General features: G+C 42.4%; 1 protein-coding gene across 1 annotated transcript; it reads left to right on the top strand.

The window, feature by feature from the left end:
* Positions 1-64856: 64856 nt before the first annotated feature.
* Positions 64857-227258, top strand: LOC132820292 (melatonin receptor type 1B-like). The gene is made up of 2 exons (XM_060832316.1): positions 64857-65034; positions 226396-227258. The coding sequence occupies exons 1-2, from the start codon at positions 64857-64859 to the stop codon at positions 227256-227258; spliced, it is 1041 nt and encodes a 346-aa protein (XP_060688299.1).
* The last annotated feature ends 61100 nt before the right edge of the window (positions 227259-288358 follow it).

The following is a 288358-nucleotide window of genomic DNA, read 5'->3' as shown; positions in this document are numbered from 1 at the left end:
CACTATACTTGATTGGATGTCTATAGTGCAAGTTAATTGACTGTGAAAGTTGCATAAACATTTACAGATATAGGTCCTATCATCTGAAAAGACTAGATGACGAGGAAGGATATGGCAGATTTTAGCTCTCCTGAAGTCAGAGGTTCTGATCTTAAACATAGTGCCTCATCACTATCCTCTATGGATGCATTACATAGGTGTTAAGCACATTATATATGCAAATCAAAGGCCATTGTCCCTGTTTAAAGACAATTCCAAGGAATATTTTGTACACTGAAGTCAGGCCATGCATATGACAATGAAATCCCAGCAGCTACTAAACAGGTCTACTTGAATGTCAAACATCATATGCAGCAAGTGATAGTCAGAGCTAAGTGATCCCACAGTCAACAAAACAGATCTCAGCTCTGCAGTCCTGCTACATCCAGCCATGAATGGTGGTGGGCAATTAAACAACTTATTAGCGAGGAGGCTCCACAAATATCCCTATCCTTAACTATGCCCAGCACATCAGTGCTGAAGCATTTGCAGCAATCTTCAGACAAAAATATTGAGAGGATGATCCATCTTGGCCTCTTCCGTTGGTCCCCAGTGTCACAAATGCCAATTTAGCCAACTTGATTCAAAAACACTTGGAAGGAACAAAAGGAAACCTCAGTGAATCTTGTACCTGGTGCTATTGAACTGTGCTCCTCAGATTTTTTTTCTCTACCCAGTCCAGCCAGGTTCTTCTGGTTTGTCTATGTCTGTCTACATGTGTACAGGTGGGGGTTTAAGAAGGGGTAGTATTATAAGTTAATAATTTGTCTTTTGTTTGTCAGTGATTAGAACTGAAAATGTGTTGCTAGAAAAGTGCAGCAGGTCAGGCAGCATTCAAAGAGCAGGAGAATCGACGTTTCGGGCATGAGCCCTTCTTCAGGAATGAGGAGAGTGTGCCAAGCAGGCTAAGATAAAAGGTAGGGAGGAGGGACTTGGGGGAGGGGCGTTGGAAATGCGATAGGTGGAAGGAAGTCAAGGTGAGGGTGATAGGCCGGAGTGGGGGTGGAGGTGGAGAGGCCAGGAAGAAGATTGCAGGTTAGGAAGGCGGTGCTGAGTTGGAGGGATTTGACTGAGTCATGTTGCTATGGCGGCAGGAAGAGCGCCTCATCTTCTGCCTAGGAACCTCCAACCACAAGGGATGAACTCAGATTTCTCTAGTTTCCTCATTTCCCCTCCCCCCACCTTGTCTCAGTCAAATCCCTCGAACACTCGAGGCACACTCTCCTCATTCCTGAAAAAGGGCTCATGCCTGAAACGTCGATTCTCCTGCTCTTTGGATGCTGCCTGACCTGCTGCGCTTTTCCAGCAACACATTTTCAGCTCTGATCTCCAGCATCTGCAGTCCTCACTTTCTCCTCAGTGATTAGAACTAACTTGTTTGCAATAAATTTCAATTTTTGTTAAGTATGGAAGCCCAGTCAATGTTAACCTGGGTTCATCAGGCAATCTAAGATGGCGTCAGTGGGATAGCAGCGCAGTGTGAGGGCTCCTCAGCCCAGGAACCCGTGGCTCATCTTCTCCATTCGCTTTTACTATTTTTCTTTTTATTTCTGTGTTTTTAATGTTTCCGATAAGTACGGTTAATATCGAAATTCTTTCTGCCTTCATTTAACAGTTTCAGCTCCCTATCCAGTGACGAGGTGGTTTCCGGTGGTCTGGAGTGGTGGTCTCTCCTGGTGTGGTGGGTCTCGGTCCTGCAGAGCGGTCTCCTGGCGTCGCGGTTTGTCCTGGTGTTCCGGTTTCATCTTGGAGAACACTTCTGGCCCAATGTTCTGATGGCACGGCCCGGCGCAGTGTATTCAGGGGTGACAGTCTTCTCCCCATGGTGTTTTCTTTGGCAGATGCTTCCGGCCTGGTGAGCTGCCAGCCTGGTGGGTTGAAGTGGCAGTCTAGGTGGCTGTTTTCATGGATTGACAGTCTTATTGCAGTGTGTGTTTCATGCTTCCTCCTAGACCAGGAGCATTTCGATGTCTGCACTTCGATGAACTTTTGTCTAAATTTTGTCTTTACTTTTATTGTCAGTTCAGTTTACATGTGACTTCTGTCATTAATATAGGCAGGGTGACTTATAACACTTTACATTGTATTTTTCTTGTAAAAGTACCCAGGACAATAAATTCTAAATTCTAAACAATGAAATTAGGGATATTAAGTAAGTTGATTAAATCTTTAACTTTTGTGACAACCCTGGGAGTTGTGGGGCTCATGTAACAGTCCGTTTTCCTCAAAGTGTCATGGCAGATATCAGCAAAGGCACCTTATTTGTGATAGCAGAACTCCCTGTAGTTTTATTAACTGAAAGAGAAACATAATCATGTTGACCGTGCTGACGTTTTTTTGTTGCCTGAGGTTTCTCTCCATCAGTAAGGGGTTAATTCATTGAGCTATTGCATCTGATTGTTTGAAAACTTCACACCTAACCGTCAACATATTGGAAAGCAATTAATTAAGGAGAAACTGACAAACAGATCAGTAGAACCAAGATCAATGTGAACAGAGGCAGACTCTTGTGTTTTCACTCAGTGGGAGGGACTGTCCCTCCATTTAGTAATGCTAAAATGGTCAACTCCCAGCTGCAGTTTGTCAGCTCGTTTTCAGGATCTGGCCTCCACAAAGACATACCCAGCTACCTCACTGTGGCATGTCCTCTGCACAAATTATTTGCCCCTTCTTAACCAAATACTATTTTCTGTAGTATTTTCTTAAATGGCTTTAGCTGAAAATCAAACTTCCAAAACCTCCTGCGATAATATTGACTAGTTGCCACTTGTCAAGAGAGTGTAGCCAGTTGGTTCCTCAGCCCTTCTGACCTGAGCCATTATTAACGACTGTGCAAGCCTTTACAGAGTAATCTGGAGTATCATATTGCTAATCGCGCCTCGAAGGCATGTTCCCCCGACTCTCAGTTTTGTCTTCTGTGTCTGCACCTGCAGCTGACACTGTCTGAACTGCTGCACTTCCCTTTCACAGGCCAGTGGTTTCATATGCACATTGCAACTAGCCTTGTGTCATGCCTGTTATTTGATCATTCATTTTAAACTTATGTTAAAGTCTGATCTGTATACTGAAGAAGAAATTTTAAGTTACCTCCTTTTGTCAGTTTATCAATGCACAATGCTGACTTTCCTCTTATTTTTTGTCAATGTTCCATGTTTTTCACAATAGGATATTTCTATCATTTAAAATACATGGCAACGTATTGGAAGTGGTTCATTCTGCATCACGTGAATGCAATTACATAAAAATAAACATGTAATTGAAAATGAATCCCCTGTCATGTTTTACTCCAGTGCTGGATTCCTAGACAAAGGTTAGGAGATGACCAGTGTTTCTGGTAATCCAGAGATTTGAGTTCAGATCCTACTCAGGCTGTTGGAAGAACTTAAATTCAGATACATATCAGGTAAGTAGTCTGGAATTGGAGCATTGCTGAAATAAACACATTTTGTGAACTGTACTGAGCCCTACTTACAGTTTTAAAATTGAACATGGTTGGTCAGTCGCTGCCCATTGCGAACAGTCAGAGGGATATGTTTTTTTACAATCTACCAGCGTTTGGGATGTACGACCCTACAAAGCTAGCATCAGACTGGTACTGAAATCCATTTACTATAAAAGAATAGTGTGGGATGTGAATTGTGTACATTACATAAATGAGTAATATCGGACAGAAATAATATTCCCTAGAAGCTCGTGATTCTAAAACTCAAAACACTTTGGTAAACTTCATGTGTGATTCTGTGATCAGACAATATTTGCTAAATATTCACAAGCAGGGTATGATTTATACTGATATCTAATTTGCAATTGTGAGTTGGGATCCAGTGTGGCATACATGTGTGTCCTGGCAACTGCCTACATTTTAAGATCCTGGGAACCAGCAAGGATAAGAGGGACCTTGGTGTGCATGTACACTGGTCTCTCAGGGTATCAGGCAGGCAGATAGAGTGGTTAAGAAGGCATATGAGATATTTGTCTTTATTAGCCGAGGCACAGAGTTTAAGAGGTGGGAGCTTAAGCTGGAACTGTACGCGATGTTCGTTAGGTTACAGTGAGAGAACTGTGTGAAATTCTGGAATCCACATGATAGGAGGGATGTGATCATGCTGGAGAGGAAGTGATGGAAATTTACCAGGATGTTGCTTGCACCGGAGAGTTTTAGTTATGAAGACAGATTGGTCAGACTGGGGTTTTCCTGAGAACAGAGGCGACATGATTAAGATGTATAAAATGATGAAGTTAAAAATCACACAACACCAGGTTATAGTCCAACAGGTTTAATTGGAAGCACACTAGCTTTCAGAGCGCAACTCCTTCATCACCTGATGAAGGAGTGACTCTCCGAAAGCTAGTGTGCTTCCAATTAAACCTGTTGGACTATAACCTGGTGTTGGGTGATTTTTAACTTTGTATACCCCAGTCCAACACCGGCACCTCCAAATCATAAAATGATGAAGGCATTGATGCATAGAAAGAAACTTTGCCCCTTGATGGATAGAAGAATAACAGAGGATATATTTAAAGGAAGAGGGTATGATGAAGGATTTAGAGAAGATGTGAGGAAACCCTTGTATGCCCAGAGGGTGGTGGGAATCTGAAACTCACTGTCTAGAAAGGTGGTAGAGGTAGAAATCCTCACAACATTTAAAAAATATTTGGATGTGACTTGCAATGCTGAGGTATACAAGGCTGTGGGCCAAGTGCTGGAAAATGGGGTTAGAATTGTTAGATGGTTGTTTTTGATGTCCTAGGTGTGATGTATTGAAAGGCTTTTTCTGTGCTGACGATCTGTGCAGCTGTATGACCTGGCCCTGCTCTTTGCAGTTGGAAAGGACATATACACCCAGACATATACCGTGTTTCAATTCAGCAAACTAAGTGACAGCCAATCTCTGCTTCATCCCTCAAAGCAAAGCCTAGACCATCTAAGTCAACATGGCTGTTACATAGAAAATAGAGCTTACCAGTTAATTGTTAGTCATCATCTAATTGGTGCATTCTCTTTGTCAATTACTCTCTCAATTAAGGACTACATGTCAACCAATCAGCAGTCCCTTTTCGTACGTAAAATGTGGCTGCTCATTGCGTTGGTATTTCTTGCAAATTGTCCTGATGAAAAGTTTCGATAAAACATATTTTTTCAGCAATACTCAAATCGAATTTCAGTAATGGTGATCATGGCACTCATTTAGAGAAAGAAATCTTTCACACCTGGCCTGGCCTACATGTGACTGCAGACCTACAGCAAAATAGTTGACTTTTAACTACTCTTTGCAAGCAAGAGATTCAGTTATAGGTTTCTCACTGGCACTTGCTCAAAGACCTTTAGATAAGTTTAATAAATACTGAACTTGCTTAAATCGCTAACATCTCAAGAATGAATAAAAGAAAGTGTACTCACTGATAAAGACTGGGTGTTCACATGTTCTTAACAATCTCCTGGAAATGCTAGAAATGTGGCCTTTGCTGCTCCCATCTAGAAGCCTCTCTGTGAGGACATGTTTTCCACTTTAATGCCTCGTCCAAACTATTGTGGCAGCAAATTGATAATTATCTTCATACTGTGTCTTAGCCTCCACCTCTGCCCTTCTGGTATCATCTCCTCCTCCAAATGCTTCAACCCTCTTCATCGTTATATTATGAAGATATGGGTGTACTTTTAAGAGAGTGAAGGACTTGGCAAGTACACCGAGTGCTAGAGAATTTATAAAGTAACATATGATTAAGAACAAGCAACACTTGCTGAGTTGCTAGGAGACAAAAAAAACATAAATTCGAATTCAGCCAATCAGTTTAAATTATACCCTGAAAAATATCAAACTCCAATCCGATTTGAATTGAGTATCATTGACAAACTTAAAAGCCAATGACACAATCTGATGCTTTGCGGGTATAAAACTGGGGAAAATTGAACAGTTGAGAGGAAAACTACCAAGCCCAGCATGTAAACAGACTGCTCGAAAAATAGCTCTCACTATTTTTCTCTGTGTTGCTGGTTTTAAATTAAGCAGGAGAGTTTACCCAGTGCCATAACAGTTTATACCTTTCACTTCAAATCTTGGCAGTTACGATGCATCCAGACTCCAAGCTGACTTGCTCACTGAGATGTGTATACTGCCCACATTTTAATACTGTCTACTTGCTTTATTGGTTGTAAATACTTTGGGACAACCTGAGTTATCAAAGCTGCTATAGAGTTATAAGTGCCTCTTTTTTGGTTCCTTCTTTCCTGTATTTTTTCTTTGAGAGATATTTCAACCTTAGTGAATTTAACCTTAACCTCAACGAATTTAATCTTCACCTCAACTCTCCATCTGTCCTCACTTTCTCCTAAGCCTCTTCTAAGGATGTCTACCTTGAAGAAGACTCACAAGGACCTTAGTGAGTCCCTCTCTCACTACACTGTCCCAGAGCATCTCCTCTGCCCTGAAGTTCTTCAGCCATGTCCTGAAGCAGACTTGTTACCATATCTCCTTCCTCAGTGCATACCTACAGAACTGACTGATCCCACACGGACTCTTCACTTCCCCTGCCCCCACCTTATCCCAGTCCCAAACCTCCAACTCGGCACTGCCCTCTTGACCTGTCTATCATCTTTACCATTTATCTACTCCACCCTCCTCTCCGACCTATCACCTTCTCCCCCACCCTCATCTCAGCTACCTACCCCAAAGCCCCACCCACCCTCCCATTTATCTGTCAGTCCTCCAGCCCAGAAGCCCCATTCCTGAAGAAGGGCTCATGCTCGAAATGTCGATTCTCCTGCTCCTCGGATGCTGCCTGACCTGCTGTATTTTCTAGCACCACTCTCGACTCAACACTCTATCACTTCATCTGATAGCCCACCTACTCTATCGACTCATTTTAAATATCATCATTTTATCAACCTTGACCCTCTAAATTAAAGGGAATACCAGTCATGTTTAAATTGCCACTGATATCATTCCCTCCAGTTGTGACTACTATTTCAGGCTCAATTGAAATGATTACAACCTCCGAGTCATGATTGCTTTTACCTTAGGCTTCAGGCCAAATATCTTCTCTACCACAGAGTTATCTCTGTAATAATATTGCTCATTTCTGATCCCTAAAATTATCTGCTTGACCTTCAGGTACCACTGAACCATCTTACACACAATATGTCCTTCCAGATTTAACCCCAGCAGGGTGATTACAGATCTTACACCCTCTAGAGGCTTCAACTTGTGTATAGCTTCATTGGGCGTTTTTGTTTCGCACTAAGTCCCAAGCACCCATCTTTGCCATGTCACTGAACATGTTACTTGAAAATTGTGGTGGGAAAAACTCATTTGCTCAATTCTGCTTCCAGTATGACCCACATTACTGCTTGGGCTCAAGGAACATTTCATGTTACTATAGACACTGCAAATGCAAACCAATCTCTCTCAATTTGCCTTTAAATCCCTCAGAGTGCAAGGTCCTACAACACTAAGTTCTGCTTCCTCCTGAGCATCCCATTTCACTCATTCTGGACTCTGTATACCTCCCTGATTTCAACTCTTACTTGATTATCAGAAAAATATGGATCCAACACTTTGGAATTACACTGCTCACTCTGTCCATCTCTTATCTCTTTTGTTTCTTTTGAAAGGAAGGGAGCTTGAGGAGGCCAAGCCATTGAGTGTATTCAAGACAGCGATAGATAAGAGTTTTGTTTAGTAAAGGGATCAAGGAGAGAAGGCAGGAGAAGGGGGTTGAGAAACACATCAGCCTTGATCAAATGGTGGCGGAGATTCAATGGGCTAATTCTGTTTCTATAGCAGTGAGTTTTGAGAAGATTTGTAGCACAGATTGAGGTTCTGGATGTAGGTTTGCTCACTGAGCTGGAAGGTTCATTTTCAGACATTTCATCACCATACTAGGTAACATCTTCAGTGAGCCTCAGAATGAAGCTTCATCTGAAAATCAACCTTTCAGCTCAGCAAGCAAACCTACATCTGTTTCTATATCTTATTGTTTTCTAAATTGCGCTCACGTGGGGCAAATTGTAACACTCATGCCTCTAGGTTGGATGGATCAGAATTCAAGTCTCACTCCAGAGGCTGGAGTAGAAAATCTCAGCTGACATGCTTTATGAAGGATGTGGAGATCCTTGAGAGGTTATTGACCAGACTGATACTGGAGTGAGAGATTTTAGCTACAAGATTAGTTTGGAGAAGCCGGGAGTGCTTGCTTTAGAGTAAAAGAGATTGAGGGGAGATTTGATAGAAATTGCACATCTGGAGAAGGTGGAATAAGAAGAACCCCTCCCATTAGTTGATAGTGTAAGGACAAGAAGATAGACATTTGAGGTTCTGGATATGAGATGACGGGAATGTGGACAAGAATGTTTACACAAAGAGGGTGGTAATGACTCTGAGCCTCTCTGCCTCCCAGGATGGTGGAAATGGAAGCAATCAATGATTTCAAAAGGAAATTGGATGGACACTTGGAGGAAGTAAATTAGTAGAAGGTAGAGGACTGTGACTGATGGGATTGTTTTATGATGAGGTGCCCATGGACTTAGGGTGAGTTCCAGTCATCGAGTCAAAGAACTGTTAAGCACAGAAACAGACCCTACTCATCCATGCTGACCAGATATCCTAACTTAATCTCGTCCCATTTGTCACCATTTTGCCCATATCTCTCTAAACCCTTCCTATTTGTATACCAATCTGGATGCCTTTTAAATATTATAAATTGTATTTTGTATCCATTGGTGGTATAAATGACAATGCAATGCATTACTGAGAGGGAGTGCTACAACTGTCAAAGTACTTGTCTTTCAGGTGAAATGTTAAAAGAGGTCCCTGTTTGATAGATGGTATTATCGCAAATAAGAACAGTCCCAGTAATATCTATTCCTTAACTGACCTCAGTGAAAAAAAGCAGATTATCTTCATGGGGGAGCTTGCTGTGTGCAAGTTAGCTGCTGCGTTTCCTACTTTACAACAATGATTATGATTCAAAACTATGTATTTGAATATAAAACACTTTGAGATGTCTTTAAATCATGATAGATGCTATTTCTCATTCCTGATTTGGCAGATTTTCTGTGATTTCCACCAATAAGAGCTTGGGGCTTTCTAATTGTTGTTTTCTTGCAATGTTTGTGTTTATTTAATTTTTCTCTCTCTTTGTTTTTCTGTTCCTGCTCTGCAGACATTGGTATGGTTGGGTTTTGATCAGCAGTTGCTAGTGACTCACTCAGTCAGCCCCATTTCAGAGGAAACACAGAATGCCAGACTCTGTCCGAGGGTGAGATTGTGCCAATGCTTAATGTTAATGTGTACCGACTTCCACCTGGTCCGTAGGATCAAAGTAAAGGGCAAAGAGGTCAAACCCAGTTCCAACATTCCCAGGTGATGCCAGTAAACTTAGTGCCATGATCTATATGGCTTAGCAGCGGGAGGGCTGTGAATTTAAATAAGACCTTTTTAATTTGAGGTGGGGAAGCTATGGCTGAGTGGTCTTATCACTGGACTGTTAATCTAGAGATTCAGATAACGTTTGGGGGCCTGGGTTTGAATCCCACCTTGGCAAAGGATAGTAAGCACAGGACAGGCCCTTTAAGCCTGTAACACATTTTATCCTTCTGTACTAAGACAGTCGCAAATGTGTTGCTGGTCAAAGCACAGCAGGTTAGGCAGCATCTCAGGAATAGAGAATTCGACGTTTCGAGCATAAGCCCTTCATCAGGCAGAATCCATATCCCTCTATTCCCTTCCTATTCATGTATTCGTCCGGGTTCTTCTTGAATGCTGCTATTGTGTCTGCTTCCACCACCTCCTCTGGCAGCGTGTTCCAGGCACTCACCACCCTTTGTGTGAAGAACCACACACACACACACACACACACACACACACACACCTTGAACCTATGTCCCCTCGAATTGACCCCTCCACCCTGGGAAAATGCCTCATACTTGCCAATCTTTCCATTCCATTCACATTGTTATAAACCTCGATAAGGTCGCCCCCTCAACCTCCTGTGTTCCAGTGAAAACAAACTCAGTCTATCCAACCTTTCTTCAAAGCTAAAAACCCCCATACCAGGCAACGTCCTGATAAACCTTTTCTATACCCTGTCCAAAACACCCACGTCCTCCTGGTAGTGTGGTGATCAGAACTGTGTGCAATATTCCAATTGTGGCCTAACTAAGGTTTTATAAAGCAGCAGCATAACTTGTCTGTCCTTAACTCAATGCCTCTTCCAATGAAAGCAAGCATGCCATAGGCCTTTTTTTAACAACCTTATCTACCTGTGCTGCCATCCTCAGTGATCTGGGGACCTGCACACCCAAATCCATCTGCATATCAGTACTCCTAATAGTTCTATCATTCACTGTATAATTTCAACCAGTATTTGACCTTCCAAAATGCATCACCTCATATTTGTTTGGATTAATCTCCATCTGCCATTTTTCTGCCCATGCCTCCAACTGAACTATCTCCTGGTATATCCTCTGACAATCTTCCTCACTATCTGCAACTCCACCAATCTTTATATTGCCTGCAAACTTACTCATTAGATCGGTTTTTCTCCAAGTCACTTTTGTAGACAATGAACAGCAGAGGTCCCAGCACTGATCCTTGTGGAGCACCACAATCACAATCCTCCATTCTGAAAAGCTTCCTTCCACCGCAGTCTCCAATGACTAAGCCGGTTCTATATGCCCTCCTGCCAGCTTACCCCCAAAGGCAGAAGGTGGGATTTGAAATCAATAGATATCAGGAACCAGGAGTCTAACAATGACTGAGAATCCATTGCTGATTGACTGGAAAAACCCACCTGGTTCGCTAGTATCATTGAGGAAAGGAAACTGCCATCCTTAAATGCTTTGGCCTACATGTGACTCCAGACCCACAGCAGTGTGGTTGACTCTCTGGGCAATGAGGGACAGGCAATAAATGTTGGCCTATCCAGTGATGCCCCCAGTCTGTGAATTAATAAAAAAATTCCGACCATTGGGATGTTGATGACAACGTTGAGATATTGGTAGATCCAGAGTTAACAATTGCCCTGCTGAAGGGGCAAGTTGCCATCCCTGACAGAACCAATGGAGTTTTTAAAAAGTGTTTATTGTCAGGATGAGGGCAAAGTTGGCATTTATAGCCCATGCTCACTTGTCTTTGAGAAGGTGATGGTGAGCTTCCTTGAATTGCTGCAATGAAAATGCTCCCACAGCGCTGTTAGGAAGGGATTTCCAGGATTTTGACCCAGTGATGGTGAAAGAATAAATGAATACTCAGTAGTCAGTAATTGTGATATGACCACTCCACCACTGCCTTCCCCCATATACCTGCAGAAGGAAGGATTGAAACGTATGGCAGACAGGTTAGTGCAGAAGCTAACATTGATGTGCCTGCAGTTAGAATAGCGCTTAAGAAAACTTTATTGCCAACACGGATATCCAAACATCTCGGGGCAGAAGAAATAAAAAAATCCTTGTGATGGTGATGAAAATATGAAGCAGTGATTCAGTTCACGCTGAGTTGCTTCGATTATATGCTGTTCTTTGAGCTGATCATTCATCATAAAGAATTCAGGTAGTGAACCATTTCGCTGGGGCATTGCTCCCATTGTAAAGGAGCTTGCCTGACAGACAGTTCATCAGTGTGACTTTTTCAAGATAAAAAGTCTCCACAACTCTTGCTTCCCACTGTGTTGATTCTCTGAATGTTTTTGATCTCACCGTGAATTTATCCAGCAGCACAAGGTTATTCGCCTTCTCAGCTTGTAGGGCACGTTGAAAGATGTTGCGTTGCCTCCCCACTGTATTGGGTTGAGGCTTGGCTGAACAGCTTTGTTCTTTTTGATTTTACAAGCTCTCATATTCTCCACATACTCAGGGATGAATGTGGGATTGGGTCAGTGGCTGTGTTTCTCACCTCCCCTCTCCTCAGTGACTGACCAATACTACATATAGAGGCATGTGTGTCTGGAAATGTGGAAAGATTTACCACACAGAAGGAGGTCCATTGAGCCTGAGCTGGGAGCTGTGTCAAAAGCTGAGATCAAGAAACGCTGCAAAGCATTAACTTGTGTGGATGGTGGGACACGGAGTAATCGAGAAGCAGCAAGTGAATGGAATTGTTCACAGAATCCCGACAGTGTGGAAGCAGGCCATTCAACCCATTGAATCCACAGCGACCCTTCCAAAGATCATATCCCAAGCCCCCCCCCACAAGATTAATGTTGCATTTCCCATGGCTAACCTGTACATCTTTGGACTGTGGGAGGAAACTGGAGCGGCACGGTGGCTCAGTGGTTAGCACTGCTGCCTCACATCGCCACAGACCCAGGTTCAGTTCCCGCCTCAGGCGACTGACTGTGTGGAGTTTGCACATTCTCCCCGTGTCTGCGTGTGTTTCCTCCGGGTGCTCCGGTTTCCTCCCACCATCACAAAGATGTGCGGGCCAGGTGAATTGGCCATGCTAAGTTACCTGTAGTGTTAGGTAAGGGGTATTGCTGGGTTGCGCTTTGGCGGGTCGGTGTGGACTTGTTTGGCCGAAGGGCCTGTTTCCATACTGTAAGTCATCTAATGGAGCACCCAAACAAAATCTATGAATGTGCAAACTCCCACAGAGACAGTCACCTGAGGGGGCAAATCGAACCTGGTTCCTTGGTGCTGTGAGGCAGCACTGCTAACCACTGAGCCACTGGACTGCTGTCCTTCATTTTTCTTTACAAACATGGAGATAGGGCCAGGGATTCCAGTGCATTATATTCTTTGCTGTAAGATACTGGTTAGTTAATTTCCTTTTAAGATGTAGTTGTTGGTTGAAGGTGTTTAAGTTTAACATGCAAACCCATCCTTGTTCCAGTTACTATTGCAAGGTTCTCAGGATAGATATTTTCCCTAATTAATCTGTTTCAAAATGTTATTGCACACTTCTGGACTAAGTGGGACTTGAACCTAAATTGCAGAGGTAGGGAGACTATCACAGCAGCACCCAAATCCTGTACTGGGCTCTCAGGATTTACTGCATCATTTGGCAATACATCACCAACCATCTATCACTCTTTGGAACACATCTTACACAAGTGTGACATCTTGAAGTGGGTACTATTACTTTGGCATTTTCCTACAGCCTCTCGTTCATTCATACAGTTTATTCATACAGTTCCTTGCTTGTGTTGTGAGCTGCTAGTGGAAGAGCAAGGTTAATGAGGTGTCTGAGCTCTCAATGAAAGGCTGCACTCAGAATCCATTTCCTCAGCCAAAGGGACTGACAGATTGAGTGAACAACAGATGAATGACAGAGAAAGAGGGTGAATGAGCATCCAACCAGGTATAGAAGAAGATACAACTTGAGCCAGATGTTGTGTTGCATATAGGCACCAATGATATAGGTATTAAACTGGGTGAGGTCCTACAAGCAGAATTTAGGGAGTTAGGAGCCAAGTTAAAAAGTAGGACCTCAGAGGTAGTTATCTCAGGATTGCTACCAATGTTAAGTGCTAGTCAGAGTAGAGATGAAAGAATAGGCAGGATGAATGCACTGCTTCAGAGATGATGCAAGAGGGAGGGGTTCAGATCTTTTAGACATTGGGATCAGTTCTGGGGGAGGGCGGCTATTACAAATCCTATTCCTGGGCTGGACTGGAACCAATGTCCTAGGGGGTGCTTTTGCTCATGCTGTTGGAGAGGGTTTAGACTAATGTGGCAAGGGTTTGGGAATCAAATGAAGAAGTTAGTGGATGGTAAGGAGGTAGTAACTAAAGCCTGTAAGGAACTAGATGATGAAGTCAGTCTAACTAAGGGGGAGAGTAGGCAGGGAGCAGATGATGAATGCAAAGGGACAGGTGGTCTGAAGTGCATTTCTTTTAAGTGTAGTAGGTAAGGCAGATGAATTTAGGGCTTGGATTAATACCTGGGAGTATAAGACCAAAAGACCATAAGACATAGGAGTGGAAGTAAGGCCATTCGGCCCATCGAGTCCACTCCGCCATTCAATCATAGCTGATGGGCATTTCAACTCCACTTACCAGCGTTCTCCCCGTAGCCCTTAATTCCTCGAGACAACAAGAATCTATCAATCTCAGCCTTGAAGACATTTAGCGTCCCGTCGCACTCTGTGGCACTGCACTCCGTGACAATGAATTCCACAGGCCCACCACCCTCTGGCTGAAGAAATGTCTCCGCATTTCTGTTCTGAATTGACCCCCTCTAATTCTAAGGCTGTGTCCACGGGTCCTAGTCTCTTCGCCTAATGGAAACAATTTCCTAGCGTCCACCCTTTCCAAGCCATGTATTATCTTGTATGTCTCTATTAAGTCTCCCCTCAATCTTCTAAACTCCAATGAATATAATCCCAGGATCCTCAGCCGTTCCTCATATGTTAGACCTGCCATTCCAGGGATCATCCGTGTGAATCTCCGCTGGACACGTTCCAGTGCCAGTATGTTCTTCCTGAGGTGTGGGGACCAAAACTGGACACAGTACTCCAAATGGGGCCTGACCAGAGCTTTATAAAGTCTCAGTAGCACATCTCTGCTTTTATATTCCAACCCTCTTGAGATAAGAGACAACATTGCATTCGCTTTCTTAATCATGGACTTAACCTGCATGTTTATCTTTAGAGAATCCTCGACTAGCACTCCCAGATCCCTTTGTACTTTGGCTTTACTAATTTTCTCACCATTTAGAAAGTAGTCTATGCTTTTATTCTTTTTGCCAAAGTGCAAGACCTCGCACGTTAAATTTAACACGTTAAATTCCATCAGCCATTTCCTGGACCACTCTCCCAACCTGTCTAGATCCTTCTGTAGCCTCCCCACTTCCTCAGTACTACCTGCCTGTCCACCTAACTTCGTATCATCGGCAAACTTCGCTAGAATGCCCCTAGTCCCCTCATCCAAATCATTAATATATAATGCGAATAGCTGTGGCCCCAACACTGAACCCTGCGGGACACCGCTCGTCACTGGCTGCCATTCTGAAAAAGAATCTTTTATCCCAACTCTCTGCCTTCTGTTACACAGCCAATCCTCAATCCATCCCAGCAGCTCACCTTGAACACCATGGGCCCTCACCTTGCTCAGCAGCCTCCCGTGTGGCACCTGATCAAAGGCCTTTTGAAAGTCTAGATAGACCACATGCACTGGGTTTCCCTGGTCTAACCTACTTGTCACCTCTTCAAAGAATTCCAACAGGCTTGTCAGGCATGACCTCCCCTTACTAAATCCATGTTGACTTGTTCTAATCAGACTCTGATCTTCCAAGAATTTAGAAACCTCATCCTTAATGATGGATTCTAGAATTTTACCAACAACCGAGGTTAAGCTAATTGGCCTATAATTTTCCATCTTTTGTCTTGATCCTTTCTTGAACAAGGGGGTTACAACAGCCATCTTCCAATCATCTGGGACCTTTCCTGACTCCAGTGACTCTTGAAAGATCTCAACCAATGCTTCTGCTATTTCCTCAGCCACCTCTCTCAGAACTCTAGGGTATATCCCATCGGGGCCAGGAGATTTATCAATTTTAAGACTTTTTAACTTTTCTAGCACTATCTCTTTCGTAACGGCAACCATACTCAACTCAGCCCCGTGACTCCCTTTAATTGTTGGGATATTACTCATGTCTTCCGCTGTGAAAACTGACCCAAAGTACTTGTTAAGTTCTCCTGCTATTTCCTTATCTCCCATCACTAGGCTTCCTGCATCAGTTTGAAGTGGCCCAATGTCTACTTTTGCCTGTCATTTGTTTCTTATGTACTGAAAGAAACTTTTACTATCATTTCTAATATTACTGGCTAGCCTACCTTCATATTTGATCCTCTCATTTCTTATTACACTCTTTGTTATCCTCTGTTTGTTTTTGTATCCTTCCCAATCTTCTGATTTCCCACTGTTCTTAGCCACTTTATAGGATCTCTCTTTTTCTTTAATGCATTTCCTGACTTCCTTTGTCAGCCATGGTCGTCTAATCCCTCCCCGGATAATCTTTCTTTTCTTGGGGATGAACCTCTGTACAGTGTCCTCAATTATACCCACAAACTCCTGCCATTTTTGCTCTACTGTCTTCCCGGTTAGCCTCTGCTTCCAGTCTATTTTTGTCAGTTCCTCTCTCATGCCCTCATAATTACCTTTATTTAACTGTAACACCATTACATCGATTTTGCCTTCTCTCTTTCAAACTCCAGACTGAACTCTACCATATTATGATCGCTACTTCCTAAGGGTTCCCTTACTTTAAGATCTTTTATAGAGTCTGGTTCATTGCAAAGCACTAGGTCCAGAATAGCCTGCTCCCTTGTGGGCTCCATGACAAGCTGTTCCAAAAAGCCATCCTGTAAGCATTCCATGAATTCCCTTTCTTTGGATCCACTAGCAACATTATTTACCCAGTCCACCTGCATATTGAAGTCTCCCATGATCAATGTGACCTTGCCTTTCTGACATGCCTTCTCTATTTCAAGGTACATGTTGCGTCCCTGGTCCTGACCACTGTTAGGAGGTCTATACACAACTCCAATTATGGTTTTTTTGCCTTTGTGGTTCCTCAATTCCACCCACACAGACTCCACATCATCTGACGCTATGTCATTCAATACCATTGATTTAATTTTGTTCTTAACTAACAAGGCAACCCCACCCCCTCTGCCCACCTCTCTGTCTTTTCGATAAGTTGAAAAACCATGGAGGTTTAACTGCCAGTCTTGACCCCCCTGTAACCAAGTCTCTGTGATGCCTACCACATCATAATCATTCACTATTATCTGTGCCATTAGTTCATCGGCTTTGTTATGAATGCTACGAGCATTCAGGTAAAGTGCCTTAATGCTAACTTCCTTATCATTTGAGATGTTGAAAGTCATATGATGTCCCAAGTTATCCTTGCTTTTTTTCTGCATTCTCAGTCTGCCTCAATTTTAAATCCGCCTGGACACATGCTATCCCGCTGTTTATCTTTCCATTTAACGCCATACTCCCTGTCGCTTTCACTTTCCCTTCCCCCAACTCAGAAGTTTAAAGTCCTACTGACCACCCTATTTATCCTCTTCGCTAGAAGATTGGTACCTGATCGGTTCAGGTGGAGACCGTCCCAACGGTACAGATCCCCCCTGTTCCAAAACTGATGCCAATGCCCCATGAAGTGGAATCCCTCTTTCCCACACCAATCCCTTAGCCACGTGTTTACTTGCCTAATTTTCTTGTCCCTATGCCAATTGGTACGTGCCTCGGGCAGTAATCTGGAGATTATGACCCTTGAGGACCTGTGCTTCAATTTCCTGCCTAGTGCTTTGTAATCTCCAAACAGGTCCTCCACCCTAGTCTTGCCTATGTTGTTAGTACCAACGTGGACCACAACAACTGGATCCTCCCCCTCCCGCTCCAATATCCTTTCAAGCCGGTCGGAGATGTCCCGCACCCTGGCACCGGGCAGGCAACACACCATGTGAGACTCCCGATCCGGCTTGCAAAGGATACTATCCGTCTCCCTAATTATAGAATCCCCTATAACCACTACTTGTCTATTAGCTCCCCCCTCTTGAATGGCCTTCTGCACCATGGTGCCTTGGTCAGTTGGCTCATCCTGTCCAGAGCCCTTTTCCTCATCCGAACAGGGAGCAAGAATCTCATACCTGTTGGACAAGGTCAAGGGCTGAGGCTCCTCTACTCCTGAACTCAGGTTCCCCCTGCCTGCCTCACTTGCAGTCACACTCTGTTGTGCCTGATCACTAGCTGAATGTGAATTACTTAATCTCCCAGGTTTGACTGCCTCCTGAAACAAAGTGTCCAGGTGACTCTCCCCCTCCCGGATGTGCCGCAGTGTTTGAAGCTCAGATTCCAGATCATCAACTCTGATCTGGAGTTCTTCCAGCAACCAACACTTGCTGCAGATGTGGTCACTGCCGTTCACAATGGGATCAGCCGGCTCCCACATCATACAGCAACAGCACATAACCTGCCCAGCCATCTCTGCTTAGTTAGTTAATTACTTAGTTACTTTGTACAAGTTTGAGTTAGAATACTTTCTGATACCTCTCTGCTATAGTTTTTCCCTAAAAGAGGAAATAATATATATACACACACAAAAAAATGAAGTAAATTTTTAACTTGTCACTGGTAAAGAAATAAAAAATCCTTACCTTAAAAAAACCCAGAGTAGTTAAGAAGGTTAGAGGAGGAGGGTGGGTGGGAGATACTACAGGTGTAGAATCTCGGGTTTAGCCGCCTTCCTGAGTTATATACTCACTGCTTTCCTTCCCGGCTGCCCCTCTGCTCGCCGTCACTTCCTCTGCTGCTCCCGCTCTTTCTGTGAAGAGAGAGAAAAAAAAACACCGCTGCCCGCTACAGGTAAGTAATTTTAAAACAAACTGTCTTACCTTAGCTGTAGTCTCCCGGGTTCGCTTTTACTCAGCCGCTGCTCCCACTCAAATGATGTATTGCTAATACTGAGACTTTGTTGAGGGAAGGACAAGATTGGCAACTAAATATCCCAAGATTTAGATGCTTTAGGAGGGATAGAGAGGGAGGAAAATGGGGTGGAGGAGTTGCACTACTGGCCAGAGAGGATATACAGCTGTGCTGAAGGAGGGCTGGATGGAGGACTCAAGCAGTGAGTCAATATGGGCAGAGCTCAGAAATAGGAAGGGTGTGGCCATAATGTTGGGGCTGTAATATAGACTACTCAACAGTGAGTGTGAAATAGAGGTACAAACAGATTATGGAAAGACATAGGAGCAACAGGATGGCGGTGATGGGAGATTTTAATTTTCCCAAAATTGACTGGGATTCACTGATTGTTAAGAGGTCTATATGGAGGAGCATTGTAAGGAGCATCGAGGAGGATTTTCTCGGGTATGTAAATAGTCCAAATCGGGAAGTGGCCATCCTGGACCTGGTGTTGGGGAATGAGCATGATCATGTAGTTGACATTTCGTATGGGATTACTTTGGGAATAGTGATCACAATTCCATAAGTTTTAGAATACTCATGGACAAAAACGAGGATAGTCCAAAAGGAAGGGTGCTAAATTTGGGGAAGGGCAACCAAAGCAAAATTCGGCAGGAGCTGGGGAATCTGTTTGGGAGCAGCTGTTTGAAGGTAAATCTGCATTTGATATGTGGGAGGCTTTTAAAGAGAGGTTAATTAGAGTGCAGTGCAGAGGGACAGAAATGGCAAGGTTGGGGACCCATGGATGACAGGTGAAATAGTGAGACAAGCTAAGAGGAAAAAGGAAGCATACATCAGGTCTAGGCAACCGAAAACGGAGGAAGCTTTGGAACAATATTGGAAAAGTAGGACCAATCTGAAACGAGGAATTAAGAGGTCTAGAAGGGGTCATGAAATATCTTTAGCAAACAGGGTCAAGAAAAATCCCAAAGCCTTTTATTCGTATATAAGAAGCATATAAGAAAGCTTTTCACTCACTACACGTGACAATAAATTCAATTCAATTCAATTCAAGACTGTAATTAGAGAAACGGTTGGCCCAGTCAAGGGCAAAGGAGGAAACCTTTGATGGAGTCAGAGACAATAGGTTAGATTCTTAATGAGGATTTTACATCAGTACTCACTGAGGAGAGGGACATGACAGATGTTGAGGTTAGGGATAGATGTTTACTTACTGTAGGTCAAGTCGGCACAAGGAGGGAGGAAGCATTGGGTATTCTAAAAGGCATTAAGGTGTACAAGTCCACAGGTCCGGATAGGATCGATCTCAGATTACTGAGGGAAGAGAGAGAAGAAATAGCTGGGGCCTTAACAGATATATTTGTAGCATCCTTGAACATGGAGGATGGAGAATTGCTAATGTTGTCCTTTTGTTTAAGAAGGGTAGCAAGGATAATCCAGGCAATTATAGAAAGCTGATCCTGATGTCAATGGTAGGGAAGCTGCTGGAGAAGATACTGAGGGATAGGATCTATTTACATTTGGAAGAATATGGGCTTATCAGTGATAGGCAGCATGGATTTGTGCAGAGAAGGTCATGTTTTACAACTTAATAGAATTCTTTGAGGAAGCGATGAAGTTGATTGAGGGAAGCACTGTAGATGCCATATATGTCAGTGAAGTGTTTGATAAGGTTTCCCATGGTAGGCTGATGGAGAAAGTGAAGTTACATGGGTGTAGTAGCTAGATGGATAGAAACCTGGCCAGGCAATCGGGAGACAGAGAGGAGTGGAAGGGAGTTTCTCAAAATGGAGAACTGCGACTAGAGGGACCTGTGTTGGGATCACTGTTGTTTGTGATATAGATAAATGATTTGGCGGAAGGTATAGGTTATTCAATTAGCAAGTTTGTAGGTGACACTAAGATTGATGGAGTAGGAGATAGTGAAGGGACTGTCAGAGAATACAGCAGAATACAGATAGATTGGAGAGTTGGGCGGAGAAATAGGAGATGGAGCTCAATCCGGCAAATGCGAGGTGATGCATTTTGGAAGATCCAATTCAAGAGTGAATTATACAGAAATGGAAAAGCCAGGGGAAAAATTGATGTACAGAGAGATCTGTGTATTCAGGTCCAATGTATCTTGAAGGTAGCAATGCAGGTCAATAAAGTGGTCATGCTTTCCTTCATCAGACTGGGTATTGAGTACAAGAGTTAGCAGGTCATGTTACAGTTGTATAGGAATTTGGTTCGACCACATTTGCAATACTGCATACAATTCTGATCACCACATTACCAAAAGGATGTCGATGCTTTGGAAAAGGTGCAGAGGAGGTTCACCAGGACGTTGCCTGGTATGGAGGGTGCTAGCTGTGAGGAGAGGTTGAGTTGATTAGGATTATTTTCATTAGAAAGACAGAGGTTGAGGGGGAATCTGATTGAGGTTGTTAGTTATCGTTACTCCAAGGAATCATGAGAGTTATAGACAGGGTAGATAGTAGGAAGCTTTTACCCAGGGTGGGGGACTCAATTACAAGTGGTCTCAAGTTCAAGGTGAGAGGGGAAAAGTTTAAGGGAGATATACGTGGAAAGTTCTTTACACAGAGCATGATGGGTACCTGGTTGCCAGTGAAGGTGGTAAAGGAGGGCACAATAGTGTCATTTAAGATGTATCTAGTCAGATACATAAAAGGGCAGGGATCAGAGGAATACAGACCGTAAGAAAATAGGTAACAGGTTTAGATAGAGGATCTGGATCGGCGCAGGCTTGGAGGGCCGCAGGGACTGTTCCTATGTTGAGAAAGTGAGGTCTGCAGATGCTGGAGATCAGAGCTGAAAATGTGTTGCTGGAAAAGTGCAGCAAGTCAGGCAGCATCCAAGGAACAGGAGATTCGACGTTTCAGGCATAAGCCCTTCTTCAGCTTGACCTGCTGCGCTTTTCCAGCAACACATTTTCAGCTCTGTTCCTATGTTGGAAGGTTCGTTGTTCTTTGTTCTTTGGAGAGAAAGGAATAATGTATTATCAGAGATAAATGAAAGAGCTAGAAAAGGCAGCCTTGAAAGCCTCCCAAATAACAAGGAAAATTCAAATACTGGGGTTCTCAACACCCCCACTGTATTCCTTGTACACCCACAACTGTTTTGTCAAATTCCAAATGAACACCATCTACAAATATTCTGACGACACCATGATAGTAGGACAATTATCTAACAATGGCGGGTCAAAATACAGAAGAGTGACAGAGGGCTTGGTAACGTGGTGCAATGAGAACAACCTCTCTCTCAGCACCAGTAAACTAAAGAAATGGTCATTAAAAGGAAGAGAACATGCCCCATCTACATCAACAGAACAGAAGTTGAGAGGGTGTAGAGCGTCAAGTTCCTTGGAGTAACAATAACTAACAACCTCTCCTGGACTTCCCACATAGATGCAACAGTCAAGAAGACACAACAATGCCTCTTCTTCCTCAGGCAGCTCAGGAAATTCAGCATGTCCACAAGGACCCTCACCAGTTTTACAGATGCACCATTGTAAGCATACTGTCTGGGTGCATTATGGCCTGGGACTGCAACTGCTCTGACGAAGACTGTAAGAAACTACAGAAGGTGGCATGCACAGGGCAGGCCATGAAGCCAACCTTCCATCACAGACTCTACTTACATGGTTCACTGCTGCAGGAAGGCTGTCAACATCATCAAATATCCATTGCACCCTGGTAATGATCTCCGACAAACTTTTCCGTCAGGCAGAAGACACTGAAGCCTGAATATATGCACCAGCAGGTTTAGGAACAGCTCCTTCCCTGCCATTATTAGACTGATGAATGGACCCTCTAGCCTCAAATAGTGCTGATCTTGCTAACACTGATCTTGCCTAGTGCACGCCCTGTACAATGTAATCCGTATGCCTCTGTCCAAGTCTTTTTGATCTGTATATCTTGTTTACTATGATCTGCCTGTGCTGCTCGTGAACAAAATGTTTCACTGTACTTCGAGACATGTGACAATAATTCAATCAACCAATCAATGTGGAGTTGCTGTCCCATTCACAGGCAGCCACTTCTTACATTTGGTGCTGAGGGGCTCACTATCAGCCTCTCTACAGAGGGAGCAGGAGTGAAGCAGCTGTGATTGGAGGAGTGGCAAAACAATGAGCAATGGAAAGCTGAACATCATCAGAAAGAGGCAGCACAGTCACTGAGGATGCAGGTGGAGATGCTGGATGCTGGGGGTAGTGGGGCTGGGTGCTGGGTGTAGTAGGGCTGGGTGCTGGTGTACTGGGGCTGGGTGCTGGGTGCTGGACATAGTGGGGTTGGGTGCTGGAGGCTGAAGATAGTGCTGGATCTGGAGGGGATGAAATGGAAGAGAGGATGGCGAGCTCAGGGCCCAGAATGTGAGGCTGGTTGGCCAGAGGGAGAAATGAGATGATGGGTACAGTCAGACTGGGGTCTTTATGGGTTGGTGGGATTGTGAAGTGGCAGAGTGGGGGAGAAAAGCTGAACAGGGGTTGAGATTGTTTAGAAAGAAACAGAGCAGCATTAAACCTTTAAAAAAAGGTATAGCAATACTATTGTGAGGAGCACTGTGTCATTTTCATAATTTATTGCTGATCAGATTTATTTCATAAAGATTCACATTTAGATGTGGATGTAAGAGTAACTGCTGTTGACATTAAGTTCACATTTGACTGTGTGTGGCATTAGGGAGCCCGAGAAACTGAATCAATATTTATTGGGGAAACACCCTCTGCTGATTGGAGTCATACATGGCACATAGAAAGATGGTTGTGGTTGTTGGAAGTCAGTCATCTCAGCTCCAGGACATCTCTGCAGGAGTTCCTCAGGGTAGTGTCTGAGGCCCAACCATATTCAGCTGCTTCATCAATGACTTTCCCTCCATCATAAGGTCAGAAATGGGGATGTTTGCTGATGATTGCACTATGTCCAGCACCACTAGCCACTCCTCAGGTGTTGAAGCAGACCATATTCAAATGCAGCAAGACCTGGGCAATATTCAGGCTTGGTATGACATGTGACAGGAAAATAAAGAGAACAGGCAATCTCCAAGTACCTCAACCACTGAAATAGTGAAGACCAATAAAATATGTCTCTCTCCCAAAGCCTACTTCATCTTTTGAATCCAACTGCACACACAAATTTCAACTATTCAACTACAAAAGCCATCACACCTGGTAGATTTGACTTCAAGTTTTCAACCCATTTATTCTGGAAAGTTAATCTCAAAGCAAGGAACAGTCTTGTAAACGTGGAGAAAGTGAGGATGGCAGATGCTGGAGCTCAGAATCAAGAAGGTGTTGCTGGAAAATCACAGCAGGTCAGGCAACATCCGAGAAGCAGGAGAATCGACGTTTCGGGCATAAACCCTTCTTCAAGATTCCTGATGATGGGCTTATGCCCGAAATGCCGATTCTCCTGCTCCTCAGATGCTATCTGATCTGCTGTGTTTTTTTAGCACTACACTCTTGAGTCTTGTAAACATAAAAGGCGAATTTTGCTTTCATCTTCATTAACATCCTTTATCCATATCTATTATTATTATTTGTATTTTAGCTAGGAATCAATTAACTTTTTAATTTCAAAATTTTCAGCAATAGTTTGTTAACCTTTATGTTATTTAAGACTAAAACTTTTAAAGCAGAAGATGCAAAAAAACTACAAAGAAGTTAAATGAGTGATACTGATTGGCAGTTTCCATTTGAGGGAGTTGGTATCGCAGAAGCCCAATAATCCAGAACCCCAGGCTAATGTTCTGGGGACAAGGGCTTGAATTGTAAACAGACGCTGAAAATTGAGCTCAATAAAAATCTGGAATTAAAAGCTAGCTCAATGGGAACCCATGTAACCAGTGTCAGTTTTTTAAAAAAGATTCTCTACAATGTGGAAACAGGCCCTTTGGCCCAACCAGTCCACACTGACGCTCAGGAGAGTAACCCACCCAGACCCATTCCCCTCTGACTAATGCACCTAATACTTTGGGCAATGTAGCATGCCCAATTCACCTGGCCTGCAGGAGGAAACCAGAGCACCTGGAGGAAACCCACACAGAAACAGGGAGAATGTGCAAACTCCACACAGACAGTTGCCTGAGGCTGGAATCAACCTGGCTCCCTGGTGCTGTGAAGCAGCAGTGCTAACCACTGAGCCATCGTGCCACCCTAATTTGTTGTAAAGAAAAAGCCCATCTGGTTCACTGAAGTCCTTCAAGAAGGAAATCTTCTTTCCTTACAAGATCTGGCCTATATATGATTCTTGACCCATAATAATGTGGTTGACTCTGAAATGTCCTAGCGGTTCACTCAGCTTAAGCACAACAATGGATAGCCTGCTGGGATATGTGATATGGTTGTGACACTAATTTTTATAAACTGAACTTGCCTGGATATGGGTAATAGTCCTCTGGACACAAGCTTCATTGAGCAGTATAAGCAAGTTCCTCACAGCTTCTTGCACTGTTAGTATTGGTCTAGAATGATGCTCAGCAGCAGATGTCAAGATGGCTCAGGAACCGCGTGGGAGGATGTGCAGGTTCTTGGATGAGGCACTTGGAGGCAAGGAGCAGAAGGGATGGCCTGTAACCACAGAAGAGGAGGAGTTTGTCTCATTTTCCTGGGGCTCTTTCCAATTGACACATGTCTTCCCCCAGTCTTCCTCAGGGGACCACATCACTGGTTCAATAGAGTGACGCAGCACTTACCCTTGAGATGATATCTGAAGAACAATTCCAGAATGAATATTGATACGGTTGATGACGTTTTGGCATAAAGTTGAGAAAATCTCCTGATGGATTTTGAAAAGTCCCCTTTGAACCACCTGCAGCAAGTGGGATAAATGTTGAAATTCTAAAATATTTTTTAATTAACCAATTTTTGTAACCAACCTGTTCAAAGATGTTATAACACAACTTTGGAATAAGTGGGAATTGAACCTGTGTCTCTCAGTCCAGGCAGGGACACTGCCACTGCAGCACAAGATGCCCCTTTGGAGCGTCCTTACAATGACTAGTCTGTTCATAATCTGCTGGTTGCTATTTGAAGGGTGAGTGAATTGAAGTGCTATCCACTGAATGCTGTGCAAGCTTCTTAATGAGCTCTAGAGGGCAACTCAAGTGTCAATCATCCACTTGTTGACATTCCAGGCGGCTGTTTCCAGAGTGCGTTTCAACTCTTTGCCAGGATCCTGTCTTCAGATTAATGTACGAAACCTACACTGCAGTTTGAAACACTTTGCAGTTATTTTGATGAAAGTATGAAAACAGGTACTAATTGAGTGTTGTCCTGGCAAAAGTCATCGAGAACATCAATTTGTCTGCAGTGTTGGGGGCTAATGAACGATCACGGTGACTAAAGCTTAAAAAGAGTGTGAGTTGAGCACTGAAATATTGGTGAGAAGCAGCTGTCCTGGAGCTGTTGATGTGGCTTCCACTCATCCGGTTCCACTGAAGGGGAGGATTGTGATGTTGGACCAGTGGTGGTTTTGGAGTTGGGGTGGGTGGTCAGCGACTGAGTATAGGGACAACCTGGACACTCAAATGTATCAGTGGAGGTTCTAGTGGAGGAGGTCTAGAGGGAGAGAGGGATACCTAGTACCCAAAGGGGAGAATGAAGCTGCAATAGGTCTAATGCAGGGTTGGGGAACCTGCTAGGCCATAGTGTGTGGCCTTCTGAATGAATCCAAATTTTGCACCTTGCACGAAAAATGTTTTCTTGCTTTTCAACCAGTTATTGCTGTGAATCTATATTCTCCTATTTAACCAAAATCAAGACACCCTTAAGGTCACAAATGACAGATGCCCATCTCGAGGATCAGCTAAAACTGCAGAACTCCATGCTGCAACCAAATATTCAAATGCTTTCCTACAAAAAGCAGTCACAACAAAGTTATTAAAAGGTTAGTTAACTTTAGAATTAACATTTTTTTCTTTTTTTAAGTTAGTTAATACATAGTAGTTAGATTTTTACAAAATAATGTGAATTTTGAAGAATATATAATTGAAGTTTCTTAGATGCGGCCTTATTAGATTGCAACTAACATAATGCGGCCTTCCAACATTTACCTATTCCAAAGATAAGAATTACTCACATCTACATACAAATACATTGATGCTGTTATGGACCAGCCTAAACCTCATCAAAATATTTTAAAGACAAATGCCAGGTATTGGATTCTGGGTGCAATTCGATTGGTCAAACTTCCAGGCTTGAAATAAAACATACTTTATCTGTACATGATCGTTAAAAGACAATAACAGAAAAATTTGGAATAACTTAACTCTATTAGAAAACTTAACAGATTAATAGATTATTTAATTACTAAACAATAACTGTTTCAATATAGTAACACTCCATAAACACACCCTTGGCAAAGGCAAATTAAGTAAAATAGATTGTCTCACTGCAATTCTAGCAGCAGGAAGAGAACTGCCAGCTTTTAGCTGTAACAGAGAGAGAAGGAAAAAGCTTCCATATACAGCTTCAAGACCCCAGCAACTGCCGCTGAAAGCTAAGACTAAAAAAATGCTGGTTCAAGGGGAGCTTGATCCCACCCACTCAGGCTGCTCCTATTGTTCCACCTTAAAAAAAACCCAAGGCCTCACAAGCGGTTTACTTTATTGGCGTTGGAGCAAACTGCTCATCACCTCTGTCTTCACCTCTGTCTTAACTTTCCGTCATTAATAAAAAAACAAAATACATGGTATTTTGAAGCCATAATATTGTGTATCAATGCATTGATAATACAAACACATTGATCATACATTGATAATCTATTGATAATGCATTCATACATTGATCATACAAATACATTGATTGTGATACATTGATAATACATTATGGACAATTTTGAAGAAACACTTTAAAACTGTCATTGAAACTGTGAACGAACACAGAGAAAGGGGCATATTTCATGTTCTAGCCTGCTTTAAAAATAGATGAATGAGGACCAGGAGTTGGCCATTTGGTCCCTCATCTCTGCTTTGCCTTTCAATAAGGTCACAGTTGACCTGGTTACTTCATATTTCCACCCTTACCTGATAACCTTTCTTTCCTCTGCTAGTCAAGAACCTATCTATCTCGGCCTTAGCAACATTCCACAGAGTCTGAGGTTGCAGCTTCCACTGAAATCATTTTAATTTATTTAATAATTTGTTTGATTGGGCTGTCACTGGCCAGGCCTGCAGTTGTTACACATTCCTCATGTCCTCAAGTGAGGTAGCTTACTATAGCAATTTCAGAGGGAAGGAGAGACAAGAGTCATCACATTACTTTGGATCAGGAGTCCCATGTAGTCCAGACCAGGTAGGTATGACAGATTTCTTTCACTAAAGATCATTCGTGACTCAGATGGGTTTTTAAAACTACAATGGTAATTTCACAGTCATCATTACTGAGACTAATTTTCTTTCTACAGTTTGTTTTAATTGCAGTTAAATTGCATCAACCACCATTTTCAACTGATCTTCTCAGAGCATTACACTTCAGGGTAATCGCTAAAGTACTAATTAAGTGATGATTAGAGTGGTGCTGGAAAAGCACAGCTGCCAGGCAGCATCTGAGGAGCAGGAAAACTGATACCCCAGGTAAAAGCCCTTCACCAGAACATGATTTCCAAATTCTGCAGCCCTCACTTTTGCCTACTAATTAAATGATGTTGACACAATCCATCATCTCCTCCTAGAACTTTTCATGGTCGTGTCCTCTGCAGTCATTGTAGCGTCCATGTAATGGTTACGTGGTAGTGTTATACTTGAAGGAGGGAATTAGCAAAGTTTCTGTGCTGCCAGATGATCTGGTGTCCATCAGGTCACTGGGCTCAACTCTACAGCAGCTTTGAGTCCACGGTATGGGAATCATTGAGCAGGAACCTATTGGTGTCTCTCCAGGAGACAGCTGGCCGGCTCCCTCCTCCAACAATATCCACGACTGTGGAGCCTGGCTGCCTACATTATTCAAACCTGCCCTGAGATGATGTAGTCTGAGAGTGGTCACAGCTCACTACCTTTGAACGGGCGTATAGGAAGATACATTGACTTCTTCAGACCTCAGTAGCCACCTCCCTCACACATTGCTACCACTGGGGTCACAGTTTACAGAAGCATGAGTATAGACAGGAGTACAAAAGCAATTATTAATCAGGGTCACAATGTTTGCTCAACTGTGTTTTCTTTAGTCACTTGTGGGATGTCAACGTCGTTAGCTGGGCCAGCATTTATTGCCCATCCTTACTTGTCCTTGAGAAATTGGTGATGAGCTGCCTTCTTAAACTGGTACAATCCATGTGTACAGTGAGATTCGCAATGTCCTTAGGAAGAGAATTCCAGGATCTTGGCCAGGGCCACTGAAGAATTGGCAATATATTTCCAAGCCAGGATGGCGAGTGACTTGAAGGACAACTTGCAAGTGGCGATGTTTCCCATGTATCTGCTGCTCCTGTTTTCAAGTTGGAAGTGACATTGAGTTTGGAAGGTGCTGTCTAAGGATTTTTGGCAGCGCATCTTGTAGACCGTTCATACTGCTACTACTGAGCATCAGTGGTGAAGGGAGGGGATGTTTGTGGATGTGATGCCAATCAAGTGGTCTGCTTTGCCATGGGTGGTGTCAAGCTTCTTGAGTGTTGCTGGAGCTGCCCCCATCCAGGCAAGTGGGGAGTATTCCATCACACTTCTGATTTGTGACTTGCGGCAGGTTTTTATTTAATGGTACCCCCAATGATGTTGAGAGCGGGGGATTCAGTGATGGTACCACCAGTGAATGTTAGATTGTCTGTCATTGGGGATGGTCATTGCCTGGCATTTGTGTGGCATGAATGTTATTAACCATAGGTCAGCCCAAGCCTGGATATTGTCCAGATCTTGTTGCATTTGAACATGGAGTGCTTCAGTATCTGAGGAGTCACAAACTGTATTCAACATTGTGCAATTATTGGCAAATATCCTAACTCTGACCTTATATGATGGAGGAAATTGACAAAGCAGATGAAGATTGTTTTGCCGAGGACACTACCCCATGGAACTCCTGCAGAGATATCCTAGAGCTGAGGTGACTGACCTCCAACAACCACGCCATCTTGGTCTGTTTGACTCTAACTGGCAGAGAGATTAGACCCTGATACCCATTGATTCCAGTTTTGCTAGGGATCCCACACTCAGCCGAACGCAGCCGTGATGTCAAGGGCTCTCATCCTTTTCTCATCTCTGGAATTAGTTCTTTTGTCCAAGACTGTAATTAGGTCAGGAGCTAAGTGGCCCTGGCAGAACCCCAACTGAGCGTAATGAGCAGGTTTTGCTGAGCAGGTGCTACTTGATAGCACTGTTGGTGACACCTTCCATCACTTCACTGATGATCGAGAGTAGAATGATGGGGCAGTAATTGGCAGGTTGGATTTGTCCTGGGTTTTGAGTACAGAACATAGCTGGGCAATTTTTCATAAAATTGGGTAGATGCTCGTGTTGTAGCTGTACTGGGAGAAGCTTGGCGAGGGGAGCAGCAAGTTCTGCAGCATATGTCATCAGTACTAATAGCAGAATATTGTCAGGGTCCATTGTATACAAGCCTCCAACCATTTCTTGATATCATATGGGGTGAATCGTATTGGCTGTAGACTGGTTCTGTTATTCTGGGGACCACTGGAGGAGGCTGAGATGGGTCATCCACTTGGCACATCTGGCTGAAGATTGCTGTGAATGCTCTTACACTGATGTGTTGGGCTCTTCCATCATTAAGAGTTGGAATATTGTGGAGTGAGTTGTTTAATTGTCCACCACCATTTACAACTGAATGTTGCAGGACTGTAGAGCTGATCCGTTGACTGTGGAATCGCTTAGCTCTCTCTGTCATTTGCTGCTTATAGTGTTTGGCATAGAAGTAGTCCTGTTTTGCAGCGTCATCAGGTTGACGCCTCATCTTCAGGTATGCCTAGTGCTACTCCTGGCATATCCTCCTGCACTTTGCATCTAGCAGGGTTGATCCCCTGGCTTGAGTGTGGGGTATACCGGGGCATGAGATTGCTGATTGTGCTGGACTATGCCCATTCTTGAGTTGCTGGCTTGCCACATAACACAATGGAAGGTATTATCACTATGAGGGTGACATGTTGTCTCCTCAATGACTGTGGTGGCCACTCGTACTGATGCTGTCATGGACAGATGCATCTGCAGCTGACAGATTGGTAAGGGTGAGATCAAGTATGTTTTTCCCACCTGTTGGTTCCCTCACCTATGTTCTTTAGGGCCCAACCATCTCAATCAGTAGTACTGCTGCCGAGCCACTCTTGGTGGTGCACATTGAAATCCCACATGCAGAGCGCATTTTGCACCTTTGCCATCCTTAGAATCTTAGAATCCCTATAGTGTGGAAACAGGCCCTTCGGCCCAACAAGTTCACACCGACCCTCTGAAGAGTCTCCCACCCAAACCCATTACTCTATATTTACCACAGACTAATGCACCTAACCTACACGTCCCTGAACACTATGGGCAATTTAGCATGGCCAATTCACCTAACCTGCACATCTTTGGGCAGTGGGACAAAACCAGAGCAACCAGAGGAAATGCGCACAGACACGGGGAGAACGTGCAAACTCCACACAGACAGTCGCCCAAGGCTGGAATCGAACCCAGGTCCCTGACGCTACGCGGCAGCAGTGCTAACCACTGCATCACCATACTGCCCATAAATTTTCAGTAGGGAAGAGAATGGATTTACCAGCAAGGAAGGATGGTACTCGGTAATCAACAAGAGGTTTCCTTGCCTGTATTCTAACCTGAAGCCATGAGATTTCTTGGGGTCAATGTTGAGAAATCCCAGGGCATCTCCTGCCCGGCACCTCTGCTGGGTCTGTCCTGATGGTGAAGCATATCCAGGGAAGGTTTTGCTGGTGTCTGGAACATTGCCTGTTCGTATGTTCGTGTGTATAACTAGATCAAACTGTTGCTTGACTAGTCCTGTGAGATAGCTCTTCCATGTTTAGCACTAGCCCCCAAATGTTAGTGAGGAGGACTTCATAGAGTTGACAGGATTTTTTCTGCTGTTGTGTTTTCCAGTGCATAGGTTGATGCCTGGTGGTCCATCCAGTTTCATTTCTTTCTTCATAACAAATGATATAACTTAATGGCTTGCTGGGCTATTTCAGAGGGCAGTTGAGTCAACCATATTGCTGTGGGTCTGGACTCACATATGAGCTAGACCAGGTGAATATTTTTTTTCCTGAAAAGCATTAACAATGCCAGTTGGATTTTTCCCCAACAGTCAGCAATGGTCTCATGGTCATCAATGGAACTTTACTGCCAAATAATTTTTTATTGAGTTCAAACTCCACCATTTGCTATGGCAGGCTTTGAACCTGGGTTCCCAGAACATTAGCCGAGTCTGGATTAATGATCGAGCGATAATACCACCAAGGCCATTGTCTCCCCTTGCTGGGGACTCATATATTCAAATGCAGGTACCTGCATTCTGCAGGAAAAGGAACATGTCTCGTAGTGCAGAAGCTGGGAACTGTGGTCATAATTCTGTAAGTTTTAAGGTAATTAAGGACAAGGACAAGACTAGTCTTCAGCTGAAAGTGCTAAACTGAGGGAAGGTTAATCATAGTAGTACTAGTGAGGAACTGGAGAAATTAAGTTGGGGGCAGATGTTCACGGGTAAATTGACATCTGACATGTCTTTTAAAAGCCTGTTGTTCAGACTTTAGGACCAGCGTGTTTCTGTGAGGCAAGACTTGGGAACCTTACTTGACAAGTGATATTGCAAGTATAGTTAAAAAGAAGGAACCATATGTAAGGTTTAGGAAACTGAAATCAGACAAAGCCCTTGAAGAATTTACATGAAGCATGAAAGAACTTAAACAAGGAATTAGGAGGACTATACGTGGCCAAGGAAAGACCTTGGCAAATAGGATTAAGAGAAATCCCAAGGCATTGTATATGCATTTTGGGAGTGAAAAAGTAGCTCAGGAAAGTTTGGGTCCACTCAAGGACATGGGAGAGAATTTATGTGTGAAATCAGACGAAGTGGGTGAGGTCCTTATTGAGTACTTCATACCAGGATTCACCAAGAAGAAGATCATGGATAATGGTAAAATTGGGGACGAGTATGTTGATACTCTAAGGATTGTCAGTGTTAAGAAGGAGGAAGTGTTGGGTGTCTTGAGAAACACTAGTCAATTAGTAGTTAGGTCTTGATGGGATCTATTCCAGGATACTGAGTGACGTAAGGAAGGGGATTGTTGGGGCATTGACAGAGATCTTTGTATCCACTTTAGCCATAGATGAAATCCCAGAAGACTGGAGAATAGCCAGTGTCATTCCTTTGTTTAAGAAGGGCAACAGGGATAACCTAGGAAATTACCGGCTGCCGAGCCTTACATCAGTGGTAGGGAAATTATTAGAGAAGATTCTTAGGGACAGGATTTGCTTGCATTTGGAAAATAATAGACTTACTAGGGATAGTCAGCTTGGCTTTGTACAGAGGAGGACTTGTCTCAAATATTTGATTTGAATTTTCTGAGTAAGCGATGATGATTGGTGATGGTTGGGCAGTGGACGTTGTCCATGTGGACTTTGCAAAAACATTTGACAAGGTCCCTCATGAGAGCTGGTCCAGAAGATTAAGTTAAATGGAATCCATGCTGAGTTGGTAAGTTGGATACTAAATAGGATTGGACCTCGAAGTCAGAGGATAGTTGTGGAGGGGTGTTTTTCTGACTGGAGATCTGTGATCAGTAGTCTTCTGCAAAGATCAGTACTGGGACCTTTGTTGTTTGTAATATATATAAATGATATGGATAAAGATGTAGGTGATCTGATCAGTAAGTTTACAGTTGACACAAAAATTGGTGGAGTTTTGGGTTGTGAGGAAGGTTGTCAAAGGACACAGCAGGATACAGATCAGTTGGAATATTGGTCAGAGAAATGGCAGTTGGACAAGTGCGAGGTGATGCATTTTGGGAGGTCAAATGCAGAAGGAAAGTAGACAGGAAATAGCAAGACCCTTGGGGCATTGTTATACAGAAGGATCTTGGGGTGCAAGTCCATAGCTCCCTGAAAGTGGCAGCACATGTGGATAAGATGATAAAGAAGGCATATGGAATACGTGCCTTCATTGGTCAGGGAAATGAGTGTAAAAGTTGGCAAAACATGTTGCAGCTGTATAAAACATTAGTTAGGCCACATTTGGAGTAATGTGTGCAGCAGTAATAGATTTGCCAAATTTAAGGGCATTTAAATGGTCATTGAATAAACATATGGATGATAATGGAACAGTGTAGGATAGATAGGCTTCAGACTGCTTCCACAGGTCGGCGTAACATTGGGGGCCGAAGGGCCTGTACTGTGCTGTAATGTTCTATGTTCTGGTCACCACATTATAAGAGGGATGTGGAAGCTTTGGAGAGGATGCAAAAGAGGCTTACTAGAATGGATTGGAGTCTATTAGCTATAAGGGGAGAATGGATACACTTAGATTGATTTCACTAGAGCATTGGATGCTGAAGGACGCCCTGACAGAAATTTATAAAATTATGAGAGGTATACATAGAATGGATAGTTGAAGTCTTATTCCCAAGGTAGAAGTGACAAACACTAGGGAGCATGGGTTTCAGGTGAGAGGGGGAAAGTTCAAAGGTGATGTGCAGGGCAAGTCCATGCTACCAGGAAGATGGTAGGATCAGAGACAATAGCAATATTTGAAGGGCATTTAGACAGACACATGAGCAAGCAGAGAATGAAACGATATGGGCCATGTGCAGGCAAAACAGACTAGTTTAGAATGGCATCACGGTCAGCACAGAATTTGTGGGCTGTTCATGAGTTGTACTGTTCTGTGTTCTATTTTCATGGTCAGATAATTAAAACCATGAAGAAGGTATTCAAACAAAAAAGAAATCGCTTTGGAAAAGGGCCAATGTTTTATATTTGTCCATAAATGATTCCCTGGTGGATTGTAGTGAAGAGGTTTTGCACCATGAATTCTTCAGATTCCCAGCTGGAATGTTGGAACTGCTGGGTAAAAAAGCCCACAGCATGTACTCAGGCAAAAGTTATTCACTGTCTTGCCTTGCTTAATGAGCCTTTCTGGTGCTGAAAGCTGTGAACAGCAGATCATTGCCTGATAAGGCCTACCAGTACCTGAATTGATCAGACAGCCACAAAGTCAATGTCATTTATTAAATATTTATTTGGCAGGTTTTTGCAAGCTCAAACATCAAACGTGAATCACAGAGCATGGTCTATATTCACTTGGGTCAGATGACGGCAGTATCTAAGGGTGCAAGTGGAATAGATTTTCTAATGCCGAAGGAGGTGGTTAAGAGAATATAAGTCTGTAAGTTAGCTCGCTGAGTTTGCAGGTTTGTTTTCAGACATTTCATCACCATACTAGGTAACATAATCAGCGAGAATCTCCGGTGAAGTGCTGGTGGTATGTCCCACCTCTCTATTTATAGGCCTCGGTTTCTTAAGGTGGATGATGTCATTTCCGGTTTTTTTTTCAAGGCAAGGTAGTTAGGATCTAAATTGATGTGTTTATTGATGGAATTCTGGTTAGAATTCCATGCCTCTAAGAATCTTTGTTTCACCTGTCTTAGGATGTGTGTGCTGTCCTAGTCAAAATAGTGTCCTTCTTTGATGGTATGAAGAGAAACTAGTGATAGTGGGTTGTGTCTTTTGGTGGCCTTTTTGAGGATCCTAACTCATCAATATAATTTCCCTGGTAAATTTCAAGAATGCCTAATCTGTTGATTGCAGTATGAAATATCTCCTTTAAAAATTTTCTCGCTAAATTCCAGTAGGTGTTTCAATAGGTACAGTCATAATCTGTCCAATTTGTAACGAGAAGATGTCAAGGGATTTCAGGATATAATCGACAAATGGTTTTGTTAGTAATTGAGAGCTGAGACTATCCAGTTCAGGGACTGCAAGTTCTCAAAGTTCAGTTTTAAAACTGAGACATTAGTACCAGGAGAGGCGAGCATGTAGCTGTCAGATTGCCATTAAATCCAAAATAGTTTAATACAGAATCACAAAACTATAATACAGCAGACGGCCATTCAACCTGAAATAGTTGCACAGTTCCTATCAATAAAACACCCTTTATTTACATGTACATAGTCCCTGATCAACCAGCTTCCAGCCAATCCCTAGAATGAAGAGGCACTCTGCATCTCCTGTCTATTTTATTTTACCTTTATTTACTCTTGGAGAGCCCTTAATACTGATCCAGCTCCCTGACAGCCAGCTCTCAGAGTGACCAGAGCCTTCAAAACTCCTGTTTATTTATTTTAAAAATTTTATTTATTTTACCCCCACACTCCGCCTAACTGCAGTAGTGCTCATTTTTTTAATCTCCTGTTTATAGCTGTCAGTCAGGGTTCCCTGATTGACCCAGGTTAACAAACCCAATCAAAGATCTCATAGTCAACGAGATCCACATGGCCCTCATTCCAATCATCACATGGCCCATCTTGTCTATACTGTCCCTCTGAATGAGCATCATGATTTAATGCCATAGTCCGACCCATTCCACACGATACTGCACAATAAATGTGGACGAAAAGCCTGTTCACACAATGAGTGATTCAGATCTGAAATGCACTGCCTGGAAATATGGTGGAGGCAGGTTGAATTGAGACATCAAGAGGCAATTAGATGATCATTTAAATATAACTCAATAACTTAAATAATCATCTAATTGCCTCTTGATGTCTCAATTCAACCTGCCTCCACCAAATTTTCTGGTCATTCCAGATTTGAATCACTCACTGTGTGAAAAGGTTTCTCTTACACATGTACATTTTTGCTCATCAATTTAACTCTGTGCCCCTTTTATTCTTGACACTTACAAGAGCAGGAATAGTTTCTCCTACTGCCCAGAACTATTGAGTGGGTATTTTTGGTGGCGCAGTCTCCATGTGCTCAGAAGTGTGTACTGTATGTTTTTGTGCTTCTCCCTGTTTGCTCTGTCCAATAATTTTGAATTCATCAATCAAATTTCCTCTTAGCCTCCTCCAATCAGGAAGCCCTTCCTAACATCTCCAATCTATCCCCATTACTGAAGTTGCTCATCTGTTGTAAACCTCTTCTGCACCCTCTCGAATGCATTCACATCCTTCCAGTAGGATGGTGCCCAGATGGTACACAATACTCCAGCTGAGATCTAACAAATGTCTCCTACAAGTTCAGCATAACATTCAGTTTTTTAGTAAAGACTACTTCCTGTTCTTACTCAGCCATAGTATCTTAGATCAGTATGTTATGAAGCCAACGAGGGAGTAAACTATACTCCACCTGTATTGTAGAACAAGATAGAATCACTGACCTTATAATGAAAATGCTCTGAGCTAACAGCAATATGATTAGTTCTTACAGTCAGTTTGAAGAAAAGAAGAATAGTTCAAAGTCAAGTATTTTAAACTTATGTAAGGGAATTATAAGGGCATGAAAGCAGATGGAGTGAGAGTGTCAGAGTGATAGAGTCAGAGAATTGTCATCACACAGGCTGTCCAGGAGCTCTTTGGTTCATTGTGTCCATTCTAATCATTAAGCACCTGCATAATCTTATCCCTTTTCCAAACTTGTAAACCATGATGGTTTAAGTATTAGTTTAATTACTTCTGGATTGTTGTGAGTTTTCCCACCTTTACAACCCTTTCAGGCAGTGAGGTCCAGACATCCATCACCCTCTGCATGAAAAATATGCCCTCGAATCCCTTCTAAACCTCTGGCTTCTTTTCTTTTCATTCCCTTATTTGAGGAAAGATATGCTGGCATTGGAGGCAGTGCGGTGTAGGCTCATTAGATTGATTCCCAGGTTGGAAGGATTTTCTTATGAGGAAAGTTTGAGTAGCTTGGGCCTGTACTCATTGGCTTTTAAAAGAATGAGGTGAGATCTTATTGAAACAAACAAGATTCTTCGGAGGCTTGGCAACATGGATGTGGGAAGATTGTTTCCCATTATGGGAAAGTTAAGGACCAGAGTTCATCATTAAACACAGTGGGTGTGGCAACTGTGGCATTCTTTACTACAGAGATCTAACAGGCTTTGTCCTTGTGTTTTAGAGGCTGAGATAGACAGACTTTTAACCTGTAAGGAAATCAAGGGTTATGGGGAAAGGCAGGAAAATAGAGTAAAGGATTATTAGATCAGCCATGATCCCATTGAATGGTAGAGTGAATATAATGGGCTGAATGACCTACTTCTACTCCAATATATTGTGGTCTTATGACATCAAGATTGGAACAACATCGAGAGTTAGAAATGAAATATGGACCACAAACAATGATCATCCTTTATTAGTCAGAGTATTGAGTACAGGAGTTGGGTGGTCATGTTGCAGCTGTACAGGACATTGGTTGGACCACTGTTGGAATATTGCATGCAATTCTGGTCTCCTTCTTATCGGAAAGATGTTGTGAAACTTGAAAGAGCTCAGAAAAGATTTACAAGGATGTTGCCAGGATTGGATGATTTGAACTAGAAGGAGAGGCTGAACAGGCTGGGGTTGTTTTCCCCGAGCGTCGGAGGCTGAGGGGTGACCTTATAGAGGTTTACAAATTATGAGGGGCATGGATAGGGTAAATAGGCAAAGTCTTTTCCCTGGGGTCGGGGAGTCCAGAACTAGAGGGCATAGGTTTAGGGTGAGAGGGGAAAGATATAAAAGAGACCTAAGGGGCACATAGAGAGTGGTATATGTATGGAATGAGCTGCCAGAGGATGTGGTGGAAGCTGGTACAATTGCAACATTTAAGAGGCATTTGGATGGGTATATGAATAGGAAGGATTTGGAGGGATATGGGCTGGGTGCTGGCAGGTGGGACTAGATTGGGTTGGGATATCTGGTCAGGATGGGTGGGTTGGACCAAAGGATCTGTTTCCATGCTGCACATCTCTATGATTCTATGACTATCTCTACCAAGAGAGAATTTAATCATTACCCTTGATGTTCAATGGTGTTACCATCTCTTAAAATCCCACAGTAAACTTCCTGGGGATTACTATTATCCAAAAACTCAAATGGACTAACCACATAAACATAGTGGCTGCAGAACAGGTTAGAGGTAAGGAATATTGTGGAAAATAACTCACCTCCTGGCTCTCCAATGCCTGTCCACATGTCAGGAGTGTGATGGAATACTTCCCACTTGCCTGGATGAGTGCGACTCCAACTACATTCAAGAAGCCTGGCACCATCCAGAACAAAACAGCCCACTTGATTGACGTTACATCCACAAGCTTCCACTCCCTCCACCACTGACGTGCAGTAACAGCAGTGTTTGCTATCTACAAGACGCACTGCAGAAATTCACCAAAGATTCTCAGACAGCACCTTCCACACCCATGACATTTCCATCTAAAAGGACAAGGGTAGCAGATATATGGGAACACCACCATCTGCAGGTTCCCCTCCAAGCCACTCACCATCCTGACTTGGAAATATATCGATGTTCCTTCAGTGTCACTTGGTCAAAATCTTGGAACTCTCTCCCTCATGGCGTTGTGGGTCTACCTGCAACAAGTAAAATGCAGCAGTTTGAGAGGGCAGCTCACCACCATGTTCTCAAGGACAGTTAGGGGTAGATAATAAATACTTGTCTGGCCAGTGGGGCCCACATGAATTGGTTTTTAAAAATCATACTTTTCAGGATTAAATTTCATTTGCCACATTCAGTCCATCTGATCAGGCTATCAATATCATTCTGTAGTCTAAGGCTCTTCACATAAGCAAATCATTTTGCATCATACTCCATTTGAAAGGTAAACCACTGCAGATACTGCAAACCTGCAACAAACAGAATGCTGGAGAAACACAACGGGTCTATCAGCATTTATAGAGAGAGAGAAGTAGAGCTAATGTTTCAAGTCTGTATAACTCCTCTTTGGAACTAGTTCAGAATTGTTGAAGTGTAATTCTCCCACTTTCTTCCTCCAACTGTTCCCACTCAGGTAACAGTCTAACTCAGTTCTGAATGGATCAATGACCCTACCTCCACTCCACGCTTAGACAGCTTTCCAGACTTTAAAAACTTTGCTGCACAAAGAAATATTTTCTCATGTTGCTTTTGCTTCTTTTGTCAATTATTTTAAATCTAAGCCCTCTTTTCTTGCTCATTTCATAAGTAGGTACAGTTTCTCTTATCTTGAACTCAATTTTCAGTCCAGAAGATTGTAAAATGCCTAATACCCTTAACTCTAGTTTGATTTTATATCAATTAGGAGACTGCAAAACAACAACTTACTTTTGTACAACATCTTTAACATTATAGAACTTCACAGGGGAATTATGTACAAAGTGCCTCACATAAGGAAACATTTGGACAGGTGGACAGCAGCTTTGAGGAGTGCCTCACAGGTACAGAAAGGGTGAAGTTTAAGGAAGAGATGCCATATCTAAGAGCTCAGACCACTGAAGATACACATGATTGTGTTATGAAGACATTGATGTACTATACTTTAAACTAGTTAAAACTAGCAATGACAGCACCAAATGTTCTCAATAAGACACAGGATAACATGTGCTCCAGCTACTGGGGTAGCTAGTTGCCTGGAAATGACAAAACAACTTTGAATTAGGCAAGTGAGTTTAAATTATACCCCCAAAAACACCAAATTCCAATCAATTTTGAATTGAGTTCATTGACAATCTTAAAAGACACACTCCAATGCTTTGGGGTATAAGACTGGGGAAAATTGAACAGTTGGGAGGAGGACTGCTCCAGTACCAACAGCTGTAGACTGCTAGTCAGAATGCTCTGAGAGGTATTTGTCTGGAGAAGAAGCTTGCATAGAGAAAAATGTCAACACTGACCTGGTGAGCAAATCTACCAGCGAAGATAAAGAGAAGACTCAACCGTTGGTTTGTCTTAAAATTTGAATTTTCCTGTAAATTGTTAGTTTTATCAGACTAGTATTATAGAAGGGCAGGTAAAAGATAGATTTGAGGAAGGAATTGTAAATAGTCATCAGTTAATTATTCTCTGTTACACTTTAAGAAATCAAGTTGTTAATTTTTACTTTAAATAGTTCTTGGCCACTCAAATTTTGCAGATTACTGCACGGGATAAATCTTTTCTGTGTTGCTGGTTTTAAATTAAGCAGGAGGACTTACCCCACGTTGTAACAATGGGACGAATCCACAAAGGCTGTAACTTGAATTGTGAAAACATGTTGTATGTCTGAACAAGTTGATAGTGAACATTTTTTGTTCCAGTTATATTGGATATGCTGTTGCAACTCATTAGGAGACTGAGAGAGAAGAGTGAATGAATGCATGAAGAACATCACTTTTGTGATTACCTCAAATCTTAACGAAGAAGTGTTGAATGTGGGAAGGTGATAGTCCAGTGGCATTAACCCTGAAATGCAGCTAATGTTCTGGGCACCTAGGATTGAATTTGGGTTCAATAAAAATATAGAATTAAGGGTTTAATGATGGCAATGAATCCATTAGTAAGTAAAAAATGAGGTCTGCAGATGCTGGAGATCACAGCTGCAAATGTGTTGCTGGTCAAAGCACAGCAGGTTAGGCAGCATCTCAGGAATAGAGAATTCGACGTTTCGAGCATAAGCCCTTCATCAGGAATATTTGATTGTCAGAAAAAATCCATCTGGTTCACTAATGGGCAGCACAGTGGCTCAGTGGTTAGTACAGCTGCCTCACAGTGTCAGGGACCCAGGTTTGATTCACGCCTTGGGTGACTGTCTGTGGGGAGTTTGCACATTCTCCCTGCATCCGTATGGGTTTCCTCTGGGTACTCTGGTTTCCTCCCACAATCCGAAGATGTGCAGGTCAGGTGAATTGGCCATGCTAAATTGCCCATGGTGGTAGGTACTTTAGTAAATATAGGGTAGGGGAATGGGTCTGGGTGGGTTACCTTTTGGTGGGTCAAAGTGGACTTGTTAGGCTGAAGGGCCTGTTTCCACACTGTAGGGAATCTAACATCCTTTGGAGAAGGAACCTGCCATCTTTCCCTGGTCTGGCCTACATGTGACCCCAGACCCACAGCAATGTGGTTGACTCTTAAATGCCCTCTGGGCAATTAGGGGTGGGCAATAAATGCTGGCCCGGCCAGTGATGCCCATATCCCTCGAGTGAATAAAAACAAGATATGACCTGAGTTCCCCTGAGGAACACTTCAAAACTGAATCCTTCTCTCACTACGGTGAGCGTGGCAAATAAGGCCATTGGACCCAGCAATGGTCATTCCCATTAGTATACTGATAATCCTAATTTCATTTCCAACTGCACTTCAAAATCCCTAATGTTTATTTTTGTATTTATAATATTTAACTCCAGCTGCTTGGCAGACACTTTGATGAAAGGAACTTTTCCAAATATTTATTTTGAATTTACTTAGTTCAGATGTAATCAATTTGGAATAACGTGATAATATTTATCTGCATTGATCAGGGTCTCTTCCCAGCACTATCTTTTCCCCAGATTGCCCAATCTTATAGAAAGCAATAAGAATTTGAGGTCTGTTAAAATTGTAAAAGACTTTGGTTTGGCTGCATTTAGAATGCTGTGTATAGTTCTGGTCACCATATTACTGAAAGAATGAGGACATTTTGGAGTGGGTGCAGATAAGGTTTATGAGGATGTTGCCAGGTATGGAATGTACTGGCGATGAAGAGAGGTTGAGTAGGTTAGGATTGTTTTCATTAGAAAAAAGAAGATTGAAGGGGGATCTGATTGAGGTCTTACAAGATCATGAAGGGTATACACAGGGTGGATAGAGATAAGCTTTTTCCCATGGTAAGGGATTCAACAACAAGAAGTCAAGAGTTCAAGGTGAGAGGAGAAAAGTTTAAGGGGGATACACGTGGAAAGTACTTTACACAGAGGGCGGTAGGTGCCTGGAACGCATTGGCAGCAGAGGTAGTAGAGGCAGGCACGGTAGATTAATTTAAGGTGTGTCTGGACTGGTGCATGAGTTGGTGGGGAGCAGAGGGATACAGATCCTTAGGAATTGGGCAATAGGTTTAGACAGTGGATTTGGATCGGCTCAGGCTTGGAGGGCCGAAGGGCCTGTTCCTCTGCTGTAAATTTTCTTTGTTCTTTGTATTTTGATTGTTTAATCTCCAAATTATGTGCAAACTGTATACAAACATTCGAAGACTGTGGTGGAGAATAATATTGAATCATTCTACAATATTGGGAGTAATGTTCAGAGTGGATTCCACGCAGCGTGGAACGAGACAGACTATTTCACCACAGACAAGAAAAAAGCTTTTTCAGGGCTTAGCGTTGGTTGTATTCTTTGAAGATCAGAGTTTGGCAGTATTTACAGTCCTTAGACTACTGCAGGTGAGTCTGGCCCTAATGGGACAAATACCTGTTTGGCGCCTTGTTAAGGAGAAACTTCTTCACCCAGCGAGTGGTGGCTGTGTGGAATGCTCTGCCGCAGAGGGCAGTGGAGGCCCAGACACTGGATTCATTTATGAAAGAGTTGGATAGAGTCCTCAAGGATAGTGGAATCAAGGGCTATGGAGATAAGGCAGGAACAGGATACTGATTAAGGATGATCAGCCATGATCATATTGAATGGTGGTGCAGGCTGGAAGGGCAGAATGGCCTACTCCTGCACCTATTGTCTGTTGTCTATTGTTAACTGAGTGTGCACTGAACATGAAAAATGTTGTTTTGTGTCAGGCAGCTGGTTGATAGGATTTATTGACATTCTCATGCATTTCTTTGTTTCAAATATTAAAGTTTTAATTGCGTGGCACTGTCCCTGTGCAGGAGCTTGCTAGATACAATCCACATTGACGAGTCAGGCAGACGGAGGAGACAACTTGCTGAACTCTCTGTTTGCACATCGGAAAAATGGGATTCCAGTGAATGAGACACATTGACTGATTAATCCTTTGGTTTACTGTGATAATGACTTTAATTATAAGACAGACGCAAGATTGTAACCTGCTGTGAAAGCAGTTATCATCTTCATTTCAGAATCATGGATTTTCACATTTTATTTTCCTTCAAAAATCTGACAGAAACCTGAATAAATCAAAGAGATCTCGGATTGGGAGCGAGTCTGTGTTCAGAAGATTTATCCTTTCTTCCACCTGGGATTTATTTGAATGAGTAGAAAATCAGATGGCGAATTTTACATGGATTATGATTTCCGCTGTCATTTTTCACCATGCACTGCGTGATCCATTACTCCCAGGTGATCCATTACTCCCAGGAGCTGCAATACTTCCAGGTACTGTAAATAATTCATTCAAAGTGATTTATTAATCCAAGGTGAATGAGTACACTTAGGGGTGCAATAGACCCTTGTGATCCATTACTCTTCGATGGTGCATTCCTCTCAGGTGGATCCATTACTCTCAGTCAATCTATTAATCCACAGTCATCACATCAATCACTTCATTACTTTAAGGTGAACAAATACTCTCAGGTGATCCAGTGCTTTCAAGTGATCCATTACAGCACCAGGTTATCCACTAGCACACAATGATCTACTGCTTCATTGCATCAAAGTGATTCATTACTTAGGAGAGGTCCAGTTCATCAGAACCTTAAGGTAGATTCATTACTCCAAGTTGACCCATTACTTTAAAACTTCAAAGTGATTTCTCGGGTGATCTATTTCCCCTTACTCCTCTGGTTGTGTGTGATGGAGGTAAGTGGACGATGCTGCGTTGGCGTTGGGCTGTGATTCAGAAGGAAGAATATAGCTTCTTTCTAAAGGCCAGGAGAGTTCCTCTATCCACATTGGAACACTGGAATGCATTGATACCTTCAGATTCCCAATAGCAACTGCAGTTTTGAATTTTTTTTTTCAGTTTCATGAGTCAATCATCAGAGTTAGCCAATCTGGAGGTTGAGCTACCCTGCGCACATCAACAGAAATATTTGTCACTTCCCAATTTGTGAAATGAAAAATAAAGGTTTCATTTCATCGGGTGTAACCTTCATCTGAGAAACAGGAAGGCAAAATCTGTATGGTAAACATTACTTTCTGGTTGGTAACTACATTCCTATGCTAAATTTGAGGACATTGTTCAGTTGAAGGGAGGTCTGGGCTCTGTACCTCAAATCTCAACATAGAGAGTGGCCACTCTGTCCATTTTGTCCACTCTGATTCTAACCCTTCGACTTCAACTTCGCCTCCACTACAAATCTGCCCTGTGCTCTCTCACATTCTTTTCAAATATCCTTCCAAATCTCTTCTTGAATGACAGTATGACCAGTATATACCTGTTCGATCCGGCAGGTTGTGCAGGTACATGAGGGAGGGGGGAGATTACCATGGCAAGTGACATGATCAAAAAAAAAGAGCAGAGATTAAACAGAGCAGGGAAAACAAGATGAGGTGAGATGATCCTAAATGAATTACAGTGCATTAATATTGTAGTAATTAATATGACAAAGTTTCACAAGGCAATATAGAACTAATTATATCACAGTATTCGCACCAAATTCTTTATTCAGCTGCTGCTCTATTCTTCCATAATAGCGATGACACATTCTTCGAATCCAGGGACAGCATTTCATTAAAAGTTAAATTTGTCAATTTTCACTTAGTGCAATGACTGAACAAATTAATTTTATGCAAATTAATGCCTCGAACTGCCCTCTTGTTACTAATGTGGCATTTTCTTCAATTTTAAATTGCTGAAAGAAAAGGATATGGAAGGTTAAGGAGTGAACTCAGCCACTGTCAGGTACAAATAAAGTAGGTGTCAGCTTCTGGGTGGGGGCCTAACATTTGTTTTATTTTTACAATCTCCATGGAGCTTGATAACCTTTGAAAAGAGGTATGAATTTAGGACAAAACCTGTCATATGATGGAGAGGTCGTTGGTTGGATCAACAATTATTACCATCACTAATTGGCCTGGTACTACCTTCCTAAACTGTTGCAGTTCTTGAGGTGCAGAGACACACACAATGCCTTTTGGGAGGGAATTCCAGAGTTTTAATCAGCCATAGGGAAGGAATTGCGATATATTTCCAAGTCAGGATGGTGAGTGGCTCGGAGGGGAACTTGCTGGCACCGTATCTGCTGCAGGACTGAGCTTTCACAGTGATCGATTCAAGGAATCTAAAGCAGATTGATATCAAACTCAGAAAGTTAATTCCATTTCTCTCTCCATGGAGATTACTCAACCCACTGAGCTTTTCCAGCACGTTCTGTTTTCAGTTTAAAGCTTCAGCGTCTGCAATATTTTAAAAGAAAGACTTATGTCAAAGGATCATCCAACAAGATTTGACATCTGAAGACCTTTGCTGGAATAAGCAAAGCTAAACCAATATAGTGTGCATATTACTCAGTATCTAGGCAACTAATGCATAAACCTGCAGAAATGTTATTTCCACCTTTAACTTATTACCAGTGGAAATCTCGAATTGTGCTTATACACAGTGCTCAAGATTCTGTAGACACGTAGCCTCCCAGAATTTTATACGGGTTCTGACTTCACCAGTGTCGATCTTCCAGTATCCTTTTAAACCAAGCCCCCTTCACTTTATTCAATGGACATTCTGTTACCAGGTTCCTTCTGGCGATTCCATGATCCTTAAGTCTTCACAACTCCCTGAATATATGTACTCTACCCTCTTCAGCCCTTCCACTTGGTGGTTACCCTGGTAACAATCCATTCCCTCCACTCAGATGGGCCATGCCCTCCCTACATCCATTAGTGTCTGACTGATCCTCAGGCTGGGTGAGTCTGCAACAAGCAAATTGCTCACTTTCTTCCTTTGTGGACAGGGATTAAAGTTTACACCCGATTTTGAATTAGTTTTGACCTGAGCCCTTCTCCCATAGCAACCAGATCACATGGGTTTATCTGCATGCAGGCCAAGTAAAAAATCACATGAACTTGATTTTTCTCAAAGTCAAGTTGGTAGAAGGTTCTCAGCCTCTCCCCAATGACTCTATTTCATCTTCATGTAACAAAAACAATGGAATCATCTTATTAAATCCAGGAATTATTAAAGTACCCAAGTTACTTCTGACTGGGAAAAGAACATAGAACATAGATCAGTCCAAAACAGTCCAGGCCCTTTGGCCCTCAATGCTGTGCTGACCTTAACCTACATTCCCTTCATTGTACTATCTTCCATGTGCCTATTGAAGAGTTGCTTAAATGTCCCTAATGTAACTGACTCTATCACCACTGCTGACAGTGCATTCCATGCATCCACCACTCTCTTTGTATAAAGAACCTATGTCTGACATCTCCCCTAAACCTTCCTCCAATCACCTTAATGTTATGCCCCCTTGTAGTAGCCATTTCCGCCATGGGAAAAAGTCTCTGGCTATCCACTCTATCTCTGCCTCTCATCATCTTGTACACCTCTATCAAGTCGCCTCTCATCCTTCTTTGCTCCAATGAGAAAAGCTTGATCTACCTCAACCTTTCTTCATAAAACATGTCCTCCAGTTCATGGAGCATCCTGGTAAATCTCCTCTCCCTCCTCTCTAAAGCTTACACATCCTTCCTATTATGAGGCGACCAGAACTGAACACAATATTCCAAGTGTGATCTCACTGGGGCTCTACAAAGCTGCAGCATAACCTTGCAACTCTTCAACTCAATCCCTCTGCTAATGATAAGCAACACACCATACACTTTCTTAACAACTCTATCAACTTGGGTGGCAACTATGAGGGATCTATGGACATGGACCCCAAGATCCCTCTGTTCCTCCACACCAAGAATCCTGCCTTTAACCCTGCATTCTGCATTCAAATTCGACCTTCCAAAATAATCACCACAATTTTCCAAGTTGAACTCCATCTGCTACTGATCAGCCCAGTTCTGCATCATGTCAATGTCCCATTGCAAACTACAACAGCCCTCTACACTATCTACAACTCCACCAACCTTTGTGTTATCGGCAAAACACTCTTCCACATCCTCATCCAAGTCGTTTATAAAAAAAACACAAAGAGCAGAGGGCCCAGAATCGATCCCTGCGGAACACCACTGGATCACTAAGCTTCAGGCTGAATACTTTCCATCTGCCACCACCCTCTGTCTTCAATGGGCCTGCTAATTCTGCATCCAGACAGCCAGATTTCCCTGTATCGCATGCCTCATTACTTTCTGAATGAGCCTACCATTGGGAACTTTATCAAACACCTTACTAAAATCCATGTACACTACATCCATTGCTCCACCTTCATTAACGTGTTTTAACACATCCTCAAATAATTCAATAAGGTTTTGTGAGGCATAACCTGCCCCTCACAAAGCCATCTCTAATCAAGCCATGGTTTTCCAAATAATCATAAATCCTGTCCCTCAAAATCCTCTTTAATAATTTGCCCACCACAGACATGATACTGATTGATCAGTAGTTCCCTGGATTATCCCTATCCCCTTTCTTGAACAAAGGAATAATATTTGCCTTGGAAGAAAAGGCTGGATGAAAATCGCTTGTGATACTCAAAAATAAACAGAAGAATATCAATGAACTCTGTGACAAGTTCAAGTCTGCCAAATTCATTTTTGATTATCCATTTTTATATCAAAGGATCAGACAATAGGATTCCATGGTTTAAGATCTTCGCTTAAACAAGCTAAAATCGACATAGACTACATATTACTCAATACCCAGGCAACAGGTTTCAACATCTGTGCTTGTGGTCAGAATGTATATTAACGTCTCCACAGCAACATATAATGAAGATGGCGGGGTGGGCAGGAGGAAAGGGTGTTGGTGGTGGTGTTGGGGAAGATCTATGATATATCCGTATGATAGAACAGTCCACAGACTTCTCCAAGATAAGGGGACAGGAAACATTCCCATAATGGCAGTATTGTGTTCAGTCTTGGTCACCATACCTCAGAATGGATGTGAGGAGCATTCAGGAGATTCCCATGTCAGCACATGCCCCCACCTCCCACTCTGCTCCTGGTGAAACACCTTCCGAAACCTCTTACAAAGCGACCCTCTCGGTCATCGCCTGCAGCTTTGTCGCTGCTATGTCGGCAAGTGAACAGTGGACTAGCTATCTGACCAGCTGCTCTGTTTTCGAAGGTGCTGTCTCTGAGGAAACCCAGGTAAAAACAATGACTGCAGATGCTGGAAACCAGATTCTGGATTAGTGGTGCTGGAAGAGCACAGCAGTTCAGGCAGCATCCAATAAGCAGCGAAATTGATGTGGTTAAAATCAACGAGGTAAGAACAATGACACAGAGAATCCTCTTGCAAGGATGCTTGCCTTGAAGAAGTTTTCCTCCTCTCTCTACAAGACTCTATGCTACTTTCTCCCCACCCCCACCCTCCTCTAGCTGATCTCTCCACGCTTCAGGCTCACTGCCTTTATTCCTGATGAAGGGCTTTTGCCCGAAACGTCGATTTCGCTGCACTTTGGATGTTGCCTGAACTGCTGTGCTCTTCCAGCACCACTAATCCAGAATCTGAGGAAACCCAGCCAACTTCCAACCAGAACAATCAAACTCTTTTGTCCATCACAGCAATCTAACAGCTTAAAAGTTTGGTCTGCAGACAGCATTGTCTACAAGTTCCTTGTATTTTATAGGCGCCTTGTTTATTGTCACACCACTTCTTTCAAATATTATATTAAATAGCTGAAGAGATCGTTAAAAGCAGGGGTGGAAATTACTATTTTTGATGCCTGCAGCTGAAAATTGGATGTTTCTCTGATGTATTGTGTTACCTATTTACTTTACATTTATAGATGGCAGCTCTCCTGCATTACAACAATGACTGCATTTCAAAACTACCTCAAATAATGAAAAAGCTTTAAGAGATACAACGGTCAAGGAAAATGCAAGTCCTTCACTTTTTATTATCTGTTGAACACAGAGCAAATATGAAAGATGCTGCGACCATTATTCCAATAAAGAGCAGGGGAGTTCTACTCAGCACCCTGGTCAGTGTTTTATTCTTCGGCCAACATTATTATCAGGTTGCATAGAATCCCTACAGTGTGGAAGCTGGCCATTTGGCCCATCAAGTCCACACCAGTCCCATTCCTCTGTCCTGTAACCCTGCATTTTCTGTGATAACCCACCAGCTTGCACACCCTTGGACAATTTAGCATGGCCAGTTCATCTTTGGACTGTGGGAGGAAACCCACGCAGACAAAGGGAGAACATGCAAAGTCCACACAGGCAGACAGCCAAGTCTGGATTCAAACCCAAGTCCCTAGAGCTGTGAGGCAGCAGTGCTAAACACTGAGCCACCATGCCACCCCAGCTTGCTGCTGGCTGCTGTATTTCCTACATTATAATAGCGACTACACTTCAAAGGACCTCACTGACTTTAAATGCTTTGAGATGTCCAGTCACTATACAAATGCAAGTCTCTTATATCTTTTTATTCAATCAAATGTTCTTCATAAAATCATGGAAATTTAATACTTCCTATTCAACATTGGTTTGATAAAATTAATATTTATACTTGAAATACTCAAACTGAATTTAGCCCTGAGCTTTATGAGATATACCAGTGCCTATGAATTGTCAAATGTTGTACAATACCTCCTCCTACAGGTTCACACTACTTACTGCAACCTAGCCACCTCAAAGGGAACCTTCACTCTACACTTCTGTTTCAAGTATTATTAATATTTAGTGTATCTACATGAATCACAGTAAGTGTACAGGGTGCAGATCAGAATTGACCAAGTAAGTTAATGTATTTTCTTTAAAAATGTGTTGTGTTTGAAAATTTTTTTAAAAAAATTGAAAAGTGAGACAGCATTGCCACCTGCTGTTATATAGTGGTACTGCAACACAGACTGTGCCAATTTCAAGGTGAATTACTTTGGTTTGACAAATCAAAACAATTTGATTATTATTATGTTTATTGTTGCGTGCTTTTTGTTTGCGATTTCCATAACACTTTTCAATCAATACATTTTCTTTGAACATGGGTATTTCTTCAAAATAAATTCTCCAATGAATGTTTTCCAATTGGGCTTTTTACCCAATTTTGAAAAGATTCTTTGAAGAGATGTGAACATTGCTGCCAAGTTAGAACCAGGCCATTCATGGTTAAAACTAGAAAGCAAATTTTCACATAAAGGGCATGAGAAATCTGAAACATTTTCCTACAAAGCACTAAAGACAATTAGTGGTTTTACGGTTAGTGCTGATAAATTCGTGTTTGAAATAACTCCACACATGATCGTATGCATCGCCAAGCCGCCCTATATTTAGGGGGGAGAGTCCTTGATACTGATCCAGCTCCCTCAAAGCCAGCTCTCAGAGTGAGCCAAACCTCAGGCAGTCCTGTTTATATCTGTCAGCCAGGGCTTCCTGACTGCTCCAGCCCCAATCAGGGAACTCCTATTCTCTGAGGTCCACCTGGCTGACCTTGTTGCAATCACTATATCCCTCCCCCTCTGAGTCTGAGGACACAGGCTAGTTCCTTTTTTCTGTAGCTCCTCCTGTGGTATTTTCGCACTGGGTCAGGTTCCTCTGACTCTGCCTCTGATACAGGCAGCATGTAACGGACTGTATCTCGCCCCTTGTGCCTGCAGCCTCTCTGAACCAGTTCATTCTGGCAGCAGAGGTGTGCAGTTGGTGATGTCCACTGTGCCCACATTCCGAGGTACCTTCTCCACTTGATGGAGAAGGAGAACCCACGGGTTCTAGAGCAATCGGAAAGGCTGTTGAGGAGCCGGGCACGTCTTGTTCCCGAACCATTTGTGAGTTTGCAGCTTTCAGATGGTCCACGTGCTTATTCAGGGCCGTCACGTCCACCCGGACTTCATCCGTCCAAGGACCTGACCTCACCCCTTATCCATGCAGGGCCATTCGCACAGTTCCTTCACCAAACCTGGTCCCGTGAAGTTGACTGTTTCGCTTAGAGGTGTCTTGCATTGGTGTTCCTGATGCCGTTTTACCCTCCCCTCCAGGTCTTGGTGCAGAATCTCCTCCCCATTAGCTCCTCTGCTGGAGCTATCCATGTAGTGCATGAGGGATGGAACAATAATCAAATAGGAACTGGAACAGTTTAGTATCCAGTGAAGCTGAAGGCTGTTTCTTTAAGCCTGCCTTCAAAGTTTGCACTGCTCTTTCTGCTAAATGATGGAAGGTATGGAGCTGTCCTTAGATGTCGAATCCCATTCGACTTTAGAAAATACTGAAATGCCCGCTGGTAAATGATGACCCGGTATCTGTCACCAACACGATGCGGAGTCCGTGTGTTGCAAAAGATGTGCACAATATTTCTATCGTCATCCCCTACAAATTAACTCCAATATGTCCAGCTATTCTGAGGGGTGTCCACAATGACTAAGAACATTGAGCCAATGAAAGGACCAGCACAGTCAATGTGTAACAAAGTCTAGGGGTTACCCAGCCAATCCCCTGGATATGGGGGAGCTGTTGGTGATAATTTTTTGTCCTTGTTGGCACTCTGGGCACTGGACCACCAACACAGAGATGTCTGCGTCCAATCGTGGCCACCAAGTGTAATGTCACACTGACATCTTCATTTTGGAAACTGCTGGATAACCCTGGTGGAGATCAGCCAGTATCTGACTGTGAGCTTTGCTCAGGACAGTCACTCTTGTCTCCATAATAACTGCAATGATACGCATTAGATTTGAGCCCACTACTGAGATTGGCCTGAAGTTGTGGGTGGCATTGCCTTGTTCTCTTTAAGTAGACCTAGCAGGGGTTTGTGGTTTGTTATTATTACAAATTTAAATTCTTGAAGGTATCGGTGGAACTTCCTGACTCCAAATATGACCAAACCTGCTTTCTCTATTGAACAAAGTTTATTCCTTACTTTAGCCAAAGTCCTGATGCATACACTGTTGGGCCACCTATGAGCTAATACTACCCCGACGCTGTATGGGAAGGCATTGCATGTCAATACCAGATCTCGCTTGGGATCATAATGTATCAACACCTTAGAGGATAATAGCTGTTTCTTTACTTCCACAAAAGCTATGGCTTGGCTATGTGACCATTTCCAAGGCTGACCCCTTTTTAAGAGTTGATACAAAGGTGGCAGGATGGAGGCCAAGTTATTTGAACTTTCCATAATAATTCACCAGTCCAAGGAAAGACCTAAGCTCTGGTACATACATGGGAGCCAGGCACTTTTGATCGCCCTCACTTTACCTTCCAATTGGTGTAACCCGGTCTTGTTGACTCTGTAGCCCTAAGTAGGTCACTTGGGATGCCTGGAACACACGTTTTACCTTGTAAGGTGCATGCCCGCCTGGGAGAAATGTCTAAGAACTATTTCCAAGTTCTCTAATTACTCCTTTATTAGTTTTCCCTGTTATTAGCATGTCATCTAGATAACTGGCGAGCCGGGAAAGACCTTGTAAAATGTTTTCCATCGTCTACTGCAAAAATTGCACAAGCTGACGATACCCCTTCATGGATACACCAAATGGCAGTCTTGTATATTGGTACAAAACCTTATGAGTATTAATTGTAGCATATTTCAGGGAATCCTCATCGAACCACAATTGCGGGTACACATGGCTCATGCCCAACTTTGTGGAGGACAGCATCCCCCTGCCGTTTGTGTATAATCCTCTATGTGGGGGATTGGATATTTATTCAGCTGTGAGAAGCAGTTTACTGTTTGTTCCAAATCTCCAGAAAGGTGAACTGACCTTTTGGACTTCATGGTCAGAATGACCGATGTCTCACCATTCTGCAAACTGGGCTGGTTTGATGATTCCTTCACTTTCCAGTCTCCTGATTACTGTCTCTGATTTTGCCCATAAGGCAAACGGCACTGGGCAGGCCTTGCAGAATCGTGGAATTGCTTCCCGGTCAACATGCGAGGTGGCTTTGGCTCCTTTGATAGTCCCTACACCTTCCTGAAAAACTTCCAGGTATTTAATCAGGACTTCACTCAGACAGCCATTTTCTAAATGAAAAATGTTGAGCCAATCTCGGTAAATCTTGCCCAACCAATTCTGCCCCATCAGGTTTGGACCCGATCCTTTTAGTACAATCAATGGTAACTGAACCAGCTGCTATTCATATGTGACTGGAACCAAAGTTGTACCCTTAACCTGTAAAGGTTCCCCGGTATAGGTTCTTAGTCTAGCCAAGGTCTTGCACAAACTCAAGGGTTGGATTGCAGGGTGAATTTTATTAAAGACTGGTTCTGCTATCACTGATACAGCCGCCCTGTCATCAACCTCCATGAGAAGCGGGTAACCATTTAACCAAGCATTTGTTTTGATTGGTTCTGATTTGGATGTTGCTAAGCCATTTAACTGTTCCAAGCCAGATGTGGGTGGGCCTTTCAGGATGTGGACTCTCCTGGATTTTGGCCTGTGTGTTGTCTTACTCAATTTGGGTTGAATGGGGCTCTTTTGCTGTCTCAGGTCTGCAGTCGGGCAGCAACTACAATGGCTTACTGGCCCCGATGATGAAGAAGATGCTGATCGTTTGGCTAAGGCTTGGCTTTGTTTTGGGGTTTTGCTGTGAGCTGACCGATAGTCCCTCTGTTCAGGATGTGTCCTGAGTGAGGTTACACAACTGTCTTCACTCAAGTGGTGTTCCCCAAGCTCAGTCAGCCTGATGACGGTGTCCACTTCCATCTACATACCTGTAACTCATGTGCTCCACTTGCTGCATTTCCCAATGATAAAGCCAGTTGTAGTGCCTGTGTGAAGTCCAGATGAGCTTCAGCTAGTAGGCACTTTTGCAAGGTTACATCATTAATCCCACATACCAAATGGTCTCTCTGCATCTCATTAAGGGTAAAAGCAAAGTCACTCACCTCTGTTAGTCATCTTAACCTCATCAAAACTCCCGAAATGGACTTCTCTGGTTCTCAGATTGCTGAGTAAAATCAATCGCATCTCAGAATTAGAGGAGGCTTGGGATTGTAATATTTATTAACTAAATCTATCAACTCTTCAAACATTTTGGTAGCTGGTGCCCCAGGGAAAGTTAGACTTTCTGAAAACCTGAAAGAGTTGCATGTCCACAGGCTGTCAGGAGAATTTACTGTTGCTTTTTGTCTGCCCCAATGTCATTTGCCTGGATAAAGTAACTCATTATTTCTAGATACTGGGCCCAATCAGGGAGCTCATGTTCTATGAGGTCCACCTGACTGACCGTGTTACAGTCACTACAGTGTTGAGTGAGGTGGGAAAACAGACTGGTGAGCCAGATCAACCTTCACCTAATTGAATGTAACATATTTGAGGGACAAAATTGGAGTTGAGAAGAATGTGAGGTATTCTTATTGAAAGATGTCGGCTTCTTAAGGGGCTTGACAGGGTCAATGCTGAGAGGATGTTTCCCCCATGGGAAAGTCCAGGAGCAGAGACCACAGTCTCAGAGTAAAGGCATGCCAATTTAATACTGAGATGAGTAGAAATTTCTTCTGTTAGAGAGTGGTGAGCCTTTGGGACTCCTTGCCACAGGGAGAGCTGTGAGAGTGGAGCCTTTGTATAGATTTAAGGATCAGCAAGGAATCAAGGAAAATGGATGTGAGGAATATCAGATGAGTCATGATCCTGTTGAATGGCTCAGTTGGCTGGAGGGGCTGAATGGCGTACTTGTGTTCCATATCTTAATCACCCAGCTTCTTCTTTAAGTTTTCTTGTTCACTCTCTGTTCTTGATGTCTGGCTAAGTTTGAAGTGTATTGTTACCTTGGTCCAGTTGTCAACTCCGTGCGTTTGAATTAAAAGGGGTTCCAGTCTGTTATGGAGACTTAATCTGGATTAACACTTGAGAACTGCATTATCCTTCTGATGTGCTTTGAACGTGTGGCCCCCTTGTGCCCATTCCTGGAATGACGAGCCAGGGAATTATGTTTGGTGCCACGACCAATACCTATCTCTGAGTCACAATAAAGGGATTCTCTGACCATTGTCTCAATGCTATTTCCAGAAGCTGGTTGTGTGTGTATTGGCTGCCATATTTCCCATATGACAACAGTAACTACATTGCAAAGATTGTGCTTCATTGGCAGTGCTACTCATTGAGATGCCACTGGACTGTAATAAGAGTGACAGAAATTGAATCTTTCATTCAATCTATTTTCAAACTAAATCTACAGCCAAGACCTACAACTCTAGGATTCTGCTGGCTTCACCTTTTGAAAAACAACTGCTACCCCCAACAATTCGTCTCCACAGCTATTCACACAATGCTCTAATTGCGGGGCTAATATTAATTACACAACAATGTGTATCTATTAAAAAGTGGATTTGTATAGACATGACAACGTCTCAGAACTCATAGATAACCATGACTCAAAAGTGCCTCCTATACCCAAAACCTCCTTAGACAGCACCTTCTAAACCATGACCACTTCCATCTCAAAGGACAAGGCTAGCCGATATATGGGAACAGCACAACCTTCAAGTTCTGTTCCAAGCCACTCACCATCCTGACGTGGAAATATATTACAGTTCCCTCAGGGTTGCTGGGTCAAAATCCTGGAACTTGCTCACAAACAGCATTGAGGGTGTTCCTACGTCAAATGGACTGTAACATTTCGAGAAGGCAGGTCATCACCACCTTCTCAACAGCAACTAAGGATGAACATTAAGTGGGCAATACCCATTTCCTGTAAATGAATGAAAAAAGTAGTAACGTTGAAATGGCCAAGTACACATGTTAAAACATGGAGGTCAAACCCCTCTATTAATTAAAACCAAACACCCAGAAAAACTCGCCTCACCTTGTAATCTGTTAAAATGCGAATGAGTGCCAGAGAAGTCCTAATTTCCACTATTTAAAGAAATGTAACAATTTATTTTCCTAACTCTAATAGGGAACACTAAATAAAAACTATTCACAAATCTAACTACTTAACTACTTAGTATCTGACCCCAACTCTATAAAAATGCTGTTCCAAAAACACACTTATTAATCATTACATTCACTTAATCTCAAGTCCACACGGTCTCTATCTTCTCTGCTGTCTTCAGTCTTCTGTCTGATCTCCCTGGGTCATCTTCTTTTTACTGTGAATATGTTTTACAGGAAAAGGTACCTTTGATAGAGAATGTCTTCTAATTTTTTTTGAGACCAAGATGGTCGGTGGGCAGTTAGCTCTCTATCTCCACGGCAGATTCTCGGCTGATAATTTTCTCTCTAATTTTCAAAATGCTGGATGTATATAGCACAATGACACATTAGATTCATATAATTTGATTGGTTACCAGATGTTAAAACAATAAAATTCAAATTCTGTTGGTTTGTGGTGTCCTGGGCATAATTTAAACTAATCAGGGCGGCATGGTACTCAGTGGTTAGCACTGCTGCCTCATAGCACCAGGGTCCCAGGTTTGATTCCAGCCTTGGGTGACTGTCTGTGTGGAGTTTGCACATTCTCCCCGTGTCTGCGTGGGTTTCCTCCGGGTGCAAAGATGTGCAGGGCAGGTGAATTGGCCACGCTAAATTGCCCGTAGTGTTAAGTGCATTAATCAGAGGGAAATGGGTCTGGGTGGGTCACTGTTCGGAGGATCTTGTTGGGCCAAAGGCCTTGTTTCCACACTGTAGGGAATCTAATTGGCTAAGTTTGATTTGTTGTCAAAACAGCAAGCAAAACTCAGGTATCCACTTAACAGCCATTTGCTACACGTATCTATTTAGGAACAGCCTGTCTCCCAGCCTTTCCATTCGGGCAGCTGAGCCTACACTTTAAGTTTACTTCAAAATTGAGAAAACACTTTCTATTTTAAAGTGAACATGCATGTTTTCAACTTCCTGAGTGCTACAGCGGGCGCACAGAGCGGGGAGACGGAAGGTAAGCGGAGACCAGTTTAAATTAACGTTTTTCTTTTCGGAGTCTGTGTTTTCTTTTACAACTAGGAGCGGGAACCCAGAAGTCGTCAACAGAGGCTTCTGGGAAGGTAAGACGTTTGAGTGGAGAAGGAACCCGAGACACTACACGTGTAGAGTCTCCCACTCTCCCTCCTCCTCTAACCTAAAAAAAAGGACTCAGTCGGCTGAACAGGTAAGCTACTTAGTGTTCTTGTTTTAGAGACTAAGTGTAGAGTTATGGCAGCGCAGGCAGTGGAATCTTCCTCCTGCAGGATGTTTGAGGTAGGGGTGACCACCGATGCTCCTGTCGACTTCACCTGCAGGAAGTGCAGCCAGCTCCAGCTCCTCACAGACCGCGTTAGGGAACTGGAGCTGGAGTTGGATGAACTGAGGATTATTCGAGAGGCTGAGAGGGTGATAGATAGAAGCTACAGGGACATAGTTACACCAGAGAACAGAGGTAGCTGGGTAACTGTTAGAGGTGGGAAAGGGAGGAAGCAGGCAGTGCAGGGATTCCCTGTGGTCGTTCCCCTCAACAATAAGTAGACCGCTTTAGATACTGTTGGGGGGGATGGCCTAGCAGGGGTAAGCTGCAGTGACCGGGTCTCTGGCACAAGGTCCGGCTCTGAGGCCCAGAAGGGAAAGGGGGAGAGGAGGAGAGTGCTAGTTATAGGAGACTCTATAGTTAGAGGGACATACAGGCAGTCCTGTGAACATGGGTGAGACTCTCGGTTGGTTTGTTGCCTCCCGGGTGCCAGGGTCTGAGACGTCTCGGACAGTGTCTTCAGAATCCTTAACGGGGAGGGTGTGCAGCCAGAAGTTGTGGTGCACATTGGCACCAACGACATAGGTAGGAAGAGGGGTGGGGAGGTCATTCAGGAGCTCAGGGAGTTAGGCTGGAAGCTAAAAGCTAGGATGGACAGAGTCGTCATCTCTGGATTGTTGCCGGTGCCACGTGACAGTGAGGCAAGGAATAGGGAGATAGTGCAGTTGAACACGTGGCTGCAAGGATGGTGTAGGAGGGAGGGCTTCAGGTATTTGGACAATTGGACTGCATTCTGGGGAAGGTGGGACCTGTACAAACAGGACGGTTTGCACTTGAACCAGAAGGGCACCAATATCCTGGGGGATAGGTTTGCTAGCACTCTTCGGGGGGGGGGGTTTAAACTAATTTGGCAGGGGGACGGGATCCGGACTTGTAGTCCAGCTAGTAGGTTAGCTGTTTTTTAGGATATCCAAGAATGTAGGGAGGCTGGAGAAGGTAGCACTGACAGGGAATACTTGCCGACACAGAGATGGGCTCAAGTGCGTATACTTTAACACAAGGAGTATCAGAAATAAGGTGGGTGAACTTAAGGCGTGGATCGTTACTTGGGACTATGATGTTGTGGCCATCACGGAAACGTGGATAGAAGAGGGACAGGAATGGTTGTTGGAGGTTCCTGGTTACAGATCTTTCAGTAAGATTGGGGGGGGGGGGTGCTAAAAAAGGAGGGGGGTGGCATTGCTAATTAGAAATGGTATAACGGCTGCAGAAAGGCAGTTTGAGGGGGATCTGCCTTCGGAGGTAGTATGGGCTGAAGTCAGAAATAGGAAAGGAGCAGTCACCTTGTTGGGTGTTTACTATAGGCCCCCCAGTAGCAGCAGAGATGTGGAGAAACAGATTGGGAAACAGATTTTGGAAAGGTGCAGAAGCCACAGGGTAGTAGTCATGGGCGATTTCAACTTCCCAAATATTGATTGGAAGCTCGTTAGATCAAGTAGATTAGACGGGGCGGTGTTTGCGCAGTGTGTCCAGGAAGCTTTTCTAACTCAGTATGTAGATTGTCCGACTAGAGGGGAGGCCATATTGGATTTGGTACTTGGTAACGAACCGGGACAAGTGATGGGCTTGTTAGTGGGTGAGCATTTTGGCGATGGTGACCACAATTCTGTGACTTTCACCTTGGTTATGGAGAGAGATAGATGCGTGCAGCAGGGCAGGTTTTACAATTGGGGGAAGGGTAAATACGATGCTGCAAGACAGGATCTGAGAAGCATAAATTGGGAGCATAGGCTGTCAGGGAAGGATGTTGTTGAAATGTGGAACTTTTTCAAGGAATAGATACGACGTGTTCTTCATATGTATGTACCTGTCAGGCAGGAAAGAGATGGTCATGTGAGGGAACCTTGGTTGACGAGGGAGGTTGAATGTCTTGTAAGGAGGAAGAAGGAGGCTAACGTAAGGTTGAGGAAATGAAGTTCAGACAGAGCGTTGGAGGGATACAGGATAGCCAGGAGGGAGCTGACGAAAGGGATTAGGAGAGCTAAGAGAGCGCATGAAAAATCTTTGGCGGGTAGGATCAAGGATAACAACAAGGCGTTTTATGGGTATGTGAGAAACATGAGAATGTCGAGAACGAGGGTAGGTCCGATCAAGGACAGTAGTGGGAGACTGTGTATTGAGTCAGAAGAGATAGGAGAGGTCTTGAATGAGTACTTTTCTTCAGTATTTAGGAATGAGAGAGACCGTATTGTTGAAGAGGAGAGTATGAAACGGACTGGTAAGCTAGAGGAGATACTTGTTAGGAAGGAAGATGTGTTGGGCATTTTGAAAAACCTGAGGATAGACAAGTTCCCCGGGCCTGACGGGATATATCCTAGGATTATTTGGGAAGCAAGAGAGGAAATTCCAGAACCGTTGGCAATGATCTTTTCGTTTTCACTGTCAATGGGGGTGGTGCCAGGGGACTGGAGAGTGGCAAATATTGTGCCCCTGTTCAAAAAAGGGAATAGGGATAACCCTGGGAATTACAGGCCAGTTAGTCTTACTTCGGTGGTAGGCAAAGTAATGGAAAGGGTACTGAGGGATAGGATTTATGAGTATCTGGAAAGACACTGCTAGATTAGGGACAGCCTGCACGGATTTGTGAGGGATAGATCTTACCTTATAAGTCTTATTGAATTTTTTGAGGAGGTGACCAAGCATGTGGATGAGGGTAGAGCAGTGGATGTAGTGTACATGGAATTTAGTAAGGCATTTGATAAGGTTCCCCATGGTAGGCTTATGCGGAAAGTCAGGAGGCATGGCATAGTGGGAAGTTTGGCCAGTTGGGTAGAGAACTGGCTAACCGTTGAAGTCAGAGAGTGCTGGTAGATGGTAAATATTTAACCTGGAGCCCAGTTACAACTGGAGTTCTGCAGGGATCAGTTCTGGGTCCTCTGCTGTTTGTAATTTATTAATGACTTGGAAGAGGGAGTTGAAGGGTGGGTCAGTAAATTTGCAGACGATACGAAGATTAGTGGAGTTGTGGATAGTGAGGAGGGCTGTTGTCGGTTGCAAAGGGACTTAGATATGATGCAGAGCTGGGCTGAGGAATGGCAGATGGAGTTCAACCCTGTTAAGTGTGAGGTTGTCCATTTTGGAAGGACAAATAAGAATGCGGAATACAGGGTTAATGGTAGGGTTCTTAGTAAGGTGGGGGAGCAGAGGGATCTTGGGGTCTATGTTCATAGATCTTTGAAAGTTGCCACTCAGGTGAATAGAGCTTGTAAGAAGGCCTATGGTGTATTAGCGTTCATTAGCAGAGGGATTGAATTTAACAGTTGTGAGGTGATGTTGCAGCTGTACAGGACCTTGGTAAGGCCACATTTGGAGTACTGTGTGCAGTTCTGGTCGCCTCATTTTAGGAAAGATGTGGAAGCTTTGGAGAGGGTGCAGAGGAGATTTACCAGGATGTTGCCTGGAATGGAGAATAGGTCGTACGAGGATAGGTAGAGAATGCTAGGCCTTTTCTCATTGGAACAGCGAAGGATGAGGGGTGACTTGATAGAGGTTTATAAGATGATCAGGGGAATAGATAGAGTAGACAGTCAGAGAATTTTTCCCCGGGTACAACAGAGTGTTACAAGAGGACATAAATTTAAGGTGAAGGGTGGAAGGTATAGGGGAGATGTCAGGGGTAGGTTCTTTACCCAGAGAGTGGTGGGGGCATGGAATGCGCTGCCTGTGGGAGTGGCAGAGTCAGAATCATTGGTGACCTTTAAGCGACAATTGGATACGTACATGGATAGGTGCTTCAGCTTGAGAAAAAGAACATGAAATGATACCACAGGAAATGACATCACCAACCCAAGGAAACCTAAACACATAAATAGAAAGCGGGTCATTAACACCAATGCTTCACTGGAGACTCGTTGATGATGTTACCTGCTATGGTGACAAAACATCTGAAAACAAACCTTGCAGCTCAGCAAGTAAACTTACATCCAGAAGGTTAGAAGAGATTTACTAGAGGGAAGCAGAGATGAGGAACACCAGCTACATGGAAAAGCTAGAAGCACTCAAATTGTTCAGCTGAGAGCAGATAAAGTTAGTGGAACATCTTTATAATCAACAATGGTTTGATGCAATGAACATGAAGAAACTGCCATCCAGCTGGTACAAGGTGTCAAGGTTTACATGTCATGTAAAGTAGCAGGGCACTTTCACACAGCAAGTAATTGTGACCTGGAATACATTATCTGAAAGTTTGTTGAAAGCAGGCTTGATAACAACAGTCAAAGAGAATTGGATAAGTAATTTAAAGGAAAATGTGATCAGCTATACGGGGAAAAGAGAGGAATGGGATTAATGAGAAAGGTTGACAATAAATCTGATACAGGCACTATGAGCCAAATGCTTACCTCTGTGCTGAGACATTCTTTGAAAGAAACAGAATTTTTCTTGTTTTCTGCTCAATTTAATAAACTTGAAAACTTCATTCTTTTCTCTCTGAGATGGGGGAGAACAGATTATAAATGCACATGTCGAACATCTTATGGAATCCGAAAGGACATTTAACCCCTGCAGTATCGTGCAGTACATGGTTTGAGATTGTGTGCCATATGGTGTTGCCCCTCAACCTGTGCCACATTCACTGCTTACCTGTGCCAAGCCTTTGTTCATTGCTACAACTCCGCCATCACATCCCCTACAAACCTGTCCCAGCGCAGGGCACAAGTTCCAACTGCAATGTGTAATTGAAAGCTTAGCCACATCTTCCACAGGATTGACAACCCAACCTGTCAAATTCATCAGCTAATTGGGCTCCGTGTGACTCAATCACTTACTGAAGTTTGTTGTAACTTCAGCCTCTTGAGAATATTGTTCCGAAATGTCGACCTATCTTTGCTCCCTGTGTATTTCTTGTATTTTCCCAGCAATTTTTTCACAATTTTTATTGCAAATACGTTGCTGCTCCAGGTCAGTAATAAATGTGGCCGCAGGTTGCTCATAAAACTGAGGACATCAGTATTTATCCTTTAGACTGAATGCAATAACATGCCACAGCCTGCAAGTTATCTTGAATATGAATGCAGAGGTAGAAGTCAAACTTATGATATGATGCAGGTAACGTCCAGGCTTTGACCTACAGACAACTTATTCACCATGTCAGATTTTATTAGTTTTGCTAAGTTAGCTCACAGAAGCCATAGTGAACATGCAATCTTTTGCAATTACCACTGTAAGTCGACACAATAGATTTTTCATGAAGTTTTATGTTATTTAAGCAGATGAGATATTTTGTCTTTTTTCCCTTAAATACTCCTGGAGGGACTTACTGGTCCATCCATAGGCCATGTGATTGCGATACAAACACAGAAAGTGCTGGAGAAAGTCAACAGATTAGATTAGATTAGATTAGATTACTTACAGTGTGGAAACAGGCCCTTCGGCCCAACATGTCCACACCGACCCGCCGAAGCGCAACCCACCCATACCCCTACATATACCCCTTACCTAACACTACGGACAATTTAGCATGGCCAATTCACCTGACCCGCACATCTTTGGACTGTGGGAGGAAACCGGAGCACCCGGAGGAAACCCACGCAGACACGGGGAGAACGTGCAAACTCCACACAGTCAGTCGCCTGAGGTGGGAATTGAACCCAGGTCCCTGGCGCTGTGAGGCAGCAGTGCTAACCACTGTACCACCGTGCCGCCGCCACTGTACCACCGTGCTGCCCCACTGTACCACCGTGCCGCCACAGATCTGTCAGCATCTGTTGAGAGAGAAACAAGAATCGATGTTTAAAGTCAAATATGATTCTTCTGGACTTGAAATGTTCATCTTTGACTATGGACGCTGCCAGATCCGCTGTGTTTCTCCATCTTTACTCGTGTTTGTTTTAGACTTCCAGCATCTGCAGTATGTTGCCTTTATGTGGTTGTACTGACTGCATTGTAACCTACTGGCACACCTTTAAGAAAACAAAACACATTTAGTGAAACGAAACCAGGGAAGTTGAGAACTTATCGCCCATCCTTTAGATGATCGGAAATAATCCAGGAGCCCACTCTTGCCTTTGATTAATGTCACACCTCTCTAGGTAAGTCCTGTTTTGAAGGAATTCTAAGTCGCATTCTAATGCAAGTAAGACCACTGCCTCAGGATTCGTTTCAGTTAAATCAAAGTTATGATTGCTCCCAGTCGTCCCTAGCCCATTAGGTCCAATCAAATTGCTTTTGTGAGGCACAAGGTTCCAGGTTGCAGTCCCATTGCTGCAATGCAAACAGCCTGAATCAATCTGAGCGGAGATACTGAGGGGCTGCTGCACTGTCAGAGGAACCATAACCTGAGTGAGTTATTAATCAGAGACCTCATCTGGGTTAGTGCAACTGATCCTGAAGCACTGTTCACCAGAAAAGCAGAGGGGTTGCACTGTTTCTCTTACTCTCACTCATAATAATCCGTCAATGAACCAGAAAAAGCAATACTAGTTGGGCTACAATCACTTTGTTAGTTGCTGGGGTTGGCTCTGTGCACGTTGCATTAGTGACATTATAACAGACAAAGAGAAAGTGCCGAGTTAATAAAAAAGAAACATTTTTGACACATTGGAAGGCCACTTTCCCTTTTCTCAAACACAATGCAGCCCCTTCATTACCTTTAAATGCCTGTTTTAAATCAGGCGGTTAGAATTTGTAGTATATTGCTCAGTGAATGGTTTTTAAAAGTTATTTCTGATGAAAGATTTTCGATATGAGATTCGAGAGTGAGGTAACGAGTTTTTTTTTGACATACACCCACCTTATTATCGATATGATTTGGGGGATTCATCCACATGGGATAGCTCGTGGGAGCAGCAATTGGGGAAAGTTTCATTACACAGGTCCCGTTTGGAGGTTGCTGGGTCTCACTTGATGGCGCTGTTTCTCTGAAATGTTCACAGTATCTTCGGAATGAAGAAGAGACATGGGAAAGGGGGAGTGTTATTTTACAAACAGGTCCTCGACTCCAGTAGTGCTGTTCCTTCGGCCACAGCCCCCCCCACCCCCCAGCGTTAAACAGGAGGGAGAGCTGTGCAAAGTGGCGAGAGCTCTCTTAAATTCCGCTGCTTAGAAACAAGCCCCAGTCCTTAACAGGACTGTCTGAGAGACAACAAGGAGAAAACAAAACATCACCTGAACAAGTTCTCAGTCCGGATCCGCTCTGCAGCCTGCACTCCAACTGGGAAGCAACTCCTCCTCTACCCCCAATGAGATGATGGCACCAAACTGGCGGCAGTTTGAGTTACTTATATAAATCTTGGATGGACATGAAGGTTAGAGAGAGAGCAGAGATATAACGACGCCCTTAGGGAAACAGCCAGCCAATCGATTCTTGGCCGGGACATAAAGGAGTTTTCTTCTTTTGAAACAGACTCAACACTCCAATGTCCTTCCGGACGGGAGGGAGGAAAGGACAAGGTTTTGGATGTTCCCTGGTTGGAAGGAGTTGAGTCACGGAGATGTCAGGGGATGGGAATTGCTCGGAGCTGGTCTCCTCGGTTGCTGAGCGGGGTCCAGCCTCCCCGCCGCTCACCACAGCGCTGGCCACGGTGCTGATCTTTACCATCGTGGTGGACATTGTGGGTAACGTGCTGGTCATCCTGTCAGTGTTCAGGAACAGGAAGCTCAGGAATGCCGGTAAGGTGCACTCAGACACCGACTCACACTTTTTTCTTGCTCCCGGGAGCTTCATTAAACAAACGAACAACAAAAACAAAACCCTCATGTCTCACTCACTCGCGAGTTGGTGCCTGCACATGGAAACGGCTGGAGGGAAAACTGATATTGAAAAAGTTTTTAAAAAAATGTTTTGTATTAGACAGGACATTACTTTTGGGTCGGAATGGGCAAGGTTGGCCGACTGTCCCCCCCCCTTGTGAGCGGTACGATTTCTCTGGTTCGACCAAGAGAGTTGTGGTTTTTGCATGCCGCCAGATATTTTGTAATCAACTTGTTCAGAGATGTAATTATACTCCTCTCAAAAGGTAGGGCTTGAATTCAAGCCTCCCCAATCTGAGATAGGGACACTACCACTGCTTCACAAAAATGATTCACCCGTTACTAGATCTGGATCAAGCAAATTGGAAGCATATAGTTTTCTTGTGGAATGTCCCTGATCAATTTCTGTATCCCAACATCACCAACATAGACCTTAAATAACTTTATTTAATGAAGTGTCATGCTTGAAAATGTAACTATTATTCCAGAGAGTGTAGCTGGCTTACAAAAGATACTCCAGTTCCTGAAGGATAGGTGATCCTCATCTATTATCACACTGGGACTCTAGTGCCACAGTGGTAGTGACCCAACTCCTGAACCAAGTGACCTGAGTTTACCTACCCCAGAGGTGTACAATAACATCTCTAAACAAGTTGATTACAAAATATAGAATAATATCACTTAGAAAAGATTGGATATGTTGATTTAAGAGACCATGCTTATTCTTCTCATTAAGGTTGGATTTAAAAAGAAACATTTCTGAAATGGAAAACTTCTCAGTGAGCAATGAATAAGTTACAATAAACTGCAAGGGATTTCTTTAATGGTAAGTTAGAAACTTAGAATAACAACTGAGTTTAATGGAAACCAACAAAATAGAACTGGGAAAGTGACCATAGTCTTACCCAACTGTATCGCTGCCTTTTCATTAGAAAGCATCGGCTAGTGGAGTTTAACCTGAGGGTCACCATGCCTCAGGCAAGGGGAGAGGTTGAGAAAGAGAGTAACATCAGCTGGTGCAGGAATCGAACCCATGTTGTTGGCATTACACTGTATTGCAAACCAAAACAAACCAATATAGTGTGACACAAATCAACAGGTATTCAGGGACAGAAAATTATCAACTAATGATATGCCAGTCTTGATAACTGGAGGCTGGAACACAAGAGTGTTAAAGTAATACTAGAGCTATACAAAACTTTGGTCAGACTGTTCCGGGAATGCTGGGAATGGTTTGGAACAGAATGGCTTTGAAGTTTACTTTTGAATGATTCTTGAACTCTTAACTCTTAACTATTAACATTATGAAGAAATATTAAACAAATTAGGCTTGTATTCCGAGGTATGTAGAATCTTAAGGGGTGCTTTGTTCAAAGTTTTCAAGTTATTTTGGGGAGGAAACAGGCTAGAGAACAGGAAACTATTTCTGTTTAAATGTCTATGATTGGGTGTGATTGAAAGATCATAGCCTGACCTTTAAGGGGAAATTAGGAAAGGCTTGCATTGAGAAAGCTTGACACAATTTTGAAATTCACCTCAGCAAATAGTAAATGATGCAGATCAGTTTTAATTTTACACCTAAGACTGAGAAATTTTTGTTTCTCCTAAATATAATAGGATACAAAGGTGGATATATGAAGTTTTTTTTAGATTAGATTACTTACAGTGTGGAAACAGGCCCTTCGTCCCAACAAGCCCACAATGACCCACCGAAGCGCAACCCACCCATACCCATTCCCCTACATTTATCCCTTCACCTAACACTACGGGCAATTAGCATGGCCAATTCACCTAACCTGCACATTTTTGGATTGTGGGAGGAAACCGGAGCACCCAGAGGAAACCCACGCAGACACGGGGGGAATGTGCAAACTCCACACAGTCAGCTGCCTGAGGCGCGAACTGAACCCAGGTCTGCTAACCACTGTGCCACCGTGCCGCCCATTAAGTTAGCTTGTGAACCAGCCATGCTCACAGATAAAATGGAACAGGCTCAAGGGGATAAATGACTGAGTCTGGTTTTTATATGACCATTTTCCAGCAGACTATAGCAGAAACCAAGAGTGCAATGTAAATCAGTTGAGTATAAAATGAACCCCAGTAGAGGTTAACACAGTACATAACGCAAGGAAAATAGATCAGTACAATGTTGTATAAAGTTTTAGCAATGCCCAACTACTAAAAGGATTAAAATAACCTCATTAACTGCAACATTGAATTAGCTTATTCTTTGAAAAACTTGTATCAGGGATGCTGAAATTATGAAGAGGCCATAAGATTGTGGTTAACCATAATAAAGTATAATATCAGGCAACAAAACCAAAAATGTCATTTTGCTCAATTGTTTGAGATGAGCTTCTACCTCACATTTTCTCAAATCTTTCTGAAAATAGCACAACTGAATAAGATTGAAACAACAAAAAACATGCATAGCATTATCCAAATTGACAATGCACATTCAGAGAACTACAGAGCTATAACATGAAGAATATAATTATATAATGATGTTATTTTATGAATGTATAGTTAACAAAATACAGTTGAGTGGTATAATTGCATTTTATGTATCTGTTTAGGATGTACACTTCAGAGTGAAACATCCAAATCTGAAACGCAGCTCTGAGGTGTGTAAGTTTCAGACTTGATGAATTGTAAGTCTAAGTTCCAAAACTTTATTTAAGAATATTGGTTTGCTGCCAGTTTTCTGTCAACACAAAATGCTCTCAATGGTTCATGATGTTACAGAACTCATAAGTCATAGAGTCACAGAAATGTACAGTACATTAAAAAAAACCCTTAGATCCAACTCATCCATGCCGACCAGATATTTGAAATTAATCTAGTCCCATTTGCCAGCACTTGACCCATATCCCTCCAAACCCTTCCTATTCATGTATCCATTCAGATGTCTTTTAAATGTTGTAATTGTACCAGCCTCCACCACTTCCTCTGGCAGCTCATTCCACACTTGCATCACCCTCTGTGTGAAAAGGTTGCCCTTTTGGTCTCTTTGATATCTTTCCCCCTCACCCTAAACCTATGCCCTCTCGTTTTGGACTCCCCAATCCCAGGGAAAAGACCTTGTCTATTTGTTGTGGTTCTGTTTGCCGAGCTGGGAGTTTTTCTTGCAAATGTTTCGTCCCCTTTCTAGGTGACATCTTCAGTGCTTGGGACTCTTCTGTGAAGCGCTTCTGTGCTGATTCCTCTGGCATTTATACTGGTTTGAATCTGTCGCTTCCGGTTGTCAGTAGCTGTTTGCTGCAGTGGCCGGTATATAGGATCTAGGTCGATGTGTCTGTTAATCGAATTCGTGGATGAGTGCCATGCTTCTAGGAATTCCCTGGCTGTTCTCTAATTGGCCTGCCCTATAATAGTGGTGTTGTCCCAATCGAATTCATGTTGTTTGTCATCTGAGTGTACGGCTACTGGGGATAGCTGGTCGTGTCGTTTCGTGGCCAGTTGGTGTTCATGGATGCGGGTTGTTAGCTGTCTTCCTGTTTGTCCTATGTAGTGTTTTGTGCAGTCCTTGCATGGGATTTTGTAAACTACGTTGGTTTTGCTCATGCTGGGTATCGGGTCCTTTTGTCCTGGTGAGTTGTTGTCTGAGGGTGGCTGTTGGTTTGTGTGCTGTTATGAGTCCTAGTGGTCGCAGCTGTCTGGCTGTCAGTTCAGAAATGCTCCTGATGTATAGGAGTGTGGCCAGTCCTTTGGGTTGTGGCATGTCCTCATTTCGTTGTCTTTCCCTGAGGCATCTATTGATGAAATTGCGCGGGTATCCGTTTTTGTTGAATACCTTGTATAGGTGTTCTTCTTCCTCTTTTTGTAGTTCAGGTGTACTGCAGTGTGTTGTGGCCCTTTTGAAAAATGTCTTGATGCAACTTTGTTTGTGTGTGTTGGGGTGGTTGCTTTCATAGTTCAGGACTTGGTCTGTGTGTGTGGCTTTCCTGTATACCTTCGTGGTGAATTCTCCGTTCGGTGTTCTTTGTACCATCACGTCCGGGAATGGGAGCTGGTTGTCCTTTTCTTCCTCTCTCGTGAATCGGATTCCTGTGATTGTGGCTTTGATGATCCAGTGTGTGTTCTCTATTTCTGTGTTTTTAATGATTACAAAGGTGTCGTCCACGTATCTGACCCATAGTTTGGGTTGTAGTTGCGTTAAAACTGTTTTTTCTAACCTTTGCATTACTGCTTCTGCTATCAGTCCAGAGATCGGTGAGCCCATAGGTGTTCCGTTAATTTGTTCATATATCTGGTTGCTGAATGTGAAGTGTTTTGTGAGGCACAGGTCCAGTAGTTTAAGTATGCCGTCTTTGTTAATAGGTTCAGCGTCCTGTTGTCTGTTATGTATGTCCAGCAGGTTGGATATTGTTTCTCTGGCTAGGGTTTTGTCAATAGAAGTGAACAGTGCCGTTACATCGAATGAGACCATGACCTTGTCTATTTACCCTATCCATGCCCTCATTATTTTATAAACCTCTGTAAGGTCACCCCTCAGTCTCCATGCTCCAGGGAAATCAGCCCCAGTCTATTCAGCCTCTCTTTATAGTTTAAACTTTCTAACCCTGGCAACATCCTTATAAATCCTTTGAGAATCCTTTCAAGTATCACAATGTCCTTCATATAGGAGGAAGACCAGAATTACTCACAATATTCCAAACGTGGCCTAACCAATGTCCTGCACAGCTGCAACGTGACCTCCCACCCCTATACTCAATGCTCCTACCAATAAAGGAAAGCTTACCAAACGCCTTCTTCATTATCCTATCTATCTGCAATTACACTTTCAGGGAACTATGAACCTGTTCAGCAACACTTCCACAGGACCTTACCATTAAGTGTGTAAGTCCTGCTCTAATTGGCTTTCCCAAAATGCAACATCTCATGTTTATCTAATTTAAACTCCATCTGCCAATCCTCAACCCATTGTCCCATCTGATCAAGGTCCTGTTGTATTCTGAGAATTACTTTTTGAGTTAATTGTGGCTTACTCGGTTATTGCTGCACTGTCAATTGTTGCAGATAGTTCAAGAAGGGGAAGGAATAGCTTCCCTTTGTCTCAGTCACTTGGGGTGAATTTGATAAGTCATAGTAACATACAAATTAAAACAAATACTAATTACTGATGGTTGCTGATGTATCATGGCCTGAATTCTTTGCATTTAACTCCTGGTGACATTAGTTTGATTGTTGTACTCCCTTATGATCGAACAATTAAGTTAGATTAGATTACTTACAGTGTGGAAACAGGCCCTTCGGCCCAACAAGTCCACACTGACCCGCCGAAGCGCAACCCACCCATACCCCTACATTTACCCCTTTACCTAACACTACGGGCAATTTAGCATGGCCAATTCACCTGACCCGCACATCTTTGGACTGTGGGAGGAAACCGGAGCACCCGGAGGAAACCCACGCAGACACGGGGAGAATGTGCAAACTCCACACAATCAGTCGCCTGAGGCAGGAATTGAACGCGGGTCTCTGGCGCTGTGAGGCGGCAGTGCTAACCACTGTGCCACCGTGCCGCCCCACCGAATGAAATTATGGCAACATTTCCCGAAGGACTGATTAGCATCAGGATTAGCAGTAAATCAGCAGGGTCCAACATAATGGTCTACAATTTACTGGCGTGTCACATCTCTTGGTGAAGGGAAGCCTTAGATCTTCTCTCATCGTTCCATTCTAATTAATCTTGGCAGCAGAAATGGCCAGGAGTGTATGTCTCTATTATGGCAATGCACATAGACTACCTGTGACCTTAAGAGAATGACTTATTATTAGATTAGATTACTTACAGCATGGAAACAGGCCCTTCGGCCCAAAAAGTCCATGCCGACCCGCCAAAGAGCAATCCACCCACACCCATTCCCCTACATTTACCTCTTCACCTAACACTGTGGGCAATTTAGCAAGGCCAATTCACCTAACCTGCACATTTTTGGACAGCGGGAGGAAACCCACGCAGACACGGGGAGAATGTGCAAAATTCCACACAGACAGTTGCCTGAGGCGGGATGTGAACCTGAGTCTCTGATATTGTGAGGCAGTAGTGCTAACCACTGTGCCACCTCGAATTTGTGAACGGCTATTCTTAATTGATGGAATGTGAGGTTTGCCGGAAAGAACTGTATTTATTGGTCATCCGTCATTGGGCTGGAGAATGTGAAACATCTTGAAACATTACAGTCCATGTGTTAGTTGGGAAGGGATTTTCAGGATTCTGACCTAATGCCAGCACATTTCCAAATGAGGATGGTGTGTAATTTGGAAGGGAACATACTGTAGGTGGCATTTCCATGCCACCTTTAAGTGGTAGAGGTTGCATGTTTGAAAAATGTTGTTATAGAAGCCTTGGAAAGTTGCTGTAGTGCATCTTGTAAATGCTTTCAATTGTTTTCACGACAATCTGGTGACAAAGAAAGTGAATGTGTAAGGTGGTGGATGGGATGCCAATCAAATGAATTGCTTTATCCTGTTTTGAACTTCCTGAGTGTTAATGAAACTGATTGTGTTCACCCCAGCAAGTGGAAAGTATTCCATCACATTCCTAACGTGAATATTGTAGATGGTGGATAGCCATCGGGAATCCGAGATGGTTTAGATTAGATTAGATTACTTACAGTGTGGAAACAGGCCCTTCGGCCCAACAAGTCCACACTGAACCTCCGAAGAGCAACCCACACATTTCCCTCTGGCTAATGCACCTAACACTACGGGCAATTAAGCATGGCCAATTCACCTAACCTGCACATTTTTGGACTGTGGGAGGAAACCTATGCAGACAGAGGGAGAATGTGCAAAATTCCACATAGACAGTTGCATGAGGCAGGAATTGAACCTGGGTCTCTGGCACTGTGAGGCAACAGTGCTAGCCACTGTGCCACTCCCAGGTTTACTTCCTGTAGATTTCCAAGTCTCTGAACTTCTCTATAGTGACAGCATTTAATGATTAGTCAGTTAAATTTCTCATCAATGGTATCCCCTCACCCAGGAAATTGTTAGTGGGAAAATCAGTGATGGTAATGTTGACTTCTAAGGGGTTAGATTCTCTTTTATTGGAGATGGTCATTTCCTGGCATGTGGTGAAAATGAAATGAAAACTGAACATTCCAGTTCCTGGAACATTGTCCAAGTCTTGCTGCGTTTGGACACGGGATTCTCCACAATCTGAGGAGTTATGAATGGCGCTGAGCATTATGCATTCATGAGTGAACATGCCCATTTCTCAGCTTATGAAGGAGGAAAACTCATTGATGAAACATTTGAAGGTTGTCGGGTTAGGACATCCTCCAGCATCAGAACAAAGAAGTGATGGCTAGGATATTATGTATTCTTCAACTTTTAAACAGTGGAGATCTATTGATCTTTGTCTTTATTTTTAATTGGCTTAAGTGATCTGTTGTCTTCAACTAACTAATTACTGAAGTAGAAAAGGACATGGTCTTATGATTTCTGTTGATTGCTAATTGTAGTTTTTTCTAACTGAAGGTAGATCATTATATATACTTGCAGCAGCTCAAAAAACTTTGATCAGGCTTCAAGTGACTGTTTGCCATTACAGCTAGATGTGACTAAAAGTGGAAACTTCTGGTCATGATGCACCTGGGTCATTGAATGCAATTTGATGAAGAACCCAAATTCTTGCAATGGGTGGGAATTTTGTCAATGGGATCAAGGTTGGGGAACATGACTAGTTGTTTTGGGTAGAGAATGTTTTGCGATGAGTGAATAACTGAAGCAGCATGAAGTTTTATCAATACTCAAATGTAATTTAGTTACAGACACAATTTACTTAAGCATAATATTCCACAATCTTTTAGCTCAATTTGATTTGTGTCCAACCAAATTTGAGTGGCACTTGTACAGATATTGCAGGCCATTACTTAAATGTTCTTTCCCGGTAATAAATCAGGCAAGTATGAAAGGATAATCTTCCAACCCACACTGATTAAGGTCAGCAGGTTCACAGCTCTTACATTACTAGTCTTATGTTTTTAAATAAATCAGTATAATTCCTCAATATGTAACCTAATCAGATTGTTGCATAATGTTTGTGTATAACACTCCTTAAATGTTTTAGACTCAGGGAAACTCAAGCAAATAGTTTCAAAACCTGAAATGATTAACAGAAAGAGTACATCTCCCCCAGTTCCCTAATTCACAAGGTTACAGAATTAATATGGTGCAGAAGGGGATCATTCTGCCCATCATTCTTGCCATGGTTGTATTCCTTGTGCTAGTTTCCTGCCTTTTCCCCATATCCCTGCCCACCATTTCCATCCAAGTAACTACCTGATGCCCTCTTCAATGCCTTAACTGAATCTGCCTCCACCACATTTCAAGTTGTGCATTCCATACCTTAACCATTCGCTGTGTGAAAAGATTTTTAAATAGAATTATGAGTCTTTCAAATGGAATGAAATGATATCAAATTAATTAGTTTATTTTGTGCTTGCATCCAACTTGTGTAAGAGTTTAACAATGTGCCCAGATATAATGCCACATTTAAGGTTGATAAGTGATGTGCTGATGCAGCATGTGTCTCAGTAAGTTATCGACAGAATGTCCAGATTGCAATCATTTGACTGACAAACCTGTACTGAATCAGTCTAAGGATATAAATTTGTGTTGAGAAGGACTCTAGTGTATAAAAATCATCCCAAAAACTGTGTGTAATTCATAGCTTTATTTCACTATCAGCTCAAATCATAGCTCAATGAATATAATATATCTGTCAGAAGATAAACAGAGCAAACCTCTTTGCCAAATCATTTGTTTTGTTATTTAACATGGTTTAATATAACAATTCATAATTTTGTAAAAAATATTTTAACTCTTGAAAATATCTGCATTAAAAGAAGTTAACTATGGCTTCTATGAAACAGTAAACATAAGTTTATTTTGCATAATTAAAATGCATATTATTTTCCAAAATGAAATGCTCCTTCATTATTCAATTTTTTCATTGTATCTTTCCTTATTCAGCGAACCAATAATTATTTATAAAAATGAATGGAAAGTAACTCAATTCTTCCACAGCATTTGTAAATCTCTTTACTCTATTGATTAAGCTTGAAGTTAATCATACTTCACTCCCCAGAGAGAGAGATACATGTGAGGAATGCAAGAACTAAATTGTTTTTGCTGTGTGGCATTGTGTAGAAGACATGTGGAACAGAAAAACATATACTTTGCTCTCCTGTGGTCGGGCAATTCTACTTTAGGCCATTGGCCAACACAATAGAGGGTTTGAAAGATCTTAAATCAAAGAGAAATTCTGAAGAATAATCTGCCAATTTAATTATAGAGTTAAACAGCAAGTTGAAAGATCTGTGCCTATGTGACTGTAATAAATCCTATCTTTTGTGTTTGTAACTGATGATCCATTGTCATGGTCCATTGATATGATTGTAACATTTGGGAGAGATTTTAACTCACTGTACCTTATGAAAATAGGGCAGCAGGAGTTAAAATGGAGGTGTTAGTCTGGGAGGACTGCACACTGCAGACACATAGCTCAGCCAATCCTGGGTGGAACAGTCGAAGAAAACTGAGAAGCTAAGTGCTAAGATATTTTTATGAACCTAGAAGGATAATGCAACATGTTGCTCCACATGCTTCCCTTAGTTCTATCTTTTTCTCAGTTTCAATCTAATGCAGAGGTGATTGAGCTGTAGTGAGGGTGCTCATTACGGACATGTGTCCCACCCCATTTTTTTTAGATTAGATTAGACTTACAGTGTGGAAACAGGCCCTTCGGCCCAACAAGTCCACACCGACCCGCCGAAGCGCAACCCACCCATACCCCTACATTTACCCCTTACCTAACACTACGGGCAATTTAGCTTGGCCAATTCACCTGACCCGCACATCTTTGTGACTGTGGGAGGAAACCGGAGCACCCGGAGGAAACCCACGCAGACACGGGGAGAACGTGCAAACTCCACACAGTCAGTCGCCTGAGTCGGGAATTGAACCCGGGTCTACAGGCGCTGTGAGGCAACAGTGCTAACCACTGTGCCACCGTGCCGCCCATATGATATGACTTATCCTTTGAAAAGGGCTAGGTCTCATGTTGGCACTGTTGTATGGCCCAATAGTTAAAATGTGCCTCATAGTCTCTCACAGTTACTAACTTTCAATGTCATTAACTGATTGCAATGAAGGCTTTCATCGATACATTGCTTAATGTTTGGTGCTAGAATTGTTATGTCCTGGATAATTAGTTTTTGTGCCAAATTCTGTCAGCAAAGCTTGTGAATACAGTATGACAGTGCAACGTGAAAAACTTTGGCGTCAACATCATAATTTTAGATGACTCTCGGCTACTCCTGCAAATAAGTGTCATCCCAAACTTTGGCTTAAGAATTAGAAATTGCGGTATGATGGGAGTTAATATGGTGTGTCAGGACCTAGGAGTCTTTTCGTTGTTTGATTTTCTTCTACTCTTTTAGCCTTCTATATGATTCACCTCTTGTACAAGTCACATTTTGCATTTGTAATATTATTTCGGCAACTTAGTAAAACCTAATGGTGCTTCAAAGACTGCTGAAAATTACTACAGTCTTAACAATTTCACATCCATAATCATTCAGGGTTATGCTACTTCATCAACAAGTTGAGTGCAGAAATATGAAATCTTTCACATTATGATATAATGTGTCTGATTCAAGTTCTGTATTAATTTCTGGTCACCTGCAGTGTCTCATTTTATACCAGAAAGTATAAAGAACGTGAGAGCACAGATAAATTGGTTTTGAAAAGTAAGGAACTGCAGGACATCAGAAAATTTCTTTTGCCAATGAAAAACTATTGAAGTGTTGTTAAAGTATGGCAGTTAATATACAAAACAAAAACAGAACACTATGGTGACAATGACCAGCTACTCTGTCTTAAACAAAGTTGGTTGAAGAATAAATATTGCGCAGAATTGGGGAGGTGGGTGGGGGTTTGCGGAGAACTCCTCTCCTTAACTTTGAATTGGTGTTATGAGACCCCCCCTCACAGCTAACTTGACCAGGCTGATGGAATCTAGGTTTGGTACTTCTTTTGAAACGTGGTTCCTCTGATGGTGCAGGGTTCCGCCAGTACTGTACTGAAGTACCAGCTTGGATTATGTGTTCAATTGTCAAGATGGGACTTGAATGCATGAAGTTCTGACTCAGTGGCAAAAATGCGACAAACTGAGTCAAAATGGATGCTTAACCGACACATAATTTGAAGCCAACAGACAATTTTGTTCCCCTTGATGATGCAATAAGACTTCATTTCTCTGAAGATTCACCTTCCGAGAGACAGCTATCTTGTGTCCAGCTTTTGCAAATTCACAAGATTTTCATGGATATACCTGGTGTTCATGAATAATGTCAATGAAGATATAAATATTCATGATAAAAGTCCTGATCTGTTTGGATTCTTGTTGCACTATTAAAAATAAAGCAGTTAGTTGTTATCTCTCTAAGGGATTTAATATTCTATTATTTTCATTATTACTGGAAATTAGTAAATTTGATGTTTAGTTTAATCCAATGAGAAACATTTTCCATGCTCACATCTTTTACTGCTCCAGTTGCCTGTGTGTGTGAATGAAGCCTACGGTATAACATGCAAATCCACCAAAGATAAAGTTCTTAAAGGCAACTAACAGGTTTGATTGGGAGACCAAGATTAGGGGCTTTGGGCTAAAAGTTAGAGTCAGACCTTTAGTCAGTGGCATGAGGAAGCTCTTATTCATGTAAGTCTTGTTAAAAGTTTAATATTGTATTCCACAAACAGAAATGTATGTGACAACAACAACGTATACTTAGAGAGTGGTTTTAACATGATTAAAAAGTCTGAAGAAGCAAGAGATTTGATCACAGATGATCAAAAGCTTGATCAAAGAATTAGATTTTAAGGAGCGTTGCGAAAGACGAAAGTGAGGCAAAGATATGGAAAGATTGAGGAGGCAAATTCCAAACTGAAATAGGGTCGAGGCACCTGAAAGTACAGTGACCAACAATGGGGGAGCAATTAAAATCAGGGATACACCTCGGTCAGTTTATGTGAACACATGGCTGTAGAAGATTGCAGAGCTAGGAGGTAGGGAGATTTGAAAACAGGGATGTGTACATTAATATATAAATATATTAAAGATTATGTCTGAGCAGGAGACTGTGGGGGCCAGTGAGCAGCTTAACATTGATAGAAGAAAGGGAAACAGTTTTTAGGGCGATCTATACTTCATGGAACATAGAACAATTGGTGGAAAATTTGTTTATTTTAATAATGAGATTGAAATATTTTTGTTGTTAAGAATATTAAGGATATGAGGCAATGGTGGGGTATATGGAGTTTGAATTGAGATCTTGGTGATTGAAAGAACAGTCTTGAGGGATGAAATGGCTTCTACATTCCTATATATCTTCATTCCTATTGCAAGTTAGACAGTCATTTTAATTTAAGAGAAGGCAAGAATGACAGCATTTAATATGAATTTTATTGGTCTAATGGATAGATTTACCTGTGAATTTGTCTCATTCAAATTCAAAAATATTGTGAGCTTTCAGAGTCTCAATTTAAACAATTCTATGCTGCAACTTGATCTTGAGACTTGAAACCTACTGTCATTTTAACATCCAGCGTGGCTCCTGATTGTGATAAATCTTTATGTTTTAATGATAACTTGAATTACTCTGACAGTTCTGTTCTTCACCGATTGGCTCACTGTGCTGTGCATTGAAAATAACTTCTACTTCAGCTCTAAATGGCCAAATCCTTGACTTAAAATTAGTCTCAAGATCGGGTGTCAGTCATTTAAGAATGAACAAAGGAGCTATGTCCTCACTGACAGGATCTATGGAATTCCATAGGTTCACAACCTTCTGAATGAGGAAATAAATAAAACAATTATTCCAACTGACCATAGATTGTTAAGAGATTTAGCATCCTAACTCCACCTTGATGTAGAATCAGTTGTGATAAGTTTTATTATTCTGTGGATACTCATTTGGTGAAAAATCTAAGATAGAGATTAATAGATTTTTGTTCACGACATGAGTCAAGGAATATGGAATACGTTGGGAAAGTGGAGTTGATGGAAATGTTCAGACAGTTTTAAAAAGGTGTAAGTGTATAAAGGAGTTAATAGGAGTGTTTTAAGAATCATCAACTATATTCATATCATACAAACTATCATACAGCTTATGATCTTGAAGGAGCAAGTTCCTCATCATTGTCTCTCTAAACAATGTCTATCAAGTTAGTACAAATTATATTTAGTTGCTAACATACAGTTAACTACATCTTGTTCAAGACAAGACCATCTTCTCATTAGAGGAACTAGTGATTTTGCTATATCACATTAGACCAAGAGGGCCCTGTATGTCACTACTCTGAAAGAGAATGTTGGTAGCAATTCTACACCATATTGAGCAATAAAACAGACAACTTCATACAATGCAGTGATGGTGATCAGTGATTAGGAATTCTCATATAACATGGTGATCAGTGATAAAAAAATTCGCATATAACATGGTGATCAGTGATATGGAATTCTCATATAGCATGGTGATCAATGGGGAGGAATTCTTATATAACATGATGATCAGTGGTGAGTAATTTGAGCAGGAACATGCAGAATTATAGAACGAAAATGATACAGCACAAAAATCCTTAACATCTATGTGGACTCCTTGGTAGGTCCTTCCAATCAACCTTACTCCCTTGCTCTTTCCTTGTAATCTGTTGTTGTTTCCTTTCAAGTGTTTATCCCATTCCCTTCAGAATGCTACTATGGAAATTTCTTCCACTGTCCTTTTAAACAATGGATTCCAGATCACAATAACTCACTGCTTGAAAACAAGACCTAATTTTGCAGTTTTTCTGTCTCTAATCTTCATATGGTGGCCCAGACTAATACCTTGTAAGGATTTTGAGTGTATTCTTGTCAGGAATGGCACTGAGTCGCTGTCATCCAGCCCCTTCCTATGATACATTTATCAAATTCATGGGTAAAAGCAGTTTCCCATGTTGTGTGCATGGTTCTCCAGCTTTTTAATTGAAGTAATAGTTCACCTCTAGATCTAAAAGTTACAACAAAGACAATGTCAGCATTATTGGGTTCCCAGTTTTGTTTGTTCCTAATGCCTGTTAAATGTGAAGACCTGCTGGGATGATTGGTCAGTCAGAGGGTGTGGTGCTGGAAAAGCACAGCAGATCAGGCAGCATCCGAGGAGCAAGAGAATCGACTTTTTGCGCAAAAGCCCTTCATTAGGTATCCTCAGTTTCTCCTGTTTTGTCAGTTAAACTGACTCACGGGGTGTTGGTGACATCGTGGCAAAATCACTGGGCTAGTAATCCCAAATTGTGGATTCAAATTCCATCATGGCAAATGGTAGAATTTATGTTCAATTAATTCAAAATAAAATCTGGAATATAAAGCTAGGTTCAGTAGTGCTTACCATGACAGCCACTGTTGATTGTTATGAAAGAAAATCTGGCTCACTAATGTATTGAAATGGAGAAAATCTATCACATTCCAAGATGGCGGCAACGGTAAAGTAGCTCTCGAATGGTTGGGCTTCTGAGCCTTTCTGCTCCAGATCAGCTGCATTCTTCTTTTTCTTTACTTTTCATCTTCTTTCTTTTTCCTTTTCTGCATCTTTTCCTTGCCGATGGTGGAGAAGGTGCCTTTGCAGAGGAGGCTAGAGAGAGACTCATGGTGAAGGCGGTGAGGTGGTGGCTATAGCAGTGGCTTGTGGTTTGTGGGCCCGGGATTCCGAGTGATGTTGGTTCTGGATTGGGATCACTACTGATATCAGCAAGGCCTCTTGGGACATTGGCTGGACCCGAAATGGGGACTCATTGTGACCTGGAGACCAGAATATCTCACAGAAACTCTGCAGATCTTAAGAAAAACCCAGAGCCATGCTTGACAAGAAGGACTGTAAAGTTGCAAGTTATTTCTTATTTTTCTTCCTTTATATTTTTCTGTCGATGAACAAAAGATTAAACTCTATTTAAATATGTTCTTATTCCTTTTATAATCCAAAATGGTGCTGGATTGTGGTGACAAAATACTTTCCATTGTATTTTCCCAAATACATGTAACAATAAAATCTTTATATGGAGGTGCTGGTGTTGGTCTGGGTTGGACAAGGTCAATAATCACACAACACCAGGTTATAGTCCAACAGGTTTATTTCAAAGCATGAGCTTTGAGTGAGGTTCCAAAAGCTTGTGTTTTCAAATAAACCTGTTCAACTATAAACTGGTGTCGTTTGACTTTTATTCATTCAGTCTGGCCTATGTGTGACTCCAGACCCAAAACAATGTGGTTATTTACCGGTTGTCACCTGAAATGGCCTTTGCAAACTACTCAGTTCAAGGGCAACTAAGGATGAGTGATGCCCATATATAATAAAGGAATGAAGAGACCTTAAACAGACACTCACACATTGAAACTGCCTACAGAACTTGGCCTCGCCTACAGGTATAAATAACAATTCCCAGAGTGAATACATCAGTCATTCATAACATGTAGCAGTTCCTTCATGTCAACATCCCCCATCTCCAGGAAGTTGGCTCAATCCCCAGATTGTCCGGCATTCAACTTTCTCTGCCGTCTTCAAAGAAGCAACCCATAATCTCTAAATACCCATTGGATTGCTAGGCAAGTCCCCCTGCATCTATGTTTGATGAGCACTATCTGAGTAGCCCTGAGAGGAGTGGTCCAGAGATCTTAATGTATTTACCAGGCTCGGCACTGACAGATAGTGCTAGGGAGCAGAAAGTGGATTTCCCTCCCATTGGATACATTGGGACATTTTGTTGGCAAACATAGAAATCCCCAAAAATTGTAAACACCCACTGTACCCTTCCCAAATTTGTCAAGCCAGCCAGGCTGTTGTTTAACATGGTTTGAGGAAAGTAGAAAACACAGATGGAAATACGTCCAGGGAAATCCTGGCAATCTTCAAATTCTTCTCTTCATGACTAAGTCTTCCTGAATATCATGGATGACTGCCTTCTTGTCCATAGATAAATGAAGAACCCTCATGCCAATGTTAAATTTTATAACATGAAAACACTTCAGCTTTTGATGCTGACATGACTCTGTAACTGATCAGCACTTCAACAAATAGGTCAGCATTGGGTTTATTACTTATTAATTTAACAAGTCCCCATTTCTATGCAATAGTCTCCTCATTTTTGGAATTTGAAGAGATTGGTGTGCACTTGTAGAGGAAACACTGCGTGTAATGCACACTGACTGAGAGCTCCCTTTTATGTATGTGCATCATGTGCTCATCAAACATCAAAGGAAATAGGAAGTATCTGTTGGGTAACCTAGTTCTGACTCAACAGCTCCACTTACTGCAGCCTTTAATGAGGTGAGCATTGAGACAATCCATGATGGGTCAAGAGCCCAAATAAAGCTTCATGCAATGGATACTGGTCAAGGTTTGGCATTGTAATGAGGGTCAGTAAACCTTTTGTACTCAATCTTTGTAACTTTAAAAATGATACAAGTCTTTGCTACTGCTTAACCATCATTGCTACTACCCATTGTGTATAGTTTGAGAGTTATGATATTCAGATAATTTATTCTTCCAGTCAGACAGTGAGATGAGGACTTGAATTAGTTCTTGAACATAATTACAGAACTCTGCTTCAGCCTTGGAGGATGTTGCAGAGTCACATAAAATTTGAATAAAGTCAAACACGGGTTCCAACAGTGTAAAATTTTACTCATACTCTCACACTGAATTCCAAAGTGATAAAAACAACAGTTATGTAGCTCCTTTAATGTTGTTAAACCTCATAAGGATTTTCAGACAAAACAAATGTTTGAATCAAAACACAATTTGAAAATGCTTTTTTAAATTCATTTTAAAATGCTGGATGGTAATTCTGTCAACGACGTTGTGATTGAATATGTGATTAACTTCTTGACTTAATCCTTTTTCTCTTGAATGTTATCCGACCCCTTTGAATATTGAACTTTTACCTTGACCTTATTGAGCTGTTCTAAAAGGGGGTTTGAACTGTTTGCCTTTTCTTGGTGCCGGAAGCCACTTAGACAATTTTGAAGGCAGACCGAACAGATATTTGATCCCTAGACAAAAGTGTAGTCATATGGGCTTTCACCGAGCAACAATCTGTCCATTGAAATGTTCCTGGAGTAGGAGGTGGAATGATCATGTCTACAGGGCTTAAGTTGCTCCAGTTCAGGGCTGCACGCTCCATAACCTCTCAGCTGTCTCGACGTTTTGGCAACGGGCTGATAGATAATGGATTGTGCCGACTCCTAATGTAGAGAATACACAAATGTCCTGAAATTCTTCAGGTCATGACCTCTGGTTATGCTCAGTTTGCATTTCATAATGAACTCAAATACTGGGTCCACCTGAGACTGAATGGTTTTGTAAAGGCACCTCTTTTGCCTGTTGGGTCAGTTGGTTGCGAGTTGTACTATTGGAGTGCCACTAGTACCAGCTCCACTTTATAGGTCTTCAATAACACGTAAGATGCTTGATATCATCCAAGACATTCTTACTTGCCACCCCATCCATCATCTTTAGCATTCTCTTGACCCACCACAGGCGGAGTAGCAGCATTGTGTACCACCCACAATGTGCACTGCAACAACTTGTTGAGTTTCCCTCAAAGGCACTCTCCAAACCTTTGACCTCAATCACCTAGAAGGACAAGGGCAGCAGATACACGGGAACACCAGCATCTGCAAGTTCCCCTCCAAACCACTCACCATTCTGACTTGGAAATACATTGCCATTCGTTCGCTGGTGGCTGGGTCAAAATCCAGGAGCTCGCTACTGAACAGCAGATGCATTGCAACTGTTCATTCACCTTCTCAAGGGCAACTAGGGGCTGACAATAAAATTGAAAGGAATTTTACAATCCTTTTTCACTATCCTGATGATTCTCTTGCCTTTTGTTCTGCCTGCCACCTGTCAGAGTCATACTGAGAATCTAACCTAAACTCTAAGCAAGCGAGAAGGGACTGATTGTGTGAAGAACTATAGACAGCAAACAAACTTTGGAAACATAGGTTGGTTACAAAATAAGTTCTAGTTCATTTTGTTTTGAAATTTCACTGAGTATATCTGAGCAAACGACCATCTAAGATCTGTCGCTGAATTTTGACAGACACTCTCTCCCTTAAGCATTGTGAAGTGAACAGGCTGCTCCCTTCGAGCCTAATTAATTAAAAAAAAGTCCTCTTCTCTCATGTTGCCTTTGTTCTTCCATTGTTTTGTCCTTTGCAATGAATTGGCCAATCAGACTTGACTTGCTGGCCAATCAAGACTCTTTTCTCCTGTTATCAGCAGTGGGCAGCAATCCCTCGCTAACAAGTCTGACTGTTCACAGACGAAATTCTGTGTAATTGGCCATGGTTTCTGTTGGCCCTTGCATGTAAGGTGAATCCAATCCTAGAGCTGCATCTCTGACCACATGTTAGCAAGTGTTTCCAGGAAGTGGAAATAGCCCTTGACCCTGAGATCATTGACATTACTTTCTGCGGTTCCTCTTCTGTACTTCCTCTTGTCAACAGTTGTTTTCAATGACTGGTGTCCCTTCGTACAGGAGTGTCCTTCAAGTTGGTTTCTTCTGAAGGAGGGTCTGCGATGCATTGGTGTCAATGATGCATTTCTTGAGGGAAGCCTTCAAGATGATTTGGAACAACTTCCTTTGCCTTCCTCTCATTTAAGTGCCTTAGTTGAGCTGGGAGTTGAAGGTTTGCTTTGGGAATCAGATCTCGGGTATCTTAAGCATATAGTTGGCTCAGTAGAATTGGTTTCGAATGATTGTGATCTCAATGTTTGTGCTGCTAGCAGCTTCGGGGAGGCAATGGCCTAATGATATTATCACTGGACTGTTAATCCGGAGACCCAGGTAAGGTTCTGGGGACGTTGGTTCAAATCCTGCCATGGCAGATGGTGGAATATGGATTCAATAAAATTCTGAAATTAACTGTCTAATGATGACCATTGTTCATTGTCAGGAAAAACCCATCTGATTCACTAATGTCCTTGAGGGAAGGAAAATACCATCCTTACCTGGCCTGTCCTACGCGTGGTTCCAGACCCACAGCAATGTAGTTGACTCTTACGTGTCCTCTGAGCAATTAGGAATGGGCAATGATTGCTGGTTCAGCCAACAACCCCCACATCCTGTAAATGAATAAAGAAAATTCAAGGATGCTGACGTTAGTACACTGACCCTGTTGTTGATGTTGAGAATCCATCTCCCCTGTACTGCAAAGTCTTGGTCATTAGATGTGAAGGAGCCGGTGTTGGACTGGGGTGGACAAAGTTAACACCAGGTTATAGTCCAACAAGTTTATTTCAAAGCACTAGCTTTCGGAGCACTGCTTCTTCATCAGGTAGCTGTGGAGTAGGATCATAAATCATGAAATTTACAGCAAAAGATTGTAGTATCATGCAACTGAAATAATATATTGATCAAACCGAGATTATTGTTACGTCTTTCATCTTTTAGGATGAGTTACAGGTTTCGGTTCATTAATATGTAAAGCCTGGAACTTCTTTTAAGTCACATTCTCAAGATAAGGCTTCCTTAAAAAAAAAGGTGATATCTCAGCTCAGACAATGCATTAAAGTTGTAAGGTTAGTGTCTGTCCATATCCCAGTCTTGAGTCAGACTGGATCTACTTCCAGCTAGAAAGCGAGGACTGCAGATGCTGGAGATCAGAGTCGAGAGTGTGGTGCTGGAAAAACACAGCAGGTCAGGCAGCATCCGAGGAGCGGGAGAATCAACGTTTCGGGCATAAGCCCTTCATCAGGATTTCCTGATGTGTGTGTGTGTGGGTGTGATGGAGTATAAGCTTGTGAGAGGATATGTGTGTGGGTGTGAGTGTGCGTGGGTGTGTGAGTGTATGAGTGTGCCCATGTGCATCTGTGTGTGTATCTGAGCGCCAGTGTGTGCATGTGTAAAAGAGTGTGTGTATGAGAGAGGGTCTCTTTGAGTGTGTGAGTATGTAAGAGTGTAGGTGTGTGTGCGCGTGTGTTTGCGTGTGTGTAGTGCAATGGGGTCATCTGTAGTGTGACATGAACTCAAAGTTGAGGCCATCCTCTGCTTGACCACTTTGCGTTATTGCCTATCCTGAAGTCTGCCTTTGAGCCTGGTCATCCGAAGGTCCGAGGCCGAATGTCCTGGACCGCTGAAGTGTTCCCTGATTAGGAGGGAACACCCCTGTCTGGTGATTGTTGCAAGGTGTCCATTCATCCATTGTCATAGCATCTGCTTGGTCTCACCAATGATCCTTGCAAGGATCCTCAGGGCATCCTTGCACAGGACCTCCAACCAACCCTGTACACCAAATATATCAACAACATTTTCTTTCTCTGTACCCATGACGAGGAGTCACTGAAACAACTACACAGTGATATCAACAAGTTTTGTTTCACCATCAAACTTACCATGGACTAATCGTTAGTATCTGTCTCATTCTTGGACACATGCATCTCCATCAAGGATTGGCACCTCAGTACCTCACTCTATGTCACACCCATGGATAACCTCATGATGCTACACCTCTCTAGCTTCCACCCGAAACATATTAAAACAGCCATCCCCTACGGACAAGCCCTCTACACACACAGGATCTCTTTACATGAGGAGGAACTTGATGGACACCTGAAGGTGCTCAAGAATGCCCTCCTAAGAAGAAAGTACAATGTTCAACTCATCGATTGCCAGTTCAGAATTGCCACAGTGAGAAACTGTAATGACCTCCTCAGGAGACAGAAACAGGCTGCAGTCTCCCGGGTACCCTTCATTGTCCAGTACTTCCAGCGAGCCAGAAAACTATGCCATGTTCTTTGCAGCATGCAACATATTATCAATGAGGATGAGCACCTCGCCAAGACCTTCCCTATGCCTCCACTTCTCACTTTCAAACAACCGCCAAACCTTAAACAGACCATTGTTCGCAGCAAACTGCCCAGCTTTCAGGACATCATCAACCACAACACTGTATAGCCCTGTCATGGCAACCACTGCAAAACATGTCAGAGTGTCGACTCGAATACCACCATTATACATGGGGACATCACCCACCATGCATGCGGCAGGTACTCGTGTGACTCGGCCAACATTGTCTATCTCATATGCTGCAGGCAAGAATACCCCGAGGCATGGTACATTGGCTACGACAACGGATGAATGGACACTGCACAACAATCACCAGACCAGGGGTGTTCCCTCCCAGTAGGGGAACACTTCGGCGGTCAGGGATATTCAGCCTCGGACCTTCGGGTGACCATCCTCCAAGGCAAACTTTAGGATAGGCAACAACAAAATGTGGCTGAGCAGAGGCTGATAGCCAAGTTCAGTACCCATGGGGATGGCCTCAACTAAGACCTTGGGTTCATGTCATACTACAGGAACCCCACTACACTATATACTCTCTCTCTCTCTCTCTCACACACACAGACACACGCTCACACGTACGCACTCTCTTACATACTCACACACTCAGGCAGACCATCTCTCATACATAAGCTCTCTCATACACAAACACATACATACCCCCACACTCACACTCACACACACCCTCTCACAGGCTTATCCTCCATCACACCCACGCACACACTTTACCAAGCTTGCACACATGCAAACACACCCTCTGTCTCTTTCTCGCTCTCTCTCTTTTCTCTCTCTCTCATGCACGTGTGCATATATGTAAGTCTGTGGGGTGAATTTGTATTAGCAGAATTATATTTTCAGATACATTCTATTTTGCTCAAAAAATGCACAATCCGCAGGCAATCAATGCAGGCAGTCGGTATATGTAATATTTGTAAGTTCCATTTTAGAAATAGAACCAGTCTGACTCAAGATTGGAATTCCGACAGACTCTAACCTCACACCTTTAATGCGTTGTCTGAGCTGAGATCTTATCCTTTTTTAAAATATAACCTTAAGTTATCTTGGGAATGTGACTTAAAAGAAGTTCTGCGATTTACATATTAATGAACCAAAACCTGCAGCTCATCCTAAAAGATGAAAGACTTAATAATAATCTAGGTTTGTTCAATATATCATATCAGTTGCATGACACTGTGACCTTTTACTGAAAATTCTGGGTCTTATGATCCTTCTTCACAACTAACTGATGAAGGACAGTGCTCTGAAAGTTTGTGCTTCGAAATAAATCTGTTGGACTATAAGCTGGTGTTGTGTCATTTTTAACCGTGATCTTTTGAAATGTGGTATTCTTGTGCGTTTTTTCCCACAGCGTGCGAGACCAAAAGCTCTTTGGTAAAAGATCCCTTTTTTCAAACAATATTCAACAAAATGGGTCACGATGGCCGATCAGAATGCTGTGTATGGATATATTGAACTTTTAATGACAATATGTTTTAAAAAAAGGCAACACAGTTCATTCTGCTATAAGACCATAAGACCATAAGACATAGGAGAGGAAGTAAGGCCATTCAGCCCATCGAGTCCACTCCGCCATTCAATCATGGCTGATGAGCATTTCAACTCCACTTACCGCATTCTCCCCGAAGCCCTTAATTCCTTGTGACATCAAGAATTTATCAATCTCTGCCTTGAAGACATTTAGCGTCCCGGCCTCCACTGCACTCTGCGGCAATGAATTCCACAGGCACACCACTCTCTGGCTGAAGAAATGTCTCCGCATTTCTGTTCTGAATTTACCCCCTCTAATTTTAAGGCTGTGTACACAGGTCCTAGTCTCCTCGCCTAACGGAAACATTTCCTAGCGTCCACCCTTTCCAAACCATGTATTATCTTGTAAGTTTCTAATGGATCTCCCCTTAATCTTCTAAACTCCAGTGCAATGTTTGTCTTTTTCTCAAAGGAGTTTGAATACCAAACGAAAGAAGTGACATTTCAGTTGTACAGAGGCTTGGTCAGACTAAATCTGGCTGTATTGAACTCAGTTGTGGGGATACTGGGGATCTGAAATAAAAACTGAAAATGCTCAAACACTCAGCAGCTAAATTATTATCAAGAAGAGAGTTAATGTTTCACCTCAATGATTTTTCGACAGAAGTGATCAAAGGTCAACTTGCAACATTAACTCTTTTTTTCCCCCCTCAATAAATAGTCTAACTTGTTGAATATTTTCAACACTGTATATGTGTGTTTCCTTAACACGAATTCGTTGTAACGTGATTTCGGAATTGGGGATGCAATTTGTAAGGGGGAGAACTTCTAAAACGTGTGTTGACTGTAATGTGATTATATCGCCAACACTTGAAGCTCTGTGTCTAAAGTGTCATTTTTGTAAAGTGTGTGTTTGCACAGGCACACACCCATCAGGTTATAAAAGAACTGACTGTACAGCCAAAAGATGACTGTGGGTGCAAATTTATTGGCAGCCTGGAGAAGACTCCTAGAATGTCATGCCTAAAGATATTAAGGGAACTTCAAAGCAGTGGCAATCAGTGACGATTGGGTAGTGCAGGGACCAGTGCTTGGGCCCCAGTTACTTACATTGCATATTAATGATTTAGATGAGGGAGCTAAATGGAATATCTCCAAATATGCAGATGTCAGGAGGATAGAGAGATTCTTCAGTGTGATTTGGACAAGTTGAGTGAGTGGGCAAAAGCATGCCAGGTGAATGGGTTAGGGAAGGCGATGGAGTTTGTACAATCTTGATGGAGAATTGTTTCACAGAGAAACAAACTAGCAAGGATGTTATGGAGAAATACCAGGGAAACACAATTCAATAGCAACCGTCCACAGTACCCAATGAGGGGTCCATTTTGCTCCATCTAAGACATTTCAATTGCTGTTCTCTTTATTTCCAGATCCTTTCAGTTCAGTGCTAAAGCAATTGACACACTAATTGTGCAGTTTTACCAGAAACTGATTTACAGTAATAGCGTATAGCAAATAGTGAGAGAAACTAACTATCTTTCAGTTTTTGCTTATTTCATTGAAGAGAGGGTAAAAGAGAGATGCTACCTTTTGCTACATGAAGGCTTTCAGCCCCATGTGTTGTTCATACTCAAACTGTGTACCTCTTCAGGAACCAATCAGACAGCTGCTGTCATGCCTTCACAAGTTGTCCAAACTGAAAAACTAACCAATAACCTGTCGATGAGTGAAATGCAGACACACACACAAACCTCAGAGTGAGTTCTAGAAACTTATTTTTAAAAATGCAGTACTCATCCAAAGTCCATGGTTTACAATAGTATCTAATCCTCCTTAATACCCTGTATGAACCATTGATTTTGCTTTCAGAAGGTCACCTTGCAAAGGTAATAATGCCAGTGCTTCATCTCCTGCTTCAAACACTCTGGTTATAGCAATTTTACCCATTCTTTAATTTTTGCCGATGAAGTGTTTAAACTCTTGTGCTATTTTATATACATTTAAAGTATAGACACAAATCCAACATTGAGGATTTGTCTTCTTGACTTAAAAAATTTTCCTTAAGTGATTTAAATGGATTTCTTCCCTCATCCATCGATCAATACACATGGACCAAACCTAGTACAGGTGCGTACCCCTTTATCGGAGCATCCAAAAACCAAAAAGCTCCGAAAACCAAAGGTTTTCATGGAGTGTGCAGCGTCAGTCATGTCTGCGTAACATCACGGGGTTTTCTTGGTGGGTGAAGGTCACAACCACTCAACCCACATGGCGGCGTGGCCCAGCACTCGGAGGCGTCTGGTGTCTATCGTATTTACTAAATTGTTTATTGCATTTGCTAAATTGTTTAATTTTAGAGTGAAAATGTCAAAAAGAGGTGCAGGTACATCTATGGATAACAATAATATAAAGAAAAGGAAGCATCTGTCATTATCAATAATGCAGAAAGTAGAGTTATTGCAGAAGTTTGATCGAGATGTGGCTGTGTGGTGTCTTACTGAAGAATATGCTGTCAGATCTACTACTGTCTATGATTTGAAGAAACAGAAAGACAAGTTACTGAAGTTTTATGGTGACAGTGATGACCATCAACTAATGAAAAGTAGGAAAACACTGAACAGTGCAAAAAAATGAATATCTTAACCATGTATTGATTGAGTGGATTAAACAACAAAGAAGTGAACGTATGCCACTGTCGATTGATAAATTCTTGATGTCACAAGGAATTAAGGGCTATGGGGAGAATGCGGGTAAGTGGAGTTGAAATGCCCATCAGCCATGATTGAATAGCAGAGTGGACTTGATGGGCCGAATGGCCTTACCTCTACTCCTATGTCTTATGGTCTTATGGTCTTATGACTGGTTTGATGGTCATGAAACAAGCTTGAAAATATCATAAAGAACTGAACATTAAAGGCAAATGTCAATATTCAGAACATTGGCTGCAGAAATGCAAGAAGCGTAATGATGTGAAATACCTGAAAATTTGTGGCAAAATATGTGACCATGAAGCAGCTGAAAATTATGTTGGTGAATTTGTCAAGCAGATATCTGACAAAAGCCTTAGTCCTGAACAAATTTACAACGCTGATGAAACAGCTCTCTACTGGTGTTATGTCCCGTGAAAAACACTAGCAACGGCTAATGAGAGAGCACCAGCAGGTTTTAAGGAAACTAAGGACAGATTAACTATTCCTAGGTGTGTCAATGCTGCAGGCACACACAAGGTGAAATTGGCAGTGATTGGGAAAAGCAAACATCCGAGATGTCTTAACGCAATTTGCCTGTGCATTGTTATGCAAACAACAAAGCATGGGTAACCAGAGAAATTTTTTCCGACTGATTCAGTAAACACTTTGTACCAACGGCACAAGCTCATTGCAGACAAGCTGGACTGGAAGAAAAGTGTAAAATTTTATTGTTCCTGGACAACTGGTCTGCACATCCCCCTGCCGAACAGCTTGTTTTTGGCATTTACTTGCCCCCGAATGTGACATCGGTGTTACAGCCTTGTGACCAAGGAATTTTACGCTCCATGAAGAGCAAGTAGAAAGACTATTTTTTGAACAGTATTCTTGCTGCAGTCAACAGAGAAATAGGAATTCAAGACTTCCTGAAAGAGTTTAGTCTTAAGGATGTCATTTACATAGTTGCTAATGCTTGGAATGATGTTGATAAAGCAACATTACCAAATGCTTGGTCCAGACTCTGGCCTACAACAATGTTTCTTATAAATGAACCTGCAGATGAACAGTTTGAAGGATTTCATGTCACTGAAGAGAAAAAGATTATAGCAAGCCTTGTTACTTATGCACAAAATTTATCAGATGGAAATGTAAATAAATTACATGAAGTCGACATTGAAGAAATGCTGAACATTGACAACATTGTCGTGCATTCCTTGAGTGATGGGAACATGGCTGAAATGGTTTTAAATAGAGGTTCCTGTTCAGATAAGTGTGAGGATAGCAGTGGTCATGGTGATGATGATGATGATGATGATGATGAGGAGAAGTTAGTAACAACAGTTGAAAAAGTGCCCATTGACGATATGGTGGAAATGTGTGATCAGTCAATTGCTGGTCTTGAACAAAGTTCATTTATCAGTGAGCAAGAGATTATGACAATTTACTCAATTAAAGAAAGATTGCTTAGACAGAAACCTATGTTAATGAGACAGATGACACTTGAAAAAGCCTTTATAAGTGCCCCCTGACATAGTGCTGAAGCTGTGCATGTTTGAGTTTTACCGAATGTTTTTCTTGGAATGTTTTTTATGGAAATAAAATGTTGTTGAATATTTATAGTCGATGTATTTCATGAATTTGTATATATTACTCTATAAATAAGATTTGTACTTTTAAGTTTTCCAGAATGTTTTTCTTGTAATTTTTTTTATGGAAACAAAATGTTGTTAAGTATTTATGGTCGATGTATTTCATTTATCAGTACACTATAAATAAAATGTGGTAGTACTTATAGTCTTTATTTATTCCACTTAGTGTCAGTATTCATACGTTTTTGTTGTAGTACAGTATTTATGTTTGATTAGGGGTTACTGCCCTGCACCCTACAGGGTTCACTAAATTAGTTCCGAAAACCGCAAAATTCCGATTTCCGCAAAGCAGCTGGCCCCCAGCATTTCAGATCAAGGGATTCGTACCTGTACTGTACATTAATTTCAGGAATCTCTGGTAGCAAATAGTAAGAAATCTAATCCTTTGTCCCAATCCTGTGGGAATTCAAAACAGTTTATCTCATGGTTTTGAAAAATTGATGATATCTCTCCAAAGCCACCTGTGTTTGTGGTCGGTATGTAGTTGACTTCAATTGTCTATACCCAAGCTACTGAAAATGACCTGGAAAACTTTTGGCAGAAATTTAGAACCTCAATCAGTTTGTATTTCAATTGAGAGGCCACAACAACAACAAAAAAGAGTAAACATTTCACTCCTAACCTATGTACTTAAAGGAATAATTTCTGAGAATCAGGTTGTCAAGTTCATGATTGTATGGATATACTGACGTCCTGTTTTTGCTGTCGATAATGGCCCCACACAATCTAACACTTGACTAAGTGGCTTCTCAAAGACTGGTGCTGGATTAATTACATGTTGAGATTTTACTTCAATCTAACAGGTATGACACATTTTGCAGAATTGCACTACATCCTTACGAATTCTTGGCCATGTATTGAATTTATTGAGTCTTGCATTTTCTGTATTCCTACATTCCATAAGAATTTCAGATATCACTTGTAATATCTCCATATCATATTTGGCTGATATGACTACTTGATGAACATCCATCCATCTTTTGGCCATAGGTCACTATTAGTGCTCAGTTTTATTGCAAGAGTAAAGGCACCACAGCCATATCCCAGGTCATAGCGCTGCTCTTTAGAGAGAGATAACTGGTGGTAGTTTAACTTGAGGGTTCTGCACCTCAGATGAAGAATTGAGAAGGATAGCCCTTTATGATAACCTCAGCTCATGTGGGAACTGAATCCACATTCTTAGCATCACTCACTAACTCTCATTAACTCCTTTAGCCTCAATCAGTATGAGTTGCGTTTGCTAGCTTCTTTAATTCAGAATGAGACTCACTCAATTAAGACATGAATTGAGACACTTGCTTTGAATTATTCTCATTTTATAAAGAGTTTTGGCTAGACTGTCATCTCTCATGATATTACTTTGATCTCTGATTATGGTTTTTGTTTAGCCATTGATTTAATATCTATCCACAAAATGAAAACACGTAGATCCTATTCCTGTAACTGTTCTGTCTCTTTAGCCTTATTTTGACTTTCCCTGATTATAGGGGCACTCCAGCTTTCACTCCTGCAAAATCATTCCCCAGGACTAAATCAACTCCATCCACAGGTAATTTCTAAAGTACTCTAATTACTACCACTCGTCCTGACAATAAGTCACATTTCCATTGGACTTTGTACAATGGAACTGACATATACTTTCCGTCTATTCCATTTCCCAAAACATTGACTTTCATTGCATTCCTTAGAGGAAAAAACTAAGTCTTTCAGCTAATGAGTTTGAGTAGCCCTTGCACCCCTTTGCATAGTCATGGCTTTGGCTACTTCGTTTGAAGAAGGTATTATCTACCTGTTTATATCTTTTGTCTACCTTCTTCATTTCTCTTGCATTCACAGCAGTGTCTACCTCTTAGCTGTAGATAAAGCTACAATCTGATTTGTGGCCTTTTCCTTCTGAGTTTTCTTTTCACTCTCATTCTTTTAGGTGCTAATAAATCCCTTGGGTATCTCTCGCAACGTCCAGCATTCAGAATGAATGTATCCAACTTTGTTACCATGGAAACACCACAGCTTTTGATTCCAATCTCGACTCTCTGTACTTTTCCTGCTAATCTGAGGAGGAGACCTTGGGGCAAAGATAATTTTTTTTGATGTGACTACTTATTTGCCTTCTTTTCACTCTTCCATTTCTAATCCTTTCAAATTTATGAAGGTGAGAAAAAAATTAGTTTTATAGGTTAGCTCATAATCATCATCATTGCTGCCTGTCTAGCAGTTACAACACTTCAATCCTCAACATGAGTGCTTCTTACAAAAGAGAATGGTCTGGTTAAGAGATTCATCATTGGATTTAACTTCTAACGCTCGTATCCATCTGTCAAAATTACTTTGCTTAATTATTTCAAATTCATTATAGATTTACAGGCCGTAATCTAAAATTTTGGAACTTTTCCCTATCTAAATCTGCAATAGTTGCAGACTCACCAACTTTAAGGGCATTTAAATGGTCATTAGATAGGCAGATGGATGAGGATGGAATAGTGTAGGCTAGACGGACTTCAGATTGGTTTTACAGGTCGGCGCAACATCGAGGGCTGAGGGCCTGTGCTATGCTGTCATGTTCTAAATCATAAGCAGCCAATATAGATTTTTTTACAGCATCATAATCCTGAGAATAATTCTCTGACTGTGACACATAAGCTTCCTCAGCTTTACCTGCCAACTTACTCTGCATGAGCAGTGTCCAGTTCTCTTTTGCCTAATTCATTTGTCTAGTTATTTTCTGAAATGACATGAAGAATGCCTCCACACTTGTTCCTTCAAATTTTGGTCAGGTCAATGCAAACATAAACATTCCCTTACTGGACTTCAACTTATGTCCCAGATTACTCCCATCAGGTCTTGCATCATCACATGACACCTCCTCTTTCAATCGCATCATTTAAGCTGATATTCATGTTCCCCGATTTACTCTTCTCTTTTTGCAATTCTGATTCTAGTTTTCTTATTTTCATTTCCTGTCTTTTTAATTATTTCTCACTTTTGTTATCTTTCTCTACTCTTTCTCTGTCTATTTTTTCCCATTGGAATTCCATCTACAATTTCTTAATGTTTTCACCATCTCAAACAGCTTTACCAATATCCAAATATCTGCTTGTGATGTTTCGTTACCCTGAATGCCTGGACTCTCTTGTATTTCCTCTAAACCAAAGTACCATGCCACTACCTTGAATTTGTCTGCCTTAGTTCTGTCAGGCAATGCTGTGATGATGATTAGGCTTTAAGAGGTGTGTTTTGTTCTGGTTTCTTTGAGTGAGAGATATTGGGGGACAGATGCCAAGTAGTCTATGAGAAGATAAACAACTTGTGAAGCCTTTGATGGTTTTGTTTTTAGAAGCTGAAACAATTGAAGCAGCCTGAATGGGTGTGGTCAAACAGCCACCCACAGAACCTGGGATTTTTAGTTTTTATCAGCCGTTGCTGTTTGGGTTTTGAAGAAGTGTAAGCCTCTTTCCTTTATCTCAGTTATAGCCAAAAGCTGAGGGCTCTCTTCTTGGGCTACTAATGTTCCATGTGAGATAAATCTGTTTTCTGAATTTGCCCTTTGCCAAGGATGTGTTTATAGGATGTTACTATAATGGAATAGTTAATTAGTAATAGTTACTGTATCTATTATTCAGGCAAAAATGGGTACAGCAGATGCTAGAGATTAGAGTCAAGATTACAATAGTGCTCGGAAAGCACAGCATGTCAGGCAGCAACCGAGGAGCAGGAAAATTGATGTTTCAGGCAAAAGCCCTTCATCAGGAATCATAACTGTTATTCAGTTATGTTTTCCAATAGAGTTAAGTTATTTCAAGTTCTTTTTTCTTTTGTTGCATTTTAGCAATAGTGTTTGAATATATTGTGTTTTGCTTAACGATAGTAGTTTGGCCAATCAAATTGCATCTGAAACACCGCATCTGACATTTACATTTAAAATAAGGAAAAGTTAAGGTCATCATATATTTGGAGGAGGTCTTGTCCGGTCCATAACAATGTTACCTCAAACTCAATCAAACTGGGTTTTGAAAGTACCCTTAGGCGTTAAGGAACATCTCTACCATTTTCTTCTTTGGAATGCATTTCAGCTGTGCCTCCCAAATTATGCCCAGAAACTTTATTTGAAGAATTTATTTCAAATTATACTCATCTGCCCAGTGAATTGCTTAAAATTCTGAACATATAATGCTTTTGTGTCATAGTGATCTGAGGCTGATGAAATTATCACTTTCCCTACAAGTTGCTTAAAACATTTCCTGATCACTACCTCTTCAGAGGATGTCATGGTAAGTCTGTGATTAGTAATGCTTCCTTAAAGTGCCAGGGACCTGGGTTTGATTTCACCCTCAAGCAACTGTCTGTGTGAAGTCTGTACGTTCGCCCCGTATATGTGTGGGCTTCTGCTAGTTGCTTTGGTTTCCTCCCACAGTCTAAAGATGAGCAGGTTGGGTGGATTGGCCATGCTAAATTTCCCCATAGTGTCCAGGGGTGTATAGACTAGGTAAATGTGATGTTGTAGGGCTGGAGGGATGGTGGCTAGGTCGGTATGGGATGCTGTTTGGAGGGTTGGTGCAGACTTGATTGTCCAAATGGCCTCTTTTCATACTGTCGTGATTCTATGAAACTGCTATTGCTGCTCCATTGTCTTCCTACTTGGTTTCCCCTTCCAATCAATTCTGGCCAGCTCCTTTCTCATGGAATAGTAGTCACCTTTACTCAACTATAGTATCATTATATTTGATTATATAGTCAAGGCTGCGATAGATGGATTATTCATCAGTAAAAGAATCAAGAGTCCTTGGGAAGCAGCAGGAATTGAGGATCATCATATCATTCATGATCTCTTTGAATGGTGGAGAGGCTTGATGGGCTGAATGGCCTACTTCTGCTTCTATGTCTTATGGTCTTATTGGTTTTAATTTTTTTTTGACCTCCTTGATTTGTCCACTGTGGCTCAGTGGGGAGCACTTTCTTCTTAAAGTTGGTTGATTATGGGTTCATGTCCTCAAGTCAGAGACTTAACAACAATAAGCTACACTTTAATGTAGCACTGACGCTTACCTGGTCATTGTCAAAGACTATCTTTGGGATCTTGCTGTGCCAATATTGGCGACTGTATTTTATATCACAGTGATTACACTTCAGAAATACTTATCAACTTTTGGGTGTCTTGATGTTGAAAATGAAGCTATAGAAATACAAGGTTTTGTTTCACTCAGTATTTCCTGAATGGTCAAGGTTACAGACAGAAGGTAGGGGAATAGTACTAGGTATGAGGGGGACCTGATGTGGATAGCTAGTGCATTCAGGATGGACTGAAGGGCCTCTTTCCGTGCTTTACAGATCGGTGATCCAGTGAATCTGTGAAACGTAGGAGATGCATTTCCAAGGCTGGGAGGGAGTTTGGTTCTGCAAACTCGCTATGTTACATTGAATCAGACAGTAAATGCTTCATGTTGAAAGTAGAAAACCATTCTTTTCTCCATTACAGACCACTAACATGCCTCACTGCAGGATCAGAATTTATATCAAACAGATTTATTAGAAAGTAACTGAGATACAGACGAAGTAGTCATTCATTCTGTTATTGCAGGTTTAAGCTGTTTATCGAAAGCAAAGTGACAATTTAACAGCCAAGTTATTGCCATTTTACTGTATTCAGCAGCTGAGAAACATGTAAGTCTGTATGACGAGAAACTACCAACATGCAGTCAAAAGACACAATTTACTTTAGTGATAGAAAGGGATAGGTGTATACCACTGGGCAAGAGCTGGGGGAAAGGCAATTACGATGCAATTAGGCAAGATTTAGGAAGCATAGGATGGGGAATGAAACTGCAAGGGATGGGCACTTTAGAAATGTGGAGCTTATTCAAGGAAAAGCTACTGTGTGTCCTAGATACGTATGTACCTGTCAGGCAGGGAGGAAGCTATAGAACGCGGGAGCCATGGTTTACGAAGAAAGCGGAATCTCTGGTCAAGAGGAAGAAGAAGCCTTATGTTACGATGAGATGTGAAAGCTCAGTTAGGGCGTTTGAGGGTTACAAGGTAGCCAGGAAAGACCTAAAGAGAGAGCTCAAAAGAGCCAGGAGGAGACATGAGAAGTTGTTGGCGGATAGGATCAGGGTAAACCGTAAGGCTCTCTATAGGTATTTAAGGAATAAAAGAATGACAAGAGTAAGAATAGGGCCAATCAAGGATAGAAGTGGGAAGTTGTGTGTGGGGTCAGAGGAGATAGGGAAAGCACTGAATGAATATTTTTCGACGTATTCACTCTAGAAAACGACAATGCTGCCGAGGAGATTACTGAGACATAGGCTACTAGACTAGGTGGGATTGAGGTTCACAAGGAAGAGATATTAGAAATTCTGCAGAGTTTGAAAATAGATAAGTCTCCTGAGCTGGATGGGATTTATCCTAGGATCCTCTGGGAAGCCAGGGAGGAGATTGCCAAGCCTTTGGCATTGATCTTTAACTCGTCATTGTCAACAGGAATATTGCCAGAAGACTGGAGGATAGCAAAGGTGGTTCCCCTGTTCGAGAAGGGGAGTAGAGACAACCCTGGTAATTATAGACCAGTGAGCCTTACTTCAGTTGTTGGTAAAGTGTTGGAAAAGGTTATAAGAGATAGGATTTATAATCATCAGAGAAGAATAATTTGATTAGGAATAGTCAGCACGGTTTTGTGAAGGGTAGGTCGTGCCTCACAAACCTTATTGAGTTCTTTGAGAAAGTGACCAAAGAGGTAGATGAGAGTAAACCGGTTGATGTGGTGTATATGGATTTCAGCAAGGCGTTCGATAAGGTTCCCCACAGTAGGCTATTGTACAAAATGCAGAGGAATGGGATTGTGGGAGATATAGCAGTTTGGATCAGTAATTGGTTTGCTGAAAGAAGACAGAGGCTGGTGGTTGATGGGAAATGTTCATCCTGGAGTCCAGTTACCAGTGGTGTCCTGCTAGGGTCGATGTTGGGTCCACTGCTGTTTGTCATTTTTATAAATGACCTGGATGAGGGCGTAGAAGGATGAGTTAGTAAGTTTGCAGACAACACTAAGGTCAGTGGAGTTGTGGATAGTGACGAAGGATGTGGTAGGTTACAGAGAGACATAGATAAGCTGCAGAGCTGGGCTGAGAGGTGGCAAATGGAGTTTAATGCGGACAAGTGTGAGGTGATTCACTTTGGTCAGAATAACCGGAATGCAAAGTACTGGGCTAATGGTAAGATTCTTGGTAGTGTAGATGAGCAGAGAGATCTCAGTGTCCAGGTACACAGATCCTTGAAAGTTGCCACCCAGGTTGACAGGGTTGTTAAGAAGGCATACAGTGTTTTAGCTTTTATTAATAGAGGGATCGAGTTCCGGAACCATGAGTTTATGCTGCAGCTGTACAAAACTGGTGTGGCCGCACTTGGAGTATTGTGTACAGTTCTGGTCACCGCATTATAAGAAGGATGTGGAAGCTTTGGAAAGGGTGCAGAGGTGATTTACGAGGATGTTGCCTGGTATGGAGGGAAGGTCTTACAAGGAAAAGTTGAGGGACTTGAGACTATTTTCATTAGAGAGAAGATGGTTGAGAGGTGACTTAATAGACATATAAGATAATCAGAGGGTTAGATAGGGTGGACAGGGAGACCCTTTTTCCAACTATGGTGACGGCGAGCAAGAAGGGGCATAGCTTTACATTGAGGGGTGATAGATATAGGACAGATGTCAGAGGTAGTTTCTTTACTCAGAGAGTAGTAAGGGTATGGAATGCTTTGCCTGCAACGGTAGTAGGTTCGCCAATTTTAAGTACATTTAAGTCGTCATTGGACAAGCATATGGACGTACATGGAATAGTGTAGGTTATATGGGCTTCAGATTGGTATGACTGGTCAGTGCAACATCGAGGTCAGAAGGGCCTGTACTGTGCTTTAATGTTCTATGTTCTAATTCATGAAGGTACAAGGGTTATAAATAATCTGGTGATTCTGCTCAAAACATTGAGTTGGCTAACAACTTAGTAGATGAGATATTCAATGAAGCTTTGAGTGCTAGCTTTCAGTGCACATTGCAGAGCGTAAGGTTCTACACCTGAGATTTATACAGAAGCAAAAGGAGTGCTGAGTTATTGGGAAGGTGACTGCTAAAGTGTCAGAGCTGCTTTGATGTTGAAAGGCTGGAGAAGTGAAGATGTTTGCATCAGCTGTGTTCTTCTAGAGGGATGTTTTGCTAGCTACAATTTTTCCATCAATTAGGTGTAGGATTGCACTTAGTCGAACACTACATTGATAGAGTGATTGAGTCACACCGCATGGGAACAGACCCTTCGGTCCCAACAGTCCATTGCCAACTATGTTCCTAAATTAAACTAATCCCACCTTCCTGCATTTGGCTCATATCCCTCCAAACCTTTCCTATTGATGTACTTATCCAAATGTCTTTTAAACATTGTAACAGTACCTGCATCTACCACTTCCTCTGGCAGTTCATTCCATACATGAACCACTCTCTGCGTAAAAGAGTTGTCCCTCGTGTCCTTTTAAAAACTTTCTCCTCTCACCTTAAAGAATATGTACACTAGCTTTGAACTCCCCCACCTTAGGGAAAAGTTCTCAGTCTGGCTCTCCTATCAAATATTGGTACACACTGTGACAATCCATCATCCTCTGGCAAGTATTGATACATTACAGGGAGCCTCCAACATCCCCTGACAAATATCGATGTACTCCTGGGAGTCTGCATTCCCCATTCCGACAAATACAAGCATACTCCTCAAACTCATTGCCATTTCACTGCAAGGCAAGTATTGGTATGATCTGGAAAAATTGGGATTACATCAACCAGTATAGAGCAGTACAGAAACATAAAATCATTGACTTGGAAAGGTAAGAGATACTTTTCTATCTATGATTAAAGTATTTACATTGAAACTCCCTTGGATCAGTGAAATGGAAATGATTGGCGTGGCATGGTGTCTCAGTGTTTAGTACTGCTGCCTGACAGTGCCAGGGACCCGGGTTTGATTCCAGCCTTGGGCGACTGTCTATGTGGAGTTTGCACATTCTCCCCATGTCTGTGTGAGTTCCTTCCAGGTGCTCCGGTTTCCTTCCACAACCCAAAGATGTGCAGGTGAGGTGAATTGGCCATGCTAAATTGTCCATAATGTTCAGGGATGTGTAAGTTAGATGCATTAGTCAGGGATAAATGTAGGGGAATAGGTCTGGGTGGGTTACTGTTCAGAGGGTTGATGTGAACGTTTTGGGCTGAAGGGCCTGTTTCAATACTATTGGGATTCTTATTCTAATTCTAAAATAAAGTGCAATAATCCAACTCCATAACACTGTAGAACTCTGTACTGACTGAGTTAGATCTACTGTCATCAACAACAGCCTGCTGCTCAACATAGATTCAACAAAAAGAGAAACACCTTACATTTATATATTTTTTAAGATTCACGTGTGGGATGTGGACATTGCTGACTTGCCAGCATTTATTGCCTATCCCTACTCACCTTGAGAAGATAGTGAGCTGTCTTCTTGAACTGCTGTAGTCTATATGCTGTAGGTTGACCCCCAATGTCATAAGGGAGGGAATTCCAGTATTTTGACCCAACGACAGTGAAGGAATGATGCTATATTTTGAAATCAAGAAGGTTAGTAGCTTGGAGAGGAACCTGAAGGTGGTGGTGTTCCCATTTATCTGCTGGTTTAGGGTGAGAGGGGAAAGATATAAAAGAGACCTAAGGGGAACTTTTTCACGCAGAGGGTGGAACGTGTATGGAATGAGCTGCCAGAGGAAGTGGTGGAGGTTGGTACAATTACAACATTTAAGAGGCATTTGGATGGGTGTATGAATAGGAAGCGTTTGGAGGGATATGGGCCAGGTGCTGGCAGGTGGGACTAGATTGGGTTGAGATATCTGTTCGGCGTGGATGAGTTGGACCGAAGAGTCTGTTTCCATGCTGCACATCTCTATGATTCTATGACTCTATGTCCTTCTAGATGGAAGTGGTCATGAGTTGAGAAGGTGCTGTCTTGGGATGTTTGCTGAGCTTCTACAGCGTATCTTGTAGATGGTACACACTGTTGCTCCTGAGTGTCAGTGGTGGGGGGAGTGGATGTTTGTGGATGTGCTGCCAATAAAGTGGAATGTTCTTTCCTGGAAGGTGTCAAACTTCTTGAGTGTTGTTGGAGCTGCCCCCATCCAGACAAGTGGGGAGTATTCTATCACACTCCTGACTTGTGCCTTATAGATTGTGGACAGGTCTTAGGGAGTTAGGAAGTGAGTTTCTTACCTCAGTATTCCTAGCCTCTGACCTACTCTTGTAGCTACTGTGACATGTCCAGTTGAGGTTCTGGTCAATGGTAACCCTAAGGATGTTGATAGTGGGGGACTCATTCCTGATGAAGGGCTTTTGTTTGAAACTCCGATTCATCTGCGCCTCGGATGCTGCCTGACCTTCTGTGCTTTTGAGCACCACACTCTTGACAGGAAACTCAAATGGGCTTATCATATAAACATGATATAGATGGCACCTTTAACTTAGTGTAAGAACAGGCTGGTGTGACTGGGGGGAGCTGCTTGTCTTTGAGAGTCAATAGGAACCATCTGCTTGTGAGGTCTTTATGGGGTCACTTGGATTTGTATTCCACCTGATTTTGAGGTCTAAAAACTTACTGAAGTTATAACAAATGGAAATTTGGCAATTAACCTCGCCTCAGGAATAAAATTAATATCGGGAACTTTGCCCCGTTCTTTGGACTTCACACCATCAGTAATATAATAACAGAATTAATAACAATTATTAATTAATCATACGCATTGAGTATTGTAACCCTATTGAATATGAAAGTGCATGTATCTTCCTTTAATCATTTTGCCCAAACCTTAAAGAATACGTTAGGTATTTTCAACCTAACATTACAATGGGAGAACAGACTCGAAGGGCTGAAGGGCCTATTCTTATTCCTATTCAAAGTTTGGGTGAAGATTTGTAGCTCGGGTGCTCGTTGTTGTGGTTCTGTTCGCCGAGCTGGGAATTTGTGTTGCAGACGTTTCGTCCCCTGTCTAGGTGACATCCTCAGTGCTTGGGAGCCTCCTGTGATGCGCTTCTTCCAGACAACCGGAAGCGGCAGATTCAAACCATTACAAATGCCGGAGGAAAGATCACAGAAGCGCTTCACAGGAGGCTCCCAAGCACTGAGGATGTCACCTAGACAGGGGACGAAACGTCTGCAACACAAATTCTTATTCCTATCTTCCAAAGAATAGCTCCAATGATCTGACTGGGTTGAAATCTAGATCAATTGAAATTGCACTCACCTCATTTCTGTAATAATTGAAATTTCGAAGCCCCGATCCCCCCTAATCCTTCTGTTTTCTTCAACCTGGAATCCTTTTAACACTCAAACTTAGTGTCACCAAAATACTACTACTGCCTGCTCACTCTTCTTCCAACCCCACATCATCTTACGCACAGGTTTCTGAGTTAGAAGGACATGTGCCAACTATTGTCTAAGATTGACTAAGCACATCTTAATGTATAAATGGAACATTTAGGAGTAGTTACTCCGATGATAAAAGCTTTGAGCAAACTTAAGGGAAACCATGTCAGCAAATGAATATTACTCCATAATCATGGGGTAAAAGGAGGAGAGGTAATAAATATAATAACTATCACTGGATGAAAAGTATTAGGAAAATTAATGGGATTAAAGGTAAAACTGTCATGGAGGCATAGAGATGTATAGCAAGAAGCAGACTCTTTGGTCCAACTCATCCATGCTGACCAGATATCCCATACCAATCTAGTCCCACCTGCCAGCACCCAGCCCATATCCCTCCAATACCCATCCAAATGCCTCTTAAATGTTGCAATTGTACCAGCTTCCACCACTTCCTCTGGCAGCCAATTCCACACACACACACACCACCCTCTGAATGAAAAAGTTGCCCCTTAGGTCTCTTTTATATCTTTCCTCTCTCGCCCTAAACCTATGCCCTCCAGTTCTGGACTCCCCCACCCCAGGGAAAAGACCTTGTCTATTTATCCTATCCATGCCTCTCATGATTTTGTAAACCACTATAAGGTCACCTCTCAGCCTCCAACGCTCCAGAGAAAACAGCCCCAGCCTATTGAACATCTCCCGATAGTTCAAATCCTCCAACTCTGGCAACATCCTTGTAAATCTTTTCTGAACCCTTTTAAGTTTCACAGCATCGTTCTGATAGGAAGGAGAGCAGAACTGCGTGCAATATTTCAACACTGGCCTAACCAATGTCCTGTACAGCCTCAACATGACCTCCCAACTCCTGTACTCAATACTCTGACCAATAAAGGAAAGCATACCAAACACCTTCTTCACTATCCTATCTATCTGCGACTCCACTTTCAAGGAGCTCTGAACCTGCACTCCAAGGTCTCTTTGTTCAGCAACACTCCTTAGGACCTTACTATTAAGTGTATTGTCGTGCTAAGATTTGCTTCTCCAAAATGCAGCACCTCATATTTATCTAAATTAGGCTCCATCTGCCACTTCTCAGCCCATTGGCCCATCTGATCAAGATTCCGTAATAAACTTAGGTAACCTTCTTTGCTGTCCACTACACTTCCAATTTTGGTGACATCTGCAAACTTACTAATTATACCTCTTATGCTCACATCCAAATCATTTACATAAATGAAGAAAAGTAGTGGACCCAGCACCGATCCTTGTGGCACTCCACTGGTCACAGGCCTCCAGTCTGAAAAACAACCCTCCACCACCACCCTCTGTCTTCTACCTTTGAGCCAGTTCTGTACCCATTTGGCTAATTCTGCCTGTATTCCATGAGGTCTAAAAGACTTAAGGTAAAAGGGGAGAAGTTTAAAGGAAATATGAGAGGCAAGCTTTTTTTTTGCAGAGAGTGATAAGTGGCTGGAATCTACTGCCAGAGGAGGCGATAGAGGTAGATGCAGTAGCAATATTTAAGAGGCACCTTACAGATACATGAATAGGTCAAGAATGGAGGAATAAGGACCAGACGGAGGCAAAAAGATTTTAGTTTAGAAAGGGGTCAGTGCAAGCTTGGTGGGCCGAACGACCTGTTCCTGTATTGTACTGCTCTTAAAGAATGATAGGATCCCTACAGGGCATAAACAGGCCATTCAGCCTGCATGGATCCTCCAAAGAGCATCCTACCCCGCCATCCCATCTAACCTGCACACTATGGGGCAATTTAGTATGGTCCATGTAACCTGCACATCATTGGACTGTGGGAGGAAACTGGAGCACCTGGAGGAAACCAATGCAGACGCAGAGACTCAGCCTGACAAATTTATTAGAGATCTTTTAGGAGGTAACAAGCAGGATAGATAAAGGGAAAGCAGTGAGTGCAATGTATTTGGACTTTCAGCAGGTATTTGATAAGGGACTATGCATTAGATTACTTAATAAGACAAGAACCCATGGTGCTGGAGGTAGTATTTTTTGCATAGATAGAATTAATTAATAGAAGACCAAGTTGAGATAAGGGGGTCATTTTCAGGCTGGCAGCCATTAACTACTGGTTTGCCACAGGGATCAAAGCTGGGCTACAATTATCTACAATATGCATTATTGAGTTGGATGAGAAAAGTGAATGTACTATAGTCAAATTTGCAGATGACACAAAATAAGTGGGAAAGAAGGTGCTGAGGATGACATGGTCAGGTGAAATGAATGGGGGCAAATCTTGGCAGATGGAATGCAATGTAGCAAAGTGTGAGGTTATGCACTTTGGCAGGAAAAATAGAGGAACTGAATATTGTTTAAATGGAGAGAGACTGCAGAAAGCTACAGAAGAGGGATTTGGTAGTCCTCATCCATGAATCTCAAAAAGGCAGCATCCAAGTTCAGTGGGTAATGAGGAAGACAATGGAATGTTGACCTTTATTTCAAAGAGAATGGCAAATAAAAGTAGAGACTAATTTAGTTTGGTTGGTGCAGACAGGTTGGACTGAATGGCTTACTTCTGCTTCTAGCTTTATGTTTCAACTGTTCCCTGATAAGTTGCTCAAATATCTGTTGTACTTGTTAGCACCTTCTCAAATGCAGAACATGATGGACAGATTGTAAATATAAAGTATTGCACTTTGCAATGATTTGATGAAAGCTGCCCTGACAGGACACATTCTACAATATTTTTTTGCTGGAAATCATTGATGTTCAGGAATTATTAGATTAGATTCCCTACAGTGTGGAAACAGGCCCTTCAGCCCAACAAGTCCACACTGACCCTCCGAAGAGCAACCCACACAAACCCATTCCCCTACGTTTCACCCCTGACTAATGCACCTAACACTACGAGCAATTCAGCATGGCCAATTCACCTGCACATCGTTGGACTGTGGGAGGAAACCAGAGCACCCAAAGGAAACTCACGCAGACATGGGGAGAATGTGCAAACTCCACACAGACAGTTGCCTAAGGCTGGAATTGAACCCAGGTCCCGGGTGCTATGAGGCAACAGTGCTAACCACTGAGCCACCGTGCTGCCAATGAGGATCATGCTACCTTTTAATTGACATCTCCAGGTAACAATCTAATATTCAAGAGGCCAATTTATGTGGTACGGTACCTGTCCTTTCTACTATATTGATCTGATCACAAGCAACATGGGAACTGGCAACATTGATGCTCCACTTTACACCCAGATGAAAGACAAATTGAGGCCTATCCTGGCATTAAAAAGCAGTTCCAGAGCTGCATTTACCCAAATACAGTGGTTCAGGAAATGTTGTTTTGAAATCAGCAGATAACTTTTTGTTTTTTAAATATTGCAAAGTAATATGTCCGTGATTGTAGCTTCTCTGATGCCAGTGTCATGTGAAACTGCCTCATAAAAAGGAGTGCTAAATCCCTTGCGGGTCTCAATTTGGCTACAGTTATGCCAAATATTTTGTACTGATGTCAGACAGGAGACAATTTGCAGTCATGTGTAATGAGAGACAGCTGAAAGGAGCAATGGGATTTGAGATTCTAAAAGCTAGTGCATAGGTTCAACAAGTAATGCAAAAGGCTGATTGAATTTTGGCTTTATCACAAGGGGGCTGGAATTCACATGTGAAAGAGTTATACTTAACTGTTTATGAATCTCAGTCCCACTTCACCTGGAGAATTACATTCAGTCATTGTATTGGTCAACATGCTTCAGGAAAGATATAATAATCTAAAGCAATAGAGTACATGTTCAGCAGAATGATTTAAAGAGTTGAATTATGAGGATACATTTCATAAGCTTCACTTGTATTCGCTTGGATTTAGAGAGGTGTGATCAAAGCAAGGTACTTACGATGACTAACAGATTTGATTAAGGGCATATATCGATGAATTATTTCCTTTGTTGGGGTAATTCAGAACATGGAGCATGATTTATTAATGAGAGATCATTTAGGAAAAAAACTAAGAAACACTCCTTCACACAAAGGGATTTGAAAATCAGGCACACATTCCCACACCAAAAAACATGGATTCTGAGTCAGTTGAGATTTCCAAGGTTGAGATTGAAAGATTTTTGTAAATTAAGGTTATTGAAAGGTGATAGATGAAATACAATTGAGGCATAGACAGGAATGACCTGACTGAATGGCAGAATAGATACAAAGGACTAAGTTGTCTACTTACATTTCAATGTTTCTATGTAAAATAACTGAGCTCTGTAACGATATGTCAAAGTTCTGGCTTGGTGCGGTATTCTTGTATCATTTGAACTTCATTCTTTGATTTGATGAGGAACCCAGCAGCCCATGTGTTTGTGTTCTAGATTTTCATGAGAGGATGAACAACTGTGTTAACATTCCTGCAGGTTATATTCTTTTATTATTTTGTCCTGTTGGTTAAAATTCTACTCTTTTCCAACCAGTGCATGTAAAGCATCAGACAACGGAATCTTAATCAGAAATATTTTTTCAGAATGGTTCCTGCTTCTGCACCAGGTGATACTACACTCAAACCAGACATATCGCTGGTGGTAGAGGTTTCAGGACAGACATTATATTACACTAGAAGTCAGTGGAATTGATAGCAGTCAAGAGCATTTTAGGAACTCCTGGAGAGGCATGCAGTTCAGTCGAGATTGGGTTAGAGTGGTGCTGGAAAAGCACAGCAAGTCAGGCAGCATCCTAGGAGGAGTTCAATCGATATGGCAAGACCTGATCACAACTTATGCCAAGTATCACTGGTACCTTCTGTGCATCCATGGGATATGGGTTTCTCAGGTTAGGTCAGCCTCCATTCCCCCCCTGGGAGATGCTACCACCTTGATTCACTGAAGTTCATTTGGAATAGGGACATGCACAGTGCTGTTGGAAGGATGTTCCAGGAGTTTGAACAACGGATAGTGAAAGAACCGCAATATCATTTCAATTCAGGAAAGTGTCTGGTATAGTGGGGTGGGTAAGTTGGGGGGAGGGGTGGAGGAGGCGGTGGGGGGAAGTGGGTGGATCTTGCAGGAAAATGTAACTTGTCCTTTTACGTGGTAGAAGTCTTGGATTTGGAAGATACTGTCAATGAGGTCTTGGTGAGTTATTGCAGTGTGTTTTGTCGATGGCAAATTTTGTTGCCATTGCACATAGATAGTGAAGGAAGAGAATGCTGGATAAGATCCCAGTTAAGCAGGCAATTTTGTCTCCTAGATGGTGTTGAGCTTCTTGAGTGTAGTTAAAGCTGCAGGCCCTTTGGTCCAATTCATCCATGCTGACTGGCTTTGCCAAACTAAACTAGTCCTATTTGCCCATATCCCTCAAAACCTTTCCTATTCATTCACCTGTCCAAATATCAGTAAGGGCTGTTCCATCACACTCCTGACTTGTGCCTTAGTAGTTGGTGGACAGGGTGTGGGGAGACAGGAGAAGAGTTACTCACTATATAATTTCTATCCCCTGACCTGTTCTTATGGCTATTGCTGTTTCCATTCCTGATGCAGTTCAGTTTCTGGTCAAGGGTAATGACTGATTCAGTGACGGTAACATATTGAATTTCAAGGGGTGATAGCTTCTTTCTTGATGGAAATGATTATTGCTTGGCACTTGCATGGGATGGATGTTACTTACAATTTCTCAGTCCAGCTTGGACATTGTCTAGGTTTAGCTGTATTTGGACATAGACAATTTCAGTACCTAAAGAAAATAAATGGTGCTGAACATTGTAGAGTTATCAGTGAACATCCCACTTCTAACCTTACAATGAAGTAACGATTTTTGATGAAGATGGCCAGCCCTGAAACATTACCCTGGGAAAATCCTATAGAGATATCTTGGGAGTTAGCTAATTGACCTCCAATAACCACAACCCTCTTCCTTTGTACTAGGCACAATTGGTGGTGATTTTCCTCAGTGATTCACATCGACTCGAGTTATATGAGAGCGCCTTGGTGCCACATTTAGCCATATATGGTACTGTCTTAATGTCAAGAACAGGCACTCTTACCTTACCTCTAATACCCAGCTTTTTTGTTTAGATTTGAACCAGGACTGTAATAATTTAAGACGGCGAGTGGTCTTGGCAGAACTCAAACTCAGCAATAGACAATAGAAAATAGACAATAGGTGCAGGAGTAGGCCATTCTGCCCTTCGAGCCAGCACCGCCATTCACGATGATCATGGCTAATCATCCTTATTCAGTATCCTGTTCCTGCCTTATCTCCATAACCCTTGATTCCACTATCCTTGAGAGCTCTATCCAACTCTTTCTTAAATGAATCCAGTGACTGGGCCTACACTGCCCTCTGGGGCAGAGCATTCCTCACAGCCACCACTCTCTGGGTGAAGATGTTTCTCCTCATCTCTGTCCTAAATGGTCTACCCCGTATTTTTAAGCTGTGTCGTCTGGTTCGGCACTCTCTCATCAGCGGAAACATGTTTCCTGCCTCTAGAGTGTCCAACCCTTTAATAATCTTATATGTCTCAATCAGATCCCCTCTCAGTCTTCTAAACTTAAGGGTATACAAGCCCAGTCACTCCAGTCTTTCAGCGTAAGGTAGTCCCGCCATTCCAGGAATTGACCTCGTGAGCCTATGCTGTACTCCCTCAATAGCCAGAATGCCTTTCCTCAAATTTGGAGACCAGAACTGCACACAATACTCCAGGTGTGGTGTCACCAGGGCCCTGTACAGCTGCAGAAGAACCTCTTTGCATTAGTGAACCAATGTTAATTAGAGTCATAGAATCATAGAAATGTACAGCATGGGAACAGACTCTCCGGTCTAACTCATTCATGCCAACCAAATATCCTAAATTAATCTCATCCGATTTGCAGCATTTGGTCCATATCTCTCTAAATCCTTCCTATTCATATACCCATCCAGATGTCTTTTAAATGCCCTTTAATTTTGGACTCCCCTACCATGGGGAAAAGACCTTGGCTATTCATTCTGTCCATGCCCCTAGTGATTTTATAAACCTCTACAAAGTTCCCCCTCAGGCTCCAATGCTCCAGGGAAAACAGCCCCAGCCTATTCAGCCTCTCCCTATAGCCCAAACCCTCCAACCCTGGCAACATTCTTGTAAATCTTTTCTAAAGCCTTTCAAGTTTCACGAAATCTTCCCTTTAGAACAGAGACCAGAACTGAACACAATAATGAAAAACTTTCAAGTATTACACCACGAAAGTGGTGGCACAGTAATATTAGCACTGTCTTAGTAGTCCAGAATCTTAGGTTCAAATTCCACCATGGCAGATTGTACAATTTATGTTTGTTTTAAAAGAAAATCTAAAATACAAAGCAGTGACAATTGGTGTAAAAATTAATTTGGTTCTCTAATGTCCTTAAAGAAAGGAAGTCTGTCTTTCTGGCCTAGGTTATATATGACAGTACCCTACAGGAATGGTAATTGACTCTTAACTGTCCTCTAAGCAAATGGGAAGGGGCAATAAATGTTGGCCTGATTCCCACATCCCAGGAACAAATTTTAAAAAGTAAGTTTGCTTAATTTTACAAGAGTAATGCTGTGCTGTCCATTACCACACATTTCCTGCTCCTCTCTAACATCACTTTCAGCACAAATAACATTTTATTCTATGATTTGGTGATGCCGGTGTTGGACTGGGGTGTACAAAGTTAAAAATCACACAACACCAGGTTATAGTCCAACAGGTTTAATTGGAAGCACACTAGCTTTCGGAGCGATGCTCCTTCATCAGGTGATGAAGGAGAGTCGCTCTGAAAGCTAGTGTGCTTCCAATCAAACTTGTTGGCCTATAACCTGGTGTTGTGTGATTTTTAACATTTGTTTCTAGTTACTAATAGTTGTAATGAAGAGTCACTGGACTGAAAACATTAACTCTGCTTTCTTCCCACAGATGCTGTCAGTTCTGCTGAGTTTTGACTTTATTTCAGATCTCCAGCATCCACAGTTCTTTGTTATATCCTAGTTTCTACATATTGTGTGTTCATTAGCTATTCTCTTTCTCTCCCGGCATACTATGATGGCTTTGACAGTAGCTACTCTGTCCACAGAAACTATTTAGTCTTCACTTGATGGAAACACTTTCTTCTTATTTACTCTGTAAAAACTCCTCATAATTTTGAATACTTCAGTGGTGGATTATTAAAAATAAACAATACCTCTTTTAAAGTACCCATTTAACTTTAGCACCCAATGAGAACAATACCAGCTGTCATCCCAATAAATCTCCTATACACCTTTTCAAAGCCTTGACATTATCATCCATACACTGTACAGTATATAGATCTCTGTTTCCTTGCTACCTCAGGTTATATGTTCCTGGAATGGCAAAATACAGAAAGAAACATGACACAAATAGTAATCATAGAATCCATACAGTGTAGAAGCAGGCCATTCAGTCCATTAAGTCCACGCCAACCTTCCAAAGAGCATCTGACCTCCCTACTCTAATCCCACATTTCCTATGCTAATCCGCCTAGCCTGCACATCACGGAGCACAATGGGCAATGTAGCTTGGCCAATCCACCCTAATTTGTACATATTTGGACTGTGAGAGGAAACTGGAGCATCCAAAAGAAACCCACACAGAGAGTCACCTGTGGCTGGAATTGAACTTGTGTCCCTGTTGATGTGAAAACATAAGAACTGGGAACAGGAGTAGATCATCTGGCCCTTCAAGCTCGCTGTCATTCAATAAGGTTATGGCTGATCTTTTCATGGTCTCAGCTCCACTTACCTACCCTCTCATCATAATCTGTAATTCTTTTACAGTTCAAACAATTATCTATCTTAGCTTTAAAAACATTCAATGAGGAAGCCTCAATTACTTTGCTGGGCAGGGAATTCCATAGATTCACAACCCACTGGGTGAAGAAGTTCTGGCTCAATTCAGTCCTAAATCTGCTCCCTATAACTTTGAGGCTGTGCCCTCTTGTCCTAGTTTCACGCACGAGTGGAAACATCCTCTCTACTTCTATTTTATCGATTCCTTCATAATTTTATATGTTTCCATAAGAGCCCCCTGTCATTCTTTTAAATTCCAATCAATATTATCCCAGTCTACTCAGTCTCTCCTCATAAGCGAATCCTCTCAACTCCGGAATCAACCTAGTGAACCTCCTCAGCACCTCCACCAGTGCCAGTTCATCCTTTCTCAAGTAAGGAGACCAAAACTGCATGCAGTACTCCAGGTGTGTCCTCACCAGCACCCTATACAGCTGCAACATTACCTCCCTGCTTTTAAACTCAATCCCTTTAACAATGAAGGACAAAATTCCATTTGCCTTCCTAATTACCTGTTGCAACTGCAGACCAACCTTCTTGATTTATGCACAAGGACACCCAGGTCCCCCTGCACAGCAGCATGCTGCAAATTTTTTACCATTCAAATAATTGTCCTTTTTACTGTTACTCCTTCCAAAATGGATGACTTCACATTTATTCACATAGTACTCCCATCTGCCAGATCTTTGCCTACTCACTTAAAGTATCTATGTTCCTCTGCAAAGTTTCACAGTCCTCTGCACACTTTGCTCTGCCACTCATCTTAGTATCACTTGCAAACTTTGACACTCTACCGTGGTCCCCAACTCCAAATCATCTGTGTAAATTGTGAATAATTGCAGTCCCAACACTGATCCCTGCGACATATCACTAGTTACTGATTGCCAACTAGAATAGCAATCATTTATCCTTACTCTTTGCTTCCTGTTAGTTAACCAATCCTCTATCCATGCTAATACATTACCTATAACACCTTGCATCTTTATCTTTACAACAGCCTTTTATGTGGCACCTTGTGGAATGCCTTTTGGAAATCTAGATACACCACATTGAGTGGGTCCTATTGTCCACTATATTCGTAATGCCTTCATACAATTCCAAAAGATGTGGCATGGGTGCCCTTCGTGAACCCATGCCACATCTGCCCAATTTCTATCCTGATGCTTTGCTATTTCTTTCTTGAGGCATGGTGCTAACCACTGAACCGCCATTGTAAGATATACATAAATGGAATGCAAATATTAGCACTAATTAACATTAACTGAAGCAACATGTGTTATGAGCCAGTTTGGCATGAGGTTTTCTCCACAAAGGCCACCCTTACTAATTCATTCATTCATTCATTCATTCATCCTCTGTGACTTCTGCCAACTCAAACTTCCTCATCCTGATGCCCCACTGTTCCATTAACTACAGCAGCTGCACTGTCTCTCGCAAACTTAGAACATAGAACTTAGAATATAGAAAAGTACACCACAGAACAGGCCCTTCAACCCATGATGTTGTGCCATGGATTATTTCTAATGTAAAATAAAATAACCTAACCTACTCATGCCCCAATGCACTGCTATCCATGTGCATGTCCAGCAGTCGCTTAAATGGCCCTCTGCTTTCACCACCACAGCTGGCAACTCATTCCATGCATTCACAACTCTCTGCATAAAGAACCTAACTCTGATGTCTCCTCTATACTTCCTCTTAATATCTTAAAACTATGACCACTCGTGCCAGTCAATCCTGCCCTGGGGAAAAGTCTCTGGCTATTGACTGTATCCATTCCTCTCATGACCTCGATCAGGTCGCCTCGCTTCCTCCTTCTCTCCAGAGAGAAAAGTCTAAGCTTAGTGAACCTTTCGTCATAAGACAAGCCCTCCAATCCAGGCAGCATCCTGGTAAACTTTCTTTGCCCCCTCTCCAAAGCCTCTGTATCTTTCCTATAGTAGGGCGACCAGAACTGGACACAATATTCCATGTGTGGTCTTGTAGAGCTGTAGCAAAACCTCGCAGCTCTTAAACTTGATCCTCCTGATAATGAAAGTCAAAACACCATATGCTTTCTTAACAACCCAATCCACTAGAGAGGCAACTTTGAGGGATCTATGTACTTGAACACCAAGATCCCTCTGTTCCTCCACACTGGCAAGAATCCTGTCTTTAATCCTATACTTAGCATTCAAGTTCGACCTTCCAAAATGCATCACTCCGCATTTATCGAGGTTGAACTCCATACTTAGTCACCAATCCTGCATAATCACTTCCTTCCCTAGTTAATTAAAAAGTTGAGTCAGATGAACTATTTAGTAAGGATACCAGATAGAAAAACAAAGTATTGGGTATGCCATGTGAACATGGTGAAACCGTATTATACTGGAGGGAAAGAACTGGAGAAACGGGCATTAGTTACTGCCCCACAAAGTGAGGAATCAAATCCAGATGATATGGATTTTGAGGTGCCTCAAAAGAGATTAAAGAATGAAGAAGTCCTTGAGGAGTGGGATAGGTTAGGAAGCTATCTGTCTCCGGAACAGAGAACACAGTTGAAAGATTTGTTACAGCAGTATAAGGACATATGTCAGAATCAGGTGGGGAGGACTAATGCTATTGTATATTAAGTAGATACAGGGAAAACTGTTCTAATAAAACAACACCCGTATTGGCTTAATTCTCTCAAAGCCAGACAGATCCAGATGGAGGTGGAGACCATGCTCTATGAGAACATTATCGAACCAAGCTAGAGTGAGTGGAGTTTGCCGATCATCTTAGTTCCCAAACCAGATGGGTCTCAATGATTCTGTGTAGATTATTGGAAGGTCAATGCCATTGCACAATTGGACTCATATCCAATTCCTTGATTGGTGGACTGTATCGAGGAAGTTGAATAAACCAGTTATATCACCAAGTTGGACTTAGTGCGTGATTACTGGCAGGTATCTTTATCAGAGACAGCGAAAGAAATTTCTACTTTGTAACTCCAATTGGGCTATATCCGTTTAAAGTGATGCCCTATGGAATGAAGAACCTACCTATAACATTCCAAAGACTCATGAACAGAGTTGTGGCTGGGTTAACAAACTCTGCAGTCTATTTGGATGATGTGATCTTTAGTAAGTCCTGGAAAGATCATATGGCACAGTTGGCAGAGCTCTTTGAATGACTACGAGAAGCAAAACTGGTGATAAACTTAAATAAAATGGCATTTGCAAAAGCAGAGGTGATATTCTTGGGACATAACACCAGTCATGGAAGGTTGACCCCATGGAATGCAAAGACGAAGGCTATCGAGGAATGTCCATGACCAACCTCAAAGAAAGAGATGTTTCAATTCTTAGAACTCAGTGGATTCTATCGAAAGTTTGTTCCAAACTTCAGTAGTGTCGTGACACCGTTAACCGATCTGCTGAAAGACACAAAGTTTCAGTGGACACAACAATGCCAGGAGGCATTCAATCATTTGAAATTGATTTTAACCACAAAACCAGTTTTAGCTACACCAAACTGTTCAAAACCTTTTAAAGTCGCCATTGATGCTGGTGACATAGGAGTTGGAGCTGTACTCCTACAGGAAGATGAGGATGGGATTGAACTGCCAGTTGGTTACCTTTCAAAGAAGATCAACATCCACCAGAGGGAATACTCCACAATCGAAAAGTAACTGTTGAGTTTGGTACTGGCCTTACAGCATTTTAATGTGTATGTCATGAACAATGTGTCGCAGATGATTGTGTACACTGACCACAATCTGCTTACATTCTTAAAATGTTTTAAAGATAAAAATATGAGACTATTTTACTGGAGTCTTCTGTTAAAAACTTCTAATTTAAAAATACATGTTGCAGGTCAGAAGAATGTAATATCAGACACGTTATTGTGGATTTAACTGATAGAGTTTGGATGGATTTGTCTTTATTTAATGTTTTTATATATATATATATGGGAGGAAATTAAGGTGAATTTATATGCAAGTTATCAATATGTTAAGGTAATGTGTTTAAAAGGTAGAAAAAAATGAAGTAATCTTTCCATTATGATGGTTCATTTTTTCTTAAGGGGGAGGTGCTATGAAGACATGGGCCTATCTTTAAGAGAGTTAAAAGCAGAAGAACTAATGGATACAGCACCAAGTGTTCTCAGTAAGGCAATAATGTAACACTGGGTCGAACAATTCGATTAGTTAGTTGCCTGGAGACTAAAACAAATTCAAATTTGGCCAGTCAATTTAAATTATTCTCCGAAAAAAACACCAATTTCCAATTAAGTTTGAATTGAGTATATTGACAATCTTAAAAGCCAATGACACAATCCAATGCTCTGGGGTATAAGACTGGGGAAAATTGAACAGTTGAGAGGAGAACTACTAAGTCCTAGCATGTAACAGGCTGCTTCAAAAAATCTCTCTTAAAAATCCCTTTTCGATCAGTCACCTGCGATGCAGAAATTCCTAACAAGGACAAAATAAGACACAGGAAGGTCCGAAGACAAGAACCTACAGTTGCTTGGCTTTTGAGATAAGAAATGTTGTTTTGTAAATCTTAATTGGGAGTTTTATTGGGTTAATATTATAGAAGGGAAGGTAAAAGATAAGTTAGAAAAAGAAATTGTAAATAGTGGTTAGTTAATTATTCTCTGTTATACTTTAAGAAATAAAGTTGTTAATTTTGACTTTACCTAGCTCTTGACCACTCAGAATATTACAGATTACTGCACGGAATAAATCTTTTCTGTGCAGCTGGTTTTCACTTAAGCAGGAGCGTTTAGCCCATGTCATGACACCATAGATCAAATAGTTGGAAGAAGCTCAACATTGTAGAAACTCAACCACTTCAGAAGTGTGGAAAGTTACCAATTGCATTCAAGGCTACAATCTTATGATCTGAAGTTAGATGTGTTTCCATTATGCCGCTGACCCTACAAAGTAAATAGCTGTACTCTGCTTGGAATCCTTGGACTGTTATTGAAGCTATCAGCAGTCCAATGCAACAGAGCACTAATAGTGATCAGTACCTTACCAGGTCTTTAATAGCCATTAATTAGCCCAAGCTATAAACCATAAGACCATAAGACCGTAAGACATAGGAGTGGAAGTAAGGCCATTCGGCCCATCGAGTCCACTCTACCATTCAATCATGGCTGAGGGGCATTTCAACTCCACTTACCCGCATTTTCCCCATAGCCCTTAATTCCTCGTGACATCAAGAATCTATCAATCTCTGCCTTGAAGACATTTAGAGTCCCAGCCTCCACTGCACTCTGCGGCAATGAATTCCACAGGCCCACTACTCTCTGGCTGAAGAAATGTCTCTGCATTTCTGTTCTGAATTGACCCCCTCTAATTTTAACGCTGTGTCCACGGGTCATAGTCTCCTCGCCTAACGGAAAAATTTTTCTAGTGTCCACCCTTTCCAAGCCATGTATTATCTTGTAAGTTTCTATTAGATATCCCCTTAATCTTCTAAACTCCAATGAATACAATCCCAGGATCCTCAGTCGTTCCTCGTATGTTAGACCAACCATTCTAGGGATCATCCGTGTTAATCTCCGCTGGACACGTTCCAGTGCCAGTATGTCTTTCCTGAGGTGTGGGGACCAAAACTGGACACAGTACTCCAAATGGGGCCTAACTAGAGCTTTATAAAGTCTCAGTAGCACAACGGTGCTTTTATATTCCAACCCTCTTGAGATAAATGACAACATTGCATTTGCTTTCTTAATCACAGACTCAACCTGCATGTTTACCTTTACAGAATCCTCGGCTAGCACTCCCAGATCCCTTTGTACTTTGGCTTTACGAATTTTCTCACCGTTTAGAAAGTAGTCTATGCTTTTATTCTTTTTTCTAAAGTGCAAGACCTCGCATTTGCTCACGTTGAATTCCATCAGCCATTTCCTGGACCACTCTCCCAAACTGTCTAGATCCTTCTTCAGCCTCCCCACTTCCTCAGTACTACCTGCCTGTCCACCTAACTTCGTATCATCGGCAAACTTCGCTAGAATGCCCCCAGTCCCTTCATCCAGATCATTAATATATAATGTGAACAGCTGCGGCCCCAACACTGAACCCTGCGGGACACCGCAAAACCAAAACTCCTTTTATTTTTAACAGGGTGACAAGTTGGAGAAAAAGCACTAATTTGTTTTATTTCAAAACTGTACTTTATTCATAAAAATATACAATGGTCATTAAAGCAGTTTGGTTCTCACATGATACCACATTATAATCCAACAGGTTTATTTGAAAACACAAACTTTCAAAGTGCTGTTCCTTTGTCAGGGTTAAGTCACGTGTGGTTTTAACTAAACCTGTTGGACTATAACTTGTGTCGTGTGACTTCTGACTTAGTCCACCCCAGTCCAACACCGGCACCTGCACATCACAGTTTGGTTCTGTACAGTAGCATGTGAAGAAAGGAAACAATCATTGGAGTTTGAACATTTGCAACAAATAAACCAAAGGTATTTTTTTAGATTAGATTACTTACAGTGTGGAAACAGGCCCTTCGGCCCAACAAGTCCACACCGACCCGCCGAAGCGCAATTCACCCATACCCCTACATATACCCCTTACCTAACACTACGGGCAATTTAGCATGGCCAATTCACCTGACCCGCACATCTTTGGACTGTGGGAGGAAACCGGAGCACCCGGAGGAAACCCACGTAGACACGGGGAGAACGTGCAAACTCCACACAGTCAGTCGCCTGAGGTGGGAATTGAACCCAGGTCCCTGGCGCTGTGAGGCAGCAGTGCTAACCACTGTACCACTGTGCCGTATTTCCTGAAATTGTTTCAGGACCCTGCTATCAATTACTTCTCTGTTTCCTGCCACTGTCCATTCCAGACTCTATAGTACTGACTGTGAAAAATGTGCCTTTTTATCATGTGGTTATTGTAAATGATTAAAGTCGATGCTGTTTATCTGTCTCAGTTTTATTATACTTTATTTGCTAATCCATAAAACATTTAAAATTAACCACTGGCCTTCAGTTTTCTTTGTCGAACATTTTGTTACATAATGGATGATGGCCTGCTGTGGAAAGTAAATCAATTGGTGTTAAACAAGCTGGTTTATGTAGCAACATGTGTAGCAAATAATGTGATTTGGTCTTCCAAGCTATTGATTACCTCTAGGCTATCATCAGGATGCTATATGTATGAATTGTAAACATTGTATTAATAGGCTCACGCTATTTAGAGGAAAATTGTTTTTACTGATACGAAGGAGAAAATGATAACTGCAGATGCTGGAGGTCAGAGTCAAGAAAAGTACAGCAGATCAGGCAGCATCTGAGGAGCAGGAGAATCAACATTTCGGGCAAAAGCCCTTCATCAGGAAGGGCTTTTGTTCAAAATGCCGATTTTCCTGCTCCTCGGATGCTGCCTGACCAGCTGTGCTTTTCCAGCGCCGCACTCTTGACTCTAATCTCCAGCATCTGCAGTACTCACTTTCGCCTCTAAAATTGTAGCACTGAATCACACCAGCAAGGGTTGGGTATGGAATGTGGGAAATCAAGAGCAGGGCATGGTACATGAGATGTGTGATGTGTGCTTTGGGTACAGTTATGAGGAACGCACCACCAATTATCTGCTTAATTCGCAACAAAACTTAACATAGCGTCCAATACTGCTCACAGTGCACCATTCCTTCACCTTAATGGTAGTGCCAGTATTGATTCCATAATGTAATGTTGTTCCCCTAACCACCTCACTCAGAACTGAGTGAACTATCAACAGGCAGTTAGTGCTTGTTGATAACTGTGAGGCTGGGAGAGGGCCTGGAGTGATTTTCTGATTAGGATATTCAGAAATGTAGATTTTCCAAAGGTCCACTGAAATGGTTTGGCTGGATTTTGTTGGTGCATCCAGAGTGAGACACTGGCTGGACATTGGGTGGTAGGGTCACCAGAAAACAGAGTGGATGATCATGGGTCAGATCTCTGAGGGAAACTGGTGAAGGTTTGATTCATCAGGGTAAATGAGACACTAAAGGACAGTGGGGAAGATGAAATGCACCTTGTGGATTTTTTTATTCATTCACAAGATGTGGACATTACTGGCTAAGCCAGCACTTATTGTCCAGAGAACAATTAAGAGACAATCACATTGCTGTGGAACAAACATCACGTATAGGCCAGACCAGATAAGGATGGCAAATTTTGACAGAACACAAACCAGATAAGTTTGTACAACAATGAAAAATAGCTTTACAGTCATTAATAGGCTCACATTTCAGTCCAGTCCAATTCAAATGGCACTACACACCCAGGTGGAAATTAAACTAATGTTCCCAGGTCATTAATCTCAGGCTCTGGAGTGCTATTCCAGTGACATTATCACTACACCACCATCTTCGCTAAATATATTACATATTAGATACCAAACATGCAATCATGGGGTCTTACCCAAATGACCCATAACCAATGCTAGAAAAGCAAGAATCATGCCTTTTTCAACTCCCTGCAGCTGCTGCATTTTCTGAACCCCAGGAAACTTAGCTGGTCAGTATTAAATGTCAAACTCCTGTTCAGTTGGAGACACACAAGTTTATTAAATGTCTTAGGGATCCTGGGGGCAGCTTATTTAACCCATGACCGCACTAAGCCTGTCTCTGTTAAAACCTCAGATCAGAAGCAAGTTGGGGTCAGGTTTCTGAATTTATTTCTCCACCTCTGCTTATCCATGGGAGTTAAGACTCCTCTGTAATTAGTCTTGTATGGTTAGGTGGAATAGCCAAGGATTTACTTGATCAAATACTGAAGGCTTCAAGGGATATGGGCCAAACACAGACAAATGGGATTAGTTCAGTTGAAGAAACCTGGTTGACATGGATGAGTTGGACTGCAGGGTCTGTTTCTGTGCTGTATGATTCTATGAGAGATCAATAGTGTTAACGTTTCAAGTCCGATGTCTCTTCTTTGGAAACCGGAACTCAGGTAAATATGGACAACAGGTAAACCATGGACAACTACACCACAGGGCATGTCAAATACCAAATGCAATTAGATTAGGATGCTCAAATTTCTTAGCAAACTTCCCCAGCTGTAAAACTGTGGGTGATCTAATCTCATTAAAACTTTCCAAGAGATTCTAATTCTTCACGGTTGACGATCTGACTTCAGAGCTCTTTCAAAAGCCACTCTGTAATTAACTCCTCAATGACAAATTACAGTCTGGTAATTCCCACTTGGGACTTTGTTCCTCTAGATTCTGAAACATGCATTGCAGGACTTACTCATGGCCACAGGTTTAGCTTGTCTGCAGATAGTTAGCTTCACCAAGCTGACGCTGCCTCAATATTTCTCTAAGCTCTAATCCTAGTCAACCACACAAAGCAAAAACTGCTTCCTTTGCTTTCACTTTCAGCTATACTGAGTTTGAATGGCTCACAACTTCTTTCTAATTCCCCCACAGCTCCCTAGGTTTTCATAGGTTCTAAACCCAATACTTAGGAGCACCTCCTGATCTCCCAGATGTCTCCTGAACCTGAACTTTTTGAAGCCTGTGACAGCAGCATCCTTGAGATGGAGCCCCCCCCCCCCCGCTCCTATGCACCTGAACAAGGAGCAGGTCAAAGTACAGGTTGTTCTTGGTATAATGCAACCTTGGACTGTAGAAAATCATGCTATGCAAAACAGCTTTCGAAATTGTGCTGTAGAAGATCGCTAATAGAAAATAGCTACACCGTTCAGTAGAAAGTTCATGCCCAAACAATGCCCACAATCCATCAATCATGTTATAGCCAATTCACGCTGAAGAAACATGCATTTTAGCAGAATGACCTGTACCAACTTTCTCCTCTACTGCCTCTGCTTAGCTGTCGAAAATTGATGTTCATAACCCTGGAACTATTCTGAGTAGCCTACTGAATTTCTAGCAACCAGCCCTGCCCATATTGCTAGGACAGATTGAATTTAACAAGATAACAGTCCCTCCCTGAATGTTACACTGCACTGATTGTTGGCTACTACACAGATCAATTGATGCAACAATAAAGAGGAATTCAACACAGAACATACTTAAAACATATTGATTTTTACTGTGGACTCTCCTCCCAGTATCTTAATGGCTAGCATTTGCTCTCTGCATTGTGGATCTACTTTATATTATTGACTTTTATCATTTACATTTGCTTTACATGTGCAGCTCTCTTTTATTGCTATTTGTCTTTGTCCCTTTAGTTTTTGTGCTGGACGTCCTCGCCATCTGTTACACTTTTTCCTCCATTCCCTTTTCAACAGTAGAAAAGGCTTCTGCCCCTTCAGTTCCAAAGATTTGATCTGATATATTTATTTGATTGGATTTATTATTGTCACACGTACCTAGGTACAGTGAAAAGTTTTGTTTTGCAAGCAATACAGGCAGATCATAACACCCAAAGATCAGAGGGTGATAGAACAGAGGGAGGAATACAAAGTTGCAGCTGCAAAGAAGGTGCACAAAATATAAGATCAACATTAGATTTAAAATTTGAGAGATCCATTCAGAAGCCTAAAAGAAACATGGAAGAAGCTATTCTTGAACCTGTTGGTACATGTTGGTGTTTAAACTTTTATACCTTCAGTCTGATGGAGGAGGTTGGAAAAGATTCTAACCAGGCTAGGAGGGGTCTTTGATAATGTTGGCTGCTTTCTTGTTGCAATGAGAGTACTAAACTGGGCCAAGGCCAGTTATATCAAAATTAGGCAAGAGCTCGGAAATGTGGATTGGACATAGCCATTTGAAGATGTGGGAGGGTTTCAAAGACAGGTTAAAGGTAGTGCAGGATAGGCATGTTCCGTTGAAGGCAAAGGATAGGAAAAGTAAGATTCATGAACTGTGGATGACAGGAGAAATTGTACGACTAGCCAAGAAGAAAAGGGAAGTGTACATAAGGTCTCAGCAGCTAAGAACAGAATGGGCCCTGGAGGAATATCAGAAGAGTAGGGCAAGTCTTAAACAAGGAATCAAGCGGACTAAAAGGGGTCATGGAATAACTTTAGCAAGCAGAATTAAGGAGAATTAAGAAGCAAGCGGGTAACTAGAGAAAGGATTGGTCCACTAAAGGATAACGACGGAAGGCTGTGTGTTGAACCTAAGAGAATGGGTGAGATTCTGAGTGATTATTTTGCATCAGTATTCACCGAGGAGAGGAACATGATGAATGTTGAGATTAGAAATGGAAGTTTGATTAGTCTGGATCACGTTGACATAAGTAGGGAAGATGTGTTGGGTAGGCTAGAGGCTACTAAGGTGGACAAATGCCCAGGATCGGATGGAATCTATCCCAGGTTGCTGGGGGAGGTGAGAGAGGAAATAGCTGGGGCCCTGACAGATATCTTTGTGGCATCCTTAAATACAGGTGAAGTGCCAGAGGACTTGTTGTTCATGTTGTTCCCCTGTACAAAAAGGGTAGTAGGGATATTCCGGTAGCTATAGACCAGTGAGCCTGACGTCGGTGGTGGGAAAGTTGCTGTAGAAGGCACTGTGAAATAGGATCTATTTATATTTGGAATAGAATGGGTTTATCAGTGATAGGCAACATGGTTTTGTGCAGGGGAGATTGTACCTTACCAACTGAAAAGAGTTCTTTGAGGAAGTGACGAAGTTAATAGATGAAGGGAGGGCTGTTGATGTCATTTACATCGATTTCAGTAAGGCATTTGATAAGGTTCCCCATGGTAGACTAATTAGATTAGATTACTTACAGTGTGGAAACAGGCCCTTCAGCCCAACAAGTCCACACCGACCCGCTGAAGCGTAACCCACCCATTTACCCCTTACCTAACACTACGGGCAATTTAGCATGGCCAATTCGCCTGACCCACACATCTTTGGACTGTGGGAGGAAACCGGAGCACCCGGAGGAAACCCACGCAGACACGGGGAGAACGTGCAAACGCCACACAGTCAGTCGGCTGAGTCGGAAATTGAACCCGGGTCTCAAGCGCTGTGAGACAGCAGTGCTAACCACTGAGCCACTAATGGAGAAAGTGTATTCATATGTTGTGCAGGGTGTTCTAGCTAGGTGGATATAGAACTGGTTGAGCAACAGGAGACAGAGAGTAGTAGTTGAAGGGAGTTACTCGAAATGGAGAAAGGTGACCAGTGGTGTCCCACAGGGGTCAGTGTTGGGGCCACTGTTGTTTGTAATATACCTAAATGATCAGGAAGAGGGCACTGTTGGTATGATCAGCAAATTTGCAGATGACATGAAGATTGGTGGAGTAGCAGAAAGCATAAGGGACTGTCAGAAAATACAGGAGGATATAGATAGACTGGAGAGTTTGGCAGAAAAGTGACAGATGGTTTTCAATCCAGACAAATGTGAGGTGATCCATTGAGGCAAGACTAATTCTAGAGAGAATTATACAATGAACAGAAGAGCCTTGGGAAAAGTTGATGGGCAGACAGATCTGGGAGTACAGGTCCATTGTACCCTGAAGGTTGCTGCACAGGTGGATAGAGTGGTCAAGAAGGCATACAATATGCTTGTCTTCATTGGACCGGGTATTGAGTATAAGACCTGGCAAGTCATGTGAAAATTGTACAAGACATTGGTTGGACCGCATTTAGAATACTGTGTACAGTTCTGGTCGCCACATTACCGAAAGGATGTGGACACTTTGGAGAGGGTGCAGAGAAGGTTTACGAGGATGGTATGGAAGGTGCTAGCTATGAAGAAAGGTTGAATAGGTAAGCATTGTTTTCATTAGAAAAAATGAGATTTGAGGGGGAATCTGATTGAGGACTCCAGGGTGGATAGGGACAAGCTTTTTCCCAGGGTGAAGGATTCAATGATGAGAGGTCACACTTTCAAGGTGAGAGGTGGAAAGTTTAAGGGGGATACGCACAGAGGGTGGTGGGCGTTTGGAACACGTTGCCAGCAGAGGTGGCAGAGGCAGACACGGTAGATTCATTTAAGATATGTCTGGAAAGTTATATGAGTAGGTGGGGAGTATAGGGATACAGATGCTTAGGAATTGACTGACATGTTTAGACAGTACATTTGGATCAGCTCAGGCTTGGAGGGCCGACGGTTCTTTGTTCTTTGTTCTTTGTAGATGGAGTAAATGGATGAAAGGTTGGCTTGTGGGATGGACTGGCCTGTGTTCACAACTCTTTGCAGTTTCTTACAGTCTTGCAGAGCAGTTGCCATACCAAGCTATGCTGTGTCTAGATAGAATGCTTTCTATGTGTACCTGTAAATGTTGATGAGGGTCCAAATTTCCTTAGCTTCTTGAGGAAGAAGAGACGTTGCTATACCTTCTTGACCATTGCACCAATGTGGGTGATCCAACACAATCAATGGATTCAAAATGTTTTCTCTCTTTCTTTCTCCATAGATGCTGCTGGACATGCTGAGTTTCTCTAGCACCTCTTGCTTGCATTTGCTAAAGCATAGCTGCCTTCCTTCTGGTGACCTCCTGCTGTGACTGAGCTCTGAGTCACTTTATGAGCCTGTCATTTATCAATGCCCATTCGCCATCCATCAGATCGGAATGTGTTTAGAAACAAATGACATTGTCACTACTAAGGCAAATCATTATAGAGTTACCATCAAAGGCTGAAGCAGTTTGACACAGTTATATGCTTTTTAGTAGGCACAGTGGTGATAATTATCATTATTCAGTGCTGGTGAGAACTGGACATGTTTATTTCAATTTTGTGGCTGTATTCTTTTCTCAGGAATCAATTAAGTGGTGCACAGGAGCCATTATCTTTTAACACCAGATTGATTCATATGTTTTTGGTCAGATGTTTTTTTGCTGCTTAATGCCAATAATACAAGTAGTAGTTGATTCATCACAGTTGCTGCATGGACACTTAGTTTCCACTCATGTGATTCTGGTGGCTTCAGAGAGAGGAGGAAATTGCTGTGTGCGCGTGTGTATGTGCTCAGTGTTTTGCAATTGATTTCTGAGTTAAACAGAATCATAAAGGGAAGGTGCCTATGCATTAAATTATCATTCAATCCCACAATCATATTCAAATCCAAGTTCAGGTGTCATGCATGTGTGTGATATATTATTCTGTAGTGAGTTTTTTTGGGATTGTTCCCTCAGGATTCTGGTTTATTCCAGAAACACTAAATTAAAAAAAAGGATCTCAGATGCTGGAAATCAGAAATAAAAACAGGAATTGCTGGAAAAACTCAGCAGGTCTGGCAGCATCTGTGGAGAGAAAGCACAGTTAATGTTTTGGGTCCAGTGACGCTTTTTTCTGTTCTGAAATGTTAACTCTGATTTCTCTCCACAGATGCTGCCAGACCTGCTGAGTTTTTCCAATAATCCCTGCTTTTGTATCCCAAAACAGTTTTGGCTGGAAATTATTGGTAGGATCGCCAAAAAATACATAGTGTTGATTTTTTTCACCTTTTGAGGGAATGCAGAAAGATGGCAAATGCATAACAATTTTGGAGCTCCATCTTTTTGACAATGATTTCAGAACAAAGAACAAAGAAAATTTACAGCCCAGGAACAGGCCCTTCGGCCCTTCAAGTCTGAGCCAATCCAAATCCACTGTCTAAACTTGTTGCCCGATTCCTAAGCATCTGTATCCCTCTGCTCCCTATCTACTCATGCATCTGTCCAGACGCCTCTTAAATGAATCTACTGTGCCTGCCTCCACCACCTCTGCTGGGAACGCATTCCAGGCACCTACCACCCTCTGTGTACTTGCCGCGTGTATCTCTCTTAAACTTTTTACCTCTCACCTTGAAAGCATGACCTCTTATTACTGATATCCTTCACTCTGGGGAAAAAAAAAGCTTATCTCTATCTACCCTGTCTGTACCCTTCATGATTTTGTAGACCTCAATCAGATCCTTGCTCAATCTCATTTTTTTTTAATGAAAACATTCCTAACCTACTCAACTTCTCTTCATAGCTAGCACCTTCCGTACCAGGCAACATCCTCGTAAACCTGCTCTGCACCCTCTCCAAAGTGTCCACATCCTTTTGGAATGTGGCAACCAGAACTGTACACAGTATTCTAAATGTGGCCAGACCAATGTCTTGTACAATCTTAACATGATCTGCCAGCTCTTATATTCAATATCCCGTCTGATGAAGGTAAGCATACCATATGCCTTCTTGACCACTCTATCCAACTGTGCAGCCATCTTCAGGGTACAATGGACCTGAACTCCTAGATCTCTCTGCTCATCAACTTTTCCCAATGCTCTTCTGTTTACTGTATAATTCGCTCTAGAATTAGGCATTCCAAAATGCATCACCTCACATTTGTCTGGATTGAACTCCATCTGCCACTTCTCCGCCAAACTCTCCAGTCTATCTATATTGTCCTGTATTCTTTGACAGTCTCCTATGCTTTCTGCTACTCCACCAATCTTTGCGTCATCTACAAACTTGCTGATCATACCAACAGTGCCCTCTTTCAAATCATTTAGGTATATCACAAACAACAGAGGCCCCAACACTGATCCCTGTGGGACACCACTGGTCACCTTTCTCCATTTCGAGAAACTCCCTTCAACTACTACTCTCTGTCTCCTGTTGCTCAACCAGTTCTTTATCCCCCTAGCTATAACAACCTGCACACCATGTGACTTCACTTTCTCCATTAGTTTACCATGGGGAGCCTTATCAAAGCCTTACTGAAATTGATGTATATGACATCAACAGCCCTTCCTTCATCGAACAACTTGGTCACTTCCTCAAAGAACTCTATAAAATTGGTAAGGTACGATCTCCCCTGCACAAAACCATGTTGCCTATCACTGATAAGCTCATTCCTTTCCAAATATAAATAGATCCTATCTCTCAGTACCTTCTCCAGCAACTTTCCCACCACTGACATCAGGCTCACTGGTCTGTAGTTACCTGGAATATCCCTACTACCCTTCTTGTACAGGGGGACAACATGAGCAAGCCTCCAGTCCTCCGGCACCTGACCTGTATTTAAGGATGCCACAAAGATATCTGTCAGGCCCCAGCTATTTCCTCTCTCACCTCCCTCAGCAACCTGGGATAGATCCCATCTGGTCCTGGGGATTTATCCACTTTAATAACCTCTAGCCTACCCAACACATCTTCCCTACTTATGTCAACATGATTTTAACATGATCTGCCAGCTCTTATACTCAATACCCTGTCCGATGAAGGCAAGCATTTCATATTCCTTCTTGACCACTCTATCCACCTGTGCAGTAACCTTTAGGGTGCAATGGACCTGAACTCCCAGATCTCTCTGCTCATCAACTAAGTGAGTGGTTAAATCAGTAAATGAGTGGTTCGTGATTTGTAGGATTATGTAGACATAATTCATTTCATGGTTCATGACAGTTTCAGTGTCTACTCTATAGCTATTGTGCAAATCAATCTTTAAAATTTTACTGAAATGGACTTTGAGTTTTTTATTGTGAAGACTGACCATGTTCCAATCTGTTGTGGGAACACAACTACACGACGGCTGGAGGAGGAGCGCCTCATCTTCCGCCTGGGAACCCTCCAACCACAAGGTATGAATTCAGATTTCTCCAGCTTCCTCATTTCCCCTCCCCCCACCTTGTCTCAGTCGGTTCCCTCAACTCAGCACCGCCCTCCTAACCTGCAATCCTCTTCCTGACCTCTCCGCCCCCACCCCACTCCGGCCTATCACCCTCACCTTGACCTCCTTCCACCTATCCCACCTCCATCGCCCCTCCCCCTAGTCCCTCCTCCCTACCTTTTATCTTAGCCTGCTTGGCTCTCTCTCTCTTATTCCTGATGAAGGGCTTATGCTCGAAACGTCGAATTCTCTATTCCTGAGATGCTGCCTAACCTGCTGTGCTTTGACCAGCAACACATTTGCAGCATGTTCCAATCTGGACAAAATACTTTTCAAAGTCAAAATGTGTGGCACTGGAACAGCGCAGCTGGTCAGGCAGCATCTGTGGACTAGGAGAGATGATGTTTCATCAGGAATGTGGGAGGGCCTAAGGGGGCTAAGAGATAAATGGGAGGGAGGTGGGGCTGGGGGAAGGTAGCTAGGAATGTGATAGGTAGATGAAGGTGGGGGTGATGGTGATGGGTCAGAGTGGAAGGTGGAGCAGATAGGTGGGAAGGAAGATGGACAGGCAGGACAGTTCAAGAAGGTGGTGCTGAGTTGGAAGGTTGGATCTTGGATAAGGTCAGGGGAGGGGAGATGAGGAAACTGATGAAATCAACATTGATCCCAGGTGGGTAGAAAGTCCCAAGGCGGAAGATGAGGTGTTTTTCCTTCAGGCAACAGGTGGCTAGAATTTGGCAGTGGAGGAGGACTAGGACTTGCATGTCCTTGGCGGAGTGGGAGGGGGAGTTGAAGTGTTGAGCCACAGGATGATGGGGCTGTTTAGTGTGTGTGTACCAGAGGTGTTCCCTGAAATGTTCCACAAATTGGCGTCCTGTCTCCCAATGTAGAGGAGACCACATTGAGAGCAATGACACTGTAGATGATGTGTGTGGAGGTGCAAGAAAATCTCTGCTGGATGTGGAAGGATCCTTTGAGGCCTTGGATGGAGGTGAGGGGGGAGGTTTGGGCGCAGGTTTGATACATCTTATGGAGGCAAGGGAAAGTGCTGGGACTGGAGGGTGGGTTGGTGGGGGAGGGGGGGGTGGGACCGTGGACCTAACAAGGGAGTCGCGGACAGAATGCTCTCTGTTGAATGCAGATAGTGATGGGGAGGGAACTATATCCCTGGTGGTGGCGTCTGTTTGTAGGGTGTGGAAATGACGGAAGACTGTGCATTGTTTCTGGAGGTTGGTGGGGTGGAAAGTGAGGAGTGAGGGGTTCTGTCCTTGTTGCAACTGGAGGGATCAAGGGCAGAGGTGCGGGAAGTGGAGGAGATACACTGGACTACATCGTTGACCACGTGGAAGGGGAAATTGCAATCCTTGAAGAAATGGGCACCTGGCATGTTCTATGGTGGAATTGGTCCTCCTGGGAGCACATGCAGCGGAGGCAGAGGAATTGGCAGTAAGGGATAGCATTTTTACAGGGCAGTGGTTTGAAGTATATGTCCATGTTGAGTCAGTCACCAGAAATGATGTTGGAGAAGTCCAGGAAGGGGCGAGAAGTGTACGAGATGATCCAGGTAAACTTAAGGTCAGGGTGGAAGGCTTTTGTGAAGTTGATGAACTGTTCGACCTCCTTGTGGGAGCGGCTGAACTTGTTCTCATCCTCATCCCCCACTTTCTCCTTTGAATCGTCCCAGTTCCTCCAAACCAAAGGGATAGCCATGGACAACCCCATGGGCCCCAGCTATACCTGCCTCTTCGTCGGGTACATGGAACAGCCCATCACCCGCAGCTACACCAGCACCATTTTCTACCTTTTCGTCCGCTAGGGCGGCACGGTGGCTCAGTGGTTAGCACTGCTGCCTCACAGCACCAGGGTCCCAAGTTCGATTCCAGCTTCGGTTGACTGTCTGTGTGGAGTTTGCACATTCTCCCTGTGTCTGCGTGGGTTTCCTCCGTGTGCTCCGGTTTCCTCCACAGTCACAAAGACGTGCAGGTCAGACATGCAACTCCCCCTCCCACTCCGCCAAGGACATGCAAGTCCTGGGCCTCCTCCATCGCCAAATTCTCAGCCACCCGACACCTGGAGGAAGAGTGCTACATCTTCCACCTTGGGACTCTCTATCCACACGGGATCAATGTTGATTTCACCAATTTCTTCATCTCCCCTCCCCTGACCTTATCCCAGATCTACCCCTCCAACTCAGCTCCACTCTCTTGAACTATCCTACCTCTCCATCTTCTTGCCCATCTATCTGCTCCACCCTCCATTCTGACCTATCACCATCACCCCACACTTTTATCTACCTATCACATTCCCAGCTTCCTTCCCCCTGCCCCGCCCCCCTCCCACTTATCTCTCAACCCACTTAGGCCCCCCCACATTCCCGATGAAGGGCATATGTGTGAAACATTGATTCTCCTGCTCCTTGGATGCTGCCTGACCGGCTGTGCTTTTCCAGTGCCACACGTTTTGACTCTGATCTCCAGCATCTGCAGTCCTCACTTTCTCCTCTGAAATGCTTTTCAAGTGGAGACGAATACAACACAAGAGTCAAAAACAGTAATTGATGGAGAAACTCAGCAGCACCTGTTGGAAGAAAGCAGAGTTAATAGTTTGAGTCCAGTGACCATCTCCCTGAACAGAGAACAGCTAGGAAAAAATGGTATTTATCTCAGTGACAGGTATTTATACTTTCCCTCCCGGCTATCAGTTTTGACAAAGGGTCACTGGATTCAAAACATTAACTTTGTTTTCTCTCCACAGAGGCTGCCAGACCTGCTGGGTTTTTTCAGCGATTTTTACTTTCATTGCAGATTTCCATCACCTGCAGTTTTTTGTTTTATTTTCATGTTTCTGGAGATCTTACTGGGAAGAAGAAACCTTGTAAGTAAACGTATGTCGCACAAAATTGGCTAGATCATAGAAGACAAAAGGCAGATGTGGAGATAAGTTTTTCTGTTCAGGTCTCTATGATCAGGGGTGTTTCACAAGGATCAGTGATGGTACCTGTGTTGTTTGTAACATACACAAATGATTTGATGAAAATGTAGGTTTTGTAAGTTTGTAGACGACATAAAAGTTGGTGGAGTTGTGGATAGTGAGGAAGGTTGTCAAAGGATGTAACAGGGTATAGACCAGTTGTAAAGTTGGGTGGAGAAATGGCAGATGGAATTTAATCCAGGCAATTGTGAAATGATGCATTTTGGGAGGTCAAGTTCAAAGTATATAGTACAAGGCAGAATCCTTTAAGAGCATTCATATACAGAGGAATCTTGGAGTGCACGTCCATAGCTTCCTGAAAATGCCAACACATGTAGATAAAATTGTAAGGAAGACATATGGCATACTTGTCTGCATTGGTCAGGGCACTGAGCGTAAAAGTTGGCAAATCCCGTTGCAGCTGTATAAAAGGTTGGTAAGTTTACATTTGGAGAATTCTATGCAATTCTGGTTGCCACACAACAGGAAGGATGTGAAGGCTTTGGAGATGGTGAAGAAGAGGTTTATAAGGGCGTTGTCAGGTTTCAAGTGTATTAGTTGTAAAGAGAGGTTGGACAAACATGGATTGTTTTCACTAGAGACCAGAGGCTGAGGAGCAACTCAATAGAAGTATATAAAATTGAGAGGCATGGATATTCCTAGTGCAGAAATATCAACTACTAGGAGGCATCAGTTTAAAGTGAGAGGGATGAACTTGAAAGGAGATTTGCAAAGAAAGTTTTTAACACCTAGTGCCTCGAACATGGGGCCAGGGAGGTGGTAGAAGCAGATACATTAGTGAAGTTTAGGATGCATTGGAACAGGGAGGGAATAGAGGAATACGGACTATGTGCATGCAGATGGGATTAGTTTAGAATGACATCAAGGTTATTTAGATGTGATGGGCCCAAGGGCCTGTACCTATTCTTTACTGTTCAATGTTTTCTCATACATGGAAGATAAAGGCTACCACAAAATGGATCTTAGGACTCTCATGTGATACCAAAGTAAGAAAGTAGGACTTTCTTTTTATTTTTTCCAGGGATAAGTGTCATTTCTATTTGGCCTTAAGAAGGTGGTGATGAATCACCTTCTCAAACCGTTGTAGCCCATGTGGTATCAGGACACCCAAAGTGCTGGTAGGAAGGAAGGTCCAAGATTTTGACCCAGTGACAGAGAAGGAGCGGTAATGTCGTTTCAAGTCAGGACATGTGTGACTTGGAGAGAAAGTTGAGGGTGATGGTGTTCCCGTGTCCATGACTCCGATCCTTTCGGGTGACAGAGACAGTGAGGCTGGAAGGCTCACACTAACCCAGGAAAGCTACTGCCTTATTATGTTCGCAAGACATTCCAAAAGGCAATGAAACCTGTTGTGATTCTTAATTGACAGAATTGTTTTGTTTATTCATGCATTGGGCATTGCTGGCTGGCCAGCATTTACTCCCTGTCCATAGTTGCCCTTGAGAAGGGGGGAGCTGCAGCAGTCCACCTGTGGTGGGTTGATCCACAATACTGCTTGGGAGGGACTTTGAAGATAAAGTCACCTCCTTGCTGCTTCTCATTTGAAATTGTTTGGTATTCCAAGCAATCATGATGTGTCTTGACAAACTTAGATGTCGGGGTAATGCAATGTTCCTGCTGCCTTCAGCTTGCAGAATAATTCGGCATCTTCATGTGCAGTCATTTCCATAGTCTCTCTACCTGATTGGCAAAACACAGTTATAGCAGAGCCAATCAATATTTTAGCTTTCCTGATTGGTGCATTGATCTCCCACTTAATATATTCCATTGCCTTCAGTCTCCCTTTGATTTCCAATGGCGTCAGTGTCTGTTGTTAGATATTTTTTCTAATCAGCCTGTTCTGTGATGCTACTATAAACCTCTGTAACATGAACCCAGAGCCTTCTGGCTCAGAGGCAGGGACACTATCACCATACCACAAAAGCCCCATTGCATATGCTGCTAACAATAGAAAGTTTAAAGATACTCAGTGTTCATTCAAGTTTTTTCATTAGCATCTGTCTTGTAGGAGGTGTGATTCAGAAGTCAAGGGTCAGTCAGTTCTGATGTGGAGGTGCCAGTGGAGGACTGGGGTGTACAAAATTAAAAATCACACAACACCAGGTTATAGTCCAACAGGTTTATTTGGAAGCACTAGCTCCATCATCAGGTGGTTGTGGAGTATAAGAGCGTAAGACACCTGATGATGGAGCAGCGCCCTGAAAGATTGTATTTTCAAATAAATCTGCTGGACTAAAACCTGGTGACATGTGATTATTAACTTTGTCCACCCCAGTCCAACACCAGCACCTCCGCATCATTGTTCTGTTCTGGTATTGAAACAGAGATAGCTGGAGAGCAGAACTCCCTATGCTTGATTTCAATCTCCCACTTACAGAATTCCAATGGAAGTGAGTTTCAGGACGTGAGACTACTTTGTGCTACATTAATACCAGACTGAAGCCATTAGCTGCAATATAACTGAAAACATATTTACTTGCAATGGGCTGGACTATATTAAGATTTAAACTATGGATGTAGTTGAACTTTGAACTGATCTGCAGAAGTTGAGAACTGTCTTTCCCGCAATTATCTCCAGATGTATTTGCACCTTTCAATGGATTCTGGTCAATGAAAAGTTTGTGAACAAAAATTCCGATTCTCACTCCCAAAGCTCATGAAAATGACATAGCAACCAGAACATTTCAAAGCTTGTTGGCAGGTGTGTTGTGTTAGTTGAAGGATTAATCAAAAAATAAGAGTTTCTGATAAAAAAGAATTAAGTTCCAGTCTATCCCCCACAGTTGAACTCAGGTGCACCTATATCAACTAACTACAGTGCAATTATGTAGTTTAAAAGATTGTAGAATTTTAAATGATGCTCAGTTGTAAGTGTAACTACCATGTGCCTAAATCTCAGTGATCTTTTCCATCTGTCCAAATGAATTTCTGGTCACAAAACAGTCTTGTGCCAACACTCAAATGCGAACCTGTTCCAGTTATATTTGTTTTGAGGTCATGGAGTCATACAGCATGGAAACATACCCTTCAGTGTGACTAGTCCATAGTGACCATGTTCTTAAACTAAACTAGTCCCATTTGCCCACATTTGGCCCATGTCCCTTCAAGCTTTTCCTGTATGTATACTTGATATCTTTTAAATGTTGCAACTTTACCTATATCCACCACTTCCTCTGGCACTTCATTCCACACATGACCCATTCTCTGTGAAAAACAGTGCCCCTCATGTCTTTTTTAAGAATTAAAAATATGCCCCCCATTTTTGAACTTAGGGAAAACAATGTTTGCTTAATCACCTCTATGCCCCTCATGATTTTATAAACCTTTACAAGGTTACCCTTCAACCTCCTATGCTCCACTGAAAAAAGTCCCAGCCTATCCAGCCTCTGCTTCTAACTCAAACTCTCCATTTCTGGCAACATCCTGGTAAATTGTTTCTGAACCACATTGTTGTGGGTCTGGAGTCACATGTAGGCCAGACCAGGTAAGGATGGCAATTCCTTTCCCGAAAGGATGTCAGTGAACTAGATGGTTTTATTTCCTGATAATTGTTATGTGGTCATCATTGCCATGGTGGGATTCAAACCTGGGTCGCTAGAACATTACCTGGATCTCTGGATCAACAGCCCAGCATTAATACCACAATGCTGCCACCTCCCCACTTTTGTCTGCTATGTTTTATTCATGTCATATACTGTATGTAAGGTTCTGAAGGGGTTTATGTTCATGTGACCATGGCTCCAATCATTCCACAGATGTTACACACCATCGGGGTGCAGACAAGTTCCATGTAGTTTTTGGAGGGAGCAGATGTATATGTATCCTGATGTCTGAGTGATTATGCATGATCAGATGTAAATGTACTTATTCCTGTCATACAATAAACTTCCTTGTTACCAGAGAACAGTGCCTCTTCTACAGATATTCTATGATGGTACATTGCTTACTACAGATCATTCAATAGGTCTAAGACACCTCAATCAACCTTTACTCAGTCCCATATACTGTTGAGGTAGCCATCAGGTTCCAGGAGCAGTCATTTGGAAAAATGTATTGATACATTTTGACGGAAAAATTGTACTTCAATGTGTATTTGAAATCAAAATTACAATCTCCGATTATAGCTCAGTTTATCTAAGCAATCTGCAATGGAACCTCTTGGACTGTGATTGAGCTATTGGTAATCTGGCAAAAGTGAGGACTGCAGATGCTGAAAATCAGAGTGGTGCTGGAAAAGCACAGCAAGTCAGGCAGCATCCGAGGATCCATCGTGCTTTTGCCCGAAACGTCAATTTTCCTGCTCCTCAGATGCTGCCTGACTTGCTGTGCTTTTCCAGCACCACTCTAACTTAGACTATTGGTAATCTGTTGGAAAATGTCCTGCTGCAGTACTAAATTCCTGCCACCAGATGTTGCCAACATATTTTCAGATCTTCTTTGTTCTTTAGTTGTTTTAATGACATAATGTATCTACTGTGCACACCTCTCCTCCTGAGCATGGAAGCATTGTGGTTATGTTACTGGGCTAATGACCCAGTCCAAATTCCAGCACAGCACCCAAAGTATAAAAATGCCGTGAATTAACTGAAGCTCTGAACTTCTAAGCGAGGGCTCTTCCCGGTTGAAGCAGTCAGCAATCCTCGTTTCTTTATTCACAGGAGAGGTCCCAAAGCAGTGGAGATTAGCTGTTATTTAAAAGGTCAACAGGCATAAGCTGGGAGATTACAGGTTGTAGCCTTACATCAATGGTGGGGAAATTATTCATAAAGAGTCTTAGGGACAGGGTTAACTCATATTTGCAATTCCTGCAGTGAACAGTGGAGTAAGTCGTTGTTGACCCCACACTTCCTTGAGTTGCAGGTCCTGAAGGCATTTGCATAGCTGCTGAAAGAGGTTCAGCGTGTTAGTAAATTAGAGAGTGAGTAGAGTAGCAGTTGGATGGAGTGATGGTGGGGTGATGGTAAGATGCCAGGTGGGTGAAGGAATGTGTGTGGAGGTAGGTGGCAGGTGGCTGGAGGTGTGCCAGGTAGGTAAGGGGGTTCAGGTGCCATTTGGTTGATGGTGTAGAGTGACTGATAAATGGGTGGGGTGCTTATAGTAGGTCAGAGGTGGGCAGAGAGGTCTTGGAGCTGTCGGGGTGGGTTGAGTCAGGTCAGGGCTGGACAGCTACGAGGACTGAGGTTGGTCATGTTTAGGATTGGGTGATGCTTAGTGTCCAAGGTGGAGGTCAATGTAATTGATTGGAGATCAGTTTCATAGTCAGCCAAGAGTTACAGCAGATTTAAATGCCTCCAACTGTTCTTGGCTATCAATTGATATAATTCAGTTAGAAAATTTCACATTCTCCCATCTCAGCATAGAATTGGGGATATTCTACAAATGCTGGATAACGGCCCATTAGAAATTTCATCTTCCTGCGTAATTTGCTTCAGAACTTCCACATGGTGTGAAGGGGAAAATACAAGGAGATGAATGAAGCATAAGAGAAAGGCAAAATGGCTTATTAAAGAGCTTTTTTGGTTGAGACACATGGTGTTTTGTCTTCTGATACACATATGCTTAACATGGTGTCTGATTCTGTGAAAAAAGCTTACCCAGCATTATATTCTAAAGTATTTTAAAAAAATTAAAATGGAAGTCTTAAGCTGAAACACAACTTAACATAGGAAATCAAAAAACCTTGGAAGCGTAGGATAGTTTGATCTCAAACAGAAGGGTAGGGTAACATTTTAGTTTTATATCTCTCTGATGAAGTGCTCTGGCTGAAGTAGGAAACTCTCTTTTTCTGCTTCTTTATTTGCTCTGAAAGTTTGTTTCCACACTGTAAGTAATCTAATCTAATTACAAACTGGTGGAATTAAACTGTAGCAATATTTAAAAAGAGAGAGAAAAAAAGATGGCACAGTGGTTAGCACTGCTGCCTCACAGCGCCTGAGACTCGGGTTCAATTCCCGACTCAGGCGACTGACTGTGTGGAGTTTGCACGTTCTCCCCGTGTCTGCGTGGGTTTCCTCCGGGTGCTCCGGTTTCCTCCCACAGTCCAAAGATGTGCGGGTCAGGTGAATTGGTCATGCTAAATTGCCGGTAGTGTTAGGTAAGGGGTAAATGCAGAAGTATGGGTGGGTTGCGCTTCGGCGGGTCGGTGTGGACTTGTTGGGCCGAAGGGCCTGTTTCCACACTGTAAGTAATCTAATCTAAAAAGTGCCACATCTGGTATGCAGTGCAACTTAGAAATGTTTCTTTTTAAAATTAGTTCATGAGACGTGGCTGGACCAGCATTCATTATCTATCCCTTGTTGCCTAAGAAATAAATGACCTTCTGGGTCATTTCAGAGAACAGTTAAGAGTCAACCATTTTGCTGTGGGTTTGAATGGCAGATAGCAGTGCACTAGGAAGCTCAGAGGAACAGAGGGAACTTAGGGTGCCTATACACTAATGCCTGAATGTGGCCTGTCATTACTAAGGTGGTTAAGGAGGTATACGAGACACTTACTTTTATCAATCATGACATAGATTATAAAAACAAAGTGGTCTTGTTGGAGCTGCACAGGACCTCGGTTAGGCCAAAGCTGAAGTACTAATGTGCAGGTCTCCGCATTATAGGAGGGATGTGATTTTACTGGAGGGATGCAGAGCAGACTTATAGGGTATTGCTTGGGATGGAGCAGTTTAGCTATGAAGAAAGGCTGGATAAGCTCCAATTGTTTCTTTGGAGCAGAGAAGACTGAGATAGTTGTGTATAAGATAATGAGGGACATGGGCAGGGTGAATGGAGTTGTTCCCCATTGTTGAAGGGTAATAACAAGGGGACATAATTTTAAGGTGAAAAGCAGGTGGATTAGAGGGATTCAGGTAAATCGTTTTCACCTTGAGGGTGGTGGTATTCCAGAATGCTCTGTCTGGGAGTGCAGGAGAGGCAGGAAACCTCACAACCTTTAAAAGGTACTTCGATGAGCATTTGAAATGTCATAGCATTCAAGGCTATGAGCCAAGTGCTGGAAAGTGGGACTAGTGTAGATTTAAAGGGGTTTTTGTCGGGACAGATTCAATGCCTGAATGGTGTCTCTACATGGTATGATTCCAGGATTTCCTACCATTGAAGAACTAGAAAGGTCTTTACATCAATGCTACTAGGTAAGCTTTTCTCTTCATTCCATATTTTATTGAACTCACGAAGTTTTTGTATCAAAAGTTTGTGATTTCTGTCAGAAATTGCTGTTGTATTGTGCAGTAGATTGTCAGGTCTGGAGAAAGCAAAGTTTTAGCATGCCTGACTTAATGGATTTTTAATTGAAGAGAAACATTTTATAATACTGCCAAATAATAATAATTTGCAATTTACATTACATTTATCAGTTTTATTCATGTGTGGCTCTGCAACATTTCTATTCACTGTCGGGTGAATCATCAAACTGAGAAGGCAGGTTTAAGGTCATTTGTGAAGAGGTTGATTATAAGAATTTTTCAATGCGCAGTGTTTTGTTGCTGTAAAGGATGGTGGAAGCAAATTCAAAAATAACTTTCAAAAGGATAATTGTAGAAATACTTGGAAGTGTCACTTGTGGGGAAAGAGGAGGGGAATGGGACTAATTGGAAAGCTCTTTCTAAGAAGCAGATACAGGTATAGTGGACCAATTAACCCTGTATGATTCTGTGAGTAAAGAGATGAGGTGTCACCAAGTGAACCATAGAATCCCCACAGCATGCAAGCACATCATTTGACCCATCAAATCCACACCAACCCTCCAAAGAGCCACCCAGACCCATCCTTGTAACCCTGTGTTTGCCATGGCTAATCCACCTAGCCTACATATCCTTGGACACTATGGACAATTTAGCATGACCAATCTACCTAGCCTGCACATCTTTGGACTGTGGAAGGAAACCAGAGCATCCTGGAGGAAACCCACGCAGACACGGCGAGAATGTGTAAACTCCATAAAGACAGTCTTCCGAGGGTGGAATCAAACCCTGATCCCTGGTGCTGTGAAGTACCAGTGCTGACCACTGAGCCACCGTACCACCCTAGTGGGTGAGATCACTTTGTATTTTTGTACATTGTTGTGATTTTGTTGTCCTATTCAATGGCAAATCAAGACGTGAGTTATTATATTCAGTGTTTAGTGAGGGGTAGGGAATGAGAGGATTTCTGTGTTTAACTACATGAAGCCTACATTCCTTAGGAGGCAGGATGGTTCTCAGAGCTTAATAAAATGCAGCTCATGTATAGAAGACAGAGGGAATGTACAGCTGGGGAAAGAAGGGAAAGTATTCCACTGATACTCTGTCAATAAGCTTTCATAAACATGGCTGTAATCAAAGACTTGCTGATTTATGCTGAAATTTATTTCTTTTATTTGGAATATGTGAGATATAGCATTGCCTGGTTTATATGACCTAATTCATAATGAGGAAGCAATGCATTTTTTGTCTGTCAAAGACTTTCTTGTAGCTTGGTCCACATAACACAGGAGAAGCTAAGCATCCTGTGGTTATCCTAAGTAAAGCTGGACTGAAGAACATACTTACACAGAATTGTTGCTTTCTGGTTAATGGAGTGCCTATGATAAGTCCAGTAGTTATAACATTGGTTTTCCAAACATACAAGCATATAAATTAAGAGTAGGCCAATTGAGCTGCTCCCCATTCAACAGAGATCACAGTCCAAATCAAATTGTTACATCAACTCCGCATTCTTGTCTGCTCTCTCTGCTTCTCACGGGAATTTATCTATCCCTGTTTTTTAATTCAGTCACAGGATGTGGGGGTCTCTGGGTAAGCCTGTATTTGTTTCCCAGGTGGAGGTGAGCCACTTTCTTGAACTGCTGCAACGTAGGCCCTCTCATATTGTGCTGAGGAGCGTTCCAGGATTTTGACCCGATGATGATGAAGAGACAATGATAAGGTTCCAGGTTAGGATAGTGTGCGGTTTGGAGGGGAGGTCTCAGATTGGAGTGTTGCCATGCACCTGCAGCCTTTGTCCTTCCAGCAGGTAAGATCATTTGGAATGCACTGTCAGAGGAGCATTGGTGAGTTACTGCTGCACATCTTGCTGATGTTATACACAGCTTCCATTGATACAGATGTTACAGAGACTGAAATATAAAATAGGTGTTATTTGTAGATGTGAATAGTACTAGTTAGGTCAGCTGACTCTTATTTTGCTTCTATATCTCTGCTTTACTACCATCAGCACTCGTTTTTATCTTTTGCTCTGGCCACCCTTGCTATTAACTTCCCCAATCCTGTTCCCCCTTTGTCAGCCAGATTTTCCAGACCCTTTTGGTTCTGATGGAAGAGTCACATCAGACTTGAAATGTTAACTCTGTTTCTCTCTCTATAACACTGTGGGACCTCCTGAGTTTTTTCCGGCGCATTCATTTTTTAAAAATCTCAAATCTCCAGCATGGGCTTGCAGTGGTTTGCTTTGTTTCAACCAGTCTGCTTGATTGGTACCACATCCACAAACACCCACTACCTTCACCACCAACACTCAGCCCTATCGCAATGTGTGCAATCTACAAGATGGAATGCACAGATTCATAAGACTCCTTTGACAGCATCTTCCAAACCCACAGCCACCTCCATCCAGAAGGTTAAGAGTAGCCAATACATGGGAACACCACCCCTGCAAATTCCATTCCAAGCCACTTGTTATCCTTGGAAAAATATCATAATTTCCTCAATGTTGGTGGGTCAATATCTTGGAGCTCTCTCCCTAATGACATTGTAGGTTCCTACAACAAATGGAGTGCAGCAGTTCCCATTGAGTCCAATTTTACCAGGACTCATGGTTGCCACACTGTCAAATGTGGTCATGATGTCAGTGGCAGTCATTCTGTTGTATAGTTGCATAAAACATTGCCTTCTGGAAGCAGTGTGTTTACTTTTACTTTAATCATTGGAGGGTTTGAGCTTTAGGGAGAGGCTGAATAAGTTGGGGCTATTTTCCCTGGAGCATTGGAGATTGAGAGGTGACCAATTAGAAGTTTATAAAATCTTGAGGGGCAAGTATAGGGTAATTTCCCTTGGTTAGGGGAGTACAAAACTAGAGGGTATAGGCTTAAGGTGAGAGGGTGAAGATTTAAAATGAACCTCAGGGATAACTTTTTCAAGCAGTGGGTGGTGCGTGTTTGGAATGAGCTGCCAGAAGACATGGTGGAGGTTGGTACAATTACAACATTTAAAAGGCACCTGGATGGGTATTTGTATAGGTAGGGTTTAGGGGGATATGGGCCAAATGCTGGCAAATGGGACTCTATTAATTTACAATATTAATTTAGGATATCTGGTCATCATGGGCAAGTGGACTAAAGGATCTGTTTCCATGCTGTATAACTTGATGACTCTATGACTCATTGAACTATTTTATGATTCTTTCAATGGCGTCAATATTGTTCTATGTCATTAATAGACACGACAACTTGAAATAATGTTTTGAGTCAGTAACAGAAGAACCATTTCCTTCTGATTAGAAAGAGACACACTTGCTGTTTACTCTTGAATGCCAGATTTGCTGCAAAACTCCCCCAGAGTAAATTGTGCTGTCACCAATTTTCTGTGATCAATGCTTTGTAATAATTACATGTTGTTTCAGATGTGAATTTGTTCAGAGAGCCCACGACTAGTGGAATGATAGATGGCAATGTAGGTGTAATGTATATTGGTTGTGTTATTTGAAGTGAACTATCAGAATAAGACATGCAGAGTGTGTGGGGATTGACAGAAATCCTTGGAGTTTCAGAGCAAAGTCTAACCGATTATAGGCAAAACTGAAATGAAAGGAAACTTAGTTTTCACAGGGAGCTTTCAGGCAAGAAATGGAAATGCCTTGTACCAAGTTCAGAGTTGGAAATCTCCTGTGTACAGGTAAATGACATGAAACAGTTGTGAGGAAGGTTAACTGTTTGCTCTTCTCTGGCCAATCCAAGGCTGTGCAGGCTAAGTGAATTGACCACGGTAAATTGCCCATAGTGTTCTGGAATGTGTAGGTTAGGTGCATTAGTCAGGGGAAATGTAGAGGAATAAGTCTGGGTGGAATACTCTTCGGAGGGTCAGTGAGGACATGTTGGGCCAAATGGCCTGTTTCCACACTGTAGGGATTCTATGATATTTCTATGATATTCTATTTTGTAGTTTTCCTGCAAAAAGGTGGAGGCAGGTTTGAATACTGAGGTGATCAGTAAAGTTACTGGCCATGGTCTTCAATGGTGCAGGCTATCTATTGGTGTCACTCAGCTTGCAGTGTGTCTACAGTGCCTTGTAGTGGTTAAAGCATACAAGTATCTGCTAATTTGGTGCGATACATCCACTAAAACATTGCCAATCATGTTTGAATGCATTAGGATGTTCCATAGGGAACTACCTGACTCATAAAAACTCTATAGCTTGATGTTTACATTTCATATTATACAAAGGAATTCCCTAATTAAGCTGATGGGCACAAGAAAACCTCTCTTGAAACTACCTGAAACCTAGAGGGCATTGTGCCTCCTGTGGGATATAGCAGCTATGAATAGAAACAGAACAATAGTTGTTCATTGCAAGAACAAGGTAGACATGAGCCTTTCAAAATTAGTGTCTCAGGATAAAATAATCAGGTCATGTGATACTTCTTTGTATTTTGACTGTTGCATATTGAATACAACTTAAAGGCAATTCAAAGTTGACACTAATTTCCACATATACAACAGGTTAACTCATATGAGTTTTTTGAACATCTCTGTAAAAAAATGCGTCTGCATCCAGGCTTAACCAATCCAACACAGTGAGCATAGATTGGTTCCCAAACACTGAACTAGTGAAAGCTACAATGGCCAAACAAAACATCATAAATTCTGCTCTTCTTTCATCTGGGGTTGAGCAGGACATCAGCTAGATTTACAGAAGCACAATTTAAAGATGTTGAGCATGGCATTCAAAAACATTTTATACAATTAAAACCAATGTAAAAGGTTATTATGCAATGTTTAAATATGACTTTTAAAGTTAAAGCAATAGGTGAAATATCTTCATGAATCTGTGATGGCTTGGATCTCTTTCTTTTAATATCTTTACCCTGGACTATTATAGCTTCTCATGTGTTAGATTCCCCAAATCCAGTACCTTGTATGTTTGATAAATGCTAATCCTTACCCTGAGGTCCAGGTAAGCTTTTAGTAATATGTCTAATATAAGGAAAAGCTCATTCTGCCTTGCAAGTTTCAACTGGACAATCTTTCACCTACTTTGACAAAATAATTTAAAAATTCCAACATCAATGCTTGAATTTTCATACTTCTATCCATGTTGGGATAAAAGTGGTAGGTATTAAAAATAGAAGGCAGGATTTGATTCTGGATTCCTGCCCCATTCCCATTTGTAGCAATCTTGGCAGGCATGGGATAAAGTTGCAGGTATTGAATCTACAGTTTGTTCCTTGTCAGCTTCATTGCAGAGTTGAGCATTTTAATACTTTTGACAACAAAAGCAGACTAAAGAGATGATCAGGTGTCTGTTTTTCCAGATGGCCTCATTATTAATGTGTGGCTGAGCTTCAAGAATGACTAAATGCACTTAGCTCAGCATTCCTTGTGGACACAATCACAAAGTGGAGTGCAAGATTTGTTTGTTTAACAACTGTTTTACCTTATAATAAGTTGTTCTTTCTTTGATATGTTTTTTGATGTGCATTTATTTCTATAAGATTAAGAACTCTGAGTGATTGAAAGCTTCAGGCATGATGCTATGATTGGAGTTTTGGTTAATTAAGGCTTTTAAGAGATTGTACACTGAGCACATGTGTTTCCAGTATATTTTTCAAAGCCTTTGTTTATGTTAAAAATCACTCAACACCAGGTTTTGGTCCAGGAGGTTAATTTGGAATTTCCAAATAAATCTGTTGGACTATAAGATGGCGTTGTGTGATTTTATCCACCCCAGTCCAACACTGGCACCTCCACATTTGTGCTTATGTTGTCAGTTTCAGAATCATTTTTGAAGTCTTGCCAGTGGCTTATTAGTTCCTTATACAGTGGCTGCTGAAGCGTGGCTATGGTGGAAAGGCACGAAGGACATGGGATTCACAAGAAGGACGCAGGTGGAAATATGGGAAGAGGGATTCCGTTATGGGAACATGGAGAGAGCATGAAGGATAAGAGGGGACATGGCATGTATGGGCAGGTGAATGAGAAGAGGAAGAGGACGTGAATGGAGGTGACCTGCGTCTTCTAGCCTGCTGGCCTCACCATCTGCATTGCTGCCTTGAGTTTGCCTGTCTCCATTCCAATCCTGTCTCCCGAGAATGAAAATATGTAGGTGTGTAAGGTCAGGAACTTTTCTGATTCATGCTCCTGCCTTCTTCATGAATAGCCAGGCCATGCGTTTAATTCTGGACATCCAGTTAGAGAATATTGGAACCAATTTTATCCAGTCTTTAGTCAATACATGTGCAAGAGAAAACTCTATAGGGAGTCACTAAATAGACTGGTGTTATTTTCCCTGGAGAGTCAGAGTGAAGGGTAACCTTTAAACAGATTTATAAAATCATGAGTGCTGTGGATAACATGACTAGCCAAGATTATTTTTTCCCTGGGTGGGGGAGTCCAAAACTTGAGGGCATAGGTTTAAGAGGGGAAAGATTTAAAAAGGACCTAAGGAGCAATTGTTTCACACAGAGGGTGGTATGTGTATGGAATGAGCTGCCAGAGGAAGTGGTGGAGGCTTGTACTATAGCAACATTTAAAAAGGCATCTGGATGGGTATATGGATTGAAAGGGTTTAGAGGAATTTGAGCCAAATGTGCCTACATTAATTTGAGATATCTAATCAGCATGGACAAGTTGGACTGATGAGTCTGTTTCCATGCTGTATGATTCTATGACTCTAATCTCTCCTGCTATGTACCCTTTCACAGACTTTTTAGATTAGATTACTTACAGTGTGGAAACAGGCCCTTCGGCCCAACAACTCCACACCAACCCTCCAAAGAGCAACCCAAATCTTTACCCCTTCACCTAACACTACGGGCAACCTAACTTGCGCATTTTTGGACTGTGGGAGGAAACCGGAGCACCCGGAGGAAACACACGCAGACACGGGGAGAATGTGCAAACTCCACACAGACAGTTGCCTGAGGCGGGAATTGAACCCAGGTCTCTGGCGCTGTGAGGCAGCAGTGCTAACTTGCCTTTCACTTTCAAACCAACTTCCCCTTGCTTCTGGCTGTGTACTTGCTTATAACGTCTCTTACCCCTTCTAGTTCTGAAGAAGAGTTATCGAGCTGCGAAGTTTTGTTCTCCACTGATGCTGCCTGAGTTGTTGTCTGTTTCTAGCAACTTCTGCCTTCTTTCAGATTTCCAGAAGTTGTGCTTCTTCTTTGCTGAATTCTGAATGTCTGGAATTCACTTCTTCACACTTCTTGCATATAAATAGTTAGAGTTTTCATGCTTTCTTCACCCGTGAAAGAAGATACTCCCCTTACCAGGAGAAAAAGTGAGAACTGCAGTTGCTGGAGATCAGAGTTGAGTGTGGGGTGCTGGAAAAGTACAGCTGGTCAGGCAGCATCTGAGGAGCAGGAGAATAGACGTTTCAGACATAAGTCCTTCATCAGGAATGAGGCTGGACCCTCCTTACCATGAAGCATAATCTCAGCAACTTCATTGTCAACAGCCAGGAGTTTTCTTCCAAATCACGTTAACCTTGTTTCAATTCGTCATCAGCAAAACCAACACTGAGGAAAACTTAAAGACAGAAAATGATGGGAAGACCCAGCAGGTCAGGCAGCCTCTGTGAAAGTGAAACACAGTTAACATTTCAGTATGGGGTGGCATGGTGGCTCAGTGGTTAGCACTGCTGCCTCACAGCACCAGGGTCCCAGGTTCAATTGCAGCCTTGGGCAACTATCTGTGTGGTGTTTGCACATTCTCCTTATGTCTGTGTGGGTTTCCTCCCACAGGTCAGGTGAATTGGATATGTTAAATTGCCCATTGTGTTAGGTGCATTAGTCAGAGGGAATCTAATCTAAAAGTTTATTACTTTGTGAAATCAGAGTGAACAAATTGTCCATTAAGTAGCTATTTGCATTTATTGGATGATCATAAATGACAAAAACATGTCAGCTTTGGAAATTTATAACGGTGTTTCTTAGGGTTGTTGTTGGAGAGAATTTGATAATCACACATTGCTATTATACAGTTAACTGTTGGCAATGTGGAAACTGAACTGAAGTACATTTGAATGAGATGAGTCAGTGAGGGCAAAAAGAATGGAGGCTTGTGTTTCTGTAAAAAATGAGGTCTGCAGATGCTGGAGATCACAGCTGAAAATATGTTGCTGGTTAAAGCACAGCAGGTTAGGCAGCATCCAAGGAATAGGAAATTCCTTTCGTTCCTGATGAAGGGCTTATGCCCGAAACGTCGAATTTCCTATTCCTTGGATGCTGCCTAACCTGCTGTGCTTTAACCAGCAACACATTTTCAGCTTGTGTTTATGTAGCAACTTTTATGATTTCAAGATATCCCAATTTGTCTTACAGCAAATGAAGACACTGTCTTTGTATAAGAAACATGAGGTCGATAAAGTGTGGAGCTGGAAAAAAGCACAGCTGGTCAAGCAGCATCACAGGAGCAGTGGGATCGACGTTTCAGGTCAGAAACTTCCATCAGGATATCTTCTCCTCAGATGCTGCCTGACCTGCTGTACTTTTTCCAGTTCCACACTTTATCGACCCTGACTCTCCAACACCTGCATTCCCCACTATCTCCAATTACATTAAAACAAATCACAGGAGCCAATTTACATGCATAGCAAGTTCTTACAAACAACAAGGTGGCCATGACTAAATAATCTTTTTGTCTGTAGTTGAGGAGAACTCGTATCATTTTAATAGTATCACAACATCTTTTCTGAACCCCTAAGAGTATGGGATTAGGTACCAGAGTGCCATGTGATGGATGGAGAATCTGACTGAATATATGCCATTCTGGAGTGGGATTTCAGACCAGGACATGGGAATGTCACCCACTGAGCTTTGACGCTCAGGGCTAATGTGAGGACTGTCAGATGGGTTTGGTTCAAGGTGCCTAATCTGCGATTACTTGAGGGCAGTTTAAAAATGTGTTGCTGGAAAAGCGCAGCAGGTCAGGCAGCATCAAAGGAGCAGGAGAATCGACATTTCGGGCATAAGCCCTTCTAAAGAATTCCTAAAGAAGGGCTCATGCCCGAAATGTCGATTCTCCTGCTCCTTTGATGCTGCCTGACCTGCTGCGCTTTTCCAGCAACACATTTTTAAGCTCTGATCTCCAGCATCTGCAGTCCTCACTTTCTCCTGATTAATTGAGGGCACCCAAAGTACAGTTCTGAGGACCTGGGTTCAAATCCTGCCATGGCAGAATTTTAATTTAGCAAAGATCTGGATGTCAGAGTCTAATGATGACTATGAAACAATAGTTGATTGTTGGCAAAAGCTTTTCTGATTCTGTAATGTTCTTTAGGAAAGCAAACTGCTGTTCTTGCTTGTTCTGGCATATGTGTGATTCCAGACCCACAGCAATAGGATTGATCCTCTGGCAATTAGGAATGGACAATAAATGCTAGCATACCCAGTGATGCCCATATCCCATGAAGGAATAAAATAAAGCTGGTTAGATTGGAGGGTAATTTGGAATTAATTGTAAGTCAGTCTTTAAAACACAGTCTCTGCCAAGTTACAGTATAAACAGAATATTAAGTTGCATTAAATTGCCCAAAGTCCAAAAACGCCAATGGCACATTCATTAAAATGCAAGTTAGAAAAAGCCAAGGAGGAGGATTAAAAAGTGATGAATTAACTTTGGACAATGATCTTTGAAAGCAATTTTGATAAACTAAGTTTAGAGTCTTATGATAAAGAAGGGCAAGTGAAGCATTGAAATTGATAAGTTTAAAGGTAAACATAAACTTGTTTAAGTAAGAAATGAAAGAAAAGTGAATACTTATGAGAAATACTTGTATATTTCTCAAATGTAGCTGTGACATAACCATTACTCAATGCAGTGTATACCAAGCCCAGGCTTCATCTCTACAACATACTGTCTCCAACTTAAGGTCAGCTTCTCAAAAATGGGATGGAAATGCTTTTAATTATAAGACATTATGCACCATAAAGTGGTGTAATTTGTACGGCTCTCTACAGACTGTAATATAATTTGAATGACAAGATAACAAATCCCCAAACAGCTGTCAGAGTTAATTTGAATTGTCAGTTCTGTGTGCTCTTCATTACAATCAATTTTTATGACTTATAACTTTGGAAGTTTTCCCTTATGTTGCACTGTAAAAATTCACGACAACCTTTGCTACTTGTTATGTTGGCAGCTAGATTTTGGAAATTGTTGGTTTGCAAATAATCTGCTCCAGCAAATATGGTGAATCCAGCAGCATGTACAATGGAAACTCAGGAGGATTGAAATTTGGATCAATGTTATATGCTCCACAGTTGAGGATATAACAGCAAAGGCTGATTAAGATGGTGCCTAAATCTGCCAGTGATGCTAAGACAGGGAGCAAGTAAAGTTGTCAAGAGGAGGTGCAGAGTCTGCAAAAGAATGAGCTAAGTTGAGTGAGTAGTAAAATATTTGGCTGAGAAGGTGTAATATTGTTAAATATGAACCTGTCAAACTTGTCAGGAAGAATGGCAAAGCTATATCATATCTAAATGTGGAGAGATTGCAGATCTCAGAGTTACAGAGTCAAAGACCCTCCCATCACAGTTTATACTCTCATCCACCCTCTTCCTTTGGGCAGAAGATATAAAATGTATATACACGTACAAATAGATTCAAGAACAGCTTTTTCCCCACTGTTATTTGCATGGACCTGTTAAATATTAATTCTGATCTCTCTCTCTCTTTCTCTCTGCACCTTCTGTGCTGCTGTAACACTGTATTCTGCACACTGACATACTTTGTATGGTACAATCTGCCCGTACGCACAAAACAACACTTTTCACTGTATCTTGGTACATGTGACAACACTAAATCAATCAACACAGAAGTCTGGATATACTGATACATGAATCACAAGCAGTCATACGCAGATTAATAAAGCAAATGGAATGTTGGCATTTATTGCAACAGGAATACACTTTATAAGTAGGGAAGCTTTTAGTGCACCTATACGGGTCTTGGTAACACAACATCTGTGCACAGTTTTGGTCTCCCTATTTGAAAAAACCATTTAGTTACATTAGAAGCCATTCACTCAACTCAGTTCTGGGATGAAAGAGTTATCGTGTGAAGGAATATTTGACAGGCTGGGCCTGCGGTCATTGGAACTTACAAAGGTGAGTGGAGATCTTTTGAAATATATTAGGTACTGAGGATACTTTAAAGGTCAGATATTAGGATGTTGTTTCCTCATGTGGAGAGACTAGAACTTTCTTTTAAGAAGAAGATGATTTGCTCCAAAGTCCTAAGTTTCTGTTCCTAAATTCTGTCAAATAAATCATTATTGTTCTGTTGTTTGAGAGAACTGCCTGCGTGCAAATTATGTGCTGTGTTTCCTATTTTTCAACAGTGGCTGTACTTCAAAATTTACACCATTAGCTGTAAAGTGCTTTCAGACCTCCTGAAGTTATGAGAGGCACAATATTATCTGCAATGTATGCACAACAAGTATTTATCTTCTTTCATTAGCCTACCTTTCTATCTTCCATTAGAATGTTAAGTATTATGAAGTAAATTATGTCAATGAATGCCAAGCATTTGCATAGTTTGATGTGACAATTGGATTTTTATTGTGGGCACCAAAATCGTGCAATTTAATTAGATTAGATTAGATTACTTACAGTGTGGAAACAGGCCCTTCGGCCCAACAAGTCCACACCGACCCGCCGAAGCGCAACCCAACCATACCCCTACATTTACCCCTTACCTAACACTACGGGAAATTTAGCATGGCCAATTCACCTGACCCGCACAGCTTTGGACGGTGGGAGGAAACCAGAGCATCCGGAGGAAACCCATGCAGACACGGGGAGAACGTGCAAACTCCACACAGACAGTCGCCTGAGTCGGGAATTGAACCCGGGTCAGTTGACAGGGATTGTGAGTGAGTTTTCTTTCTAACACATGACCAATATTCCAGGAGATGAGGTCAATCTGCTGCAGATGATCTAACCAATAGATGTAAGAATTGTTCAGAATGCTATCAATTTAACACAGTTTCTTGTGTTTGAGCAAAACACGTGAAGAAATATCATGTGATAATTTTGCCCAGTGCTACATCATGAACCAGCACGTCCCCCATTAAGTACACAAGGATGAGCCATTTACCAAACAAATCCTTGCTTCATATCAAAAGATTCGGGGAATCTGCAAAATCCAAAGGGCATGTGGGGATAGAAAGCCATTGTGTTGGAAGAATACTGCTTGACCTGCCAAAGGGGCAATGCAAAAAACCAAAAATCAATCCAACTATCATGCCTGACATTTAAACAAAACATGCAGGATACAGTAAAGTAGTTGAACTAAAATAACCATAGTGTAGAACTGATCGAAAATAAATGAAAAATGCTTGGAAAACAATGGCTTTGACCTGGCCTGAAGCTTGAAGCGATTGAGGCATAAAATCGCCAGCAATATTTATTGGTGAATGAATTTGGTAACAGGTGGAATCATTGAACACAGGAATCTTACATTGACTAAAATGGAAATCCAGTCTTAGGTCAGCTTGCTTTCGAAAAGTTGATAGCAGAGTTGATGGTGTCTATGGCAATATAATGTTCATAAGGGCAGCACGGAAATAGTGTTCCATCGGGACATAAATATTAAATGCTGAATTCAGAAAGCAGGAGAAACTTTCACATAAACTGTGCAATGCATGACTGGAGTTAGTGCCTGAAGCAGAGATTATAGGCCAATGTTAAAGGAACTATTAATTAGACAGAAAGCTTTTGCCTTCCTTCATTCAATGTGGCCCTTGCTGGCAGAATCAGCATTTGCTGCCTTTCCTTCATTAGTCTTGAGGTGGTGTGTTGGAATGTTGAACTTTTGATGTCCATTTGGTGGACTTGCAACCATGATACTGCCAGGACTTTTATCCAGTGACAATGAAGAAACAGACTAAAGATAATCTTTGTTGAGAAATTAATCTGAGGCCTGACTGCCTGACCCAGGGCAGATAAAAGATACCTAGCAGGCACAGAATGAAGGATGTTCTCCTGGTGCGCTGCATCACTCAGAAGGTTGAGTGGATAAAGATTGGAGTTGGAAAAAGCACAGCAGGTCAAGCAGCATCAGAGGAGGAGGTGAGTCGACATTTCAGGTTGGAACCTTTCATCATTCCTCAAAAGGATGATGAACAAAAGATTTGTTTTCTGTCCATGCCACTGATGTTGTTGGGAATTTACAGGCTCAAAACGGTTCTTGCATCTCACTAGGTATAACCTGGCATTGTGTGACTTTTAACGTTTGTCCACCCCTGTCCAAGACTGGCACCTCCAAATCATATGTAACAAGAATAACTGCATTTCACAAAAGCCATCTTGTGAAACACTCTGAGGTGATCCACAGAGATGTGATAAGGAATCATATAAAACAAGTCTTCTTTCTTAAAAAGTTTGAGCTCACATTTCACAAAAGAAACAGGAGAGTGCACAACTGGTGTAATTTGGAGAGTCTTATTAATTCACAGCTTTGTGCACTTGCCATGCAACTCCAAAACACTGTTTAACATGGAAGCAAGTTTATGTTACTGGGATATGTTCTTTCTATCTCAATTAGTGTCATTGAGAGATTTTTACAGTTATGCACGTGCTCTGGTGTTTTCTTGCTAGTTGTTCCCTTTATCCATCAAATAATTAGTTCTGTGTGTTATCTTTCAGCTGAAAGGCAGATTAGGGAATCCTTTTTCCAGTAGGAAAAGAACACTGAATCAGTTGTCACACTGGTGCTCAACATTTCCTGTTGCTCATTACACTTTGAAACAAAGCTGGAACTAATTGATGCCAATGCCTGTGTGGCAGCTGTGTGTTTGCTGTTTTGCACTACTTATCCCTCCATTGGTATGTTGTTTCGTGAAATAAATGTTATTGAAATAAATAGTGGAGCATTGCAGAACAAAAGGAGATATCATGGCTGTGTCAACTTTTGAAATAGCTCTTCAATTTGTTCCATTTTCCTGCTTTTTCCCTGCAACACTGTAATTTTGTTCCTATTAAGCACTTACGCAAGTCACTTTTCACTGTCACTCTGGATTCTGCTTCCAACGTCCTTTCTAACACTTTTCTGTAACAACTTTCTAGTTTAACCGCAATGTTGTTTCTGGTTCTTTTGCCAATTACCTTTATAACTTATCTGATTATAGGCCCTACTGTCAGTTTCTTGTTATTTCCTCCATTAAAGCCATTCAATATTGTGAACAAAAACTGAAATTGCGAAAAATGCTCAGCAGGTCTGTCAGCATCTGTGGAGAGAAATCAAAGTTAAAGTTTCGAGTCAAGTGCCTGTGTTCTGTGAATTGTTGTGAGGAAGGGTCACTGGACCTGAAATGTTAACTCTGTTAAATGACGAGAAACAGTGGACCAGCATTGATCCATGGGGCACACCCCCGTTGGTCAAAAACCTCCAGCCTGAAAAGCAACGGTCCAACACCGGCCTCTGTCTCCAACCTTCTAGCCAATTTTGTATTTAATTGGTGAGCTCCTTTGGATTCCATGTGATCTAACCTTGTCAACAAGTCTACCATATGGAACTTTGTTGAACACCTTGCTGAAGTCCATTGCCCAGCTTTGTTCCCTAGAATTGGATGCAGTGTTTGAGCATGTGACCAAGACAGTCTTTTTGTTTGTACTTAAATTCCTTTCCTTTCTGCTCTTCCTCATGGATACCATCAGAGTCTATATTAGGACAATTTAAGTCATCCATTACCATCGTAGTGTGAACATTCTTCAGTAATTTGCCTGCACATTTGCTTCTCTTGTTTTCTTCCCACTATTTGGCAGCTTATTGTAAATAACCAATAATTAATAATTCTTCTTGACAAGTTATTTTTTGGAATGCTAAAGAAATATTGAAAACTATCACATGTCTAAGCAATTGATACTTGTAGGTTAAAAATATTGAAAGAGTTACAATATTCTCCTTCAAATGCATCTTTGACTCTTTGTTTGCCCCTCTGTCCTTATCTCTCCCTCTTTTGCTCTCAAACTCAGTTTCTCTCACTTTCTTTATTTGTCCTTCTGTCCCTCTTACTTCTGTCTCTCTTGGTCTCTCTCTGTCTCTCTCACATAATGAAAACAAAAGCAACATAGTAAAGGTGTTTCCACGCCTTCTTGGATTATAAGTTATACATATGGGAAGAAATTAGACGGCCAATTCCATTTTAATATGTGATGTAACATTACTTGGAATAGCTCTGTGCTACACACTGACCACCTGTTGTGTCATGCATCAGGCAGATAGACAAAATTTGACACAATTCAGTCTTAACTGTCAATTTAGTTGAGTTTCACATAGGGTTTCTCTCTGGGAGACACGCTGAAATTTGTCACAATACTATTCTCAACTTGCCTCGTGAGCTCCCTTCCCTGCCCCTGTGTCAACTCTGTTCTCCAAAGCAAATCTGATTCTTCTGCTTATCGTATAAGCAGAGGAGCTCAACACTGTAAGGATATTGGCACTAACCTCATCTTTGTAAGGTTTTTACAGGTACTGTCAGCCTTGACTTTTAAAGGTAATTGATATTTGCCCCAAATGTGGTAGAGAAGATGAAGTTGGTGCCTTACTATGCAGAAAGGGACCTGGAGGTCTTCCTGGTGATGCAGAGGAGGACCATCCTCTTCCTCCTTGGCTGGCAGTGAAGACCACAAAATGCCTAACTTTACTACCCTGGCCCCAGGTTGCCACCCTGATCAGTGTGGTTTTAACTGCTCAGAGGAATGTCCAGTAATGTAGGAAGATGTTCAGTGACCTTCATGATTTGGAGGCGCCGGTGTTGGACTGGGGGGGGGAGGTGTACAAAGTTAGTAATCACACAACACCAGGTCATAGTCCACCTGATGAAGGAGCAGCGCTCTGAAAGCTAGTGCTTCCAAATAATACTGTTGGACTATGACCTGGTGTTGTGTGACTTAACTTCAATGATCTTCTCCACTGCATCAAGTTAAGAACAACCATCTTTTCTCTGCTAACTCAAACTCACTCTGAAGTGAAGAAGGGTCACTCAACCTGAAACGTCAACTCTGATTTCTCTCCACAGCTGCTGCCAGAACTGCTGAGCTTTTCCAGCATTTTCTATTTTTGTTTCTCACTCTACTACTGTACCCATCTCCCATCAAGGCTCCTGCTCGACCACCCTCACCATTGCCTGCAACAACTCCCCTTACTTGCTGTCACCCATCCCAACCTGACAGGTATTCTGCACGGCCTAATTATTCGCTTAGGATAACCCATCACTTTTCCCTCACCTGCACTCGCACCAACAGCCCTGCCATCCATTTTCATCTCACTCAGTCTTTTTTTCTTTCCAGGAGAAAACAGTCCACAATAGGGCAGAAAGAGCCAAGACTCATAATGAGCTGCCGGACATTCAGTTCCTCACCCAGATCATGACGCTGACCACCTCCCATGGCGGATTGACCAGGTCATGACCCTGGCCTGGTATCACAGCCTGCCCTTGACCTACTGCTCGGATCCCCTCTAGACTGAAGGTTGACGTGACTGAGGACAGCTGATAACCATGACAATCTTCCTGGCTCTGTGTCTGTGGCAAAGGAAGGCAGATGTAGTGTGAGCTGAAAATGTGTTGCTGGAAAAGCGCAGCAGGTCAGGCAGCATCCAAAGAACAGGAAATTCGATGTTTCGGGCATAAGCCCTTCATCAGGAATGAGGAAAATGTGTCCAGCAGGCTAAGGTAAAAGGTAGGGAGGAGGGGCTTGGGGGAGGGGCGATGGAGATGTGATAGGTGGAAGGAGGTCAAGGTGAGGGTGATAGGCTGGAGTGGGGTGGGGGCGGAGAGGTCAGGAAGAAGATTGCAGGTTAGGAAGGCGGTGCTGAGTTCGAGGGATTCGACTGAGACAAGGTGGAGGGAGGGGAAATGAGGAAACTGGAGAAATCTGAATTCATCCCTTGTGGTTGGAGGGTTCCCAGGCGGAAGATGAGGTGCTCTTCCTCCAACCGTCATGTTGTTATGGTCAGGCGATGGAGGAGTCCAAGGACCTGCATGTCCTTGGTGGAGTGGGAGGGGGAGTTAAAGTGTTGAGTCACGGGGTGGTTGGGTTGGTTGGTCCACGTGTCCCAGAGGTGTTCTCTGAAACGTTCCGCAAGTAGGCGGCCTGTCTCCCCAATATAGAGGACCAAAGTGCCAAAAGGCAAGGCTGTGGGTATCCAAAGGATGCCTAATGTGAGTGTGTTAAGTGAGTGAGTGAACAGCCCTGTGATATAGAGTCGAAGATTAGAGTGGTGCTGGAAAAGCACAGCAGGTCAGGCAGCATCCGAGGAATGAAGGACTTTGGCCCGAAACATTGATTTTCCTGCTCCTTGGATGCTGCCTGACCTGCTGTGCTTTTCCAGCACCATTCTAATCTCCAACATCTGGAGTACCCACTTTAGCCCTGTGAAAAAGCCTGGCACAGTGTGTGGGCTGGATGCCTGCCTCTCTAAGCAGTGCCCACCATGTTTAGTTGCTGATGTGCCCCATGGTTCAGCATTGAGGTGCAGAAGTGTCCAGAACGTGGACCACAGAGTTGTCAACAGGATGCTGAGAAGCTGACAGGTATCAGATACCAACATCTGTGGACAAGGTATGTACAGCAAGAACCCTCGAACATACCTTGAGATATTATTGCCAGCTGACCAAGATGGCAACCTGGAGGAGTAAGCAGTGGGCTGGCTCAGATTTCCAGCTCAAGAATTGTCAACACCTATTTCTTTGCAGTTGGTGGTTGGATAGGAAGTGGTGTATTAAGGGGGTGAGATTCAGGGTTATTTAAGTTGTTAGCATGCAATAATCCCTGTTACTGGGCCATGACTGTGAATTCAGGATGGTCTGTTGCCTTCCTAGTGCCAGGGTCAAGGACATCCCAAAGGGGTTGCAGCATATTGTCAAAGGATAGAGGGAGAAGCCACACATTGTTACACACATTGGTAAGATTGACAGAGTTAGGGAAAGGGTTGAGGCTTTGCAGAGTGAGTATAGGAAGTTAGGGGGAAGGATAAAAAGCAAAACCTCAAGGTAGTAATCTCTGGATAACTCCTGGTGCCACGTGCTAGTGAGTGTAAGAATAAGAAGGTAGGGAAGAGGAGTGCATGGCTAAGATGGTGCAGCAGGCAAAGGTGTAGATTTTTTGGATCATTCAGATCTCTTCTGGTGCAGAGGAGACCTGTTCAAAAGGGATAGGTTTCCATCCTGACCATCAGGAAACCAGTATCCTGACAGGGAGATTTGCTAGTGCAATTTGGGAGCCTTTAAATTAGTGGGGAAATGGTGTGGGGGAGACGGGAAGAATCCTAAATAGTAGTGGGAATAGAAAGATGGAGGAGGATGGTTTTGAATTTAAAAAAAGAGCAAATTATTAAAGAAAAAGCAGACAAGAGCAAGTCAGAGAAGAATGATTAAATTATTTACAGTGTGGAAACAGGCCCTTCGGCCCAACAAGTCCACACCGACCCGCCGAAGCGCAATCCACCCATTCCCCTACATTTACCCCTTTACCTAACACTACGGGCAATTTAGCATGGCCAGTTCACCTAACCTGAACATTTTTGGACTGTGGGAGAAAACCAGAGCACCCGGAGGAAACCCACGCAGACAAAGGGAGGATGTGCAAACTCCACATAGTCAAAGTTTGTGCGAAGATTTGTAGCTCGGGTGCTTGTTGTAGTGGTTCTGTTCGCCGAGCTGGAAGTTTTTGTTGCAAACGTTTCGTCCTCTGGCTAGGAGACATCATCAGATGCTCTGGAGCCTCCTGCGAAGCGCTTCTTTGATGTTTCTTCCGGCATTTATAGTGGTCTGTCCTTGCCGCTTCCGGGTGTCAGTTTCAGCTGTCCGCTGTAGTGATTGGTATATTGGGTCCAGGTCGATGTGTCTGTTGATGGAGTTTGTGGATGAATGCCATGCCTCTAGGAATTCCCTGGCTGTTCTCTGTCTGGCTTGCCCTATGATAGTAGTGTTTTCCCAGTCGAATTCATGTTGCTTGTTGTCTGAGTGTGTGGATACTAGTGATAGCTGGTCATGTCGTTTCGTGGCTAGTCACATAGTCAGTCACCTGAGTCAGGAATTGAACCTGGGTCTCTGACGCTGTGCCACTATGCCACCCACTAATGTTACTCTGAAGAATTAAGTTACATTTATTTCAAAGTAAGGAGGAGTCTTAAAGTGCATTTTAGGGACTGGGACTTCATAGCTATTACAGAAACATGGCTAAGGGAGGGACAGGAGTGGCAGTTCAATATTCTGGGGTTTAGATGCTATAAGAAGGATAGAAAGAGGGACAAGAGAGATGGGGAGTGGCGTTTTTGATTAAGCAAACCATTAAAACTGCACTTTGAGAGGATATTTCTGAGGGATGATCCAGTGAAATCATATCGGTGGAACTCAGGAGATGATCATCTGGAAGTGATTGTACTATAGGTCCCCAACAGTCAGCAGGAAACTGAGGAGCAAATATGTGGAGAGATCACAAATATCTGTAAGAATAATAGGTTTGTAATGATAAGAGATTTTAACTTTCCAAAGTTAAAAGTGGCTCAGTGGTTATGGGTGACACAGTGGCTCACTGATTAGCACTACTGCCTTATAGTGCTAGACACCCCAGTTTGATTCCAGCCACGGATGACTGCCTGTGTGGAGTTTTCACATTCTCTGTGCATGTGTGTGGGCTTCCTCCCCCAGTCCAAAGATGTGCAGGTTAGGTGAATTGGCCAAGCTAAATTTCCCATATTGTTCTGGGATGTGAGGTTAGGTGCATTAAACAGGAGTAAAAATAGGGTAAGGGAAAGGGTTGGGGTGGGTGACTTGTCAGAGTTGGTGTGGACTTGTTGGGCCAAATGGTCTGTTTTCACATTGTAGGGATTCTTTAAACTGGGCCTTCCATAATGTTAAGGCGTTGTACTATAGGCTCCAACTATATTGTAATGCATCCTGAATTGTATCCATTGTGTTCTGCTAATTCAGCAAGCCTCAGTGATAGTGCTTTTGTCTCTGATGAGGTAGAAGATAGGTTCAAACACCACTCTTGAAACATTGTCTGGGATCTGTGACAACATGATCTGTGGTACTCAGGGAGTGCTGCACTAGCAGAGGTGTTAGTTTTCAGATGAGATATTAAACTCTCACTCAACCTCTTAATAGGATTGTTTATGGCCTCATTTCAAAGAGAAGCAGGCAGGAGGAATTACCCTGTTAACATTTATCTGCCTTAATGATTGAAAGTAGGTTGTGTTCTTTGTTGTATTTGTTGCTATGAGACATTGCTAATAGTGACTACCTTCAAAAGTATTTAAGTGCTTGGGATGTCCAAGACAGACTATACATTCAAGTTCTTTGCTTTTATGGGAACTGATAATTTCATTCCTCAGGTTTGCCCGATTGCATTAAACCTTACAAATTGAATTGAATATTGCAGCACCATATGTAGTCTTCCACTTCAATGAAGCCTGAGGATGTAGGCCGACCTCCAAATCAATGGTAGTTATTATGGTCTTCACCATTGAGAAAAGCTTCATATCCCACATCTTAAATTGATTTTAAATTCCACCAGCTAACAGTGGGATTTGAACCCATATTTCCAGAACATAAGATGGGATTGACACAAATGTCCCAACCTCTATCAAAGAGCAAACAACATTACAGCACAGGAACAGGTCCTTCAACCCTCCAAGCCTGTGCTGATCCATATCCTCTATCTAAATCTGCCATCTATTTTCTAAGGATCTGTATCCCTCTGCTCCCTGCCCATTCATGTATCTGTCTAGCTACATCTTAAATGACACTATCGTTCCCGTCCCAACATCTCCACTGGCAATGCATTCCAGGCACCTATCACTATCTGCATAAAGAACTTTCCACATATATCCCCTCTAAACCTTTCCTCTCTCATTTTTAACTCGTGACCCATAGTATTTGAGTCCCCCATACTGGGGAAAAGTTTCTTGCTGTCCCTCCTGTCTACACCTCTCATGATTTTGTAGGCCTTAATCAGGACCCCCTCAACTGCCTTCTTTCCAATGAAAATAATCCTAATCTAACTCAACCTCTCCTCACATCTAGCACCCTCTGTACCAGGCAGCGTCCCGGTGAACCTCCTCTGCACCCTTTTCAAAGCATCCACATCCTTTTGGTAATGTGGCAACCAAAACTGTATGCAGTATTCCAAATGTGGCTGAACCAAAGTCTTATATAATTGTAACGTGACCTGCCAATTCCTGTACTCAATGCCCAGTCCGATGAAAGAAAGCATGCTGTATGTCTTTTCGACCACTCTACTGACCTGCTTTGCCACCTTCAGGGAACAATGGACCTGAACACCCAGATCTCTACATCAATTTTCCCCAGGACTTTTTCATTTGCCACACAGTTTGGTCTGGAATTGCATCTTCCAAAATGCACCACCTCACATTTGTCCGGATTGGACTCCATCTGCCATTTCTCTGCCCATCTCTCCAATCTATCTACACTCTTCTGTATTCTCTGACAATCCTGTTCACTATCTGCTACTCCACCAATCTTAGTGTCATCTACAAACTTGCTAATAAGGCAACCTACACCTTCCTTCAAATTATCAATAAAAGCTCAAATCCTTTTTTCTTTATGCATTAATCTAACTTTTCCTCAAGTTCACCTTTGTTATTGATTTCCTTGTGGCAGTTAATGTCACATTATATCCAAACCTCCCTGACCGAAGCAATCATAATTTGAAAGCCCTTATCAGGCAACCTCTAAATCATTTGTTTTTTTAAAACAAAAAGCCTCAACATAGACCAAGAAAATAAAGAACAAAGAACAATACACTACAGGAACTCGCTGCTTAGCCCACCAACCGTTGATTCCAAATCCTTCCTTACTCACTTCTTATTGCCCTTACATAGTTTCTATCCCTGTTTGTCTCTTATTCATGTGTCTAACAAGGTATGCCTTAAATGTTACTAATGTGCCTGCTTCCACCACCTTCACTGGCAATGCATTCCAGGCATCCACCGACCCCTGTATGAAAGATTTCCCTACAGTTCTCCCTTAAACTTCCCTCCCCTCACCTTGAATCAGTGCCCTCTTGTAGTGGATCTTTCCACCCTGGGAAAAAAAAGTCTCTGACTATCCTTCATATCCATGCCTGTTTTAATTTTGTAGACCTCTATCAGGTCGCACCTCAGTCTCCATCTTTCTAGTGAAAACAATCTGAGTTTATCCAACCTCTCCTCGTATTGAAAGCCCTTCAGACGAGGCAACATTCTGGTAAATCTTCTCTGCACCATCTTCAAAGCATCCACATTATTCTGGTAGGACAGATTGAACTTCTTCATGTTCAATATTTCCTGATAACAAATTTCTCTCCCACTTTATACACTTTTTCCAATGCTTTGATGTCCATTTTATAGGATTGGGACCAGAACTGTGTGTGACACTCATAACTGGAGCTTGCCAAACTTTTGCATTCCAGTTGTTACGATCCCTGACCAGATCCCTACAAAACTTTGGGAGAAGATTTGTAGCTCGGGTGCTCGTTGTTGTGGTTCTGTTCGCTGAGCTGGGAGTTTGTGTTGCAAACGTTTCATCCTCTTCAGCATTTCCGAACTGACAGCCAGACTGCTGTGACCACTAGGACTCATAACAGCACCCAAACCAACAGCCACTCTCAGACAACAACTCACCAGGACAAAGGACCCGATACCCAGCATGAGCAAAACCAATGTAGTGTACAAAATCCCATGCAAGGACTGCACAAAACACTACATAGGACAAACAGGAAGACAGCTAACAACCTGCATCCAAGAACACCAACTAGCCACGGAATGACATAACCAGCTATCCTTAGTAGCCACACAAGCAGATGACAAACAACATGAATTCGACTGGGACAACACTACTATTTTAGGGCAAGCCAAACAGAGAACAGCCAGGGAATTCCTAGAGGCATGGCACTCATCCACAGATTCTATCAACAAACACATCGACCTGGACCCAATATACCGGCCACTGCAGTGAACAGCAACTGACAACCGAAGCGGCAGAGACAAGCCACTATAAATGCCGGAGGAAACATCACAGAAGCGCTTCACAGGAGGCTCCCAAGCACTGAGGATGTCACCTAGAAAGGGGACGAAACATTTGCAACACAAACTCCCAGCTCGGTGAACAAAACCACAACAGATCCCTACAATTAGGGGTCAGCAACTAAGCAGGTGACATTTGAGATTAAAATGAAACATTTACCAAGAGAATACAGCCACAATATTCCATTGTTTTAAGCAAATGTTACTTCACAAGAGTCAAGAAAGCAGTCAATACTATCTATCAAATACTCTAACATCCAGAATTAACAGGAGGCAAGTCTGAAATAATAGACAAACTGTAGTTGAACACAAACCAAACTGCATATTAAGTGACGGTCAGAACCAAGATGAATCCCACAAATTTGTGGGCACAAATAATGTGGATCTTGTTAATACTGATCTTGCTTCACGCGCCTCTTGTGCAGTGTAACCTGTATGCCTCACTCTGTCTAAACAGCCTATGATCTGTATGTCCTTGCTTACTATGATTTGCCTGTATTGCTTGCAACAAAGTTTTTCTTGTACTTAGGTACACATGACTACAATAAATCAAATCAAGTCAGTGATCACTGTGTCAAAAAGTGCTTTCAGCTGGGTTAGGGAGAAATGTTTTCACACAGAAGTTGAGGCCAAAACATTGAAAGTTCTCAAGAATTTGTTAGATATAGTTCTTAGGGCTAAAGGGATCAAAGGGTATGGGGAAAATGCAGGAACCCTACTGAGTTGGACATTCAGCCATGATCATATTGATTGGCAGAGCAGCCTTTAAGGGCTGACTGACCAACTCCTACTCTTATTTTCTTTGTTTATCTGTTTTGTCATCCTATATCGCCATGAGAGACTTCTTTTGTAGGTTTAATCTTCTCAACAGCAGCTCCAACTAAACTTAACAGATCTCTTGCTTCCTCTGCTCCACTGACTTGTCAGGCAGCAGAGATTACAACTCAAACAAGCCCAACAACTGCTCACTTTCTACCATCTCAATCTTTCCTCTGAAGACTGCTTCTTTCTAGGTTTATAACACTGGCAGCTAATCATCACAAGATTCCAGTTCTTTGGCTTGAGAAGGATTTTCTTTTTAATCCTTTGATCCTATAAAGACCAAATGAGACTTAGGTTTATTTGTCTAAGCATTTATTCAAGAATGCATTAAAAGTGTATCCATCAAAGATGCTGCACATCCCCCCATTTGCTAGTAAACAGTGGTTTTATATTATTTTTTAAAGAAAGGTGTTTCAATTAAAAAAAATTACACATTTACACTCTGGCCCCTGACCTACTATATTCATTCCACTCTACATTCCAAGTGAGTGTGCATGATTATCCAATCATATTCAAATCTGAACATTGTTATTAAATCCAATCAAATCATTACATGTACACGAGTATATTATCAGATCAAGTCATTATGTGTTCACATCTACTTTGTGATTATCAAAAATTCTTTACAATCCTTTCACTCTCTCTCAGAGGCAGAGCAGCCAGCTAATGTTCACAGGCTTTTCTTTGCTCTAGCTTGGCAGAGTAGGCAGCTCCTTTAGCTTCGCTGAGTTGTCTGTGCCTCAGCTGTAGCTGGTGCCCTGAGCTAGTGAATTCCGCTCTCAGTAAACTTTCACAGTCGGCATGCTGGCTCAGTGGGATAGCACTGCTGCCTCGTAAGCACCAGGGTTTGATTCTACTCTTGGCCGACTGTGTTGACTTTGCACATTCTCCCAGTGTCTGTGTGGGTTTCCTCTGGGTGTTCCAGTTTCCTCCCACAGTCCAAAGATGTGCAGATTGGGCAGATTGAGCTTGCATGTTGGGCCTGAATCCAGACTCCTCGATGAGGCAGTGGAGCTGGGGGCTCCTGGGGCATTGGCTGGACACTGAACAGGGACAGATAGTGACCCAGAGACTGGAATACCTTACAGAAACCCTGGAAACATTCAGGGAAACCTGGAGCCATGCTTGGCAAGAAGGACAATAAAGTTGAACATTATTTCTTATTATTCTGCCTTTATATTTTTCTGTCAATTGAACAGAAGATGAAACTCGATTTGAATAATGTAGTTTTATTCATTTTGTAATCCAAAATATTGTTGGATTCTGGTGACAAAACACTTCTCACTGTATTTTGTGACCAAATACAAGTGACAATTAAATCAGTCAGCCAAGACAATACAGTGTGAACCCAAGCATACAGAATCCCCTCCAACTCCAGAACTAAAGCCAAGTGTAATGCTGGGTTTGAGATTGAGATAGATTGTTGGATTGGAGCCAAAGTACATGCTTTCTGCAGCTGGGTTTGTTTGGTCTGCTCTGTGAGCTCTTAGTGTTAACATTGACAGTCTGAAATCAGAAAGTCCTCCATTCTCTGCTGCTAACATCATCATTGACGTGAACAAAGCAGATGATGCAAAAGTGGGTGGATTAATAATTGGCAAGCTGGTAACAAGAGGGAACAAATCTAAGGTAACTTCCGAAAAGAAAGGAGGGGGGCTAGAGAAAATAAACGAAAAGGAAGTGATTAGGAGGTTGAATTTGTTGCCATAAATGATTTTAAGAATATTCCTGACATAATTTCTCAAGGGAATTTGAGAATGAGGGGGGATTATTTGGATAGAGATTGTGAACAGGGGTGGGGGAAAAGGCAGGAGATTGACATTAGGGAATAGAACAGGTGCAGACACAATGTACTTTCTGTGCTGCAAACATTCAGTGATTCGGAGATGCTGCAAGAGAAGAGTATTAACTATATGGAGTGTGAAGAATTGGATCACAATAATGGGATCTTACTGTGGCTGCCCTGCCCATTGTATCTGTGCTGACTATTTGATAGAGCTATCCAAGCTCCTTCATTCCTGCCCCACTCACTTATCCAAGACCAGGTTGCTCATCTGGGGAAAAGTACGAGATCAACTTGAACTCAATGTAGATAAGGTTTCCTACAGTATGGAAACAGACTGGCCCAACACTGACCCACTTGAAGACAGGACTGGCTCAAATGTAGAAGACAGAGGGTGGTGGTGGTGGAGTGTTGTTTTTCAGATTGGAGGCCTGTGACCAGTGGAGTGCCACCAGGATCGGTGCTGGGTCCTCTACTTTTCATCGTTTATATAAATGATTTGGATGTGAACACAAGAGGTATAGTTAGTAGATGACAACAACATTGGAGGTGTAGTGGATAGTGAAGGTGGTTACCTCAGATTACAATGTGATCTCAGCCAGTGGGCTGAGAGGTGGCAGATGAAGTTTAATTTAGGTTAATGTGAGGTGCTGCATTTTGGGAAAGCAAATCTTAGCAGGTTGTATACAATTAATGGTAAGGTCCTAGGGAGTGTTGCTGAACAAAGAGACCTTGGAGTGCAGTTTCATAGCTCCTTGAAAGTGGAGTCACAGGTCAATAGGATAGTGAAAGCAACGTTTGGTATGCTTCCCTTTATTGGTCAGAGTATTGAATAAAGGAGTTGGGAGGTCATGTTGTGGCTATACAGAACATTGGTTAAGCCACTGTTGGAATATTGCATGTAATGCTGGTCTCCTTCCTATCGGAAAGATGTTGTGAAACTTGAAAGGGTTCAGAAAAGATTTACAAGGATATTGCCAAGGTTGGAGGATTTCAGCTATAAAGGAGGGATTGAATAGGCCTTATAGAGGTTTATAAAATCATGAGGGGCATGGATAGGATAAATAGACAAAGTCTTTTCCCTGGTGTGGGGGAGTCCAGAACTGGAGGGCATGGGTTTAGGGTGAGAGGGGAAAGATATAAAAGAGACCTGAGGGGCAACTTTTTCAGAGGGTGGTATGTGTATGGAATGAGCTGCTAGAGGAAGTGGTGGAAGCTGGTGTAATTGCAACATTTCAAAGGCATCTGGATGGGTATATGAATAGGAAGGGGTTGGAGGGATATGGGCTGGGTGCTGGCAGGTGGGACTAGATTGGGTTGGGATATCTGGTTGGCATGGACAAGTTGGACTAAAGGGTCTGTTTCCAAGTTGTACATCTTTATGATTCTAACAGTAACCCATCTCATTCCCACTACTCTATATTTACACCTGACTAAGGCACCTAACGCTGTGGGCAATTTTAGCATGGCTAATTCGCCTGACCGGCACACCTTTGGATTGGGAAGAAACCTAGGTAGACGCAGTGAGTGTGCGCAAACTCCACACAGACAGACAGTCACCCAACAGGAGATTTGAATCCAGGTCCCTGGCACTGTGACGCAGTCATGCTCACCATTGAACCACCATGCCTACTTGGCACTTAAGTGCATTTCTAAAGAAACTGCATTGTCAAAGCTAATTTGTCAATGAGATGTCAAAATAATCCTACTGTTTCCTTTGCACTGTTTGAGAAAGGGCACCTAGGTGGCAAAAAGTCTCAATAGCACAATTTGGTCATGGACTCATTTGCTGCTTGTGGGGTCTTGTTGAACAGTGAAATCTGGACATCTTGACAACATGAGAAGATACTCTCCACATTCTTTTTTTACTCCAGCTACATTTAGAGTTGATAAAAGGTTAGCGCAGAATAAATCTTTGACTAATCATTAGATTCTCTTTTCTTGGAAGAATGAGGGAAGAATTACTAATCTTTGATTAGATTAGACTTACAGTGTGGAAACAGGCCCTTCGGCCCAACAAGTCCACACCGACCCGCCGAAGCGCAACCCACCCATACCCCTACATTTACCCCTTACCTAACACTATGGGCAATTTAGCTTGGCCAATTCACCTGACCCGCACATCTTTGTGACTGTGGGAGGAAACCGGAGCACCCGGAGGAAACCCACGCAGACACGGGGAGAACGTGCAAACTCCACACAGTCAGTCGCCTGAGTCGGGAATCGAACCCGGGTCTACAGGCGCTGTGAGGCAGCAGTGCTAACCACTGTGCCACCGTGCCGCCCTAATCTGACAGACATGCTTTTGTACGCAACTTAAATTAAATGATCTGGTATTACATTTTGCCCTTATTCCATTTTTCTCTTATGGCTGCTCATCTTAGAATCTAGTCAAGAAATCCAACTTAACCTTTGGCTTCTAAATACTGACATAGTAATATCCATGAATATGAGGATTCCTGTCCAATACTATTGCTGCACATTGAGATATCATCACTGTGGTTCCAGTTCCACTCGAGAAACCTCAGCCTATTTATTAGAATGACTCTTCTGTTCAGCACTGAGAAAGTGCTGCATTGTCAGTTTTTAGAGAAGACAGTAAACCATGTCTTTTCTGCCAGGTGGATATAAAAGATTGGCATTGTTGTGATTCCAGCTGATGGCAATACTGGACAGGTCAAATCCTAGATGAAACTGGATTGATTGTCAGTTTTAATTCTGCAGTTGGTCACTGCACATGTTCATATGAGACTGCCAATGTTCTTTAACAAAAGAGCACAAGTTTATTACATAAAAGAAACAAAAAGTCAAAGATATGTACGTAAATCAATTCAAAAATATTGGAAACTCAACACCAAAAATATAGATTAAACTTTTTTTCTTCCAAATACCCCTTACAGGTAGTCAATTTCAGAGAAATACCACTATCTTAATTTTTTAATTTCTTATTCAAATACTTTTTTCCAGTTTTCCTTCTTGGCCTGCTGAAATTGTTCTAAGACTTCCTTCCAATTCTGATGGGCTGAAATGCCTTTCAGTTCAAATAGCTTAAACAGTTTTACACCAACTTTCACAGCTTGGAGACTTCACAAACTGAAGAGCTTCTGTTTGTGTGGAACTTTTCAGCTGAACTGGAAACCGGATTCCTCTGCTTGGATGAAGCAGAAACTGGATTCTTGTGACTAAATGCAAACTAAACTCCCAGAATCCCCTGATTGTCTGGTTTTCTGAATTCCATAAAGTCAGCAGAATAAACACTTCATCGATTAACAGCACAGGTATCTAGTGAGGCAGTTACGAAGTCATTTGCTTTCTTGGAAATAATTTATTTAGGTCTCTTTTCAAAATGACTTTATGACCTCTTCAAAATAAAACTTCACAGAAGTGGAATCAAAACCAATCTCTAATTTTGAAGTCCAATTTCCAAATGATTACATATTATACACCTTTACTACACACTTCTATTATAGAGTAGCAGTTTCCTCTGCTATGTCCATGACAATATGTATTTTTTTAACCATGATCCAATGTAGATAATGTGTTCATTTATTTTGTTGCTCTGTGTGGAAGTATCACTGCACAAATTGGCCCCATGTTCCTTACAATGTAGCAGTGACTACATTTTAGTAAGTTCTTTATTAACTGTGAAACAAATAACATTTGTTCCATTTGGTGGATAAAAAAGCCATTCTTTACATACCAGGTAGTCGTGGCACTACTTTTCATCAAATCATGTACCTTCAAACCTTATACATGCATAAAATCCATTTATGTGCTAGATGTCAATCGTGAAATAAAAGCAAAAATTTATGTTGATTCTTTGTGACAATTTTGCCAGTTAAACTAAAATAAGTACTATTCTTCAGGAATTGGTTTAATTCCTTTTCTAACTTAAAATCTTTTATACTGATACTTTTGTTGTAGAATGGGCTGACAGTTGAGTAATAGCAGCATCTTTCCAGACAGCTGTGATATATTAGAAGTTTTATAATAAATGCCCAAATGTATTGTGTTGAAAAGTGTGGCACAAGAAAAGCACAGCAGGTCAGGCAGCGTCCGAGCAGGAGAGTTGACCTTTCGGACAGAAGCACCCTCATCACATTCCTGGTGTTTCAGGCATAAGCCCTTCACCAGGAATGTGATGAGGGGCTTATGTCCGAAAGGTCGACTCTCCTGCTCCTCGGATGCTGCCTTACTCGCTGTGCTTTCCCCGTGCCAAACTTTCCGACTTTGATCTCCAGCATTTGCAGTCCTCACTTTTTCCCAAATGTATAAGTGTACCCTGCAATATAAAGTTTTACAGTAATTTGAAGTTTGGAACTTTTGAAATATTGCATGCAATTCTGGCCTCCTTCCTATTGGAAGGATGTTGTGAAACTTGAAAGGGTTCAGAAAAGATTTACAAGGATGTTGCCAGGGTTGGAGGATTTGATTTATAGGGAGAGTTTGAACATGCTAGGGTGTTTTTTTCCTGGAGCATCGGAGACTGAGGGGTGACCTTATAGAGGTTTATAAAATCATGAGGAGCATGGAGTGGGGGAGACCAGAACTAGAGGGCATAGGTTTAGAGTGAGAGGAGAAAGATTTAAAAGAGACCTAAGGGGGAACTTTTTCACATAGAGGGTGATGCATGTGTGAAATGGGCTGCCAGAGGAAGTGGTGAAGGCTGGTACTATTGCAACATTTAAAAAGACATCTGGATGGGTAAATGAATAGGAAAGGTTTGGAGGAATATGGACCAGGTGCTGGCAGGTACGACTAGATTAGATTAGGATATCTGTCGGCATGGATGAGTTGCACCAAAGGGTCTGTTTCCGTGCTATACATCTAAGTTTATAAACATCTAGATTTGGAGACCATTATAAAAGATTGGCCTCACGCACAACTGGGTGCTGGGGAAAAAAATAAGCATTACCTCAGTTAGACGGCAGTGTGGGGGTTTTAATTGAAAAAAAACACGAGTGTCTGAGGTTATGTTCACTTTGAGAGCTGGCTAAAAAAAAAGGTAAAAAAGATTGGCCTCACTACACTGATGAACAAAGCTACTTGTTTTTGATTCAACAAAGCAAATATGTCTAAATGCACTAGGTTTGCTCATATAATACAATGAATTGCAAATTATTCATTATGTGAAGGGCTTTGAGATGTTTTGACCTCATCAGGCACTAATCAAGTGAAATTCTCTCTTTGTCACAGAGTATTAAGTTCAATGTGACCTGAATGTACCACTGGGGCAGTCATAAAGATTATACCTTTCACTGTATAATCTACCATTTGACCTTCCTCTAACACAACCACAAGGCCATGACTAGTGGAACATAATCGGAAAATGCAATTAATCTTAATGGCTACTTTGCGGCATTCATTAAGCAAATTCTTTCAGATGCATAATGTGCAACAAAATTATTGCTGTCACCATAACTATATTATCAATTAGCTGTTTCGATAATATGCTATTCCTTTGCTACTTCAATTCTTTCATTTCTTGAATCTCCCTTGTTTCCTTCTTAATCGTTGATTTTCTTCGCATTTTTCCTTTTTAAACATTCAGACCACAATGAGTACTTACTCAGTTTCTGTTGCAGGCAAAGTTATCCAGTTGCCTGAAGCTCTGTCTGATTTTGAAAGATAATGACCTCCAATGTTCAGGGACCTCAATAAAAACATATCTCACATTCTACTTATTTTCCATTTATTTACTTGTAATGTGTATTATCCTTTATATGTGTTGTTATATAAAACGCTGAGCTGTTCTGCAATGTGAGCATCTATTTTGTCGAAGATTCTGAAAATCAAAATGTATGATGGTTGTTTTTACTGTCATCTTCTGAAGTGGAGTACGTTGTGACATTGTCCTGGAGATACCCTAATGTAACCTTCTCTTGGACTTGCTTCAATGTACCACTGCTCTAAGACAATGGAGGAACCTCCCAATTTCTACTCTCCCAAGGCTTTATATGATGCTAATATAGTGTTTCTCAAACCTTTGGTGACTGACAGACATTTCCCAAATGGCATAGTCATACCAACCTTCCATCTGAATTGTAATACATAATAGTCTTGCACATGTGAATTCCAATGTGTAAAGTCCTGGTTTAAGCTTGCCAGTAGGTGTGTTACCTAATGCAGCGATATTTAATGTTATCTCCTGGAAATCAGAAACTCTGTGGATATTGTGGTGTTAAAGAATCTAGCAGACATTTATTGCAATTAACTAATAGATACAAACATTACTTTCCTCAAACACTTAAGTGTCTGTGCTATTATTTATAAAACAGCAGAGAATCCTTAGTGTGTAAACAGGCCCTTCAACCCAACAAGTTCACACCAACCTGCTGAAGAGTAACCCGCCCAGACCCATTCCCCTACATTTTACCCCTGACTAATGCACCCAACCTACGCAACCCTGAATACAGTGGACAATTTAGCATGGCCAATTCACCTGACCTGCACACCTTTGGATTGTGAGAGGAAACCAGAGCACCCGGAGAAAACTCTACACAATCACCTAAGGCTGGAATCAAACCCAGGCCCCTGGTGCTGTGAGGCACCATGTCACTCAATGATTCTGATCCTGTGCCTTTCTTCAAGTGATCTGAGATAAGCTGGAATTTGAGACCTTTATACCCTCAGGGCATGTGCTCTGATGCAGTAATGATACCATAAGCATATCGCTTAAAGATATTCTGACATATTGACTGTGAGACTTAATGAACAGCAAAGGTGATTACTGTCTGGTAGCTGCATGGAAGCTTCTGTCAGATATAATGAATGCTGATGTGGTTTATGATGTGAAAACTTCTTTCTTTACTCAGCTGAGAGATAACTAGACAGGGTCAGTAACACTCCAGTTGTGTACTTCACCACACACCTCACATCTTTTATTAAAAAGAGAGACGAGACCAGCACCTCCTACTGGTAGTTTCAGGGGATGTGGCGTTTGAGTGTTTCAGTTTCTCCACCCCACCCCCCCAAACTCCATAACTATATACTGGCCTATCCCAATTAGAATATTGCAGACATATGGCCAGGAATGCAGAAATTCTGTCATCAGGAAAGGGCTCATCAACAGGAATAGCAAGCGACTTGTGCCATTGCAGCAACGGGTTACCTTCATTGTATTTTACAGACCTCTACAGGCCTTCAGGGGTCTGAACTCCAGTTTGAGAATCACTGCTTTCAAACAGTTCTTGGTAGATGCTTAACTGGTTGAAATTAAACTTCTCTGCTCATGCGCAGGAGCTGACCCATTTCTTTTGCTGAACATAGGAACACCTTATAAATGATGGAATTGTTGTTTGATATGGAGGAAAGGTCTTACAAGGAAAGGCTGAGGGACTGGAGGCTTTTTTTCGTTGGAGAATGTGGTTGAGAGGTGACTTAATTGAGACATAAGATAATCGGAGGGTTAGACAGGGTGGACAGCGAGACCCTTTTTCCTCAGATAGTGATGGCTAGCACAAGGGGGCATTGCTTCAAATTGAGGGGTGATAGATATAGGACAGATGTCAGAGATAGTTCCTTTACTCAGATTTGTAGGGGCGTGGAATGCACTGCCTGCAACAGCAGTAGACTCACCATTTTAAGGGCATTTAAATGGCCATTCGATAGGCATACGGACTAAAATGAGTGTGGTTCTGGAAAAGCAAAGGTCAGGTAGCATCCGAAGAGGAGAATAGACGTTTTCAGCAAAAGCCCTTCACCAGAAAGCCAATCTCCTTCATCTGCAGTCCTCACTTTCACCCATATGGATGAAAATGGAGTAGTGTAGGTTAGATGGGCTTCAGATTGTTGTGCCAACCTGTGAAACCAATCTAGTACTGAAGGGCTTGTACTGCACTACAATGTTCTATGTTGGCCTGGTTTGTCCACAGACACTAATTCTAATTGAAAGATCAGTTATCATTGCTCATGGAGTGAACAAACACTGTCTTTCGATAGGTTATTCTAAGCCTCACTGATAGCGACATTGAGCACAGAGTAGAGAGGTTATGCTGAACTTAATTAGATTAGATTCCCTACACAGTGTGGAAACAGGCCCTTCAGCCCAACAAGTCCACACCGACCCACCAAAGAGTAACACACCCAGACCTATTTCCCTCTGACTAATGCACCTATTACAGTGGGCAATTTAACATGACCAATTCACCTAACCTGCACACCTTTAGACTGTGGGAGGAAACCTGAGCACCCGGAGAAAACCCATGCAGACACAGGAAGAATGTGCAAACTTCACACAGATAGCCACCCGAGGCTGGAATCAAACCCAGTCCCCTGGTGCTGTGAGGCAGCAGTGCTAACCACTGAGCCACACTACATTTAGGATATCATTGAAACTCAGCTGGAATATTATGTACAGTTCTGGGAACCACACTTAAGAAGTACATGAATGCAGTTGAGAGAGAGAGTGCAATAATGGTTCCAGGGATTGGAAATGACAGTTCGGAGGAAGGAATAGAGAAATCGGTAATATTTGCCTTGGAGAGGAGAGCTAATAGAAGCTTTCAAAATCAGGAGTTTGAACAGGATCGATTGAGAGAAACCATTCACTCTTGAGGACCGATAACCAGACGGCACAGATTTAATCACACTTTTTCACACGTGAATTGTCAGGACATGGAATGTATTGACTGGAAATATGGTGGAGCCAGATTATATTAAAGCATTCAAGAGGGCATTAAATGATACTTTAAATAGAAGTGATGCATAGAATTACAAGCAGCAGGAGATTGGTGCTAAGGCAAAATGCTCATAGAGCCATTGTAGACACAATCAGCTTCTTCTGCATCATAATCTTTCTGCGATCCTGCACAATTTTGATGAAAAGTAATCGCTAAAACTTGCTCTCTCTCCAGTGATGCTGAGTATTTCCGGTTGTTACTTACTACACACTTGGAGTAAAATATAATGGGATGCTGAAAATCTCAAGTGAAAATACAAAATGCTGGGAACTATCAGGTCAGATAGTGAATGAAGGAAATGTGATAACAAGTGGAATTGTAACTCGGAAAAGAGAGAGTTGATTTGGAACCGAGTGCCTAGCTAAAAGAGTTGAAACTGACCCTGTGTCAGGGACTTGGCAGCAATCTGCTTGCTTTTGCCTGATGTCACAGAAGACAACCTCCATGGAAGAGGTAGGTTCCCAATTCTCATTTGTGAAGGAGTCACTAAGGGATGAAATGCTTAACTGTGTGCGCAAATATTTTCTGGACCTTGTAGAATTTGGTATTAATGCTATTGTTTGTTAATTCAAAAATCCATCTGTCCTGCAGGACTGCCACTCATCTGGTTTCAGCTTAGATCTCAGGTGAGGGCCAAGCTGAGCAACTGAAGTCATTGTAACACCAGCAGCAGAAACTTTCTCCTCACTCATCTGCTGCTCCACACGACAAAGGGAATGAGCAGAGGTGAGCAGCTTAGAGGAGATAACACCCTCCACTTGTAAACCTACAGGAGATATGTTTCTAGATTAGGCTTGAACACTAGCAGCAACGAGTGCTTTAATATGCACTGAGGAAATTCAGAGTCGAGAGTGTGTTTCAGAAATGAAATTATTGCCATTGACTATTGGACCAAACAGCTTGATCCTGTGCCTTTCTTCAAGTGATTTGAGATAAGCTGGAGTTTGAGACCTTTATACCCTCAGGGCATGTGCTCTGATGCAGTAATGATCACCTTTACTGAGTTGAGCATATATTATAGTGCAGGAAGCCTTCATTCAAAATGATTTAATCTAAATAATCAGCTAACACTTGCAACAATTGAGGATTAACATTTTTTCAGACTAAAGTAGCAAAGCAAATTCCTTCTGACATAATTGCTCAGGGGGGGACTGGAATCTTACCACAGTTACATCAATAATTTTTCCTCCCTTCATGGGACACACACTTGAGCTGATGTAGTAGCTTTGACCAATACTCTCAGACAACACATATCACCCAAGGATTTACATTTTCTGAGCTTATTGCACTTGGAAAACAATTTTCATATGCAATGACAAATAATAGATAAAATTCACAACCCTGTCATACTAACTGCATACCGTTTCTTTCACTGATAATATAAGGTCTAGGAGACATGGATACAAAGGTTTAGGACAAGAGACAGTGGAAATATGGGAAATAATATCTTTATACAGTTCATGTGGAACTCACTGTCCAAAAAGGTGTCGAAACCAACATTCAATGATTGTCTAAGTTCCTGTTCCTGAGGGAAATAAACTTTCAGGGCTTTGGAAATAAAATGGGATGGTCTGACAGGCTAGATTGACTAGTGAGCGCTCCATGGATAGACCTGATGGACTGAATAGTCTCCTTCTGTGCTGTAATTCTATCTTACAATGTTATAGCTTACCAAACATTCCAAAACACTTCACTGGGGCATTATAAAACCTAAGTATGACACAGTCATGTAAAGCGATACCAGAGTAGATCACAAAAGGTAGAAACATTGAAGACAGGAGCAGGAGGTGGCCATTTGTCCCTTTGAGCCCGGTCTGCCATTCATTGTGATCACAGGTGATCATCCAACTCAAGAGCCTAATCCTGTTTTCTCCCCATAACCTCTGACCCCATTCGACCCAAGTGCTATATCTAACCGCCTCTTGAATGCATTCAATGTTTTAGCATCAATTACTTCCTGTGCTAATGAATTCCCCAGGCTCACCACTCTTTGGGTGAAGAAACGTCTCCTTGCCTCTTGTTCTAAATGGTCCACCCTGAATCCTCAGACTGTGACTCCTGGTTCTGGATGCACCCACCATCAGGAATATCTCCCTGCATCTACCTTGCCTAGTCCTGTTAGAATTTTTAAGCCTCTATGAGATCCCCACTCAGTTCTCTGAACTCCAATGAAAACAATCGTCAGTCTCTCCTCATATGTCAGTCCCGCCATCCCCAGAATCAGCCTGGTAAACCTTCGCTGCACTCCCTCGAGAGCAAGAGTATCCTTCCTCAGACAAGGAGGCCAAAACTTTACATGATATTCTAGATGTGGCCTCATCAAGGCCCTGTATAACTGCAACAACACATTCCTGCTCCTGTACTAAAAACCTCTCACAATGAAGGTCAACACACCATATGTCAAAGAGGTGAGTGTAATGGCCTGGTGATAAAAAGGAGGAAACATAGGTAAAAATATGGTGAGATTTAGAGAAGAAATTCCAGTGGGCCCAGCTGAAGACCTGAGCACCAGTGATAGAATGATTAAAACTGGACTTACGTGTTCAGAATTAGAGGAAAGTACAGGTCGTTCTGATATCACGCGATAATAGTGTTCCTCCACTACCTCACGCTATAGAAAATGGCACTGTAGAAGATTGTTAATAGAAAATCACTTTGCCCATTCAGTAGAAAGCTTGCATTATCCAAACAACATTCACATTCCGTCTGCTATGACGAAATGCATGTCATAGCAGAACAACCTGTAGATAATGCAGAGGGCTGTGGGACAGAAAGGGATTATTAACAGATAGGAAAGCATTGAAGCCATTGAGGGATTTGTGGGCAAGATTGATTTTTAAAATGAAAGCTGTTGGTTGGCACACTACCAGTGGTCTGGAGGTCTCACATAAAACAAGCGTTTTCGTAATTGACAGGCCGGCCATGTTAAGCTCCATTCCATCTCTACAGAACAACTGAATGAGGAATTGAATGCGTTATCCTTGTTTGCATGTCCTGGAAGAGATTTGCATTGGAGCCAAGACAGCAGTTATCAAACTTCACGCTGCGTTTGGCTTCATTATGTGGAACATACCTGAAAGCATATGTTTTTAAGAAGGAGCTGCCTCTCAGGCTCATGTGGCTAAAGAAGTTAAGCGATATGGAGGGAGGGCAGGATTAGGCTACTGAACTTGATAATCAGCTAAGATAATGGAGCTGCCTCACAGGCTCAAATGGCCTACTCCTGCGTTTCTATGACCTGTGAGGTCTTGAGGTTTTGTTTAAGATTCCCTACAGTGTGAAAGCAGACTACTTGACCCAACTCCACAATGACCGTCTGAAGAGTAATCCATCCAGACCCGTTCCCCCACCCTATTACTCTACGGTTTCCCTTGAATGAACATTATGGGCAATTTGATATTAACAATTCACCTAACCTGCACATTTTTAGATGGTAGGAGGAAACCGAAGCACCCGCAGGAAATCCACGCAGACACAGGCAGAATGTGCAAACTCCACACAGACAGTCACCCGATGCAGGAATTGAACCCAGGTTCCTGGTGCTGTGAGGCAGCAGTGCTAACCACTGAGCCATCATGCCACCCCCTGGGGGTGCTGGGGTACATTTAAACACGGGGTGGTGAACAGGGATCTAGCTGCCTTTCTGCCTCCACTCCAATTAATTCAGTGACAGAAGGCCGGTGGACAAGCTTCCTGCTCAACTATCACATAAGTGTGCAACTGATGCTTCCACATATTCTCATTCTGCTGTTTGCTGGTATTAACCCAACAGCGAGAGGGGAATCATCACGTGGGCAAACCAACAAGACTGACCAGTCTCCCACAGGCTACTCTCCACAAAGTTAAGGCAATTCAAGATGAAATTGCTCATGTCGTAACAAGGCCCATTCATCCATCTTCCTTGTGCTTGCTATTGGGATACTGGTTAAACATGTTGTGGACCAGACTAGATTCTGCGCCCCCCCCCTCAATCCCACCAAAGTATAGTAAGGAGATAGCCTAGGTCCTAACTTTTATATTTATTTAAAGGCATGTGTAAGATGCTGTATTCCAGGTGTGATTTGATTGGTCCACCACTAGCCTTTAATCAAACAACACATTATTCTTATGCACAGTTAAAATACAAAAAGAAGAATTTGGCATAATTTTAACTCTGTTGAAACACTTAAGGTAATGTTTTATTTAGCCACTAATCATCAATTGTTTCAGTACAATCAGCATCATAAACATACCCTTTTGCAAAATGCAATTCAACAAGACAGTTATAATTCTCATGTGCTGTCTCTCACCAGTCCAGAAGAAGAGAAAAGAATCTGCCTTCTTTAATTTTGTTTTTTAAAAAGAGGAAGCCTCATTGTCTAAGACTTCACTCCTTCAGCCAGAAACTCAAACGTTTAGTTCAGCTGTTAGCAGAAAGCATTTCGCTAACTGAAGGCAAGCCAAAAAACCTTGCTGAGTCTCTGAGCCCTGACCCTACTCATTCATGATTTTTTTGTCACAGTTTTTAAAAAAAAAAGTACCCAGGGATAACTCCAAGCTACTTATCAACTGCCAGTCTGAAGGGGACATTTCAGCAGTGCTATTATAATGCCACTATGCAACAGAAATAGGACATATGTCTTAAAAGCACAGTACCATCACAAACACCACATCAATTTTAAAATTCTCTTCTGTTTTAAATCATTCCATAGCTTCCTTACTTTATCTCGGATCTCCTACATAGTCCTGCTGTGATTTCTACACTCTGCCAATTTGTGGCCTTTATTTTAATTGCCCTACTGCTCAGCTGCCAAGATTGTAAGAGCTGGAATTTCCTTTTTAAATTTCTCCACTGTTCAAGTTTATTTTCTTGCTTTGACAATCTTTTTAACTAAAATCTTAATTATCTTATTTAATTTTCCCTGATGTGTACTGTTGGTAATTTTAAAAGTAGTAATATTTGTAAAGGTGCCTTGGGATGGTTTATTTTGCTTGGATTTTGATAGACACTAGTTATTCCAAAGTAAGTGGGATTTGCACACATTGACCCTGCAGAATTTCCCTTGTCACAGACTCTGAAGGGATTTCCCAGGAGATAGAGGAATTGCTTAACAGAATCTTCAATGTGTGGAACCCTCTGAAAGTCTACATTGAAAATAACTAAACTGTTCCTGAGGAAATTAAATACATAGTCTAACTTCTGACTAACTATTCAACTGGTTCCATACTTACGTCACACACCTACACCATCCACAAACACCTAATACTTCTGGATTCTATCACCTCCTCCCAGTTCATCATCTTGGATCCAAAGCATATTTCTACCCCAAACCCCTTCAATGAGTCAAGCCCAGCTTAGAGAGAGCAAGAAATAGGAGCACATCATGTCAGTTCGTAGAACATGTTACAAATATTGTATCTAAATATCACTTGTATACAATACTCTTACTTTTCATACAGTCATAGAGCTGTACAACATGGAAACAGACTCCTTGGTCTAATTCATCCATGCTGACTAGATATCCTAAATTAATCTAATCCCATTAGCCAGCATTTGGCCCTTATCACACTAAATCCTTCCTATTCATATACCCTTCCAGATGCCTTTTAAATGTTGTAATTTTATCCACCTCCATCACCTCCACTGGCAGCTCAATCCATACACACACCACCTTCTGTATGAAAACGTTGCCTGTTAGGTCCCTTTTATCTTTGCCTTCTTACATTAAAGCTATGCCCTCTAATTTGGACTCCCCCACCCCAGGGAAAGAGCTTGGTTATTCATCCTATCTATGCCCCTCATGATTTTCTGAACTTCTATAAGGTCAGCCCTCAGCCTTTGATGCTGTAGGGAAATTAACCACAGCCTATTCAGCCTCTCCCTATGTCTCGAACACTCCAACCCTCTGTGGAAACAGATCATTTGGCCCAACAAGTCCACACCGACTTTCTGAAGAGTTTCAGAACTTCCTTCCTATAGCAGGGAGACCAGAATTGAATGCAGCATTCCAAAGGTGGCCTAACCAATGTCCTGTACAGTCACAACATGATCTACTAACTCCTATACTCAATGCTCTGACCAATAAAGGAAAGTGTACCAAACACCTTCTTCACTATCCTAGTTCAGCAATGCTCCTCAGGATCTTACCAGTATAAGCTTGTTTCTCTTGACATGTTCACTGGTCTGTGTTTTCAAAGTCTTCAAAGAGTTCGATATAGTTGGCTCTACATCAATTTAATAGAATCATGGAATTTCTACAGTGTGGAAACAGGCCATTTGGCCTATACTGACTTTCTGAAGAATAACCCACACAGATCTACTCTCCTACCCTGGCACTGAGAGTCAGCAGTGCTAACCACTGTCTAGGAGCTAAAGAGATCAAAGGGTGTGAGACAAAAGTCGGAACAGGAGACTGAGTTGGATGGTCAGCCATGATCATGTTGAATGGTGGAACATGTTCAAAGTGTTGAATGGCCTACTCCTGCACCTGTTTCAGTTCACAAGGACACCAACACACTGAACACCTTCTGCATTATCTTGTCTACCTGGATTTTTTGTTGGACATTTGTGTAAAATTTCTTTGTTATATGTTCCTGCTTTGATATAAACTAAGACACTGATATTCAAACTGGTCACAAAATGATTAATTTGACAACTAGGTTAGATCCAGCAACTCAAATGCAAGAGGGTGGGAGCAATTTGATTGGTGGCTCATTTGCTTAATCCCCAAGTACAGATATTTGGGGTTGGGTCAGGGGTCAAACTGTTGATATCCAGTTCAGCCCAAACTGGTCAATGACTCTGTTGAGGCCTGTACACAGGTACAGTGGAGGTGAACAGTCAGTGGGAGGCATAAAAGGGAGAAGAGTAGTGAACTGCAGAACAAGAATTTGCTGGGTCCCCCTATTTCCACTCTCCCCATTCAATTTTATACATTCATGTGAAGGCCTATAAAAACTGGAATCAAATGAGTATCGGGGGCAAATTTTCCACTGTTCCAAGTCATGCCTGACACAGGCAGATGATTGTAGTTTTTGGAGGTCAGTCATCTCAGCTTCAGGACATCTCTGCAAGAATGCCTGAGGGTAGTGTCCTAGGCCTACCATCTTCAGCTGCTTCATCAATGACCCTCCCTCCATCATAAAGGTCAGAAGTGGGGATGTTTGCCAATGATTGCACAGTGTTCAACACCATTTGCGGTTCCTCAGATATTGAAACAACTTATGTTCAAATGCAACAAACTCTGGACAATACCAAGGCTTGGGCTGACGCGTGACAAGTAACATTCATGCCACACAATTAGGAGAAAGTGAGGACTGCAGATGCTGGAGATCTGAGCTGAAAAATGTGTTGCTGGAAAAGTGCAGCAGGTCAGGCAGCATCCAAGGAACAGGTGAATCGGGCTTATGCCCGAAACTTTGATTCTCCTGCTCCTTGGATGCTGACTGACCTGCTGTGTTTTTCCAGCAACACATTTTTCAGCTCATGCCACACAATTGCCAGGCAATGTGCATCTGCAATAAAAAGATCTAATCATCACCCCATGACATTCAAATGATGTTACCATCATTGAATCCTCTACCATATACAACCTAAGACCAGAAATGCAGCAGGACTCACTATATAAACACAGTGGCTACAAGAGCAGGTCAGAAGCTGGGAATACTGCAGCGAATAACTCACCGCCTGACTCCCAGAGCCTGTCCACCATCAGCAAGGCACACGTCAGGAGTGTGATGGAATACTCCCCACTTGCCTGGATGGGTGCAGCCCCAACAACACTCAAGAAACTTTACACAAATCAGAGCAAAGCAATCCCTTGATTGGCACCACATCCACAAAGAACCACTCCCTCCATCACTGACACTCAGTAGCAGCAGTGTGTATTATATACAAGATGCACTTCAAAAATATTCTTAGACAGTCCATTCCAGACTGACAACCACTACAATCCAAAAGGCCATGGACAGCAGATATATGGGAATACCATTACCAGTCCTTGTCCAAGCTACTCACCATCCTGACTTGGAAATATATCACTGTTCCTTGACTGTCACTGGGTCAAAGTCATGGAATTCCCTTCCGAAGGCCATTCTGAGTCAACCTATAGATATGGACTGCAGTGGTTCAAGACGACAGCTCATCGCCAACTTCTCAGGGGCAACTAGGGGTGGACGATAAATTCTGGCCAGCAGTGAGGCCCACATCCCATATGTGAATTCAGAAAATTTTCATTGATGCTGAGAACAATCTAAGTTCTGTGAGGAAGCTCAGCACTATCAAAGAAATTTAAAAGATTGTGTTGACAAGTTGGAACCAATGGAATTCTGCATCTTGGCAAGTTTCTGACGCTTACAAATGTCAAGCATTGCCATCGTCATGGCAATCCCTGTTGCCATAAACATTAACAAATAGAAATTTTGTGACTATATTTACTAGAAGAACATAATGGGTTGACTTCGTATCACAACAAGGTACTTAAGACTAACATTAATATCTGTGAAGACTTCATGGGGTGAAGGGCCTCTTCTGTATATGCTAACTATTACTAATTATAAGCTCTTTATTAGCAGTGGTAAAGTTTGCAGTACCTAAATGACTGGGAGATGTAGTGTTTATCAATTAAAATTATCTGATTAGCTCTCAATAAACATAATAGGGCAGGTGATGTGCTGTGACTAGAATGGTATGGGATCATGGGGACTGTAATGTAATCTAAACACTTCTGCAGTTAGTACATAGTCCTCCAGGGATTTCAGCTCAGAATCAATGGACAGGAAAGGGGAAACTTACCTGGACACTTTATTGCCGGGCGTGGTCACACCAGTTAAGATATGATCTTCTGATTTGGTCAGTGAGTAGGGGCACGAAGGTGTGACTATGAGTGAGGCAGGTAAGGGATCCAGAAGGAAAGAGCACAGAAGCCTCAGTGTTTGCAATTATTCAGAAGGTTGGAGTTTTTCTCAGCCTATTTAGATGCAAGTGAAGACTGAAGGGTGGACGAACTAGCTAGCACCAAGTTACAAGACGACATTCACTTAAGGGCTGCAAAAGGGAATGTAATGCCTTCTGGGGACTGTATAATGAGGGTAATTCACACTATTCTCTGGAGCAAAGGGTGTGAATCCAGACAATAATGTTTTTCTGCCCAGTGCCAGCAGGGGGAGGAGGACGACATAATTGTCATGGCCTTCTTCAGTACCAATGACAAAGGTTGAATGAGGAGAAAGGTTCTGCTTGGATTGCATGCAGAAGTTCCGAAATTAAAAAGCACACAGTCATGGAAGCAATAACCTCAGGATTACTGTCTAAGCTATCTGTAAAATATGCTTACTGCAAATAAGATTAGAGAAATGAACGCATGATTCCAAAACTGGTATGGACAAAATAGATTCCCGAGAAGCCACATTGATACTGGGGAAACTAGGATGTGTATCCTTGGAGCAGTGTATATCTGAACTCTGCTGGGACTGGTACTTTAGTGTAGATTAGATTCCCTATAGTGTGGGAACAGGCCCTTCTGCCCAACAAGTCCACACTGGCCCTCTGAAGAGTAACCCACCCAGATCCGCTTCCCTCCAACTATTGCACCTGTCACCATGGGCAATTCAGCATGGCCAATTCACCTAACCTGCACGTCTTTGGACTATGGGAGGAAACCGGAGCACCCAGAGGAAACCCACACTGACATGGGGAGAATGTGCAAACTCCACACAGACAGTCGCCAGATGCTGGAATCAAACCTGGGATCCTGGTGCTGTGAGGCAGCAGTGCCAACCACTGAGCCACACCGTACTGCATCACTAGTGAATTATAAAGGACATAAAATGAACATGGCAATAATGGAGCAAACTTGGGTAGATGTATCAATTCAAAGCAGAGGCACAGCAGAACAATAGTATGATTGGAGTTGAAGGTCAGCAAAAAGACAGGAAGGGTCAGAAAGAATAAGCACAATAATACATCAACAGTCAAGACTAAATGTTACAAAGATAGCATAAAGAGAAAAATAAATGTTTCTGAATGTGCACAGCATTCATAAAGTAAATGAATTGACAACCCACATTGAAATAAGTAAATATGATCTGATAGGCATTCCAAAGATGTGGCTGCAGGAAGAGAAGGAATAGGTCCTAAATTTTGAGATGTATATAAGATTCAAGAAGGGTAGAAGCTAAGAAACTGTAGAGAAGTAACACAGTTCACCTAATATGACTTTGGTGCTATGGTTAGAGATGACCGTGGTTCAGGAGATCAGGATATAGAACAAATTTAGGTTGATGAGAGAAATAAGCCAATAGTAATTCATGATCTACAGTCCCCTACCATATTTGCTTTTGGATTATATTAGATTCCCTCCAGTGGGGAAACAGGCCCTTCAGCCAACAAATCCACACCGATCTTCCAAAGGGTAACCCACCCAGACCTGTTCCTCTACATTTACCCCTAACCTACACATCCCTGAACACTATGGGCAACTTAGCTTGGCCAATCCACCCTAGCTGGCACATCTTTGGACTGTGGGAGGAAACCAGAGCACCCTACAGAAACCCACACAGACATGGGGAGAATGCACAAATTCCACACAGCCAACTGCCCAAAGTTGGACTTGAACACCGGTCTGGGATTGAGCCAGGTCCTTGGCACTGTGAGGCAGCAGTGCCAACCACTGAGCCATCATGCCACCCCATAACATAACCTAACATGTATGTGATGAAACGGGTGCTTTCGATAAAGGGATGGCAATAATCATGGATTGCTTTAGTCTGCATATAAACTGGAAAAATTAAATTGGAAATGGCTCACATGAAATTTCTAGTAGGATGGAAATCCTGTCACCAGTAGATTCTACATTGTTGTTTGTTGCCAGTAATGCATTGAGGTCCAGCTCCAAGACCAATGCTAGATCCTAAGACACAGATGAGTGAGGGCAGGTGGACATTGTGGGGAGGGCATCACTTGACAGCATGGATCAAGGGAGTGAAGGATTAGGAGTTGGGGGTGATGGCACAGTCAGGAAATTGGCCATGAGACCTCAATCAGATCAACCATTATCTTATCAAACAGTGGAGTAGACTCGAAAGGTTGAGTAACTTACTCATCCTTCTAGTTTGTGTATTCTTACATTCTAATAAGAATAAAATGAGATGGATTGCACAGCTTGGGCCTATCACAACTCTTCAAGATCATTTGGATCAAAACCTGGAATTACTAACAGCACTGTGGGTGCACTTTCATATAGATTGCAATGGTTCAAAAAGATGGCTGGCTCCCTTATCAAGGATAATTAGGGATGGCTAAATAATGCTGACCTTGCCAGTGACACTCCAATTTCATGGATAATTAATAAGTGCTTGAAGAGGATGCCCTAAAAGTCTTGCTTTTGGAGAATTCCATCCCCCGTACTGGGAAATCTGTTTACTTATGTGTCCAAGGTTGAGTCATAGAATCAGAGCTGAAAATGTGTTGCTGGAAAAGCGCAGCAGGTCAGGCAGCATCCAAGGAACAGGAGAATCGATGTTTCGGGCATGAGCCCATGCCCAAAACATCAATTCTCCTGCTCCTTGGATGCTGCCTGATCTGCTGCACTTTTCAAGCAATACATTTTCAGCTCTGATCTCCAGCATCTGCAGTCCTCACTTTCTCCTCATAGGAGTCAGAGTCAAGGAGAACAGAAACAGACTCTTTGATCTAACTTGTCTATGCCAATCAGGATCCCCAAGCTAAACTCGTCCCATTTGCTTATGCCCGAAACATTGATTCTCCTGCTCCTCAGATGCTGCCTGACCAGCTTCTTTTTCCAGCAATACACTTTTCAACTCTGACCTCCAGCATCTGCAGTCCACACTTTAACGACATTTCTCCAAATCTTTCCTATTCATGTACCTGTCCAAATGACTTTTAAATGTTGTAACTGTACCTGCATTCACCACTTTTTCCTGGTAGGTCATTCCACATACAAACCAGCCTCTGTGTGAAGCAATAAACTCAGCATTGTACCACAGCACAAACATTTAAGCAATTTGAATCAAGTGATTCAAATTGATTACATTAAGTTCTGCTCCACCCCTGCAAAGCTGACATGATAGAATATTATTTCAATTAGGAATTTGAACGAAAGAAAACCAAAAACAACTGCTGTCATTGATTATGCAAAAAGGTCATGCCCTGACTGGCAATGCATTGGGGTCTTCATGTGACTTTGTTACTCATATGATCCTTGTTTGTTGATTGTTTTGGAAAGGACATGCATTGAAGTTAATTAACTGTTCATCAGAATTGATCAGTTGGTTTAAGTATATTTATACATGTAATGGTTCAGCTGGCTAAGGCAGTGAATAGGTGTTCTTTATGAACTTAATTAGGTGTCCGCGCTCCTAAGTTTATTTATAGGCAAAGTTTTCCAAGTTTCCTGCTCCAGTCTTGTACTGCAGTGTACCTCCCTCAACTGAAGTTGAGGTTAGGATTGAGCTGATGTTCAGAAAATATGAATAACCTAAACAAAACTCTTTAAAATAAAACAAAGAACTGTGGGTGCTGGAAATTGGAAACAGAAATTGTAGGAGAAACTCAGCAAATCTGGTAGTATCTGTGCAGGGAAAGCAGAGTTAATGTTTCAATTCCAGTAGCCCTTCTTCAGAATTCTGCACTCAAAATGTTAACTCTGCTTTCCCTCCACAGATGCTGCCAGACTTGCTGAATTTTGCCAGCAATTTCTGTTTTCGTGACAAATTGTTTACATTTAGACAAGAATAAGAAAATTGGACTTCTAAGGAAGGTCAAAGTAATTAGCTAAGAAGTGTCATGTGTTAGATGTCACAAGATACTGTTAACAATATTTAAAATGAATGGATAGAAAATGGTACAGAGCACTTAAATTCCATTCTTATTTTCTGGTTGTGTGAGGCTTTGACCCAATTTACAATTTGCTCCCATATTGTTACAATGCTAATGATGCCAAGTGAAAATTACAAATAAATGTTGAAAAGGCTGTGGAGCAACTAAAAGTGCATGTTATGGAAATGAAAGTCTGATGAAACAAAGCTGAAACTCAAGGAGACCCAAGGAAACCTAAGCACATGAATAAAAAGCGGGTCATATCAACAGCGCTTCTCTGGAGGCTCACTGATGATACTGCCAAGCATGGTGACAAAATGTCTGAAAATGAACCTTCCAGCTCAGCGAGCAAGCTTACATCCAGAAACTCAACTTGAGCTACAAATCTTCTCAAAACTCACTAACATGTGGAACTGTTTCGGATGTAGCATTTGGTCCCTCTTATGGTGCAGTCTGGACCGAGAGGTCATAGAGGACAGGGGATAGCTGGATTAAAACATACATGAAGAGCAAATACTTCTTTCAAAGGGTGATGAACAGGTGGAATTCACTACCCCAAAGTGCAGTAGATGCTGGCACATTGAATAAATTTGAGGAGGAGATAGAGATATTCAATTAGTCATGGTTTGAAGAGTTACATAGTGTGAACAGGAAAGTGGAGTTGAGGCCAAGATGAGATCAGCCACGATCATTATAAGTGGTGGAGCAGGTTTGAGGGGTTGAATGGCCTACTCCTGCTCCTAGTTCGTATGTTAAATTTATTAATTTCAGTCTAGAACACATTCATTGACTGAACTCCTACAGCCCTCTTATGAATGAACAAGTTCCTCCTATCTCAAGCATATTTCTCTTTCTGGTACTTTATCCCCTTGTGCTGGATCCCCAAACAGAGCAATTCAAATCCTAAATTGATTACAGACTATAACATGTAGGAACAGAATTATGCCATTCTGCCCATCGAATCTGCTCCGCAGTAAGCTAATGAGACAATGAACATCAAACATTGTATTGTTAAGGTGCTGCATGTTCAATATATTTCATTTACTTTAATTCATTTGTATGCAATTTGCACTGAAGAACACAAGCTATAAAGATCAGGAATTTGCAAGACTGTTTAATTTCCATGAAACCACAAACTCAGTAACTTGCAAAACTAGTGACAAGTGAGCTGCAGCAAAATCATCGTGTCAGCTTTCCCCTCATTATATGCCCAGCAAAATGTATTGAATAAGGAGCTGGATTTTATGGCCAGTGGTGAAGGGATAGTGTCCAATGCTGATCTCAAAGAGTTGTTCCAAAGATCAAACTAATGCCCGTAAAGTGATTAGATTAGATTACTTACAGTGTGGAAACAGGCCCTTCGGCCCAACAAGTCCACACCGACCCGCCAAAGCACAACCCACCCATACCCCTACATTTGCCCCTTACCTAACACTGCGGGCAATTTAGCATGGCCAATTCACCTGACCTGCACATCTTTGGACTGTGGGAGGAAACCGGAGCACCCAGAGGAAACCCACGCAGACACAGGGAGAACGTGCAAACTCCACACAGTCAGTCGCCTGAGGCAGGAATTGAACCCGGGTCTCTGGCGCTGTGAGGCAGCAGTGCTAGCCACTGTGCCACTGTGTCTCCAAGTGCTTTGAGATGTCTAGTGGTTGTGTACAGTCTTATATGAATGGAAGATTTATTTATTTTTTCATAATGAAGGAGCTCTTATCCTTAGTAACAGCAGCTGATGTACTACTATGTAGAAAGCTGATAGGCATGTAATGTGATTTACCCAATATAGAAAAGGCTATAACAGGGTACTGACTATCAAATGTTCTGCTGGATTTTGGAGATCACTATTGAAGTTGTGTTACTGCAGTCAGCGTCTGATATAATCTGTAATCCCATGACATTTGGAAGGAATTACAGGAGCTGTAGTATGTCGCAAGAAGAGCTGTTGCTTACTTGAGAGTGTTCTTGAATTCAACATATTTTAATTAGGTCATGAATATATAAATCACTTAACACACTAGCAACCTTGAAGTTATGAAAAGTCTCTTTGGTCAATATAGCAATTGTTCATTTTACACCTGAACATTTTATGTGGTGAGGATTCTGCAAAGAGATTTCCCTATTTAAGATGTCAGTTGAATCGTACATCGAATAAAATTGATCTCCAGGCATCTAACAACAGTGATGTCATCAAACAGGATACAGATGCAAATCAAATAGTAAAGTCTTCTAAATTTCCTTACTGTGATTTCATGGTTTACAGGTAGCAGAATATATAAATGTTGATATATGGGCATGTGATTAAAGTGGAAACTAAACTATCATAAGCAAACTGTAATATAAATAATTTTAAAATATGTGGAATTTCTAACTGAACTATTGGATAATTTGACAATACAAAGTTACTCTTTGAGGACCAGATTGGCAGTAATGTGAACTTAATCCATTCTGAAAACTTATTTTAAGCCTATTTGACAAAATGTGTATCTTTTTCAATTGTTTTTGTACAAAGTAAAGATTTTATCATAAAATGCTCTTGGTGCCCCATAGCATGGAAGTAAGTCATTTGGCACATCAAATCCACACCAACTCTGAAGAGCATCCTACCCAGACTCATCCCCCTGCCAGTAACCATACATTTCCCATGGCTAATTCCCTAGACTGCACACTATGGACAATTTAGCATGGCCAATCCATTTAACCTGCACATCTTTGGACTGTGGGAGGAAGCTCACGCAGACACAGGCAGAACATGCAAACACTGAACAGAGAGTCACCCAAGAGTGGAATTGAACCTGGGGTCCCTGCTAACATGAGGCAGCAGTGCTAGCCACTGTGCCACCCAACCCATGCTGCCCTAACTGTACTAAAGGAAGTCATTCAGCTAATTTCATTCCCCTGTATTTACCCTGTAAGATTGCAATTTTATAAATCTTCACGTGTTCATTCAATTTCCTGTTGAAGCCCCAGTCAAATTTGCCTCCACTGCACTTTCAGGCAAAGAATTCTAGAATTTAACTACTTGCTTCATTAAAAAAAAAGTGTTCTCGTTTACTTCCTTTGCCAATCATATTCAAACTGACCTTTTAGTTCTCAATTTTTCCAATTCCTTCTTAATTACTCTGTCCAGGTCCCTCATTATTTCAAGCACCTCTATCAAATTGCTTCTTTGATGTGGAGGTGCCGGTGTTGGACTATGTTGGACAAAGTTAAAAATCACACAATAGGTTATAGTCCAACCTGGTGTTGTGTGATTTTTAAAATTTCTTCTTAATGTTCTTTCTTCTAAGAATAACAAGCCCACTTTCCTCATTACTGAAGTCTCTCATCCTTGGAATCATTCTCGTAGATATTTGCTGCACTGTCTCTAAAACCTTTCTAAAGTGCGCTGCCCTAAATTGGATAGAATATCGGACAAACGGATTGTGAAAATTCATCATAACTTCCTTGCTTTGTTCTTCATGCTTTTTTAGTCATTTCCTTAACCTACCCAACCACCTTAACAAATTTTTATGCATACAACCTAATAGCTCTGTTCCTGCACATCCTTTAGAATTATATTCTTTAATTGTTTCTAAAAATATTTTATTGAAAAATTTTTCTTTTCAAAATTAGAAAGTTACAGAAACATGAAACTATGGCGTCGTAACCTCAAAAACAACAATAAACAATAAACCAACTACTTACTATATTACCCTACAAAAGAAATCAAAACTACACTTACTACAAATCAATTAACAAATAAATAAAGCCACTCAATGCAATATATTATTTAATTGTGTTGCTTTGCCTCCAGCCAAAATATATCATAGAACATAGAACATGCAACATTACAACGCAGTACAGGCCCTTCAGCCCTCGATGTTGCGCTGCCCTGTCATACTAATCTGAAGCCCATCCCACCTACACGGTGACACAGTGGTTAGCACTGCTGCCTCACAGTGGCAGAGACCCGCGTTCAATTCCTGCCTCAGGCGACTGACTGGGTGGAGTTTGCTCATTCTCCCCGTGTCTGTGTGGGTTTGCTTCGGTTTCCTCCCACATCCAAAAATGTGCAGTTTAGGTGAATTAGCCAAGCTAAATTGCCTGTAGTGTTAGGTGAAGGAGTTAATATAGGTGAGTGGGTTGCACTTCGGTGGGTCAGTGTGGACTTGGTGGGCCGAAGGGCCTGTTTCCACACGAACTAATCTAACCTACACTATTCCATGTACTTCCAATGACGACTTCAACCTGGTGAATTTACTACCGTTGCAGGCAAAGCATTCCATACCCTTACTACTTCACATCCATCAGCTAAAATGTTAATCTATGTATGTGCCTGTTTCACCATCCTGTCCATGTCCTTTAGAGATTTATCGCTATCATCCTCACTTTTCAGAATACTGCCAACAGTTATGTGCCTGCAAATTTTGAAATGGTATCCTGTACACCCAAATCTTGGCGTTAATAAAAATCAAGATCAAATGCTACCTGTTTCTCTCATACTTTTGTCCATGTTGTTTATGCTTCCTAATACTACATCTTGATTTCTATTTCCAGTCAATTAGAACTGATCATCAGATTCAAAATATTGACTCTGCTTCCTTTTCGCAGGCGCTGCCAGACCTGTTGGGTTTCGTCAGCAATTTCTACTTTTCTTTCAGATCTCCAGCATCCACAGTTTTTTGTTTTATGATATAAACTTGTGAATGTTTTGGGAGGAGCCATTGGCTCCCTGAAAATGAAGGAGTTGTCCTTTGTCTCTGTAGTAAAATAAATCACCTGAAGCCTGAAGAAAGCTATCTTGGCTTAATTTGAATGGTTGTTGTAAGCTGTGATTTGTAATTAATAAGTAAGAGACTTTATAACTTGTGATCCAGTTGTTCTGTGCCACCTGCAAACAAGTGAATGTGCCTGGAGAAGAAAGGAGTAGCGCACCTTGATATACCAAAACATTCTTCGCAGCAAACCCTTTGGACAAGGACCATTGAACTGCTTTCCCAGTCTTTCCCTCCATCCATCACACTAAGGTTTGGGTGAGTGTTCCTTTAGCAACATCCTCTCCCACCCCCACCCCCCCCCCCCCCCACCACAAAGCATGCTGGCACTGAAAAGAATGGCAGGTCACTGGGTTGACTGAGTGGGGCTTGCATCTCAGGGAATGGCCCACTGGGTCACCTGTCTGGTACCTCCCTTGTGCATAATCACAGAAAGTGGCCATTTGGCCCATTGTCTCTGCATTGTCTTTCCAAATAAGCATTATGACTTTGTAATAAGGGTAGTCCTTCCTGATAAGAGGTGAAACTGGCATCTTGCTGAGCCTGTAGTCAGTGCTTGAGATCCCTGTTGCCTGCACAAGATTTTACACCAGGTGTTCAGTGAGAAAGGGGCCCCAGCAAACTCTCAAAGAAACAATATCTAAACAGGTATCTGATTATTACCCTTCATGGCAGGTGGTCACATGCATCAGAACTTCTCAATGTAACTTGAATTTTGTCCAAGGATTATTGATGCTGGTTAGCATACCTGACGACATTTTTGTGCTATTGCTGGAAGTCACCTGGGAATGTAGACAAGGGCTGCCTAATTTCATTCTGTTTAGGATATTCAATGGCCATGAGAGACTCATATTTAACATCTGGCCATCTGTTAGTGTCGAATTTCATTTTAATTTGAAGCCAAATCCCAGATGGGTAAGGACAGCATTCTGAGAAATTCACCACTTCATTTCGAACGGTGTTCAGTACATGTATTCAAATTAAGGCTGATCCACATTTTTGAAAACAAGGAGTCAGAACAAAATGTCAAGACATTTTTTGATGCATTCTTCTTTCCATCGGCTTGAAGTGTCAACCAATGGTGTGTTTGAAGAGGTGACCATCCACTCCTTGAGCTGCTGTTGCAAGTATTTGTAATCCTGTGTTGTTTCACCATCACGTCTGACATAATGATGGACTGCTGAGTGCCAAATGCTTCAGGCATCTCTTCTTGATTTTTAAATTGATCCCAAGGCATTGAAATTCAGTGATCACCAGCATCAGGCGGCCACTTACGCACTTTATGTACCTTGTCAGGGTCTTGCAAAGACATGTGATTGAATCTCTGGCACGGAGACACACAGTTGCCTGAGACATTGCCACACTGACATCTACAGGTAGAATGAGTGCTATCCATGCATCCTATCTACTGGCTATGTCTTTGCTTGGGTGGCAGTGTGGATGGCAATTTCTGGAGACCTCCGTCCCTTTGGCTTCACCCATACCCCTACAAGTGTTTGGCCAGCAGGGTGCTGTCATTCCTGACCAACTGCCCTCCCCTCTCCCTTTCCCCTGATCTCCTTGCTTGAGGAACCTCCACCAGGGTGTGCTATTCTTATGGCACCAACTTCCTTTGACTCCTCTGTGTCAGCCTCCCACAGTGAAGGTAGCTCCATGGCTGGAGATCTCCCTCACGCTGACTCCTCTCAGTGGAACTCCCCTCAAGAGATATGTCCAAAATAATAAAATTACCATTTTCTTCTGAGGCATGTTCCTCCAACTCCTCAAGCTGAACTCTTCAGCAATCCTTACATTACATGTGTGTCCAAAGACTAAACTGCTGGTGTCCCCTGCCCGTCTCCCACCAATGAAGAACATCCAACTGCATGGGGAATCAAGTCAGGGTCTACTGGCAATTTAATGGTAACAACCAGCACATAGTTGACCTCTGTTGGAAGGTGACTGAGCTTCAAGGTTGTGACCTGCTCGCCATCTGTATGCTTGTTGGAGACAGACATCAGTGCGTCGGCAACTGGATCCAATGCCTTGATGGGACCCCCGCAAAATCCAGCCCAAAAAGATTAATAAGGCAGAAGCTGGGCACAATCTGGAAGGAGCGAACATGTCAAGGTGAGACACAGCCTGAGTGAGTGTAGGTTGGTGAATTTGGAGGCAGTGTGGAAATTCAGTGCAGAGGGAAAGAGGTGCTTTTTGCTTGCAGTTTGGCTCATAGCTTCTAAGCTCATTTTTTAAAAACCAGATAAATTGAAACCTCGGGTCAGGTGCCGAACACAAAAGAAAGAGTAACATTGCAGGAAAACTGTAAGTTCATTGGTCAGTAATAGCTGCTCATTTGAGTATCTATTATAGATTATAAATATGGATTATAAATACTTTCAGACTAAAGGTAAATGAGGGAAATATTTACTGGTTATAAACTATTTTACTAGTAGGAAATTTTCAAAAATCAAATTAAGTACTGAGTAGCTAAAAGAGAGTTGCAGGACCAGGTGATGTGTTGTATCTGGATGGTGTGGGAGCTGGTTGACCCCTTTGTGGTTAATAATGACCACATCTGTAGCAAGTGTTAGTTGCTCAAGGAACTCCAACTCAGAGACAATGAACTGGAGTCTGAACTTCGTACACTGTGACGCATCAGGAAGAGGGAGAGTTACCTGGATGCTGTGTTTCAAAAGGCAGTCATACCCCTTAGATTAACTATGGCGAATGCAATCAGTGGTCAGGGACAGGATGATGTGACAAGTGAGGCAGGTAGAGGATTCCAGGGAGTAGTGCTGAAGGAGCCTCAGCAGGTCTAACAGGTTTGAGATTGTTGTTCCCTGTATGGATGAGAGCAGGGGCTGTAGGGAAGATGAACAAGCTGACCATAGCATTATGGTACAGGGTGCCATTCAAGAGAGGGCAAAAAGAGAAATGTAGTTGTAATCAGGGACAGTTTAAGTCAGGGAAAGTTGGGGAAATAGACAATCTTCTGTATTCCTGATGAAGGGCTTTTGCCCAAAATGTCGATTTTCCTGCTCCTTGGATGCCGCCTGACCTGCTGTGCTTTTCCAGCACCATTCTAACCATGACACTGTCCTCTCTGTGGCCAGGATCGAGAGTCATGAATGTCGAGTTGCCTGCCTGACACCTGGGTTCCTCGTGACATCAAGAATCTATCAATCTCTGCCTTGAAGACATTCAGCGTCCCGGCCTCCACTGTACTCTGTGGCAATGAATTCCACAGGCCCACCACTCTCTGGCTGAAGAAATGTCTCCGCATTTCTGTTCTGAATTGACCCCCTCTAATTTTAAGGCTGTGTCCATGGGTCCTAGTCTCCTCGCCTAACGGAAACAATTTCCTAGCGTCCACCCTTTCCAAGCCATGTATTATCTTGTATGTTTCTATTAAGTCTCCCCTTAATCTTCTAAACTCCAATGAATACAATCCCAGGATCCTCAGCCGTTCCTCGTATGTTAGACCAACCATTCCAGGGATCATCCGTGTTAATCTCCGCTGGACACGTTCCAGTGCCAGTATGTCCTTCCTGAGGTGTGGGGACCAAAACTGGACATAGTACTCCAAATGGGGTCTAACCAGAGCTTTATAAAGTCTCAGTAGCACAACGGTGCTTTTATATTCTAACCCGCTTGAGATAAGTGACAACATTGCATTCGCTTTCTTAATCACAGACTCAACCTGCATGTTTACTTTCAGAGAATCCTCGGCTAGCACTCCCAGATCCCTTTGTACTTTGGCTTTACGAATTTTCTCACTGTTTAAAATCTGATTGATTTCTCACTGTTTAGAAAGTAGTCTATGCTTTTATTCTTTTTTCCAAAGTGCAAGACCTCGCATTTGCTCACGTTGAATTCCATCAGCCATTTCCTGGACCACTCTCCCAAACTGTCTAGATCCTTCTGTAGCCTCCCCACTTTCTTCAGTACTACCTGCCTGTCCACCTAACTTCGTATCATCAGCAAACTTCGCTTGAATGCCCCCAGTCCCTTCATCCAGATCATTGACATATAATGCAAACAGCTGTGGCCCCAACACTGAACCCTGCGGGACACCGCTTTTCACTGGCTACCATTCCAAAAAAAAACCTTTTATCCCAACTCTATGCCTTCTGTCAGACAGCCAATCCTCAATCTATACCAGTAGCTCACCTCGAACACCATGGGCCCTCACCTTGCTCAGCAGCCTCCCATGTGGCACCTTATCAAAGGCCTTTTGGAAGTCTAGATAGATCACATCCACTGGGTTTCCCTGGTCACCTCTTCAAAGAATTCCAACAGGTTTGTCAGACACGACCTCCCCTTACTAAATCCATGTTGACTTGTTCTAATCAAACTCTGCTTTTCCAAGAATTTAGAAACCTCATCCTTAATGATGGATTCTAGAATTTTACCAACAACTGAGGTTAGGCTAATTGGCCTATAATTTTCCATCTTTTGTCTTGATCCTTTCTTGAACAAGGGGGTTACAACAGTGATCTTACAATCATCTGGAACTTTCCCTCACTCCAGTGACTCTTGAAAGATTTCAACCAATGCCTTTGCTATTTCCTCAGCCACCTCTCTCAGAATTCTAAGATGTATCCCATCGGGGCCAGGAGATTTATCAATTTTAAGACCTTTTAGTTTTTCTAGCACTTTCTCTTTTGTAATGGCAACCATACTCAACTCAGCCCCCTGACTCCCTTTAATTGTTGGAATATTACTCATGTCTTCCACTGTGAAGACTGATGCAAAGTACTTGTTAAGTTCTCCTGCTATTTCCTTATCTCCCATCACTAGGCTTCCAGCATCAGTTTGAAGTGGCCCAATGTCTACTTTTGCCTGTCGTTTGTTTCTTATGTATTGAAAGAAACTTGTACTATCATTTCTAAACACTCTGTTGTACCCGGGGAAAAAGTCTCTGACTGTCTACTCTATCTATTCCCCGATCATCTTATAAACCTCTATCAAGTCACCCCTCATCCTTCGCCGTTCCAATGGGAAAAGGCCTGCAATCTGAAGATGTGCAGGTTCAGTTGAGTGGCCATACTAAATTGCCCATTGTGTTCAGTGATGTGCAGTTTAGGTGCATTAGTTAGGGGAATTGGTCTGGCAAGTTACTCTTCAAAAGGTTGGTGTGGATGTGTTGGGCCAAAGGCCCTGTTTCCACATTGTAGGGGTTCTGTTCAATTCTATATTTAATGTGTCAGTCGTCATGGGATTTTGTTATTCTGTGTAAGTTGTTGTTATTTGTTTAGTTAAAAACTACACAAGTAGATCTTTACATGATTTATACACGACTCAATCATTTGGAGGTAAAACATTGCTTATTTACAGATAAATAACTGTGCATCCCTCATTTTTATATGGAGGGGAGTAAACTACCCTAATCCTTGATGCCCTGCTGTCAATATTTTCTAATCATTTTCTCTAGTTTTATTCCAACAAGCCATCTGTCTGCAGATGATAAACAGAAGTCTGCAGCATTTTTATTATTCATCGCTTAGACAAATCCCTGATGTCTTTTTATAAATAATGGGCTGTATTCAGTTGTGAGGCTTCCTACTGGCAGTCACACACAGGAGAGTGGATTAAAACCACAGGGACATTCTTAGGTGCAGTATTATTACCCAGTCAAAATGACTTGAGCCAATCTGGTTGAACAGTATGATATAAACTGATGACCTCTCGCTGATTACTCAAAAGACAATACTCCTAACCATATGATGATTGTTTAGGAAAATATTTCAGAAAAGAAGAACAGAATATCCTTCATTGCTGTGTGTACTCAACTACAGGAGTACAGTGAAACGTTTACAATGTTGCCTCTTATGCTGCTATCTGAAGTACAAAGTACTGAGGTGCAAATCTTAGATACAAAAATGGGAATAATAAAGGAAAAGTAGTTGCATTACTATGCAGTGATTCATAGTATAAGTTAGAAATATGCCATAGTTAAAAGGATAGACATTACAGTCAGATAAACAAATTGCAAATAAACATTACGTTGCAGTAGCTCAGCGCAGGGGCTTCCACACATGGTCTGACCGACTGTGCCAGACCCCAGTCCAATAACTGTCCCCACTCCATTCAAGCCTCCAGCCTGTTCCGCCCTGGCTCTCAGCTACTCCAAGGTAAGTTTCCTTCAGGACTCACTTCACCCACAAGGGCGTCTGTTCTACAGCTCACTCCCCCTGTGCAGCCTCCACTCTGTAGCTCAGTCCTCCCATGCTGGCCTCCTCTGAGACTCGTTTCCCTCCACGCCATCCTCTGTTCTGGGGATCACTTTCCCCTCACACCACCTTCTGTTCCACGGCTCACTCTCCTGCACTGGCCTCTGCTCAACCGACTGGCCTCCAGGACATCCTGGTGAAGGCCTCTCGCCTGGAGCCGACTCCTCCATTCCATCTGGGTCTGTCAAAAGTTGAAAAATGAATGCAGAAAAGAAGAAAAAAACTGAAAAAAAAAGAATGGGCGGAGTAGAGGAGCTCTGGGAGGTTACTGCCATCTTAGCCAGTCAGTGCTAAAGGGTAGAAAATCAACATGAACATTAGCCTATTATTTGTCAACTATGACGGATGAGGTGCAAAACTGAGGCCCTGTCTGCTTTCTTCGGTACAGACTGAAATAACTCCAAGGAGACCGGTATCCCATCACCAAGCCACCTTTTATTTACACATGCGCAGTACATGGCCTCTGACTATCTTGATCAGAGCCAATCTCTAGAATGAGGAGACTCTCTGAATCTCCTATCTATACCTGTCAGCCAGGGCTCTCTGATTGGCCCGGGTTAACAGCCCAAATCAAGGATCTCATAATGAGATCCATCTAGCCCTCATTCCAATCACTACATAGAGGATCCCATGATGGTATTGCAAAGAAGAATACAGGAATTCTCTGCAGTATTCTGCTCAATCTTTATCCCTCTACAAACCTCACTAAAACAGATTCCATTGTTTTGCTGTGTACAATTGGTGATCATGTTTCTCACATTTTAAAGTACTTCGATGGTTGTACAATGCTTTGGAACTTCTTGAGGTTAACAATAATGCCATTACATAACAATTAGATAAAAATGCTGTGTAATTTATCAATTCTTTCTTTAATTTGCTGTGAAAGAACTTTCAGTCAGGGCTACTGGAGAATCGCTGTGGAAATGGTGGCTGAAAAAACAATATTCAAGCTTAGCTCAACAATATTTTCTTAGCTTTTCCTGTGGCACAAACTCGTTTTCTGTGGAGCTAAAATCTCTCGGGCACTGAACATTCACGGCCAACAGAGGTGGGATCAGGCCTAGTTGATTGTGGAAAGTCAAGGCCTTCTCACCTGAATTTAATCAATGTGGAGGCTGTTGTATTGGGTAATGGGGTTGAAAGGGTTAATTTTGGAGATTGCATTTGGCCGCACCTAAACTGATATTGTCACTGAGTCTTTATGTGGAGAAGAGGTAGTCCAGCATGAGTCCAGAAAGAGATAAGTGTATCATCTCTGGCTCCATTTTGTTTTCATGTCAATGTGTACCTAGTCAATGTATCTAGTCCCTCTTGCGATGATGACTACATTTTGTTCTGTAAGGCAAGTGCATCTTCTTGTTGTTAACACTCAAAAATGCTTCATTTTCTACCATTGCAAATTAGATAGGCTTAAGTGCCTGCCTTTCTTTCATGGATATGTCACACCAGAGTGACCTTGGAGAGGGATTAGCTGGTATGTTTCAGGCCTTCTGTGATCAGTGCTGAAAATGTGTTGCTGGTTAAAGCACAGCAGGTTAGGCAGCATCCAAGGAACAGGAAATTCGACGTTTCGGGCCAGAGCCCTTCATCTGGCCCGAAACATCGAATTTCCTGTTCCTTGGATGCTGCCTAACCTGCTGTGCTTTAACCAGCAACACATTTTCAGCTCTGATCTCCAGCATCTGCAGACCTCACTTTTTACTCTTCTGTGATCAGTGGGCATCAGCCATAGGATTTCCACACACCCAAGACAATATTTGAATTTATAACATTTAAAAATTTTCTTCTGTAATTTTGATTTTTGTTACAACAGTGTCCCCAAGGGGCTGTTAGTCTTCATTTTGTTTTATTATTCATTTGTTTTAGTTTTAAAGGAGGAGGAAGAATGACTAGTGGCAGCTTTCTATCTCAATCACAAGCCACAAGATTAGATTCCCTACAGTGTAGAAATAGGCCCTTTGGCATAACAAGTCCACACCAACCCTCTGAAGAGTAACCCACTCTCCTCTGACTAATACACCTAACATTATGGACAATTTAGCATGGCCAATTCACCTGACCTGCACATCTTTGGATTGTGGGAGGAAACCTACGCAGACACAGGGAGAATGTGCAAACTCCACACAGACAGTCGCCCGAGGTTAGAATCAAACCTGGGACCCTGGATGCTGTGAGGCAGCAAAGCTAACCATTGAACCACCGTGCTGCCCCAAGTGGTTGGTGCTGCAACATGTGACAGAGTTGGGCAGTTGACTGGCTCCTCAACCTCACATTTTGGAGGACACCACCATCACCATCCCTGGATTTGTCCTGTCTCACCGGCATGACAAACTCAGCAGAGGTAACGGCACTGTGGGATACATTTGGGAGGGAGTTGCCCTGCGAACCTTCAACATTTACTCCGGACCGCATGACTCTTCTGGCTTCAGGTTAAGAATGCACAAGGAAACCTCCTGCTGATTAACATGCCCCGTTCTCTGTCAGCAAATGAATCAGCACTCCTCCATGTTTAACAACACTTGGAGGAAGCACTGAGGGTGGCAAGGGGAGAAAGTGTACACTGCTTGGGGGATTCCCATGTTCACCACCAAGAGTGGCTTGGCAGCAGCACTATTGATTGAGCTGGTCGCGTCCTAAAGGTGCTCGACTGGGTGTGGGCAGGTAGTGAAGGAACTAACAAGAGGGGAAAACATACATGATCTCATCCTGACCAATCTACTGACTACAGATGCATCTGTCATGATAGTATTAGTAAGAGTGACCACAGCATAGTCTTTGTGGAGATGATGTCCCCTCTTTACATTGAGAATAACCTCCTTCATGTTGTGTGGCGCTATCACCATGCCAAATGGGACAGACTTCGAAGGGATGGAGCAACTCAAGACTGGGGCATCCATGAGGTGCTGTGTGCCAGCAACAGCAGCAGAACTGAACTCCAGCACAACCTGTAACCTCATGGCATGCATATCGCCCACTCAGTCATTACCATCAAGCCAGGGGATCAACTCTGTTTCAATGGAGAGCACAGGAGGGCATGCCAGGAGCAGCACCAGGCATACCTGAAGATGAGGTGTCAACCTGGTGAAGCAACCAAACTGGACTACTTGAATGTCAAACAGCTAAGCAGCAAGTGGTAGACAGAGCTAAACGATCCCACAATCAAAGTATCAGATCTAAGGTCTGCAGTCCTGCCACATCCAGTTGTGAATGGTGATGGACAATTAAACAACTCACTGGAGGGCGAGGCTCCACAAATATCCCCATCCTCAATGATGGAGGAGCCCAGTGCAAAAGGTAAGGCTGAAACATTCGCAGTGATCTTTAGCCAGAAGTGCCAAATAGCTGATCCATCTCGGCTTCCTCCAGTGGTCCCCAGCATCACAGGTACTCGTCTTCAGCCAATTTGATTCACTCCATGCGATATCAAGAAACGGTTGGAGACACAGGATACTGCAAAGGCTACAGGCCCTGACAACATGGTGGCATTAGCACTGAAAACTTGTGATCCAGAATTTGTCTCTCCCCTAGCTAAGCTGTTCCAGTACAATTACAACACTGGCATCTACCCGACAATGTGGTAAATTTCCCAAGTATGTCCTGTATATAAAAAGCAGGACAAATCCAACCCAGTCAATTACCCCCCCACCAGTATATTGTCAATCATCAGTAAAATGATGGAAGGTGTCATCAACAGTGCTATCAAGCAGCACATGCTCAGCAATAACCTGCTCAGTGGCACCCAGTTTAGGTTCTGCCAGGGCCACTCAGCTCCTGACCTCATTACAGCCTTGGTTCAAACATGGACAAAACAGCTGAATTCTCGGGGGGAGTGGTTGAGAGTGACAGCTCTTGACATTAAGGCTGCATTTGACTGAGTATGGCATCAAGGATGCCCTAGCAAACCTGGAATCAATTGATATTGGGGGGCAACTCTCCATTAGTTAGTGTCATACCTGACACATATGAAGATGGTTGTTGTTGTGGGAGGTCAGTCATCTCAGCTGCTGGACATCTCTGCAGGAGTTCCTAAGGATAGTGTCCTGCGCCCAGTCACCTTCAGCTGCTTCATCAATGACTTTCCCTCCATCCTAAGGTCAGAAGTGACAATGTTTGTCAATGATCACACAATGTTCAGCACCATTCATGACTCCTTAGATATTGAAGCAGTTGTGTTCAAATGCAACAAGATCTGGACAATATCCAGGCTTGGGCTGACAAATGGTGAGTAAGATTTGCATCACATAAATGCCAGGCTATGACCATCATCAAGAGACAATGTAACCACCAGCCCTTGACATTGAATGATGTTACCATCATTGAATCCATGGCTATCAACATCCTGGGAATTACCATTGTTCAGAAACTCAACTGGATTCACTACTTAAATACAATGGCCACAAAAGCAAGTCAGAGGCTAGAGATACTGCATTGAGTAACACACCACCTATCTTGCCAAGCCTGTCCACCATCTACAAGGCACAAGTCAGGAATGTGATGGACTATTCCCCATTTGCTTGGATGATGGCAGCCTCAACAACTCGCAAGAAGCTTGACATCATCCAGGAGAAAATAGCTCACTTGATTGGCACCATATTACAAGCATGAACCCCCTCCACCACTGACACTCAGTAGCAGCAGTGTGTACTACCCTCAAGATACATGGCAGAAGTTCAACAACGATCCTCTGATGGTATCTTCCAAACTCACGACTGCATCCATCTAGAAAGATGAGGGCAGCAGATGCATGGGAACACCACCATCTTCAAGTTCCTCTCCAAGCCACTCACCATCCTGACTTGGAAATATGGCCCTGTTCCTTCACTGTTGGTGGGTCAAATTCCTGGAATTCACTCTCTAATGGCAATGTGGGTTAACCCACAGCAGGTGGACTGCAGGGGTTCAAGAAGGCAGCTCACCACCACCTTGTCAAGGGCAACTAGGAACAGGCAATAAATGCGATGCCCACATCCCACAAAATGAATAAATAAAAAAAACATAAGATTTTCACTCTTCTGGTCAGATCATCCTGTCTGAGGAGATTGTCTATTCTCCCTTTGGTGTATGCCTCTGCTTTTATGTCTATTGCACATTTTCAGCATCTTCCTATCTTGCCACATTTTTGCCTTAACACCACCATCACTGCACCCAGTCTGTTCAATCATAACATCCCTACAGTGTGAAAGCAGCTCACACTGACCCTCCAACGAAATCCCATGCCCCCATCCCTGTAACCATGCATTTCCCATGGCCAATCTACCTAGGCTGCAGTTCCTTGTACTGTAGGAGGAAATCAGAGTACTTGACAGAAACCAACGCCGTCATGGGGAGAATGTTCAATCTCCTTCCAGGCAGTGACTTGAGGATGCAAACCATTGGGCCACTGTGCTGCCTGGGAGGGAGTGATCTAAATGCTGCCCTTTGGATTTCAGTATGGTAACAGGCACTTCCTCCTCAGACTTCATGTAATGTTTTGGCTAAATCCATCAACAAATCTTGTAGCAATAGTTAATTCCACCACTTAGGGTCCTCAAAGTTTCCTTTATTTTATTCTTTCAATTTGTTTTTTTGATTGACCCTGGGTTGATCAGTATTTATTGCCCTTCCTAACCGCCCTTGAACTGAGTGGCTTCCTGGACCATTTCAGAGGGCAGTTAAGAGTCCACCAAATCTAGATCTGGAATCACACATTGGCCAGACCAAGTAAAGACAGCAGATTTCCTTCTAAAAGGACATTAATGGGCTTGATAGCCACGATAATTTCATGTTCACCATTATTGAGCCAAATTTTGAATTTCAGATTTCATCAATTGCTTTTCAAAGTGCCAGTTGCTGTAGTGGGATTCGAACCCAGAGGATTAACTTGTGTTTCTGTTACTAGTCGACCATACAAGCGAAGGCCTCTATAAAAGGATTAATCTTTCATTAATGGCACTCAAATTCTCAGTCAGTGAAAGTCATAGCATCAATAACGGATGATTTGCTGTTTAGTTACAGCTAGCAAATAGTGAAGTGCACATTGAACAGAAACCCCCCTTGCACATTTTTGTGGTGAGGAAGAATATCTTGCCACTTTTTGACAGTAGGGAGCATTAAGTAGAAGGGGTTCATTCCTGGTATGCTCTTGTAAGTGTGCATCATCAATGTTATCAAGGTAATGTATAACTGGAACCTAAGGAAAGAATGGTCGAATGGATTCCCAAATAAGCCTGCCTCTGCCAATAACAGTTCAGTAGCTTACATTCACGTGGTTTCCAGCTAATGTCTATCAAAGGCAACCATAGCTTGGTCATGACAGTGATCCAAAAAAGTTTGTTTTCCAATAGCACATCAAAACCAATTTAGTTAAAAATCACATAACACCAGGTTATGGTCCAACAGGTTTATTTGGAAGCACTAGCTTTCAGAGCGCCACTCCTTCATCAGGTGGTTGTGGAGGATACAATTGTAAAGCACAGAGTTTATAGCAAAAGTTTGCAGTCTGATATAACTGAAATTATGCATTGAAAAATACCTTGATTGTCTGTTGAGTCTTTCATCTGTTTGAGTACCATGATAGTTTCACTTCTTTCATGTGTGAATCACAAAACCTTTTTTTAAAAGTTGCATTCTCAGGTTAACCATTGCATTCCAGTATTAGCTGGACAATATGTTGAAGGTGTTAGCCCCCTGTATTCTCTGTCTGTGCCATGATGTTTAGATCGATTCTAATCTAAAAAGTGAGATAACAGAGTTTTACATGAATTCACACAGTAAACTGCATGAATTCATATAAATCTCTGTTATCAAACTGCATGAATTTATGTAAAACTCTGTTATCAAACTGCATGAATTCATGTAAAACTCTTATCTCACTTTTTAGAATAGAATCAATCTAAACATCATGGCATTGACAGAGAACACAGGTGGCTAACACCTTCAACATATTGTCCAGCTAACACCAATTGTTACAGCTAACCTGAGAATGCAACTTTTAAAAAAAGGTTTTGTGATTTACACATGAAAGAAGTGAAACTATCATGGTATTCGAACAGATGAAAAACTCAACAGACAATCAAGGTATTTTTTAATGTATAATTTCAGTTACATCACACTGTAAACTTTTGCAATAAATTCTGTGCCTTACAATTGTGTCCTCCACAACCACCTGTTGAAGGAGCGACGCTCCGAAAGCTAGTGCTTCCAATTAAACCTGTTGGACTATAACCTGATGTTATGTGATTTTTAACTTTGTATACCCCAGTCCATCTCCAACTCACAAAAACAATTTAAGTAGTCATTCATTTCATTCCCCCTTTTGGAGGTAATTGGATGTGAAATTAATTGTGGAAATGTGCACAGTATAAATGCAAGTCTTTCTTTCTTTCCAGGTGTTCTTTGCAAATTTAATGTTAGCAGATACAGTTAATTTCAGTTCTTTTTCAAATTGAATTTCATGATTGAGTCTCTGGGTATGAAATGGAATAAAGTGGAAGCATTTTAACTGCTGGCCATTAAGGCAAAGTTTATATGTTAAAGGGAAAATGCTCACTGTGAAGATTAGTTAAATCACATATTGTAAATATTTGAGAAAAATAACGCTATGGTTGCTTGGAAACAATACATGCTTGAATGTTAGACAAATAAGATAATTGCAACGACAGCTGTATAAGATGCTTGTCAAAGTTCCTTACAACTCAGATGTTGCACTGTAATTCACAAATGATATTCACAATAATCTTGATTCGAATTCTGGAGCTGAAAACCATGGGTAGATATACCTCATAAATTGTCACCATTTGATAAGTGAATTAATTTCAGCTACTGATCCCACCAAATAGGTAAACAGCCAGACTTTGTGAATTGCTGCTGCAGTGGGCTCTTGTCTCACTGAAACAAGTGAAGAACCATATTGCAAATTTTGTGCTGCAAATAGAAGAATTATGAAAAGAAAACAGTGATTGAATAACAGGTTATATTTAAGATTTCCCGGTGAAATTGAAACACTTTGGCCAACATTTTCTGATGACCAGATGTGATCATTCCAGCTGTGCATAAGGACCCTGTAGAATCCCCACGGACTCCCAAAGATCTGCCCAGGAAATCGAAGAATCTGTTGGATAACTATCCCATGCTTGGAACTCTCCAAAAATTTCTGTGTTAATTGAAGAATTCAGGCAGTTCCTCTCTGGTCAGGTGAAGAGATTATGAAAGATTAGACAATTATATACTGAGTCTAAACCCTAAGTAACTATTCAGTTGAACCTTAACCTACCTCATGTACCCTCAACTGTGCTCTCCAAGACCCTTAGTGCTGCTAGAACCTGACTGAATAGCCCCCACACCCCTAGGACCTGACACCCCCTCTGCTGGACCCTTTCTTTTGAGAGATGACAAGCAAGCCACACTGTTTTATCAGTAGCGCACAGGCTTGCCCACCCCTCGGTTAACCTGTGTTGATAGAATGGGCCATTAATTGACCACGTAAGGACTTCAATGGGCAGTGGAGTGGGGACGTCTGATCATTGGTCTTCCTGCCCCGACTTAATTCTTGGTTCACGGTTCATGTACGCCATCATCCTCTGAACACATCATAAGAGAGTGCAAGATAGTTTGCCCGTTACCTTTTCCTTTCTTCACAGATGTTGTCTGACCTGCTGAATACTTCCAACATTGTCTGTGTTTTTATTTCTGATACACTGTAGGTGTTATGTCCAAAAATGGCATGAACTAAATATTTACTTGGTGATATTGTCAATTACATGCATTGTATGAAAACCAGTTGCCTGTCGATCAGTCCAACGATTAACAATGGCGAAGATTTTCCTCATCAATTGAGACAATGCTCATTTCAGATTCATACTCTTGAAAAGAGCCTGGGTTTTCCACTTCTAGCCCTTTGTTTTATATGGTACAATCTGTGCTGTTTGCTTTTAAATGGCAGGGGCTCATGTTGGAACATTGCAGGTGACCCATGACCTGTTTCAATTAATTTGTGTTCACTATGAAGTGTCAAAATCAAAAAGATCAAAATTTGAGCAACTCTGTTTAACATGTGCTGTCCTCAGGGAAGTATTTTGTGAAGCATTTATTGTCTGATACACATAAGTGGCATTGCTCATGGTACGAGTCAAAGATGTCCTCCATCACCAGCAGCAACTTTACTCTCCTTTCTTGCATATTTCATCTCTTCTAATTTAATAGGGTTCCATGCTTTTCCAAAATTCTCTCCTATTTAGTATTTTCTCCTTCAATAGCCCTTCTCTGCACAAGAGATTGTCAGCTTATCAACAACCCCTTCCTCTGTTGCATTTAATTTGCCTCCTTTTTCTGCATTAGAGTCTTTCTCGGACCGAGATAAATGGCCATAGATACACCATTAAAAGTAAAACTTAGAACAGGGGGGAGATAATACTTGCTCACAAAATTGTGGTATGAAGCTGTGGAATTTGCTGGCGTAAAAAGTGAGGTCTGCAGATGCTGGAGATCAGAGCTGAAAATGTGTTGCTGGTTAAAGCACAGCAGGTCAGGCAGCATCCAAGGAACAGGGCTGATTCCTCATTGAAGGGCTCTGGCCCGAAATGTCGAATTTCCTGTTCCTTGGATGCTGCCTGACCTGCTGTGCTTTAACCAGCAACACATTTTCAGCTGTGGAATTTGCTGGCCAAAATAAAAACAATGTACACATTCTAGTTTAGATTGGCCCTGGGGCATGTAGGAAAAGATAAAGTTGAGGTATGGGAAAAAGGGAGGGTTAATGTGATTAAAATAATTTGCCACTGTAAAGTATTGACAGTTGGGCTGAATGACCTGATTCCTGAAGAGTGTAGCTGGGGAGGATTTTCTCGAATATGATTGGAAAGAAAATGGAAATTGATGATATAGACATAAAACAACAGATTGATTGGAAAGGAAATCACAGTGTCTTAACCATAATCAGCTAGAGGCCTATTGAGATGTAAAACAGATTTGAGGAATTTCATATTAACAATTAAGAAGTATTTGTCTTGATTCGTAGGAGTGAGGTACAACAGATTTCTTGAAGGTAATTTTTGCCTTCTGATTTTATTTTCCATTTGCAACCAACCATGCATGTGCTATTGATTGTCTGTTCTTGTAAAGAATTAAATAATACTCACGTTCAGACTCAATACTCTTCTCTGCACTTAATTTTGAAGTCTGGAAATAATAACACAATGAGAGTATATGTGTTCACGAGCAAGCTTTATTGAATGCAATTTTATTTCAAAGGAATCAATTTCATATAGTTTAGACTGATTCAAACCTATTCAGCAGAGAGTTTTATACAATGTAGGAGTTGATTGGTTACAGACATCTCCTAATTTCTAAACCAGCTAATGGAAGTTCTGGACAATGATTATATCTCTTGAAACCATCAGCCATTGGAAATTTCGAGGAAGTTCAGATCTTGTGTCTTAAAACATCATCTTTCAATCTCTGTGCAAAGATGGGTCTGATCTACAAGAGCAGAAGGCAAGGGGAAAGGTCGTAAATCCAAATGGAACAGTCATCGCATTCATGCTGTCCACAACAAGCTAGGCCACAAACCAGCCAAAGAGCCTGGGTGTTTATGGAAACACAGACTTTTGCCAGATCTGTAGATAGTGAACGCAGAAGCTTCCAACTATTTTCATTGCATGGCTCAACAGGGATTTCTCCTGCTCATACCACTTGCCATTAACAAGTGTTGGAAATATTTACAAGTTGACACCTAAGCTGTTTGACCGTGTTATGTGTGCACCTTCAATAGCTAGCAGATCCTGGTGTGGGATTTGAACTTGAAACTCTGAGTGGCTTAAAATTCAGGGATACTACAGACTGTACAATACATTGTGGAGCAGAGAAATGAAGAACGCAGGTGATTTCAAACTGCCTGACTAAATTAAAGTCAACAATTTGCGTGATGAGAAAGGGATTCAGTGGTGTCCATTTTACATCCCATCTAATGGATTGCAAAGATTGTCAATGTGTAAAGGGAGCCATGTAGATCAAATTGGCTCATTCATGACAGGTAGGTTCCGTTAAAATAGAGACTCTTCTCCCTAGGAGGAACCAAGAATCATAAATACTTAACAATTGTGGTGCTCAATAACTATCGAAGCATAAGTAGCAGAATGTGTATCAATAGGACTGAACCCCTTGCGATCTGAGCTGAATATTCATGTCTTTTACTTATGCTTTCCTCAACTTCTTCAAAGGCAGGGTGAAGAACATGGTGTGAGCTGGCTCATTAAATTGAAACCCCCTTGCTCCTAAGAATGTTAATATCTCTTTTGTGAGCATGAGCAGTAATATTATCCCATGCATGTCTATTTTTTGTTTAGCTTAGTGCTGAATTGGGAACAAGGTTTATCTCTTGTTAAAATAAATCAACTGAAGTTCCTTAGCCTATGACTCAGTTAAATTCCCGAACCACCATCTCCGCTGAAATCATAAGGATTTAAAACTTGGCTCATGACAACATTTAATGAGATCTAATAACTAAGCCTGCTGTTTCCTCCCTACTTTGAAGTTAACTCCATATGTAGCCCAACACTCTCTACCTTGCCTACTGGAGTTTGGTTTAGCTCAGCCTGCTATACATGGGTTTATACAGCAGTATAATGCTAATAATATGGGTTCAATTCCCCTCATTGTCTGAGGGTAGCCATGAAATGCTCTTCTTTTCCACCCTCAGCTGGGGCATGGTGCCCCTCAGGTTAAACCACCCCCAGTCATCTCTCTTTAAAAAGAGTGCAATTGTATGGCCTGGTAAGACCAAGGTGACTTGACTTTGACTGCTGGACAAGTAAGGAAAAGACAATGACTCCTCCACAGTCTAACTCTTGAACATCATTGGATAGAGGTATTAAGACCAGATACATTCACATATCAGCAGCTCCTTACTGAGGGAGAATGAAAGAGCTAGCATTTATTTAACCCTTTGGACAACCTCAATATTTCCCATAGCACTTCCTAGTCAATAAATAATGCATACATTGCTGTAATGTGGGAAATTCAGTAGTCAGTTGGTGCATGCATGAGGCCCCAACTAGCAATGAGATAATTGAACAGATGATCAGTGATAGTGTCTGAGGGATATATGTTATTCAAATCACTAATAGCCCCTGCTCTCCTTGGTCTTTTTTTGGTCCATGAGGGAGATGTGCCACCAAATTAAAATGGACAAACATTCCCTTTTTTACCACGGGTGCGAACAATGAGATCCAAATTGCCTGTAAACAATATTTTAACAATACTAGTTTTGTTTACCACACAAGATTAGAGTGGTGCTGGAAAAGCAGAGCGTGTCAGGCAGCATCAGGAAGGACTCCTGCCTGAAACGTTGATTTTCCTGCTCCTCAGATGCCGCCTAGCCTGCTTTTCCAGCACCACTCTAATCTTGACTCAGATCTCCAGCATCTGCAATCCTCACTTCCGCCTGTTTACCACACAGTCCAGTCTCCTTGACCACTGAAGGCTTCAAGCATTCAGTATATGCTCCCTCATCAAGGACTGTAGAAGAGAAGCAAGAAGGACTGAAGAAACCTTCAGTTATGGGCACTCGGTCCTGTTAAAGGTGACTTTTCTGCTCTTTCTTAAATGGCATTATTTATGGCTTCTTATAAGGAAGACAGGATAACAGTTGAATATCTCATTTGAAGAGGTTACCCCCAACAGTGTAGCAACCCTTCTATTCTTTGTTGGTGTATCAGACTGGGCATTGTGCTCACCTCCCTATAACCACAATGTTCTGACTCAATAGTGAGACTGCTAAGCTGAAACTGTGTTGCTGGTTAAAGCACAGCAGGTTAGGCAGCATCTCAGGAATAGGGAATTCGACGTTTCGAGCATAAGCCCTTCATCAGGAATGAGAGAGAGTAGCCAAGCAGGCTAAGATAAAAGGTAGGGAGGAGGGACTTGGGGGAGGGGCGATGGAGGTGGGATAGGTGGAAGGAGGTCAAGGTGAGGGTGATAGGCCGGAGTGGGGTGGGGGGCGGAGAGGTCAGGAAGAAGATTGCAGGTTAGGAGGGCAGTGCTGAGTTGAGGGAACCGACTGAGACAAGGTGGGGGGAAGGGAAATGAGGAAACTGGAGAAATCTGAATTCATACCTTGTGGTTGGAGGGTTCCCAGGCGGAAGATGAGGCGCTCCTCCTCAGCCGTCGTGTTGTTATGTTCTGCCAGTGGAGGAGTCCAAGACCTGCATGTCCTCGGTGGAGTGGGAGGGAGAGTTAAAGTGTTGAGCCACGGGGTGGTTGGGTTGGTTGGTCCGGGCGGCCCAGAGGTGTTCTCTGAAGCGTTCCGCAAGTAAGCGGCCTGTCTCCCCAATATAGAGGAGGCCACATCGGGTGCAGCGGATGCAATAGATGATGTGTGTGGAGGTACAGGTGAACTTGTGGCGGATATGGAAGGATCCCTTGGGGCCTTGGAGGGAAGTGAGTGTGGAGGTGTGGGCGCAAGTTTTACATTTCCTGCGGTTGCAGGGGAAGGTGCCGGGGGTGGAGGTTGGGTTGGTGGGCCAAAACATCTAAGGTAGACCTTGGAGGAATTTCTTTAAGTTACAAGCAGCACATTAATCATTGATCATACCTACATGCTTTCCACAATGGAATAACATGAACAAATACTCGTGAAATTCCAAATAGTTCCCGACTTGGAAAAAAGATGCAGCACAAACTCGTTTCCAAATTTAAGAAATGCTCATCACTATGACTGGATATCCTTCTGTGACCATTGCTGTAGTAACAGAAACAAACATGATGCCGTCATCGTGTGCTATGTTCTTTTCATGACACTAAAGATTGAAGAAAAGGAGAATTTCAGAGGAAAAGTGCACTATTAATGGAATAGAAATTGCCTTCTGTGCTCATTGATTCAGCACAGCAGGAGATCATTCAGTCCGTCAGTGAAAATTAACTAAATAGTACCACACTTCTTCTCCCTAACCACACTGTTCAAATTTCACCTTCAAGAGGTTTTCTGATAATGCTCCTTTGAAGCACCTTGGGATGATTGACTGTATTAAATGTGCTATATAAATGCAAGTATTAGTGTTGGTTGGGGATAGAAAGCCACTGTCTGTAACATGGCTTTGGGCTGCATCACAGAAAAGTCAATGTAAAATCATTGGCAGACATTTAATATCTAATAGGTAACTGTTCGTTTCAATTCATTTTTAACTAGACTGCAATTGAGCTTGCATTTGCATTTAATGATAGCAAATTAATTTTTAACTTGGATAATGTTAATGACTTTTCAAGAGACAAAATACTTCAGCTCTGATTGCACAGGACATTCATGACAAAATTCACTGTCCTATTGATAAACAGTACACCTTTGTAATCATTGTGTTTAGTAGGTGTTTACTTGCTTCCTGTAAAAGCTGTAATCATTCAGTTTAGTGTTAGAATAAGTTTCTGGAACATCCAGAGAAATAATAATGTTTAAAGGACAAATACTGATGTTATGTTCTTTAACATGATTGAAATGTGGACCAAAGAAAGCTACAGCAAGGTAATAACTAAACCATAGATTGCCTTTGTTGTCAAACTTATTGATGGTTGCACTCTGTTTTTTGAAAGGCTGCAATCAAAGGAAGTGTTGGAGGCTGCAAGGATTTCCTTGTTGTCAAAATTGTTGTCACCTGTTTCTGAAATGCAGCAATCAAAAAAAGTGATGGAGTCTGAAAAGTAGAGTGTCTGCATTATGATTACTGCGTTAACGTTTCGATGGATGACCTGTTTGATCTCACACTTTTAAAATCCATGGGGTGCAAAAATTCAAAACCGAAAGACCTGCAGATCTGGAAATCAGACACAAAAACAGAAATTGCTGGACAATTTCAGCACGTCTGGCAGCATCTGTGGAGAGAAATCAGAGTTAACGTTTCAGGTCCTGTGACCCACCTTCAAAACACTGCAGGACATTAAAAAAAATTACAACAGGTCCATCTTTCTTGTTTCTTTTTATTGTGCACTCACTGTTGGATATGTTGCTAAACCAAAGGCAATACACAAATGTAAGTTTTTGTTCTCACTGTAGTTACCTTTTCTTTCTCTGGTGACTCACGACAAATACCTTGACTGCATGAATGCGATGACACCCCAGACCCACTGTGTATTGTCCCAAAATGTTGAAAACCACCATTAGTTCATAGGATTGAACTGCCTACTGCTGACTTACCATGTAACCAGTTAAAGCCTGTCAGGTCAGGATGGCTCATTGGCTGGTTTGCAAGTTAAAGGTTGCCAATAATATGGGTCCAATTCCTGCGTCAGTTGAGGTTACCTTGAGGACTTGCCTTCTCAGAATCTCATGGTGGTTCAGTGGTTAGCACTGCTGCTCATAGCACCAGGGTCCTAGGTTTGAGTCCAACCCTAGGCAACTGTCCATGTAGAGTTTGCACATTCTCCCTGTATCTGCATGGGTTTCCTCCCACAATCCAAAAATGTGCAGGTTAGGTGAATTGACCATGCTAAATTGCCTGTAGTATTAGGTGCATTAGTCGGTGAGAAATGGGTCTGGGTAGGTTACTATTTGGAGGGTTGGTGTGGACTTGTTGAGTTGAAAGGCCTGTTTCCACACTGTAGGGAATCTAATCTAATCTTCCCTTTTCTGAGGCACGGTGACCCTCAGGTTAAACCACCAACCAGCCTCCTCTCTGCCATGAGGCAGCAGCCCCATGGTCTAGTTAGACTATGGGCTCTTGACTTTAATTGGCTTAATGTAGACATATATCAGGATGATGAGCAGCCTTCACGCCTCTAACAGACAAAGATAGATTATGTGTGTGGGGGCGTGGTCAACCAGCCCCTTGAGCCTGATCCTGGTCGATTTGATTACTCCACATTTCCACCTACCCCCAATATCATTTCCCCCGCCTCACTCATAAAGAATCTACTTACCTCTGCCATAAAAATATTCAAAGACTCTGTTTCACCACCGTTTGAGAAAGACAGTTCCATCCATTCACCACCTTCTGAGAAAATGTCCCCTTATCCCTCTCTTAATGGGTTGTTCTTCTGATGATGCTGTCACTTTAAAAAGTTATTGGCCTTGCTTTTTTTTGAAGAGAAGTTGTAAAGTGATTTAGAGGAGATCTGAGCAAACTTCTTCTCACCCAGAGGGTGGTAGATATATGGAATGTATTGCCTGAAAGAATAGTGAAAGCAAGTAATCTCATTTAATAAGCATTTAGATGAACACTTAAAATGCCAGGGTATAAATAGAATATGGACCAAATAAATGAAATTAGTGTTAGTTAGCATAGACATGGTGGACTAAAGAGTGTGTTTCTATGCTGTGTGACTCTAGGACTCTACATAGAGCAACATTTTACACAGTATTTCTGATGTGGTTACATCCATACTGTATGTATAACTGAAGCATAATCTTCTTTCCTTTGTATCCTAGTTCCCGCACAATAAACAATAGCATTTTATTACCTTTCCTCATTCATGATGAAGAGTTATGCCCGAAACATGAACTGTCCTGCTCCTCGGAAGCTGCCTGACCTGCTGTATTTTTCCAGTGCTACACTTTATGACTCATTGCTTGGTATCCCTGCATACTAACCTTTTGAAGATCATGCATGAGGACACGGAGATCCTTTTGCATCTTAGAACTCTGCAATCTGTCACTGCCTTTCTTTTATACCTCCTGCTAAAATGTACAGTTTCACATTTTTTCACGCTATAATCCATTCGCAACATCTTTGTCAACTCCCTTAAAATATCTGAATTCCTTTGCATTTCCCTTTCATCCTCTCCACAACTTATTTTCCTACCTGTCTTTGGATCACTGGCAAATTTAGCAAGCATACCCTTGGTACCTTCATCCAAGTCATTGATAAAAATTGTATAAAGTTGAGGTGTCAGCACTGATTCCAGTGGCACATTAATCATTAAACCCTGCCAACCAAAGAATAGATCCATTTGCATTTCTTCTGTTTCCTATTGGTTAGCCAATTTTCTATGCAAGCCTACACTGTTATAAGTTACCTAAACCATGATCTGTTATTTCCCGCAATAATCTTTGATGTGGTGCCTTATCACATGCCTTTTGGAAACATAAGTGCAGGAAATCCATCGGTTCTCCTTTATACATAGTACATGTAACTCTCTCAAAGTCTTAACTAAACATGATTTCCCTTTCACATTACCATGCTGATTCTCTCTGATTGCTTAACCTTTTCTAAGTGCTTTGCTAAAACATGCTTAATAAGAACTTTGAACATCTTCCCACTGACAGATGCTAAGCTAACTGGCCCGGAGTTTCCTGCTTTCTGCCCCTCCTCTGTGGATAAAGGAACTAAATCTCTCTATTATCCAATTTAATGGAATCTTCCCTAAATACAGAGAATTTTAGACAGTTGAAACCATTCTACCAACTGTCTTTCCAGAGATAAAGGGTTTGTCTGGTGAGGAGAAATTGAGCAGTTCGAGCCTGTACTTGCTAAAGCTTGCAAGAATGGAGGGAGATCCAACTGAGGTATATAAGATACCAAAGGGGATTGACCAAGGAGACTCAGAGAGGAAGTCAATGAAATCAGCCATAAAAGTATTAAATGGGAAAAAGAAATGGGGTCACAGGCCCAAGGGGCTGAATTGCCTGTGCTTATTCCTAGTCCTTATATTCTTAAATACACCAGCTATTTCATTTAAGATCCCAGGATGAATTCCATCAGGATCTGAATAATTGTCAGCCTACAACTCCGCAACTTGTTCAATGCCGTTACCATTGTAAGCTTCTTGACCCCCCCCCTTTCCATTTCCTGAGTAGCTGTTATTTGCTAATGTTTTGTATTTTACACAGTGAAGATTGATGCAAACTATCTGTTTAATTCACCTGCCATGTCTTCATTTACCATTATTACTTCCCAACATTAATCTTCTATGGGACCAACTTTCAGTTTATTAACTCTTCTTTTAAATTTTTTTTATTTTATTCATTCATGGGCTGAGGGTATTGCTAGCTCGACCAGTCTTTATCACCCATCTCTGATTACCCAGAGGGCAGTTAAGAGTCAACCACATTGCTGTGGGTCTAGTGTCACATGTAGGCCAGACCAGGTGAATGTGGTAGTTTTCTTTCCTAAAAGACATTTGTGAACCAGATGGGTTTTTTTTTAGCAATGGATTCAAGGGATTAGACCCTTAATTCCAGCTTTCTGATGAAATTCTACTATTTGCTATGATGGGATTCAAACCCAGGTCCCCAGACTTTTACCCCCATATCCGAATGGGTATTCCTATGATAATATCACTAAGACATCACCTCCCCTTATCTGTCTGATTTTTTAGATTTTGGAATTTTAGCTATCAAAAGGATAGCTAAACTCATTGTAGGAATTTGAATTCACTGGCTGATATAGGTATGCTGGGAAACTATCTAAGATTTAAACAAATAGGATTTCATAGTGAATTTAATGTACTTAGTGAGCAGCAAATTTGCATTGTCAATTATGAATATTGTTTTGAAGAGACAGGATTTATCTCTGAGTGATTTGCAACAATTAGCCAAGGTTAGGCTCATAGAATTAAGGGGAAATATGAAGTTAAACATGAATACTGGAGGCGAGGTTCAACACTAAGTATGTGGTTGGAATTCCGTTATAAGTGAAGCAGGTGGAAAATAGAACCGTAGAACTGAAAATGCTTCAGCCAGAAACGGAAATAAAACACAAATCTCAAACTTGCCAAGGACAGAGAGAAAAGCAACTTATTCTGGGAACATTTAGAGGTAGTTCAGTTTGCGTTTTTTGGGGGAAAGGTAGGCAGAATTTTTCCCTGGCTTGCTGCTGGTTGAAAAAGTCTCTGGTGGTTCTCACACAGAAGTCAGCCTGACTAGATAGCTCGCAAAAAGCTGTCCAAATGCTCTGGGTGCTGACTTGGAAAGAATGGCCTCGCTGAAAAACCAGATAAATAACTGAAGGGTCCACCGTTGCAAAGTCATTAAAGAAGATTGAAAAAAAAATTAGCCCATAGCTAACAGGAAGAACCCATGTAATTTGCACCTGAAAAGAATGGTTTGGATAGTGAGGATAACTGAAATACATTCTGCAGTTTTGTGGCATATTTCTGGAGTTGATCCTGTAAGAAGTGAATGAATCTTTAAGATTTAATGAGATTTGGGAACTCTTGAGGAGGAAATAAAAAAGCAGAACTGTGTTTATAGCACAAGTCCTTATAAGCAAGAACCAGTGATGCTTGCTTTGTTCAATTTCTCTTCACGATAGTAGCATTTCTTTTTTTTTAAATTTGTGACCTTTAATTTTTGGGTGTTCATATTTCTTCTTCAAACCATAATGGTCCTGAAGAGAATTGTGACAATAGCAAGATTAGAGTGGTGTTGCAAAAGCACAGCAGGTCAGGCAGCATCCGAGGAGCAGGACAATTGACGTTTCGGGCAGGAGCCCCTCATTCTGATCTTGTCTCTCATCTCCAGCAACTGCAGTCCTCACTTTTGCCTTGTGACAATAGTATCAGATCTAACAGGCAATTCAGGTGACTGCATTCAACTGGAGATGTTAGATTGGTTGCTCCTGATCACAGTGGCTGATCTGTCCTCCTACATGCATAATTTCATGTCTTTGTCTCAATGTTGAACCATCTGCTCAGCATATCAGCAAGCCAGCAGATAATACAAAGGCCTGGTGACAGAGAGAAAATAGAGTCATGCTATCTTGTTTGAAAATTTCAACATTGCAATTTTATAATGGAAGATAGATAGAGATGGTGAATTTATAACTTAAGATCATCGTTCTCATCTGAAGATGGTCCCAAAGCACTTACTAACCAATGAATTGCCTTTAGGTAGGGGAGTATTGGGGCTATTTTGCCGCATGTCAAATTATTATTCAACAAGTGGAATATATTTCCGAGATTTCGCCAAAAAGTGACAACTTATAATGTAGGCAGCAACGGCAGCCAATCTTTTACACAGTAAGATGGCACATACATAAGCCTGATAATGTTTTATTGGCGGCGTTTGAGGGATAAATGTCAGCCAGCACCCCAGCAAGATCGCCTCTCTTTGTTGACTAGTGCCATTGAATCTTGTACATCAAGCTGAGAGAACAGATGAGGTCTCGGTTTACTTTCTCATCCAAAGATTGGCATGTCATCAAAGACTGCCGCAGTCTGGCTGGGGTAAACTGGGAATGCCATCCGCAGTTGCATGCTCAGAACTTTGGAGTTGAATCTGAACCTGCAATTTCTGACTCAGAGGCAAGACGGCTACCCATTGTACTGAAGGTGAACTTTCTCTGAACTGCTTAGAATCCAATTACATCCTGTCCTTTGCTCTTCTTATTTAGGAAAGGATATAATTGCATTAGAGGCAGTTCAGAGAAGGTTCATGCAGTTGATTCCTGGGATGAAGGCGTAATCATTATGAGGAAGGGTTAAACAATTTGGAGTTGTATTCTTTGGAATTTAGAAAGTGAGATGATCTTAATGAAAAATAAGACTGAGGGACAGGCTGAGATGCATTGAATATAAACATAGGGAAGCTTTACTCCAGCTGTTCAGAGAATTGGTGAAAGCGTACTAACAGTATCATGCATATTTTTGGACAAGAGGATGTTTTGCCTGTGTGGAATCTAGAACTGGCTGAGTACTATTAAAAAATATAGGAGTGTTGTCAAACCCCCCCCATCCTTCGAATTAGATAAGTGTATCATCTCTGTAGTGCTTCCAATGCAGTTATGACTTTCCTTAAATCAGGACACTAAAAGTATGTATGATACTGTTATTCTGCTCTCATCAATGCTCGAGATGGCTGGAGCAAAACTTCCCAATGTTTATATTCCATTCTCCTTGCAATAATTTGCAATATTTCATTTGTACTTCTAAACTCCTGCTGTACCTGCATGTTGGCTTTATATGATTCATGTATCAGGACACCCAGGGTGAAATCTTCCCAGGTGTTAAACAACATGGGTATTGACAAGAGAGCTGGGCAAGTCAGTTGATTTGCCAGTGGGGAGCTTCCCACTGTCAAGAGCAGAAAATGCCATTTTGCAAGCAAGTTGAATGGTGAGGTGTGATACTTGCAGGTGAGGGATGAAAGACGTTTGCATTCTTGCATGAACATCTCCATTACTACATCACTCTCATCTTGAAATGTGATTTTCCATTTTCCTACCTGACAGAGAGAAACTGGATGGTGACACTGCTGACAGAAAAGGCGAAGAGGGTATATTGGAAAATAAACTAAGAGCAGGAGTAGGGTACTCGAGCATGCTCTGCTGTTCATCGTTATCATGGCTGATCATCCAACTCAATAACCTGTTCCTGCTTTTCCCCCATATCCTTTCATTCCTTTAACCACAAGTAGCTATATCCAACTCCTTCCTGAAATCATACAATGTCTTGGTCTTGACTGCTTTCAGTGGTAGTGAATTCTGGGTGAAGAAATTTGTCCTCATCTCAGTCCTAAATGGTTTACCTTGGACTGTGACCCTTGGTTCTGGGCTCCCTAGCCAATTGGCACATCCTTCCTTTGTATGCAATTACTAAATATCGAGATGTTGAGAAATAAATAGAAGCAGTCAAAATGTATTTCAAAGATGAAGATGGTGCTTGATAAATTTGATTGATTTTCTTGAGGATGTGATGGATAGGTTGGAAGAATTTGATGCCTGTACCACAATAAGAAAACATGATAATTTGTGAACAACTATTCTTGAATTTAATACAGTCTATTAGCTAGAAAGTAAATGTTTTATTTCACGTACATATTCAGCAGTTCTCTTTATCATTGGGTAAATCTTTATAAGTGAGTTATTTAAATCTTTCCAGGTTCTTTCTAACTAGGAAAGATTAGATTAGACTTAGTGTGGAAACAGGCCCTTCGGCCCAACAAGTCCACACCGACCCGCCGAAGCGCAACCCACCCATACCCCTACATTTACCCCTTACCTAACACTACGGGCAATTTAGCTTGGCCAATTCACCTAACCCGCACATCTTTGTGACTGTGGGAGGAAACCGGAGCACCCGGAGGAAACCCACACAGACACGGGGAGAACGTGCAAACTCCACACAGTCAGTCGCCTGAGTCGGGAATTGAACCCGGGTCTACAGGCGCTGTGAGGCAGCAGTGCTAACCACTGTGCCACCGTGCCGCCCACTAACCACAAGTTAGTGGTTTCAAGAAAGCAGGACTATTCAGTCATGTGTTTCCTCACAATCTGAAATTGATGTGACAGGAATTGTACTGTTAACTGAAAATCAGAAGGAAATTTGAAACTCCTAACTGCCCTGTATTATTCAGCTCTCATTCACTTTTTCACCTATGAATCTGAAATTTGAGAGCTCAGTTCCATTCCCAGGGCTTTGGCAAGTCATCCAACTGGTGCAGTACTGAATCAGTGATCTGATCTTTTGAATGAAACATGAAACTTGGAGCATAACTACTTACCTCCATTTGAAGGAGAGGGGTCGTTTCTTCTTTGTGACACTGCAAATATATTTCTCAGAAGCAGTCACCATATAATGTACAGTAGGTGGTCTCATCATTATCATGTTGCTGTTTATGTGAACTGTGAAGTACTTGGACCTGACACCCTTCATCTATTCAAGTGCTTTCAAGTAAATAATAATCTGTAACATTCATGTCCTCATGATTAAAATCTTTCACCAGAAATATCTAGCAGAACTTCTTAAGTCTTTTCAACAATACTGTGCTGTGTATTCAACTGTACAATCAATTTGCAGTTGTGTAATAGAGAGATAGCCATAGGCATCAATTGACATTAAGTATATTTAATCTGCAGTTATAAAAGAAAGAAGCAGTATTGAAACATCTTGTTATTAGATTTCTCAGAGATGTCCCAGTTTTCTCCATACAATGAGCTGATTTAAGTCCAGTCAAATTTGGTACATCAAGTGTGTCTCTCTCTCTCTCTCCTCCTATCTCTGTATTTGTACAACTTGCGGCAGTGTTCCCCTATTACAATTGTGACTATCTTTTGAAACTATTGACGGCTTGCAAAGTACGATCTGATTTCCAGATGTAATAAAAAGCGTGACATAAATGCAAACCATTTTTGAAACATACCAGTGTCAGACCATGGCAATGAGAGTACAAAAGCTACAGTGTAAAACATGTGCCAACCAGACTGGACTTCAGGCAGTCCCAGAAAACTGGGACTCATCAGGAATCTAATACCAAAATTATTTCAATACAGCTTCTTTCTTTTATAACTGCAGATTAAATGTACTTAATAGCAATTAATGCCTATGGCTATCTCTCCATCACACAACCACAAATATGTTAAAAGGTGCAATTGAATATAGAGCACTGTAATGTTGAAAAGACTTAAGAAACACCACTAAGTATTTCTGATGAAAATATTTTAATCACAAGAACATAACTTTTTTCCAATTTATTGTTTACTGGAATGCATTCGATTGGATGATGGGTGTTGACTCCAAGTATTTCACAGTTGGTTACAATGCAAATTAGATTACCTACAGTGTGGAAACAGGCCCTTTGGTCCAACAAGTCCACACTGACCCGCTGAAGAGTAACCCACCCAAACCCATTTCCCTCTGGCTAATGCACCTAACGCCAAGGGCAATTTAGAATGGCCAAATCACCTGACCTGCATATCTTTGGACTGTGGGAGAAAACCAGAGCACTCAGCGGAAACCCATGTAGACACGGGGAGAATGTGCAAACTCCACACAGACAGTCACCCGAGGCTGAAAATGAACCTGGATCTCTGGCACTGTGAGGCAACAGTGCTAACCACGCCGCCCCAAAATTGCTCTTTGTTGCTCATGAGTAGCCTCAGAAACAGGCTGAATCTCATGCTTTTTTTAAGCTTAGTTCCATGTTGCATTGGGCTTTTGGAGAGATTTTCACCGTGAGGCCAAGTGAGTTTGCTCGCCCTATCTTACCAAACTCACTGCGTTACTTAAACACCACTGTGGTGCTTATCACATCGAAGTTCTGTTCCATTTTGTTTCTGTTCCACTCTTCCCACAACAACTTGTCACTCAGTGGATATACAATGAAAGGCTGGTGTCCCAGTCTCCCTGCCATTCCTGAAAGGCCGCTATGCACCTGGATGGGTGATCACACTCTGCAGCTGGACAAAGTCAGGACATGGCAGAGAAAGGGAAGATGGCTCTGGGTTTCTACGACAGGTTCTTGGTGATGGGGTGATGCAATGGAGAGGAGTCCTCTTCTTCTGCGCCATGAGACACTGCCAGCCCAGGCCGAAGTTACCACTCCAGCTGTGGAAGGATGGCCAACAAAACACAAAGGAAATCAATCAGCTTTGGCACTCTGCCAAGGTAAGTGCCATGCTCTCCTCTCTGCTGTCTCACACTCACTCTGTCACTGCCTGTTCCCCCCACCTGCCTGCAAGGCTCACACTCTTCCAAATCCCCTTCTAACATCTTCCCTTACCTGGTCACACTCCCCCTGAAACCCCCACATCACTAACCCTGCATGCTTTCTGTGCCATCTCCTTAGGCTGTGGCAATACTTTGCCACCTTCTAAATACACCAGCACTAATAACCATGCCCCCTGCTGTCACCTTACTCATTCCCTAACCCATTTCTTTCATTACAGGAGAAGGCATGATGTGGCCAGGTAGCTGGGAGGAGGGGTTGCATGACGTTTGGACTCTCTGCTAGGAGAGAATCCTTTTCCACACAGGAGGAGACCAAGACCTGGAGACTCCCATGCCCAGCCTCTGCATAAGTACCACTCTGCATGCTAGTGCCACTGTCAGTCACATACACTCCATTGTTAATTACTGGCCAGGATGTCATCTATCTGTCTGTCTGTCTTTCTCTCACTTGTGTCTTGCAGGTACCACCAGCCTCTCTACAGAGAAATGCCTGGCTCCCTCAGAAGGGCCCCCTGGACATCTGAGGATGAGAGTACTTGAGGTGTCAGAGGAAGCATCAATAACACTGCCTTTCATGTCCCCCACCAGCTCAGGCACTGAACCATCTGGGCAGGAGGGGGAAATCTTTAGGTGTAGAGGAGTGTGGGTGCACAATCTGGCGAGCGACAGCTCTATAGTTAGCTGAGGAAGATATTGACTTGGCAGCTGGCATTTGAACAGTTACCAGAGACAAGGTATCTGGTCAGCCCCAGGCATGAGAGGACCCTATGACCTTCGCTATCAGAGACATCAGCCCCACATGCACATGTGCATACACAGACACACACACAGACACACACAGACACACACACACTCACACGGTGTGATGGCCAGCAGCTGCCTGTGAAGCAATGGTCATCAATGCTCAGATGGCACTGCATTGCAGTGAGTCATGTGACCTGTCGCCAGTCTCCATGGGCAGGTTGGTGGTTGCCATGGAGATCCAGGCCCACCCACCTCAGGGTTTGCTGGTGTTGTGCTCAAACCTGCACTCCACTAGCCCAGCTGTGGGTTCGGGGGAGGTGGGGCCGGGGGTAGTGATTAGTGGGAGCGGGGAATCTTGACACCAGTTCAGATGCCGCCTCCTCACAAGTAGACAGGGCAGGGTGAGGAAGCAGCCAGCTGGGGAAGGAACCACATGCTGGCCTTTCCAAAGTGTCCTCTCAGAACACTCCAGAGATGGATGGGCACTCCACCTCCACCCCGCGAGCCCCACCCGCCCCCCAACAACGTGGGAGTTCAAGCCGAGGATGGTCAAACATTGCCTCTGGCAAGAAACCCTCAGAATGTCTAGTCCGTCCAGTCACACAAGCTAAGGCCGATGGACTCCCCTGCTGAGCAGGGTCTCTTCTACCACAGCTGCAGAACTAGGCAGTACACTGAGATAGAGTGGTAAGGACAGGAAGGGGAAATCTTACTGAGGCCACTTTACTGGCATGGGTGACAATAGCTTGCATGTAACTCAGCTCATGTCTAAATCTTTGTACTTCAGTGTACCATGTGGTCGTAAATCTCTCTATGTCAGCCCGTGAGGCATCGTTACAACAATCGGCAGCCGTTCCATCTTTACTTCCTGCTCAGAAATGCAGCCAATGTAATCAAACACGCCTCCCACCCCTCCCTCACATACTCTCTTCCACCCTCTTCCACCAGGTAGAAGATATAAAAGTTCAAAAACAGATTCAAGAACAGCTTCTTCCCTGCTGTTATTAGACTTTTGAATAGACCTCTCATATATTAAAGTTTATTCCTCTCTGCACCTTCTCTGTAGCTGTAACATTGTATTCTGCATTCTGTTCTATTACTCTGATGCGCTTATGTAAGATATGATTTTTCTGGTTAGCACGCAAAACAATACTTTTCACCGTATCTTGGTACATGTGACAATAACAAATCAAATCAGATCAGAATGGTCACATTCAGTGGATGAAGGTCTGCTCTGAGGTAGCATCTGCTTCATCAATATGTATGGTATTGGATCACGCTGAAACCTTTCACTCTCATTAACCAACATCGGTAATACTTAAAACAAAGACAGAAATGTTTGAAGAAACTCAAAAGGTCTGGCAGCATCTGTGCAGAGAAAGCAGAGTTAACATTTTGAGTCCAGTGACCCTACTTCAGAACTAATAGGAAAGGTAGCTAGGAAAACGTGGTATACATGCTGAAGACAAGGGGTGGGGGCTGAAGGAGTACAGGATAGGTGGAGATGAAGTCACATTAGGTAGACAATGGGATGAAGGGCTTATGCCCAAAATGTTGATTTTCCTGCTCCTCGGATGCTGCCTGACCTGCTGTGCTTTCCCAGTGCCACACTCTCAACTCTGGTCTCCAGCATCTGCAGTCCTCACTTTCTCCTAGACAATGGTATAGGTAATAGCCAGGTAGAAGGAAGAGCTGATCATAATTTTCACTTAAATGTCGAAGGATGGAGGGCGACCTGATAGAAGTGTACAACATGATGAGAGGCATTGATAGAATGGGTAGTCAGCGTCTTCTCTCCAAGGAAGAAATGCCAATTACTAGGGGATATAGGTTGAAGAAAAAAGGGGGAAAACTTAAGGGAGCTGTGTGCGGCTAGTTTTTTTTCTGCAGAGGGTGGTAAGTGCCTGGAATACACTGCCAGAGGAGGTGGTGGGAGTGGATATGATAACAATAATTAAGAAGTGTCTTGACAGATACATGAATGGATAGGGAATAGAGGGATATGGACCATATAGCAGCAAATGTGTTTGAGTTTAGAGAGGCGTCACATGTCGGCACAATCTTGGTGGGCTGAACGGCCTGTTCCTGCACTGTACTATTCTTTGACTTTTGTTCATAGGGACCATTAGTAGATGAAAATAGGTGAGCTGTGCAGAAAACAGCCCTCGTGTTTGGTTCCCCCTGTACACAAAGGTATATTGTTGTCAGTGAGTTGTCCAGCACACGGCTAGAGAGCTACTGAGCAGCAAAGCAAGCTGCCTCATTGTGTGACTGCACTCAGTAGCAAAGCCAGGCAAGAAACCCATTCTCCAGACATGTCATTTGGTGCTTCGTGACAAATGCTAATAGTGTAACAAAGGAGCTCTGAGATGCAGCCTGATCCCATCAGTGAACCAGGTGCCTAACGCTGGGTGCAAAGTGTCCCTGTTGTAACCTTTCAGTACAACATGATGAGAGGCATGGATAGAATGGAATACTGTTACCAGTAGTGGTCACCTTACTATAGGAAAGATACAGAGGCTTTGGAGAGGGTGCAAAGAAGATTTACCAGGATGCTGCCTGGACTGGAGGCCTTGCCCTATGAAGAAAGGTTGAATAAGCTCAGACTTTTCTCTCTGGAGAGAAGGAGGAAGAGAGGAGACCTGATCGAGGTATACAAGATAATGAGAGGAATAGATAGAGTCAATGGCCAGAGACTTTTCCCCAGGGCAGGATTGACTGGTACAAGGAGTCATAGTTTGAAAGTATAAAGGAGATGTCAGAGGTAGGTTCTTTACTCAGAGAGTTGTGAATGCATGGAATGCGTTGCCAGCTGTGGTGGTGGAAGCAGAGTCATTGGGGACGTTTAAGCGACTGCTGGATATGCACATGGATAGCAGCGAGTTGAGGGGGCTTAGGTTAAGTTACTATATTTCACATTAGGATTAAACCTCGGCACAACATTGTAGGCCAAAGGGCCTATTCTGTGCTGTATTTTTGTATGTCTATGTTCTATGCTAGTGGTGAATGTGCCCTGCAATATAAGTCTGTGCTTCAGAGCTAGCTGCTGGTGTGATAGTGAGGGGCTAGCATGGTCTAAAGGACTTGCCAGATGCTGCATGCCAATATCTGAGAAGAGAGTGTGCAAGTGTCTGTGCCCGTGGATCGCTCCCAGGGCTGCAGTTTTGTTGTAGAATCATAGACTCATAGAGATGTACAGCATGGTAACAGACCCTTCGGTCCAACCTGTCCATGCTGACCAGATAGCCCAACCCAATGTATTCTCACCTGCCAGCACCCGGCCCATATCCCTCCAAACCTTTCCTATTCATAAACCCATCCTGACGCCATTTAAATGATGCAATTGCACCAGCCTCCACTCATTCCATACATGTACTACCCTCTGCAGTTTTTTTATATCTTTCCCCTCTCACCCTAAACCTATGCCCTCTTGTTCTGGACTCCCCTACCCCAGGGAGTAAGACATTGTCTATTTACCCTATCCATGCCGCTCATGATTTTGTAAACCTCTATAAGGTCACCCCTCAGTCTCCAACGCTCCAGGGAAAACACCCCTAGCCTATATTCAGCCTCTTCCTATACCTCAAACCCTTCAACCCTGGCAACATCCTCGTAAATCTTTTCTGTATCCTTTCAAGTAAAACAATATCTTTCTGATAGGAAGGAGAGCAGAATTGTTGTTGACATCTTCGAGGTCATTCAGTGATGAGCAAAATCCACCAGGATTCCCCTCTGCTTTCTGGGTTTCTCAAGATTTAGCTTGTTGGGTGAGTTTGGAAGGAAGATGAGCGATAGTGAGGTAAGTTGTGTTGTCAGTAAGGCCTTTAATGGCTAACTTGCTGCTGCCGAGTGGTAAACAAGCCACCCTACTCATGCAAAGCGTAAAAGATGCAGTGAGTTGCTCCCAATGTTGAGATGGGCTCCATCAGTTTTCTCATCTGATTGTATCACACGTGGCACCATAGCCCAGGTCACTCAGAGTCTGCTCTACTTACAAATCAGTGAGAATATCGCTGTTTCTTTCACGAGTCTTCTAACAGCAGTCTGAGTGAGGTGGGTTTTGTTTTGTCGATGGCTATTTGCATTCTCAGGATTATGAGCAATATTAGCGATGCTGGAAGGTGTTAGCTAGCTTGTTCAGCTGCAGTCTGTGTGGTGTAACTAATTGGAATGTGTTTGTGCTCAGTTACAGTGGGATTGAATCTATCAAAATCTGCTTAACATGACCAGTGAGCACCAGCACAGGGATAGGAAGATTTCACTAGTTCATCCCAGTGAAAGGATTGACATTAAAATTGTTTGACATTTTTCCCCAGTTGTGTTCTTAGAAAAATCTAAATGTTTTCATGTTCTTGTATCTTAACAATAGTGTGTTGCCTTCCCCCTTTTGATATCTGCCAAGTCTGCTTGAATGAGTCTCTTCAACTCTCCCATGTTGGACACTACCATCTATTTTAATGGATAGATGAACCTAATGATTAAAGTGCTTCCTACATGTTGTCCATTTTTCTTTGCAGGTAACATCTTTGTCGTCAGCCTTTCAGTAGCTGACCTGGTTGTGGCAGTGTACCCTTACCCTGTGATCTTGTTTGCCATTTTCCAACATGGATGGAAGCTGGGTGATATTCACTGCCAGGTTAGTGGCTTTCTGATGGGATTGAGCGTCATCGGATCAGTGTTCAACATTACAGCCATCGCCATCAACAGATATTGTTACATCTGCCACAGTTTCAAGTACGATAAGTTGTACAGCCACAGGAACACAATCTGCTACCTGTGCCTGACCTGGGTCTTAACATTTGTCGCAATCATACCAAATTTCTTTGTGGGCTCTCTGCAGTATGATCCTCGCATATATTCCTGCACGTTTGCCCAAACAGTAAGCTCCTATTACACAATTGCTGTGGTGGTTGTTCACTTTCTTGTCCCCATTGGGGTGGTGACCTACTGCTACCTGAGAATCTGGATTTTGGTCATCCGGGTAAAACGGCGGGTAAAACCCGATGAGCCAAAGTTGAAGCCCAGTGACTTGAGAAATTTCCTCACCATGTTTGTGGTCTTCGTGCTTTTCGCTGTTTGCTGGGGGCCGCTGAACTTCATTGGATTGGCTGTGGCCATTAATCCCCAGGTAGTGGCGCCGAAAATCCCGGAATGGCTGTTCATCATGAGCTATTTCATGGCCTACTTCAACAGCTGCCTCAATGCAGTCATCTATGGGCTCCTCAATCAGAACTTCAGAAACGAATACAAGAGAATTCTTATGTCACTGTGGTCTCCAAGACTCCTCTTCAGTGATTTGTCAAAACTTGGAACTGAAGCAATGAAAAGTAAGCCCTCCCCAGCAGTGACCAACAACAATGTGGCAGAAATGGATGTGTAAGAAAGCATTTGAATGTACTCTCTTGCTTATTTTGATTTGTGTCATCAGTAATATCAACAGATTGTCAATGTGCCATACATCGTTTGCTGATTCTGCTTAAAGCAGTATAATTGACATTTGTTGCTTACTTATGTGCCTATGGTCTTGGATGTTTTACATTTTAATTGTATTTCAAAAGAACTGTGAGATGTTCACCTTTCTGAATGATATTCTAAACTTATGCCTGTGTACTTTGTTGTCAGTGCTCTTCATAAACAATAGCTTTACTCTCTCTTGCTCACGAAAACACTTCTATTAAAATGAAATAGGCAAATCAGTGTTTTTCATCTTTATGGAGATTGAGAAAAAAACGTAGCTAACCTTGGCATATACCATTCCATTACAAACCTATTGCACCATGTACAAAACCAGAACCAACATGACTTCCTTGTCTAGGTATGAGTTCAAGATATTTTGGACCATATTTAAATGCGTTGAGTTAAAATTTGGCCCAGTCTAATTGACTTCATCATTAAACAATGGCTCGCTTGTAACCATTTTATTCAAAATGAATAGTTTTAATGAATGGGGTGGCTCAGTTAGTCCTGCTAACTGGGTTCAATTCCAGCCTCGGGCGACTGTCAGTGTGAGGTTTTCTCATTTTCCCCATGTCTGCGTGGTTTTCCTCCTGGTGCTCCAGTTTTCTCCCACAGTCCAAAGATGTGCAGGTTAAATGGATTGGCCATTCTAAATTGCCCATAGTGTCCATGGATGAGTAGGTTAGGTGAATGAGCCATGGGAAATGCAGGGTTACAAGGACAGAGTAAGGGGGTGAGTCTAACTGGATATGCTCTTTGGAGAGTCAGTGTGGACTTGTTGGGTCAAATGGCCCATTTCCACACTGTAGGGATTCTATGGATAATGGGATATGATTGGAGAGGATTTTGAGGGAATAGAATTTCTTTATGTCAAAAAGCAGGCATATCAGATTGGTGATTTCTCATCCAGCTTTCTGTAATAGCTACACTGGCTTGGAAGCACCCTGATGGGGAACCAACCCTTCCAGCTGTTTCTCCCAGCTCTTGTGCATTGCCAGCAACATGCATTCTCGAATCTTGATCATGTTGCATGATAACTTTGAGCAACATCTAAGGATAGCAAAGATGATTCTCGATAGGAGCAAGAGTAACAGGTAGGTGTTATGGGGGACTTTAACTTCCCCAATATTGACTGGGAATATTATAATTCAAATAGTTTAGATGGGTCAGTTTTTGTTCAGTATGTGCAGGAGGGTTTTTGGACACAGTATGTAGACAGGCCAACAAGGGACAATGCTATATTGGATTTGGTACTGGGGAATGAACCCGGCCAGGTGTTAGATTTGGAGGTAGGTGAGCACTTTGGCGATTTTGACCACAATTTGGTTAAGTTTACAGTAGCAATGGGCAGGGATAGGTATATACTGCAGGGAAAGAGGTATAACTGGGGGAAAGGCAATTATGATGTGATTCAGGCAAGATTAAGGATGCATAGGATGGGGAAGGAAACTGCAGGGATGGACACACTTGAAATGTGAAGCTTATTTCAAGGAACAGTTACTGCGGATCCTTGATAAGTATATACTTATCAGGCAGGGAGGTAGTTGTTGAGAGAGGGAGCCATGGTTTACTAAAGAAGTTGAAGCTCTTGTCAAGAGGAAGAGGAAGGTTTATGTGAGGGTGAGGCGTGATGGCTCAGTTAGGGGGCTTGAGAGTTAAAAGTTAGCCAGAAAAGATCTAGGATATAAAAGAGGGCAAAGAAGAGCCAGGAGGGGACATGAGAATTTGTTGGCGGACAATATCAAGGAAAACCCTAAGGCCTTCTGTAGGTATATCAGGAATAAAAAAATGATTAGAGTAAGATTAGGGCCAATCAAAGTTGTGGAAAGTTGCATGTGGAATCTGAGGATATAGGGGAAGCGCTTAATGAATACTTTTTGTCAGTATTCACATTGGAAAAGGGTAATGTTGGTGAGAATACAGAGATACAGGCTACAAGATTAAATGGAATTGAGGTTGACAAAGAGGAGGTTTTAGCGATTTTGGAATATTTGCAAATAGGTAAGATCCCGGGGCTGGATGGGATATATCTTCGGATTCTCTGGTGAGCCAGGGAGGAGATTGCAGAGCCTTTGCCTGTGATCTTTATGTCATCATCATCGACAGGAGTAGTGCCAGAAGACTGGAGGATTGCAAATGTTGTCCCCTTGTTGAAGAAGAGGAGTGGGGACAACCCTGGTAATTATAGGCCAGTGACCCTTACTTCAGTTGTGGATACGGTGTTGGAAAAGGTTATAAGAGATAGGATTTATAATCATCTGGAAAGGAATAATTTGATTAGGGATAGTCAACATGGTTTTGTGAAGGTTAAGTAATGCCTAACTAACCTTACTGAGCTCTTTGAGAAGGTGATATAACAGATGAATTCAGGTAAGGTGGTTGATGTGGTGTACATGGACTTCAGTAAGGTGTTTGATAAGGTTTCACATTGTAGGCTATTGCACAAAATACAGAGTTTCAGTATTGAAGGTGATATAGTGGTTTGGATCAGAAATTGGCTAGCTGAAAGAAGACAGAGGGTGGTGGTTAATGGGAAATGTTCATCCTGGAGCTCAGGTACCTGTGGTGAGCCACAAAGATCTGTTTTGGGATTGAGTAGGTTAGATGGGCAGCAGGTTACTTTCACAGGTTGGTGCAACATCGAGGGCTGAAGGTCCTGTACTGCGCTGTAATGTTCTATTAACATCATTGGAAATATAAGGCTTAGTCTAGCACACTGGTAACATCCAGGTTTCCTCTCTATCCTCTTCCATTGATTCCAAAGTTGTTCACTGACAGCCTGCTCAAAACTAAAGCTGAATGGACCATAGTTTTCTCTGCTGAATGCTAATGAAACCAAAGCCAACGTGCACCCAAATTCTATCTTCACTCCACTACCTCCCTGGCTGCTACCTCAAGTCAGGCAAAAATGCCTGGCAAGGTATGTACATCCCTGGATAAGTGACTTTTCTTTGTGATTTTTGACCCATTATCACAATATGCTTTCTCCCTCATTAATAAGCCTTTCCTCTCACTGGTGATTGCTTTCCCTTGGTGCTAAAATACAAAACCAATGTCTTACAGGGAGGCAATGGCCCAGTGGTATTATAACCAGACTGTTAATCCAGAGACCGAGCTAAAGTTCTTGGTTCCCAGGTTCAAAACCTGCCAAGGCAGATGGTGAAATTTGAATTCAATATAAAACCCGGAATTAAGACTAATGATGCCCATGAACCCATTGTCAGAAAAAAAAATCCATCTTGTTCATTAATGTTTTGTGGGAAGGAAACTGCCAGTCTTACTGGTCTGGCCTACATGTGAATCCAGACAATGCGGTTGACTCTTAACTGCCCCCTGGGCAATTAGGGATGGGCAATAAATGCTGGCCTGGCCAGAGATGCCCACATCCTGTAAATAAATAAGAAAAATGTTCAGAAGGCTCAGTCTGTTCAGTGAACTGCAACAACTTTCCCCATTGTCACTCTCCAGAGGCTAGTAGCCATTTGGTGTGTGAAAGTACTGCTGTCTCACCCACTGCATTGAGCTCTCATGGTTTGCCCTGTACCCCAGCAAAGCATTCACCATTCCCATTTACAGCCCCTCCAAGGTCTTGCCCTGTGTGACCTGAGGAACTTTCTCAAACTGCGTGCACTCCTCCCTCAGTACCCTCTGTGAAATGTTCCAGAACTAGTTCGCAGCTGGCATCCAGCTCTGCCACCAGCAACTGCCCTTTCACTCATCAACCTCTTAAGCCTCAGTCCTGCCACCAACCTTTCCTGCTAAGACGTATGAAAACCCTCAGCCTCTCCTGACCCTTGACCTATGCTGAAGTTCATTTTGTTTAACATTCGGTTTAATGTTCTAGCTTTCTGTAAATTGTTTCAAGATGTGGTTCCGCATGTGAGGAGTCTTTAAATATGAGTGGGCATTGTTATTTAGCAATGACAAGCAAAAATACCATCCACCTAAAAAGTACATAAATTTTCTATTGCAGTCCATTATAAAGGAGGATAATTGTAACTCATGTCACACTTAGTAACCCTTATATTTCATGATATTGTGAGAATAAATAACAGCAAATGTCTTATTCTTGCTTAATTTCATTTTGTTGATACACAAAGTTCACCATTTCAAAATAAGTCCTCAAAATAAAGATATTTACTTGGTTAAAGTTCTGCAGTGGTTTTATTTAGCGGAGAATTCAAGTGAAATGCATCCTGAATTTATGTGGTTTCGAGCGATGGATGGGCTGGATACTGCATCTACATCCAAATCCACACCTGCATCTAGATACTGCACTCCTGATGAAGGGCTCTTGCTTGAAACGTGATTCGCCTGCTCCTGGGATGCTGCCTGACCTGTTGTGCTTTTCCAGCACCACACTCTCAACTCTGTCCTCCAGCATCTGTACTAAAGACACTTTCTACTAAAGACACTGTTTGTCAACATGTTCTTTAGATCTATCTTGCTGCTGCTAGGGATCAAGCTGTTTGCTTTGCTTTAGAGTCAGGTCCGAGCTCCATCTCAGTGGCAACAAGAGCATCGTTTTCGACAATGACATGATGGTTAGGTACAGAGCAGGCCTTAGCACGTCTTCCTGAAAAAATGCCATTGCAAACCTTGTGAACAGAGGCTGACTACAAACTCTAATTATTGTCAGCTAGTGTCTGCACCCATAACACAGTACTTGCTGCTAAATCACCAGGGCCAGTGTCCTTACTTCACAATAATGACTGAAAGACATTCGCATCGATTGCATGAGATCTGTTAAGGTCTCGCTTCAAAACACATCAGCAGAAATCTTTACTGCAGCTCTGGATGATACCATCGGACATGTTACAGGACAATCAGGTTGAATCAATAAATAAATCCTTGTTCAGGGCATTTACAGTCCTCACTTTCTCCAAGGTACTGCATCAGCCCCTCACAGTGGATGTTACTGTTCTTTTTAACTACGTTATATGTTCCTATTCAAGTAGATGAGGCCAAATTTCCTCCCCTAAATGTACAGAATGCAATAGTTCCTGAGGAACATATACACCCACAATGTCCTGTTTCCTCCTCGCCAGTTCAGAACTCACACAGGTCAGAGGATGCAAAGGTGATGGGGGTTCAGGGAATGGTTCGAGGAGGATCTGGTTGGCAGTGCTTTGAATGAGCTCAGGTTTATGAAGGATGCAAAGTGGGAGGTCAGTAATGATGGCATTGCAAAAATCAAAGTCCAGGCCTGGAAGTGGGACTAGTGTAGACAGATCAATGCAGACTCAATGGACAGAAGGGACTCTTCTGCACTGTATAAATCTCAGGCTATGACTTTTGATGTAACTGAGATATTTTTGAGGATTTCAGCAGCAGACAGGTAATGTAATGGAGTTTGTGATGTGGAGGTACTGAGTTGAAAGGCCAGCTCAGCAGGTGGCAGTATGAACGTGGGACTCCTGGTTCAGAGATAGAGGATGTAGGTTTGCTCGGTGAGCTGGAAGGTTCATTTCCAGACGTTTTGTCATCTTACTAGGTAACATCATCAGTGGGCCGCCAGGCAAAGCACTGTTCATTATTCCCACTGTCTATTGATATATTTGGGTTTCTTTGGGTTAGTGATGTCATTTCTGTGGTGATGTCATTTCATAGAACATAGAACATAGAACATAGAAAAATACAGCACAGTACAGGCCCTTCGGCCTTCGATGTTGCGCCGATCCAAGCCCACCTAACCTACACTAGCCCACTTTCCTCCATAAGCCTATCCAATGCCCGTTTAAATGCCCATAAAGAGGGAGAATCCACCACTGTTACTGGCAGGGCATTCCATGAACTCACGACTCGCTGAGTAAAGAATCTACCCCTAACATCTGTCCTATACCTACCACCCCTTAATTTAAAGCTATGCCCTCTCATAATAGCTGACTCCATACGTGGAAAAAGGTTCTCATTATCAACCCTATATAAACCCCGAATCATCTTGTACACCTCTATCAAGTCACCCCTAAAGCTTCTTTTCTCCAATGAAAACAGCCCCAAGTGCCTCAGCCTTTCCTCATACGATCTTCCTACCATACCAGGCAACATCCTGGTAAACCTCCTCTTCACCCGTTTCAGTGCCTCCACATCCTTCCTATAGTATGGTGACCAAAACTGCACACAATACTCCAGATGCGGCCGCACCAGAGTCTTATACAACTGCAACATGACCTCTGGACTCCAGAACTCAATTCCTCTACCAATAAAAGCCACTACGCCATATGCCTTCTTCACAGCACTATTTACCTGGGTGGCAACTTTCAGAGATCTGTGTACATGGACACCAAGATCCCTCTGCTCATCCACACTACCAAATATCTGACCACTAGCCCAGTACTCCATCTTCTTGTTACTCTTACCAAAGTGAATCACTTCACACTTAGCTACATTGAACTCCACCTGCTTAGTCACCTTCTCAAAGAATTCAATAAGGTTTGTGAGGCACGACTTGCCCTTCACAAAACCATGCTGACTATCCTTGATCACATTATTCCTATCCAGATGTTCATAAATTCTATCCCTTACAATTCTCTCTAAAACTTTGCCCACACCAGAGGGCAAACTCACCGGCCTATAGTTACTAGGGTTATCCTTACTCCCCTCCTTGAACAAGGGAACCACATTTGCTATGCTCCAGTCTTCTGGCACTATTCCTGTAGACAACAAGGATCTCAGGGGGTGGTAAATGGGGTCTAATTCAATGTGTTTGTTGATGAAGTTCTGGTTGGACTGCCATGCTTCTAAGAATTCTGGTGCGTGTCTCTGATTGGCTTGTCCTAAGATGGATGTATTGTCCCAGTTGAAGTGGTGTCCTTCCTTGTCTGTATGTAAGGATACTAGTGAGGGAGGGTCATGTCGTTTTGTGGCTAGTTGGTGTTCATGTATCCTAGTGGTTAGTTTTCTGCCTGTTTGTCCTATTTAGTGTTTGTTGCAGTTCTTGCATGGTATTTTGTAAATGACATTAGTTTTGCTTGTTGTCTGTCTATGGTCTTTCAAGTTTATTAGCCACTGTTTTAGTGTGTTGGTGGGTTTGTGGGCTATCATGATGCCAAGGGGTCTGAGTAGTCTGGCAGTCATTTCCAAGATATCTTTCATGTAGGGGAGAGTGGCTAGGGTTTCTGGATGTGTTTTGTCATACTCTGTATGAAAATGTTGCCCATTAAGTCTCATTTATATTTTTCCCCTCTCACCCTAAACCTATGCTCTCTAGTTCTGGACTCCCTAACCCAGGGAAAAGACTTTGCCTATTTACCCTGTCCATGTCCCTCATAATTTTGTAAACCCCTATACGGTCACCGCTCAGCTTCCGAAGCTCTAGAGAAAACAGCCCCAGCCTGTTCAGCCTCTCCCTAAAGCTCAAATCCTCCAACCCTGGCAATATCTTTGTAAATCTTTTGTGAACCCTTTCAAGTTTCACAACATCTTTCTGATAGGAAGGAGACCAGAATTGCATGCAATATTCCAACAGTGGCCTAACCAATGTCCTGTACAGCCGCAAAATGACCTCCCAATTCTTGTGCTCAATACTCTGACCAATAAAGGAAAGCATACCAAACGCCTTCTTCACTATCCTATCTACCTGCGAATCCACTTTCAAAGAGCTATGGACCTGCACTCCAAGGTCTCTTTGTTCCTTGGTAGGACCTTACCATTAAGTGTATAAGTCCTGCTAAGATTTGCTTTTCCAAAATGCAGCACCTCGCATTTATCTGAATTAAACTCCATCTGCCACTTCTCAGTCCATTGGCCTATCTGGTCAAGATCCTGTTGTAATCTGAGGTAACCCTCTTCGCTGTTCACTACACCTCCAATTTTGGTGTCATCTGCAAACTTACTAACTGTACCTCTTATGCTCGTATCCAAATCATTTATGCAAATGACAAAAAGTAGAGGACCCAGCACCGATCCTTGTGGGACTCCACTGGTCACAGGCCTCCAGTCTGAAAAACAACCCTCCACCATCACCCTGTGTCTTCTACCTTTGAGCCAGTTCTGCATCCAAATGGTGAGTTCTCCCTGTATCCCATGAGATCTAATCTTGCCAATCAGTCTCCCATGGGAATCCTTGTTGAACACCTTACTGAAGTCCATATAGATCACATCTTCTGCTTTGCCCTCATCAATCATCTTTGTTACTTCTATAAAAAACTCAATCAAGTTTGTGAGACATGATTTCCCACGCATAAAGCCATGTTGACTATCCCTAATCAGTCCTTTCCAAATACATGTACATCCTGTCCCTCAGGAATCCCTCCACCAACTTGATCACCACCGAGGTCAGGCTCACTGGCCTATAGTTCCCTGTCTTGTCTTTACCGCCCTTCTTAAACAGTGGCACCACATTTGCCAACCTCCAGTCTTCCGGCACCTCACCTGTGACTATCGATGATAAAAATATCTCAGCAAGAGGCTCAGCAATCACTTCTCTAGCTTCCCACAGGTCCTTGGGATTTATCCACCTTTAACCGTTTCAAGACATCCAGCACTTCCTCCTCTGTAATCTGGACATTTTGCAAGATGTCACCATCTATTTCCCTCGAACACTTTGCTTCAGCAAGGGGAATCTTTCTTCTCAAAACTGGAACCTGAGCTCTCAGGAATTTCTGGAGACCATATTCAAAAGGGCACTTTATTTTTCCAAAAGGGTAATGGGACTCTTGAAGGATTCCATCACCATTGTACCTTCCTCAACCAGATCGGAAGTACACAGATCACACATTGATCATCCCACTCATGAAAATTCATCCAGCCTGAGGCAGTGGCATATTAACATGTGCAGCACTTGTGTGAACCACACAATATAAATTAAACCTGTCCCCATTGGTCCCACCCTCCCCATTATAAAAAATTGACTTTAATCAGATTGCAAATTGGTGCCTCATAACGCTGTTGTGCTACTCCCATTATTTGTCAGTTAAATACCCACAGAAAGTAAGTTTGGATGGATGGCAATAATTGTTCAGTCTGCTTCCTCTCAATTTGTGTGCCACCAAGGTTGAACTTTATCTGCATGGTTTTAAGATTGTTAATGTAATTTTCAAATTTGCAAATGTTCAGAACTTTCTGAAATGGAGGACACAGTTATTATTATCAAGCCCATTAACAAGACTCCAGGCTTTCATGTTAAGTCTAATTAATTGTTTAATGAACTTATGCACACTGCAGGGTGGACTGCGGTACAACAGTAATGTGTCTGACTCCAAATGAGATGGTTGCACGTGAAACAAATTAAGATCTTGTGGTGCTGTGGTCCTCTGAGCTAGGAATCATGAACTTAATTCCCACCTGCTCCAGACATGGATCATAACGTCTCTGAAATGGTTTATTTGGGCAAATATCTCAAAACAAACTGCTTTCCGAATTGGGGCTAAATTGTGAGTGAATTTCATGTTGTGTTGTTTATCATTAGTGACAGCAGGAAAAAAGACTTTCTTTTCTGAAACAATTTTTTCATGGCCTCAGGACGTTTTAAAGAGTTCTGGGTCAACCACATTCTTTTTGAAGTGTAGTTATTGCTGAAATGCAGTAAAGCTGGCAGTTAATTTGTGTTCATCGAGCTTACACAAGCAGCAATGACAATGATCAAAAATTATTTTCTGGTCTGAGTGCTAAATATGGGTCAATACACTGAGAAAACTCTCTTGGTCTTTGTTGAAATAATGCCTTGCAATCTTTTGCCTTTATCTGAAAAAACTCTGATTGTTGGACTGGAGTGGAAAATGTTAAAAATCATACACAACACCAGGTTATAGTCCAACAGGTTTACTTGGAAGTACTAGCTTTCAGAGGGCTGCCCCTTCATCAGGTGAAGGAGCAGTGCTCTGAAAGCTAGTACTTCCAAATAAACCTGTTGGACTATAAACTGATGTTGTGTGATTTTTAACTCTGAAATAACTCCTCAGAGGCTGGTATCCCATTAGCAGGTCATCCTTTATTTAGACGCTGTAGAGGAGCCGGTGTTGGACTGGAGCGGACAAAGTCAAAAATCATACAACTCCGGGTTATAGTCCAACAGGTTTATTTGAAACTGAAAGCTTGTGATTTCAAATAAACCTGTTGGACCATAACCTGGTGTTGTGTGATTTTTGTACTTTATTTAGATGTGGAGAGTCCTTGACACTGGTCCAGCTTCCTCAGAGGCAGCTCTCAGAGTGAACAGAACCTCAGACACTCCTGTTCTTATCTGTCAGCCAGGGCTCCTTAATTGGACCAGTTAACAGCCTCAATCAGGAAACTCATATTCTATCATGTCCACCCGGTTGACCTTGTTACAATCACATCCGTACACATCTCCTAAACAGGATGAGGATTTAGTTTAAAAGTCACATTTAAAAGGTGAAACCTGTGATCAAGCAACACTCCAGTGGAGAATCACCGTTGGTTTTTGTGTTCAAGCCCTCCAGTGGAGTCTGAAACTAATACTTTATGATCCAGAGGTAAATATGCTACCAAGTAAGCCATGTCAATAATCTCAGCCAAATTCAAGAGGATAATTTCTCATTGTGAGACAAACTCTATTATTACTATTGGCAGCAGAAAAACTGCTCTGTATTTAGGTATAGGCTAATGCATGATTGAAGGAATTAGTAAATATTGTCTATTAGCTTGAGTCTACCTATTTAAAAATGACAGCAGCATCTGAAGAGCTGTAAATTTTCAATTAAGTAAAAACAACAAATTTTCAGAACATCATTAGATTTTTATGTATTCCTTTCACACTGCTGATGTGCAATTTTCTGATATATTTTCACATATATCCGGAAGCATATTAAAGGGAAGCATGAAAATAACAATATTTTATCTTATGCTGTGTAAGGAGGTATCATTGACTTGCTACTTGTTCACCTCAAATTTATCTCTGCTTCTCTCACTTCCATTTTATGTTATGAAATAGCCATGGAGTATCTTGTAGTCCTCTATCTCTGAGCGAGTATTGAGAAGATTTGTAGTTCAAGTTGGGGTTCTGGATGTAGGTTTACTCACTGAGCTGGAAGATTCATTTCCAGACGGTTTGTCACCAGTAGGTAACATCTTCAGTGGGCCTCCAAGCGAAGCACTGTTCATTATTTCTGCTTTCTATTTATATGTTTGGGTTTCTTTGGGTTGGTGATCTTATTTCCTGTAGTGATGTCATTTCCTGTGGTGATGTCATTTCCTGTTCTTTTTCTCAGAGATGGGGTCTAACTTGATGTGTTTGTTGATAGAGTTCCGGTTGGAATGCCATGCTTCTAGGAATTCTCATGCGTGTCTTGGTTTGACTTGTCCTAGAGCTGCCAGAGGAAGTGGTGGAGGCTGGTACAATTGCAACATTTAAGGCATATTTCGATGGGTATATGAATAGGAAGGGTTTGGAAGGATATGAGCCGGGTGCTAGCAGGTGGCACAAGGTTGGGTTGGGATAACTGTTTGGCGTAGACGGGTTGGTCCAAAGGGTTTGTTTCCATGCTGTACATCTCGATGACTCTATGACTCTATGTGTAAAAAGTGTATAAACTCAATTAAATTGTTAAAAATAGCTATCAACAGAACTTTAAAAAAGAAATGCTAAAAGGGCATATCAATAGAACTGTCTTGCTGGCAAGGTATTCAATGGTTTCCTTTCAGTATGTGAAATAAACAACTGTCTGTAGTGGTTAAAAAACGTTTGCCATCTCATTTTATCTCTTAATGTAAGTCTGAGGGCCATCATTTCAGAGGATTAGTGTTCTACGATTGATTTTACAATCTTTTATTATCTCAGTGGGTACCTTTCAGTTCATTGTGTGGTTAACAAGTCAAAGTGTCCGTAAATATTTTGAAGTGGGACTCTGAATTCCAAAGTTTCTTTTCAAGGGAATAAAGAACGTTAAATGGAGTGAACAGAATGGCTTCATGAGGGTGAAATTTGACAAATCTACAAGAATTCTTGAAGGATATAACAAGCAGGATATAGCAAAGGGGAGACAGTGAATGTAATATCTTTGGATTTTCAGAAGGCTTTTGATAAGATGCCACCCATGACGCTACTGAATAAAATAAGAGCCCGTAGTGTTGGAGATCATATGTTTACATGAATAGAAGCTTGTTTAACTGATAGAAGACAGATAGTTGGGATATGGGAGGAATTTTCAGGATGGCAATCTGTAATTAGTGGTGTGTTTCAAGGACCATTGCTGGGCCATATTTATTTACAACATGTATTCATGATTTGAATGAGGAAAGTGAATGTTCTACAGCCAAGTTTGCAGATCATACAAAATCAGGTGGGAAGGCAAGTGGTGGGATAGCACAAAGAGTCTGCAGGAGATGTGGAGGCAGTGAGCAAAAACTTTGCAGATGGAATATAATGTGAGGAATTGTGATATTATGCACTTTGTATGTTTCATGTATTGAAAGGGAACTACTGCATACCTGAACAGCATGACAGTTCTATCGAAGAATAGTGGAGCTGAATATTATTTAAGTGAAGAAGGACTGCTGAAAGCTACAAAAGAGATGGATTTGGAAATCCTCATTCGTGAATCATAAGAAAGCAAGCGACCAAGTTCAGCAAGCGATAAGAAAGGCAAGTAAAATGTTGGTCTTTATTTCAAAAGGAAGAGAGCTTCAAGGTGGATAGGCTTTTGCTAAAACCATGCAAGCAATAGTCAGACTACAGCTGGAATACTGTAAACAGGCTTGGGCACTTATCTGTGAATAGATGTATTGGTGTTGGCAGCAGTCCAGAGAAAGTTCACAAGGCTGACATCTGGTGGGAGAGATGCCGTTTATGACAAAAGGTTGAGTAGTTGGGCTTTTATTCATTGGAGTGTAAATGATTGAGACACAGCCGTATTGAAACATACAAGGTTCTTAGAGGACAGATGAGGAAATGTTGTTTCCCCTTGTAGAAGTGTCTGACGAGAGGGCACAATCTCAGAATCAGAGGTGGTACATTTGCGACAGAGGTGAGGAGAAATTACTTTTCTCAGAGGCAAGTGAATCTGTGGACTTCTTTACTACAGAGGGCTGTTGAGCCTCACTCATCAAGTATATTCAAGGCTGAGTTCGACAGATTTTTAATCAGTAAAGGAATCAGAGGTTATAGGGTAGAGGCAGGAAAGTGAAGTTGGCAGATCAGCTATTATCGAGTTGAATTGTGAAACAGACCTGATGAGCTAAACTCGGAGAAAGTGAGGACTGTAGATGCTGGAGTTGAGAGTGTGGTGTTGTGCTTTTCCAGACTAACTACCCTTTTGGGTTTAATTTTAAATCCCGTGGGTTAATCTCTCTGGTGTTTAATGTCAATTCTTACTGATGTGGAGTCTCATTCGTTCATGTATTAATATTTTGTTAGAGAGAGTAAAAATTGAAAATACTCCATACATTTTATTTGGAACCTCTGTCTTTCTGTATCCTTTCCCTTTCAGTCAATTTTTCTTTCCCTTTCTTCAGTTTTCATTCTTCACCTGATCTGTTCTTGAATTCACTTCTTTTACTATATTGATTAACTTTTTTTTTGGGTAAATACCATAAATGAGTTCGTGTAGATCTTGCTGCCCTTCTGAAGAATTGTACTGTGCCCTTCTGCAGTCTCAGAGAATTACCTACTGCAGCACAGTCTTTCAGCAATGGCTGTTTTCTCCCACCTCTTCCTCTTTCCCTCCCTGTTCAGAGGATGGACTTAGCCAACTGGCCTATCCCCTCATCTGACATGACTGAATAGTCTAGGCCCAGACCCTGACTGATATCTGTACATCTCATTGACCGGGTTAGCCCACTCCTCTTGGATTGATTGCTATTGACAAGGCAAGGTGAGGAACAGATTAGATTAGATTCCCTACAGTCTGGAAACAGGCCCTTTGGCCCAACCAGTCCACACCGACCCAGACCCCTTTCCCTCTGACTAATGCACCTAACACTATGGGCAATTTAGCATGGCCAATTCACCTGACCTACACATCTTTGGACTGTGGGAGGAAACCAGAGCACCCGGAGGAAACCCATGCAGAAATGGGGAGAATGTGCAAACTGCACACAGACAGTCACCTGAGGCTGGAATCGAACCTTAGACCCTGGTGCTGTGAGGCAGTAGTGCTAACCACTGAGCCACCATGCCACCCTAAGGATACGCTGGTAGGTACTATGTGAGTGGGTGCTAATGGGGCAACAGAGCATCCTTGAGATGCAGCCTGATCCAATCAATGAGCCGGGTGCTCTGACCCAAGTACAAAATATCCATGTTATTGCTTTTCAGTATTGATGGTCAGTGTGCCCTACAATGCAAGTCTGTCTTCCAGTGTGCATTGCATTGGAGACTTCTCAGCCCAGTCATGAGGATATCACTTGCTAATGTCCCTGAAGGAAGAGTGAATGCAATTGGTGCTTACAGATCATGCCCTGGGCCTTGATTTGGTCAAAGACAACATGAAGGTTCCTTGGACCTTCCAGCAAGTTGAGTTCACTATGTACCCACTCTGATTTCCATGTCGTGTTACCCTGATGTCTGGCTTGTTTGGTGAGTATGGTAAGATAGAAAATTGATTGATAATCAAGCAAGTTATGCCATTAACAAGGCATTTAACGAGCAATAACCACCATCAATTGGTAACTCACCATGACACACAGGGAGGAGATAAATGATGGTATGAGTTTCCCCGACATCAAGCTGGGGTTGATTGGTCTTGATGGAATTGTCCAATTCTGCCAACAATCTCACCATAGCCCACATGCTCAGACCCCAATAAAATTCTGCCCTATGTTTCCTGGTTAAACCCTTGCATTGTGCATTTGACAATCCTTCAGTCTGATTGGTTGAGGAGACACTCTGTTGTTTATCTTGTTCATCCAGAAAGTGAAAGGCCTGTTGTGGGCCATACAGATCCCACCTCTCACTTCCAGCAATGTACAAGGCACCATATTATTGACATTAACCACAAATCTAACTAGCAACAGCAGATGCTCATGGACTGGCGCCACATCTTTTGGCCTGATATCAGGTGGTGTAGACCAGCAGGCTGGCAACAAGGTCTAACCTGGGGGGAGGGCTAGCGTTCCACAGCCAAGCCGGGGGATGGGAGGGATAAAATCAACTCGGCAGAAGTGGGTACTGCAGATGCTGGAGCTTAGAGTCAAGATTAGAGTGTTGCTGGAAAAGCACAGCAGGTCAGGCAGCATCCGAGGAGCAGGCAAATCAATGTTTCTGGCAAAAGACCCTCATCAGGAATCCTGATGCTCAGGGAAAGCCTGAGCATCTCTGGATGGATGGAAGGTTATTACTCGGCATGTTGGAGGGGAAGGAGAAGAGAAGGAAGCCTGATAGCTAGGAATTCTGTAGACAGGCAAAGGTGATATCAAATATATTCATTCCAGTCAACATACTGCTACAGAGTGAACATGACAGCGTAATAAGAAAGGCTTCTGTTAACAGGATGGAATTCAATCATATGTTTTCAAAATTAGTTTCATCAATATTTTGTCTTGTTATGATAAGAAAGAGTATTTCTTTATTTTTTTAAATAAAACTACCCAATGCTGTGTACCCTTTGGCCATTTAGAAGCGGCTTTTCATCTGTGCGGTGTGAATCAATCAGAATTAGAAGCTCATTATTCTTCAGAACCAGTGTGGCGACTTAACTTGTAATGTTTTCATCATTTCAGACACCAGCTTTAAAAAGTAATGCTTTATTCCTTTTTTAGTGTGTTGTGGCATGTTCACATGATGTATGTGTGCATAACAGTTGAGGTCTAAGTTGAAAAGCAAAAATGCATGTCAGGGTATTTTCCCAACTTTCCTACTCACCTTCCCCTCATGAGTGTATTTGACTTTTCCAATTATTTGTAGGTCATAGATTTGTTGAATCTAACAGGAATGGGCTTCAATCCTCAAATGGGAGAAAGTGAGGTCTGCAGATGCTGGAGAACAGAGTCGAGAGTGTGGTGCTGGAAAAGCACAGCAGGTCAGCCAGCATCCGAGGAGCAGGAGAGTCGACGTTTTGGGCCGGAGCCCTTCATGAGGAATGGCGATTTTCCAGCACCACACTCTCAACTTCAATCCTCCAATGCCAGTCATGATGAGTGTTGAGACATTTGCAGCTATTATACATCAGGCCCTTGACTAGGCTAGGATCAGAGTTAGGTTTAGGGTTAGGGTTATGATTAGGATTAAGGTTAGACAAAGTATTTACAGAGAAGCTTAAATTTCAGTTGGGAGGATTACACTACCTTCTAAGAAGTCATGCAATCCTATAATCACTATTTAACAGGGGTCCTTAGACAGCTCCTTCCAAAAGAGGGACCACTTCCATCTAAGAGGACAAGGGCAGCAGATACATGGGAACACCATCACTTGCAAGTTCCCCTCCAAAACACTAACCAGCTGGATTTGGAAATATATCGCCATTCCTTCACTGTCGCTGGGTCAAAATTCAAGAAGGCAGCTCACCACCACCTTCTCAACGGTAACTTGAGATGGGCAATAAATGCTGGTCAGCCAGCAATGCCCACACCCCATGAATGAATAATAATAAGCTCCTCTGAGAATGTTCCTGACATTGACTTTACTGCCAAAGGGACTAAATGAACTACCCGGATCTTTTCCCCATCCTTCTTCCTCTGTTAGTCTCAGTGTGGGATAATGTTTCATAGCAGGATCGATACAAGAAATGCCAAAATAAAACTCTACTGGTGTGAATGAAAGGGTTAAGCGTGCCTTTACCCGAACAACAACTATTAAATATGCATCTAAGGAGCGATATCATGATGGTGTCAGATCAGAGTAGGATCCTAGATGATATCCTCTCTTCCTATCTCCTTATATAGAGTTTTGCTCAATATAACCTGATAATGTTTAGTACTGTGAGTGCCATGTTGCTAGATGGTGAACAGACCCAAAACTTTGGAAGGAAATACCATGTCTGAAATGAAACCCAGAAACAGCACGGAGCTACAGATGAAGTCAAGTATGAGGCCAGCTCATCGGTCTGACTACAGAAGTTATGCAAAAACCGAAGAGAAACCCAGTGGTGACCAGAGAATACCGGGCAGTAGATTTCAAGGCTTCGTCTAGGCAACAGACCACAGAAAGAGAAAAACCTCACAGAAGCTGAAAAGGTGAGGGAGGGAATGCTCACAGTAGGGTTGTGAAAAGAAAAATAATCAGCCACATTGTGGAACCAATGCAGTGAATCGAATGTGTTTGCAGGACTGAGGTAGAAAAGTACACTAAGGAAGAATCAGGCATGGTGAACACATGAAGGGACCCACCAGTAGGAACCAATACCCAGCCAGTATAACAGAAGGTTATGAGTGCTGACAGAGATTATTTTACAGCCTCTGGAAGCATTGAAAAGACTGGAGTGGTCTGGAAACGTCCAGGCATTAGAGGATGCTGAGGAACAAGATAGATCTTCTTGAGGTATAGCAGGTTCACAGGAGTTGTTCATCTCCCCTTATGTCCCAGACCCAGAAGACAAATGCTGGCTGAAAGGTATCATGGTTCATGCCCAAGAAGAGTAATTTTAAATTAGCTACCAGGACTGATGTATTCCTTCAGATGCCTTTCCATTGAATGGGATGAAAAATTCTCAGGCCACCTTCCATTCACTGTGGCTTAAAGGAGCCATTCAAATGTTAAAGTTGGATGCAATATACACTTTAACACAATGGAAGAGAAATCAGAGAAACCATTTACGTCATTCTCAATCTTTATTACACTTTAGATTAGATTACTTACAGTGTGGAAACAGGCCCTTCGGCCCAACAAGTCCACACCGACCCGCCGAAGCGCAACCCACACATACCCCTACATTTACCCCTTACCTAACACTACGGGCAATTTAGCATGGCCAGTTCACCTGACCCGCACATCTTTGTGACTGTGGGAGGAAACCGGAGCACCCGGAGGAAACCCACGCAGACACGGGGAGAACGTGCAAACTCCACACAGTCAGTCGCCTGAGTCGGGAATTGAACCCGGGTCTCTGGTGCTGTGAGGCAGCAGTGCTAACCACTGTGCCACCGTGCCGCCCAAACTTCTTTATTCAATGGAGCTATTTGTGTAGCTTTGAATATTCTTCTGTCAACAAACACTGAAGACATTGAACTTGATTCCATACAGCAAGAATCACTCTCCATTGCAGACACAGCCCTAGGATTATAAGAAAATAATGTAAATCCTTAATTTCTCTCAAACGAAAGGCTTCAAATTATGGGAAAGAAAGACAGCAAAGTCAAGGGTGAACAGTGATAGGAGAGCATTCTATACAGTAGAATGCTTTCACAACAGAGCCAGAGAAAGATCCCATTACTCATGCTGTTCATTTTGTGGAGCTAGAGGCTGCAGACTTTCCTGTACTCTTGGATTTTAGGCAGTATTATTGGTGAAGTCTCTGCGGGCTCTATTGAGAAGAGTTATTTCTTTGTTGAAGATGATTTCAAAGAGGCGACATTGTCTACTTATTTCATTGAATCCACCAAAGGTATGCAACAACAACTGCAACTGTGGTGAAATGAAGAAATGGCCTTTCTGTGAGGGAGGCCAGCTTACAAATTTCCATTTGAATATTCATTTTCCCCCATTACATCTCTTTAAAATTTAGCATCTCTTACAAAGCTCTCTCAGATGGATTAAAGACAGGATTCTTGGCAGTGTGGAGCAACAGAGGGATCTGAGTGTGCAAGTACATTGATCCCTCAAAGTTGCCACCCAAGTGGATAGGGCTGTTAAGAAAGCATATGGTGTTTTGACTTTCATTAACAGGGGGATCGAGTTTAAGAGCCGCAAGGTTTTGCTGCAGCTCTACAAGTCCCTGGTGAGACCACACTTGGAATATTGTGTCCAGTTCTGGTGGCCCTATTATAGGAAAGATACAGAGGCTTTGGAGAGGGTGCAAAGAAGGTTTACCAGGATGCTGCCTGGACTGGAGGGCTTGTCTTATGAAGAAGGGTTGAATAAGCTTGGACTTTTCTCTCTGGGGAGAAGGAGGAAGAGAGGAGACCTGATCGAGGTGTACAAAATAATGAGAGGAATGGTTAGATTCAATAGCCAAAGACTTTTCCCCAGGGCAGGATTGACTGGTACGAGGAGTCATAGTTTGAAGGTATTAGGAGGAAGGTATAAAGGAGACGTCAAAGGTAGGTTCTTTACGCAGAGTTGTGAATGCATGGAATGCGTTGCCAGCTGTGGTGGTGGAAGCAGAGACATTGGAGACATTTAAGCGACTGCTGGACATGCACATGGATAGCAGTGATTGAGGGGTGCGTAGGTTATGTTATTATATTTTACATTAGGATTGAACCTTGGCACAACATCATGGGCCAAAGGGCCTGTTCTGTGCTGTACTTTTCTATGTTCTATGTTCTAAAACCAATCTGTGTGTTATACCTCATGTGGTAAAATATATTCTGTTGACACTCTGTATCAGTGTTCCCACACATGGCACACAGATATAGAAACCAAGTATGGATCAGATATATTAATGGTAAGATCATTAGTTCTGTAGTGAGTTATGACCTTATTCTTAAAGTTCAATATGTAGAATAAGTTTGGATGGAGCTAAGAAATAGCAAAGAGCCGAACACTTCAATGGGAGTTGTATACAGGCCACCAAACACAGGTGATTATACAAACCATTGTCGAAATCAGGAAATGAGAGGTTCAGCTAACAACTTTAATAATTTAATCATGACAGACTTCAACTTACAGACAGATTCGGTAAATCTAATGAGTACTGATTTTGTGGCGGACAGATTCTTAGACTGTGTGTTTCATGGCATTTGAGAGCAGTATATTCAGGAATGGGCTCTTTTTGACCTATTATTGTATAGCGAAGAAAAGGCTAATGAATAATCTTGTAAACCCTTTAGGAAAGAGTGATCGCTATATGATAGCCTTTTGCATTGAATTTGAAATTAGAGCTATAGTAGTTCAATCAGAAATTAAAATCTTAAATCTAAAACAAAAATCATAAATTTATGAGGGGCAAATTGTTTATGATGGATAGGAAACCATCTTAGAAGGTACGACTGTAAACTGGCAATAGCTACCATTTAAAGAACTAACATATAGTTTACAAAAGGTATACATTCCTTCAATGCATAAAAACCCCTAGCAAAGTAAAGGTTGCAACCACAGCAAACACAAGATATCAAGTTTTGAGTTAAATGAGAGGAAGAGGTCTATGAAGTTGCCAAATGAGAATTGTAAGCTTCAAGTTTGGAGGACAACCAACAAGAGGAAAAAAAAATCAACTTGAGCTCATCCTCACCAATCTAGCTTTTGCATATTGTGTCTAATCATGATGGTGTCAGTAAGAATGACATACACACAGTACTTATAGAGATAAAGTCCAGTCTTCAAATTGAGAAGACCCAACATGTGGCACTGTGTGGCACTACAGCTGTGCTAAATGGATCAGAGTTTGAACTGGTCTAACAGCTCAAAACTGAACATCTACATGATACTGTGGACAATGTACCACAGCTGATTTGTATTTGACCACAGTCTGTAACCTCACAGCTCAGCCGACATCCCTGTCTACAATTAACAGAGATCAACTTCTGATTCAATGAAGAGTGCAGGAAAGCATTCCAGCAGCACTGCCAGGCATGCCTAACAAATCAAGCGTTGACCTGATGCTAAGTAATGTGCTAAGCATTGACATCGCACATGAATGACAGCGTATCAACAGTACAAGCCACGCTGCAGAAGTAAAATAGGAGATTCTGTGTCTGGGTTGCTGAAACCTTTTGCTCTTCCCCAGCCATCCACCTGTCACCATCCATACCTCCCACTTAACCCCATTATCCATCTCTCTCACCCCATACCCTTCTACACAATTGCCTTCCTTGCCCACATTCATTCATCAGAAATCTTCAATTAACTTTGAATGTTAAATTAAATATGAAAAAAAAGATTTACACTTAGAAATATTATTAAAGAATGAGATTACATTTTTAAAATTAATTTTACAAAATGGTCACTCTACTGACAATTAATTCATGAAAATAACGTGAAATGCTTAAAAGGAGCAGCAAATAAAAAGAGAGGAGCTAAATGGTAGCTACAGGCTAGCACTGCTCCCAGGGGCATTACTGGCTCCTCTGTCAACACTTGAAGTTTTCCACAAAAACACACAGAATAGTAAATGGCCATATTTTGATTTGATTGCCACCTTACTGTCAGAAAGATCTGATTTGATGTGAATTAGACATTGTGACCCATACAACCTTTAACCACTTCTTTGCAACTTCCATCAAATTTATTGTTTGAATATCACACTCTTTCAAATTGCAGTTGTTCTGATAAAACTATTTTAATAAACATTATGATGTTGTTAAAGTACAAAAGAGGAAAAACCAACAGAGAAGTGATGCTGGGTGGGTGGCTTTTATTCATATAGTGCAATGCTTTTCATTTGATGCCAGTGATTTTACATCACACATTAATGTAAGGTCTAAATACCAGCAACATGCCGAGCAGAAAACAACATATTATTTATAAATTATAGATGGTACTTTACTGTTAAAGGTACTTCCACTTAATCCTTTGAATAGATAATCTAAGACATATATGTCATCTTAACAAACTGTGTTTAAGAATTGTATCCATTAAACATCTGAATTTAGAAACCTTTCATTCCATGGTTATTGAGGAAATAAATAATTGGTCCTGAAAATATAGTCCGTTTGTATTCTTGAATTTGATGTCAAAGGATATTGTGAAAAAATTGATTCCAGTAGAAACGACCACAAATTGGATAATCTAAGTGAGTTGCATGGCAGCTCAGTGGTTAGCATGTCTATCTCCCAGTGCCAGGGACTTGGGTTCAATACCAGCCTCAGGTCACTGTTTGCATGGAGTTTGAATGTTCTCTCTGTGTCTGATGGGTTTCCCCTGGTTGCTCTAGTTTTCTTCCACAGCCCAAAGATATACAGATTAGATGAATTGGCCATGCTAACTTGCCCTATAAAGTTTAGAATGGATTAACCACAATAAAGAGGAGATGGGGGGAGCTGATCTGAGTGAGATGCAGTTTGGAAGATCAGTGCCAATTCAATGGTCTGAATAGTCTCTTTCTGCACTGTATTCCATGATTATTATAAGAATGCAGCTTTTGAGAATTAAATCCAAAAAATAGGTTTGCATATTTCAGGAAGGAATATTTTTATTCTGATCCCAGTATGACTTATTATGGAGTTCTCAATTGCCCGTGAAGTGTTCCAAACACTCATTGTGGTGCGGTGGTAGTGTTTCTACCTCTGGGATTGGAGGCCTAGGTTAAGTTCTACCTGCTCCTGAGGTAAGTCTTAATGTCTCTGAAATACCTACAAGGACAACTGGAAAAGAGCCACACGTGATGCCCATTTCCAGAGAACAAATGCAGGAACAAAATAATCTCCTTCATTAGCAGTACACCAGGACCTACTTTCAAGTATTAGATCAGATTACAGTGTGCATGCACACAGATACATACATACATATACAACGGAATTACTCAGATAAAAACATCGGAAAATTTACTTGTAATCGCAGTATTGAAACCTACAAGCCAAAAGCTGGGAAGTGGAATTAGGCAGGATAGCTCTCTTACGTCACTCAGAGACACATTGGACTCACTGAATTTCTACTATGCTCTTAATTTCTAAGGTTCTATTTCTCTACATTCCATTGAGAAGTTCAAATATGCTTCATCTTTCAATGAATCAGTGTTGATCTGTATTCAAACTCTACTCAAAAACCTTGGTTCCACATTTCTTAACACCTTTAGCCAGCAAAATGCTATCAAACTAGGATTGCAATAATCAGTTTGGCTATTAAGACTTGCTTCTTTTCTGGCAGTTTCACATTTCCACTATTTTAATGTGAAAAGTGTTCCCCACCAACTACCCTGACTCGCCTAGCTGTGCTTTTAAGGTGTTGACACCTGGCCTCCATTTAACTCACAGCATCTGACTCCTCCTGGCTTCTGGTCGATTCTGGCCTCCGCATAGACATGACAATGGGTCCCCCTGGCCTGGTGTAATGGCCTACTGGCCTGGTGTAGCAGCTTCCCATGGCGGCCTCCAAGGCTGACGTGGCGATCACCTTGCTCCTGAATGTGGTGTCCTCTTGGCTCAGTGTGGCAGTCACTCAGCCTGGTATGGCCTCAGCATTGTCACCCAGTCTTGAGACGGTACTAGGGTGATCTCCCAGCCTCGTGATCCTCAAGGTGAAGTCCAGCGCAGTCTGGAGCCAAGACCTGTTACAGACTGGAGGCTCAGTACCAGTTTGGTCTGGGTTGGAAAACCGCTGTTCTGGATTTTTATTTCTGTAAAGCTGGACATTTCATTTCTCTACATTCTAAGATCTTATATCGAAAGAAGTTCTACCTTTGAACCTAAGATGGTGCTGGAGGTGGCAATGTATAAACTTTTCAACATATTCATTTGAGTGTATATGACAATAAAGCTAATTCATTCATTCATTCATGTGTTGTCCTCTTGTCCTAAAGTTCACCAGCAATGTAATAGAAAGCGGCTAGTTAGATCCTTAGGCCCATTCCATCAATAAGTGAGATCATCTCTGACTCATCTCCACTTTGTCCTATGTTCACTGAATCTTTTAATTAATCAAAATATGTCCCTCTTATGTTAAAAATTAACACTGACCTGACATCAGCTGTTATTTGAGGGATGGTCCAAACCTGGACCAGTCTGTGTGCGGAAGTATTTTTTAACTACATTCCGCAAAGGCCTTACTCTATTCGGCTAAGTTCTCAAGTCTTTATCTCAATGAATGAGTATAGATTGTTTCCCCGTTGATCCAATTTGGTCACCTCACAAACTTCAATTAAAACACCTCTCATCCATCTAAACTTCAGAAGATAGAAATTCCAATTCATGAAATCTCTTCTCATAATTTGAACTTTGGATCCCAGGTATCATTCTCGTAAATGTGTGCTGCACTTCCTCCAAGACCTTTCTCGAGAAACAGAAACTGTACTCCAGGAGTTACCTAACCAGGGCTTTATAGAACAAAATCAAGACTTCTAATCCCTTGTGGTCTAGTCTTCCAGAAGTACTAAGCCGATATTCCTCTAGCCTTTTGTTATAATTGTTTCAGGCAGTTTGGCGATTGATGCATATAGATTACCCAATGCTCCTTGGATCGCAATTGAATGCACCTTTTCACCTTTTGGAAAATCTCCTGCCTATCCAATGTGGGAATGTAGTTTAATGATCCAAAATGGATGACCCACATTCACCTTCATTAAAATCTATTTGTCCATAGTTTTTCGATGACTTAATCTATCATTACCTCATTGTTATTTTATCTTTCCAGCTATGTTTTTAATACTCTCACCTATCTTTGCATAGACTTGGATGTGAGGCTCCCTATCCCATCAACTAGGTTGTGATGAAATATTATGAAGAGTTGAGACCACAGAACAGTTAGGGATGTCATGAGGCACATCTCCAAATTAGAATATCTGACAACTATCCACTCTTTCTGTCTCTTGACTCAGATAATTTCATAATCAGGGCAATAATATCCTCAATTCCTTAAATTTCAACTTTCGCGAACAGCCTCTGATGAGGGACTTTACCACTTTAGTGGGCGGCACGGTGGCACAGTGGTTAGCACTGCTGCCTCACAGTGCCTGAGACCCGGGTTCAATTCCCGACTCAGGCGACTGACTGTGTGGAGTTTGCACGTTCTCCCCGTGTCTCTGTGGGTTTCCTCCGGTTTCCTCCCACAGTCCAAAGATGTGTGGGTCAGGTGAATTGGCCATGCTAAATTGTCCGTAGTGTTAGGTAAGAGGTAAATGTAGGGGTATGGGTGGGTTGCGCTTCGGCGGGTCGGTGTGGACTTGTTGGGCCGAAGGGCCTGTTTCCACACTGTAAGTCTAATCTAATCTAATCAAATGCCTTCTGGAGGTCACATTATTATCTCCTCTTCTGAGTGAAATTGATCAATTATAATTGTACTAATTGCATTGAGGAAGTAACAAAGGGGATTGATGACAGCAATATGGTGGTTGTTGACAACATGGATTTCGCATGGAAGACTGGTCAGTAAAGTAAAAGCCAAAATTATTCGGTAATGAGATGAGTTTGATCCAAGTTTGAGTCACCAACGTGAAACATATATGTTTTTGTAAAGGGGAAGGTGGGGTGGTGAGGGTGTGTGAAAGGGAGGAGAAGATGATATTACAAATATCCTTTAGAGAAGGAAATCTGCCTTCCTCACCTGGTCTAGCCCACACATAACTCCAGATCCTCAGCAATGTTGTTGACTCGCATCTGCCCCCTAAACAGCCTAGTAAGCCACTCAGTTGTATCAATTGCTACAAAGTCTCAACAAAGAAATGCCAATAGATGGATCACCTGGCAATGACCTAGGCACTGGAAAAGACAAAGGCAGAAACAAACCTTTGGACCCTGCTTACTAACATCGGGGGGCTAGTGCTAAATTTGGGAGAGCTGTCTCACAGCCTAGTCAAGCAAAAGCCTCTCATTGATACACACACAGAATCATACCTTACAGACAATGTTCAAGACACCACCATCACCATTCCGTGGTAAGTCCTGTCCGACCGGCAGGAAAGACCAGGAGAGGTGGCGACACAGTGGTATACAATCAGAAGGGAGCTGACCTGGGAGACTACAACATTGACTCTGGATCCTATGAAGTATCATGGCATTAGCTTAAACATGGGCAAGTCAATCTCCTGCTGATAACCATACACTGTCCTCCGTCAGCTGACGAATCAGTACCTCTTCATGTTGAACAACAGTTGGAAGAAGAATTGAGGGTGGCAATGGTGCAAAATGTACTCTGGGTGGGGGATTTCAATACCCAATATCAAGAGAGGTTCAGCAGCTGTATTACTGTTTGAGTTAGTAGGGTCTTCAAAGACATAACTGCCAGTGTGGAACTACAGCAGGTAGTGAGGAAACCAACAAGAGGGTAAAACATTCTTGATCTCATCCTTAACAATCTGCCAGCTGCAAATGCATCTGTCCATGACAGTATCACTAAGAGCGACCACTGCACAGACCACTGCACACTCTATTCCTGATGAAGGACTTTTGCCCGAAACATTGATTTTCCTGTTCTTCGGATGCTGCCTGACCTGCTGTGCTTTTCCAGCACCACTCTGATCTAAACTCTGGTTTCCAGCATCTGCAGTCCTCTCTTTTGCCTAGTCCTTGTGGAGACCAAGTTCCCCCTTTACACTGAGAATAATCTCTGTCATGTTGTGTGGTACTATCACCGTGTTAAATCTGACAGACTTTGAACAGATCTAGCAACTCAAGACTGGGCAGCCATGAGGCTCTGTGGGCCATCAACAACAGCAGCAGAATTGTACTCCAGCACGATCTGTAACCCCATGGCCCGACATATATCTCCACTCAACCATTAGCATCCAGACCTGGATCAATGGAGAGCGCAGGAGTGTGAATCAGGAGTAGCACCAGGCATACCCAAAAATGAGGTGTTAACCTGGTGAAGCTACAAGACAGGACTACTTGCATGCCAAAGAGAAAAGCAGCAAGTCGTGAATGGTAATGGACTATTAAACAACTCACTAGAGGAGGAGGCTCTACAAATATCCCCATCCTCAATGATAGAAGAGCCCAGCACATCAGTGCAAAAGATAAGACTGAAGCTTTCGCAGCTGTCTTCAGCCAGAAGTGTCGAGTGGATGATCCATCTCAGCCTCCTCCAGTGGTCCCCAGCATCACACGTACCAGTCTTTAGCCAATACGATTCACTCCATGTGATATCAAGAAACTGTTGGAGGCACTGGAGACTGAAAAAGGCTATGGGCCATAAAGACATCCTGGCAATAGTAATGAAGACTTGTGCTCCAGAACTTGCCGCTCCCCTAGCTGTTCCAGTACAGTTACAATATTGGCATCTACCTGACAGTGGTGGAAAACTGTCCAAGTATGTCCTGTAAACAAAAAGCAGGACAATTCCAACCCGGCCCATTACTGTGCCATTAACTTACTCTCAATTATCAGAAAAATGATGAAAGGTGCTATCATGTCGCACCTGCTCAACAATAACCTGCTCAGTGAAACCCAGTTTAGGTTCTGCCAGGGCCATTCAGCTCCTGACCTCATTACAACCTTGGTTTGTCTATTGGGTAGGCCATTCAGAACAGAGTTGAGGAAAAACTTCTTCACCCAGAGATTGGTGGAAATATGGAATGCTCTGCCCCAGAAGGCTGTGGAGGTCAGGTCTCTGGATACTTTCAAGAAAAAGATGGTTAGAGCTCATGAAAATGGTGGAATCAAGGGTTATGGGGTTAAGGCAGGAACAGGATATTGATTGTGGATGATCAGCCATGATCATTATGAATGGTGGTGCTGGCTCGAAGGACCTACTCCTGCACCTATTGTCTATTGTCTATTGGTTCAAACATGGACAAAAGAGCTGAATTCCAGAAGTGAAGTGAGCGTGACAGGCCTTGACATCAAGGCTGCATTTGACCGAGAGTGGTATCAAGATGCCCGAGCAAGACTGGAATCAAGGACAAACTTTCTGCTGGTTAGAGTCATACCTGGCACATGTGGAGATTGTCGGAGTTGTTGAAGGTCAGTCATCTCAGCTCCAAGACAGTTCTGCAAGAGTTCATCAGGGTAATGTCCTAGCCCCAACCATCTTCAGCTGCTTCATCAGTGATCTTTCCTCCATGTTTGCTGATGATTACACAATGTTCAGCACCATTTGCAACTCCTTGGATACTCAGAAGCAGTCCGTGTTCAAATGAAACAAGATCTGGACGATATCCAGGCTGAGCTGTCAAGTGGTAAGTAACATTTATCCACACAAATTCCAGGCAATAACCATCACCAATAAGAGACAATCAAACCACCACCTCTTGACATTCAATGATGTTACCATCGCTGAATTCCTCACTGTCAACATCCTGGGGATTACCGTTGACTAGAAACTCACCTGGGCTCACTACAGAAACACAGTGGCTACAAGAACAAGTCACAACCTAGGAATACTGTAGCAAGTACCTCACCTTCTGACTCCCCAAAGTCTGTCCGTTATCTACAAGGCACAAGTCACGACAGAATACACCTCACATGCCTGGATAAGTGCAGCTCCAACCACACTCAAAATGCTTGACATCATCCAGGACAAAGGAGCCCACTTGATTGGCTCGCCTTCCACAAAAATTCACTTCCTTCATCGCTAACACTTGGTAGCAGCAGTGTGTACTATCTACACCTTCCAAGCTCATGCCCACTCCCATCTAGAAGGACAAGGGCAGCAGATACATGGGAAAACCACTACCTGCAGTTGGAGTTTCTGGACAGTTCTGATCACCTTTCTTTGGAAGCCACTCAGCTTCCTGACTAGGAAATACATTGCCACTCTTTCAGTGTCATTGGGTCAAAATCCCAGAATTCCCTCCCTATGGGCATTTTGGGTTAACCTGCAGCAAATGGACATCAGTGGTTCAAGAAGGCAGTTCAACACCACCCTCTCAAGGGCAACTAGGGATGGGCAATAAATGCTGGCCAGTCAGTGATGCCCATGTCCTGTGAATGAATAGTCATGCAGCACGGAAACAGACCCTTCGGTCCAACTTGTCCATGCTGACCACGTTTCCAAAACTAAACTTGTCCCACTTGCCTGCATTTGGCCCATATCCATCTAAACATTCCTAATCATGTCCAAATGTTTCTTAAATATTGGAACTGTACCTGTGTCTATCACTTCCTCTGGCAGTTTAAGCCACACATAAACCAACCTGTGTGTGAAAAAGTTGTCTCTCAGGTCCCTTTTAAATCTTTCTCCTCTCATCTTAAAGTTATGCCCTTTTGTTTTGAATTCCGTTACCGTAGGGAAATGATCTTTGCTATTCACCTTATCTGTTTTTATAAACCTCAATAAAAAATAAAGTAATTTGTCATTGCATTTAACAGAGCTCAGTGTTGGGTCCCAATCTATTTCTGCTTTGATTAATGATTTGGATTTAAATATGGGAGGCATGATTGAAATATTTTCAAATGACACAAAAATTGGCTGTGTAGTTGATAATGAAGATGATGGGTGCTGACTCAAAACAATACCAATTGAGTGAACGAAACATTGGCAAATATAATTCAATCTTGAGAAGTGCAATGTAATGTGTTTACGAAGGGCAATCAAAAGCAGGGAATACAATATAAACAGAAGAGTATTAAGAAGACTGGACAAAATTAGACACTTGAGATTGTCCACAGATCCTTGAAGGTGGCATGAACAGGTGGATAAGCTGGTATGGAATGCCTTATTGAACGAGGTGCTCACTGTGAAATATGAAACTGGATAAAACACTACTTAGACACACAAGTTGGAGTTTCTGGATAGTTTTGATTACCACATCACAGGAAGTGCAAAATTGTTCTGGAGAGCGTGCAGACGAGATTTACAAGAATGCTGTCTCTAAACTCTGTGCCTGTGTACTTCACTTCACCTGACGAAGGAGCAATGTTCCGAAAGTCCGTGATTTCAAATAAACCTGTTGGACTATGGCTTGGTGTTGTGTAACTTCTGACCTTGATTTCCAGAAAACAGAGGAAACTGAGGCGTGACTGAATTAAGCGTGTCAAAATCAAGATAGGAAAGACCTGATTCCCCTAGCAGAGTTCAATTATCAGGAGGCACAAACTTAGGGTGATTGGTAGAAAGTTTGGAGGGGTTTTGAACAAAAAACTTTTTCACAGTCTGGTTTGATGGTGGAGACAGAAACCTTCAGCTGATTGAAGCAGTACCTGGATCTGTACTTGAAGTGTTGTAACCTGCAAGGCTATGGACCGGGAACTGGAGGCTGGGATTAGAATGGGGGTGAGGAGGGGGGCAGGTGGGGGTGGGGATCAGTGGCATGGGGAATGTACACAGCTATTTTTATTTCCTTCCCAGTCAGTGAAGACACCTTGGTCTGAATTCCCTTCTTCTGTGTTTCTGTGGTTCCAAACCTTTCTGTCTTTGTGGTGTGGCATCTTAGGCTTGTTAAATGCTGAGACCAAAATATTATAAGCGAGTACTCACTGACACCCTTTGATCTGCAGTGCCTAAAGTGAAACACATATTTAGCATCAAAATGTACCTTTAGGTCTAACATATGAGGAACGGCTGAGGATACTGGGATTGTATTCATTGGAGTTTAGAAGATTGAGGGGAGACTTAATAGAGACGTACAAGATAATACATGGCTTGGAAAAGGTGGATGCTACGAAATTGTTTCCGTTAGGCGAGGCGACTAGGACCCGTGGACACAGCCTTAGAATTAGAGGGGGTCAATTCAGAACAGAAATGCGGAGACATTTCTTCAGCCAGAGAGTGGTGGGCCTGTGGAATTCATTGCCACGGAGTGCAGTGGAGGCCGGGACGCTAAATGTCTTCAAGGCCGAGATTGATAGATTCTTGTTGTCTCGAGGAATTAAGGGCTACGAGGAGAACGCTGGTAAGTGGAGTTGAAATGCCAATCAGCCATGATTGAATGGCGGAGTGGACTCGATGGGCCGAATGGCCTTAGTTCCACTCCAATGTCTTATGGTCTTATGGTCTTAATTTCACATTCCGCACATTCTGAACCACTGGACGAGCAAAGTATAACCATTGTATTGTTTAGTTTTCCAGAGTAACAACCTCTTTAAGCACAAGGTGGCTTTGACCTGAAAGCAAGTTGAGAGGAAAAAAGAATTTTGTGCCGTAATAAAATATCTGAACTGAGCAACATTTAACTAGTCGCTGTTAATCTCTGTAGTTCTGAAAAAGGAACAGTGTTAAAGTGTATACCTGTATGAATTTGAGAACTATCATACAGATTGCTAGATGCGCATAACATTGAAAGCATTTGACTATCCCCCAAGAGCCATTTTGTTGTACTCTGCTCTTTTTCTTTCAATTGTGGCTGTAGTGACACTAATTCAAAAGAATTTAAATTTTGAATTTGTTTGAAGGCCCATGATTTGAGATGCTTTAATTATATAGAGCTTCCTAGTAGCAAGACTGATTTGCATTGGGTCGATATGATCTTAATGAGCACTAAGTATTTCCAAAAAGACTGAAGTGAGCTTTGGAATATGCCACATTGCTTATAGCTGCTTAATCAAGCAACGATATTTAAATATTTTATGTATTTATGTTTATTTGGAACCATTATAAGATTCTCAGGATATCCAGAAACAAATCACACATTCTTCATCATTTTAGAAGTGTGATTTTGGTTCTGGGCATACACATGGAATTCAACAGGTTACATAGAACATAGAAAATTACAGCACAGAATAGGCCCTTCAGCCCACGATGTTGTGCTGATGATTAATCCTAATCTACATTTAATAACTTAACCTATGCACCCCTCAATTCACTGCTGTCCATGTGCATGTCCAGCAGTCGCTTAAATGGCCCTAATGGCTCTGCTTCCACCACCACAGCTGACAACACATTCCCTAGATTCACAAATCTCTGTGTAAAGAACTTACCTCTGACGTCTCCTATATAACTTCCTCCTAACACCTTTAAACTCTGACTCTTCGTGGTAGTCAATCCTGCCCTGGGGACAGGTCTCTGGCTATTGACTCTGTCTATGCCTCCCATGACCTTGCACTGGTTGGTTATATTGATGACAGTTGTGGGCAAGATAATGTAACCCTTTCATAAAGTGAAACAAAGAAGAATTATGGGTTGATTCTTGCAGTGACATAGTCATGTCAATATAATTCAATATAAATAGTGGAATTGAAGTGCGAATCCAGGGTGGTATATTAATCATGTTGATCAGGGTTTGAAGTAATGTTTATCCTGAGGCTTGAGATCTTATCAAAGACTACTTTATGATTTTTGGAAGCTGCACTTTGATCTTCCAGAGTTGCTTTGTCATTCTCATGAACTCTTTTAAGGTCACGGAGAATCAATCTTCCCATTTTGACATTTGAGTGTGACAATGGAGATCTTTGGGACAGAATTAGCTTTATGGTCACATGTACTCACATGATTACAGTAAGACATTTACAAGTAACCACTTAGGGCGTCATCCACATAACATATGAGGAACGTTTGAGGGCTCTGGGGTTTATACTCAATGGAGTTTAGAAGGATGAGGGGGGATACAACTGAAACATACAGGATACTGAATGGCCTGGATAGAGTAGATGTTGGGAATATGTTTCCATTGGTAGGGGAGACTAGGACTTGAGGGCATAGAATTAGAGTAAAGGGATGACCTTTTAGAATGGATATAAGGAAAAACTTCTTCAGCCAGTGAGTAGGGAATCTGTGGAATTCACTGCCACAGAAGGCTGTATGGGGGCAGATCATTGAGTATATTAAAAACTGAGGTAGATAGGTTCTTGAATATCGAGGGGATCAAGGGTTACGGGAAGAAAGCAGGAAAATGAGGTTGAGAAACTTATCAGAGCTGAAAATGTGTGGCTGGAAAAGCGCAGCAGGTTAGGCAGCATCCAAGGAGCAGGAGAATCGACATTTCGGGCATAAGCCCTTCTTCAGGAATGAGGACTCATGCCTGAAACATCGATTCTCCTCCTTGGATGGTGCCTGACCTGCTGCGCTTTTCCAGCAACACATTTTCAGCTCTGATCTCCAGCATCTGCAGTCCTCACTTTCTCCTTGAGAAACTTACCAGCCATGATTGAATGGCACAGCAGTCTCGATGGGCTGAATGGCCTAATTTCTGCTATGTTTTATGCTGTCAGATCTTACGTACAAAGATAATTAGGCACAGAGTCTTGGTATAAAGAAAACTAAGTTAAAAAGTCTTTAATGGTCTTAGTTCTACTCTGTCTCATGGAGAGATTTCCAGTGTGTGTACCTCTTTTCATAAGCAAGTGAGTTCTAGGCTGAAGATTAAGGTGAATCATGGGATAGGTGGTGGGCAGAAGTTCTGCCCCCTGCTGGAACATTGTGGTAATATTTTGAAAGACCACCCAAGCATCCCTTCAGCTGGTACATGCCAACAGCTACACAACCGACAATTGTCACTGCTCCTGCGCCCACCTTGTCCTGGGAGAGATGTCTGAAAAACACCAGGAGTTGGCTCCATGCTTCACCCCAGGCTGTATGGTCCAGAAAGTAGATTCTCATCCCCTCTTATGTGTGAAAGGAGCCTTCCCCTCAGACCTGAGTGGCTAAGGTCACATGCAAGGTCAGGATTAAACAAATCAGGATTTAGTGCAGCTACAGGATGAACAATGTCCTGCATTCTGCAAGGCTAATTGCTACTATCTTCTCACTGTAATCACCCATCATTCAGGCTGACTCTGCCATTGCATAGCCATGCCACAAAGACATGCCCACCTCACCATCACAGTGTGTGCTAAGCACTGATGGTCTCATAACCACCTTACCCTGCCAATCTTCTGACACTTTCCAGGTCACTTCACACGCACTGACTGGAGGGAGCTCACTGCCTGGATGGTGAGACACGCTCATCCAAATGTTTGTGCATGCATTCCCACCACACTCCCTTCCCTTCCTCTCAGAGGCGGGCAAGCTGGTGCACAACAGAAAGAGGAAAGCCCGGACCAGTCAAGGAATTAGGATACTTCTAATCACTGCATCCTCACCCACTTTGAAGAGATTGCAGTCGAGCTGTTTGGACATGACCAAGACTGAACCTGCGCTGATGGACAGATCAGAATGGCAGAAGTCAGTGAGGATCCTTGTTGTTTGCTGGTCTCATCCATTCTTCTCCATAAGGATCTGTGCTTCTTCACTAACCAAGTCTCTCTCTTCTCCTGCACAGGTACTAGCACAATGGAAGATGTTCCGGTACCAACACCCCTGAGGATGAAGACTGTGTACTCTCAGAAGAAGCTCCTGCTCCCTGTACCAGATTAAAGACTGCCACCTCAGGGGATACACTAACTGGAGTAGACTCCAGGACACAATCTGGTGAGTATGTCACTGCTGTGCATTCACTGTTGGTGGAGGAAGAACACAGTTGGATTTTGACTGTCAGAGGACTGCCAGAGAGAAAACCGAGGGAATATGCCTGTACGTGGCCATAAGTGACATGCTCAGCCAGCAGAGACCGGCAGGGGAACCTCAGACAGGGATGGCAGGGATTGGAATGGAAGATAGAGGATTGTGTCCATCTTTGGTGTATAGTGGTGTTTCTGACAAACCAGTGCTTGGCTCTCTCCAGAGAACATCTGGCAGCCACTTTTGAGACCCAGGAGCAACAAAATGCTCCCAGCAAAACTGCTGCAAATGTATTTGAATCTGCACTTCTTCATGCGAGCCATGGATGCTCAACATCAATGACAAGGCAAGGGAGGTGCAAGTATCTCAAAGTGACCTCTTTTCTCGGAGCATTGCCAGCGTTGAGTTGGAGTGACACACATGCCTCAAGCAGCTTCACCTCTGTATAGTCTGGAGGTGACCTGCCTCTCCATCTCCCCTTTGCCAGTGACCCCATTGTCCGACCCAGGTCAGACTGAGGATTGCCTACCTGCCACCCATGCCCACAGAGGACACTCACCAAAGCCTTCCCAGTTACCAGGGTATACTGGTCAGCAGATTCCGTTCATGCCAACTGCAGATGTTGAGCCTCCACCAGGCCCCTTACTGGCTTGGGTGTGTCATTCACATATAGAAATCTTCCACTTGTAAATATTTATTCATTGTTTCCAGTCTCATTTCTCTCAGCTGATAAAATTCACCCAGCTACTATTTCCTGTCATATCCAGTGCCTGGCAAATCAGCCAACACTTTCTGAGTTTGTGTTGATGCATGGGATATTTCGGCTCGCACAGAAACAAAGTCAACCAACCCACCCACTTATTCACACACACACCCACCAACTCACTCACACACCCACCCACTCACTCACCCACCCACTCACTCACTCACAAACCCACCCACTCACTCACCCACCCACCCACTCACTCACTCACAAACCCACCCACTCACTCAGCCACCCACCCATTCACTCACCCACCCACCCACTCACTCACAAACCCACCCACCCACTCGCTCACACAATCTATCCACTCACTCACACACCCACCCACTCATAAACCCACCCACTCACCCACACACCCATTCACTCATAAACCCACCCACTCACTCACTCACACACCCACCCACCCATTCATAAACCCACCCACTCACTCAGCCACCCACTCACACACCCACCCACTCACTCATAAACCCACCCACTCACTCACACAATCCATCCACTCACTCACACACCCACCCACTCATAAACCCACCCACTCACCCACACACCCACTCACTCATAAACCCACCCACTCACTCACACACCCACTCACCCACTCATAAACCCACCCACTCACTCAGCCACCCACTCACACACCCACCCACTCACTCATAAACCCACCCACTCACTCACAAACCCATCCACTCACACAATCCACCCACTCACTCACTCACCCACCCACTCACTCACAAACCCACCCACTCACTCACAAACCCACCCAACCACTCACTCACACAATCCACCCACTCACTCACACACCCACCCACTCATAAACCCACCCACTCACTCACACACCCACCCACCCACTCACTAACACAATCCACCCACCCACACACTTACACAATCCACCCACTCACTCACTCACTCACAAACCCACCCACTCACTCACAAACCCACCAACCACTCACTCACACAATCCACCCACTCACTCACACACCCACCCACTCACAAACCCACCCACTCACTCACACACTCACAAACCCACTCACTAACACAATCCACCCACACAGTCACACAATTCACCCACGTACTCACACAATCCACCCACTCACTAACAAAATCCACCCACCCACACACTCACACAATCCACCCACTCACTCACACACCCACCCACTCACAAACCCACCCACTCACTCACACACCCACCCACTCATAAACCCATCCACTCACTCACTCATAAACCCACCCACTCACTCACTCACTCACAAACCCACTCACTAACACAATCCACCCACACAGTCACACAATTCACCCACGTACTCACACAATCCACCCACTCACTAACAAAATCCACCCACCCACACACTCACACAATCCACCCACTCACTCACACACCCACCCACTCATAAACCCACCCATTCACTCATACAATCCACCCACACAGTCACACAATTCACCCACTCACTCACACAATCCACCCACCTACTCACTCACAATCCACCCATATACTTGCTGCTGCTTCCTGTGTGAATTGCTCACTGATATTCCACTCAAGGCCTGCTTTTCTCCTACACGGTCTGACGATAGGCTCACTCATAAACCTCTCCACATCACCTATGAGAAAAAACCTGCCTGTAATTGGAGGAGCAGTTCCTGGCCAGGAGCAACTTTCTTCGGATTGCTCATCTCTGCAACTCAAAGATCTTACAGACAAATTTGCTCTCTGCCACCGTGTATTTCAACTCCCAATCTTGATAAGACGAACATCAAAAGAGGATTCACCGATGACTGAATGCACCTTGATTCATGTTTTTGGGCTTATCACTGTCAATAACATTGCAGCATCGACTGCATTGCGATGCCAGGTTCTGCTGCTCCTTCCTCCTCTGATCCTTACATATTATAGAAAGCTCGATAAGCTGCAGAGCACTATCTGTCTTATAACAGACCGGATTTCCCTTTTAACATCGAGATTCCATGGCCATTCATAATCGTCAGCTTTCTAGCGCTCCTCGGATGTTGCCTGACCTGCTATGCTTTTTCAGCGCCACACTTTTGACTTTAATGCTGCAGACCTCACCAGTATCTTTTGGAAATATGAAAAAAAGATTTTTGGCTATTTTGAAGGCTGCTGCTATTCTTCGGGGAAATTGCAATTTATCCTGAAAATGGGACCATTGTCCTCCTGTGCCTCAGTTTTCACATCCCGAGACATAATTGATGATGTTGGAACTTAAACTCCATGGCCCACAATTTTAAATGGTACCTCTGTGATGTCACTGGTGTTATCTTGTTAGCTTGGCCCATGACTGTCTCTTCATATTTCTTGACAGTCAACTTTGAGAGCAAACAGAAATCAATCCACACTGGAAATCTCATCTGGCAGCTGTTTCAGACGTTTTCCAGTAAAATAGCCTTATTTTAATGAACTCACACAGAACACTTCCACTGGTGGCTTGAAGCTTCCAAATCAAAACCCTGTCATTTGCAGAAAAAATAAAACAACGAGAAACTCTATGGAGAAATAAGAGTGCATATAACATTAATCTTAGAAGTCATGTTTTGGAAAATAATTTTAGGTTTTTAAGTTCTGGCAGAATTAAAAATAAATCAGCTGAGTTATGTGGACTTCATTGGATGGTCCAGCATGTATTGATCATCTCTAATTGCTGAATAAGAGGTGCTGGTGAGCTGTTTTTTAATCCTTGTTATGGATGGGTGCTCAGTATAGGGTGAACTACAGGGCACACAGGATGAGTGAGATCACCCTTTCCTAGGAGTGTCATTTGTATTATTACATAAATTGGAATTGGGCACTTACCCTTCCTATTAATTGTTTTTACCGTGGCAGAATAGGAAGGATGTTAAAGAGTCATAGGGTCGTACAGCATGGGAACAGGCCCTTTGGCTCAACTTGTCTATGCCAACCAGGTTTCCCAAACTGAACTCATCCAATTTACATGTGTTGGATCCATATCCATCCAAACCTTTCCTATTTATGTACCTGTCCAGATATATTTTAAATGTTGTAACTGTACCTGCCTCTACCACTTTCTCTGGTAACTCGTTCCATGCATGTTTCCACCCTGTGTGTGAAAACGTTGCCCCAGGGGGCCCCCTTAAATCTTTTCCCAGTTAACTTAAGCCTATGCCCTCTAGTTTTGGACTCCTCCACATGAGGGAAGTAATCTTTGCTTGTCATCTTATCTATGCCCTTCATGATTTTATGAAGTCACCCCTTCACCTCCTACACTCGAAGGAAAATAAGTCCAGCCTCTCCATATAACTTAAATTCTCCAGTTCCTGTAACATCCTTGTAAATCAATTTTTGCACCCTTTCTAGTTTAATATCATGCTTCCGATAACACTTAAGGCATTTCTGTTTCATTCATTAGAGGACTCCTCAGCAGAATCAATCTCTCTAATCGATTCACTAAAATGTGTGAATTGCCTCCAGTTTTCCCTCCCCTTTCTCTCCCATCAATAAATCAGACAAACATGACCTACCTGTGGAGAAAGTGAGAACTGCAGATACCAGAGCTTAGAGTCTTCATCAGGAATTCATGATGAAGGGTTTATGCCCGAAATGTCGATTCTCCTGCTTCTCAGATGCTGCCTGATCTGCTGTGCTTTTCCAGCAGTACACTCATGACCTACCTGTGCACAGCCTTACCAAAAGGTATGCGACCCTAGAGGGACAGATATCCACCACCGCAGGAACCAGAGAGACAATCTTAAAGAAGAGACTAGAGTCAGGCTTCTGCAGATTTGTCTACAGTTCTGAATCTTTAGGTGTGGGATCCAGGGGTAACTGTAGCAACATGTTGCGAAACTTGAAAGGGTTCAGAAAACACTTACAAGGATTTTGCCAGGGTTGGAGGGTTTGAGTTTTTGGGAGAGGCTGAATAGGCAGGGCTGTTTTCCCTGGAGCGTTGGAGGCTGAGGGGTGATCTTATGGAAGTTTATAAAATCGTTAGGGGCACGGATAGGGTGAATAGCCAAGGTCTTTTCCCTGGTGCAGGGGAGTCTAAAACTAGAGGGCATAGATTGAGGTAAGACAGGAAAAACTTAAAAGGGACCCTGAGAGGCAACTTTTCATGCAGAGAGTAATGTGTGTATTGAATGAGGTGTCAGAGGAAGTGGTGGAAGCGGGTATAATGACAACGTTCAAAAAGCATCTGGATGGGTATATGAATAGAAAGGGTTTAGAGAGACATAGGCCAAATGCTGGGAAATGGGACTACATTAATTTGGGATATCTGGTCGGCACAGCTGAGTTGGACTGAACGGTCTGTTTCCATGCTGTACAGCCTGATAACTGTGAGAGGCACAAATCTCAGGTGTATCAAATAGCTGTTCACAAGGGGCCACATGGTGGCTCAGTGGTTAGCACTGCTGCCTCACAGCACCAAGGATCCAGGTTCGCTTCCAGCCTGTGACTGTGGAATTTGCACATTCTCCCCATGTCTGTGTGGGTTTCCTCCCATAGTCACAAAGATGTGCAGGTTAGATGCACATTATTAATTCATTAGATGAATTGGCCATGCTAAATTACCCACAGTGCTCAGGGATGTGTAGGTGAGGTGCATTAGCCAGTGGTAACTATAGAGTAATAGAATAGGGGAATGGGTCTGGGTGGGAAACTCTTCGGAGGGTTGGTGTGGACTTGTTGGGCCAAAGGGCCTGTTTCCACACTGTAGGGGTTCTATGACTCTATGAAATGCGGACACCAGGCTGAACAATTTAACCTGCCTGTGCTCTCTCTCTCTCACAGCAGTGAAGCCTTAAGACCAAAAGCTTCATAATAGTCTGTGACCTATGATCTTGATTTAAGATTTCGAAAGCTTAATTAATTTAAAAAACAAAGACTACCAGGTGACAGTTCTCCAAAGCATGCAGATTGGTCTGTATGCATCCCCTTCACAATCCTTTGAGGCTGTGAACTCTCTTCTCAATTGCTCTCAATCATTGCATTTCTCTTATTAATGCCAAGGAGTGCTACAACAGTGATGGCGTGTTGATAATTGAGCACCAACACTCCAGCACTTAGCATACAACCATTAATTCAATTTCAAGGAGACAAGAGATTGAAAATTTTTGTCTTGTACTCATCAGAACTAGGACACAAGAATCAGACTTGAATAAAGGGACACCACTTTATACAGCATGAGAAGAGGGTGCTGCTGGGTTAGGCCATCTTGGCATGGAGACATAAAAAGCAACAACAGTTAACTGTCAATCTTAGTCAGTAAAAACAAAGACTGCAGATGCTGGAAACCAGAGTTTAGATTAGAGCGGTGCTGGAAAAGCACAGCAGGTCAGGCAGCATCAGAGGAGCAGGAAAATCGACGTTTTGGGCAAAAGCCCTTCATCAGGACTGCAGGCAGAGTGTCTGCAGAGTGGAGAGATAAATGAGAGGGGGGTGGGGGTAGGGAGAAAGTAGCATATAGTACAATAGGTGAATGGAGGTGGGGATGGAGGTGATAGGTCAGAGAGGAGGGTGGGGGAGGGTAGCAAAGAGTACAATGGGTGAATGCGGATGGGGATGAAGGTGATAGGTCAGAGAGGAGGATGGAGTGAATAGGTGAAAAGGAAGATCGGCAGGTAGGGCAGGTCATGAGGGCGGTGCTGAGCTGGAAGGTTGGAGCTGGGGTGAGGTGGAGGAAGGGGTAATGAGAAAACTGATGAAATCCACATTGATGTCCTGGGGTTGAAGTGTTCCGAGGTGGAAGATGAGGCGTTCTTCCTCCAGGCGTCTGGTGGTGAGGGAGCGGCAGTGAAGGAGGCCCAGCACCTGCATGTCCTCGGCAGAGTGGGAGGGGGAGTTGGAATGTTGGGCCACGGGGCGGTGTGGTTGATTGGTGCGGGTGTCCTGGAGATGTTCCCTAAAGCGCTCTGCTAGGAGGTGTCCAGTCTCCCCAATGTAGAGGAGACCGCATTGGGAGCAACGGATCCAATAAATGATATTAGTGGATGTGCAGGTGAAACTTTGATGGATGTGGAAGACTCCTTTTCGGCCTTGGATGGTGGTGAGGGAGGAGGTGTGGGCGCAGGTTTTGAAATTTCTGCGGTGGCAGGGGAAGATGCCAGGATGGGAGGGTGGGGTTGTTGGTGGGGAGGGGGGAGGTGCGTGGACCTGATGTGACTACCTGGGCAGGCCCACACCCCCCCAACAACCCACCCTCTCTTCCTGGCACCCTCTCCTGCCACCACAGGAATTGCAAAACCTGGGCCCACACCTCGTCCCTCATCACCATCCACCACCACTCCCTCACCACCATCCGACGCCTGAAGGAAGAACGCCTCATCTTCCGCCTCGGAACACTTCAATCCCAGGGCATCAATGTGGATTTCACCAGTTTCCTCATTTCCCCTTCCCCACCTCATCCCAGCTCCAACCTTCCAGCTCAGCACCGCCCTCATGACCTGTCCTACCTGCCTATCTTTCTTTCCACCTATCCACTCCACCCTCCTCCCTGACCTATCACCACCATCCCCACCCCCATTCACCTATTGTACTCTATGCTACTTTCTCCCCACCCCCACCCCCCTCTCATTTATCTCTCCACTCTGCAGGCATGCTGCCTCTATTCCTGATGAAGGGCTTTTGTCGATTTTCTGCTCCTTGGATGCTGCCTGACCTACTGTGCTTTTCCAGCACCACTCTAATCTAGACTCTGTCAATCTTAGTCCTCAGACCAGGCAGGTAGACTCTGAGTGCTGCCATGGTCAAGAAAACAGTGTAGGGATGGACAATGTTTCTTCACATTGGAGAAAATGCATGGTGGTGCTTCCTGAGGACACCGCTCCTTTTGCTAATGCATTACTGACGTGAATTTGAATGTGGTGAGCATAATTTCAAAATTGCCAAATGGAATGAAACACAGAAAAATATAGGTAGTACCATACCATAGGAAAGCAGAGATGGACTTTAGAAATGGGGAGATGTTCAAACAAGATTTAAAACAAAGATATACAAAGAATGCTGCAAAGGCAATATAAAATAATTTGCTACAATTTTTGAAGCTGTAATAGAGAAACCCCAGGGTGTACGAAATGTGAAAACCTGTTAAGCGTATATGTTACACTGAGACGGGCCATATGCATACCTTTCTCTCGTCCCATTGATCCTCAGCTCACAGCATCAATTTTAAGATATTTTATTCAAATTCTGACATGGCCAATCATATTCTTTGTATTAAACTTAGCATGAAAAGATCCATCAACTGTGGTTCTTTAGTAAACACAAAACGATCAATTTATTGTGAAACAAAACTCATCCAAATGAAGGTGCACAATTGGCTAACACAGACAGTTTTTAATATGAATACATATGTTTACCCCTCTAAATAATCAAATCACGCTCACACAAGAATTCACTCTCTTCAGGTAAGGGATAAAGTGGTTATTTTTGAAGGCAAAGATGATAAAACATGGCATGTTCCAAAGTCTGTTGATATAGTAGTTCTAGTCAAAAAGGGTGGTGCTGGAAAAGTGTTCTGTAAGTGTCAGTAAGAAACTTATGCTCAAAACGTCAACTGTCCCAATCCTTCGATGCTGCCTGACCTGCTGTACATTTCCAGCACCACACTTTTTGAGTGTGAGTAACGTGTCAACAGTTGGATAGTAAGAGAAGGGATGGCCTATAATCTGATTTAATGAGGCAGACAGGTAATTACAAAAACTTAAGAATAAGGTGGTGCTGGAGATAAACCAAGTGACTGGGAAACAGAAGCTGCCAGAAAAACCCAGCAGGTCCAGCAGCATCTGTGAAGAGAAACTGGTTGAGGTCAGGGTCTGTACTCAATGGAGTTTAGTAGGATGAGAGGGAGATCTGACTGAAACTGAGAGGCCTTGATAGAGCGCATGTGGAGAAGATGTTTCCACTAACTGGAAAGACTAGGACCTGAGGGCATAGTCTCAGAGTGAAGGGATGACTCTTCAGAACTGAGATGAGGAGGAATTTCTTCAGCCAGACGGTAATGAATCTTGGAACTCATTGCTGCAGAAGGCTGTGGAGGCCAAGTCATTGAGTGCATTTAAGACAGAGATAGATAGCAAGGGGAGAGAAAATTACCAGGAGAAGGCAGGAGAATGGGGTTGGGAAACATATCAGCCATGATCAAATGGTGGAGGTGGCTTGATGGGTTGAATGGCCTAATTCCCCTCTTATATCTTATAGCCTGTAGAACAGATGTTCTGTTCACATTACCTGTATCATAAAGTAAATAAAACTTTACATAAAGCCAAACTCAGCTTGTAATAAAAAAATCTTTCAAAGCTTTGGTTTATGCAAGTGGATTACTTTTTATGAAACAGTGATTAGACTATGACACATCAAAGAGAATAATGTTGTTTGCAAACTAATACCATGTGAATCATTCAGAATGCACAATTGATTAGATATGTGTTTTCTTGCTCTATTTAAAGTGTTACATCAGGTCGACTATTTGGAGAAATGTATTTGTGCTTGCAAGTCGGATGTTTGGAAATCATGGATCTCCTGCGTATCCAACCACGATAGAGCTTTCCCTCTGATATTTTAATTGACATTAATTTTGCTGGGGTTCCTTGTTGCTCCACTTGTTCTTTCCTTATTTTTGAATTGAACCCTTTTGTCTCTCTTTGGATCAAAGTTGCAATGAAATCGAGATTCTAGTCACCCTGGCAGGAGGCAAGCTGAACTTGGGCGTGCAGGTGATATTTTTGGTTAACAAAAAAAATCCCTCAATTTCAGATGAAATGATTCAGTGACAATTGCAGTTTGCATGTAATTTCACTCCAGGAAGATATGATTTTTATTTTTACATTATGTTCCTTAGTCCTCGACTCCCTCGTCAGCAGAAATTGCTTCTATCTACTGAACAAATTCCCCTTAATATCTTGAAGGCTTTGATTAAATTTCTCCCCAGCCTTCTAAATTACAGGCAATGCAACACGACTTTGAATAATTTACTTTTCCACTTTAAATCTTGAAGTCTGTGCATCATTTTGGTAAAGTGATGTAGCACTCCTCCAAATCCAAAAGATAATTGATAAAATGTGGTCATGCAAGCACTCACTGTGCTCCAGACATACTCTGACTCTGGCTCAGTGTAGCTGAAGCAATACTCAGATGGTTAGTTTCTTCAGTTTCTGGTCTAGAGCTTATTAATGCTGACAACAAGGGTTCAATTCTATACTGGCAGCGGTAGTTCTTGCTCCATCCTGTAGCACCAGGTAAACATAGATGGGTGGAGAGCCATGATTGTCAATTTTCAGACAATTTGAAGAAGGAGAAGCTACACCTTACAGCCTAATCCTCTGGAACATTGAACAAGGTTAAATGACGATTGGGCGGCACGGTGGCACAGTGGTTAGCACTGCTGCCTCACAGCGCCAGAGACCTGGGTTCAATTCCCGCCTCAGGCGATTGACTGTGTGGAGTTTGCACGTTCTCCCCGTGTCTGCGTGGGTTTCCTCCGGGTGCTCCGGTTTCCTCCCACAGTCACAAAGATGTGCGGGTCAGGTGAATTGGCCATGCTAAATTGTCCGTAGTGTTAGGTAAGAGGTAAATGTAGGGGTATGTGTGGGTTGCGCTTCGGCGGGTTGGTGTGGACTTGTTGGGCCGAAGGGCCTGTTTCCACACTGTAATTAATCTTAAAAAAAAATCTAAAAAAAAGATTTCTTGCTGACATTTAAGGGACAGAGATGACAATGTCCCATGGAAATTTCTCTCGGGTATATGAAATAGAAATAACTCCACTCGACAGTACTGAATGTGCTCAGTTCACTCTTCTGGTGTGAAGTAGTCTAATTTCTTCTCTCTTCTGCACCCCTTTTAGAGGCAAATCAATCTTGACATTGCCCATTTGATGCTTCCTTACTCTCCTTCGATTCATCCACCCATCTCATTGTTCACTGAGGCATGAAAAGTATGTCAGTTGTTTCCATTCTTCAAACAGCCTTAAACTACTGCCATCAACTTTCTTGAAACCTTTTTTGGAAAAAATCTTCTTCTAAGAACTCATTCATGGCTTGAGTGCTGTTGACTAGACTAATATCTGTTGGCTATTTCTCAATGTCCTTGAGAAATTGGTGATGAGCTGTTTCCTTGAACCACTGCAGTCTATGTAATGTAGAGATGTCTGGAGTATTTTTAGAAAGTGAGTTCCTTGTCCAAATATTGTTTTTCGCATCATATCACTTTCATTTTGTCTATTCTGGGTACACACATTATTCCTCTCACCCAAACCTTCTCATTCAATCATCTCTGCCCATATACCTTTTTCCTGAACAATCCTTCTCATGTTCCAGCGCTTAAACCAATAAATTAACATACATTTATAAACTAATGCTTTTGAATTTACTAAAATGTTTTTAATCATCCATACCTTGTTTAATTGCTTGAATGCAGTGATAGTTACTTTTGCAATCTTTTTCACAACTCTGACTCTTTGATGCCAAGGTATACAATGTTCCCCTGTTTAGACTGCATCTTCTCAACTGTTATAGGTGTGTCTTCCTGACAATGAGCGAGACCTTTTCTTTCTTGGAGTTAATCTAGAACCCAAATTTCCTACCTTTCACAGAAAATGTTATTTGCTAGTCTCTGCAAATGTCATCAAGATTTTGTGAAAAGCTCAATATAATTAACAAATCTGGGATTTTTAATAACTTTATCAGGTAAAGGTCTCTGATAGATTAGATTACTTACAGTGTGGAAACAGGCCCTTCGGCCCAACAAGTCCACACCGACCCGCCGAAGCGCAACCCACCCATACCCCTACATATACCCCTTACCTAACACTACGTGCAATTTAGCATGGCCAATTCACCTGACCCGCACATCTTTGGACTGTGGGAGGAAACCAGAGCACCCGGAGGAAACCCACGCAGACACGGGGAGAACGTGCAAACTCCACACAGTCAGTCGCCTGAGGTGGGAATTGAACCCAGGTCCCTGGCGCTGTGAGGCAGCAGTGCTAACCACTGTGCCACCGTGCCGCCCTAGATCTTACAGCTATGCAGTTATAGAAGTCCACAGTCTAGAAAAAGGCCCTTCGACCCAATAAATCTATGCCAGTCAAAAATAGCTACCTAACTATTCTAATCTCATTTTTCAGCACGAGTGCAAAATTTATTATTACTGCTGCCGCTCAGCAAGCAGAATTTATGATCCCTGACAACACGTTTGTCGTTCGTGGGACTGTAAAGTTCTGTGGGTGTCTTTTCCCTGTTCCCACCCTCCTAGAATGGTTCAGGTACCCTTGCCTCAACTGAGGTCCTTAAGACCCAGTTAATTGCTAGTTAAGAGCCACTTCCAGCTGGCTGAAACTTGTAGGTCAGCAGGAGGAGATCAGAGATGGGAGGAGGAGGTCTAAGACATGGAGCTGCTTGGATCTGAGGTAGAAAGGGAAGTCCCAACCTTTATCATTCCCAATTAGAATGCTCCGTCCCAAGTGTCCCCATCTTACAATCCTTCATAAAGGCAAAGTCCAATAAGAAAGGAAAATAGTTGAGACACAGAGTGCTATGTTTACATTTAATATCATTTATTGAGCTTTGCAGTGAACTGCTGACTCTGACTGTCATCACTTCCATTGACAGCTTTGCTTATAACTTGATGGCATTAACAGATATTTAGTGCATATTCGCAGCTTTGAACAAATCATATGAACATCTTCCTAAGATTCTTTTACTCAAACTGTCAAAATGCCTACATATTGCAGAGATTCCCCTCTGTATACTCTGTGCCATTAAGTAATTAGCACATTCCTGATGAAGAGCTTATACTCAAAATGTATAATTTATACTGATGCTGCCTGACTGGCTGTGCTTTTCCAGCACCACACTTTTTGACACCAATAAGTAAATATACAGCAATCATAGAACCATAGAATTCCTACAGTGTGGAAACAGGCTATTTGGCCTAACAAGTGTACAATCTTCCACCAAAATTATAAACTTTTCTCCCTAATCCTTTGGGTTTAATCGCCTTGTTCAGTATTCTGTGCCTCAGAAAGATGGATATTATTAAAGCTTGCAGAAGTGAATGCAAACTCATCTATTGATATTTTCTATGTGTGGAGATGTTATTATACAGCTCTGCAGCAGGTGGAACTTGAACCCAGGTCTCCTGGCTCAGAGGTATGGACACTATCACCACAACACAAGAGCTCTGACCCTCAAATGTGCTGAAAAAGCAAGCAATAATTTTTAAATAGGACAGGAATGTCAATGAAGTTCCAATCAGTGAACTCATATTATATGAGTTTACAATCAGGACAAATACAAACTGATTCCTAACATGGTTGTGTCTATTGGATGTGATGCACAGTTTTAATGTGCTTCATTAACTTCAGATGCTTCAGTGTGAACATTTTGAGCTGTTTAGTTTGGAATCATTACTTTGGAAAGTAAAATAATTTCCTCCCTTTTTTTCTTTTTAAATTCAGTTTACAACAAGGAGGGCTGAATTTTCCCATTTTGAGTTAATTTTTTTTCAAATGCAATTCACGGATTTTTTGCATTCAGTCATAATGCCTCCAGCAACAGGGTGCAGCTGCAATAACACTGAAAAAGCTTGACCCCATCCAGTACAAAGCAGCCCTGTTGATTGGCACCACACCCACAAATATCCATTCCCTCCACTACCGATGCTCAGTAGCAGTAGTACGATCGATAAGATGCACTTCAGAAATTCGTCGAAGCTCCTTAGACCTTCCAAACCCAAAACCACTCCCATCTACAAGAACGTGGGAGCAGATACATGGGAGCACCATCACCTACAAGTTTCCCTCCAAGGTGGCACAGTGGCTCAGCGGTTAGCATTTGATTCCATTTTTGGGCAATATGCGGAGTTTGCATATTCTCCCTGCATGGGTTTCCTCTGGGTGCTCTCACTTCCTTCCACGGCCCAAAGATGTGCATGTTAGGTGGATTGGCCGTGCTATATTGCCCAAAATAGCCAGGAATGTACAGACTAGGTGGAAATGTAAGGATAGGACAGGAGGGGTGAGTTTGGATGGGATGCTGTTTGGAGGGTCATCATAGACTTGATGGGCCAAATGGTTTGCTTCCACACTGTAGACATTCTATACTCTTACCTTCTCTATGACACTAAGCCACTCATTATCCCATACTAGTAAATATTTCACTGCCATTGGGTATAAATCCTGGAATTCCCATCATAATGGCATTGTGGGTCAGCATACCTTGGTGGATTACAGCAATTCAACAGGCAGCGCATCATCACCTTCTCAAGGGCAATAAACGTTGCCCAGCCAATGGTGCCTACGTCACACAAGTGAATAAAAAAAACCTGCCTTGGCTCACAGTGACGTTTCTCACACAATCTTTTGAACTGAATTGAATGATTTATTATCACTTGTATTTAACAAGTAAACACAGTAGAAAGTGTAATATGTCACCACGCTCTTGTGTCATTTTGACGTAGAGAAGACATTAAGATATAAGACTGAAATTAGGGTGTAAGACTTAAATATAAGTAAAAACAGAGTTCAATATTTGTCACTTCTTGTGCTCTGCTTGATATTGGGGTGGGTGGTCTCCACAACAGACTCTGGGTCCACCAACCCCCCTGATATCACTGTCCATTCCAGGAGTACCCATTCAGGCCTACCCCTTTGATTCCAGAGGTGAACTGACAACTTTCTCACCATTGTCCACATCACTTCAAAGATAGGAAAATTCTACTCCAAATCTTTAATGTTGTGTTTTTTTTTGAAAGGTGTAGAGAAAATGTATAAACATGTGAGCCCACAAGGAAAGATCTAACACGATCATTGGATTGATCAGGTTCAAGGAGCTGGTGAGTTTTCCAGGGATGTGCACATCCTTACATCAGTGCTTGCAACATAACCATGCATGTTACTAGAGCTAGTGTTCTTTTATTCAATATACAAAAGCAGACCTTTCAGATGGAAAGATTCTGTAAATAGCGAGAAAAACTTGTCTTCATTAGAGAAAGAAAAATCACCAGGCCACTAAATTGTCAAGGTCTCAGGCCCATGGTATTTTATGTTACTGTGCATTAGGAATCTAGCATGAGACTGCGAGTTTGAAGCACACTCGAAGTTGTGGCCGCAGATTGAGTAAGTATCATCCTGAGCAAACTGCTACTTTATTTGGCTTGCTTCTACATCAATGAGCATACAAAAATAAATTAAAATATGATCATTCTGAATTGAGGACGAACAATGCAGCTGAAACACAAATTTCCAAAAGGGCGTTGTTGGAATTTTTCAGGATTGTAGAATTCAATGACAATTCTTCCTAGTATCATAACTGCTACAGACTATATTTATATCTTTGGTTTAAAATCTATATTTAATGCTTGCACATGATAAGTCCAATGATATAAGCTATTGACTAAAGTGGATATTAAAAGGTTATAAAATGATAAATCCGCTACTTAAATGTTTTCCAAACTTATATGAGAGTGTAATTTATTTTTCAAGCTTTGAAATTAGTTTTTATAATTTAAATTTGAGTGTCCATTTAAGTCTTATTGGTACATAATTTAATGTGTTGTTCAAAATTCCACTTTTGGTTGAAAAAATGTAGAAGTTGAAAAAATTCCTCAAGGCCACTCAGTACCCTGACTTGAAAATATATCACCACTCCTTCAGTGTCTCTGGATCAAAATCCTGCAACTTCCTCCCTAACAGCATTGTGGGTTTACTTACACTAAATGGACTGCAGTGGTTCAGGAAGGCAGCTCACCGCCAACTTATCAAGGGTAACTAAAGAGACAATAAATGCTGGCCCAGTCAATGATGCCCACATCGCATGAATGAATACTCAAATAACTATGCAGAGGCCGATATCCTGTCACCAAGTGGCCCTTAATTTACATGTGGAGTGTTATTAACACTGATCCAGCTCCCTCAGAGCCAGCTCTCAGAATGCCCAGTATGTCTGACAATGTCTGCTCTTATCTGTCAGCCAGGGCTCCCTGATTGGACCAGACTAACAGCCCCAATCAGGGAACTCATATTATATGAGCTTACAATCACTACAAATACAAACTGATTCCTAACATGGTTGTGTCTATTGTAAACCTTCAGCTTAAAATGGCTGACTTCAAACCTCAAAGTTAATCAGAGTGTTCCAGTAGGAGTAGCCAGTACAATTAAAAATCAAACATGTTGATGTGATTAATTTCAAATACCTCAAAAATAGGCCTCCAGTATGACCAATGCATCCATTTCCAAATATAATTTTATTTTACTCTGTGTTTCCCTCTACAAGGAGCAGGTTCTGTGACTACTAGTATTAGATTTGAACACACCATTCATTTCCATAACTCATGGAAAATTAACTTAAATTCTTGTATTACTGCTTTATTCTTCACAAACCACCTCTGGAAGAACCATCAATGTCCACTCTTCCAGGGGTTATAGAGTCATAGAGTCATAGAGATGTACAGCATGGAAACAGACCCTACGGTCCAACCCGTCCATGCCGACCAGATATCCCAACCCAATCTAGTCCCACCTGCCAGCACCCTGCCCATATCCATCCAAACCCTTCCTATTCATATACACATCCAAATGCTTCTTAAATGTTGCAATTGTACCAGCCTCCACCACATCCTCTGGCAGCTCATTCCATATACGTACTACCCTCTGTGTGAAAAAGTTGCCCTTTAGGTCTCTTTTATATGTTTCCCCTCTCAATATAAACCTATGCCCTCCAGTTCTGGACTCCCTGACCCCAGGGAAAAGACCTTGTCTATTTATCCTATCTGTGCCCCTCATAATTTTGTAAACCTTTATCAGGTCACCCCTAAGCCTCCGACGCTCTAAGGAAAACAGCCCCAGCCTGTTCAGCCTCTCCCTGTAGCTCAGATCCTCCAACCCTGGTACCATCCCTGTAAATCTTTTCTGAATCCTTTCAAGTTTCACAACATCTTTCTCATATGAAGGAGACCAGAATTGCATGCAATATTCCAACAGTGGCCTAACCAATGTCCTGTACAGCCGCAACATGATCTCCCAACTCTTGTACTCAATACTCTGACCAATAAAGGAAAGCATACCAAATGCCTTCTTCATTATCCTATCTACCTGCGACTCCACTTTCAAGGAGCTATGAACCTGCACTCCAAAGTCTCTTTGTTCAGCAACACTCCCTAGGGCCTTACCATTAGGTGTATAAGTCCTGCTAAGATTTGCTTTCCCAAAATGCAGCACCTCGCATTTATCAGAATTAAACTCCATCTGCCACTTCTCAGCCCATTGTCCCATCTGGTCCAGATCCTGTTGTAATCTGAGATAACCCTCTTCGCTGTCCACTACACCTCCAATTTTGGTGTCACCTGCAAACTTACTAACTGTACCTCTTATGCTCGCATCCAAATCATTTATGTAAATGACAAAAAGTAGGGGGCCCAGCAACAATCCTTGTGGCACTCCACTGGTCAGAGGTCTTCAGTCTGAAAAACCACCCTCCACCACCACCCTCTGTCTTCTACCTTTGAGCCAGTTCTGTATCCAAATAGCTAGTTCTCCCTGTATTCCGTGAGATCTAACCTTGCTAATCAGTCGCCCATGAGGAACTTTGTTGAACACCTGACTGAAGTCCATATAGATCACATCTACTGCTCTACCCTCATCAATCTTTTTTGTTATTTCTTCAAAGAACTCAATCAAGTTTGTGAGACATGATTTCCCATGCACAAAATTATGTTGACTATCCCGAATCAGTCCTTGCTTTTCCAAATACATGTACATCCTGTCCCTCAGGATTTCCTCAAACAACTTGCCCACCACCGAGGTCAGGCTCACCAGTCTATAGTTCTCTGGCTTGTCTTTACCGCCCTTCTTAAACAGTGGCACCACATTTGCCAACCTCCAGTCTTCCGGGACCTCACCTGTGACTATCGATGATACAAATATCTCAACTAGAGGCCCAGCAATCACTTCTCTAGCTTCCCACAGAGTTTTTGTGTACACCTGATCAGGTCCTGGGGATTTATCCACCTTTAACCATTTCAAGACATCCAGCACTTCCGCCTTTATAATCTGGACATTTTGCAAGACGTCACCATCTATTTCCCTACAGTCTATATCTTCCATATCCTTTTCCACAGTAAATACTGATGCAAAATATTGATTTAGCATCTCCCCCATTTTCTGTGGCTCCACACAAAGGCCGCCTTGCTGATCTTTGAGGGGCCCTATTCTCTCCCTAGTTACCCTTTTGCCTTTAATATATTTGTAAAAACCCTTTGGATTCTCCTTAATTCTATTTGCCAAAGCAATCTCATGTCCCCGTTTTGCCCTCCTGATTTCCCTCTTAAGTGTACTCCTACTTTCTTTATACTCTTCTAAGGATTCACTCGATCTATCCTGTCTATACCTTCCATATGCTTCCTTCTTTTTCTTAACCAAACCCTCAATTTCTTTAGTCATCCAGCATTCTCTATACCTACCAGCCTTCAGGAGTACCGTAATTTTCTGTTCTCATTGTAAGTATGATCACCAGAAGTTGCAGTGCTGTTGTGGCATTACTGGACCTTCAATCCTTTATCTCCGAATTGTTTTTTTTAACCTTGCCTTAAAACATAATTAATATAACCTATCTAGACCCTAATTTCTACCCTAATTCCTTTTGCCCCTTTATCCTCTTCTCTGCCTAGCTGGACCTGCTTATTTTGAACAAATTTTGGCACCTCATCAGATATTTGCTTCTTTGGCTTTGGCTCTGCTGTATTTTTTAAGATTGAACTGTACTTTGTTTAAGAGCCTTGGAACTTTTTTCAGTGTTAAAGGAGTTATATCTATGATGGGCTTTGTAAGCATTAATCTGCAGCATTTGCATTGTAGAATTTGTGTTCTGGGTTTATGTTCATTGGGTGGAGTTTAAAAATGGTGAATGGGACTCACCTCCTGGATTCCTGCCCTGTTCCTACTCATGGTAATTTTGGCCTGCATGGGATAATGATGCAGGTTACTGGTCCATATACAATACTCCACGCTTACTGGTTTCAATGCACGGTCGGACATTCTATCTCCATCCATCAATTTTAGAGTCATGAGCCATGGGCTGACCCTAGTCCTGGCTCAGCAACTATGTATTTAATATTACAATTGACATAGATTGTCCCTCTGACCTTTACATAGGGCTGCCAATGAATCACAACCATTCATAGTTTCAATTTTTTAAAATATTAATTTACTTTGGACCTCTCAATTGCATACAAATGAACACGCATGTGTAAAACAAAAATACATTTACTACCACTTGGATATTGATGTGAAATGGTTTTCAACATGCATCTGTGAAAGAAATAAAAAAACGAAAATGATTGATAAAATCTTGAGGAAATCAGCAATGTGATCTTTTGTACACTGTCTGAAAGCCTGGTAAAAGCAGATTACATAGTTATTCTCAAAAGGGAAGTGAACAACTACCAGGTGGAAGGGGTATGAGGGAGGAAAAGAGGCATGTGATTAACTGATGGTTCTACCAAAGAACTGTCACAAAAGCAATTAATGGTAGGGCCTGTGTAGTCCTGTAGAACAGAGGGACCTAGGGGTTCTGATACATAATTCTTTTAAGTCTGCATCACAGGTGGACAGGATGGTTAAAAACATGTCTAGCACACTTACCTTCATTGCTCAGTCCTCTGAGTATAGGTCTCCTCTGTCCTGTATCTTTCTGTGAAACCTCTCTCTAGTTTAATATAACTCAAGTCAGAAACTCAATGTTTACTAAATTGTCAGAGCTGAAATTTATCTGTCAAAATGTTGGACATTTTTTGGATGGTTTTCTGAATGCAAGCTTCGCTAATGTGTCTGAAAGGAATGCTCCATCCATTTGCCCTTAACATTCAACATTTAAAACATTTAACTATCTTGACTATATTTGGGTACCTAACTGAGTTAAGTATGCATTGTCAGTAAAGATATGAAAGTAGAACTTAAATATCACCATATCTATAACACAGAACAATATCAATGCATAGTTTGTACCCTCTGAAAAATAACTGAGTGAAAAATACCTCTTCTCTGAGAACAGATAATGTTAGTTTTGTCAATTGAAAGGCAGCTTTAAGTCAGATTTAACTTGACCAAAATAAAAGCATAATTAAATCTCATTCAATTGCCTTGCATCTGTCTAATTATATTGAACTAATGGAAGAGATAGTTAATATTCTCAGGTGATTAAATAGAGCTTAAACTCTAATTACTAGGCTGATTTACAATTCACCTGAACTCATAATCCTGTGGTTTCAAACAATCTAATGCTGCTTCTGTTTTTCTTGTTGAATGCAGTGGCAGTAACCTACTTGCAATTAAAATAATTTGGAAATGCACTTGAACTTATTTGGCTGCAAACTGAGAATGGGAATGCGGGATAAGGCCAAGTAATTCTCTAATGGCTGTCACAGACACTGCATGTTGATTAGCCAGCTTCAAAATGTAAATCTTAAGTTTCCAAGTTTATATATTGTCATAGAATCCCTACAGTATGGAAGCAGGCCATTTGGTCCATCGAGATCACACAATGACCCTCAGAACATCCCACCCAGACCCAACTCCATCCCTATAACTTTGCATTTACTATGGCTAATCCTCCAATCCTGCTCATCCCTTGACACTGCGGGCAATCTAGCATGGCCAATCCACCAAACCTGCACATCTTTGGACTGTAAGAGGAAACCAGAGAACCCAAAGGGAAACCATGCAGATATGGGGAGAATATGCAAACTCCAAACAGACAGTGTGTGGAATTGAACCCAGGTCCCTGGTGCTGGGAAGTAGAGTTCTAACCACTGAGCCAGAGAGGGTATCTCTTTCTTTTCAATGTAGATTTACATTTATGGGCATTTTAATGATGAACCAAGTAAGTTTTCTTATCATGTAGATAGTTGTATTTATCCTTGACATTGCAGCTCTCAACAATTTAGAAAGAGCGCACATTTGTGTTGCCTGTAGTGACAGCTTTGTTCTCCTTCACATGAAAGATGATGCTTTACACCTTTTATGAAAAAAATAAAGTTTACAAATTCAAACTTGGCAATTCTTAGTCTCCTTGCTCTTTCTATCGAGTACTGGATATCAATACAGCAAGAAGGCAGGTATTAGCCATGGATGTCTCACAAACTTGATTGAATACTTTGAGGAAGTAACAAAGATAATTGATGATGTCAGAGCAGTAGATGGGATCTATATGGATTTCAGTAAGGCGTTCGGCAAGGTTCCCCATGGGAGACTGATTAGCAAGATTAGAACTCACGGAATACAGGAGGAACTAGTCATTTGGATACAGAACTGGCTCAAAGGTAGAAGACAGAGGGTGGTGGCAGAGGGTTGTTTTTCAGACTGGAGGCCTGTGACCAGTGGAGTGCCTCAAGGATTGGTGCTGGGTCCTCTACTTTTTGTCATTTACATAAATGATTTGGATGTGAGCATAAGACGTACACTTAATGGTAAGGCCCTAGGGAGTGTTGCTGAACAAAGAAACCTTGGAGTGCAGGTTTATAGCTCCTTGAAAGTGGAATCGCAGGTAGATAGGATAGTGAAGAAGGCATTTGGTATGCTTTCCTTTATTGGTCAGAGTATTGAGTACAGGAGTTGGGAGGTCATGTTACGGCTGTACAGGACATTGGTTAGGCCACTGTTGGAATATTGCATGCAATTCTGGTTTCCTTCCTATGGGAAAGATGTTGTGAAACTTGAAAGGGCTCAGAAAAGGTTTACAAGGATGTTGCCAGGATTGGAGAATTTGAGCTATAGGGAGAGGCTGAACAGGCTGGGGCTGTTTTCCCTGGAGCATCGGAGGCTGAGTGGTGACCTTATAGAGGTTTACAAAATCATGAGGGGCATGGAGAGGATAAATAGACAAAGTCTTTTCCCTGGGGTCGGGGAGTCTAGAACCACAGGGCACAGGTTTAGAGTGAGAGGGAAAAGATATAAAAGAGACCTATGGGGCAACTTTTTCACGCAGAGGGTGGTATGTGTATTGAATGAGCTGCCAGTGGAAACTGTGGAGGCTGATACAATTGCAACATTTAAGAGGTTTTGGATGGGTATATGAATAGGAAGAGTTTGGAGGGATATGGGCAGGGCGTTGACAAGTGGGACTAGATTGGGTTGGGATATCTGGTCTGCATGGACGGGTTAGACCGAAGGGTCTGTTTCCATGCTGTACATCTCTATGACTCTACGATTCTTCTTACAGTTTAAGACCCATTACTGATGTATATCTGGATAACCAAGAGATAAATGGAGCCGTTTGCTAGAACCTTCACTGAATTTTCATTATTTTTATTTTTATTATCAACTAGAATTATGTGCTGAAAATGACTGGTTGACTTTGGGATAGCTATGTTAAAAGGAGAAGATTAGATCAAATAAACTATGTTTGCATGTGAGGCCAGGCTTGGAGGCTAATTGCAGGTTGATTAGAAATGTTTTAACAGACTTAGCAATCCCAGAGCTCTGGGAAGAGCATTGTGTTTCAACAGATAGCAGAAGTTGTCTACTAACAAGGCCAGCACCTAGGAAATGGAGCCAGCCCAGTCTGAAAGTGACCCTATGTTCAAGCACCTGATGGTAATTGAGACCTTAAGAGAGTCAGTCGGTCTATCAGGGTGGAACCAGATTTAACATTACTTTCTTTCATTTATGTTTTCTGAGAGATGGTTCTGGGATGTGGCTGAGACAGCATGGTGATTTGAAAGCTCCCTGCTTAATCTGATACACCAGCCTTCAGAAGCACAAAGAGTAGAAAACTGAGTTGGCTTTGTCTCGGTGAACTGCAAAGATGAGCTCAATCAATGTTTCAGAATAACAGCCAAGGAGTTCCCATTTATACCTGTGAACCAAGCATTATGAAAGCTCTTTAAGTAATCTGGCCAGTTTTGTTATTTTAATTTATCCATAATATTTGTTTGTTTGCCTGCCTTCTGTGTGTAAAGCATTGACACTAATCAGTTTAAATTTCTCTCGGTTTAATTTTCTGTTTGGTAGTGTTATTTTGTATTTAATAAATTATTAATTTTTGCTCAAGATACAAAACCAATGTCTGGAAATGAATTATTTGAGAAGTGTGGGATTAGTCATTCAAAAGTTTGGGGGTTTTCGATGGTTTAATTTTATGGTGTTGGGGATACAAAGATAGACAGACTGCTTTATTTTGGCTGTCGGTTTTTGTGTCATAACATCGTTGTAATCAGAGCTGCACAATTGGATTTGAAATTGTTGTTACACCTCAATGAGAGTTTAATGTCAAAGGATTGTCAGACTGGACAATGCACTGTGTTCTCCATTGCAACCCAGTGCCTGTGCGATAAACAGAAAGGAGTGTTGATTGCGGTACACATGCATGAATCAGTGAAGGATTCAGGGATTGTGGTAGAGAAGGCAGAAAAATGGAGTTGAGGATTAGCAGAACCAATGGACCAAATGGCCTCCTTCTGCTCCTATATCTTGTGATCTTAATGTCTATTGCACCAACCAGCTTTCTGTACTTGACAAGAAACTACTGTTTATTACAAATCAATCAGTTTTAACAAGAGGCAAACAAAATATAACAACAAATTATAACTCTCTCGGCTCACTCTCTCGGCGGAGCAGGTAAGGGCTGTTTGGCAGTGTCTGCTTGTAGACACGGTTACCTTTGTTTAACGGTTTAAATTTAAAAGTTTTTTTAAAATAAAGCGTGGAGCGGATCCGGAAGCTGGTGTAGCGCAAGCTTACCTGGGTAGGTTTTTTTTCCTATAAAGGCACGGAGCCTGTCCCCGTTGCTCAGAAGGGAAGGGTGGAGAAGAGCAGAGCAATAGTTATTGGGGACTCGATAGTTCGGGGCACAGATAGGCAGTTTTGTGGGGTCGAGAGAGACTCACGTTTGGTATGTTGCCTCCCAGGTGCAAGGGTACGTGACGTCTCTGATCGTCTTTTCTGGGTCCTTAAGGGGGAGGGGGAGCAGCCCGAAGTCGTGGTCCACGTTGGCACCAAAGACATAGGTAGGAAGGGGGATGAGGAAGTTAGGTAGGCTTTCAGGGAGCTAGATTGGAAGCTCAGAGTTAGAACAAACAGAGTTGTTGTCTCTGGTTTGTTACCCGTGCCACGTGATAGAGAGTCGAGGAATAGAGAGAGAGAACAATTAAATGCGTGGCTACAGGGATGGTGCAGGAGGGAGGGATTCCGGTATCTGGATAACTGGGGTTCTTTCTGGGGAAGGTGGGACCTCTATAAACAGGATGGTCTACACCTGAGCCTGAGGGGCACCAGTATCTTTAGGGGGAGGTTTGCTAGTACTCTTTGGGAGGCCTTAAACTAACTCTGCAGGGGCATGGGAACCTGGACTGTAGCTTTAGGGTGCAGGACCTGGAGTGTAGGGAGGTTAGGAACATGGCATCAATCTCGAAGGAGGGTGCCTGTAAACAGGAAGGTGGCTTGAAGTGTGTATACTTCAATGCGAGAAGTATACGAAATAAGGTAGGTGAACTTGCAGCGTGGGTTGGTACCTGAGATTTCGATGTTGTGGCTATTTCGGAGACATGGGTAGAACAGGGACAGGATTGGCTGTTGCAGGTTCCAGGGTTTAAATGTTTTAGTAGGGTCAGAGGTGGGGTAAAAGAGGGGGAGGTGTGGCATTGCTTGTCAAGGATAGTATTACAGCGGTGGAAACGACAATGGATGAAGACTCGCCATCTGAGGTAGTTTGGGCTGAGGTTAGAAATAGGAAAGGTGAGGTCACCCTGTTAGGAGTTTTCTACAGTCCTCCTAATAGTTCTAGAGATGTAGAAGAAAGGATTGCGAGGATGATTCAGGAGAAGAGTGAAAGTAATAGGGTGGTTGTTATGGGGTCTTTAACTTTCCAGATATTGACTGGGAAAGCTATAGCTCGAGTACGTTAGATGGGTCGGTGTTTGTCCAATGTGTGCAGGAGGGTTTTCTGACACAATATGTAGACAGGCCAACAAGCGGTGAGGCCATACTGGATTTGGTTCTGGGTAACGAACCAGGCCAGGTGTTAGAATTGGAAGTAGGTGAGCACTTTGGGGACAGTGACCACAATTTGGTGACTTTTACTCTAGTGATGGAGAGGGATAAGTGTGCACTGCAGGGCAAGAGTTATAGCTGGGGGCAGGGAAATTATGATGCGGTGAGGCATGACTTAGGATGCGTGGCTTGGAAAAGTAGGCTTCAAGGGAAGGGTGCAATCGATATATGGAGCTTGTTCAAGGAGCAACTATTGAGTGTCCTTGATAAGTATGTACCTGTCAGGCAGGGAGGAAAGGGTCATGTGAGGGAGCCGTGGTTTAATAAGGAATTGGAATCCCTTGTTAAAGGGAAGAGGGCGGCCTAAGTAAAGATGAGGCATGAAGGTTCAATTGGGGCGATTGAGAGTTATAAGGTAGTCAGGAAGGATCTAAAGAGAGAGCTAAGAGCAGCAAGGAGGGGACATGAAAAGTCCTTGGTTGGTAGGATTAGGGAAAACCCAAAGGCTTTCTATAGGTATGTCAGGAATAAAAGAAAGACTAGGGTAGGAATAGGTTCAGTCAAGGATTGTAGTGGGAAGTTGCGCATGGAGGCTGAAGGCATTGGGGAGACACTGAATGAATACTTTTCGTCAGTATTCACTCAGGAACAGGACATTGTTGCCGATGTGAATATTGAGTCACAATTAATAAGAATGGATGGCTTTGAGATATGTAGGGAAGAGGTGTTGGAAATTCTGGAAAGGGTGAAAATAGATCAGTCCCCTGGGCCTGATGGCATTTATCCTAGGATTCTCTGGGAAGCAAGGGAGGAGATTGCAGAGCCATTGGCCTTGATTTTTATGTCCTCAGTGTCTACAGGAATAGTGCCAGAAGACTGGAGAATAGCAAATATGGTTCCCTTGTTCAAGAAGGGGAGTAGGGATAATCCTAGTAACAATAGGCCGGTGAGTCTCACTTCTGTTGTGGGCAAAGTCTTAGAGAGAATTGTAAGGATAGGATTTATGAACATCTGGATAGGAATAATGTGATCAAGGATAGTCAGCATGGTTTTGTGAAGGGCAGGTCGTGCCTCACAAACCTTATTGAATTTTTTGAGAAGGTGACTAAGGAGGTATGGCATTGAGGGTGCGTTGGAGGTTTGGATTAGGAATTGGCTGGCTGGAAGAAGACAGAGGGTAGTAGTTGATGGTAAAGGTTCATCTTGGAGTGCAGTTACTAGCGGTGTTCCGCAAGGATCTGTTTTGGGACCATTGCTGTTTGTCATTTTTATAAATGACCTGAAGGAGGGGCTAGAAGGTTGGGTGAGCAAGTTTGCGGATGATACAAAAGTCGTTGGAGTTGTTGACTGTGAGGAAGGATGTGGCAGGTTACAGCGGGATATAGATAAGCTGCAGAGCTGGGCAGAAAGGTGGCAAATGGACTTCAATGTAGCTAAGTGTGAAGTGATTCACTTTGGTAAGAGTAACAAGAAGATGGAGTACTGGGCAAATGGTCGGATACTTGGTAGTGTGGATGAGCAGAGGGATCTTGGTGTCCATGTACACAGATTTCTGAAAGTTGCCATCCAGATAAATAGTGCTGTGAAGAAGGCATATGGTGTACTGGCTTTTATTGGTAGAGGAATTGAGTTCCGGAGTCCAGAGGTCATGTTGCAGTTGTATAAGACTCTGGTGCGGCCGCATCTGGAGTATTGTGTGCAGTTTTGGTCACCATACTATAGGAAGGATGTGGAGGCACTGAAACGGGTGAAGAGGAGGTTTACCAGGATGTTGCCTGGTATGGTAGGAAGATCGTATGAGGAAAGGCTGAGGCACTTGGGGCTGTTTTCATTGGAGAAAAGAAGGTTTAGGGGTGACTTGATAGAGGTGTACAAGATGATTAGGGGTTTAGATAGAGTTGACCATGAGAACCTTTTTCCATGCATGGAGTCAGCTATTACGAGGGGGCATAGCTTTAAATTAAGGGGTGGTAGGTATAGGACAGATGTTAGGGGTAGATTCTTTACTCAGCGAGTCGTGAGTTCATGGAATGCCCTGCCAGTAGCAGTGGTGGACTCTCCCTCTTTATGGGCATTTAAACGGGCATATGGAGGATAGTGGGCTAGTGTAGGTTAGGTGGGCTTGGATCGGCGCAACACCGAGGGCCAAAGGGCCTGTACTGCACTGTATTTTTCTATGTGCTATGTTCTAACTCTTTTACTTAAACTCTACTCCATCTTACATATGCAAACAAGAAACAAAACAGATGTTATGGATGGAAGAGAAAACAAAGAGAGCACAGTTCACTAGCACCAGTCCACAGGATGCAGTGGCTGCTTTATCTGACTATTTCAAATTTCTAATCTTCTTCTTTCCAAATCCTTTCAGCTCTTTATTGAAGACACAAGACATCAGCATACTAATAGTCCAGTCTCTTGATCAC

Source organism: Hemiscyllium ocellatum, chromosome 11, assembly GCF_020745735.1.
Source record: "Hemiscyllium ocellatum isolate sHemOce1 chromosome 11, sHemOce1.pat.X.cur, whole genome shotgun sequence".
Classification (NCBI taxonomy): Eukaryota; Metazoa; Chordata; class Chondrichthyes; order Orectolobiformes; family Hemiscylliidae; genus Hemiscyllium; species Hemiscyllium ocellatum.
This window is presented reverse-complemented; position numbering and strand designations above follow the sequence as displayed.

Bases quoted from the DNA above. Each gene is read 5' to 3' on its own strand.
- LOC132820292 (XM_060832316.1), top strand. From the start codon at position 64,857: ATGTCAGGGGATGGGAATTGCTCGGAGCTGGTCTCCTCGGTTGCTGAG. The intron at 65,035-226,395 runs GTAAGGTGCACT...TTTTCTTTGCAG, and splicing joins CAGGAAGCTCAGGAATGCCG to GTAACATCTTTGTCGTCAGC.